Genomic DNA, 272,444 nt, shown 5'->3' on the forward strand with positions numbered 1-272,444 from the left:
AGTTAAATGACTCATAAATAATCTTAGCAAATAACAGCAATTTTAGATCTAATAGAGATTTCACAAGTCAATGAAAAAGCACACACACACACGAGAACACAACAAACTTACACTCCATTAAACATATTACAGTAAATGATGACTTGGTGAGAGAATTTCAATTTAAAGAAGCCTCCAGCTGTGCCACAGTACACATTTATCCTGATTAATCCTAATTTAATGAAATGGCCAGATATAACATGATATTATGAGACTTGCTCACGGAGTGTTTATGACAGGAAGACTGGACTATAAACTCAGTAATATGATGCAAAGATAACATGAAATATTACAATAAACAATTATATCATTACAAACTCATTTTAGGCAATACTTTCCAGAATCATTATGACATCCTCCAGGTTTATACATTCCAATATATTCCAAATATTCAAGACCATTTTAGGGGCTATACATACCATTTAGCATGACTTCATCAGATTTGTACATTATAATATCATTACGACCTCATTTGGGCTACACATTTGAAATATCATTATGACTTCATAAGAGGGACTGTATTCCATCATTATGAGCTAAAACATTATTTTAAGGAGATTTTAATATATGGAACTTTGTGGCAGGCAAGACTTACTTCTATAGGTCATTGCTTTAGGCTGCTTTGGTCTATGAATATTAGATAGACAGTTTAAATATATATATATATATATATAAATAGTGTTACACTGTTTTTTTGTTGTTGTTTTTTTCTCAAACAAGCTTAAGGTAGTGTTTGTATAAAGGGATGCCTGTCTCTAAAATACTACTCTGCAATATTATACTTCTCTGTTATATAGTATTAAATTATACCTTCTGATTTGTTTTTTAGTCCATATTAAATGCATTTATGCAAACCACAAGCAATAAATACCTACCAGTATTTATTAAAAACCTTTCTATATTTCTATTGTATTCTCACATTCAAAACTCTAATATTTCATAATCATTATGTCACTGAGTAGCTGACTATGTTAAGTGTGGTGGTGGAGTTTGTTGAGGTAATCTCAATATGTTACAATTTGCTGCCACCTTTTGGTCATAATGTACAATTACACTATTGCATGCTCTTTATTATTAATGTCCATGACATGCCAAGTCAATGATTTTGGCACCAAAACAAATGGATTTTTGAGATACAAACATCTGTAACTCGCAAAATGAAGTTGTGATAAAATAATATTATTTTATGTAACTATATGTAACAACTTATTGGGAGCTCGTCCGGGATTTTATTTATTTATTCATTTTTTTGCACTGGTGGCACTGCACAGGGTTGATAGATGATTTGTGTAGATACAAATATATACAGTACATTTTATGTGTATATTATTAGTTTTATATTATAAAGAATTGGAAAACAAAGAAAGGCTCAAGGCGTTCAAACATTTACATTTCTTTATTACAAGCAAATTTACTTTATCTTGCTGTTAATGGCTACAGAAAAAAATGGCAAATATCCACATATCTACAGATATCAACCTTTTAAAAACTTTATACAAAAGGAGCCAAAACTGTACATGAATATTACTACATATAAGCAGTAAAGTGTACAGTACTATACATACATATAATAAATTGATGAGCAACATCACGCTTTGTGCAGATGAATCAAAAAAGTTAAATATATTGTGTTAATCTGAATAGGCTGGCACAGATTAAGCCCCACTACAGACAGTAAAGCCTTCAATCGTAGCATCTAATCAAATATTTGGTCACACCTGCCTTTAAAACAATGACTGTATTTCATTTGTCTTTCTAGTGTCGGTGTGAGCAATGTCCATGCAAATGTCATTTTAAGAACTATTCCACATGTTTTGTTTAAAATAATTCCCCCAGACAGTTAAAGCTTTTTTATTTTTTTATTTTTTTTTTATTTTGTTTTTACTGCAACTGATTTCTCCACTGACCTTTTGGTTGTTTTTAAAACAGTAACATTCTAACTCTGTAACAGTAAGTTCTCTTCATCCTCTAGATACAAAAGTAGCAAAAAGAAATTTTCACAAGATATACAAAATACCTATATCATACAGCCATTTCAGATAGACACAATACAGTGTTTACCAGTGCCTGAATGCACCCGAAGCAGCCAGCGTTTAGTGATAAAATGATTCCTACATTACAAAAAAATTGTTCTGATTCAAAACAATAGTTTATCGGAAACACAGAAAAACACACAAAAAGAAACACACATACACTCACACACACACACACACAAAAACAATTGTGAACGGGGTATTTGTTCTAGAATAAACTTCTTTGAGCGGTGGTAATATGTAGCTTTTATTCTCGGCTACATGATTAACACTATGCAATTTTTGTAGTGCACAGCAATAGCTTTTTTCTTTTTGTTACATTCAGGAAGCCAGAGAGAGCTGTTGAGCAACAGCAATAGTGGATAAAAGTGGTAAGAAATACAGTAGAATGCAAAACAATAATATAAATACAGTGACAGACTGAAATGAATGAATCAGTTTACCCCTATTATTATTAGGATACCTCAATAACATAACTTCAGCACATTCTTGTTTTCTTTTAGATTTGCCAGAGTTGTATCGTTGATGTGCATTACATGACTTGAACTGGACTCAGAGACACTTTAACAGAAGTTATAAAAATGGTTTATTAATGAAAATATGACATGACAATGCTTCATAAAGCTCAGTGGTTGGTCCATTACTACGGCGACATAGAACATGCAAATATTCAGATCTCGATAATCAATGAAACAGTTTTTGAGTTTGACTTACAGATTTTATATGAGTAAAATGATCCACTTTTGGACCATAAATGAAATTATTCAGTGAAAATATTAGATAAATATGTTATTCATTCATCCACTTGCCCTTTGTAAACCTTGACATCAATATACTCATCAATATATTCTAGATTTAGATACAGTATAATGTGTGCATGAAAAAGGACATTGCATTGTTGCTATACCGACTGTGACATTTCATCAAAATTAAATCTCATTAACCACAAAAATAAATGTCCAAAAGTGACCCTTACACCCCTTAACAAACTAACTTTACCCATAACACCATTCTATAAAAAGACATTCTCTGTTGTAGGCCAACTGACGGGCAACATACGTATGTGCATGCTGGAGTTTCCCAGAATTCGACACTTCACTGAACTGAATGCATGAACATACACTGAGGTGAAAAAGCACCAGAAGGCACCTACCCACAAGAAGCTTGGAGTACCAATCAAACCAGTGAGCTTGATAGTCTTTGACATCACCTACTCTCTCTAACCAAAACCCTGACTCTAACATGGATGATGGTTAAAACGGTGAAATGGGGACTGGCCACATGAGAACTGAATGATGGATGAGGAAACACATGCAAGGAAATAGGTGGCGATTAGATGAAAGAGGACCGCTCCAGGAAAGCAACACTACATTCCAGAAAACAGAGACAAAGAAAAAACAGGCATGGAATGTGAAGGATAGCAGGAAAAAGACATGCAGACAAACTTCTGAGTGGTTTTGCAGATCAAATGCACAATTTTTCGGTTCAGTTTTATATCAGTTTAATCGGTATTACAATGCGACCTGGTATTTACACTGAACTGAACTGCTTTCACATTAATTTTCAATTCAGATTAAGTTTGAATAAATATGAATATGAATTAATATACTGGATGGAGATAGAACTGAACGTTGAGTAATCAAAAAGCAAATGCTTTTTATGGGAATGTTTTATAATTGAACCTTTAAGTCATTTCACTGAACTGCTTTCACATTACATTTCAATTTAGATTCAGTTTGAATTAGTGTGAATGCAAATCATTCTACTGAACAGGGATGGAACTGAACTGTTGGTAATCAAACAGCAATTTTCTGACTTTTTGATGAGAATGTTATCATATTAAACAGATAAGTCATGACACTGAACTGCTCTTACATTGGATTTCAATTCAAATTCAGTTTGAATTCACGTGAAAGTAAATTAATGCACTGGACATAGATGGAACTGAACTGTGAGTAATCAAATAGCAATCCTTTGACAATGCTCTTAATGAGAATGTTATATTATTAAACAGTTATTAACCTGAACTGCTTTCAAAATGGATTTCAATTCAAATTCAGTTAAAATAAATGTGAATGTGAATTAATATACTTGACAGAGATGGAACTGAACTACTGTATGAGTAATCAAGTATCATGTTTGATTGTTTTTTTTTTAATGAGAATGCTACGTATATTAAACAGGTAAGTCATGACACCCAACTACTTTCACATTGGAATTAAATTCAGATTCAGTTTGAATTAGTGTGAACATGAATTAATATAGTGGACAGAACGATGAGTGATCAAATAGCATCTTTTGGACTGTTTTCTTCACGAGAATATTATTTTATTGAACATGTATGTCATGATACTTAACTGCTTTCACACTAGAATTCAAATCATTTTCAGTCTGAATTAGTGCGAATGCAAATTAATTCGAATTAATAGAAAGCGAATGAACTGATCAATAGCTAAACAAATAGCAATCCACTGACTTTTTATGGGAATGTTATCTAGTCATTACACTGAACTGCTTTCACATTGAATTTCAATATACTTGACAGAGATGAAACTGAACTAAGAGTAATCACATTGCAATTCTTTGACTTTTTCATGATAATGTTATCTTATTAAACAGTTAAGACAACAACCCCAATTCCGAAACATTTGGGACAGTATGAAAAATGCTAATAAAAACAAAAAGGAGTGATTTGTACATTATATTCACCCTTTGCTATATTGAAAGCACTACAACTACACATTATATGATGTTTTACCTTGTGAATTTCATTGTTTTTTTGTTTTGTTTTTTATGTACAGTAATTTCAAATGATTATTTCAGATGATTGCAACACACTCAAAAAAGTTGGGACAGTCAAGTGTTTACCACTGTAAAACATCGCCATTTCTTCTAATAACACTTATTAAGCATTTAGGCACTGAAAACACAAGTTTGTTAAGTTTAAAAAGTTTAATTTTCCCCCATTCATTCATTATGCAGGTCGTCAGCTGCACAATTGTACGGGATCATTGTTGCCGTATTGTGCGCTTCATAATACACTACACATTCTTAACTGGAGATGGTCAGGACTGCAGGCAGGCCAATCTAGCACCTGCACTCTCTGCTTATTCGGCCAGTATGTGGTTTGAAGTTGTCCTGCTGAATGGAAGTATATGCTGCTCCAAAATTTGTACATATCTGTCTGCATTCAAGGTGTTCTCACAGATGTGTGAGTTATGGGCACTGACACACCCCTGTCCCATACAGACACTGGCTTTTGGACCTGACGCTGATAACAGCTTGGATGGTCCTTTTCCTCTTTGGCCCAGAGAAAATGACGGCTGTGTTTTTCAAAAACTATTTGAAATGTGGATTCATCGGACCAAAAAACATGGTTCCACTGTTCTACTTTCCATCTAAGATGAGACCGAGCCCAGAGAAGTCAGCAGCACTTCTGGACAGTGTTGATGTATGGCTTCTGCTTTGCACAGTTAAGTCTTAACTTGCATCTGTGGATGCATGGTGTTGACTAATAAAGGTTTACTAAATCCCAAGCCCATATTCATGATATCTATTACAGATGAATGATGTTTTTTAAGACAGTGATGTCTGAGGGATCAGAGATCACGCGTATTCAGAAGTGGTTTTCGTCTTGCCCTTAATAGATTTGACCATATTCCTTGAATCTTTTAACTATATTGTGCATTGTAGAGGGTGAAATGCCCAAAATCCTTCCAATTTGTCTTTGGGGAACATTGGTCTCAAAGTGCTGGATTATTTGCTGAAGCATCTGTTGGCAAATTGACAAGTCTTGAATGATCCTTGCTCTTGAAGGACTAGGCTGTTTTTGGAGGCTCCTTATATACTATGATACGATTGCCTTACCTGTTTAACATCTCCTGTTTCACATTGCCTAGTTATTTTAACTCATCAAATTGTTATTAGTCTTAAATTGCCTGTCTCAACTTTTTTAGAGCATGTTACAATCATCTGATTTGAAATTACTGTACATTAAAAAAAAAAACTATGAAATTCACAAGGTAAAACATCATATAATGTTTATTTGTAGTGTTTTCAATTTAGCAAAGGGTGAATATAATTTACAAATCACTCCTTTTTGTTTTTATTAGCATTTTTCATACTGTCCCAACTTTTTTGGAATTGAGGTTGTACTTTCACAGTGGATTTCACTTCAAATTCAATTTGAATTAATGTTAATGACACATCAAATAGCAATCATGACTGTGTTTTATGAGAATGCTATCTTCCTAAACAGGCAAGTCATAAGGTGTGTGTGAGGCACGTTCTCTGGATACATTTTAAGAAGCTAATTTTCTATGTGAGTTTCTATCAAAGTGCACAGGACAGTGAACAGAGGCCATAGTGATGCTGACCGTGCTTAGACTGTTAGTTTAATGAGTTGTATGTGATCAGTAGCACAGGCTTATTATATCTGACTTATCAGATGATGGTGAATTAGAAATGTGCAACAAAGAAATGATACAAACAGCGCAGCACAGGGCTCCAAGAATTACAGACAAAATGCTTTGCGATCAGTCAAATAGGACATTACAGTACAATCATGAAAATACAATGACACGGTAGTTCGTCTAGACTTTTGTGAGCATACAGACATTAGGAACAATGGAAATTTTAAATGTCACTTTCTGACAACTTTTTCAGCTAATATGCAAGCTGTACAATTTTTTTTTTTCAGGAGCCCTAGGCTGTTTTGTTGGCGCTGGAAGATGTCGAGTACTACTTTTATTTGTCAACATCCTCAGCTGGTGCAATGTCAACTTAAGGCAATGTGGTGGGATTCTTCTAATGCCGTCAAATACTTTTCCTCCATTTCTCTTTCAGCATAAGGCAACTAACACACATTTGTTTACGACCTTTGGTTCCAAACTGGGGTGTACAAGATGGGAAACGTTGTATTAAGGCAGAACAGTTATGCTAAGGTTGCTAGTTATGCTAGCATAGCCTTTAGCATTATGTTTCTGGCACTATACTAAAACTAAGCTATAGGAATATTTGATTAGGGATTGTAGAACTTAAAAGCAAATCGTTAAGCAGCTAAGTAACTGGCCGTTAACAACTTTAACAAGGGGCCCATTCACACAGAGCACGTTTTTGCATACTTCTGCACTGTTATACCCATTATTTGGGTATCTTTGACAGTTGGGACATCTTTGACAGTTGCGCCACATCTCGCAGTTTTTTTCAGCGTCTTGCGAAAGAAGTTCCGCAGTTTTTTAGACGCTGTGTCAAGTTAACCAAAATTTAAAAACCTACAACATTTAAAAACATGTCTCGAAACATCGGAATACTGTTCCATTTGTTGTGCTGCATCTAGCTTTTTTTACAGAATGCGTTCAGTCTGAATGGTCCCTTAGGCCACGTCCACACTAATCCGTTTTCTTTTGAAAACTCCATTTTCAGTTTCCTAATGCCACCCTTTTCCAAAGTAATTTTCTAAATGCACCATTTTCGAATGAGGATAATGCTGTTCTATTGTGGATGAGAGGCGTAAAAGTAGCAAAATCAATGGGTTTTCAAACAAAAATTTATGAGTGTGGATGTTGCCTCAGTCAATGGTTTTAGAACTTCAGAGCCATGGAATGTGAAATTTCCACCAATCTTGAAGTAAAAGGGTGAAATATAATGACAGTCCAGTTACAACTTGTGTTCTTGTAGTTTTTTTAACAAATGCCAATGCAAACACCCACGGTAAACACACCTATGTTGCTCTAGTACAGTGCAGCAGAAATGGCCAAATTTAGCCACTTACAATGCAATCTGACAAAGACAACTGCAGTCTATGGAGTGTTCCTCGATAACACGTTTGCACAAAGGCAACACCAGTTTGTTCTATAAAAAAAGTAGGATGAGAAAAGAGAAGGAGCACAGGACAAAAGGGAGGGGAAACGACAGAGAAAAAAAAGAGAAAAGAAAAAAACAGGACAATCAGTTTTAAGAGCATCCAAGGCCATTTTAACTGTCATCCACATGTTTATATTCAGACATGTTGTATCAGTGCTTGATAGGGGAAGATTTGTGCTACTACTGTCGAGTGTAGTTGTTTCAAGTAATTTTTCACATGACGGATTACGAGAGGGAGTGAGCGAACTAACACAAACACTCACAAACCACAGTGTAGAGGGAAAACACACTCACGTTCAAACATCCACACACACTCTACATAAAGAAAACAAGGTAAATATGTCCCAAGGCCGCTTTGCACAGTACGCCACACTTGCAGATGGTGCAGGCAATTCTGTTTGGCCTTCCATCAGCCTACAAATTAACACACAGCATCACTACCGCCCATGTGTTGCTTTAGTGTACAGTAAGTACACACCAGAAGTGTGCATTTCAGTGCTTTTGTTTTAGGCAATGACATGGATAACAAGTCAAGACTGAACTAGATTTAGACGAGATGTAATCCAAATCTTGAATTTGGGATAATCCAGGCCAAAATCAGAGCTCTAGACCAGTATAGACTAAACCAGATTAAACTTTTGTTTTTTCTTTTTGAGACCATCATACAGAGGTCTCGGGCCCTGGTGCACTGTAAGCGTAAGCTGCCCCAGAAAATCTTGGGTTTTCCCCTATTCGGAGGAAGGAGTTGAAGGTGCAGTAGCCAGGCCTGCCCCCCCAGTAGGTACACATGAGTTTTTTGGAAGGGGAGGAGTCAGACCTGCAGTGGGCGTGGTTCTGGCTCTCACTGCCCTGTCTGTCGTGTTTCCGCGCATGTGGAGCGTGGAGGGAGGAGAGGGGGCTGAACTCTGAGAGGTGGCCCTTATATAGTCTATCAGCATTCTGGAGAAAAGAATGAAAAATACAGTGAAATACAGTAAGTGCAGACATTGGATATCAACATGTCACATGTCACAAATACAGCTGAAAAAACACATTTCCAAAGCCCCAGTTAAAAGCAGTGCAAACAAAAACAAAGTATCACAATTAATATGAAATGACAACCAATGTTTACCACATGCAATTGCAAAAAAGTGTGTGAGAGAACTCAGTCCTAGAAAATTCACCAATTTGACCACTTCAGAGATGGACTAATTGAGAGGCAGTTAGTAAGATTTTAAAAGGTTGAATGGAAGTTTCAAGATTAAGTGGTTTGAGAAATATAGCTAGAGTGTTTTGAATTCAATGGTGGGTCAAGATTAAAATTACTTTCCAAGTCTTCGGTTACAATATTATTCTGGAAATGGCCTCAGTGGTGTACTTAAAGGAATAGTTCACCTAAAAATTTTAATTCTGTCTCATTTACACCCAATATTGTCATTCCAAACCCATATGACTTCTTCTAATGCAGGATGCAAAAGGAGATATTTTAAATAATGTCATGATTGCTGATTTCCATACAACATTATATTCCAAATAACATTGATAGGTGACTCACATTAAAGCCAATAAATAAATAAATAAATAAATAAATGTTATAAAAGTAGTCCATGTATGGCAAGCTGATTTAGCTTTTAATGCTCCTAGAGTTACTCATTGTAATTTTATTTTTACTGGTAATATTTCAGTTAGAGAGCTCTACAATTCCAATTAGAGATCTAAAATTGAATTTTAAATAAATCACATTAAATAATTGTAGAACTCTGTAATTTGAATTCTTCTAGTAAGAATGTAATTGCAGAGTTCTGCAATTCAATTATAGCGCTCTCTAAAAAATTCAATTGTCGAGCTCTGTACTTAAAAATTAATAGGAGTCAGTGGAAACATATGACAAGTAAATAATCAATTGTAGAGCTCTGTAATTGGAATTTTTTACTAGTAAAAATGCATTTGTAGAGCTCTCTAATTGGAATTCTTCCTAGTAAATATTAAATTAGAGTGCTATATAATTAAAATTCGTACTATTAAAAATTAAATTATGACGAGTAATGCTGGTAAAAATAAAAGATAATTTGGCCTTCCATAGTCCACACAACTCATGCATCATATCTGAGTCTTCTGAAGGCTTATGTTCACTTTGTATGAAGATCAAACTGAAATGTAAGCAATTAAACATCAAAAATCACTCTCAAATCAAAGGTCAACTCATGACTCATATCAAGTTATTGATGGCGAAACATCAGTAACATCAAACTTCATTGGTTCTTATGTGTTTCATGACCAAATCTCATGATGTCATGACACAAGAACCAATAAGCTTTGATGTTATTTACATTCAGCTATATTTGATTTGGGCTCTGTATGCATATGTTGATCATTTTAGAGTAAATAACTTTAAGTCTGTTCATCATACAAAGTGATCATATGGAATTTGATGCACAAGACTATCACATGATATTATATGGAAATCCTTTTGTGTTCTGCATAAAAAAAAAGTCTTTGGGGTTTGAAATGTCATGAGGGTGAGTAAATAATTACAGAATTTTAATTTTAGGGTAAACTATTCCTTTAAATTGTGCCTTAATTTTGCAAGTTGGTTAGTACATGTGATGCCTCAAATCACTTATCATATGTAATAGAGGGTCCTGTGCATGTTTTAGATGAACAGAAGTGGTCGTAACATAAGCATCTTCTAGGACAGAATAGACACTTAATGGCATTAAAGGGTTAGTTCACCCAAAAAGGAAAATTCTCTCATCATTAACTCATCCTCATGCCATCCCAGATGTGTTTGATTTTCACTAATCTGCTGAACACAAATTAAGATTTTAAGAATATTTCAGCTCTGTAGGTCCATACAATGCAAGTGAATGGGTGCCAAAATATTCAGGCTCCAAAATCCACATAAGGGCAACATAAAAGTACTCCAGACTACTCTGGTGGTTAAATCCATATCTTCTAATGTGATATGATAGGTGTGGGTGAGAAACAGATCAATATTTAAGTCCTTTTCCTTCACTTTTCACTTTTCTTCTGTTTTTGGTGATTCACATTCTCATACATATTGCCCCCTACTGGGCATAGATCAGAATTGTTGATAAAAAATACTTAAATATGTATCTGTTTCTCACCCACACCTATGATATTGATTTAGAAGTTATGGATTTAAACACTGGAGTTGTATGTATTACATTTATACTGCCTTTTTGGATTTTGAATTTTCAAAATTTTGGCACCCATTCACTTGTATGGACCTAAAGAGCTAAAATATTCTTCTGAACATTTTAATTTGTGTTCTTCAGAATAAAGAAAGTCATATACATCTGGGATGCCAGGAGGGTGAGTAAATCATGAGAGAATTTTCATTTTTGGGTGAACTATCCCTTTAAGAAATTTGTTACAATATTTTCATTTATTTAGCCACAATATACAGTAAGAAACAGAATCAAGAGAAGCAAGATAATCATGCATGTCAGGGTGTTAGATGGTAAATTGTTTTCTGTTTATACAGTATAATGTGTTTTTGTGTATAAGTTTGTGTATGTTGGGAGCAAAGACTGTCCCCGTGACCTGTTGTCTGCACATGTTCCACACCCCAAACCACATACCAATACTTAATAGCACACAATAGCTTAATCCTGAAGCTTCAAAACCACACCAAATTAGTCTGGAGGTTTCACACCAAGCAACAGACACACACAGGTGCACCAAAGATCTTCCAAACTTTCACTGGTATGAGCCAATTAGCAGGATTCTAGAATTCTCAGATCACCTCAATTCTAGAGCAACACACTTCATCTGAGAACTCTAGAGCTCCAGTTGAGATTGGATTAGTTCTGTCTGGCTTTAGTCTTGAACACCACATACTCTTTACCATAGAGCCGCTAGGCCTCAGAGGTGTTCTGAGCCCCATCTAGAAGAGAATCCTGACTGTGTGATTCAACCCTTTCAAAGATCCTGTCAGCCCTCATTCTCTGTGAAATATCACATACAAGCAAACTCAAATATGGCATAAAAGACCAATGTGCAGTCTCTAATTCTATAATTATTTTGCCTTTGACATTTCTTAACTGAAGTGTGTGTGTGTGTGTGTGTGTGGGTTTGTTTGTCATAAAAAAACAAAATAAAATAAAATGCATTTCTGTTATTAAGTACACATTGTCATATCACCAACATAAAATACACATGCAAATATAAACATACACATTCCTGCTGAAACAAAAGCTTAAACCAGCCTAAGCTGATTTGCTGGTCTGTTCTGCTGGTTTATTTTGGGCACTTGTCAGATGGTCAGGCTGGGAGACCAGCTAGACCAGCTGAAGACCAGCTTAAACCAGTTTAGACTGGTTTTTACTCAGGGATTTTATGCATGCAATCAGGTAGCATTATAATACGGCTTAGAACAGATACAAAGACACAAAAGTGTACTACAAGATCTGTTACTGGCCTGTTGAGGTACAAAGAGTCCTGTCATTTCTTATGTGTAAATAAACACATTCATTACCCTGTTGTGTCTTAATCACTCACTGACACACACATACACATGCAGAAAGAGAGTGTGCAGAGGTTCACCTCCTGCTCAGTTTAGAAACTGACACTGCTGGAGGTCTGAGAGAGCATAAAGATGGTGGACTGCTCGGCAGTTAGACACTGCCTCTTTGTCTGACATTACCACGGGTCACAGGTCAAGGGTTAAACACACAGGGGAGGGGACAGGTCAAGGATCAAGGCCAAGCATCAGAAGAAAAGAGAAGAGAAAGAGAGAGACAGAGGAATAAAAAGACAGGGTTTAGAAAGGTTAACAACCTGATAGCTAAGAGATTAATAAGGGGTTAAGTGTTAGCTCCTTATTTATTTTAATATTTAAAGTGAACATGAAATAAAAATTGAATCCTTTACTTTCTTAAAAGAAGAGTTCAGTCAAAAATTTTATTCATCTTATCATTTACTCGCATTTGTGCCATCCCAGATGTGTGACTTTCTTCTGCTTAACACAAATGAAGATTTTTAGAAGAATATCTCAGCTCTCTAGGTCCATTCAATGCAAGTGAATTGTGACCAAAACTGTGAAGCTCCAAAAAGCACATAAAAGCAGCATAAAATTAATCTGACTATAAGACTCCAGTGGTTTAATCCATGTCTTCTGAAGCGATACGATTGGTTTTGGGTGAGAACAGACCAAAATGTAACTCCTTTTTCACTATAAATCTTGTCATCAGCAGTCGCCTTGGCGATCATGATTTCAAGCTTGATTACAATTCCTAGCACCATCTACCGCTCTGCATCAAGCACTAGGAAGTGTAATCGAGTTTGAAATTATAATAGTGCCAAGAGACGGCTATGCCAAAATGTACAGTGAAAAAGGAGACACATTTTGGTCTGTTCTTACCTAAAACTGATTGGATGAAAGCTGAGATATTCTTCTAAAAATCTTAATTTGTATTCTGCAAAAGAAAGAAAGTCATACACATCTGGAATGGCATGAGGTTGAGAAAATGATGAGAGAATTTTTATTTTTGGGTGAACTATCCCTTTAATACCTGTTCCTGGTCTTACTGCGTATGATTTATCAATGGATGTTATTAAAAAAAATGTTTTTTTTAATTATGACTCACTAAGCCTATTAAATGACTTGTCCTTTTGGTCGATGTCCCAAATCCCTCTTAGGCCAGAAATGCTTTAAACAAGTATGTGTACACAGACGCAAGAAATAAAATTGGTTGCAAACAGCGTTTCATGTTGGCTTTCATATCTTGCAGCATTATTATATTGTATTATTGGATTTACAGTTAAAACTTAATGTGAAGATAACAGTATCGCTCTGGAACATTCTACACTTTAATAGGGAAGGTTAGTGAGAGGAAAGGAACACACAAGGTTAAGTCAGTGGTAAGGCAGTATGTCACACATACAAATACATTAAGGGCTCTATTTTCATGAGCACGTGAAGCGCAGCGAAACGCACAACGACCGTGCGCAACGACCGTGCACAACCTCTTATCAAATTTTCGTGAAAGCGCTAATTGTAAGCACAATTTTTGTGCCAGCACAAAGTGCAAGTAGGCGTGGGTGGGAGTGTTTGCGCTATTGTGGGTGTATGCGCGCAAACTGTGTGTGTATCGTATGTTAATGAAGTGGTGCTAAGCGCAATTTGCTATTTTCCTGAGAAATAGGTCATTGCGCTAAGATGTTTGAAAACCACGTCTTAAGCGCAAAGTTTAAACTCAGTTTCTGCATTTGCAGTTTGGATAGTCCACCAGCAGGTGGAAATAAAGTTCATGTACAAACACCAAATTATGTCCCTGACGATCAGATTTGTAGCCATCTAAAATGAAACAAAAAATGATGAGATTTGTGTTAAACATTCTATAGGTCTTAGTTTATAATTATTATTATTGTTTAAATTTACAACTGTATTTATGGTCTAATTTGTTGACCTAAAGGTATTTTTCCACCTGTTGTCATAGAATGAATTTTAAAGTCACTGCAAAACAGGCCGGTGGAAGAAGTTGGAGAGAGGAAAATGTTTGGAATTGGTAGGCTATGATTTTTTGACCACTTTGTTATTTTGATTATATTTTCGTTTGGTTTGAAGTGTAATTTTAATTTAGAAATATGTTTGATTTGCATAACATTTTTCGAAATCAAAATCGACCGGTAGAAGTGAAGTCCCTACTGATACAATCACTGTTAATACTAGCCATGATTTGTGGGTCAGTTGCTGAAAATTATTAATAATACTTACATTCTCTGTAATTTAACGGAGCCTACATCCAAATTCAGAAGAGAATCACATTTTCCATGCGTATAAAAGGAGCGTGTCACTGTCATAGAAATATGCCCGACAATCATCAACGACACAGTTAATGCACAAAAGAACGTAATTTTCAATTCTTCAAATTCATTGCATACAGTCCATTTACTCTACCAACTTCTTATGAATGTGCTGTCTTGGTTTATATCGCTGGTGCTTGAGGGAATGATCTATATAATAGAACGCAGTAGGTGGAATAATAACCAGAGAAAACTGAATTAAATTGCACTTAATCCAGCCCATTTGTGCGTTGCGTGTGCGATTTCGCCAAACCAAAGTCTTTCTATCAAGTCAGCCTACTGTCGGACATCTTTGGAATGCTCTCGGGAGGCTATTTCCAGTCATGACAGTGCAGCTCTAATCTACTTGAATGGGAAAAGACTGAAATCTCCTAAACGTTTGGCCAAGATTACGATCAAAGGACATACTTCAAATCAGCAGTAAAATCTGAAAACACTGGTATCATAAATTGTGCTTCTTAACTTCAGATTACACTCAATTTTCTCATCTTGTATAGCTAACGTGCATACGCGTTGTTGAGTTGATTGACAGGCGATGTCTGTATCTAAAAGGTGATTGGCTCTTTTACCCTTAAGGCGGGACTTCTTTTCTACATCCGTTGACCGTTGGCTGCCGTTGGGCGTTCCAATTTCTCCCATTCATTTTAATAGAAGTGTCCCATCTCTGCTAATTAATCTGTGGCCAAACCTATTTGCACCTAGATTTTAGTGCATGCTTGCGCGAAAATACCAAAACTTCATGGCCATGCCCACTGACTTTGCGCTTATGACTTATGGCAAAGTGCTGCGCTTAACGCTAGCGCTCTTAAATAGGGCCCTAAATTTCATTTAAAAAAAATTCTTGACATAGTATGCTGACATACCATGTGTCTTGACACAAAAACATACAAATAATTTAACAGACTGTTTCACCAAGAGTCAACAAATTCAACAGTAATTGAATGACTCGAAGACACAAGAGTCATCCAATGTGATGGAGAATCTACAAATGAAGGGAATCATGAACTGCACCCAGAATTCACTTACATCAAGCATACTGGTAACCAATCCGACGCAAATGTAAGTCTAAAGACCAGTTTGTACCATTATCAACAAACTATACAACTATTGACATGCTTCAGATTGGCAATTATTTATATAATATAAATACTGTATATTATGATATATAACATATTAATTCCTAAGTAAATGTACATTTCCTAAGGCAAATACCAGTGTTTACAAGGCCGGAATTGTATTAATGATTTGTTTAATGTTTAGGTTTAACATTTAATTATTAAAGTTTAGGTTTAACATTTTGTATTGGTGTAAATGAAATCCTGCATTTTAATTCAGTATGCAAAAATTATGATGACATCTTTGTCAGGTTCCTTTTTCTAATACTAGCAATGTAACATTTTCAAAATATAATCTTAAATGTTGACATTGTGATATATATATATATATATATATATATATATATATATATAAAAATCTGAATATTATAAAATATTGTAGTTTGGCATCTTAGATGTTAACTATTTGCAACATAGACTGCACATACAGATACTTCATTGTAAATGCTAAGAGTTCTTACCTGTATTCTCTCTGTGGTTGTAGGCCATAGAGCTCTACACAACACTTTCTTCACCACATCAGGCAGAAGACTGACTATAATCAGCAGAATTATACTGAGCCATGCCGGACCACTGGACAACATCTGCATGAACACATAGTACATCCTCTGATAGTTCAGGAAAGGCCTAGAGAGAACAAAGAGGAAGCATTCGTAGATTGATAAACTAGTCAGGTTTTTATGCAATATGCATTGTAGGTCATTAAGTTGTGACATTAGACCATACCAAATGATGCCTCCCCACAGGAGAGAGAAGATCACATAGAAAAGCAGAGACCCCCATATGACGAAGTGGTTAATCCACGTCCAGTAATGTGTGTCCAGGGCAAGCTAAAGCACACACACACACACAAACACACACACACACAGTGAGAGATGGGAAGATACATCAGTTTATAGGGACAGTTCACCCAAAAAGGAAAATGTTCTCATTATTTACTCACCCTCATGATATCCCAGGTGTATATGACTTTCATTCTTCACCAGAACACATTTGAAGAAAAATAGAAAAATTTCTTAGTAGGTCCTGAAAATGCAAGTGAATGGCGATTTATCTTTTGAAGCTCCAACAATCACAGACAGTCAGCAAAAACGTCATCCATACGACTCTAGCGGTTAAATTAATGTCTTCTAAAGTGATGCGATCACTTTTGGTGCAAAGATAATTAATATTTAAGTATTTTTTTTCAACTCTAAAGCATGCTTCCAGTTGGCAGCGGTACGCACTTGACTAATTGCATTGGCATTTGAAATGCAAGAACTGACACAAGTGGTTCACAGCCAGAAGAGCAACGCTGTTTTCAAGTGAGAAGGAGGAACGCTGAACAGAAGCTTGGTTGATTTTGGTTTAGATCCGTATTGATCTGTTTCTTTACTCACGATGGTGCGTTTGCGTGCTCATCCTGGATGTCTCAACCGAGTGGATAATGTGAGATTACCTCTGTATCCATGGCAACGCGAATACATCACACGAGAGACCGCTTGGTCTCCACCCTCTCCTGGATCGTTAGATTATAGTTAAAAAGTACTTAAATATTGATCTTTTTCGCACCAAAAGCAATCGGATCACTTTAGAAGACATTCATTTAACCGCTGGAGTTGTATCGTTGACGTATATGCTGACTGTTGGTGATTTTTGGATCTTCAAAAGAGAAATCGCCATTCACTTGCATTTTAAGCACCTACTGAGCTAAGAATTTTTTTTTATTGTTCTTCAAATGTGTTCTGCTGAAGAAAGAAAGTCATACACACCTGGGATATCATGAGGGTGAGTAAATAATGAGAGAATTTTTATTTTTGGGTAAAAAGAGCCAAGATCAAGATAAATGTTCTCCCCAGCAGCAGATCTCATCCAGCTAACAAATTAATGTTCTTTAAACATTTTCCAAGCGTTTAAAAAAATAAAAAAAATAATTAAATTTTTTTTTTTTTGGTTGTGGGACCTGTAAAAATGTCCAGTTTTTGTATTGTTATACAAGTAAAATGTTTTTTAAAGGTTGCTGAAAACTTAACATCTTTATCAGCTTTCACTTACAGAAAAAAATGAAAGAAAAGGACACGAACATTGTTGCACTAAGAACATTTCCCTGACATTGTGAGAACTTTCATTAAATAGAAATAACGTCATAAGCCAAGTTGTTGAAACATTCCCTTTTTGGTGGGCAACTCGCGACCCAGGGGCCGGATTAACTAAAATCTTTTTAAGGATTTTTTTTTTAACATTTCAGATAAATTCAAGAATTCATGAGAATATATTTAGCTCTAAACGTTGATGGTTTAGGAAAAAAAGATAAGAACCTTCTTAAGAAGTCTTTTTGGAAATATAAAATATTCTTAACTTTTTGGAAAATAAGAAGATAAAAGTAGAATTTTATTTTTAGGAATGTTTCATGAATCTGGCCCAAGTTCTGTTCTGTGCTTAAGGATAAAGGTGCGCTCAGTAACTTTTTGCTCGTGTCATCTAGGATTACAGTGACACCTAGTGGTGTGGATGCAGCATCATTCTAAATCAATAGTTTTCAGTTACTGATTTCATTGTAGAAATTCACTATTCACTATTCACAATCAGCCATGATTAATTTAATCCAAGTGTTAAAGTGTCCAATAACAAGACAGTTACTGAGATTAAGCAAGCAGCATTCAGCTGGCCATGTGATTCTAAAATGGCAGCCCCCATGAGGGCGCCCCTGCCCCATGTAGAATAAAACAGCTTTTATATGGTTACTGATATGACTAGATTCCTCATCTTAAGTGAGTGGTCATGATTTTATACATATGCTTCAAAATTACAATTAATTTCTTTAGGAGTAAAACGTTTTAATGGGGAACAAATTACTGAGTGCCCCTTTAAATGCAAACAATAAAATGCAACAAACCATACAGTATAACCGTGCATACTGTAGTTCATAGTGTACAGTGTTTACTATGGAACAGTGTGTTTTGTGTGGTGAATTATTGGCTGCCAAAAGCATGAAACCATCCAAACTCAAGAGACGAAACCATACATTCACTTATTTTGTACATTGCAGGGCCTATGCAGTTCATGGCAGTATTTATTTATTTCTGTGTTTTATTTGACATTTTTGTTCACTTTTTGTACAATAAAGAATTTCTGTATTATGTTGGGTTGCCACTTTATGTCCAACATAAAATCTGGATCCTGAACACAAACAGTTATGAACCACTGCTTTAGAGTGTACGTGTGTTTATGTGTGTGTATTGGTGCCCAGATGTATTACCTTTAACGTGACTGTGAACACCAAGACAGTGAACACAAGTGTTCCGAATGTCCAATTTCCAAACATCTGGAACAGAGAAATATTGACAAAGGCAAAAATAGATTGACACAGATCTGTAAAAAGGCACTTGAATGGGTGTTAGTGCACAGCTCACCCTCTCAGTTTTCCAAACATGGTCCACTGCAGGGTAGTGCATGTTAATGCTGTCAGTATAAAAGCCTGTTTTCCTCCCTTTAACTGTGCTGAACACTGACAAATAGACCTCTTAGACTGAAAGAACTGAGTAGCACTAGGTAGACTAATGGAAACAAAAAAACATCTGACTTCTATGTTAAGAAATCATTAAAGACATTATAGACTCCATGCAAATCTGATTGGGGTCACGTGAACACGTCATTATACATCATCCATATCCTTAACACAGGCTAGTTGAATAGTCGTTCAAACAACCGATCGACTAGTAGGTTGAGAAAATTGGTAGTTTTGCACAACCTAGATAAAACTGCTGTATAATGCCCTGAACTAAACTGCTTGTGCATCAATGTGGTTCACTAAAGCATGTAAATATATGCTTAGGACATTCATCAAGTGTTCCTTAAAACATCTACTGTGAATAAATACCCAGAAAAATGTCTGCACTGTAGCATTATATCATCATTTTGATAGTGCTGTACAAGAAAGTTCACCTCTGTATCTTCCTACATTGTTTTATCGAGATCATTAACAATGTCTGGAAGACTTGATGGTGTCACATCCATTATATATTTTTGTTAATAAAAGCCACATAAATTAATATTGAGCTTAGAAAGTCATTTAAAATGTTATAATGGATTCAGTGTTGCCATTAGGGCACAATAAAACTCTGTGCCTGTGATTTAGACTCTTTGTTTTGGGGAGTGGGGGTTTGCTTCCTCATTGTTTGCCTCATCTCTTCTAGACCTTTCCTCTATTGGCACGGACTGTCTACGCTGTCAGTGACACAATGAAAAACAACATCAACTCTAGAAAGAGAGCTCTTCATTAAATCACTGGATCTTTATCTTTAAAAAACATGAATCACAAAAGTCAACAAGCCATAGCAAAACACAACTAGGTCAAAGTGAACTTTATAATGTCGATGAGTTGCTAGTTTAAAAAAAACAGTATGAGAACACACAACAGAAGCCAACAGGTTTTGAAGAAATGTGTTAACTTACCTGGGTGAGCAATCAAAATGAAATTAAGTGTTAAAAACCATGTCAAGGGCAAATGATATATAAGGATATTGCTTACATTAATCTTGCTAAAGTGAATCTTACTATTTCAGTAAAAAAAATTAAAAAGAGAGAGAGAGAGAGAGAGAGAGAGAAGAGAAATGCAATTCTGAAGTGCACAGTTTTAAGTTTTGATGATGCTTAAATGCCCAAAAATGCATAAAATGTTTTTTTTTTTTTTTTTAAATGACGAGTTTCTTTTTTTACCTGGAACAAAAAAGGAGAAAAGTTGAAGAATGTACTGTACACTCTTTTCTATATAATTACAGTGAATGGGAACTCAGGCTGTCAAGCTACAAAATGACAAAAAAGCATCATTAAAAGTTTAATAAAAGTATGACTTGGCTGGTATTCTGAAACCATGCGCTAGATTTTAGTGAATTTGTTCTGTTCCTCACAAATACATATCGAATGACTTTAGAAGATTTGGAATTTAATGCATATATATATATATATATATATATATATATATATATATATATCATATATCCATATATACACACATATATATATATATATATATATATATATATATATATATATACGCATTAAATATCTATGCATTAAATATCTATCTATCTATCTATCTCAATACAGTTGAAGTCAGAAGGTTTTTTACAATTCCTGACATTTAATCGTAGAAAACATTCCCTGTCTTAGGTCAGTTAGGATCTCTACTTTATTATAAGAATGTGAAATTTCAGAATAATAGTAGAGAGAATAATTAATTTCAGCTTTTAAATCTTTCATCACATTCCCAGTGGGTCAGAAGTTTACATACACTTTATTCGTATTTGGTAGCATTGCCTTTAAATTGTTTAACTTGGGTCAAATATTTTGGGGAGCTTTCCACCAGCTTCTCACAGTAAGTTGCTGGAATTTTGGCCCATTCCTCTTGACAGAACTGGTGTAACTAAGTCAGGTTTGTAGGCCTCCTTGCTCGCACACGCTTTTTCAGTTCTGCCCACAAAATTTCTATCGGATTGAGGTCAGGGCATTGTGGTGGCCACTCCATTACCTTGACTTTGTTGTCCTTAACCCATTTGTCTTCTTCCTTGCTGAGCAGTCTTTCAGGTTATGTTGATATAGGACTCGTTTTACTGTGGATATAGATACCTGTCTACCTGTTTCTTCCAGCACCTTCATAGGGTCCTTTGCTGTTGTTCTTGGATTGATTTGCACTTTTTGCACCAAACTATGTTCATCTATAGGAGACAGAATGCGTCTCTTTCCTGAGCGGTATGATGGCTGCGTGGTCTCATGGTGTTTATACTTGCGTACTATTGTTTGTACAGATGAACGTGATACCTTCAAGCATTTGGAAATTGTTCCCAAGTATGAACCAGACTTGTGGAGGTCCACAGTTATATTTCCTGAGGTCTTGGCTGATTTCTTTTGATTTTCCCATGATGTCAAGCAAAGAGGCACTGAGTTTGAAGGTAGCCCTTAAAATACATCCACAGGTACACCTCCAATTCAGTGCACCTCCTATCAGAAGCTAACTGGCTAATTGCCTAAAGTCTTGACATCATTTTCTGGAATTTTCCAAGCTGCTTAAAGGCACAGTTAACTTAGTGTATGGAAACTTCTGACCTAGGAACTGTGATATAGTCAATTAAAAGTGAAACAATCTGTCTGTAAACAATTATTGGAAAAGTTACTCGTGTCATGCACAAAGTAGATGTCCTAAACGACTTGCCAAAACTAAAGTTTGCTAATGTTAAATCTGTGGAGTGGTTAAAAAATGAGTTTTAATGAATTCAATATAAGTGTATATGTATTTTTCCAAGTATGGGCTACATTTATGTTACTTTTAAATAATTTTGGACCTTTTGCATAAGTCCCCATTCACTTTTATTATAGAAAAGTGTGTTCTGTATATTCTTCTACATTTCTCCTTTTGTGTTCTACAGAAGAAAGTCATATGGGTTTGGAGCAACATGAGGTTGAGTACATCATATCAGAATTTTAATTTTTTGGTGAACTATTCAGAATAATCTCAATTATTTTAAAGTTAAATACTACATCTCCTCTTCGCTCATTTGCCCTTGCGGTGAGTTATGTGAGGATGGATGTGTATCCAGTACAGGCCGATGAGAATGAGTATGACAACACCTCTCCAACTCGGGTGTTTTGTAAAAAACACAGTTGCGACATGACACACGGGATGGACACAAACTCCAACTCGATCACAAAATGATAGACAGAGGAAGATGAACGGGGGGGTCGCTACTCTATACCTACAGTGACTGGTCCTTTGGCACAGGGGACACTGGAATGTCGTACGGTACTGTTTGAGAGCTACAATATGTAGTGAAATGTTAGTAGACACTATGTGAATGAGGGAGTGTTTAGGGTAAGGGGGGTGGAGGAGGGTAACAGTAAAACTAAAACTAAAAATAGAATGAGAAACAGATAGGGACAGGCTTACCATCTGTGTGTTGGTGGCCATTAGCTGAAGAAAGGAAGAGAAGCAGGAAAAGAAAAGAAAGGCAAAAAAGGGAGAGGTAAGAAGGTGCAGAGACAAGAGAGAGGTTGAGATATAGAAAGAGTGAGAGAAAAAATGAAAGATCAGAGGGAGAGGGAGGGAGGGGACAGGGGCAAGAAAGTAAAGAAAAAATTAGGATGTTATAACTGAAAAAAGTAAATCAAACAGGTAAAAAAGCAATTCAAAAAGGTTACTATGATTTAACTTAATGGCACAGAGAAAGATGTCTGGTCTGACTGATTAACCCAGCATGCTGTGTTGCATTAATGAATGGGGAAGCACCTGTAATGACTTCAAACATTCGCAAAGGAGGACAGACTAAAGTCTGCAGGCTGGATCAAGACCTCAGTTAACCACAAATACTGTACGTACATTATGAGCATTGAAACCACTTTACCAAAAACAAGCAACGGCCACCCATTCAATCACTCTGATTGCTTTATTTGATTAAGAAAACAACCTAAAGGCAAAACAGCAAGGCTGGTTGATTAAAAAAACACACACTGATAAAATCTGAAAACAAAGCACTGGTTTAGACAGTCACTGTATTACCTGTCCGTTGCTGGTGAAGGTTGTGTTGTCGAAAAGGAAGAAAGCACCAAAGAAGAAGACCATTGCATCAAAAACCCCCAGAAATGTCCAGTAGACGAAGATGCGCCATCTCAGGAGGGAGTTCTTCGCAATATCTCTGTAAAAATAAAAAAAATTCAAAGTGAATTGATTTATATATTTTAACTAGCATTTTAAATTGCATTTAAGCCTCTTTGCAGTGAGGCTTCTCCACAACTCTTTACAACTTTAAGCTAGTACCTTACAATTATACACCAGCTTCCCTGCATCACAGTAGCTGCATCTCATTGCAACATCAACTTAAATGGTTAGGCTTTCTATTAAAAGGGTCATGACATGAGGAATTAAATTTTCCTTGATCTTTTGACATGCAAGAGGCCACTGTACTATAAAAACATACTATATGTTTCAGAACTCAAAACTTCCTCCTCACTGCTAAAACAGCATTTGTTGAAACCAAGCTGCCAAAACGACTCATCCTCTACTTCCTCCACACACTGCGGTAGACATTTGCATCTGACCACCTCCACAACAACACATCAATGCCTACTTTACCATATCAGCTCCATAGCCCCGCCCAGTTGCTGTTAGCAGTGAGATGGCAAAGAGAGAGCAGGTCAGTCAAGAGCCAGTCATAACAATGGGCATTTACTGTCAAGTCTTAAAAGGAGAAGCAGCGCCAAAACCAAGCGTTTCTGACAGAGGGTCAGAATGAGGGTGGAAAATTATAATGTTTAACAAATATATGACTTATAAGTGAATCTCAAGGAACATATTAAAATAATAAAAAAGGCATGTCATGACCCCTTTAAGCCCTGGTATACCGTAATTAAGTATTAGAGGTAGACCGATATATCGGTTTGACCGATTAATCGGTGCTGATAGTTGCTTTTTAAAACTACCAGTTATTTGCTAAAATCTATGCGACAGTTGTTTTTTTTTTTTTTTTTTATCTATGATTAACAATCACGTGGGGATTTTCTGTATCTAAATCTTTCATCAATGACAATATTCATCCACATTTTGACTCTCACTTCAATCCAATTTTTATTTTTTATTTTGATTAGTTAATAAAGTTAGTCTAAATTGAAGCGACGACCTACAAAGAAAAATTTGACTATATGGAAGTGTCTCCAACTTCATATTTTGTGAATAATAATAAGCCTTATTCCTCATTAAACCTCCTCGGTGAAATATTTATATATACAAAAATATATAGGCCATAAAAAGCTAAATTTGGTAAATACATATTTATTGAACATTGTAACTGAGCCAAGTCTCAGTCATTTCAAAATAAGATTCCCTTGAGTGTTTTGTGCTTGTTTATAGTTAAAAATCCCACATTCTGCAACAAAACATGTATAACTAAATCTATGTAGAGTTATAATGTTCTACATATGCTCAATATGGCCTTGTTTTCTACTTCAAAGTATGGAAGAAAATTTCTGTACAATTATTTAATTAATGAGTTAAATTGTTGAGAATACAGCAGATGGGTGGATCTCAAGAAACCTGTCAAGAACACGTCCAGGTCATTTTTCACCCCAAAATTAAAAGTATAGAGTAAAACTATTTTGCATATTTTAATATATATATATATATATATATATATATATATATATATATATATATATATATATATATATATATATATATATATATATAAAAGTATAATTTCCATAATGAAAATGAAAACAATTTTAGGGACCATTCAGATTTTTTGCAATGTGAAACATAACAATTAGGCACATTTACCCAAAAAAACATACAATACAAATATTTCACTGTAATATTACATGGTTAATTTATAAGTGGCTTCTCAAAAAACAACAGTTTAGCTTCAAACTATGATGAAGTTTGGATGGAGCATGTCAACTGGAAATGAAATAAAAAAAACTCAACATAAAAATACCAGATCAGCTCTTTTCTACTGAGAATGTCCGTTGATTGCAACAAGAGTTCTGCTGTTTGTCAGTAATACTGTGCATATGTATTGAACAAGCAATGCCAGGGCATTTTATTATAAAATACGGAGTGGTTCTAACACTATTTCTGCCCAGAGCTGCGTGTGGAAATTGAGTTTAGTGTAAGGGCATGTGCGCATATGTTTGCCAAAATCTGATCGAACTGTCCAATCAATGCAGGGCTGTGCTTGTGCGCCCATGTGACTAAAGAGGCAAATACAGAGAAAGACATTGGGCAACATGTACTTATCTAAATATGTATATACTTCATATAAAAACTAAAAAAAAAAAATACATAAAAGAAAATCTGAAAAGAAAACGAAAGGTTTCAAATTAAGTGATTATATTAACTTAAAATGCAATGCCATTTTAAACAGTTCAACTAATACTGTAGAAGTAAATCACCTCATTCTTTAAAAAGTGTTTTATGAATGACTGCAAAGCTTCTCAAAGACAAAAGATGAAGAGACATTTAATATCTGGACATAAAACGATAAATGTAAAAAACTGACAAACATGTAATATAATTGATCTCTGTGTGTGTGTGTGTGTGTGTGTGTGTGTGTGTATGTGTGTGTGTGTGAGAAAGCAAGCCAGCAATCATGCAAAAAGTAGGCCAAGGTTAGTAATAAATAGCCAGTGTGTAGACAGGGATTGATCAGCAGGTCTCAAAGAGGAATCCAGAGATAGAAAATTGTCTTCCCCGTGTATCACATGCCATTTTGGATCTTTAAATATGTAGATTCTTCAAAAATCCTGCAGAATTTTATTTATTAAAAAAAAAAAAATTGTGAACTATTCATTTAAAAATTAGGCTGTAACAAAATTAAGAAACAATAGATAAAATTGATATTATAATGACATCATCACATTGTCAGAGCAGAAAAACTTTTGCCTGACAGCTCATGTTATAATGTACCCACAGAATCAGGTGACAAGGTTTTTGGTGTGACCTGGATTTGAAACACCCTAAACTGGCCTCACCTGTAGAGAGAGGGGTCCCGTTTGAGGATGTCCATGTTAATGTGCTGCTCCATCAAGCTGTACAGGAGGATGGGTAACGACGTGAAGCTGATATTGTACAGGGTCAGATATGCCGTGTCGTATAGTGGCTGCACAGAGACAAAAACAATTAAAGGGATAATTCACTCAAAAATGTAAATGATCTCATGATTTACTCACCCTGATGCCATCCCAGATGTGTATGAATTTCGTTCTGTTGTAGAACACAAGTGAGATTTTTTTTAAGAATATCTCAGCTCTGTAGGTCCATTCAATGCAAGTGAATGGTGACTAGAAATTTGAAGCTCCAAAAAGCGCAAAAGGAACCATAAAAGTAATCCATACTACTCAAGTGGTTATATCCATGTATTCAAAAAGATATGATTGATGGGTGAGAAACAAATCGATATTTAAGTCCTTGTTTACTATAAATCTCCACCTTTCACCAGCCCTGACCAGTAGGTGACAATATGCACGAAGAATACGAATCGCCAAAAAACAAAAGAAGAATGTGGTAGTGAAAGTGGAGATTTATAGTAAAAAAGGACATAAATGTTGATCTGTTTCTCACCCACATCTATCATATTGCTTCTGAAGACATGGATTAAACCACTGGAATCATGTGGATTACTTTTATGCTGCCTTTATGTGCTTTATGAAGCTTCAAAGTTTTGGTCACCATTCACTTGCACTGTATGGACATACAGATCTGAGATTTTCTTCTAAAAATCTTAATTTGTGTTCTGCAAAAGAAAGAAAGTCATCCACTTCTGGGATGTCATGAGGGTGAGTAAATGATGAGAGAATTTTCATTTTTGGCTGAACTATCCCTTAAAATATACTGTATAAAAACGTCTTTCATTCTCTAATTATTACTAAGGCTGAACACTTTAACGTGGTGAAATATCTAGTAGTGATAAACCTTTTATACATTTTCAAAATTTGTTTACCTGCTGAGAGAAGCCACAGAAGAACTGATAGAGAAACTGAGGAAAAATAAAGCACACATTCTGTGGAGCAAAAAACGCACAAATCTCAGTACAGATTCTCAGTACCTGATGAAATAAACACTTTAGTGTGTGCGTGTAGTTTGTGGCTATTAATAACACTGCATTAGAGTTGCATTTTCAACAAGATTGTTTAGTGGTTTGGTCAGAACTCCAGGGAAAAAATAACATCCACACAGACTAAGCAACTTTTTTTTTACTGTGTTTACTGTTGCTGGAACCTGTCCATTCAACTAGTGATCTGCTATTTCGCTTGAAATGAAACAATTTCTTAAACAACAATGTGCTTAATTGTCAAAATACATTTACCTATAACAAAAAAAAAAAAAAATCCTACATTTTCATTTTTTGTGTATTGACGTTTATCCCATATTTGACTAAACATGTGTCTACCTAGGTTTTGCCCTCAAAATATAAAAACACAGCAGTTAATATAATCCATTATAACAACATCACAAAGACTTTATTACATATTAATGTAAAAAACAACAACAACAAAAAAATTATCTGATTTATTCTTCTTTTCAACGAAAGAAAAATTAAATAAAACCATTTGAATAAACTGGAATGGGATTCACCTTATAGAAGAAGTACTGGACCAGCTCAGCGATTCTGATGTAATAGTAGTGCCCGTGAACCAGCAGCATCTTCTTCAGGTGTTTGAACTTGGTAATTGCATAGTCACTGTTACGGGCCGCCTGACGCCCCTCTTTACCCATGATCCCTAATGCAAAATAGTCAGTCAATAAAGAACCATAGAATAAACATTTTTAAAGGGATAGTTCATCCAAAAATGAAAATTCTCTCATCATTTACTCACCCTCACATCATCCCAGATGTGTATGACTTTCTTTTTTCTACAAAACACAAAAGTAGATTATTTTGAAGAATATCTCCTCTCTGTAGGTCCATACAATGCAAGTGAATGGTAACCAGAACTTTGGTATGGTAACTTTAAATCTCCATAAACACATAAAGGCAGCATAAAAGTAAACCAAATGACTCCAGTGGTTAAATCCATGTCTTCAGAAGCTATATGATAAGTGTGGGTGTGAAACAGATCAATATTTATTATACCTTTTTTTTCAACCTTTATATTATAAACCTCCACATGACATTTTACCAGCCCGACCAGTATGTGGCAATATGCAAGAAGAATGCGAATCGCCATAAAACAAAAAAAGAATAAGGAAGTGAAAGTGGAGATGTATAGTAAAAACTGACTTAAATATTAATCTGTTTCTCAGTATGGATTAAACCACTGGAATCTTATGGATAACTTTTATGCTGCCTTTATGTGCTTTGTGGGGCTTCAAAGTTCTAGTTACCATTCACTTGCATTGTGAGGACCTACAGAGCTGAGATATTCTTCTAAAAATCTTTGTTTGTGTTCTGCCGAATAAAGAAAGTCATACACATCTGGGATTGCCTGAGGGTGAGAATTTGTGGAACTATTCCTTTAATATACGTTTTCTATAGTTTTGTTCTATTAATTAAATCTAGCAGATTACATCAAACATTTCCTTAGTGGCCTAGTGAAGATACTGCAACATTTAGACTCTGAATAAGAGCAAGAATTTACCTATTCCCACGTGAGCTTCCAGGATCATGCTGACATCATTGGCTCCGTCGCCAATGGCCAGCGTGATTGGGTGTTCTTTTGATGCTTTTATCATTTTAACAATCTGGAGAAAAAAAAAAAAAAACAGTTTCATTTCCAGAGGTCACATTACAACCACTGAGTGATTAGATTATTAATCAGGAATTGTGGCTGTTTTTGTGACTAAGGGGACAAACAATCTCAAGAGCTGGACTGGACTGACCCTGACATCAATCTGGCTTTTACTACATATGGATTATGCAGGATTTTACTGTGTGTCTGCTTTGATGAAATTGAGAATTCAATAACTGCCTTGTAATACTGAGTTAATGTGCAGTTCTCTCACTTCATGAATTTACAGCCTCAGCAGCCCAACAGGCTGATTGACAGGTTAAATATGTTGTAAAAGATATTGAGAAAGAGACCAGTTTCTTGTAACTCTTACTGAGAGATTACAATAATGGAATGGAATGAGAATATGCTTGTTGGGGGGTGGGGGGGAAGGTTGAATCTGAAATTGGTCTGGGATCATTCTTCCTTGACGTGATCTGAATAGGGAAAGATTTGTGCCATCTGTTTTTTTATTTCCCTTTAATATCTAAAGGATAATTTGTATTTGTCTTGTATCTTTCTAGGGAGTTTCTCTTTGCCCCTGTTGCCTTTGGCTTTAGTTGCCTTTAGAGGTTATAAGGCAATATTCTGTATAAAGCTCAATCATAACACTGTTTATAATGCCCTTTATAAATATACTTAAATTGAACTGAAAAACCTTCTCTTCAGGTTTATATATATATATATATATATATATATATATATATATATATATATATATATTCTTAAAATATTCAGGCAGCTATATATACAGTATATACAGAATATTTATATACTGTATATATATATATATATATGTCAGGAAACAAATCTGTGCCTATGTTCTTTGGCATTAAAGTTTCGTATTACCTGTGCTTTTTGTAAGGGTGCCATACGGCAGCAGAGGACTGCGCTGCAATTTCTGCAGATTTCCAAGAAAATTTCCTTATAATTTCCTCCACTGCTGGTACCGTCCTGTGTTGGTTTCAGTACAGCTGACAGTGTCGCCCCATCGATTATCAGACCGTAATCCTGGCAATCAGCTGAGAGCCTGTGGGGACAGACATTTGTGTGAAGGTATCTGTCTGTGTGTGTGTGTGTGTGTGTATGTGTGTGTATACGGATTCCCCTGCACCCACCCTGAGAAAATGTCCCTGGTCATGCTGCCATGTTGTCTTAGGACGGTCCTGCTCAGATCAAACAGAACGTCATGGAGATTCTGCTCTTCTGTCCTTTTGGTTGTTAGTTCCAGGATCTGTGTATTGCGATGGAACAGCTTGCTAGCATAGCATGTGGCTGCTGCAGTCTCCATTTTGTCCCCTGTGAGGACCCATACCTTCATACCAGCCTTGTGCAGGGACTCAATGGTGTCAGCTGCTTTATCCTGAAGCCTGAAATTGAAAACGACAACCAAGAACATTTTATAAGCAGTTAATTTACACAACTAATGATTGTTCAGTGCAGGTACAGGAAGCCAGTTTATTATTTCAAGTCATTAGTTTTTCTGTTTGCAATCAACTTTCGTTTATCTCGTCAGGCTTTCACGTAAATAGTAGTCAAAGCACTACATAAAAATACACTGTACAATGTGATTTTTGCACAAGTGTTAATTTAACAGCCCTACACTGCAAAAAAAAAAAAAAAAAAAAACTTTATTATTTTTAATGTACAAAATACCAGTAAAAGTATCTAAACATCCTTGAAACAAGATATGTTTACTGGAGAAGCAAAGTTACGTAAGCTAGTAAGCATTTTCTGAGAATATCTTTTGAATTAAGTTCAGAATGAAAAAAAATGTCAATGGGGTAAGAAAAAAATAAATAAGGTAAAGTATTTTATTCTGAAAACAAGTCTTAATCGTGTCTTGTTTAAAGGGTGTTTAGATATTTTACTGATTGAAGGAATGTTCCCAGTTCAATACAAGGTAAGCTCAATCGACAGCATTTGTGGCATAAGGCTGAATACCACAAAAATAATTATTGAACAAAAGCAAAAATCACACTTATAAGGCAACTTACAATGGAAGTGAATGGGGCCGGTCCAAAACCGTTAAAGAACCCACTGTTTCAAAAGTATAGCCATAAAAAGAAAACATGTTTATGGACTGGCCCCATGCACTTCCATTGTAACTACCTTTCTGCAACCTCGTTTTTTTAATTTTTTAATTTTATTTTTTTTATAAACGAAAGACAAATTTTGTGGTAATCAACATTTTGTCTTACATTTTGGTAATTGTGCTTAACTTGCTGTTGAACTTGAAACATTTCTTTAAAAAAGCTATTTTGCAGTGTAACAGCAGCAGAATTCAGCCCAGAACTTAGCAGTCTGTGCTTTATTCTTTACGCAGTGCTGGAGTGAAAGTTAATGGACAGTGCTAGGCAGGGCATGGCTCGGAGCTGGAGAGGTCTTTCACCGCAGTGTGATGTCTCAGCCCACTTCACTCTGTAATTAAGCAGCCCAGCAGTCAGGATATACAGTGCCACACTGCTGCCAGATAATTAAGACTCCACCCCCCATTGCACCTCGCTCACAGCCCAGCCACGGATGAAGTGACATTCTCACGAAGACTCCCAGGAAGAAGCTTCAAGACATTCCATTACACTCCCTATTAAACATTCTAATAACACAAATAGGATTTCACTCGACAACATTCTGTTTAAATTAAACAGATTCCAACATTCTAATTGAGCCATTAACATGAATTTTTAAAATGAATTTCCTCAACATTCTATTTGGCTCAATAACATTCCAACATTTTTCAATTGTGGCATTGTACTGCATTCACATCCTGTCAGAAACCATCAGATTTAAACAGAAATATGTGTAAACTACCTTTAACTGTTGAAGCCAATGCCACTGGTTCTTTTTGCATGACCTCACGACTGTCAAGTCGGAGCTTTAATAGAATTCTGAGTTTACAACTTGTAATAATGAGTTCTATGAAGACGTGAACAGTTTTTACAAGTCGGAATTCCGAAATTACGGTAATTCTGGCGTGATGCAAACGCACCATCAAAGTCTACATGAAAGCAAAACTGACCCTATTTGCTTCTTAATACATGAGTTTTATGAAGACGTGAACTGTTTTTACAAATCGAAATCTCGCAATTACAGTAATTCCGACTAGACGCAAACTCACCATCAAAGTCTACTTGACCCTATTTGTTTTTTACTGCATGAGTTCTACAAAGACACGCACAGTTTTTAGAAGTCAGAATCTCATAAAAACAGCAATTCTGACATGACATGAACGCACCATTAAAATCAACAGGAAATCAAAATTGACCCTATTTGGTTTCTTAATGCACAAATTCTACAAAGATGTGAACGGTTCTATATTTCAGTCGGAATCTCGTAATTATGGTAATTCCGACATGACGCAAACACACCATTAAAGTCTACATGAAATGAAAATTGACCCTATTTACTTTCTTAATAGACGAGTTTTATGAAACGTAAGCAGATTTTACAAGTCAAAACTTTTTAATTGCGGTACTTCCGGAAGTTAATTTTAAAGTAAATAAAGGTGCACTCAGTAACTTTTTATGTATGTCTTCGTGGACTTACACTGACACCTAGTGGTGTGGATGCTGCATCCTTCAAACATGGTAGTTTTTCTTTATTTTACAGTGCATGCACTTTCAGTATACTTACAGTGTACTTACCCAAGAAAGAACTGAGTGATATTAGGTAACTACATGTACTTAATATAGGTTAAGGTTAGGGTTGGGGTTAGGTTTAGGTAATTACTGTAGCCTTTGTAATTATATAATATGTAAATGTAGAACAGTACTGTCAAATAAAGTGCTGGCTAGTTTTCAGGTACCGATTACAATGTAAAAATTCACTATTCACCGTCAGACATTATTAATTTAATCCATAAATGAAACGTCCAATATCAGGGCAGTTACTGAGATTAAGCGAGTAGTATTCAGCTGGTCATGTGATCCCAACATGGCAGCCTCCATATGGGGACCCTCTCCATGTAGAATAAAACAGCTTTTACAAGGTTACTGAGATGACTGGAATGTTCACCTTACGTGAGAAGTCATGATTTAATACATACATTTAAGTTTCAATATTACTATCAATTTCTTTAGGAGTAAAACTTTTTTTTAAACTTTTTTAATGGGTAACAAAATACTGAGTGCACCTTTAAGTTGACACAGAATCAAAATTGTACTTATTTACTTTCTTAATACATGAGCTCTACAAGGACATAAATGGTTTTTATAAGAGAAAATCACGTAATCATGGTATTCCGACATGACGCGAACAAACCATCGAAGTCTGCATAAAATAAAAATAGACCCTATTTGCTTTTACAATATATGAGTTCTATAATGACATGAACAGTTTTTATAAATTAGAATCTCGTAAATATGGTAGCTCCGATAAGATACAAACACACCATCGAAGTCTACATGAAATCAAAACTGACCCTATTTGCTTTCTTAATACATGAGTTCTATGAAGCAGGAACAGATTTTACAAGTTGAAATCTCGTAATTACGGGAATTTTTCTTAAAATACAACATATGACAGAACAAAAAGAACTGCTTCTGGGAGCTCTTCTATCAGTATGCATAATCCTGTTACAAACAGTCAACTCTAATTAAATTAGCTTCCTGTACATATATTTGCTCATATGTTACACATGATCTTATAAAGCCTTCTTGAAGACACAAACAGGCTGCTACCTACGTCGCACTGATTGCATCCAATCAACACAGCCTGACAAAATAAGTTCCTGTCCGGTAATCACTATTTATTTTGCTCTGTCATATTCATTAAAGCAGTCGACACAGACTGATGTGTTTATTTATAACATTGCATTGGACAGCTTCCATAAGTGCATAAGCCAAACAGTAGTTCATCAGAACTGTCTGCCCGGCCACTGATTGATTCAAGAAGGGGTCTAATTACGTTAGCTGCTCATTATCAGGTGACATTGGAGCCTAACGGATGGACTCTTATTGATTGGCTGTGCAATTAATGTTAACCCACAGTGGTTCTGTCAGAGCCAGGGATGCTCACATGTGTTTGTCTTGGACTTTGGGCCTGTAACTCTTCTACACAGTTGTTGGCCGCTCAGAACCTTGGCATTCAGCCAGTTCAAAATTCTATATGAATATTACTAATGCACATCTACACTCAATTGCAGTTGAACTACCTAAATTGTTTACTTGGGCAAATGCATGAAGCACCTTATGAGCAACGTTGGTTAATTTTAACTAGTAGATGCTTTTACTTGCGGAAACATACAGTATTAATCACACTGAAAAGCAATATCTGATTTAGTAGGACATGCATCTCTTGGATGTCACGGTTCTATATTCCAATAGTATGGATTGTTTGATGGCGTTGTGGCCGGGAGTGAGAGAGAACAAGGCTTTAATTCTTAGTTCTGATGGGTAATCTGCATCTGCCTCAGTTGAGTGACTTTAAGTGACACTACCATAACAAACAGGTTGAAATAGTAACAGTGCTACCCTGTTCTTCTACAGTGACTCTGCCCACGTAGTTACAGTATAAACTGTTTGCAAATTCTTAAAGAGCACCTATTATGGTTTTTCAAATATTACCTTTCATGAAGTGTGTTATATAGCTGTTTGTGAATGTAAAAAAGTCTGCAAAGTGCACGACAAATGGAGTTATTGACTCCCAAAAGAAAGAACCGATTCTGAACACCTGATACGAGTCATTAGTAATTCCAGACTTACTTCCTGTACTAACCTACGTAATCTGTTAACAAAAAACCCGCCTCTGGTCTTCAATGACTGCTCGCGAACAGCTTTGACCCACCCTCAAACATTACACTAAGCGGTAGATCAATCACAACAGACTGGGACATCTGACCAATCAGAGCAGAGTAGGCTCTCTGAAAGGAGGAGTTTAGAATGAATCCTTTAGAACGGATCATTGAAGGAGTCGTTTTTGACACTGGGAAAAAAAGGTAATGCTGCAATTTAAATTATGAGCAAATTAATGTGTTTTTTGACCTTGGATGCATGTAAATCTATTGTATGAGACCTTTAAAACAAAATTAGGCATGTTTAAAAACCATAATACGTGCTCTTTAAGCATCCATTACCAACAAAATCTTGTTACTATCTTAAAAACTTTTGATCTAAAGGCTTATGCTTAAATGCTTGAAATTAGATTTGGAGGCAAATATGAATTGTTATATTTGTGTAAGTTTTAATTTAACCCTTAAATGCATGGGTGTTTCACCAGACATTATTACATATCTAAGGTCTTTATCACAAATGGATCTACAAAATGCCCAGATAGTGTCACATTTCCAGAAGTATCAAGTAATAGATTCGAATATATTCTGATGTGTTCTGATTATTTATTTTTCATATATCAAAAAGAGATGATGCTAAAATTTACAACAGGAATTAATTATTTTCACACTGAAATTTCATGAGACACAACTGGCTGTCAAACACATACAGTATTGAGCTACACATAACATATGTATTTTCTAAGCACTTTTTGAGTCTTGTAAGCACAATTTACATAATTTCAGTACTACATCCAAATGACAACAGCCAAATCATCCTGTTCATGTGTTACACTTGCTATAGTTTACTTCCACATTGCTTCATCATCAAATAGCAATGTCAAACGTAAATCAAATCATTTACTGAAACATCAGCGCCACCTTGAATAAGAAATACTGTAGCATGTATAATATGTATGTGTACATGCATATAAGATACTGATAATTCATCATTGTCTGACAGAAAATCAATGTGATATAGTATTAATTTCTATGAAAATAGTACTTATTTGTCTTGTAATAAACAAAGAAATAGCTATCCTGTAATAGTAAATTTATGTAGATATGAAATAATCATAAAAATATGACACTTTTACATATCATGGGTCTTTAATGACCCTATACACTTTAGGTAATTAAGCAGTTATAAAATATTTTCACAATTTTGTCTATTTTTGTTGTTACACTATTCAGAAGTGAAAGAATGAGGAATACTAATAAGGTGTAAAAATGGATGAGGTACTGGGTGTGTTCCCGGGTCACTAAAGACCCGAGGTAAGCATTTAAGTGTTAACATAATTAAAACAATCTGATATAAATATAATTTAATTACCTTATATTTAGTGGAAGAGTTATTTCCATTCTAGATTTGACTAGGGTATGCGTAATACAAATAGGTATAGAGTCAACTTCTCAGTTCAAAGTGAACCTTTATTTATGGTAAATCTGATTCACTTCAACATAAGAAAATTGAATTCTGGTTAATCAAATTGAAAATGGTCTTTAGATTTCAGGGGCTGTTATTCAGATTCATTGTAAATCTTTAAACTGTGATTCACCTGTCTTCCACAGCTGTGGCTCCCAGCAGGATGAAATCCTTCTCGATGACATCATAAGCTTCAGACAGTTTCTTGTCACGTTCTTGCAGAGCCAGTTTGGCACTGGTGAGGAGACGGCACACCTCCTCATACTCTTTATGAGTCAGCTTCTTGTATGCCACACATAGAGTCCGTAAACCCTCCTGTAGGGCAAAGATTTATAACAAATGTGTCAGCCTAGCCTGCCAGCTCCATTAATTTGCAAAAAAAGCCAAGATTCAACACCAGAATTCTTTCTTTGTGATAAAAAACAAACAAACGCTGTAGCATACACCAGATGCAGCTAAATATACAGTAGGTCTAACTAATGATATATAGCATAGGCACTGCACTTTTTCCTTACTATTAAAGGGATATTTCACCCAAAAATGAAAATTCTGCCACCCTCAAGTTGTTCCAAACCTTATATTACTTTCTTCTGTGAAACACAAAAGGAGATTATTTTGAATAATGCCATAATGTTAGCTTTTCTTCAAGTCATTATTCACTGAAAACCTTCCCCTCTGCCAAAAAAAAAAAAAAAAAAACTTTTTTTTATTTTTTTATTTTTTTGTGATGCGACCTAAAACTTTTGCTTCATGTGGTAACATCTAAATTAACTGGTTTGGTTCAAGTCAAACACTTTATTTTATCTGAATAAATTTACGATTAAATAAGTGATTTTTACTAATTAGATCAAGTAGAAATAGATCAAGACACATGAGAACCAATGGCGTTTGACATCACTGACATCAAATCCCGCACAATGCATCTTCATTGAATATATAAAAGTGCGAATGGCTGCTTTTTGTCCTTTTGGAGCTTGACAGCCCCTGGTCACTGTATGCTTTCATTATATGGAAAAGAGCAGAGTGAACATTCTGTCAAACTTTTTCTTTTGTGTTCCACATAAGAAATAAAGTAATATGGGTTTGAAACAACATTAGGCTGAGTAACTATAACATTTATGTTCAAACTATCCTTTTAAAATATAGATAGACTATTGAATGCCAAAAATTGACATGCATTCATGCACTTTTTATTACTCATGTAATTAAAAGTTTGCATTATTAAGTTATAAAACACTGCTCAAAGAACAGTACATTCAAGCTCCTTCACACAGTCTTTAGAACAATGATTCTATTGTGTCTTTTCTACAGAAACCTTTTCACTGTGGCTGCCAAAGTCATGAATCAGCACTGATGCCAGTGCAACCAATCCCCTTTTTAAAGTAATGTCATTCCTGACCGACATCTGTATGTAGCACAATGAAGTCACATTGACCTTAGTCGGTCAATGAGCTTACAGTCATTCCCATACATCGGCCCATATTACTGTATATTATTTTTCATTATAAGACTTCTGATATGGATAAAATTAGAACATGGATAGTAAACATTTAATATTTTGGGAAAGTGTCTTGCAGTGTGACATACTTTTTATTTACCACATATATATACTCCAAATGGTTACACACCTTCTAAAATAATTTTTATAACATGGTTTTACTAATTATTTTATAATTATTATGCATGCCGCTTTGATGACCTCATTAATTAAGAGACTACATGGAATATTTATACCTTTCCATTTAAATTAACCAGTTAGGGCAAAAAGGTGAATAAAAGTGGTGAATGAAAAAAATGATAATCAGATACAGGACCTAAGATATACACTTTCCCTTAAATATATATATATATATATACACACACACACACACACACACACACACACACACACACACACACATTCTATGGACATGGTTATGTGTCAACTACCCATTATAAACAGCAAAAAGGCAATCATCCTGTTATGAAAGCTAATGAGATCAGGGTTGGGCTGCAGTTTAAAAACCTCAACATAAAATGAAAAGAAATACATTGTCTTTCTCTCTTTCTCTATATAGGAATGCTATATACTTTCCTCAGGTACTTTCACACTAATGGCTTTCTTTGAGGATGACGTTAACAATAAACAAAAGTTGCTCAAGCAAACACATTTGACAAGCCCTTTTTTCCGCCAAGATCTGCAAAGGTACTTTGTGGCCTATAAATAGCACTGCTAAAATAAGAAAGGAGGAGATGAAGATGTTTTCGATATCTGCTCACCACAGCGTTGTGCTCTACTCGTGCCCTGACCTGCTCCACCTTCCCAGAAACCACCCGTGGGAAAATAGAGGAATCTGCACCTTTACAGAACAAGTAGTACTCTCCTAGAACAAACAAACAATTATGAACACAGAGACACACAAACAAAAAAACAGTATGCCATGCTTACAATTCAGGTTCTAATTCATAAAAATAATAATAACAATGTATTTATTGGCTATTTTTCCAAATTCACTCTTACAACGTGTCCTAACCGGTTGCAATGCGCTAAATTTCCAGCTGCAAGCAATTTGTCCTACCACAATGAATGGAAAAATGCTGCGCAAAGAGGCACAGTAACAACCCATATTTGATTTTTACTATACAGTTATGAGGAGCAGGATTTGGACCAATGAGATTTCAGTGTGGTTGGGGCTACCCAGTGCAACACCGCAGCAAGAGAAACCAAAGGATCAACAAAGCGTCCTCTCGCTTGTCGCAGCTGGTTAGAATAAAAAAATGTATCTACTGTACATGGAAGAGGTAGCTTTTATTGCTATGTATTCAAGAACCTTCTGATTGCATTTAAATGAGAAGATTGGTTATCTAGTCAGTTAATTGCTTTATGACTGAATATATTAAAGAATCTTACAGATGTCTGAATCTAGCTTTCATTTGCATGCTAGTGGCACACTGACCCACTTGCATTAACTGGCCCGGGCTCCATCTGGGCACACATGGTGACTCAGACACATTTACTGGAATGTGTTACAGCCACTTGCAGTTCCAGAATGTTTATGTGTGTTTATTTAGCTACTTACTTATTTTGGGGACAAACCAAACCACCACCAAAAAAAAAAAAAGAAGAAAAAAAAAAAGAGTTTAATCTGGCAAATCCTTTGGGGACGGCAGGGGGCATCTTCAAAGGGAACAATAATTCATTAATAAAATAAATAATGTTTTTTAAATTCTAAAAATACAAAAAGGTTTTTTTTTTAAGTTAGGGTTTGTCTACAGTAATTATAAATAGCTTTATATAAAACAATAGAAGTCTATACTACTGTACGCCCCCATTTAGACAGCTAAATAACATGTCTGTGTGTTTGAGTGCACTTCGCTATAGTTTGAGGACATTTTTGTCCCCAAAAGAAAGCAATATCTGAATAACCTTCATTCAGGGATGTCCTTAATTAGAAAATAAATTCATTAAAAAAGGAAATACTGTTTTTCTAAAAAATACAAAAAAATAAAGTAAAAAAGATTTTAGAAATTTAAGAAATTGCAGTATTCTGCCCTTAAATGTCCTACTTGACCTGATTCTTTTTTAGGGATACCACATCACATAACGGAAACATAAAGGCAATCCATAAGACTCCAGTGGTTAAATACATATCTTCAAGCAATATAAAAGGTGTGGGTGAGAAACAGATCAAAGTTTAAGTCCTTTTTACTCTAAATCTCCACTTTCACTTTCCCTTTTACATATATAAGTCAAATGTGGTGCCTGTTTATTTTCACTTTCAAATCTGAAAGTGAAAGTGGATGTTTAGAAATGTATATTTAGAAAAAAAATCTGTTTTTCACCCAGACCTATTATATCACTTCTGAAGATATGAATTTAAACACTGGAGTCAAATGGATTACTTCTTGGATTGTTTCCTTTATGCGATTTTGGAGCTACAAAGGTCTGATCACCATTCACTTGCATTGTATGGACCTACAGTGCTGAGATATTCTTCTAAAAATCAAAGAAAGTAAGTCATGAGTAAATGATTAGAGAATTGTAATTTTTTGGTGAACTATACCTTTAAGGGTATGGGTAGGTTAGGGTTTATGTCTTTCTATTAGCTTTATAAAAAATAAAAATGTCAAAATTCTTTAGTTTGTCCCCATTTAGATAACCATAAGTATTTAAATGGGGACATACCATAAGTATATGTGCACTCAAAGAAATATTTTTGCCTACTTTTGAGATTTTCGCATTTCAATTTCAGAACAAAATGCCATCAAATTGAATTGTGTAATTTAAAAAACAAATAATAATAAGAATAAGAATGTTTAAGATTACTCAATTGAATTTAAAGCAATTTTGTTATGATGTATCAATCTTTTTTTGAGTGCGTGTGTGTGTGTGTGTGTGTTCTTACCTGTGTTTGATCTTACGATGACACTCATTCTCCTCCTCACCGAATCAAAATTCAACACCTCCAACAGTTCAAATCTGTAAATATATAAACACACACTTACACACACACACATTGTCTTTCAATTCTAAAGGTTAATTGACCTACTAGCTCTACTAACTACACGTAAAGCAGCGGAATAGGTGCAGTTGTCTGGGTCCTGTGGGATCTTTAATAGAGACAGACAGAGTTTTTATGTGACTGGGCCCTCTGTTGCTGACCCTCATGTTCTCGTCTGTAGGACAGTGTGTAGCTGCACTAATTATGGTTGGTCCTTGTCCGCCAAGGGCGTATACGCACACACACACACACACACACACACACACACACACACACACACACACACACACACACACACACACTAATCCTCTCCATTGCATACACACCTGTCCCCTTTACAACTCTCAGCTGATCAACAGAGAAACAGGGGGTCTAAACTTCCCTGCCCCCCTTTCCATATAACTGTATTATTTTAATACAAATACTGAAACAGCATCACATTAATATGGCAACCTGCTGAGTAAATACACTGATGATTATAGATAAGGCTGAGCAAACCTGGTGCTTTGCTGAGATTCATTTCTAAAACCATATGTGGCCAAAAATGTACAGCATGACAAGAAAATTATAGCTACAGTCATCACACAGGTGTGTTAGCAGGCCTGCTAGTGGCTTGGAATGAAGCGAAGGAATGTGGGTGTTGTGGGTACAGCTCAACTGGAGAAGAGTGAGTGAAAATATGAATATGAATGAGTGAATTGTAGACATCACTGCACATTGTACATGATGTTGCATCCACATCAAGTACCAAAAGATGAGAAAACTCTTCAAAGGGAACAATGATTCATTAAAAAATAAAGGTTGGGTTTAGTCTGTCGTAATTATAATTAGTTTTATATAAAAACAATAGATTTCTACGGTCTGTATGCTCCCATTAAGACGGCTTGAAAAAGTGAGCAATATCTGACAAAACCTTGCTTTGGGGATATTCAGGGATGTATGAATGTGGTTTGGATTGTTGTTTTATTTGCTGATGTCCATATGGCTCACCTCTCCATCTCATCCTCTCTGTTGAGGATCTCCATGTGACTGTCCTTCAGACGCATATAGGTGAAGCCCAACCTGAGAAGATGGCAGAAAGAGAAAGTAAGCTCTGTCTGTTATCATGACTAATAAAGCATGTATGTTAACACATGCATGTGTATGTGTCTTGCCTCTTCATGCCCTCCACCAGTGCCACCTCGTCTGGAGAAGAGGAGATGTAGAAGGATGTAGATTTGCCCTGATGTATTCCTCTCTTAATGCCGTCCACCGTCTCCTCTTCCTTCACCTGGACTGTGTGACACAGACACAACGCACGGAAAAACAACTCCTCGCGCTCCTGAAGACACACACACACTGGTTATTTGGCACTATATCTCCCTTTATCTACGAGCGGGTCAACATAGTGGCACCGAATCATTCATCTGTCTCCTTACACACAAGATAAAGAGAGATAGAAAGACTAACAAAACTGATTAAATGACAGAGACACAGAGACAAAGGGAGAAAGACTATCTGTGTCTTACTCTGAACAACACAGTCAATACCCGTGTATCCAGTAAATATTTGGATCCATTTGATACAAGCAGGAATTAAAAATCTCACAGCAGTAACAATAATGAACTCTGATGTTGCACTATATTATGCACACATATCATCTTTACAGAATCTGACTTGAGTGAATCCACTGAAAATCAATTCAGTTAAAAGAGAAAAAGTTTTCAGTCCAAAACTCCCTAGAGTTTTGGACTGAATCCTCAGTAAAGGGAATTTGAAGGGATTCGTAAATATTACATTCACAAAATGCAGTAGACAAGAGATTGGGGGTGAAATTCAATATTATAAATACTTTGATGGACTTTTTTTCAGTTAATCTACTGAATTAATTTGTCATCACTCTGAACTAATTTATCAAAAGAATTAAAATTAGAATCCATCTGTAAGGGGGAGGCCAAGGACGGTATCCAATGGCGTGGCTGAAGGTCTCCTGCGTGTTCTGTTTTATCATGAGCATTAAATAATACTTTGATTAATTGATTTGAATTCCATGTTTTATTAATCTTATCATTAATTATTTTCTTTATTTCATCTGACTCCAATTATGAAAAACCTCGTTGATGTATCTATTCTCTGAATTCAAGTTTTGTATCTTATTATTTTTAGTAATTCTCTCTTCTAGACTGCATTTGTTATTTCAATGTTATTTGGGTCCTGTGCCGGCCGGACGCAGGTCCTTTAACTACAAAACTCATCAGTTTCAGATAATAGTAAGTTTTAGACTAAGTTCTTATAGGTTCTCAGCTTTATCCATTTAGTCTTATTTGGCTAAGTTCAATATTGATTCTCGACTCACCGTTTAGCCCCAGTCAATTAAGTTCTGTTTTACAGATTCTCGGTCCTAGCCTTAGTATTCCCGTTTAATTCTACTTGGCTAAGTTCTATTTTAGATTCTCGGTTCGCCGTTTAGCCTTTTACATACTTAACTAATGGGTTACTTCTGAAGTAGCTTAGTTAAGCCAACTCTGACCATAGATTTGTAGTTAATAAGAAATATACTAGAAAACAGTCCTTCAGAATGAATCATAATAACAATTTATTTTACCAGGTAATAGTAATACATTCAAACAATCCAATTAAAATAATAAATCAAACTCAAAACTATCTAAAGTTGCATTCCATTCAAACATTTACCAAACATAAGAAATAAGATTTACCTGGTAGAGAAACTACACAGCAATTGTGTGGGAGATCTGAATACAGATTCCCTGGTAGATTTAAAAACGACACACATGTTTTCTGTGTGGGTCATCTGGCTACAGAGACCCTGAGCTCCTCAGTCATTACACACAGCAATTGTGTGGGAGATCTGAATATAGATTCCCTGAGCTCCTCTGCCATCCTTCCTTAAGTACCAAACGATTCTATTGTTATTTCAGATGTGTATGTTTGATGTTATTTAGGATTTGGTTGACAATTTAGGGGGTTGTAAGTAGAACTTGTGATTGAGTTGGTCGTTTGATGTTTACAAAGAATGCACCTAATCTGCATACAGCATCTGGTCTCTGTGAGAGATCTGGAAGGGTTCATGCCCCTGATAGAATACAGTATTGTACTAAGTTCTTAAATCTTACTTGTGATTTGACTTTGCTGAAAGGGAATGAGACTGTTTTGCCAGCTGGACTGAGACCTCTTGAATGATACCAAACATGTATGATCAGAAAACCTTTTACATTACAGAACAGGATAAGTCATAACTTAGTTTTTTGGTGTCCTTAAAGTGACCTGAGGTGAGAGAGAGAGAACAGATGTGAGTGTGATTTGTGTTTTATGGTCCCTAATCAGTGGGGTGTTTTGTCTCAGGTGGAGATGTCTTCTGTGTGAGAGTTTTATGATGCTGGTTCTCGCAGAGTTCTTTGACTTTTACCAGAAGTAACGCAGACAGTTTTGTGCCAGTCTTACACATCCATCAGCCTTGCCATCTACAGCTAAAATACTCATCTGCAATAACTTGCTCTTATTTTAAAGTGATGGATTTGTGTTATGAAATAGAACACACTGCTAATAATAACTCATTAATTTCTCTCATCTTATGCAAATAACTTAGTAGCAAGTACCATAAATGTGTTTTTACTGATGTACCATTATTCCAAATAAAGGAAATACTAGGGATGTCCCGATACCATTTTTTTGAGAATGAGTACGAGTACTGATACTTCATTCTTGGTACCCGCCGATACCAAGTCCGATACATGTTTGTTTGTTTTTTGTTTTTTTCTGAACTCCATATCAACAGTTTATTTCAATTTTATCATCAAAATGGTGTTTAAATAAATTAATTAAAACTTTAATCAAATGAAAATATAACAATTAATTTTCAACATAATATATTGTATTATTTTTCATCAAATGATGTGCTCATATACAGAACCTCACAGCACAATCCAAAATACAAGACTGAAGTTATATTTTCTCAAATAAAGTGCTGCATAACAGAGCATCATAGATGTTAAATATTACTTAAGTATAATACAATTATTACTGATTTATTATTATTATTAGTAGTAGTGGTAGTAGTAGTAGTAGTAGTATTACAGTGAATATTACACAAATTTACAGCAGTGATATATTTCTGTCATACTTTTTTCCTATAAATGGAGCTTTTATTTTGACAGAGCTTTTATTTTGAAGTGTTTCTGTGTTGTTTTGACAAAGGAGCTCTGACATTATGACGGCAGATTTTCACTCTGGATAAGCCAGTCACTATGCGATGCTACAGTGTGAATTTGCACTCTGTTTACTGTCATCTGCTACAAACAGAGCACGCGATGCTCATGACGGTGTTTTCCCTGTATGAGCCTTGGAGCAGCCTTAAAAGGTTATGAGCAGCAACACTGTCTCCACACATTCACAAGCGCTCACATCTGAATTATATGTAAACTATATATTTAGCTTATTAAATCGCAGTTTTTGCAGTTAAATAATCTCACTAGGACATAACGTGATTTTAATTTCTGGGCTGAATGTTTAAGTAATGACATTCGCATGTCTGATGGTATCAGTGTTTGGTATCAGAGCATTTTCACAAGTATGAGTACCAGTACATGAGCGTGGTATCGGAACATCTCTAGTGAATACTAAAATAAACTGAAAAATACAGCAAAATCATCCACACTGATGGTAAAAATCAAGTGTAATCTATTCATGGGATATTAATCCAATAAATAGAAACACAGTGCAAGTAGTACTTACAGTACATTCATGCCTATACTAAACTGCAGAATGCTCACAATGGAATACTAGTGCACTGCTTACTGCATACTACACTGTATATGCACACTATTTTGCATACTATATATGTGAAACAGTACAGAGAATGCAACTATACACCATTTCAAACACCAGCATTTTACATTGTTGTCACACAACCTCAATAAAATAACTTTTTAAAAAATTTTTTTATCCAATTTAGAATAAAAACACCTTGACTTTTGGCACTCTGTTTAAATAATGAGTCAAAAAAGAAACATTAAAAATTACAGTCGATATCACTGCCAGTATAACTGTTACACTGGGAATGGATAGGTCATCAGGGTATTCAATTCAGAACAGAAAATGTGGTCCCACTTTATATTAGGTGGCCTTAACTACTATGTACTTAACCATTTGATACAATGTACTTATTATGTATATACATGTTGTTGCATTGTAATTACATTTAAAGTACTTGCATTTAATTACATTTATAGTTACACTGTTAACTTTACCCCTAACCTTAACCCAACCCTTACCCCAAAACCTAACTCTAATCCCTAATCCTAACCCTAACTTTACACTTACTCCTAAACCTACCCGTACTTCAACCTCAGTAGCAGCAAATGTAGTCATTTTGCAGAACAACATGTAGTTACACAGCAAATACAAAGTCTTGTTTGTATTTAATGTTAGTACATAGTAGTTAAGGCCACCTAATATAAAGTGTAACTGAAAATGTTTATACTGTATGAAAAATATTAGTAGGATGGTAGTATGCCACTCCGAACATAGCTTTAGACAAAATAAAGTGATCAAGAACACAGAAACAACATTTTTAAACTTTACCTTTCCATCTACGCCTGGAGAAGAGTCAATCATGTCCATGCCAGCGGCTCCAGGTAAGACCTGCCCGTTACAGATGGCATGTGGCACGTAAACATGCCCGTCCACACAACATTCCCTCAACTCCATGTTATTTTCTGTCAAAGTGCCTGTCTTGTCTGTGAAGACATATTCCACCTGTAACAGACAGAGAGACTCTAAATATATACTGTATTGATCCAGACAGCTCAGCAGATTTTAAGTTGACTGAAGAGGTTTTCCTACTGTACCTGTCCCAGTTCTTCATTAAGGTCTGATGTATTGACGAGTGGCCTCTCTCCGAGCTCCTCGTCAAACATGTCATCGTCCCACAGAATAAAGTACGAGCCCAGAAACTTCTGCATCTCCACGGTTACATACATGGATACAGGAATGATGTAGTTGAATAAAACCATAAAGGCCAGGAAATCAGTGAACGCTCGGATTAACTGAGGGAACAAAACAAAGGGAGAGTAATTTGTCACATGTGCATATTAAGAAATGCATTTGTTTTGCTTTGAATGTCTGAATGAAATAAGAAACTTGTTGTAGTCCAGCTAAACCAAAGGCCTGTTCATACAAATGTAACTGAACTAAAAAATATATACAGTATATATAACATCGTTTATATAATTTATAGTGCAAAGTCAAAAATATTTCAATGTACTAGGCAAAATGTAAAAAAAAAAAAAAAAAAAATGTCATCTGAAGAAAAAGTCAACAAATTGCTGCCGAATCATTTGCAATTCTCTAAAAACATTTGAGATATCTAAATTAATTTCTCGTAATCTTACTTTGTAAGGATTAACTAACAAGTAAAGATTTATAAAATGTAGTTTGTAAAACTTTTACTCCATTTTTATTTATGACTTTTCAAGCCCAAGAGTACAACAAACTTATAATAGAAGTAAAGAACAAGTATAAAAAATTTGATACAATCAAAAGTAAAGTAATATATATATTTTTTTATAAATAAAAAATAAATAAACAAAAATTTGGACTCAAGGCCTCATGTCTATTTTACAGTGTAAATGGGGAGACTAGCTGTATTCAGCAAGTATCGCAGCAATGCTTTATAATGTACATACTACATGTCGTTGCCTCTCTGTCTCTGTTTTCTGGTTATACCAGGGCTCGTCTCTGTTCGGGTCGGCCTGCCAGACATACTTCAGTACAGTATTAATCAGAGCTTTACTTATCAGAATGCAGAGGTACACAATCAGGTAGGCATTCATAGATCTGCAAAAGAAACAGCATTGAGTTGATCCAAGACCTGGTTCATTCATTATGTGCATAATAATTTCTGAGCCTAATGGCAAAGACATGGATCATGCATCAGGGTAACAGGTTCTATCCGCAGTAACCGGCCCTAAGGGTCATACTGTGTTTAATAATGCTCATATTCTGTTTAAAAAAAAAAAAAAAACTCCTGTCTGATTGACATCTACTAGATTAAATTAAGGCCTAAAAATATCAAAATGTATTTTAATGAAAAAGTCAATCATATCGGACCTCTGAAAGGGCAGAAATCTGAAAGTATACAGAGTTCAACATAAATTGATTTGGTGTATTTTCTTAATGACTGCATCCATCTGTCTGACAGAACTGTCAGTTCGACATATGTGAGTGTAACTTGATACAATTCGTGACATGAATTTCACAAACCCGATGAGCAAACAATTTGCTTTACAAACAGGACACTAAATGCATTACGCCGTACATGCTGACAGTAAGATAATCCGATCACCACAGCCTATCACTGTGTCTTACTTTTCAACGGCTGAGCGTTTTTGAGACTTGGACTGGTAGTTGAGGGCCATCTTGGTTTCCATTCCCGTATAGATGGCCACAGCTGGATGAAAGGAGAAGAAAAATAATAGCATTATGAGATTACAATTCCCCTCTATGGCAGTCTTTGCACAGCCTCTTTGATGTATGTACATAACTGAGCTCTTTTATTCTACCATAAGGTACCATTATGTCATAATGACTCCTTTGCAACAAAGTAAAACATTTTTAGAGCCCTGCACTAAAAGACCAATGCAGAAAGAATCCTCACGTGTAAAAATGTGACATTCATCACCCTCTCTCGCCCTTTCTCTCTCTCTTTATCTCCATCAATTAAGTAATTCTCTGTGATCTTACAAGCTTCAGTGGCTCATTTAATTACAGTGGGAACAGAGTGACAGAATGACTCAATCAGCAACTTTCTCTCTCTCATTCTCTTGCCCTTTACCTAAAACATACACTCTGATCACAAAACCATTTAATGAAGTTATAGTGATGGAGCATATATGACTTCAAAAAGTGTCAAGCCAGTGCAAACAGCATTATAAGAAGTGTTGTTTTTCAGTTACCATATATGCATTCAGTGTTTTTCAGTGTGGCCCCTCGAAGCAGCAGGTTCTCAGAACCCAGAGGTCTAAAATAAACAGATTCAGCATGAGAAAATTATAACCACACTTCATTTATAGCATTCACACTACAATTACAATGTATTTACAATGTAATTACATATAGAAAATTACATTTAGAGTAATATTAATGAACAACATTAAAGGTGTCATATCATTAAGAATCTAATGTTCCATGATCTTCTGAGATAAAAGAGCATGGGAATACACTATTTTACAGTGCCCATGCTACAAATTACAATGTAATTACAAAGTAATTAAATGTAGAAATGTAAGAATATTAACTATCAAAATTAAAGAGGTCATATAAAGAAGAATATAATGTTCCATGATCTTCTGAGATAAAAGAGCATGGGAAAACAATATTTTACAGTGCCCATGCTACAAATTACAATGTAATTACAAAGTAATTAAATGTAAAAATTGAAGAATATTAACTATCAAAATTAAAGAGGTCATATAAAGAAGAATATAATGTTCCATGATCTTCTGAGATAAAAGAGCATGGGAAAACAATATTTTACAGTGTCCATGCTACAAATTACAATGTAATTACAAAGTAATTAAATGTAGAAATGTAAGAATATTAACTAACAAAATTAAAGAGGTCATATAAAGAAGAATATAATGTTCCATGATCTTCTGAGATAAAAGAGTATGGGAAAACAATATTTTACAGTGTCCATGCTACAAATTACAATGTAATTACAAAGTAATTAAATGTAACAATTGAAGAATATTAACTATCAAAATTAAAGAGGTCATATAAAGAAGAATATAATGTTCCATGATCTTCTGAGATAAAAGAGCATGGGAAAACAATATTTTACAGTGTCCATGCTACAAATTACAATGTAATTACAAAGTAATTAAATGTAAAAATTGAAGAATATTAACTATCAAAATTAAAGAGGTCATATAAAGAAGAATATAATGTTCCATGATCTTCTGAGATAAAAGAGCATGGGAAAACAATATTTTACAGTGTCCATGCTACAAATTACAATGTAATTACAAAGTAATTAAATGTAGAAATGTAAGAATATTAACTAACAAAATTAAAGAGGTCATATAAAGAAGAATCTAATGTTCCATAATCTTCTGATATAAAAGAGTATGGGAACACACTATTTTACAGTGTCCATGCTACAAATTACAATGTAATTACAAAGTAATTAAATGTAGAAATTGAAGAATATTTATTAACAAAATTAAAGAGGTCATATCATTAAGTATCAAATGTTCCATGATCTTCTAAAATGAAAAAACATAAAACTTCCTCCTCAGTCCAAAAATAAGCTGAGCTGCAAAACAGCTTGTTCTAAAATCCTTGGATTTCTAATTTAAGAAATCTGACACATTAACATATGACCATCCAAATTAAAATGATGCCTATTCAGTGTTAAGAAACTTGGCCCACCCAATAATGATGAGGTAATAAGGATGCAGGATAGATATTACAGTATGTTTTTAATTTGCTTTTGTTGTTAATATAACTGAACTAGTATTGTTACTATTGTATTTTATATATTTACATATAACATGGACACTACAGTGTTACAGTAACAATATTACAAACTTTACTGACATTTTACATCTTTTACGTAGGTAGTCAAGATAGAATTTACTACAAGGAAAACAAAGCAATGCTAGAACCGTTTCTTAGGTAGGACAAAGTCTCGATCTATGAAAGTGATAAATTGTCCCTTCTGAATTCAATCTCTCACACACTGGCCCTTTAATTAAGAGTTAATTTCCTGAGTATGGATTTACCTCGCGATGGGCTCATCTCGATCCAAATAAATATTGATGCGTCCCACAAATCTACAGAGAGACAGGAAGAAAAGACAGAAATAAATGACTATTCTGGACAATGTGTCACTGATGTGTGTGTGTGTGTAGTTAGAACACCATGTGAGGATATCTGTGTGTGTGTGGCATGCTGTTGTGAGGGTCCAACAGTAGTTCTGTGTATGCGTTTGTAAGAGAAAGAGCATTTGTTCATATATTTACTGTTGATATATGTGTAGACTCACTTGTACAGGTCTGGCTGGGGTTGTTCACATTCTATGATAGCGTGTAGTGTGTCCACCTCCTCTGCTGTGTTGAATGCCTTTGTGTCCTGAACTGCATAATAGGTCTTTGTGTGGAGAGGAGAGCACGAGAAAAGCCAGTCAGCATTCCAAGGTCACACACGCTCATATACACACAAACTTCTACTCTCACCCCCTCTAATAGGAAAAACTGGCAGTGCCCAGTTGTGCAGGCCAAAACATTTCAGTCACTATGCAACAGATTTAGTTTTATGTTTACAGCCATTGAAGTTAAAGGGTGAATAAACTGTAGAATACAAAACAGAATGTAAAATGTCAAACAGCCAATATGTTTAGAGAGCAAAAAACAGCAACAGGTCAAAAAAAGAAAAAAGAAAGACCCACTCTTGAAAGACCCGTCCCCTTTGTAGATATCGACCAATCACCTTATGGCTGGACTCTCCGTCTAAGCTGGCTGTTGTGACGAAACATGTTCCATCTTCTCGACAGGTGGACAGCAGTATGAGGTCACATGGAAATGTCTCATCCTCCTTTACCTGAACAATGTCACCCACCTGAAAGGTCAAAGGGCAAAAAAAAACAAAAAAATAAAAGAGAGTCAAATTCCAACATGTCTCTCCAAAATTGCAGTTATGCAGATAGCTGTTAGAACCATTCTGAAAATAAAATGTCAACGGAGATTGCAGGGCAATTTTACACCAATGTTTAATACCAAAGTTTGTGGCGACATTTGTGCAAAATTATATTATGTGGGTCATTATCGTAGCAGTTCCGAGGTGAAATGTCCACTGAGTGGCATTAAAAGGGAGCTGAATTTTCTCCCAAACACAAAGATTTTCAAGGTTAATGTTCAATTGAGGTTTAAATCAACAAAGCCTACCTCCATACCCTAAACCTAAACCTAACCAATAGTGTCAGAAAAAGCAAATGTGAGATGAAAAACACAATTACTGAAGCAACCAGGTAATTTTGTGGTGCATCTATGACACTTTCAACACACGTGTCGACTCGCGTCCTCTTCAGGACTTGTATTATGAATTTTGCACCGTAAGTGTGACGCTCAGTTGAGATACCATGCAATTTGATCACGCTCGAACAAGCTTGTATGTGCAGTTGGTTATGTAATGTAAACGTTACAATGTATAGCCTTATAAGTCATGCACTATAGTAAAGTGTTTAGATGTTAGATAGCATTGTGTGAGGAACAGAGCAAAAGGTAAGTGTTTATGAACTGATAATCTGTCATTTTACTCATGATTTGTGTAAAAGTGCATGTTTCTATGACATTAGGTAAGATGCTTAGCTTAGCAAATTGGCAAGTACAATTGAGAACATTGATCCAACATTTATGAGTGTGTATGTTACGAAAGTGTGCTTATACTTTAATAAGTAAAGTGCTAAATACACACTGCAAAAATCTTTCCATGTTCAGTATTTCCAGTAAAAATAGGTAAATATCCTTAAAACAAGACAATTTAACTTTTTGTGTATTATTTACACAAAATGTACAAAAACATTACAAAAATTGCTTAGGATATTAAGACTTTTTCTTGTTTAAAGCACAAACCTCACTAAATGTTGTTAGATTTATGCTTAAAAAAGAATATTGTAAGAAAAATAAATATTACGCAAGGTATATTCTCTGAAAACAAGACACAATACACAACACAATTTTGCTTCTCAAAAAAGGATCTTTAGATATTTTTACTGGAATCAAGACAAAAAATACTCAAAAGGAATATTTCGGATTCAATACTATTTAAGCTCAATCGACAGCATTTGTGGCATAACATTGATTACCACAAAATTTAAAAAAAAACTTTTCTTTAAAAAAAGCAAAAATCTGGGTTCCAGTGAGGCACTTACAATGGAAGTGAATGGGTGCCAATTTTTAAACGTTCAAATACTCACTTTTTCAAAAGTTTAGCCACAAGATATAAACAATATGATTTTAGTATGATTAAATCACTTACTAACCTTTTCTGTGTTATGTTTTAGCCAATTTTACAAATTTGTTGCCATGGCAATGTCAACAAACCCTAAACCCTAAAATGACTGTAAAAATGACAATTTAAACAACTTTACAGCTCAAATAATACATGCGTTTTAACAGAAGAATTAATGTAAGTGCATTTATAAGTGATAAGCTTCTCATTTCTGCCTTTAAACCCCCCAAAAATGGTCCACATTCACTTCCATTGTAAGTTCCTCACTGTAACCTCAATTTTTTGGCTTTTTTAAAGAAAGGGAGGGGCGAGTCTAAATACATTTTTGTGGTAATCAACGCTGTGCCACAAATTCTGTTGACTGAGCTTAACTTGTATTGAACCCGGAATATTCCTTTAAGCAGGAAAAGCTGTAATGGTTAATGTAACGTCCACTGCCTTTTTTCTATCCCTCCAGTTGCTCTATTTCTCTCTTATAATTTCACATTTTATTGCATGACATCATCATGCATAATTAATGAATACCAGGAATCAAACCATAGAAAAAATATATTATGGGGAAATTGGAAAGTTACGGCAAATAAACACAAAATCTTTATTATTTTAGTGTTCATGTATCTGGTAGAGTCATTCTGAACCTGGAATGTTCCTTATATATATATATAGATAGATAGATAGATAGATAGATAGATAGATATTTATTTATTTATTTATTTATTTATTTATTTATTATCAAGCACAAATCAGAACATTTCAAAAGTCTTACACTTCGTTTTTTGGTTTACCTTATACTTAAAAATTCATATTTTCTCAATCATTTTATGTTAATTTAAAAATCTAAACACACTTTTGCACTGACCTAAAAACCCCACTGATGGAAAATTATTTTAATAACTTCCCTGCATATCTATTGTCAAAATAAAATATTCAAGCTCTGCGTGACACCAATTTCTACAACTCCACTATAGAAAATGAGTTGCCTCTTTCATCACAGTTGAAAAAAAAAGAAGCAGACTCATGAATCTACATAAATGAAAATCCTGATCAGCACTAGTTGTTCCTGATGGTCTGATAGCAAGTGTCGCGTAACGGATTACAAATGCTGGCCGGATTATCAGCGTAAAAAGCTGTAATGGTTAGTATCCAAGCTCATTCTCTCTTTAACGTCCACTGCCTTTCTTTCTATTCCTCCAGTTGCTCTCTTTCTCTCTTATAGTTTCACTTTTTATAGCATGACATCATTATGCAGAATTAATTTCCTTCTTTGAATACATGGAATCAAACCATAGAAAAAGTATATTATGGGGAAACTGGAAGGCTACAGAAAATAAACAAATAATCTTTATTATTTTGGTGTTCAAGGAGCTCAGCTGGTAGAGTCATTCTTTTTCCCCATCCGTTTGATGACTCCAGAGGTGCAGAAATTCCATACAGTATTTTTCACCTTAAACCTCTCTCAGACATTTAAAGATCACTAACCCGGCATTTAAAGTAATTTAAACTCATTCTGTGTGGTTACACACCCGTAGCTTTTGACTCTGTTTTCGTACAACTTTGCCATGTTGGATGACGTGGACTGGACATTGGTTTATAGCGTTGTCTGCTTTGTGTCTGATCCAGTCCTCATAGCCCTGCAGACCGAAAAAAGGGAAGTGAAAAAGTGACATTACAGTTATGACACCTTTAAGAGAGGGAAGTCATGAGTCTTTTCTCACCTGTTTAATGGCCGTGACGGTGATGACAAAGAAAAGTGGCAGACCGCTGGTCGTAGGACTGGTAGGGGTGTCAATGATCAGCTACAGAGAGAGACGGTGAGAGGGGAAATATCACATATCACACTGTCACAGAAAGGTCAGCTCATGCTAAAAGGACAATTTCCATAAGCGACATCATCACACACCTGCACTAGAAAGATGATCAGGAAATAGAAATTGGCGATTCGTCTGAACTGTTCAAACAGATTCTTCGGTATAAAATTCCAAAAAGTATACTGTGGAGAGAGACACAGAAATGTATGTTACAATAAACACAGCACAGTCCTCTTAAATGCTTGATTCTGATTGGCCAATCAAGGACCATATTTGTATAATGACCACTAAAATGTATAATTAATTTTCTTACATGGCTGTGTAGTCTTTTTCCATATAATAAAAAAACATTTAAACTCAAATCAATATTTAATCTCCATTTATTTATTTGGTAATTAGCCATGTAATAATCAGTGTAATGTACAGGTCCTAATATGAAAATAAATGTTTTCAGGGATAAAAGACCCTTCATTTTGCATATTGACTGGCTGACTGTACGTTATCCATTCCATTCATCTTTTTGGTTCAGATCGACTCACCTTTGAGGAGACAATCCTGTTGTCGGGAAATCTCTGTGGAATGTACGCTTCAGTTCCTGGTGGAGGTTCTTTATGTCCAATATACACCGTTCTGCTGTCCACCCAGCTCTCCTCTCCTGTACACTAAAACACAGAGACAGCACATTATTCATTTATTCATATAGGTTCATATATCCATGCATCATTCATACGAAATGCAGTGAGATAGCCTGATGTGAGTTCACAAGTCAGATTCGCCCAGCACAGACAACAACTGCATAAACAAATGATCCAAAGGAAGCGATTTTGAGGTCCAATTATTGGGTGTGATCTGATGGTACAGTTAGAGAGAGAGAAAGAGAGCTGATACAGAACTTATGGTTCTTGTCATGCTTGATTTGACTCTCAAAGGCAGAGAAAACATTTCATAACACACACACAGAGAGAGAGAAAGAGAGAGAGAGAAAGGAAATTTCTTGAAGAAAATGTGAGTGGTGCTTGCCTGAGCAAAACTCATCACCACAATGCTGCAGTAGGGTGTTGTGGGTGATTGTCAGTGCAATGCTTTGCAGTTGCTAGGATTTTCTGGGTGGCTGCTAGGTGGTTGTTTTCAGGCCCAAGTCAAATGAACTCAGCGCTAAATGTCAATGATGTTCTGGAGCTAGATCCACAAAAATCTTCTTAAGAATTTTTTTCTTTAAGTTTTCAGGATGAATTAAAAGAAGTTTGAATGAATGTTTCTTAACTTTTAGAAAACATTTAGTACAAAAAAAAAAATAAATAAGAATAAACAATGTGATCTCATCAGTATTTTGTAGATATTCTTATGTAAAGTGTGGTTCTAGCACACATATGTTTTTACAAGACAATGAAACGTACATTACTGTCACACTGATATCATCTAAAACGCAATTCATTTTATGTAGGAACAATAACAGAGACATACAAATGTTTACAAATCCTTATTTATCCTTAATCCCAAGCTCTCTGCAACCTTCATGACAAATAATAAAATAATGAAAAATAATAAAAGATGTGAACTTAATAAATCCTAAAAATAAAACTTAATAAAATCCTAAAAATAAAACTTAATAAAATCCTAAAAATAATCATTAGGGAACGTAGTGCATAAGTCCTTATTATGTTGTCACACAAAACCCTATCTGTAACGTTCTGGGAAGGTTAGTTTATGGTTATAAAAAATTAAAACTAAAAATAACCATTAGAGAATGTTCTGTATAAGTTACTTTTAGGTTTGCACACACACACACACACACACACACAAAAACCCTCCTTGCAACATTCTGGGAACATTAGTTTATGGTTATAAAAATAGAACCTAAAAATAACCATTAGAGAACGTTCTGTATAAGTTATTTTTCGGTTGTCACACAAAAACTTCCCTGCAACTTTATGGGAACGTTAGTGTATGGTAATAAAAATATAAAACCTAAAATAACCATTAGAGAACATTCTGTATAAGTTGTTTTTAGGTTGTCCAACACAAACCTCCCTGCAACGTTCTGGGAACGTTAGTTTATGGTTAAAAAATAACCTACAAATAACCATTAGAGCATATTCTGTATATGTTCTTTTTAGGTTGTCACACAAAAACCTACCTGCAACATTATGGGAATGTTAGTTTATAGTTATAAAATAACAGAACCCAAAAATAACCATTAGAGAACGCTCTATATAAGTTACTTTTAGGTTGACACACAAAAACCTACCTGCAACGTTCTGGGAACATTAAATTATAGTTATAAAAAATAGAATCCAAAATAACCATTAGAAAACGCTCTATATAAGTTCTTTTTAGGTTGTCACACAAAAACCTCCCTGCAACGTTATGGAAAGTTAGTGTCTGGTTATAAAAATAGAACCTAAAAATAACCATTAGAGAACATTCTGTATAAGTTCTTTTAAGGTTGTCACACAAAAACCTCCCTGCAACATTATGGGAATGTTAGTGTATGGTTATAAAAACAGAACATAAACTAACCATTAGAGAATGTTCCTAGAACGTCAGGAATAAAAATCCCAAAAAATTACCAAATGGTAACCATTTGCTAACATTAGGGGAACATTCTGTGTTTGCTGGGAATAGTGATCGAGAAGAGGAAGAGAGGGCACTGGACTCTGTAGCTGTCATGCCCACTGCTACTGTAAGTCTTTAACGTAAAAGGCTTTATTTCCTGCTTTAGTACATTAACTAAAAGCAAAAAGCAGAAATAGATGTGGTAATAAATGCAACAGCATGAAATATTAATCCTAACAGGTTTGCACATATCTTGAATGCTCTCTTCATTTTCTGTTACTCATACTTTGATCAACAGATCATGTGTGTTATTCTGAAACATCTGCTCCTCCTGCCATTGCTCATTTCACTCTGGCTTCGTAATAGTTGAGCTCTGGATTATGCAATGAAAGCTGATCCTGGATCAGTGTGAAAGGTGTCACTTAACACGGTGTGTCTTTACATTCCAGTACAACATGCAACCTGTCTACAGCTGCAGCTAGTGTCAGCGACTGTTATGTGATTGGCTGGCAAGATGCGCCGCCCTCTCCCTCTCCATCAGGGTGAGAATAAATCCACCCGAGCCTCTTAAACCCTTACGTAAGATGGGAAATGTGAGCTATTACAACTTCAAAGATAGGACTAGCATTTTTCTGTCATAAAGAGATAATCAAGGGGTGAAAGGGATAGCGCACCCAAAAATGAAACTTCATTTGAATTTTTAAAATGATGTTAAAAAATCATCTGACTTTCTTTTTTGCATGGAATACATAAGGAGTTATAGTAGAATGGCCAAGAAACTCTTTTCCAAACAATGAAAGTGAATGGTGACAACAGCTGTCCCTGGTCCCAATCCAATTACATTGTATGGAAAAGAGCAGCTGTGACATTCATCTAGATATTCTCCTTTGTGTATTTGGCATTCAAGCAGGATGTATTGAGGGGTTTAAACCAAAGTCATCTAAGGTTTTTGTCCACTGCTGTCACATGAAAAACATCAGTTAAACAAATGAAATCCTAAACCTCTCAAAATGACGTCATAATGCGTAACAATGTCAAATTAGTCGTTTCTGGATCACCTTGTTCATCACAGTAATTCCTTAGAGACTCACAGGAAGTCAGTTTGAAGTTTCTCTTTGTGACTCATGCATCTCTCTCCATTGCGTATTTATGTGTGTTGTGTCTGTGTGATTTTGACCTTGAACAGTGAGTTTAGACACAATTCAAACTACACAAATTACTCAGAGTCTTTCCACTCCCCTAAAGTGTCATTACACAGTCTAACAAAACAAAGACAAGAGTGATTCTCACAGAACATTTTCTGTCAAGAAAATCATATTTCAATTAAAAGAAAGAAATAAGAAAACATACAAATATCATATAAAATATCATATAAATAAATATAATCTTTTGTTTAGAAGACAATGAAGAATTTTTTTATTATTATTTTTATGACAATTAAGCACCCCTCTATTCTTATTAATGTAATACAAAATAATAAATACATAAATATCTTATTCTCATTATGCAAAAAATATTATTCTATTTTTTGTATTTTTTTTAACATTTTATGTATTAATCCATTATAGTAGTATTTGTTGTGCTGCTGATTTAAATAATAATTAAAAGTAAAAAAAAACATTGTATTACAGTAATTTGTACAGCAATTTAGTAAAAATGCAGTTTTATTAGTTTTATAATACAGTACAAAAATGACTATTACAGTAATGAGAATAGTATTATGCTACTGATACAAATTATACAATATTTATTTGTTTATTTGGGAGTGACTTGATTTTGTGATGCTGTAGTGAGATTTAAGGCTGGGCGATATGACAATATATATTGTGGCAACGATATAAAGTGTCAATCGAAAGAGATTTTGCTATATCGTGATATATATCATTACCGTGATATAAAATTACTTATATCGTGATATAAGATTTTGGTCATATCACCCACCCCTAGTGAGATTTACCCTCAAAAATAGGTCAGAGAAGTAATCTAGAGTGCAGGGATCTGAGGTTGCTTGACAGAATGCTCTAAAAATGTATTAAAATGTGGCAAAATTCCAGAAATGTAAATTATTCAGTACTATCAGACAAACAATTCAAATCTAAACAGGCTTAAAGCACAAAGCAGACACCATAGAGTCGTCTGACTCACTCCCTGACACTCTCTGTGTTTGAGAGGTGGCTTTAAGCAGACAGCACTGAGCAGCTGGTCAGAGGCTTGGTCAACCCTGAGCCCCTGTAATCACACCTAATCCACTCTGCCCTAAAACACATACACAGACACTCTCATATCAACACCACATAGTAATGAATGAATCTGTTCTGTGTTCTTCTGATCACCTGATGTGTCCGGTATGACACATATATCTACCCAAGATCACCAACACCACACAGTTTTACAGATTTAGTTAACTGAACTCATTACAGTCATGATATGGTCATTGCATTGCTGCAACAACTACCTATATCAATTACTCTAATTGGTTGATTATGTGTTTGATTAATTGGATGACAAAGATTATTTATTAAATCTTCTTAATTTATTGTAATATTCTTTCTAAATTTAGATATAATTAAAAAAGTGTTATTACCACATCAAATGCAATATAAAGTGCTCTCATACTTTAGACAACTTATGCTACACAGGACATATTAGGGACTTTAAGCAACAGCTGCCAACAGGACGGCTACAGCATTCTATGTTCTATGTTCGATGTTGTACTATAACTGTCTACTACAGGAAAATCGCTACTTTGCCGAAGTTGATAATACGTGATGGATTAGGTTTTAAAAGAGATACTGTGAAATCTGCACAGTAAGTAGCCGACACATTATGTTAAATGTACTACCTACGTTTGGTTAAAATACACTTTGAATTAAAAAAAAATAATCAATAATATTATTAATAATAATATACAGGTTTTTAGACTTAGACAAGAATAAAAACTATTCTTCTGACAGAATGTTATCATGTAACACTAAAAGCAACCATTAATTTACTGTTTTAATTCAATTTTTAGACTTGAATGATTGAATGCTCCATTCCAACGTCCTGTAGATTAGTGTAGCTTAATGATTTTTGCGTTTCTTAGCTACGAAATAAATACACTGAAGAAATTCGAGAACTAGTATTTTCCTCTTAATATATTTTCAGTTTGGTGTGTTTTTAATACTTTCTGGCTGTGTTTTAATTCATTAACATTCATTTACTGTTAATGTATTACTGATAATAATAACTTGTATATAAGATACAGATTCAAGTTAATTAAAACTTCACATTGTAGATTGTGGGATCCTTTTTAATTTGAAATTAAGTCAAATAATGGCATGAATAAAAACATTGTGTGAAAGGAAATAAAAGTCATTGTTGTTGTAGGGTTTCTAGTGTTTGTTTCACCAGGAAATTGCCGCTATACGCACAACGAGCCAGGTAAAAATCAGTTTGCAAAACTGTGCTTATAGTAACATGAATTTATGAGACCGGGTTAGAAAAAATGCATGAAGATTGCTGAATGAATTCAATTTACCTGCTTAATTAATTCGAACATTAACTGAAAAGTAAAGAACTTGAGTTAAATTTGAATCAGTCAAGATAACTCATTATCCTTTTCTTCCACTCGCTTCCTCTCCATTTTTTCATCTCTCTCTGTACCAGCGTGCCCGTGCTCTGCACAACCTGGGTAATGAATGAAACCAGTAAACCCTGGCATCCTGCTCAAGCATCTTTGTCTGTGCTATTGTTTAGTCTCATAGGTGTCGGATTCCCATTCAAATGTCCTGTTGTTTCAGCGCAATATGAAAGGAGAAAATAGAAGGATAGACTTCCTCTCCTGGGCCAAAAAACAACAAAAACAAAAAACTATTCCCATTCACAAAAAGAAGATGTACAAATTTCAACTGGGACAGCAGAATTTTTAAAGGACGTTTCTGATTTTAAAGAGATAATTGGGGCCTTGAGGATTTTAAAGGACAAACATCCACCAGATTTCTTTTCTAAACATGATGGAGTAGGACGACATATTTTGCATTTCAAATAAGGTGTGGGAGGACTCAAATTTTCACTCCTCTCTCTCTCTCTCTCTCTTCCTTTCTTACTCATTCTGTAAAAAGGCAAAGAGCAACCTGTTGTCTTAAGCGGATGCCAGAAATAAACTCCCACACACACATTGTGGCTGGTAGCATTTTCACTTCACCCCCCCCCCCCCACACACACACACACACTCAGCAGCTTTCTTTTTACAACACACACGCATACACAATCTCAAACATCCGCTTCACAGGGTAAAACATGCCCTTTCAAGAAAATAACAGTGTAAAGACATTTTCATGGATGTAACTGGCCTCTGAAGAGGAGGAGAGCAGGTTTAACTTTGAGTGGTAAATCACTATAATTACACTCTTAATGCTCTGTTGACATATGAACTCAAAACCTTTCTATTACCAACTTCAGCTGAGCCTCACTGAAACCAACCCAGCAAGAACAACAAATCTTAAGTATGCTGCAAAGATACTACGGTACTAGTCTCATAAGGCATAAAGCAATCAGCATAAAGTCTGGTCCACTTTGCAATCTGACTGGCAACCACATTTTCTTTTTTTTTTTAAATAACAAAAAAACTGGCTGGCAACCACATTTTCTTTTTTTTTTAAATAACAAAAAAAAAAAAAAAAAAAAAAAAAAAAAACAATCATCTCAAATATGTTGCAAATATACTATTGGCTTAGCTTCACTTTTGACTATCAGGATAAAGTCTGGTGCAATTTTCTTGCTGTCTAGCTGGCAAATAAATTGGCTAACTACAGTTTATTTCTTTTTACGTGACATTTAGGGGCATGAAAATCTGAAATCGATGTGACTACGGCCCTGTTTACACCATGCGTTTTGTGCGATCCGATTACAAGCGGACAGGCGAGACACATCATCGTTTACACCTGGTTGTAATATGCATCTCAATGCATCTTTTTTAACCATTTGTGTTGAGGAGGGTGTTATGACAACATACATCAGTCACTATATACAGTATGTGTATTACTGCATGGTAATAAAGCCCAAAAGCATCAATAAAGACAAAGAAAGCACTGAAAAAATGCTGCATTGTTTTTTCAAATTAAACTTGCACTTAATCTAAGCATAAGCATAAAAATTCTTTATTTGACAAAGTTTAAACTGACAGGTGAATAGGTGTCACTTGTCTTTAGTGTTGTCCCGTTTCAAACAGATCGGCCAAAACGCATCTTATTGCAAGTAAACGGGGCTTAGTATAACAGACTGATGTGCAATAAAGCGGCAGCTCGTTCAAATAATGGCGCAGCAGTTTCCTTAACAGTTTGTACTGGCAAAAAAACAAAAAAACACCTATAAACCAGTATAAACTTTGCAGTAAGAATTTCCATTTGAACAAAAGTATCTTTGCACGTAAATAACTTTAAAACAAAGTGGAATATAGTTTGGTGCTCAAGGATGCCCTGTTTACTTGCTAGCAAATGCCTCAAATAAAACTATGAATGGATTTGGCAAATCCAGTGACTAGAACTTCCTCTGAATCTCTCAGTGTAGCATACTGGTACCTTGTAAAAATTACTTTGTTTCTCAGCGGACTGAAAAAAAAAAATCTGTGCACCCTGACTCCCTAAAATAGCGTGCTAATCAGATTGAAGGAAACTGCCCTTGACTATTACTAGCTTGATGTAAATTAAGGTATCTTTGATGAAAAGAAAGAAGCAGAACTGGGACACCACTGACATTCAAATTAAGATTACGAAGGTGTAAAGACTGACAAAAGATAACATTGTGGTTAACTTACAGTATGTATCAACATATTCATATTTAAGATCCTGCATTCTGCATGCTGGCACCGAGGTTCTGAGAGCAGGTGGTAGGGATAGATGTTCAGTCTTAAAAGTAGAAGACAGCTGGTGTTTCATCTTATCTATAAAGGATTAACTTTAAGATTAAGACACATGACGATGCGGAGAGTGAACTACTTATAGAAATTAGTTGAAACAAGCAACAAAAACAAACAGGCAGGATGAGTGAGTGCATGCTTGTTAGTAAGAGTAATAAAGAGCAAGGTAAATAGGAGAGGATGGATGGATGGAAATCAGAAAATTTTTCAGATGATTATCGATATATCAGCATTTCTTTTTTTTCTAGATATAAATAGGGCTAATCGTTGCACAATGGTTTTTGCCTCTTCATACATATTTCTCAACACAACTTTGGAAAAGTTTGAGCGGCAGGGTAATTTATAATCGTTCAGTTTGCGCAGTTACGTCAGTTTTATACACTAACCTGCAAATTCACCGACGTCACTACAAAAACCTTCGTAACATTTGTGTGTATGGTGACTAGATTCACAACTTTGGACTGCCACCTGCACCGCATGGATGCGTCCTTTAGTATTAAGTACAGTAAATGATACATTACCTTGTGGTCTCCCAAAGCTATTACGCCACACTACATTTAAAGGATGGCCAACTGACAGTGAATTGGAAAGCACACAAATTAGGCTTCTAATTTAAATGTTGGATAATGATTATATATCAATGCCTCAAAAACATATTGAGAAACTAACATGCTGATCAGTAATCAATTTATCGATATTTAATGACATTCCTACAATTTTGTCATCGATCACATCATCAAATTGCCCATGTATCCCTGACCTTTTACTGAAGCAGTTCTGCTCTTGATTATGTTGTTAAGTAAATAGTGCTTGAAAATATGAATCCATTGAAAACGTTGCTATGTGCACGCAGACTAACCAATACACAATAAGCTACTGAGTTTATGCATCATTTTACATGATAAAGGGTATTCTTTCTTCCTTCAATGCAAAAACAGACATATAAAATTTTATGAATCAATAAAATATAAATGCAAAGTCCTGATTGCACAATAAAAGTACTGAGCTGTTTCAATTCATTCTTGTTTTAAAGTTTAATATGAGCATTTATTGTCTGTTTTATTTTTTATGGTGTCTGGAAACTTTTATTTTTTTTAGAGCAGGCAGCAAGTATCCACAGCTCAATTTGAGTGTGTGGAATTTAAAAACAATAATAGTGTTTATGAAAGAACATTCCATTATATGAAAGCTACAGCAGCGCTAGCAATGGAATCAGTGCACAGCAGGTTATATAACCAAGAAAATCTGTAAGATTACATTATAGTTCCACAAACTTTTCAATTATTCAGAAGACCACTGCGCTATGTTGCTAATTCAATGCAGGCTTTTTAACAGAGCATTTTATCAATGTCTGAAACACTAACAAAATACCAGGGAATGCATGTGTACCTTTATACATCTGATTAATGCACATTAATGGTTTTGTTTGTGCCTACACGCTTTCAAGTAAATGCAATATGTATACAGTAAAAGCATTGTGTATTACAGAATTGGTGTTATAAAGAAACCAAGTCAGCAAATATGTGTTTTCAAGCAACAACGCAGCAAACACTCTATCTGGTATATCAGACAATCCATACCATTAAAATTAAGCAAGGCAAACATTTAGTAGTACTAAAAGCAGTAGAACTTTGCATTTAGGCACAAATAAAACCACAGTACTTAATTTCATTGCTGCTAAGTACTGTTAAAGAGCAGATCACCAAATGTGGTTCAGACATTGATTCAGTTTTAGCTTTTAAATACATCTACATTGAGGGTGCATTACAGAGCTATCTGTGTTTGATCAAATTAAACCATTCCTCTATTCACACAGGCAACTCAAGGCTATTTATAATACAAAAATAACACATGGAGTTTCGACAAAGAACTTCGACGCAGACATGACCATTTTTTTACTAGTAATTTTTACCTCGTAATTAAAGTAATTTTGTGCCATGAATTCAGCTTAATTCAGACACAAAATTTAATTTTTGTTGCAGCTCTGGTAATGGTAAGGGACTCAGGTAGTAGGCTGGTCTTGACCAAAGTCTTTCTAGCAAGTCAGTCCACAGTCGGCCATCTTTGGAAGGCCCTTGGAAGGCTATTTCCAGTCATGCCAGTGCAGCTCCTATCTATTTGAATGGGGGGGACACTGAAATCTCAAAAACGGTTGGTCAAGATTACGATCAAATAACATATTTCAAATCAGCAATTAAATTCGATTATATTGGAATTAATAATTAAATCACAATCATAAATTGTGCTTCTTTCCCTCATATTACACAAAAACACTCAATTTTCCCAGCTTGTATAGCTAATACGCATGTGCATTAGCGAGCTGATTGACAGGCGATGTCTTTATCTAAAAGGAGATTGGCTCTTTTACCTGTAAGGTAAGACTTCCTTTCTACATCCATTGACCATTGGGCGCTAGAGCTTCTTGGTTGGGCGTTCCAATTTTATAAATTCATTTAAATAAAAGTGGTCCGTCTCTGCTAGATAGTCTCTGTCTTGACTCAACTCTTGTCCAGACAAAAAACAAACAGCCCTGCTTGTGTTTTATCTCACCCACCGATAAGCAGAGCGAGAATGACTGAAATCTAGCCATTCAAAAACACCCACACACATTCTGGTCATTGATACAGTGGTAGCTCTGGTAGCGTTTGCTAAACACTTGTGTATAATTCATGGATTGTCCACAATAGTAGCTCAGTGATAAGAGCTATCAGGCTTGTCCAGTCAGCTTGTCTTTAAGGTTAACAACATTTTACATTATAAAAAGGCGTTTGAAATGTAGTTTGTTGGAAGAGGTGGACCGGCCTGTACAGGACATAGCCAAGAAACAGGTTAACGGACAGATGTGTTTGGTAATCAGCTCCAGATCGCTAGTATGATGGTAACAAAGAATGCTAACCAAGATTTTACAGTTTTTTAGTCTGTTGCTGACCTAGAAACTACTTTTCTACTCTTCTCTACTAAGAGGGGTCTTAATTTTTTTAATATATATATATATATATATATGTGTGTGTGTGTGTGTGTGTGTGTGTGTGTGTTTTTGTGTTTTTTTGCCTAAGGTCCACTGATAATTTTAGTTTAGAAAGGTTTCATAAAATTTAGCATGGCCATTTTCTACCTTCTTCAGCGAAGCATACACTAGCCTCCTTAAGGCTGGTGTATGCTAGTTTTTCCACGTGCCGTAAGGGTTTTAGCCTTTCAAAGTATTCTCTATTAAATCGACCATGAGCCCATACAGATACGTTTGACACATGCGCACTATGACATGATACTCTTTAGTATAGTCAAATCCAGGCAAAAATGTGTACAGGTGTGCAAAGTTACAAAAACTGGGACAGTTTGCACGTACTGTGGTGATGACAAAATTGAAGTCGCATGTAGCAGAAAAGTGAGAAAAGTGTCCATTCCATCATGCTCGATAAAACCAGTAATGTGTATTAAAGTAAATAGGTCAAATTTGATTAATTTACACATGTGAAATAGGGCTGGGCGATATATCAAACATTCATGATATTATCGCAATGATTTTGATGGCGATATAAAATGAAGCAATATTGCGATGATTGTGGTGTGCTTTTAATTGCCAACTACGTTTCCAAAAGAGCGTGTCATGAAACTAATATCATGATCCTTCTGGTCCGCACAATTAATCAAAACAACATCAAAATCTCAGTATTGTTATGTGTGATTATTAAACCACAAAAGGCTGTGATTTAATTCAGGTTATGTGTTCTCTGATAATATGCTGTTTTTTTCTTTACTTCATATTATGCTAAACAATGCAATTTTTCCAGCTTGTATAAATAATGCACATGTGCGTTCTTGAGTTGACTGACAAATGATGTCTGTATCTAAAAGGTGACTGGTTCTTTTACCTGTAAGGTGGGACATCCTTTCTACATCCGTTTATTGTGGGGCGCTTAGAGCTCCTCGGTTGGGTGTTCCAGTTTCTCCCATTCATTTTAATAGAAGTGGCCCGTCTCTGCTAAATATATCTCTGTTCACATGCATTATGAAGTAGCACAATTCCAAACATTTGTAACCACTACAAGTTATTATACACATCTAAAATCAGGACACTGTATCACAGAAAAGGAGGAGATGACAGAGTTTCAACAAATTTGTAATGAGCAACATTACAAACTGACAATTATTACATACTACACTTTCAGTGTGCCACCAAAATTAAAGCTCCAGGTAAAGGTAAAGAAAATATGACAAAAAAAAATGTTTTTGTAAAAAAAATTATAAAACTCATAATCCATATAATAATTCAGTATTGTACTGTATTATAATAAAAATTTAACTGTGCTCCAAAAAGTAATTGAGTGAAAGTTTTGACAACATTTTTTAGTACAAATATATGTAGGTAAATATTGCTTTTTATTACTGTAAAAAAAGTAAAAATAATTTTGCAATGTAAGTATAGTAACATAATTCTATGAGACAGGTTGTCTTTAACTTTTACTTAGCTGAGGTACCATTTAAACCTTTCCCAACTGACTGCTATTAAGTCAAGCTGGCAAGCCAATTTATATGATATTTAAAATGGAACCACTCTACAGGCCAACCTTGCAGAACAACACTGGCCATCTGTGGTGATCATAATATGCTTCCTCTCAGACTGAAGTTCATGTTGTTGCTGGTGGAGGTGCATCTATAATAAATGCTACACTTGCTCTAAATCGTGCTCCATCTGTTAGATGTTTCTGCACCTGGAAGGGAGCAGAGGAGTCTAGAAGCTACTAGCTTTGAATGTCATTATGTTCCTCTGTTACCATGCTTTATCACCACTGTCTTTACCCCAATGCCATTAACAGGGTAGAACTACCTCACTGGTGTATGTTGCCTCACAGGGAACGCCAAGCCAATGTGCTACATGTGCACATAAAATATTTAAGCGCCTAGAGTTAGTATCCATTAGTGTAAAGTGTACCCATCCTTGTGTATTACCATATTTAGAAGCACGGTAAATGGAAAGCACAAAAAAGACATAAAAGGCAAACTGATGCTAGCAAATCTAAAGTCCTATGGTTTAAGATCTAATATAAAAAAGCACCACACATGTGGTGTATTATGAAATCCAATGTACTCCATGTTCTACAGCAACTCCAAGGTCAGTGTGTAAATCCCATGAACATTTAGTCCATAACATAGATTCAAAAATATATGCATTCATTTACCACAACATGGCTGAATGCTTAATTCTGATTGGTTGACAGGCATTCCAAGTTCCAAGTTCCATCTCAAAAACTGCTTGCCATGCTTACGTTTAAACTACATATTTCAAATCAGTAGTAAAATCTGACAAAACTGGTATCATAAATTGTGCTTCTTTACTTCATATTACGCTAAACAACGCAATTTTTCCAGCTTGTATAGCTAATGCGCATGTGCGTTCTTGAGTTGATTGACAGATGATGTCTGTATCTAGAAGGTGCTTGGCAATTTTACCTTTCTGGAATCTGTTGACTGTGGGGCGCTTTGAGCTCCTTGGTTGGGTGTTCCAATTTCACTCATTCATTTTAATAGAAGTGGCCCGTCTCTGCTAAATAGTCTCTGCCACATTATAATTCCATATCACTTAGTTATGTTCTTTCCGAACATTTCAAATTAATGGACCTTCAAAGAGCCATACAGCCCACCATAGAAAAAGAGCCAAAAAAGAAGAAAGACACTGGCAAAGCAAATCTGACAAAAATGGCACTTTCCCCCAACTTTACTTAAATATCTAAATGGGGATATTGTTATATAAATTGGATTATAGCCTGCTAACCCTAACCCTAAAAAAAACATTGTGCAATTTTAGAATAAATTGGGGGATTTTACCCCAAATGGGGACATCCTCAAACGTTCCCAATGAGAAGTTTTGCCAAATTTAGCTCACTTTTGAGGACAGTTTTGATGCTTTCTAAGCAGGACCTTAAGCTGCTTAAACAGTGGTGTAAGAAAGCAATTCTAAACACAACTGTGTTTTAGGGATGAAAACCTGAAAGATTCTTGTAATAAAAAATTATTTTTTTTAAATTACATGGTAGAAGTACAATATTTCACTCTGATAAAGTGGGCTGTTAAATTATAGAAAAGTAATGCACATCCGAGGTTTGCATTGTGACCGCATTGCCACCACATTATAGGGTGAGAATACATTTTCAATAATTCAACAGTCCATCACATATTCCACTGGTAATAATCAATAATCCAAAGCTCTAAAAGACCATGCACAAAATAAACAAAGATTGCAGCCCAAGCCCGAGGCCACATAGGTGACATGTGTTGGTCAAAACCTACAATCCTTCAGTGGGTAAGTATGAGAAAGCACAGAGGATATGTGTCACATCCTGTCTGTCTGTGTACACATCAAACAGACGCTCAGAGTGCGTTACAACAGCCAGCAGCTTGCTCCAGATGTACAACACTCTCTCTGGAGTCAGTGAGAGAATGGGAGAGAATAAAAGGTAAGCTAGTGCTTTCCAGAATGATATAAGACTAATCACTTTACAGCTCTAACCCTTCTATCTCTCAAACCACCCACAATATTCAATCTGCACTAGCATGTGATCAGCCTCAGGACTAGAATCATGCAACACAAACTCACTCCAATCTGTCACGTTTTGAAAATGTGACCAAGAGAGGTGGAGTTGTAACACACACATCCATCACATGAGGGTTGTAGTTGATCTATAGCAGGAGCCAACAGATTGGATCTACAGGCTGAAAAATGTCATAGTCATGGTACTTGCAAAACATTGCCAAACAACCCAAATAGTCAATATCAATATATACTTTTCAAAAAGCTCTGTTTGATCATTTCATGTAAAATTCCATGAAGAATAGAGCCCTATTTTTACATAGAAAATTATATGAAGCATATGATTATATTCCTTGGAATCTCTAACTATAATAGGAAAAGCATGTATTGAAGGAAACAAAGTGGAAGCAATATCACTTCTTGTGCACTTTGAAATCCATCAGATATGTAAAAAAGTAAAAAGAAAAGAAAAAAGAATACATACATATTGCCTTATTACCAGCAACATTTAATTTTTAAATTTTTTTAATTTTTTTAATTTTATAAATTTTTTCCATCTTGGAAAGCTAATCACTAAAATATCTAGATTAGCTACATTATCATTATGGTTAACATTTACATTATTAAATTAAATCAAATTCATTTTAAATTAAATTTAAACAATATCACCCAAGCAAGATTGCTGTTGTACTGAACATTGAGTACAATAACATTATTGCTAGTTGGATACCTGCATTTCTTTTTTATAAACTAACAGTTTTATAAACAAGGTAAATATCAAGTAACTTACATTTTAGACCCAATATGGCCGGCTATTTCTGCTATTTTTGATCAGCTGCTGCATGTTGCCATGAAACACATTAGCTAGCAAACGCGGTCAAGTATGACGCAAAGAGTGAAGCATCCCAGTGCTGTTATACTAAATATTAGCACTCTTGGAATGCCCCATGTCCAATCAGATGAGATGAACAAAGTGTTTAATAATCATTCAGTAAGACTCCAAGTATGCATATACGTTAGTTCTGAGGTTAAAAGTGCTTACAGTTACAGCCTTTATATTGAACTGCATGTGATATACCGACAAGAGGGACCCTATCCTAGATCTGATTTGGGTGTCTGGGACGTTTAATTTATATGATTTATCTCTGGTAAGTCAGTCTATATGTACGGTCACAAGGCCTCTGTGGTCCTGACCTGCAGGAAGAGCTTACATTAAAACACATTTGCTCCTCTCTACTGGGTCACTCTAATTAACCCATTTACCAAATGAGTCATACAGAAGCTCTGCAAGGCTTCACTTCTCTGCAGTGTAATGCAGTTTTTAACACAGGCTCTAGAGTAATGGAGCCTTAAGCAGTGTTATCATAATGTACAGGATTGTGTTTTATGTATTTAGCAGGCATCTACAGGGCTCCAGACTGCGACTAAAATGGTCGCAGTCTGGAACCCTGTAAATGCGACCAAAAATAATTGATTGCAACAATAATTTAAAATCTAGTCACCATTGTGACAGTCGGGTTGTGTGCACTCATAAGCGGTTTCGTCAGATATCATCTTTTTAATTACTGAATACATTTTTAGAGCGTGCACCACCAGTGTGTCTCGTGCTGCTTTTCACCCGTTCAGTTGTGATGAGCTCGCTGCACTGCACGCAAACCAAGTGCTAGAGAGTCGTGAACAAATGATTCTTTTGAACAGGGTCTTTTTCATGAATCACTGGAAAAGAACTGAGGGTTTGAACTCAGGAGCTCAGGTTAGTTTGAATCAGATTCACTTTCTCAGCGAATCACCGGTCAGTGAGCTCACAATTGGGAGTGCAGACATTTCAAAATAAGAGTCCCAAGTGTATTTTGGGCTTCTTTATAATTAAAAGTCCCGTATTGTGTACCACTTTTTTTCTTCTTCTAGTAATGATTGATTGGGATTGGAGTAGCACAATAAACTGCATCTGGGATTTCATTCAATTTGCAATCTTGTAGTCTCTGTGTCTGGGCCATCTGGTAAAGAAAGATTAAGGCAATATTTTAAAACAATTATATATATATATATATATATATATATATATATATATATATATATATATCATATATATATATATATATATGAGATCAAGCTTTGACACTTGAGGGACATGTACACAACCATTACACAAGGTGCAAACATTCATTGATGCTCTACTATATGCATACTATACTTTATGTAAATATCTGTAAGTACTAAATAAAAAAACCTTTTATCCCTTATGTTTGTATAAATTATGTAAAGGGGTGTGAACATTTGAGACAAAAGGGAATGCAAACTTATGTATCTTCTCAACTATATACAGTATACTGTTTATTAAACCTCCGATTAATGGGCTACCAGCTGTCTTTTCTTCGGCTTTCTACCTTGTTTCTGAACAGCACTCTAAATTGAGCAATTCTGTGATTTGGCAACTAAAAACAGCCATTTGGCTCCTTAATGTTTCAGTTTAGGAGCCAATTGCTCTTAAGTCATTTTGTTTAGTCTGAAGCCCTGATCTAACTGGACTCTATTTGAACAGAGCAAAGAGGAGATTAACAAAATATAACTGTGCATTTATGCTACAGTTAGCTTCTTTATTAAATTCAGTCATTCCCCCATTTCTTGATTTTCTCAAGTATCTCAACATCTAAAATCTTTCAAAGCAACACCACAAGGCCAAAAAGAATGGAGCAAAAATGCTTAAAAGAAAGGTGTGTAATATTTTTCTAAGGTAAAATACTTTAACCCTAGATAATTTAAAGGTGAAGTGTGTCATTTTTGCACCACTAGCATCACCAAACAAAATTGCAAAAAAATTGTGCTTTAAAGCAGGTTTTCCCCATATTTCAAACGGTAGTCCTGCCCCAAACTCACGCCACTGGTTGATCCAAAGTTGTGGTGTCGGGTTGGAAAGATGATCAAACGAAGAGCAATGTTTTGCTAGTCACAGAGCCACAGTGTTTACACTTTTTGGGGTAAATCAGTGGTTGAAGTGTTTGGGAAACCTGCTTGGAAACAATCATTACTTATGTAATTCCACTTGGTGCCACATGTGGTGCTGGAATTTAAATTCTATAACTCAAAATTGTATATACATACCAACACCTAGCATGACATGATTGTTTTAAGCCTTATAATTTCTGACATCATGTTGGCAGCTGACTTTACATGTTCACAAAGAAGATTCCAGAGTATTCAAACAATCTCAAGAAATTATTGAATTATAGAAATTATTTAAAAAAATCATGCATGTATGTTGGAGCGAAAAATATCAGTGTGCAATGTGCAACTGAAGAAACATGAAGAACATCAGCATCAATGTTTTATGAGCTACACAGCAAATGTGATCCAGACAAGGATCAATGAACCACGCATCATGGTCAGCTAGGGTTCCTGCGTTCCCGATTATTGAAAAATGGAGCCAAAGGTTTGTAATTGCCAGCACACTGCAGCAGAATAACTCACTCTTGCCCCTTCTGTGATCCCAGCTGAAGATCCAGGCACAATTAAGAATGAGAGGGTAAACTTGATTTGTCAATTAACTTAAAACATAACCTCTTCACCAGTGATACAGACACTGAAACACTCCTAAATACAAATACATTCTTCTAACAATGAAGAAAGTCAATTGGAAACGGACCTGAAAGAAGAGAAAAAAAATGTATAACAAAATTTACATTTTAGACAGGGTAACTTTTTAATGTTCTTTTTTTCATGGTGGAACTTCCTCTCAAATGGTAAAGCTTTCAATCATTCCAAGATATACTGTAGCTAAGCCATCTTTAAGTGAGGTGCAAAGATATCTAACAGGAATGTCAGAGAACCATGCTAATTTACAGTAAACTGCTGTTTAAGATCCATCGTTTGAGTTGGCTCTCCAGTCACAATCTGCTAATCCTTTCTTTTTTCTTTATTCACACTTTATGCACTTTAAAAGGGTTTTCATATACATCTGATAAAGATCCTTCCCAATGCCTGAGCTCTTTTACCTAACTGAACCCTGTCAGTATAATTCAGTTCTTGTGCTAAAATTCATTTTCACATTGCGGGCTTTAAATTCAAGAACTCAGGTTATATACCACGAATGGTGATGAATTCTTGAATCTTAACTGTATTGAATCTTAACTGTATTGTGTTTGCTCAGCCCCTATTCCATTCAATTCCCATGCAATCAGTGATATAGCTTCAGCTTTTCTTTCTACAAAAATGCGTGTTACATAATCTGCCCGTTCCTTCCACCTGCCAGTGACATTCAGTGTTAACATGAACCGCGCAGACCATTCTCATGTGTCCATATACTAAGATAACAGACATCTGACTTACAGAATCTGGGAAAGTCAATGCATCTACACCAGGATGTTGAATAAAGCATAAGACGCCCAATGTTAAGTCTCTGAAAATACATATCTGAAAGTCGTAGGCAGACATTACATAAGCAGGGTATGCAACATCAAGCAGAAAAGGCTGAGGAAATCTGAGATTTCAATGTTTGAGTTATCTAGATTTCACCCTCAAGACATTTAATCCCAAAGTGATCTCACTTTGGGCACCAAATGCCTCCACACATACTGAGTATATCAGAGTATTTTAAAAAAGAGAGTTTTCAACAGAACAATATAATGATAATATCAAATGGCCCAGACTACCAGAATGAGATCAACTTTGGCATGTCAACTTAAGTATATAACGGTATAATTATGCTATTAAGCACAAAAACCGGCCAAGTTATTATAATTTTACAAGCTGATACTCGTAAAGATATTATACTCTTTTATTTTACTATTACTCATTATACTGCTGTGCCCTCTAAGAATACACCCTCTTATTGTGAAACACAATTAGGGGCAAGTTCTGCTCTCAGATTAATTTACAAAGTGGCTTAATCCTCCACTTCACAATGAAACCACTTCAAACTCTTTGAAACTTCAGTTCTCATTCACCAATCACCAGTTAAAAGAAACGTCTTCATTGTCATGGTTTATCAACCAGTGAGGATTGTGGAGGTCTTATGAGGTCCAGGCTCACTGTTGTGCCCATTAACGGCTTTTCCCAGCATGATCTTAATGTTACACAACAATTGATCCTGCCTGTCGAACCAACCTCTTTTCTCCTTTTCAGCTCAGCAAGTTCAGCTTAGGCTGCGATAATGAGTGTAACAGGTCAGAGATATTTCTGTGCGAGGTGTACGGCAAAAGATTTCTTATTTTTCCACAAGTGCAATACCGCTTGTGGCGCGCTTGTGTTGCCGTGCAGAAGGTAGATTCCAAAATATGCATGATTTCTTCAGAGCTAACCGAATGGGCAGTGTTTCAAATGGTCTTCGCAAATGTCCATAGGTTTTCAGTATGAAGCTGTGAGAAGTCTTGTGTGAAAATAGGCTGAAATAGAACATAATAATTCGCCAGAGGACCGAACATGGCTGGGTCTATGGGGGGCTGGGTGTGGGTCCTTGTCCCACCCTTAAAAACATTATTATATATTTAAATATTTTTTGAAGATATATATTTCATAAATAATATATATTTATACTGTATATACTGTATATAGTATAGTACTGGGCATAAGTTTTAGGCACTATTGAAAAATTTTGCATAGTGAGGAAAATAATAAAAAAAAAAAAAAATGCCATAAATTGTTTTCATTAATATATTAACATCATACCAAGTCCAGTAAACATGAAAAAGCTAAATCAATATTTGGTGTGACAACCTCTACCTTAAAATCAGCACCAGTTCTCCTAGGTATACCTGGACACACTTTTTCTTGGTTGTTGGCAGATAGGATGTCCCAAGCTTCTTGGAGAACTTACCACAGTTCTTCTATCTATTTAGGCTGTCTCAATTGCTTCTTCATGTAATCCCAGACTGACTCAATGATGTTCAGATCCAGGCTCTGTGGGGGCCATACCACCTGTTGTAGGCTCCTTGTTCTTCTTCGATTCAATTCTATTTGCAAAGGGCATATTGAAATCTAAAATTGATATTTCTTACTGATACACTAAAAGCAGAATATTTAAAATAACTGTTTTAAGACAAATGTTTTTGTGAAAAATATAATGCGCCTATGACTTTACATATATACAGTGTGCATATGCCGGTCGAGACCCCGACCCAACCCCCTTCCTGCATTGCTGGCAACGGAGAGTGAGAGAGAAGGTGAGTCGAAAAATCCCACTAACATCTTCTTTGACCTGTTCCAACAGGTTTCAGCAGGAGGTTCCTTTGGCCGGGAACAAAGAGAGGATGAAAAACTAAAGCACTGCTGGAACCAAGTCTGAGTCATTGAAGGAGTCCCCCAGCAACCTGCTCCTCACTTCATTATTGAGAATGGGCTTCTATATTGTGTGGCGGAAAGGCATGGAGAACAAAAGTGACTGTTGGTGGTGTCCCAATGCAAAACAGAAACCATCTTGACCCTGGCACACTCACATCCGATGGCCAGACACCTGGGACCCCAAAATACCTCCCAACGGATCCGCAACAGGTTCCACTGGCTGGGGCTAGAAGGCGAGGTGAAGCGGTTCTGTCAACAGTGTTAAGTCTGCCAGAGGATTGCCCCTCAGCGACCGCCACCTAGCCCACTCATTCCATTGCCTATAATTTATGTGCCTTTTGAGCGCGTCGGCATGGACCTAGTGGGACAGCTGCCTAAGTCCGCAAGGGTCATGAATACATTCTAGTTATATTGGACTATGCCACCACATATCCTGAAGCCATCTCTTTGAGAAAAGCCACGTCCAATAACATTGCTAAGGAGCTGGTCCTTTTGATGAGCCGTGTAGGAATCCCGAAGGAGATCTTGGCTGACCAAGGTAGCCCCTTTGTTTCCCGGTTAATGGCGGTTCTCTGTAAGCTGCTGCGCGTCACCCACCTCCGCACCTCAGTCTACCACCCTCAGATGGATGGCATGGCAGAGCGATTCAACCAGACACTAGGATGGGCTCGATTGGGACCTTATGATTCCTCACATGCTCTTTGGTATGTGGGAAGATCCTTAAGAAATGGATCGACCCGGGACCACACCGACTCGCGACTCTGACGGACAGGACGACCCCAGTGGTGGCTTGCGGAAAACATCTGGACCCAAACCCTGAAGAACGGCAGTGCTGATGGCCTCTCTCGAATGTTCCACGGCAGGTCAGGTCTGGTGAGTTGCTCCCCTCCCTATCATTTCGGCTCACCCACCCTGTTCTCTCATACACCTCGCGGGGCTGGGACGACGCTTGGGGTGGGGGGGGGGGTGTTGTTGTGGAGAGCCATCCATGCCGGAATCAGCGTCACCCCTGGCAATGATAATGACGCACCTGGAAGTGCTTCACCCGTAACGATTGGGTAAGGCTGACTCCAATCAAGGGAGTGCTACATAAGCCAGCACCAAACACACACCCAGAGAGTCACAATGAGAAGCCACATGCTAATGTCTCTCTCTCTCTGTCTCCATATTTCAGAAATGGACTAAACATTGAATGTTTTCAATGGTGGGCTGATCCAGGATCAGTTTAGTAACAGTGCTGCATACTAGATCACGCAGCAGCGATGCAAGGAAGTATATGTTTGCAAACGTGTTCTAAGGTATTCTATGGAAATTTTTTCACCCATTTTATCAACCACCTGTAATAGCATTGGGGTCTGGGTAGCTCAGTGGTAAAAGACGCTGGCTAGTTCGAATCCCAGGGAGTGCTGAGTGACTCCAGCCAGGTCTCCTAAGCAACCAAATTGGCACGGTTGCTAGGGAGGGTAAAGTCACTTGGGGTAACCTCCTCATGGTCGCTATAATGTGGTTCGTTCCTACTAGGTGAGTTGAGCGCGGATGCCGCGGCGGATGCCGTGAAGCCTCCACACGCGCTATGTCTCCGGGCAACGCGCTCAACAAGCCACATGATAAGATGCGCAGGTTAACAGTCTCAGATGTGGAGGCAGCTGGAATTCGTCCTACACCAACCGGATTGAGGCGAATCATTACGCGACCACGAGGACTTAAGTGCGCATTGGGAATTGGGCATTCCAAATTGGGTGAAAAAGGGGATAACATTTCCACAAAAAAAAAAAAAAAAGAAGTAATACATATCTCTACTCAAAATGCCACATGATTTGAGGTCTCATTTATGTTCATAGAACAAATGGTGCTGGACACATTAAAATACAAGTTTAAATACTTAGGTTTGGGGGTTTTAAACAAATTCTAACCCCAAGCATGAGCAATCATAATAGTGATGTTTGCCTTGGCAAACACTACTAAAACAAGATGCGAAGAGAGGATGTTTACAATCCAGAATCAGTTTATCAAGGTTACTGGAAAAACTAAAAAGGTTGCTCTTCTCCCATGAGTTGTCCAAGTCTAAATTGGGTCAGAACTTTAAGGATATTAAATGTGATGATCAGGACCCAGTACAAATGTATCCCCGCCAGCATTAGTATTCAATACAACAGAGGAATTAAGCTTCCTATTTAAACTGACCACAGGCTATCTCTGGTAATGATAGCCCCCTAATATTCTCATCTGGTACAATTTATCATTGTCAAAACAATAAATGGCCACTAGAGAGAATGGAGTGTGTTCTCAAGAAACTGAATCATGTAGCAGCAAAGTTTATTTCCGAATATCCAGCAGAGAATGAAGACATCATAAGCAATAACACCAGCTAATTATGAGTAATTCTGAAATCTAAAACCACAGATTATCTTGACATCGCTGAGAGTCACAGACAGCCGCCACTATTATCCCTCTGTTCATTATTGTGCGACACTGGCAAATGGAGCTGTTGAAAAAAGCCAGGTGTTCTCATGAGATTTGGTTCAGTTTGCCAACTCTTAATAAATCAATGCTCCTGCTTCCTGTGCTCGTCCGAGTTCTTGGGCAGAAACGGTCCACGGCATGTACTTAAATGAGGAGAGGTACAAAATAAATGCTAGAAAAAGATGTAGCACTCTCTTGTCCTTCTTCACAACCTCTTATCAGGCAGCTTTATATCTGTCAACAGGCAGTGGTGCAAGTTAAATGGAAGCCACATATATTGTAGCCTTTACAAGACTTGTACATTTTGATTAATAAAAGAAGGATTTGGCAACAGTGGATGCCTCCAACAGTAAATAATGCAGAAAGCAATGGTGAAAATCTATAAGAAGCAGTAAACAATGGAAGGACAGAAAGAGATATAATGAGAATATCGATTTGAGAGTTTGCTCATCTATGATGGAGCACAACCAGAAAAAGAACCAGAAAGCAGGGTCTTGACATGTGTTTTTCAAAGTTCAAATATTTTTTACTAGACCAACTAGACTAACAATTAGAAAATAGCACAAACTGAATTTGCTAGAGTACCGGAGTTGTCATAATATCCAAAATAATCCAAAAAGATTATTATTATTTTGTTTATGGTTGTTATTGTGGATAAAGGTTTCCCTTGTTGTTGCATAGCCCTAAATATCTTTAGGAACCTTTCCTTGGTTACAGGTAACTGTAATATTTCAATTCGTTTTGCATTTTTTCGTCAACAAACCTTATTGCCTTATAATCTTGCGATATACAAATTGATTAATGCAACAAGTGAGACTGGCTCTGCGATTACTTAATCAAGTTTTCCTGTAGAGATCTCTAATAGGCAACATGGCACCCTGCTAATTAGCCAGTTCTCATTAAGAAGCCTCCGCACAGGGAGTACTAATCTTGTAATAGTTGAGTTACGGACATGTTATTAACATGACCTCATCTGTGACTTTGATCTCATGCATAATTAAGCAAACTAGCAGGAAGGCAGGAAAACATGTTTGTATTCATAATCAGCCCTGATGGACATGGAAATTTAAAGTGATCTGGCGGTAATTACAATGTTGACATGTAACAGTGCTTCTAAAACATGAATTTAGTGGGGTGGGGTGCTGTGGTGAAATGGTTAAATATATCTAGGATAGAAGCTGAAAAGTTATACGTATGAACCCATATGAAATTATATACTTGAGTAAAATATATATAATATAAATTACTTTACTTCCATATATAAATGTATTGGATGGATGGAATGGATGGGATGGATGGAATGGATGGGATGGAATGGATGGTTTCCTTTTCTAAACTACAAAACTAAAAATTGCTTTCTGATGCAGTGCAGCACTTTAAATGTCACTCTGACCTGAAGAGAGAACATCTTATTATAGCTTTATACAGTTGCGATGTGTGTGATAGGGCTGTGGGTACATCTGCGTGAGTGAGTACAGATAGACTGTTTGGCTGTGGTGCAACTGTTATCTAGTTTCCTATTTTTCCTCGCACCTGAATTAGGCAGGCTGTACATCATTCAACACGTAAATAGGCTTCGGGACAGTCCCCTGGGAAGATTGTGCTACACAGTGTGACATTTTGTTTCCTTTCTCATTATCAGAAGATATGGCACAGGTCTATGGGGAACTGTAAGTTACTGGGTCACACTGTTAATGGGCTTCCAATTCATGCCTTCATTTGTAGCGGTTGACTGAGATATTGGCAAAGCCAGTATATTTTTCAGTTTTTGACCAAGTAACGCCCACTCAGACGTTAAGGCAAGGAGTTATCTGACTGACATGCAGAATAAACTACCACAGTTCATTTTGTAACATAACAAATAGTCTAAATGATACCATAATGAAAGAGCTGAGTGCAACCGATGCGGATATCTAGAGAGCTGATTTTTAATAAACTGATATCTTATTGTACATTATATTTACAGAATATATGTTAAGAATATTTTTTACGTGTTTGTGAGAATATTATGTAAATGTAATGTACAATAAATGTACGTTTAGTGTTTAAATGTTCTAATATTAAATTCTGTTTTATATATCGGCCAATTGGCTAGTTAGTAGTTTCAGACATTAAAAAAAGCATGATTGGTTGACCACTATTCAGTTGCCATCTCCTATGTTTGGTTTTTGTGAGAGGAGTGTAGATCCCCAGCACTATGTCACATGCTCAGTTTGTGAGGCACACCAACAAGGACTGCTTGTGTCTGACTGAGACACACACATACACACACAATGCCTGAAGAACAGCGAGATGATAACAGCTTTCTTGTATAACAGTTGATAACAGTCTTATCCCTCTGCTGACCATTTCATTTCTCCATTCTATTCAAACAGCCCCGCTGGAAGACAAAGACGAAATCTTTCAGCTGAAGTACAAACAGACCTTGACATAACTAAATTAAGAACTAAAATTATTTAAACAAAAAAATCTAACTAAAATGTACCATGAAAACCATGGTTTCCAGGTGTTTCTTCGACTTCAGGCACTTTCATGTCCCAGGGGTTGAGTTTTACTGACATGAACAGATTTCAACTTTTTTTCTTTTTGTTATATTTAGGTAACATTAAAACTGACTTGGAAACTTTTTACCAGGCCTTCATCATTTATTTCTGTTTATTTCAACATTAAACTATAAATATTCATTATAAAAAAGCGAATTATTAGATGGTTAAAACTATGATAATCTAAATAAAGGGTGAAATAAACATAAACCATTTCAATATTTATTGTGTGAAAATAATTTCTTTACATTAAAAAAAAAAAAAAAAAAAAAGAACAGAAATACGGCTGTCCCAAAATTGTGGTGCTAAGTTAGTGAATTGTTTACCAAGTCAACAAAAGTATCAGTGAAGAGCATGCTTAAAACAAAATATGAGACATATCCAGTTTGAAGAAAACAAAGAAAAATCAAGGTAAATGCCACCTTATTTGCTGTAATTTTGCCAAATTATGTAAAAAGTGTAAAAATCATGTTTAAAATTATTATTAAACTAAATAATATAAACTATTATTTAATTGTAATTTAAATAATGCATTAAATAAAAGTGGTGTATTTATAAAATACTACCTTTTAAATTAGCCAAAGCAAGACAAAGAAGTCTGCCATTATACTGTAAATCAAAAACATAAAAAAATGTAATTCTATCAACATCATTTCCACAAAGGAATTCTATTAAACGCAATACAGAATTTAAGATGTGGTGGAAATGACACACGTGGTAAAAATTCTCATGACTTTCAGAATAAAATAAAATAAAAATTACAAAAATGATAAACCTCCAGTGGTATATGTACATATATGGTTGGAAAAACACATAAAATCGTGTAAGTGTAAAAACTGGTTTATTGAAATTTTACTCTCAACAAGACCACAGAGCAAAAAGTTCCCGATGCTGAAGAAACACACTTCCAACAAAATGTTTACTACAGTTATTGGTATTAAAATAAAACTGATATATTTTTTAAAGGGAACTTCTTATTAACCTCCAATATAATGGGGCAAAAAACTAACAGAATGATTCTGAAAGTTTCTCACACTGGAGATGATTTAACAGTAGCAAAATATTGTTGCAGTAGAGTAACAATATTATACTGTAGCTACGGCAATATATACATTATTATTAGCTATGGTATTTGCCAGAAATGTACCATATTTAACATGGTTTACATTGTAAAGGACACTATGGTTGCTGTCCATTAAAATATACAGCAGATTAGACTCATATACTGTAATGTTGTGACAACTATCATAACCATTTCATGTACACTATCACATTCCCACTCTGAGAAGAAAAAAAAAGAAAACAGTAAGAATGTGAGTCTGTTTGATTGACTACAACAGGCGATACAAACATTATTCCCTTCAGTGTCTCTCTGGCCTGGTTCTTACCACCTGGGGCCTTATGGGATCAGACAGGGGTGAGGTCACATGACTAGACTTTTGGCAGCTCAATCTGCTGAACACTCCTGTCGGGTTAATCCCCTTTAGAGCATTCCAGACAGAACACTAAGTGATGTTTTTTAGTGATGGTGGGATGGGTTGAAAAGAAAATGTGAATGAGAGGATGTGAAGGCTGTTTTTTTAAAAGGGTGGATTTTGATAGATTAAACAAAAGATTAAACCACTCTGTTTCTAAACTTCGATACGGACACACCTGTGAAAAACAACTGTCCTTTACATGCTAAATATAGACCTTTCACCATAACAATACTTTGGATTACAGAAATTAATTTCAGCAAAAATTCTAAATAATTAATTCTGGGAATTTTTATATATATATATATATATATATATTTTAAAATGGGACTGCACTTTAAATAAAACACTCTTATTCAATTTTAAACATCTACGTATATATATATATATATATATATATATATATATATATATATATATATATATATATATATATATATGTATGCGTATATACACTCAGTTGAAGTCAGAATTTACATAAATTTAGGTTGAAGTTATTAAAACTTTTTTTAATTTTTTAACCACTTCACAGATGTTATATTAGTAAACTATAGTTTTGGCAAGTCGTTTAGGACATCTACTTTGTGCATGACATGAGTAATTTTTCCAACCATTGTTTACAGACAGATTGTTTCAATTTTAATTGAATATATCACAATTCCAGTGGGTCAGGAGTTTACATACACTAAGTTAATTGTGCCTTTAAGCAGTTTGGTAAATTCCAGAAAATTATGTCAAGCCTTTAGACAATTAGACAATTAGCTTATTATAGGAGGTGTACTGAATTGGAGGTGAACCTGTGGATGTATTTTAAGGCCTACCTCCAAACTCAGTGCCTCTTTGCTTGACATCGTGGGAAAATCACAAGAAATTAGCAAAGAAAATGTTGGACCTCCACAAGTCTGGTTCATCCTTGGGAGCAATTTCCAAATGCCTGAAGGTACCACGTTCATCTGTACAAACAATAGTACGCAAGTACAAACGCCATTGGACCACAAAGCCATCATAACGCTCAGGAAGGAGACGCATTCTGTCTCCTAGAGATGAATGTAGTTTGGTGCAAAAAGTGCAAATCTATCCCAGAACAACAGCAAAGGACCCTATGAAGGTGCTGGAAGAAACAGGTATACAGGTATCTATATCCACAGTAAAACGAGTCCTATATCGACATAACCTGAAAGGCTGCTCAGCAAGGAAGAAGTAATGCTCCAAAACAGCCATAAAAAGCCAGACAACAGTTTGCAAGTGCACATGGGGACAAAGATCTTACTTTTGGAGAAATGTCCTCTGGTCTAATGAAACAAAAATTGAACTGTTTGGTCATAATGACCATCGTTATGTTTGGAGGAAAAAGGGTGAGTCTTGCAAGCCAAAGAACACCATCCCAACCGTGAAGCATGGGGGTGGCAGCATCATGTTGTGGGGGTGCTTTGCTGCAGGAAGGACTGGTTGATATATTGAAGCAACATCTCAAGACATCAGCCAGGAAGTTAAAGCTCGGTCGCAAATGGGTCTTCCAAATGGACAATGACCCCAAGCATACCTCCAAAGTTGTGGCAAAATGGCTTAAGAACAAAGTCAAGGTAATGGAGTGGCCATCACAAAGCCCTGACCTCAATCTGATAGAAAATATGTGGGCAGAACTGAAAAAGCGTGTGCAAGCAAGGAGGCCTACAAAACCTGACTCAGTTACACCAGTTCTGTCTGGAGGAATGGGCCAAAATTCCAGCAATTTATTGTGAGAAGCTTGTGGAAGGTTACCCAAAATGTTTGACCCAAATTAAACAATTTAAAGGCAATGCTACCAAATACTAACAAAGTGTATGTAAACTTCTGACCCACTGGGAATGTGATGAAAGAAATAAAAGCTGAAATAAATAATTCTCTCTACTATTATTCTGACATTTCACATTCTTAAAATAAAGTAGTGATCCTAACTCACTTAAGACAGGGAATGTTTTCTATGATTAAATGTCAGAAATTGTAAACAACTGAGTTTAAATGTATTTGGCTAAGGTGCAAGTAAACTTCTGACTTTAACTATATATATATATATATACACACACACACACTACCGGTCAAAAGTTTTGAAACACTTGACCGAAATGTTTCTCATGATCTTAAAAATCTTTTGATCTGAAGGCGTATGCTTAAATGTTTGAAATTTGTTTCGTAGACAAAAATATAATTGTGCTACCATATTAATTTATTTCATTATAAATCTAAAATTTAATTAAAAAAAAAAAAGTTTTTGAAATTGATGACTTGGACCAAATAATAAAGAAAAGATGGGAACTCCTTCAATACTGTTTAAAAAGCATCCCAGGGTGATACCTCAAGAAGTCGGTTGAGAAAATGTCAAGAGTACATGTCTGCAAATTCTGGGCAAATGGTGACTACTTTGAAGATGCTAAAATGTAACACAGCTTTGATTTATTTTGGATTTTGTTTAGTCAGAACATAATTCCCATAGTTCCATTTATGTTATTCCATAGTTTTAATGACTTTACTATTATTCTAAAATGTGAAGAAAAAAAAAAATTATAATAAAGAATGAGTAAGTGTTTCAAAACTTTTGACCGGTAGTGTATATGTGTATATATATATATATATATACAGTATATATATACAGGTGCATCTCAATAAATTAGAATGTCGTGGAAAAGTTCATTTATTTCAGTAATTCAACTCAAATTGTGAAACTAGTGCATTAAATAAATTCAATGCACACAGACTGAAGTAGTTTAAGTCTTTGGTTCTTTTAATTGTGATGATTTTGGCTCACATTTAACAAAAACCCACCAATTCACTATCTCAAAAAATTAGAATATGGTGACATGCCAATCAGTTAATCAACTCAAAACACCTGCAAAGGTTTCCTGAGCCTTCAAAATGGTCTCTCAGTTTGGTTCACTAGGCTACACAATCATGGGGAAGACTGCTGATCTGACAGTTGTCCAGAAGACAATCATTGACACCCTTCACAAGGAGGGTAAGCCACAAACATTCATTGCCAAAGAAGCTGGCTGTTCACAGAGTGCTGTAACCAAGCATGTTAACAGAAAGTTGAGTGGAAGGAAAAAGTGTGGAAGAAAAAGATGCACAACCAACCAAGAGAACCGCAGCCTTATGATTGTCAAGCCAAATCGATTCAAGAATTTGGGTGAACTTCACAAGGAATGCTGGGGTCAAGGCATCAAGAGCCACCACACACAGACATGTCAAGGAATTTGGCTACAGTTGTCGTATTCCTCTTGTTAAGCCACTCCTGAACCACAGACAACGTCAGAGGCGTCTTACCTGGGCTAAGGAGAAGAAGAACTGGACTGTTGCCCAGTGTTCCAAAGTCCTCTTTTCAGATGAGAGCAAGTTTTGTATTTCATTTGGAAACCAAGGTCCTAGAGTCTGGAGGAAGGGTGGAGAAGCTCATAGCCCAAGTTGCTTGAAGTCCAGTGTTAAGTTTCCACAGTCTGTGATGATTTGGGGTGCAATGTCATCTGCTGGTGTTGGTCCATTGTGTTTTTTGAAAACCAAAGTCACTGCACCCATTTACCAAGAAATTTTGGAGCACTTCATGCTTCCTTCTGCTGACCAGCTTTTTAAAGATGCTGATTTCTTTTCCAGCAGGATTTGGCACCTGCCCACACTGCCAAAAGCACCAAAAGTTGGTTAAATTACCATGCTGTTGGTGTGCTTGACTGGCCAGCAAACTCACCAGACCTGAACCCCATAGAGAATCTATGGGGTATTGTCAAGAGGAAAATGAGAAACAAGAGACCAAAGCATGCAGATGAGCTGAAGGCCACTGTCAAAGAAACCTGGGCTTCCATACCACCTCAGCAGTGCCACAAACTGATCACCTCCATGCCACGCCGAATTGAGGCAGTAATTAAAGCAAAAGGAGCCCCTACCAAGTATTGAGTACATATACAGTAAATGAACATACTTTCCAGAAGGCCAACAATTCACTAAAAATGTTTTTTTTATTGGCCTTATGATGTATTCTAATTTTTTGAGATAGTGAATTGGTGGGTTTTTGTTAAATGTGAGCCAAAATCATCACAATTAAAAGAACCAAAGACTTAAACTACTTCAGTCTGTGTGCACTGAATTTATTTAATACACGAGTTTCACAATTTGAGTTGAATTACTGAAATAAATGAACTTTTCCACGACATTCTAATTTATTGAGATGCACCTGTATATATATATATATATATATATATATATATATACATATATATATATATACATATATATATAAATTACCTCTGTAAATATACCACAATCAGGACTTTAGAGGTTTTAGGGAATTTGTCAAATAGAGGCAATCACAAAAAAGATTCCTTTCACACTGATCTGGGATTGGCTTTTACTTTACCTATAAAACTGTCATCAGTCAGAGACTGTTAAACTGGTCTCATGTCAACAAAGGAAACACTGAGATGTTAAAGGAATCATGCCATCCCAGATGTGTATGACTTACTTTCTTCTGCTGAACACATACAAAGATTTTTAGAAGAACATCTCAGCTCTGTAGGTCCTCACAAGTGAATCGTGACCAGAAAGGCAGCATAAAAGTAATCCATACGACCCCAATGGTTCAGCACATGTCTTCAGAAGCTATATAAAAGGTGTGGGTGAGAAACAGATCAATATTTAAGTCAGTTTTTACTATAAATCTCCACCTTTGACGAGCACTGACCAGTAGATGGCTGAATGTTGAAGTCACATCCACACCAGAATGTGGAAGTGAAAGTGGAGATTTATAATAAAAAAGGACTTAAATATTGATCTGTTTCTTATCCACACCAGTCATATTGCTTTTGAAGACATAGATTTAACCACTGGATTACTTTTATGCTGGCTTTATGTGCTTTATGGACCTTTGCGTTTTGGTCACCATTCACTTGCTTTGTATGGACCTACAGAGCTGAGATATTCTTCTAAAAATTGTTATTTGTGTTCTGCAGAAGAAAGAAAGTCACACACATCTGGGATGGCATGAGGGTGAGTAAATGATGAGAGAATTTTCCATTTTGGGAGAAAATGGCCAGCATGCAGGGACATCTGGATCAGAGCAGCTGAGCCGCTGTAAGTGCTTCCATCGATTTGTGTGAGTACACTGCATGAACTCAACAACCCTATATGATATAAAGACAGCCTGACTCAGCAAAGAATATCTGTTGAATAAATCAAACCAAATGTCAATTTTATTTCTGTGCCTATTTTTGTACCCAAGAATGCACAATGAAGATGTATCTAAAGGGGCTGTGTGATACCCTTAAAACATCTCCATATGCAGTCTTTTAAGTTACGAAGATGAATTTTTAATTCTTATTTATTTAATTTATTGAATGGAAAGTAAGGTTTCCCACACTTTTGACCAATTAATTCCAACAACTTGACATTTCCAGTCATTTGAGATTACTGGATAACTGGATTTTTAACAGTCATTTTGATACAGATCAGTTCGCTAATAAATCATTCAGTCCAAATCATTTTGAAACAAGTTTGACGAATTCAATGTACAAGAATAATTCGCTCACGAATCAAACATCACTTTGGCTTGCAAACAAGTTTTAAACACAAGTTAAAAGATATTTCCTGGTTTTCAAAGACTGTGGGACATCTTAACAGCAGTGAAATATTCTCCAAATGTCATGGAAAAATACAGTAGAAAATCAGTGTCTTATGTGTCAATGTTTGGACTGTTTTAAGTAGTTCAACTAATGGTCATGGTCTGTTTAATACAAATATCTCCTGTCTCTCACCTCTCCCCTTCTTAAAGTTGAATGTAGTGCCAAAAATCCTCTTAGATAAATACATGCCACTCAATGGCATTTTGACCTTTGCTGGGAAAATAATTAAAAATTATATATATATATATATATATATATATATATATATATATATATATATATATATATATATATATATATATATATTGTTGCAAAGTGGTTGCTTTTTCACAGCTCACGAGGAGTTCTCAGTTATGTTTAAGTATTTAACTAAATCACAGATGTTTAGGGGATAAATCTGAGAAGCAGGAAACATCATACATTTAATCTAGCCTAGGAAAAGTCATCAAGATATCAAAAGAAAAGTTCACACAAAAATGAATATTATATTTTCATAATAAGTCATAATTTTCTCACCCTCAAAGAATTTAAAACCTGTACGACTTTCTTTCTTATGCGGGACACAAAATTAGATACTTTAATGAATAAAGTATGATATGACTCACTTAAAACTGAAAAAAAAAAAAAAAAAAAAAAAAAAAAAAAGGACCTAAAAGTAATAGAAAAGTGGTCAATGCGACTTCTAAAGGCATACATCATTGTTTGGTGGGAACAACCCCAATTCTAAGTCATTTTCCAGCGAAAATCTTGACATCTGTTGCGTGACTCACTTTAAAGCTGAAAAAAAAAAAGCCCCAAAACTATCATAAAAGTAATCCATGCACCATCTGAAAGCATGCAATAGGTTTTGGTGAGAAACAACCCAAAATGTAAGAAATTTTTCAGTGGCACTTATATTTCATGCTAGACCTTGCGTTGTTTTTAGCAGTTAAACCTACACTTTTAAATATTTACATAATTTTAACGGTAAAATAATGTAAAAATGCTACATTAAAAAAAAAAGTTAATTGGTTAAAAAATTATAATATATTAACAAGACTATATATGTAATGTAATGGTAAAATATATATATTATTTTAATCTTATAATTAACATATTTTTTATATTTAATTTAGTTTTTTCTGATTTAATAACTATGATTTTACAGAATAATTAAAGGTACAAATTAATTTATGTTTAACAAGAGAATGCATGTATTTGTCTGGTAAACTATTGTTTAAATTACAGTGAAAAACTATAATCAGGTGGTCCCAGAAGTCCCTGCCTGACCAGTCACATATTATTATATTTTATGGGAATAATTATGTGTCTTCTTATTTTTAATATCAGTTACAATATATTGGGGTTCTCTGTGTTATATTTTATGTTGTTTAGTTAAAAAATTTTTAGTTAATGTTTATTGCATTATTTTAGTGTCTCATGTGTTTTGTGTTTGTGGGAGTAACACTGTGCACTGTCTCCACAAGTGTATTATTAATTATTGCTCCTGGAACAGTCCCTCATAATGAACTTTAAGTCATCATGTGGCCTTTTGTATTTAAATTGAATAACAAAACATTTTAAAGTGAAATGCAGACTATTATAGTTCCAGAAGGTTAGTTTTAAATGTATATAATTTAATAATATAAACGGTAGGGAACCTTAAAATAAAACAGGCAACAAATTTATATCCCATAAAGCCTAAAACATGGTCACTGTATATTTTACAGTAAATTTCAGGCAACCACAGCTGCTGGTACTTTACTGTAAATTTAACTGAATTTTTTGTGCGTGTATTATGCCTTCAGAAGACTTTGAGTATGTCACAAAAGCCGCATGGACTACTTTTATGAGACTTTTGGGTTCTTTTTCAAGCTTTAAAGTCAGTTAAGTGCCATTGCATTAACAATACAGACTGGAAAGTTCATTAAAAATGTTCTTTTTTTGTTTTGCAGAAGCATTAAAGTCATATGGGTTTGGAAATGAAGTCTTTTTCTGTCTCTATCTTTCTCTCTCTATCTCACACATGCACTATGTATATCCACCCCAAAAGTAAAAAATTATTTCCTCAGTTTTATTTTGTGCTTTCGTTGTTGAACTCACATCCAGCCCCACAGACACTGGGGAACAAACATCAGCATTATTACATCATCTTTCACCACGGCAACTGTCATTAGATCATTCCACTCAGAATAGTCACATGGAGCTGCTGTTTGACAGACCCCAAGGGCCCTGGGCTCCACTGACAGTTTGCTGTCACTTATCACTCGCTATGAATGGACTGCAGCTGACCGGTCAGCTGGGAAGTATAAATTAGAGTTTGAGAGAACTTATTTAGTCTTTTGGTAGCCAAAGTTCTAGTATCGTTTCTTAACATAGCTCACAACTCTGTAAACACAGGCAAAGGCAATGAACTTCAGCTGAACTATGATGGACACATCAAGCGTGAAGATAATTATCATTTCATCACCCATATTGATTACCAGCAAGATCATTTATCATTGGAGGATACGGTTCATCGGGTCAGTGGCCATTGTCTACGGGATGAGCGATGAACCACTGTGCATGCATGCATGTGTGTGTGCACATGTGCAGGGGCTACATTTCATCTACAGTATATGAGCCATTAATGTTGTTAGGCAAACTGAAGCAGGAACTGCTAGGCATGACTTCCCACTATGTTTCACTTTGTGACCAGCAGAACAATACTCTTGCTCATATAGGATGATTACCAAAAATGTCTTTCCTGATGCGGACCATAGACGATGAGATTACCTCTGCACACACTGTTCAAATTTCACAGAATATGGCCAGTCAGGCTACTTCCTGTTCAAGCTTGGAAATTATTCAGAAGCTGTGATGGCTGGAAAATGCCCTTTTTTACACCAGTAACTCTTACCTGTATTCTGTAAATCACTTATAAATAAAAAAAGCTGCAACTGAGAAGATAATGTAAATATAATGTTGTAAAAACGTAAGGGGGTCAACTATTACATAACCAGACAGGAAAACTCCCATCTTCTCCCTTACTGTCCTCCTTTTCCCGGCCTGCTATTTCTGTTTCCCCTCTTTTCCCAGTGTTAATGGCATTAGTCATCATTGCATACTCATTTCTCTTGGTAGTTTCCACTGGCAATCTGTAGACAGCAGGGGTTTCCCAAAACATGCACTCCACCGCCTGTCACATGATTGAGGACAGAGATATTTTCTGTCATGTGGGATAATTATATCACTCATTTACGTTCTACACTGTTGCGGTCCAGGCATTCAGATTTATCACGCAGCATGAACCACCTTTCAATTCAGTTCAATACAAAAACATGACGGGATGGGATGGGAAATAGAGGAGGAAAGGTTGAGAGTGTAGAAATGAGAGAGAGAGACAGAGAGAGAGAGAGAGAGAGAAAGAGAGAGGGAGAGGGAGAGAGAGAGAGCGAGAGAGAGTGAGAGAGAGGGGGGCAAAAAGGACTCGTCTTTTTGAATGGAAGAAGCAGAAATGACACATTTTAGAAGAATGACAATCTCACCAAGACAATGAAATTAAAAGTGATGGCTTAAAAAAATCATGTTCACTTGCTCTGTCACTCTTTCTGTCTCACACACACTCAAAGACGCATACTTACACATTTTTCTAAAACATTTAAGGTCTTCTGCATGCTGTGTGTAATTTGTAGATGTTAAAATACTTTCAACATAATATTCAGAGACAACTAAAAGTAACCAATTTGTGGGTTAATTTGCCCAAAAAGTGTAAACGCTGTTCTGTGGCACTATCAAAATATTGGTTGTTTGTTTGAGCATCCCGACTGGCCCTACATTGGCTCAACCATAACATGAGTCGGAGGCAGGACTTTCTGTTTTACAACCAATAGCAGACGGGGGAGTGTCTGGGAAACCTGTTTGGAAACAGTCAATATTTTGCAATTCCATTTGGTAAACCATCACAGAAATTACCAGCCTGATCTCATGAAAATTATGTGACTGTGGTAACATTTTTGCAAAATGACATTACGTGGTTCATTACATGTATCGTAGCAGTTTCAAGCAAGTACGTATAACTGCATCCCGGAGATCTCCAAATGGGGGCGGAAACTCCAAAAGATGGTGGAGTAACTACATAAGGGGGCGGGGTTACTTCAGAAGGGGGTTGGGCCAACTCGAAAAGGGGGCGACACTTCCACACGAGTCTAGGGTTTGGGAAAGTGTTAGGTTAGGGGCTCTGTATGCCTTTGCTGGCAATTTGAAGCTCCTTCCCTGCCCTCGTACCCGGTACTACCGCACAATCAAATAAGCTTGTAAATGTAATTGGTTATCTAATGCAAATGTTAAAATGTGTCGCCTTACAAGTCATGCACTATGGTAATAATATTTTGATTAATACAGCACTGTGTGAAGAACAGGGCTAAAAGTAAGTGTTTATGAACTAATCATCTGCCGTTTTACTTGTGATTTGTGTGAAAGTGAATAAAAGTCATTGTTGTTGTTGCGCCACTAGTGTTTATTTCACCAAGAAACTGCAGCGATACATACAACGAGACACGAAAAAATAATTTTGCAAAAATGTAGGTACAGTAACATGATTCTATGAGACCAGGACCGGCAAAGTGTCTAATCTTTTCTACACATTTTAAAGGTGCGCTCAGAAACGTTTTGCTCGTGTCATCTTGGACTTACAGTGACACCTAGTGGTGTGGATCAGTAGTTTTCAGTTACAGATACCATTGGAGAAATTCACTATTCACACTCAGCCATCATGACGGTTGCTGAGATTACGGGAGTAGTACTCAGCTGGTCATGTGATTCTAAAATGGAGCCCCCATGAGGGCGCCCCTGCCCCATGTAGAATAAAACAGCTTTTAACAGTTATTGATATGACTAGAGTCCTCATCTCATGTGAGTGGTCAAGATTTTATACATATGTTTCAAAATTACAATTAATTTCTTTAGGAGTAAAACTTTTTTAATGGGGAAAAACTACTAAATGCACCTTTAAGCAGATAAGAATAAGCATAGTTGAAATGCAACAGATATTCAAACAGAAAAAACTCATCTGGACTTCAAAGCAAACAACAACTTCCTTATACTGTATTTAACTCATTATTCTATCTGAACACAAAATAATGAACTTAACATTTTCAATTTTCAAACTGCATTTCAAATTGAACAAAACAAAATGGGATTTACATTTGTTCTGGTAAAGGGGGTGGTCTTGCGCTGATTTGTCGATCTATGGACCACCTAAGTCATCTCTGCTTTTGCTGCTTTCCTGACAGAAATATCTACCATTCTAACTAATCTGTGTACTACGTCCCCGAATATTATTTTAAAGGGAGATTTTAATATTCATTCTGATAACACCACCAGTACTCAATATAAGGATTTTAATTCTGTTTTGCATAGTTTTGACCTTAGTCTGTTTGTTAATTTTCCAACACATAATAAAGGTCATATTTCAGATTTAGTTTGCTGTTCTGGTGTTTTGCCTTTTAATCTTACTTCTATTGAACTTCCCATTTCAGACCACAAGCCTTTTTAATGTTTCTGTTCCCTTATCAAAAGTTAAACCAAGTAGTTGAAAATGTCAATCTTAATGATCTTGATAGAATGATCAGTCACTCTGTTAGTTACAGCTGTTCCTCTTCCTCCATGTCAGATTTGGTAAATTATTATAATGATTGTCTCTCTCATATATTTGACACTCTGGCTCCTGTGAAAACCTGTACAGTTTCATTTGTTCATTCTTCTGCATGGTATACATCTGAACTATGGCACCAAAAAGCTGTAGGTGGTCGACTGGAGTGATTGTATAAAAGAACTGGACTTGCTGTACACAAACAGATGTACTCTGATCATTTGATCTCATACAAGACTGCACTTAATGCTGCTAAATCCTCTTTTTACACAAACATTATTAGTTCTCGACAGAGTAATACACAGATTTTGTTTAGGACTTCAACAAATTACTGAAGCCTCCAGAAGCTGTTTATTCTCACTTTATTTCCCCTAGTCAATGTTCAGCCTTTGCGGAATTCTTTAGGTCTAAAATTGCTAATATCCATCAACAACTGGCTTCCTCTGCATCAGTGTCTAGCAATTACCTAGATTTGAATAGCCAAATATGGTTGCCCACAACTACTCTATCTACCTTTGCACCTCCATCAGTAGAATATATTACTAAACTTACTATAAAGTCTAAATCTTCCACTTGTTCACTTGACCCTTTGCCTACTATTTTGGTTAAAGCCTGCATTCACTCAATATCCCCCATTATTACAGCTATAATTAACACTTCTATATCTACTGCTACTGTTCCTTCGTCATTAAAAATGTCATCAATTACTCCTATCCTTAAAAAATCTGGTGTAGATCCTAGTGATCTAAATAATTACCGGCCCATTTTCAATATTCCCTTTATTTTGAAAATTCTTGAATGAACAGTAGCTACTCAACTTGAAACACAGAGTAATAATCTTTACGAGCCTTTTCAGTCAGGTTTTCGCTCGAAAAACATAGTACTGAAACAGTTCTTGTCAAAATTACGAATAACCTTCACCTTGCAGCTGACTCTGGCTTTCTGTCCATCCTTGTTCTCCTCAACCTCAGTGCTGCCTTTTACACTATCCATTCATTATTATTGGATCGTTTGGCTAGCATTGGGGTAATGAACACTGCTTATCTTTGGTTTTCATCTTATTTAAACAATTTGTTCAGGTTAAGAATGTTCGATCAGAACCAATCCCAGTTATTCAGGGTGTTCAACAGGGCTCAGTGTTAGGGCCGCTCCTATTCATTATTGAAATTCTCCCTCTTGGTAATATTTTCCGTCATCATGGTATTAATTTCCATTTTTATGCCAATGACACCCAATTATATATTTCTACAAAACCCAATACCTCCCTTCCCCCTCCTGATCTTACCACATGCCTGAAGGATATCAAAACCTGGATGACTAATAATTTTTTAATGCTCAACAGTAATAAAAGTGAAGTTCTTCTTATTGGGTCTGTCAACTTTATCCAAAACTTCACCCTACACTCTCATCATAGATGACTGTCCAGTTAACACTTCCTCCCAAATAAAAAGCCTTGCTGTCATATTTGTTGGTTTACCTTCCTTTGGTTCTCATATAAATAATATCTTACACACTGCTTTTTTTCATTTACGTAGCATTGTCAGACTCCGCCCATCATTTTCCCAGCATTGCACTCAAATACTTATTCATGCCCTGGTAACATCCCATATTGACTATTGTAAATCTCTCTTGTTTGGTATCCCTGACAAATCACTGCAGCACCTCCAAATAAAATTCAGCTGCAAGGATTGTCACTCGTAAAAAGACCACTGAACACATCACATCCATTCTTTTTCAGTTTCATTGGCAACCTGTTCAATATCGTATCCACTATAAAATTTTATTGCTAACTTTTAAAGCTACTCATAATTTGGCCCCAGTTTATCTTTAAGACCTTCTCCAACCATGCATTCCATCGTGTTCCTTAAGATCCTCCTCTGCTGATTTACTGATTGTTCCGACATTTAAACTTAGTTCTATGGGTGCTAAAGCTTTTAGTTGCTTTGCACTAAAACTTTGGAACTCATTGCCACTCCATATTCGTCAGTTGGATTCCATCTCAGAGTTTAAATCTCAGATAAAAAAACATTTATCTGTTCAAATTAGCTTATTCATTACATAAATAATTTACTTGTGTTTAAGTTTACTTTTGTATTAGTTTTATCGATCTTATCTTGGACCAATTGTATGTTTTATTCCTTTTGTATCTTAACTTGCTTATTTGTTGCTTTTATGCTGTAAGGTGTCCTTGAGTGCTGTGAAAGGCCCAGATAAATCAAATGTATTTATCACATTTATCTCCCTACATTTCCATTCAGCAGACAGACTCTTAGCATGGAAGTGAGTGCTACTACAGGTGGAAGCAGATAAGAGCAAACCAGCAAATCATTCCACTGTCACTTCCATTGTTGTGTGGGCCAGTCAAAATCACACAGGGACCTATTTGACATTCCTTTGACCCATCTCATTCTCCATCCTTCTCATCTTCTCTCGCTCCATCTCTCCTCTCTTCTGCCTCTCTCATCTCACTCTGTCAACCTGCATTACCACGCATTAGATCAAAGAGCAGGGGGGTTGACGGGGGGGTGGAGGAACGCTGTGCTTTTCACAGGCAATCTTACACACTCATGTGACAAACACACTCAGTCCGATCTCATGACACAGCTCTCTCTAAATAATCGGTTAGGGAAGGATAAACACAGTGCTTTTTTTCCCCCAAGCTAAGCTGACTTCTGTATTTGTCTTCAATAAATGTTTAAACTTTACCTTGGGATAAAATCATTTCAAAGTCTGGAAACATTGCCTTGCATTTTATTGCTTTGCATTTTAAACAAAGCATTGTCCTCAAGCCTCACTAATGCAAATATGATTTTGAAGTTAGTGAGGTTTGAAAGATTTATTTCAAACTAACCTTGTATGTACAGATCTTTTTGATAGTAGTTAAAATTGTATTTGCCCTATGCCAACATTTTCATTGGCTCTAGCACAAGAAAAAAATTACAACTTAAATATTTTAGAAACACATTGCTATGTGTCAGAAAAAGAAATATATAAAACCAAAAGTGAAACAATTTACATCCAATAAATTGTTTTTTAGGTCTTTAATTTGCCATATATTTGCCATCTTTGCCAACTCTAAATACACTTTTGCGTTTATTTGCTCCATCAAAATAACAGCATATTATAGTGCAAAACCAACTGTTTCCAAGGCATAAAAAACACACATGGTCAACGAACACAAGATCAACTCCCGAAACTTTGTCTATTGAGCACTGTGTGTGTTACATTACTTACCGTAAAACTGGTGCAAACAAAACACATAAACACACAGAGACAGGTGATAGGTGTTTGTGAAATGACAGTCATTATTGCTCTCATCGTGTTTATCCCATACTTCTCTTCATCATTTCATCGGGTATTCTAGACTGTCTAGACACACCAAGAGATTTTGCTCATCTGTTCGCATGTGGGCTTGATTACGGCGACAGACAACAGAATAACAGATTAATATGGCCTTCAGTGATGGAGGACTAAATGCTCACTTCTTTTTCATTGGCTTTCGCCATTCTAGCAACACCAACCGCGACAAACTTCACAGACAGCTTAGGTTAATTATCTGCCTTATTGTTTAAGCTGTCAGATTGTAACATCCTAAAATGTTGTTCTATCATATCAGATATCACCATTACAACGTTCAATCAAAGAGAGAGTAGCTTATTTTAGACACTTAGTTCACACGTCAAAATGTCTGAATGTCTTTGGCATTATATAACAAAATATTAAAGCTAGTGGCATCGGCACTCAAATAATGCTAGAGCTTTTATCAGAACTAAATTAACTTTTTCTGAGCCATTTTTATTTATTTATTTTTGCAATTACTTTTAAAAATTGGTGTCATTGTGATTTTAGTGGATGTATGCAGTCAGTTTCCCTCAAGTTCACATGGTCTCCTAGCAGAATAAACCCAGTTGTATTTCATTACATTAACTATGGACGTGTTCCACTACTTTTGCCTTTATTTTGAACAATATATCTATCGTTTTATGACGTAAAATGTAACAAACTTCTTTTTTGTGAAATGTTTTGATTGAAAACTGTGCTTGTGCTACCTTAATTATAATAAACGTAATTTATATTTTGTAATCTTGTTCACTAAAATCCATACATTTTTAACCTGTGTGCCATAAGTGACAGTATACTTTTTTGGTGCAAATGTGCGTGCAATAGTTTATCATCACAATATAAGACAGTAGGGGTTACTGAATATGAAAATATGCCGTCTTAGACATGGGTTTTTAAACTGGGGTTCCAGGGACCCCCCGGGGGCCGCAAGGGGGTCTGCAAAAATTACAGAAAAAAAGTATCAACATTTTGACATTATTACCGTTTCATTCTGAAATCACTGTATTAATCACGATTATTTTATTGTATTGACAACCATGGTAAGAATAAAAAATAAATTGAATATAATTTCATATATTATACAAATAATAATATATTACAAAACAAACTGTAAGAAATAAGGGTTGTAATTAACTCTTTTGCTGCCTTGAAACAATATTTATTGTTTTACTGTATACTTTTACAAGTTTATTTATACTGTATATATAGTGCTATATATAATAAATAAATGTTAAAAATAAAGTATTATTTTTGTATATTACTATTTAAATTACATTTGGGTTTCTCTTCAGGTTTATACATCTAACATTACTCCAGCATAAGAAAGATACACTGTAAACTTAATAAGAAGTAAATATTTTCCAGATAATATTTTAATAATTTCTTTTGGCTTTAATACAATGACAATATAAAAGCCAATTATTTAATTTTGCAACATGAAGTCTTTATAACATGTTTACTACTTTTCTCACACAGGGGGTCCCTCCCAAGAGGATCATCAAATTTGGGGGGTCCTGAGCAACAGAAAGTCTAAGAACCTCTGTCTGATTAAAGGTGCACTCAGTCATTTTTGTACGGGCGTGGGTGCAGCATTTTTCAAATGCAATGTTTTTAGTTACCGTTGTCACTGTAGAAATTAACTATTCACAGTCTGCAATGATTCATTTAATCCATGAGAGAAATGTTTCGATAACAGTGCGGTTACTGAGATTAAGCAAGTAGTATTCTGCTGGCCATGTGATCCTAACATGGCAGCCCCCATGAGGAGACCCTCTCCATGTAGAATAAAACAGCTTTTATAATATTACAGATTTACTAGAGACTTCATCTCATGTGTGCTCGTTATTTTTGTGTTTCAAAAATACAATTCATTTGTTTAGGTGTTAAACATTTTAAATGAGGAAAAACGACTGACTGCACCTTTAAATTAGGCTACTGAGCAAATCTATTTCTCTCATGTAGTCGTGCATATACTGAGCGCTAAGTGGTTTACAAGCTGCTCTAATCTGTGTAGGAATGACATACAGTAACCTATCGACTCAACGCTTCTATGAAAACGATTGGATTGCGTAATAATAATATAATGTAGAACGAGAATTATAAACAATGTTACTTTGTTTCTGATGGAATTTGCGTGTCAGGAAACGAATGACGTAGAACAATGACAAAGTAATGTGTAATTTAGCCTTTTATTGGTAAGATAAAGTGTCATATTTAAGTTTGATTATGATCCTTTATGTCGAAGGGTCATGAAACTATTCGCATTATTTTTTTAATTGGCCCACACCTGTTCGCGCCTGCGCAATACAACATTTTCATTTCAGTATTTTGTCCGATTTCAGTTTTTATAACCTCGTGTCTGTCTTGAGATGCATCTGTGATTCTCTTCCAGGAGCTCAGGGTGAACTGATCTCACTCGGGGGTGTCATTACGCATTGAAATATAAAATGATTGTCTTCACTTAAGAATTTAGGTCATTGTAGCGGAATTGATAACTTAATTCGTGTTTTTGTTTTTGATTAGTAACAATAATACCGGTCACTGTGTTGTGTCATTTGCTCGCACTTTCTACATTCACAGAGACACATGATGCGCCCACGCCTTATAAACGGAGAGATTAAGATCCAAACATGTCATGTACTGTATATACAGTGCATCCTCTTTATGGAATAGAAATCTGTATTACAGCAAAACGGCTACATACTGGACACTGCAGCCTTTCCGAATGGAGCAAATCAGACCAACAAGTTGGTGAGACTGCTCGCGGTCACCGTAGCGGCTGTACTCACGCATCTAGTGATGAGGTTCCGAATGGTGCTGAAATCCATTCTGCCCGAGCCGCTCCTGGTGCGCTGTCTTCGGTTTCTCCTCGGATCTTGTAGAACGGCCACATAAAACGCTAGCTGATCATTCTATCAACTCTCTGATCCATGACTGTCTTCTGTGTGGTCTTCTTTTCGGCTTGACAACTGACAGTCCTACACTACACGACTACTGCGAATATTCCATCTAATGATCACCGTTAGAAATGAAGAAGGCTCCTATAAAGTCCAAACGCTGTCATTGTGCCATTCTTCTTCGGTGTCACCTGCATACGCACTGTGATGGAGGGGGTAAACAACAAGCTCTCGTTTTTCAAGGCTTAATATGTTAAGGGACCGGCTACTTCTTCCTTGTCAAGTGTCCCTTCGGGGTGTACTGACGTACTCACTCTCCTTTCTAGGTGTAGTAGAGCCCTCCCGACTGCCCAGTCTGCTCGCACCGGAGACGTCATGAGCATCGCGAGCGCACGCGCACTCTCGAACATTTACACCCACCCGCCCACGGGGATTTTTCAGCCATGCCTCCGGATACTCCCAGTCCAGTGGCAATCAATCACAAGCAACAAACAGGTAAAGGGTGATGACATGGGCAACCGCTAAGCCATGTCAAGTGGCAGCATTTTAGAAGTATCTACATTACAATATGTGACAGAACTTGATAGCTCCTATTTTATTATTATTATTATTATTATTATTATTATTATTATTATTATTATTATTATTTTGGAATAAAAGAGGGGAAAATTCGAAATCAATCCCTAACAATAAACTAATAATATTTTTTTTCTACATTAAATATATATATTTTTAAGTAGGCTAATAATATTAAAACAAGAATTAATTATTGTTGATGATTACAAATAATTATTAAGAATACCTAATAATTAACTTATGTCAAAAAATAATAATAAAAAAATAGCCTACATATTATGGTATTATAATTTGTAATTATTAAGTCTTATAATTATACATTAACTCCAGTATCTGGCCATTTCAAGATTATCGGCATCAGTCAATAACTGTACCCTCTTGAGCAATAACAGAAGTGGTTGTTTCCCCTTCTGTCACTTCCAAAATGTCTGGGAATTCGTGGAAAATATTGTGGGTAAATAAGTGTTTTTTTTTTCTATTATTTTTTAAATTATTTTATTTATTTATTTATTTATTTATTAGCACATTTGTTTAAGTCTCCTTTGCTTTTATTATTAAAAGGTTATTCAATGTCCAATACAACAATCTCTAGGGAGCAGGGTGGTCAATATATATATATATATATATATATATATATATATATATATATATATATATATATATATATATATATATATATATTATTTGTACGTATTGTTATTAGAAATAATAATCATTAAAAAATTATTATTATTATAAACAGATTTGGTCTTGCTTTCATTTAGTTTAATTTTGTGTACAAATCTTTGTATTATAGTGGTAACATGAATATTCAACGTTTCAGTTGAGTTATTAGGCTACTTATTCATATGATTTTCATTTCTGGACACCCCTTAAAAATTATAATCCTATGTCAAAACCAATCATTTTTCCCTTTAAAGTGTTAATTTGTAATGCAGAGCGAGATGCCCAAACCACGGCCCGCGGGACAAAGTTGGCCCGTAATGACCTTTGATTTTGCCCGCTTTGCCAAGAGGGGGAAACATTTTGAGAGAATTTTTTTTTTTTTTTTTGCCATTGACGCAGCTCTTCATTGCTAAGCAGGTTGCAGAGTAATTTACTCTCTCTCTCTCTCTCTCTATATATATATATATTATGAAATCATAAAGGAGGGAACCTAGGCAACTTTTATATTTTAATATAATGCATTTTATATAATGCAATGTTTACTTTCGTCCCATGGACCTCAAGACAAGTTTGATTTTTGGCCTTTCGTTTGAAAATGTTTGGGCATATCTGTTGTAATGAACTGAGTCGTTCAAATGTATGGATATCTTCGAACATAAATGATTACGTTATATTTCGCGCTTATCTGTGTAACAAATATGGATAGGAACATTTTCCGCGGTCTCATTTTCCAGTCGGCAGTGTTTCCTCTGCGCACCGTTGCTGTGTTTACCGTTCACTGTCCGACTGGGGGCGGCTTTCGGCGGGTTCCGTAAAAATGGCGCTACTGCTGCCAGGAGCTGAAGCCCACCAGAGGAAAAGCGACAGCGGATAAAATTACACCCCCGGCACCGCTTCTGCACGAACGGGAGGTGGATTTAACCGCACCATGGCGACGCTCGATCAGAAATCACCCAACGTGCTTCTGCAGAGTCTGTGCTGTAAGATCACGGGCAAGAGTGAAGGTAAAGAGACACATAACACCCCTTTCATTACATCACTGATCTGTCAGACAGATGCTAAAACGTGACTATTTTGTTTTGTGATGGAGTGGGGTGTAAATATGTGGTATATTTCACTTGTCATGATTTTGTGTGATGGGAGAGTCAGATATTCACTGATGAGATAATGGAAGAGGATCAGGGAGATGACAAATAACTCAGTCGGAACCATCATGTCAGTAATAGACCGTAATGCTTTAAACTAAATGTATTAGGTTGAGCAGCATACTTGTATATGTGGACTAAGGATATGAGTGTTAAAGGAATATTCCAGGTTCAGTACAAGTTAAGCTCAATCGACAGCATTTGTGGCATAATGTTGATTACCACACAAACTAATTTCGATTTGTCCCTCCTCTTCTTAAAAAAAGCAATAATCTGGGTTAAGGTGAGGCACTTACAATGGAAGTCAATGGGGCCAATGTGTAAACGTTAAAACACTCACTGTTTCAAAAGTATAACGACAAAATGTAAACAATATGCGTGTTAACATCATTTTAATGTGAAAAAAATCACTTACTAACCTTTTTCAGAATCAGAAAATCAGAATGAGCTTTATTGCCGAGTGTTCTCACAGAATAGACACAGAATATAAAACAATGTATGAGTATAAATAGACATACAAATAATAGGACATTTCGTGTAAAGTTATACAATATACAGCTTTGTTGCCATGACGACGTAACGCTATTAACCCTAAACTGACAGTAAAAATGACAATTTCAGCAACTGTAAAGCTAAAATAATAATGTTTATTATGGAAAAACTCCATAAGGTGTTTGATGGCAAAGAAAAAACACCATAAAATGTAAGCAGTTGATGTGGAAGAAACCTTGGGAGTTAAAAGCCACATTGATTAATTTGTTGTTCATTTAAATAAAATAATTATAATAATGACTTATTCCATGCAATATGTAATAGGAGGAATTGGGCTGGCACATGAGTAATAAATAAGTGAATCTAGAAATGTCCGATTTGTAGAGACCGCAGACCTGCAGAAATATGATTCCCGCTTTCAGTTTCCTAAAAAGGCATTAATTCCTTTAATATAATAAGATACCCATTTGGCTCTGTACAGACATGGGCTTAGATCTTAAAGGGATAGTTCACCCAAAAATGAAAATTCTCTCATCATATACTCACCCTCATGCCATCCAGATGTGTCAGACTTTCTGTCTTCTGCAGAACACAAATTAAGATTTTTAGAAGAATATTTCAGCTTTGTTGGTCCTCATAAATATAATACATAAGACTCCAGTGGTTAAATCCATATCTTCAGAAGCGATATGATAGGTGTGGGTGAGAACAGATCAATATTTCAGTAATTGTTTACTCTAAATTCTCCCTGTTCAGTCAATCTCCACTTTAACTTTCACTTTCACATTCTTCTTGTGTTTTTGGTGATTCCCATTCTTCATGCTTATCACCCCCTACTGGGCAGGGAAAAGAATTTCTAGCAAAAAAAGTACTTAAATATTGATCTGTTTTTCACCCACACCTATCATATCACTTCTGAAGTCATGGATTAAACCACTGGAGTCATATGGATTACTTTGAGGCCTTTATGTGCTTTTTGGTGCATCTAAAAATTTGCACCCATTCACTTGCATTGTGAGGACCTACAGAGCTGAAATGTTCTTCTAAAAATCTTCATTTGTGTTCAGCAGAAGAAAAAAGTCATGCACATGTGGGATGGCATGAGCGTGAGTAAATGATGAGAGAATTTACATTCTTGGGTGAAATATACCTTGAAGAACTATTATTGAAAATGTATCTTATGGCAGCATTGCTTCCACTATGTTGCCTTATTTTCACCTCTGTATTCCAGATGTGGTTTTAAATGATTCTTGCACATTATGAATACAGAAAATAAGCATGCGTTATCTTCTATCTTTGTTCCCAGCCGATGTAGCCCATCAGTTCCAGTATGCCGTGCGGGTCATTGGGAGTAATTATGCACCCACCATTGAACGGGATGAGTTTCTGGTGTCGGAGAAAATTAAAAAGGAATGTGAGTAATCTGAAACCCTGAAATTCTTCCACCTGCTTTATTCAAAAGCAACTACTCATTCAGGCTTTCGTTGAACATGATGTGCATTCTTTTACCCATTGCTTTCAACCCGTCTAGTCTTAAAACAAAGCTAATGGGGCACAGACTGTGAAAATGTGTTCATCACAGTTGATGAAGCAGTTATGTAGTTATACATGTATTTCCAATTCAAAATAAACATACTTTTGTTTGTTTGTTTATTTGTTTTAGTGTTGAAACAAAGGAGAGAGGCAGATGCTGCCCTTTTCTCTGAGCTGCACAGAAAGCTTCAGACCCAGGTAACCATACAACTCATTATCAACTTAATGAGTTTTTATTAGTTACTATATATAATACTTGATAATATGAGTCAGTGATATGACCAAAATCTTAAATCATGGTATGAGCAGAGCATCACAGACCTTATTCTTTATTCACGCTAGCACCATCTTTGATTTTTAATGGTAATGTCAACGAGGATGTGCGGGATAGACATACAGTCTCGTCAGTGGGCTGTACTGCAGTTTAAAGTGTTTTTGGACTTTCTGCAGACAAGATATTGAAAAAAATATCTTTCCATGAACATTCAATAGACAAAAAACTCCAGACAAGTTATGAGTTGTGTAATATCAGATGTGATCTAGGACCTTTATACAGCTTTATAACGTGCATGCCATTGAAGAGATGGTAAGTCTATCCCACAGCCTCGTTTTCGTTCCCGTTAAAGATGCTGCTACTTTGTCTATTAATTAAAACTTTTATTCGTAAAACAGTTGGTTGAGAAATTTCTTAAATATAATGTAATTATGATTGATAGATTATTTGTATCATTATTATTATTACTACATTGAAATGTAAATTTTACTATACAGTAGTAATATATTTCTGTCGCAGTTTTTCAATTTCACACATCTACTGTACTTAAATTGAGCTTTTATTTTGGCGTAAAACCGAATGAACCCATCTCAGTTTGTATGTTTGATGATAGCTTCTCAACTTCGGATAAGCAGTTCGTTATATAATGTATTTATTAAATCGCAAAAGGCTGTGATTTACTATAAATATAGTGTGCATTTGCAGGGCTCCTCATTAATTCACACAGTGTGTGCTTGATGCTCATGATGAGTGTTTGTGTATGAGCAGCCGGCTTCACACATTCACTTTGAAGTGCACAGCACATGCAGACTGTATATTTATTTAGTTAAATTGCAGACTTTTGTGGATTAATCACACTAGGACATACCACAATTTCAATTTGATTAGTCATGCATTCAAACATTCATTCTATTCCAAAAATGTCAAATTCCGTGAAATTCGTCATCGCGTTGATAATTTCGCTTTTTTGACTCTATTCCTTGATTCTGTCCATGTTTCTGCATCGTGGAAATCATAGGGCCCTAGTTATGTAACATTTAGGTTAAGACTCAGTAATATATAACAGTAACAGTAATATAAATATTATTGGATGTGATGTTTCAAGCTGTTGTTAAATTGTCGAAATATGCACAATTGCTCGCCTGGGGCTGAATTCATGAAAGTCTTAAGAAACAGAAAAAATTAGTAAGAATTAAGAATAAGTTTGTAAGAACATATCTAGCTATAAACGTTGATGGTTTAAGAAAAAAAGAACATTCTTATGTATTTTCGGGAATACAACATTTTTCATAACTTTTTACTTAAGTTAGAAAATAAAAAGAAAACAGTTGTGACCGCACAACAATTCATTTGTATATTAATGCGCAAGTTATTTATAAATTATAATGATAAACAACCTACAGATACACTGTCACAAACATGTCAAAACTAAATCGCTTCCATTATAATTATCAAAGCTGATTACACTGAAAATGCTGCGAAACAGTTTTCTGCATGCTGTTATTATAATATTTGTAATATTATGAACAGCATATTGATTATGTATATTCTGTTGAACAGGGTGTGTTGAAACACAAATGGTCCATCTTATACCTCCTACTCAGCCTCTGTGAGGACCCAAGGAAGCCATCCGGTCGTGTGCCTGTATGACATATTTCAACTATTCTTCATTTACACTTCACAACAACACATTTGGGCTAGAAAAGGACCATTTTCATGAGATAATTTAGCTCTGTATTGAACAAAATGAAAACATCAGAAGATGAACGTGATTTCAGCAGTGTCTACATATCTATTTGTCATTCAAAAAAATACTTTACCATTACAGCGTCTCAGCGATGCAGAATAAGTCAGAGGTTAAATCCTCTTTGCTCCCCCAGGTATGCAGTTATGGAGCTCTGATCGCCCAGGCCTTGCCCCGTGATGTCCACTCCACCCCGTTCTACTACGCCCGTCCCCAGAGCCTCCCTCTCAGTTACCCGGAGCGCTCAGCTGCCGCCCACAACTCCAGCATGGCCACCAGTGGCATCAGCAGTATGGGGGCGTTTACGATCAACGGGCCTGGGCCTGGACCTACCCCTCCATCACTTCTTACTGGGTGAGTGAAATGGCAGCAACAGCCAGTGCACATTGCATCAGAAATTCCACCACATGCAACATGATGCATAATGCAATCAAACGAGACATGAAATAGTGCTAGCCTTTTAAAGGTGTAACAGCTCACATTTAGACTCATGCCTGTTTACAGGTAAAATTTAGTTAGCATTGTTTGTCCAAAAAACATGTTTCCCAAATAAGGTGAGTATTCCAATGAGAACTCTCCCATTTCTTTGTTTACAGTTAGTTTCAAGGTCAATACAACTAAACTTAGATTATTTTATATCAGTGATTTATCTCTTTGACCCTGTTTCAACCTGATATTAATATGCATTAATATGCATTAATATGTGGTCAGTGTTAAAAACAGGGCTAAATGGGATGAAATGTTTTGGGATCAGATCACTGAAACCACATAAGGAGGTAGTCAAAAACACATGTGGTTGCTAAAACAAGAATTTAAACTTTGCCAGTTACATGCTTTGGGAGACTGGATATAGGTTTTTGCAAAGTTTAGCCGGGCTTGGATGTTTTTATTTTTGTCAGAAAAGGCTTGTGTCTTGCCACCCTGCCCCATAGCCCAGACAGATGAAGAATACGAGAGGTAGCCGTCACATGTAGGGAGCAACCAGTACTTGCCAGAAAGAGCTGCAGCTCCTTTAATGTTGCTGTAGGCCTCTTGACAGCCTCCCTGACCAGTTTTCTCTTTGGCTTCTCATAAATTTTGGAGGGACCGTCCTGTTCTTGATAATATCACTGTTGTGACATACTTTCTCCACTTGTCTTCACTGAGTTCCATGGTATATCTAATGCCTTGGAAATTTTTTTGTAGCCCTCACCATAGCGATACCTTTCAACAATGAGATCCTGTTGATGCTTTGTAAGCTCTTTGTGGCCCATGGCTCTTGTAGTAGCATGCAACCAAGAAGATGTCAGAAAATTTCAACAAGAACAGCTGAGATTTATTTTGAGTTAATCAGAGTCACTTCAGGTGAAAACAGGTGTGTACTATTTCGCATGAGCTTGATGATTGGTTGATTCTGAACACAGCCACATACCTAATTATAAAAGGGTGTGCACACTTATGCAGTTAAGTTAGTCTAAGTGTATTTTAATTTTTTTTCTCTGAAAAGTGTCACTTGTTTTCAGTGGCATTGCATATGTTGTAAATTTTTCAATTAAAGGTGCAAAAAGTCTGATATGATTTATCTTTGTTTAATTTTTTACATCACAAAAACCTGCTGTTTTAACAGGGGTGTGTAGACTTTTTATATCCACTGTATGTGGTCATGAAATCAGAGACCCTCATCTTCAGAAGCGATATGATAGGTATGGGTGAGAACAGATCAATATTTCAGTAATTTTTTCTCTAAATTCTCCCTGTTCAGTCAATCTCCACTTTAACTTTCACTTTCACATTCTTCTTGTGTTTTTGGTGATTCACATTCTTCATGCTTATCACCCCCTACTGGGCAGGGAGAATAATTTCTAGCAAAAAAGTACTTAAATATTGATATGTTTCTCACCCACACCTATCATATCTCTTCTGAAGACATGGATTTAACCACTGAATCATATCAATTACTTTTATGCTGCCTTTATGTGCTTTTTGGACCTTCTGAGTTCTGGTCACCATTCACTTGCATTGTGAGGAACTACAGAGCTTAATTTGTGTTCTGCAGAAGAAAGGAAGTCATATGCATCTGGTATAGCATGAGGAGAAAACGATGAGAGAATTTTCATGTTTGGGTGAACTATCCCTTTAATACCAGGTTAAAACAGGGCCTTTAGGTCTAGAGGAAATCTAATCAGTCTCATCTTCAAAACATTTAGTTTAAATTTTAGACGTGGATTTAGCCTAAATAATATTTTATTTCTTGTCATTTATCCTATCCAATATTTTTTGAATTTTTTTTATTTTTTTAGAAAGATTTTTGTGAATCTGGCCTCAGATTTCTTGATCTCCATTAACCAAAATAATACAATCTGTGAAAAATAATTTATGGTTTTTGGTTTTTCATAATAATGTTAAAACATTTATTTTTTTGTTAAAGTGGCTGCTGTATTTGCAGCATGTTTAATACTCTAATAACACTGGGCCCACATCTATTATTAATGCGGCTCTCTAGCACCTGCAACACTTAAATATAGCCATGTACTCAAAGCCTTAGATTAACTGATTACTGGATCCATTTCACAGTAAACCTGTTGGAGCAACAGCATCATTAAAGTGTCTGAACCACAATGTTGTTATTTGTTTAAGGCACACCATTACGAGGTAATTAGTGAATTCCCACAAGTATTGAAAATGGGTAACGAAGACGCGTCTCAAGAAAATAGTGTTTGAGGTGGAAATGTATGAAGTAAAAGAGCAATGCAAATATTTTTTTGACCTGCCTAGAATTTTTCTGTTAAACAATGAAGTATGGAGATTTTCAGACAATGATAATTTTCTGTATGTTTGTTTTTTAGACCTGGTACACAGTCAGTCAGTGAGTCTATGAGGGGGTCTCGGCTAGCCTGGAGTCTCCCAGTCTCTAGTTCCCCCTCTGGGGCAGGTTCTGCTCCATGTCCCACCAGTGGACCATCTGCCAGCCCAGCACCTAGAGCCCCACAAAGACAGCGATGGGACGGAGATGGCAGCGGTGAGTTTCTGCAACCACAGTAATTGACTATATTCAGAGGAGATCATTTCAGGCAAGAATTTTGTGTAAATATCTCTTGTGTACTCAAAAGCTTGTCTCTCAAGAACTTAATTTGGGGTTACTTTTATTTTTATTATTACCTCACCTATATCATTTTAAGGGTAAAATCTGAGGTATTTGCCTGAAAAGCAAGTTTCTAGATAGCCTAATCAGAGGATTAAATGTTTATTAGTTATAATAAAGCATTACAGATTATGTCACACTACAAGTGACTGATTAAAAGGTTTACTGAGCATCAATGATGCTTTACATTTTACAATAGATTTTGTTGTTTGTCAGATTATAAAATATATTTATATATATATATTTTACCTTTTTAAGTGTGTCAAGATAGCCTCTTTAAAATGTTCCTTTTTCAATTAGAATACAAGAAACTGAACTAGCGTAGATTTCAGAGGCCTGAAAGGTGTTTAAAGGACTATTCCGGGTTCATCACTAGTTAAGTTTAATCGAAAGCATTTGTGGCATAATATTGATTACCACAAAAATTATTTTTGACCTGTCCCTCCTTTTCTTTAAAAAAAGCAAAAATCTATGTTCCAGTGAGGCACTTACAATGGAAGTGATTGGGGCCAATCCGTAAACATTAAAATACTCACTGTTTAAAAAGTATAGACAAAACATTTAAACAATATGCTTGTTAACATGATTTTAGTATGATAAAATCACTTACTAACCTTTTCTGTGTAGTTATAGACAATTTTACAACTTTGTTGCCATGGCGATGTAGTCAACAAACCCTAAAACCACTTTAAAAATGACGTGGTTTAAACAACTTTACAGCTCAAAATAATACACAAGCTTTAACCAAATAATGAATGCATGTGCTTTTATAAAATGATAAGCTTCACATTTCTGCTTTTAAACCCTCCACAATTTGGCCCCATTCACTTCCATTGTAAGTTCCTCACTGTAACCTCCACTTTTTTCTTTTCTTTTCTTTTTTTTTCTCTCTTTGTTTTTTATTTGGGGGGGGGGATTTTCTCCCAATTTGGAATGCCCAGTTCCCAATGCGCTCTAAGTCCTCGTGGTGGTGTAGTGACTCGCCTCAATCTGGGTGGTGGAGGATGAATCTCAGTTGCCTTCAGGTCTGAGACCGTCAATCCACGCATCTTATCACGTGGCTTGTCGAGCACATCACCACGGAGATATAGCGCGTGTGGAGGCTTCACGCCATCCACTGTGGCTTCCATGCACAACTCACCACGCGCCCCACCGAGAGCGAATCACATTATAGCGATCACGAGGAGGTTACCCCATGTGACTCTACCCTCCCTAGCAACTTTGGTTGCTTAGGAGACCTGGTTGGAGTCACTCAGCACACCCTGGGATTCGAACTAGCGAACTCCCAAGGGTGGTAGTCAGCGTCTTTACCACTGTGCTACCCAGGCACCATTTTTGTTTTTAAAGAAAAGGAGGGACAGGTCGAAATTAACTTTTGTGGTAATCAACATGATGTCACAAATGCTGTCGATTGAGCTTAACTTGTACTGAACCTGAAAAATTCCTTTTAAGATGCAGTCGACCACATGGAACCTTTCTCTTCACATTCATGACAGATATACGAACGTGACCTTTACAGCTTTGTCATTTAAATTCTCGTCTTTTCACTCTTTCTTTCTGTCTTTTGCTCTGGGCAGCTGAGATCGGGGAGGTGGCTCTCGTCCGAGACATTCTGTATGTTTTCCAGGGGATAGATGGAAAGTTCATCAAGATGTGCGGTCCAGAAAACTGCTACAAAATTGATTCAAAGGTGATTAAAGGAATATTTCAGACAAAATGAAAATTCTGTCGTCATTCACTCATCCTCATGTTGTTCCAAACCCGCATGACTTTCTTGCCTCTGTGGAGCACAAAAGGAGATGTTTGTTAGAATGTTAGACTCAGTCACCATTCACTTTAATTGTATGGATATTAGACGCAATGAAAGTGAATGGTGACTAAGACTGACATTCTGCCTAACATCTCTTTTGGTGTTCTACAGAAGAAAGAAAGTCATATGAGTTAAGAACAACATTTTCTGATCCTGTCCTGTTATTTATCTTACTCTCTCTGGCCTTGTACTTTATTTCTTTATTACTTACTTCTAAGGCTAAAACGATTCGTTGATTTACTGGGCTAACTTGATTACACAATGTATGCAATCTCAATTTTCATACTCGAATACTCTGTAGCAGTGGTGATTAGGGGTGGGCGATATACCGATAGATATGATAAACCAGTAGAAATTTGCCAACCGGTATACATTTTGGATTATCGTCTCAATCACAGTAATGCAAAATTGCCACAAGAGAAATGTGTACAGCACATAACGTACGCATTACACTCTTGTCGGATAAATGGAGGAAGGCAGAGAGACTGCTCATTCCTCAAATTCATTTAAATGAGAAGATGAAAGGAGATTATTAATGAAAAAGTGCATCCTCTGGGGTGTGGAATTGATTTGGCTTTAGAAAATACGATACCGAGCAGAAAACAGCGATGCAAGGTTTGTACATTGTGTATGTCGATATATCCATGTTTGCATATATATCAGTGGTCAGGGGCTTCACGTGAGACTGATAGAAATAATGAAACGCAGTTTTTCACTGACAGCTGCTCACGTCATTAGATGAAATGCTTGTCTAAAACGCGAGACAAAATGACACTGAATCCGCTTCTGCAGCATGAAATTTCGCTTGAGCGACCGCCAAGGCAAATTCAAAGACATTCATCCCGCGCTCCAAACATGCCTCCCATCCAAACACGCCGACTGTTTTGTGCGAGTGTTGCGCACGCAGTCTGAAACACGCAAGTGCGCGCGAGTCTTAAAGTCATTCCAGTCCTGTCATTTGTGCTCCGGAGATCTCACCTGCTACAATTCTGGTTTCTCTCGATGTCAAGTGGGTTTTTAAAATACACATCAAACCCCTTTCTAAAATTATTTTCAAATGATGTTTGATATCAGGAAACAAACCAGCCATATTTTCCTTTAGATATAAAGAACACATAAAAATGTTCTATATAGAGATTACTAAAAACACAAAGAGCCTAATTAAGTGTTTTATTTATGGATAATTTTTTTATTTATATGTTATTTTACTTTTTGCATTGATTTAAGATGTTAAGTTTCTTGAGGAAAGTTATAACAATAATCATAATAATAATAATAATAACAACAACAACAATAATAAATATTGCTGCAAGCAGCAATTGTCCGGGTTCAAGCCTTTTAAGAACTTTCAAAGTATGCAAAAAAGGTATGTATTTGTATATGTACTTTGTAAGTTGCTGAATTTGCAAACTGGTGTTAAATATGACTGATGTCTTGTGTTCAACGATCCTGAAACAGGATAATTGTTATGGTGGTCATTTTCTTTTTTATTTATTTTTTTTTTTTTTTACTTTTTAACTGTTATAAAGCCACAAAGCACCCAATCTCCAAAAAGGTTTTAGAAGTTTGAATATTTATTTGAGGAATTATAGGCTTTTGGATACACGGTCAAACCCACATGATAAATGCAACCCCTAAATAAATAACTAAAGTTCATCTTTTCTTTGATAATTATTGACCTAGGGAGTCCTAGATGTAGTTCACAATAGCAGGTAACATTGGATAATATACAATAATTTACACACCATTTATACAGCCATTTTGCTGAAATTTGATTAGCTGCTGGGCGGCCATGTTTTTTTTACATTTATATTTATTCATTTGGCAGACGCTTTTATCCAAAGCGACTTATATGAGTCATATTGTAGAATATGTTAGCATTTGGCCCCTAAAAGAAGCATACCAATTTTCAACTTCATTGATATTACAGTTCGCTATAGGCTAATTTTTTTGTGATTTTGCATGCAGACTCAAAATGTGCTGCTGTATATATGTATCAAGTTTCGTAACATTTGGCCTTTTCGTTTGGTAGATATTGGTCAATACGTACAAAATGGACGACGCCTGACCAATTCGTTGACTTATATCTTCGCAATGCTTCGACGAATCAAAATTCCTTTGATAACTTTTTGTCAGGAGGGTTTATAGTAGACACACACCATTTTTTGTGAGAATCGGATATACGGCCTAGGAGGAGTTTGAAAAAGTTGCTTTTTTAGAAAATTAGAATAGCGGAAACATTTTATAAAATGCAATAAAATGAATATGTACATTTTGTTGGTCTTGGTGCAGGGAAGTAGAGGGGAAAAGAATTTTGAGATTATTCAACTCGGCTGCAGAGTTATTGGCGAAAATGTAAATATCCTTGTTATAGCGCCACCTTGTGGCCGATTGTCATAAAACTCGGTACACAGCCTCATTCTGACACTGTCTACAAATATCTCAAGTTGTCAGCTGTCAGCAATTTCGAATGTGGCTAATCAGATTTTGGAGATGGAACTATCTTTTATTGCAAAAATTATTTGTAAGCATAACACTAGGAACATGTGCCAATGTGTGTGTAATATATACATTCTGATTCTGAATTTGCATTCATTAACAGTGCTTGCATTTTTGGGGGCAGCAATTTAACATGTTTGTATATTTAAGATGTGAATATTTCGAATGAAAGTATTTCACACACAAAAAAAACCCCATTATTATTTCATTTAATTACTGAAAATTCCATCTTTATTTTTTGTCAGATAATATTCAGTGCATTATGTTTCTCTTTACAAAATTTCAATGCTTTTTTTTTTCTTTATTTTGTGTTATTTTCACACTTGACATGCTTATAGAACAATAACCCAGTTTATGAGTTTTTTATAAGAATAATAACTCAAAACCACTACCCAAAAATAATAGATAGCTGCAGCACTACTTATTTCTGTTTAATTTCTGTTTCTACCCATTTCTATAAAATTGTCTCTTTCACATACAAGCACCCACATGCCATAGCTGTCACGCCCCGGTTATGAATACAGGTGTGTGCCGTATTAATAAAATAATATGGCAAAAAATTGGCATTTGATAATTAAAAGTAAATTGATTCAACCTTTCTCAATTCAATTATTGACTCTATAATTAGTCAAATCAGACAAACGTGAAAAACACAAAACCGTCTTGACCAATAAATCAGAAATATAATTACCGTTTTATACCCACGAGTATAAAACGTGGTATATTACAAGAAAATTTTTCTCATGTAGCGTTTCTCATAAATGTGCGTTTGTCACAGTGGTTAAACAAGCACATAAGTAGAGGGCATCTGTAGTCACTTATGTAAATGCATTATGGGAAACGTGAAGTATTAATCTAACCATCAACTGCTTCTGTCTGGCTGTGAGGCCTCAAGAAGCTGTTTGCTTCTAATGGCTCTCAAAGCATATTTTTATTTTATTTGTATTTCCAGGCAGACGTTAAATGTGAATCAAAGATCATCGATCAGGTGTCCTTTTAAAGTGACACCGTTCAAATGGATCCTTTTTTTTTTTTTTTTTTTTTTTTTTTTTTAAAGAACAGTGTGCTTTTATGTTTTATGTCAAGTGAGCTATCGCTGGGATGAAAATGTTTTTGAAAACATTCAAAATTTAAATTCTCATAATTTACTCAACCTCATGCCTTCCCAGATGTGTATGACTTTCTTTCTTTTGCAGAGCACAGATTTCTTTTAAGAAATTCTCAGCTCTGTAGGTCCATACAATGTAAGTTAAAGGTGACTAGAACTTTGAAGCTCAAAAAAGCACGTAAAGGCAGCATAAAAGTTATCCATATGACTCCAGTGGTTAAATCTATGTCTTCAGAAGCGATATGATAGGTGTGGGTGGGTGAGAAACAGATCAATATTTAAGTCAGTTTTTACTATTAATCTTGTATAAATCTTTAACTTTCACTTCCACATTCTTCTTCTTTTTGTTTTTTGGTTATTCGCATTCTTTGTGCATATCGCCACCTACTGGTCAGGGCTGGTCAAAGGTGGAGATTTATAGTAAAAAGGGACTTCAATATTGATCTGTTTCTCACCTACAACTATCATATGACTTCTGAAGACATGGATTAAATCACTGGGGTTGTATTAATTACTTTTATGCTGCCTTTATGTGCTTTCTGGAGCTTCAAAGTTCTGGCCACCATTCACTTGCATTGTGAGGACCTGCAGAGCTGAGATATTGTTCTAAAGATCTTCGTTTGTGTTCTGCAGAAAAAAGAAAGTCACACATCTGGGACGACATGAGGGTGAGTAAATGATGAGAGAATTTTCATTTTTGGGTGAACTATTCCTCAATACATGCATAGAATCGATTTGTAGGAATTGAACCCATTAATACTTATTAATGTAGCATTTTAGTATGTATAGTACTGTGCAAACGTTTTAGGCACTTGTGAAAAAAGTCTTCTAAAGTAATGCCATAAGAAGTTTGCCGTAAATAGTTTTCATTTATTAATTAGCATCATACAAAGTTCAGAAAACATAAACAAACAAAAATCAATGTTTGGTGTGACAACCTCTGCCTTCAAAACAGCAATTCTTCTAGGTACACCTGAACACAGTTTTTCTTGGTTGTTGGCAGATAGGATGTTCCAAGCTTCTAGGAGAAATTGCCACTCTTGTTCTATCTATTTAAGCTGTCTCAATTGCTTCCGTCTCTTTATGTAATCCCAGACTGACTCAATGATGTTGAAATCCGGGCTCTGTGAAGGCCATACCATCAGTTGTAGGGCTCCTTGTTCTTCTTCTATTCAATCCTATTTGCAAAGGGAATGTTGAAATATAAATTGATATTTCAGTACTGATACACTAAATGCAGAATAAATAAAATAACCGTTTAAAGAGTAATGTTTCTGTGAGAAATACAATGCACCTAAGACTTTTGCACAGTACTGTATAAAAAATTTAAAAGCATATAAAGCATTTTATTTTTTCAGTGCCACAGTCCCCAGAAGTGTTCTATTCACCTCATGTTTTGCATTGAGGCAAAGAAATAAACCATTCCTAAAATTAATTTAGTTTGAAATGCCTGGAATTTGCTATAGCTTCTCTCTCTTGCTCTCTCTCTCTCTCTTTATATGTGAAGGAGAAATCTGAAAGTACTGGGTGTCTGTTTTGTAACGAAGGAATCTAGATGACCTTTACAAGTGAACACTTCATCAAAGGCTAAATGGGCCTTTTATTAAACGTTATTAAACCGTTTTAGTGTTGAGCAGAAGAGATGAGCCAAAAGTAGCACAAATAATAATGGATTAGCGACATCTATTATACACTAAATTCCTAGACTTTCCAAGACGAAATGTAAGCCAGGACTTCATCATATCCATGGAGAATTAGTTGGATCGTAAAAAAGTGTTGGGGAACCCCCCCCCCCCCCCTCCCCACCTTAATAAAAGATAATGAAGACAAACATGTTTAGTTTTTCTGATGTGTAATGTCACGTGGAATTAAATGGGGTCAGTTTTGATTTCAGTTTTGTGATTTTCATTTTGGTAAGTTACTGTGTCGTCAACATCATACTGTATACTGCTGTTCTGCTCATGAATCAGCAAATAATTGTTTTTGTGTCTGGGCTTTTTTTTTTTTTTTTTTTTAGGTGCCACTATGTAAGTCTTTAAGAGACACTAGCAGCAAACTGGCTGAGCTCGGATGGCTTCACAATAAAATCAGAAAATACACAGATTCTCACAACTTGGACCGAGCCTTCGGCCTTGTCGGACAGGTAACATTTAGACACACATCACATGCAACTTTAAATATTATGCATAAACAGTGCTCAACAATAAGGATATTCATTGGCCGGGATGCCAGGCTAATACTGGCCCCCACAAAAATTAAACTTTTTTTTTTTTTTTTTTAAGAAACATATGTTATATGCATCAGAAAAAATATAATACTTAACTAAGTTTTCTTTACAAAAAAGTCCAAAGTAATTTATTAGATTTTTAATTTTGCATTAGTAGCTATTCAATACATCGCAAAAAACGTTTAATTTTGCAAGGCATAAAAAAAATTTTTCAGCCTACTGTCCCGAAACACTACAAATATACTATAAATATCCCTACACATTTTAGGTAAGGAAAAGTTTTATTTCAGTACACATATTTGATTTACCAGCCGGGACGGATTAACCACCGGGCCGATGGGGCCGTTGCCCAGGGGCCTCTAAACCCAAAGGGCCTTGAGCTCTAAACCAATTATTTATTTATTTTGAGATATCTATTATAAATCCACGTAAATGTCAGCCTTATGTGAAATATCATTTGTTCGGCCAAATGCATGCTGGACCACAACAGGGCGAGTACAGACACTCGAGTACGCGCTCAGGTAATCTGAGTCTCACAGGTGCAGCGCGTTAATTTGATGGACTACAGAGAACAGCATCTGATTTACAAAACACTTCCAAACACAAAGGTGCAATTTAGCATGGCTGTTTACAAGCTAATTGTTTAATTTATATAAGGGACAGAATTCGTGCAACAGTATAGAGGACTTTAAAGTCCTGCATGCATTTAATGTTTAATTATAAAGTGAAAGACGCCTTAATACCCTAAATATGTGCACGGTAACCGTTTGTAATATTTGGTTAATCGTTAGAGTTCACGAACGGTTATTCTGTTATTTTTTTGGGACTCGGGAATAAAGAATGTTTAATGACATGGATGTGTCAAACAGTGCACAGTGAGCTATGAGCCGAAATAGCACAGTACATAGATCTTCAAATGATAAAATCACATTAAAGTCGAACAAAAATAATCTCTGTCACTGCCTGCAACATAGTAGCCATATTCTTAAAGGAATAGTTCACCCAAAAATGAAAATGGGCTGATATTTTACACACCCTCAGGCCTTCCAAGATGTATATGACCTTCCTTCTTCATCAGAACAAGATTTAAGATTTTTAGGAAAGTATCCCAGGTTTTTAGCTTCATCCAATGCAAGTGAATGGACACATACATGTTTGACGGTCCGAAAAGCATATTTAGGCAGCATCAAAGTAATCCACACGACTCCAGTCGATTAAGTAACGTCTTCTGAAGTTAATCGGTATGTTTGTGTGAAAAACACCTTAATTGCTAATTAAAACGTTTTTTAACTTCAAATTTGCGCTTCCGCCAGCTGTTTGAATTGACCTAACTCTCGCGTGAAGTACGTTCCTCTGTGGTAATCAGAGCGGAACTTCTGAATTCTCGCGTGAACGCACCAACGTGATGACGTCACGCAATAGCGACGTGAGGCACTGAGTGCTTACAGGAAACGATTTTTTAAAAGTTAATAAAGTTTTAATTAGTGATTAGTTTTTCACACAAACATATTGATTCACTTCAGAAGACATTACTTGATCGGCTGGAGTCGTGTGGATTACTTTGATGCTGACTAAATGTGCTTTTTAGGCCGTCAAAAATTGGTGTCCATTCACTTGCATTGGATGAAGCTAAAAACCTGGGATACTTTCCCGATGTATTTTAGCCTTTAAAGTTAAAAGTTCCACGCTATGTATCAACCCCCCCAGTTATTAGTATTTTGGTTGCACCATAAACTGCATATGGAATTTAATTCAATTGGGACTCTTGTAGTCTCTGTCTGGCCCTCCCCATCACAGGATGGAAAAACTAAGTACATTTAATGTAGGCTACCAATTAAAAAAAATATAGACCTTTTTCACAGACTGTGATGTGTTTCCACCATATTTAACAGCGTAAATCTAGCCAACTTTTTTATATGATCTTTTTTTTTTTTTTATATTGAGTGTAAGTTTATAACATTATGCTTTGTGTTATGTTACCCTAGAATTAGTTTTAAAAAAACGAATTACAACAGCTGCGAGTGGGTTTCGAATACAGCTGCTGAGAGAGTGACAGTAAATTTGGCATCTTCTCCAATCTGACTGTTTTAATCCACCGCTCTATTTTTTCCTTTTGGAAAGTCATTCAGATGTAATAGTGGATTTTTTCTTTTGCTCTTGGAGCAAATGGGTAAGTGAAAATAATATTTGCTGTGATCTCCCATTCAACGCTGTCAAAGTTTACCCTGTAAACGTTTACTTGCGCGTTCCAAAAACCAGAGTGAAAAAGGTCTATTGGCAGATTAATTGCCTTTCTTTCAACACATCATCATATCAGCAAAATCCAATATCGGTTGACCTCTATATTTTATTTATTTATATAATGGTAGATAAACCAATTTTAATGTGATATATTTATGGAAAACATGTGAGTATTATAAACTTTGTGATTTTAGTGGGTTTGTTTTGGTATGGGGGTACAATATTAATTTTATCTGTTCAGGTCTTGAAAAAGGTCTTAAAAAGTCTTAAATATGATTTGAAGAATTCTGCAGCAACCCTGTTTGAAAACCGTGCACATCCCTATTAATAACGCATGATTTTGGAACGGTTCATAATTTAAAAAGTACATATAATCGGCCGTAAGACATTGCTCCAAACTTTTCTTCCATCAATTTGAAAAATCCAACCAAATCTGCCAAGCGTCCTGTACCACATAAAGGCGAACATAGTCACGTCATGGCGGCCTCGATGGTGTACCGGCCCATGGGCCTATCAGTTCTTAATCCGTCCTTACTGACCAGTATTGTTTAAGCAACACTTATGGTCCTCTCTTTCTTTATTCTCAGAGTTTTTGTGCTGCCTTGCATCAAGAGCTGAAGGAATACTACCGGCTGCTGTCTGTACTGCATGCACAGGTGAGTTCGGGACAGCACGTCATACACTATATGTGTGTGTTTGACTGTAACAAATTGATTTATACGTGAATGTGTGTGTGTTTAGCTGCAGGTGGAGGACGATCATGGTGTAAATGAGGCCGCTGACAACTGTCTGACTCTAAGAAGACTGCTGGTATGGACCCACGACCCCAAAGTTCGGTTGAAAACACTGGCGGCCCTGGTGGACTATTGCCAAGGTTAGAGTTGAGACAACTTAGGGCTTAAGACTGCAACCCAAGTGACTGTAAATGCTTGAAATTAAGAACATGTGACAGCAATACATATGAAAGATAATCCTCTTCTTCTTTCGGCTGCTTCCGTTAGGGGTCACCACAGCAGACCATCCGTGATCCGCATATTTGACTTGGCACAGGTTTCACGCCAGATGCTCTTCCTGTATGAAGGATAATAATTGTAAAATATAAATAGAATTGCCATTAGCTACAGACACCAAAGCTTTCATTTGTATCATATGTGGCTACGGCAAATTTCATTTCTTGTTTATGTATTAGATTATGGCATCTTTCAGATGCATGCCTTTGCTACTTCGTTAAAATGTATATACAAAATACTGAATACACAACAGAGTCAACTGCAAACATGCCGCACAATAGTTATAAAACAACAATCAATTGCGAAGCTTAAAAAGAAACTTTTGGGTGATCAGAATTCATTTTGAAAATATAATGTGAGTATTGAGGACATTGTCTCTGAACAATCACGTAAATCATGCAATTCTTTAATTTGGTGTTTGAAAAGTCTGTCTTAATTTGGCTCCTTATAGTTTTCTTTTTTTATTATTTATTTATTTTTGTATGTTTGTTTGAGCCCCTAAACAATATTTCACAGGCAAAGAGGTGCTTTTAGCAGAAAGATTTTTGATTTTCATCATCTCTCTAACCTTGGCTCTCAGGGCGAAAAGGAGGAGAGTTGGCCTCATCAGTGCATGCTTACGGAAAGACGGGCGACCCCCATATGAGAGCGTTGATCCAGCACATCCTTGGTCTGGTGTCTCACCCAATTCTCAACTTCCTGTATCGCTGGATCTATGACGGGGAGCTGGAGGATACGTACCATGAGGTCAGGACAAATATACACACTGCTGTCTTCGCAAACTCACTCCAAGATATCCTTATGAATGTTTGTTGCCAAGAATACAATTGAAAAATCATACTGGAGCAGTAACTACAGACCTGGGTGGGGACGCCAACCCACAGATTTCCCAATATAAGAAAAATTTTTTTTTTTTTTCATCAACACTATAGAGTAACTTTGAGGGCCTTAAGCTAGGGTTCCCCTGCTAATGATAAACCTAGAAATATTAATATTTTTGCGTTTTTTATTTTTTATTATTACAATCCTGCTAAGCCATCGAAATTGGTGCAATCCTAAAAAGTCATGGAAATTTCCATATTGAAAATAAAGGTTCATCTCAGCTCTGAAATATTTAATAGGCTAGAAAATGCTCTTTGTGAGTGCAGTTTCTATCAGATTATTTTGTAAAAGCTTACTTTTCGCACCAAAGGCGACTCAAATGATCTCATTAACACATTCCCGCCTTTACAATAGGTGGCGCTAATTGACAAACCTATTTCACCCCGGTATGGTGGGTGGCTCAAAGCACCTTTCAGCTGGTCTGCCCTCTGCCTATGACAAATGAGAAAAACCACTTGATAAGTTTGCAAAACAACCAAGACAAGCAAACAAGTACTTTAGCGAGCAGATCGGACAGAAATTTGCATTTGGTGTGCAAAGACCTTTATCCTGTAATCACGAAATAATCATATTTTATTGAAATTTATTGGTTAAAGGTGTTGAAACCCTGTAACAGATCATTTAGTTTAAAGGTGCACACATTTTTTTTTTTTTACTTCTAGAGTAATTTATTGTCATTTTGAAACATATGGATAAAATCATGAGCACTGATATGAGATGAAGACTCCAGTCATATCAGTAATCTTATAAAAGCTGTTTTATTCTGCATGGAGAGGGTCCCCTCATGGAGGCTGCCATGTTAAGATCACATGACCAGCCGAATACAGCTCGCTTCATCTCAGTAACTGCTCTGTTATTGATCACTTTAACTCATGGATTAAATTAATCATGACGTTTACACATTCACCCTCATGTTCAAGTTATGTGGAGAGAAAATTCAGACAGGTTTGGACTCTCACCCTTTCATAATATGGAGGCCAATCCCAGGCCATTGTCCTCTTCAATGACTCATTGTTGTATGACTGTGAAATACTGCTGCACTTGAGTTTCATTTAGTTTTAGAAGCACAGTCTCCAGCACACACATGCCCAGATGAGAATAGATGAGGGTGTGCTAATAGGCACTTTTTTCCATTCCCTCTGCGGCACTCCACCATCCCTCCTCCTACTTCTCCTTGTCCTTCTCCGCCATTACAAGATAGACTATGAATCTTTCTTCACTTAGTTTGTGCCCACTCAACTAAGTCTGAAGTCAATGGATGTGAAAGAGTTATCGCCCAATCAGCGGCCAGCTTCCCCTCTGCATGGGCACCAATCAGGCGCTCCTGCCTGTAATTACAGGTTTTAATCTTCCTGCCGCTGAAGTGTAACAGGCTTTTTCACTGTGTAAGCAGTGTTGAAATTGTGCTGGTGATGGAGAGGGTTATATCGGTAATGTAAACATCAACGCTGCTCTCCTCCGAGTCCAAAGTTTTACGAGCTCCTCGTTTTGCTCGGCAACATTTTTCTCAGCAATTGTCATTTTAATAGATGCCGAGCTCAGAGTACTGATGTGCACTTAAACTTTCGTTCTCTTTCTGTAATTACCACAAAAAGGTCATTGAGTAGGGGTGTGATTCTTTGGGTTGAAAGTGATTCGATTCACGATTCATTGGTTTTCGGTTCAATTTTTTTTTTTTTTTTTGCAAATTCAGAACAGTTCAATTCGACACACAATGAAAAACGATTTGATTCTGTGTTTTTTTTTTTTTTTATGCATTCATAGGATTCTTTAAATGCTCCTCCTAATGTGTCTTAGGCAAGAAAAAGAGAGACAGAATACCAAATGCAGCTTGAAATGAAACTTGAAATGAGACTAGAGATGTCTATTGCTTATGTGATAGTCAGTGGCCATCCTAAAGAGAGATCAGGCAAGGGTTGCTCTAAAGCTGTTCTGAAAAGTTTCAGTGAGAGTTATGGACGGAACTGCTGGGATCTCAGGGCGAAAGAAGTGTGCGCTAAGGAATGACGCCACACAAGTCTCCATTAAATTGCATACGTAACTAATTAAATATTTATATATTATATTTTATGTCTTTTTATGTTCACTGTTTTGTCAAACCGACCTAGATTTTTAGCATTTTAAATCGATTATTGACCAATACTGATGATTCTTAATCATATTTCAAGATCTATGCATATAAATCATCAGGATAAGTAATTGTTGCATCCCTATCATTGAGTGTATTGCAGTAATGGTTAACTAGTTGGTGGAGGTCATTTATTTGTCGTTACTGAGTTGCAGTGAAGTTTCATCAGTGTAAACGTCATGGGACTTTTCTGGTGGTGTGTGTGTTTTCCAGACTGATCAAGGTGAAGCCTGTCCCAGATTAATATTTAGAGAGAAATGGAAGTAAGCCGTTTGTAGGTTAATTACCTAAAAAGTCTAAATATTGTGGCTCTGTGGTGCTTTGAAAACATTGCTTTTTTTCTTTTTCTTTTTTTTCCCCAACCAGCCGGACAAAGCACCATTGGCTCAATGACATGAGTTTGAGGCGGGACTTTTTGTTTGGTCGACCAATGGCAATTGGGGGAGTGTTCTCGAAAACATCTTTGAAAATAGTCATTATATTTGCATTTGCTTCTGCACTCTTCACCCTGAAGACAACTTAAAAGTAGTCCTGTGCATCACAAAATTCCTCTGACAAACAAAACGTGTGTGTTTAGTTCTTTGTAGCTTCAGACCCAACTGTGAAGACGGACAGACTGTGGCATGATAAGTACTCTTTGAGAAAGAGTATGATCCCGTCCTTCATCACCATGGACCAGGCCAGGAAGGTACAGCACTCAAACCATTACAATATATAATGCATTTTACATTGACTTACAGTTGCAGTACTTAGCCTAATGGCTGAAACAATGACATTATTGATCCAGGACTGATACTTATGGCACAATAAAGTGCAATATGGCCATGAACTTCGAAGTCATTGAAGCCATCAGTCGCCCTATAACCAGTAAAAGAATTAAAGATTTTTTAATTTTCAGAAGAAAATGCTAATTAAATTGCTGCCACAGTGCTGGGGAGTTGTGGGTGGTTGCTATGGTGTTCTCTGTTTTATAGCGCATTGCTATGCAATTGCTAAAGTGTTGCTAGGTGCTTGGCCCAAATGTTCTGGTCCCTAGATATGACTTAGGCCCCTCCTTCAATGTCAGTTAGTGGGACTTTTTCTCCCATTTTATTGCCTGCCATGTGAATTAAGAGTTAGACCGATATATTGATTTTACTGATTAATCTGTGCCGGTTCTTTTTTGGAACTATCCAATAGTTTTAATCTAGTGAATGTAGGCTATAAAAAGATGAATTTGGTAAATACTTAAAAAAGGTTTTAAAGGAGCCAAGTCTCCAAAATTTAAATAAAAGTAAGTGTATTCCAGGCTTGTTTATAGTTAAAAGTCCTGCGTTATTCTTGTTATTTTTGGGATTTTGGTTGCACAATAAACTGCTGGGATTTTATTCATTTTGGACTCTTGTAGCCTCAATGTCTGTGCCTGTCATAGTAATGAAAGACTTAGATTTTTTATTTTTTTTATATATATATTCTATAAATTCTATAAATCAATTTTAAAAACTGTCCTCTTATTAATTGGTTATCTTCCTTTTCCGCCACCTTAGTTATCGTATCGAAAAAAGTCGACCTCTAATGTGAATCATAATTGCCAGGCGAATCATCTTTAACTCTTTGAAAAGTAGTAGCACACCTAAACAAGCCATTCGATTTAAGATATCCATGACCATGTCCGGAGCACACATGGAGCAGGATGAGCTACATGCCAAAGTTTAATACTTAGGGTTAGGGGTTTGTTCATGTCCCTAATTCGAATTATGAGCAATATTAAATGTAGTGGTTGTCTTTTTGCTAACAACCACCGAGAACACTCTAGCAACTGCTTAGCAACACCCTAACAACCCCTCAGAACACCTTAGCAACGCTTTTTCAACCATCCTCAACACCCTAGCTTCGACGCTGCAAGTTTTGCATGTGCCTGCACTTACAGTTTCTTTAGAAATTGTAAAAATAGTTGTGTTGCTTAATACAGCACATGACTTTAAGTTGAAAATTTTTTTCTCTACTTCTCCAGGTGCTACTCATTGGCAAATCCATCAACTTCTTGCATCAGGTATGCCATGACAGAACATCACCGGGGAAGATCATGCCTGCCTCCAAATCCACCGACTCGCCCAAAGATGGTAAGCTAACACTAATGCAGTCGCTCAAAATAGACGTGGATATTATGCTCACTAATGCAATATTCTTGGCCATACTGGCAGCTAAAAGTGATAACCTGCTGAAATTATGGGATGGAGAAAAAGATTGATCTGTTGTGGAGGAAAGTGCTGTTTCTGACCGCTCTTCTCTGGAGTAGTTGTCCGTATCGACGCTGGCTGTATTTAGCGTCTTTGCTAGCAGGGCTAATCAATGCTTTTAGCGTACATCTCTGTCCTTCGAAGTGTTTCCAGAAGGTTCTTGATTTTATCTGCCTTTCACTGCCTCTTTCCTTCTCTACTTGTCTGTGTTTTACTTTTTCTGTCCTCCAAGCTAAACAGATTTTCTTTTGACTTATACTACAGTCAGGTCTTTCCATTTGTTGGTTTGTATACCTGTGCAAAACTGTTAATTTGCAGCAAAAAATGTGGTTTGCAACCAGCAATAGAATGAGAAGTCATGTTTACCAAAGGTAAACTGCTTTGCAAGCATGCAACTTTGCAAGCCTTTTTACCAATTCTGCAGACAAATTTGACGTGGAAATTTGTAAAATTGATGTAAAGGTTTGCAACAGCTTATTTGCATGTGAACTTAGGAACTTGCTGTAAATTTCCAGTAATGTTTACCAAATGTTCCAAGGGGTTGCCATAATGTATTTTATTAGGGGTTTCACAGTCATGGAAAACCTGGAAATACCAGGGAATTTTAAAATTGTGATTTCCAGTTCTCAAATTCATAAAATCGAAAAGTCATGGAAATTTCTATAGTGAATATACCTTTTCTAGTTATGCTCAGTTCTAAACTATTTCTCTGCTAGAAATGGCTTTTTGTGAAGGTAATCTCTATAAAAATGACTGTTAAAAATCATTATCCACTAATCACAAACAACTGCAAGTCATGGAAATGTATTAGTCAAAAGGGGTTGGGAACCCAGATTTTGTTATTTTAAGACATATATTTTTGCCTTTCCGAATTTTTATTTTTATTTCCCCTAATTTATCACTTTTGTTTTCATTTGCCCTCCTTTTTTTTTTTTTCTCATTCTCTTGCATTTATTTATTTTATTTATGCTTCTTTCAGCAGCAGAGTTGTTCACTGATCTTGAAGGGGCCTTTCAGAGTAAGATAGATGCTGCATATTTTGAGACCAGTAAGTATCTGTTGGATGTGCTGAATAAGAACTACCAGTTACTGGAGCATATTCAGGCCATGAGGAGATACCTGCTGCTTGGCCAGGGAGACTTCATCAGACACCTCATGGACCTCCTTAAGTGAGTGAAATCGACTTCTCATTAAAATGGATATTTCTTATATTGCTGAAAGTAAATATGCATCATCTTATTGTTTTTGAGTTCTTACAGAAATTCCAACTTCTATAAAAGCTTCAATAAAAGCATTATTTTTCTTTAGAGTTTGACTGATAGTGGATTATGCAAATGCCAATATCTTAGGTGGTGGAAAAGGCTTCATAGAATGTAAAAAAAAAAAAAAAAAAAAGGGTTTTGTCTTTCCTTATTATAACAGGCACAGACATAGGGGCTACAAACGTGCAAAATGAGTAAAATCCCAAAGACAATTTATTGTCCAACCAAAATCCTTCATGCATAACGCTGGACTTTTAACTATAAACATGCTCATAACACATAAGGAACTCTTATTTTGAAATGACGGAGATTTGGATGTTCTACAATGCTCTATAATTAAGTATTTACCAACCAATCAACCGATATATTGGTTCTACAGATTCATCTGTGCTGAAAGTTGCTTTTTGGAATGATTATCAGCAAAAAATGATGCAGATAGTTGTTGATAGTTTTCCTCTGTGGCCAAAAACCTTCTACAAGTACTGTACATCATTGTAATGGAACCAAGGCTTTGTCACCATCACTGTTTGTGGACTAATTCACAATTATTAATGCAAAATGGTATGTTGTAGAACCAAGCGATTTTAACTATAGAATTCCAATTGTAGAATTTTGCAGATAACCGATAGTTCAGAAAAGCACCTATTGGCATCGATTAATCGGTAAAACCAATATAGCGGTCTACCTCTATTTTCTTTTAATTATTCATCTCTCTCAGGCCAGAGTTGGTGAGGGCTGCCACCACTCTTTACCAACACAATCTAACTGGTATCCTGGAGACTGCTGTCAGGGCAACCAATGCCCAGTTTGACAGTCCAGAGATCCTGAAAAGACTTGATGTCCGACTGCTGGAGGTACTTGGGGGTGGGGAATGCTTTGACTCAAACAAAAGTTAAAAGAGAAAGGAAAAACAATGTTTACACTGCATAGTTTCTGTAATTGTAAAAAGCTGTCTGATGTGTACTTTAAGTGTGAAACTTGTTTTGTCCAGGTATCTCCAGGGGACACCGGTTGGGATGTCTTCAGTTTGGACTATCATGTAGAGGGACCCATTGCCACGGTAACTAATAATCTATGTCATGGCTTGCACAACAAACAGCTTTGATACTGCAACTATGATTAATTTGCCCTTTTATTTACTTACTGGATTCAAGTTTTATAAGCAACTACTATCGGTCATATCTGCGTCAGGTGTTCACCCGTGAGTGTATGAGTCACTACCTGCGGGTGTTTAACTTCCTGTGGAGGGCCAAGAGAATGGAGTATATCCTCACAGACATCTGGAAGGGCCAGATGTGCAATGCCAAACTACTAAAGAGCATGCCGGGTGAGTGCAGTACCACCCTCTGCCAACAGAGGGAGACAGCAGCAAGAAAGTAGTTTCCAATTTTGCACAGTACTGTATACAGTATATAATAAGTTTTGAGAGGGAAATCGAAGACCTTTTTGCCTTTTATTTCCTTTTAAACATGATTTTATAGGTTTAATATTTTTTTTGCTTACCAAAAGATTTTGTTTACCAAAATGCTGAAGTAGAGATAAGTATGAGCCTTTTTAATCCATGTTGAATGTTATTAAACCTAAATACCTGCTATTGAAAAGGAAGAGCTCTCATACTTGTAATGGCTGTCTCCGCAAACTGTTGACGGGTGTGTTTGTGTATTTTCAGAGCTCTCTGGTGTGCTGCACCAGTGTCATGTTCTTGCCTCTGAGATGGTTCACTTCATCCACCAGATGCAGTACTACATCACATTTGAGGTGCGTCTCTCTTTTTCTGTCTCTTTGTCGAACAGTGCTTGGAATTGGCTGTATTACTAAATTGTTGTGTGTGTTTGCAGGTGTTGGAATGTTCTTGGGATGAGTTGTGGAATAAAGTTCAACAGGCTCAGGATCTGGATCACATCATAGCTGCTCATGAGGTTTTCCTGGACACCATCATCTCTCGCTGTCTGCTGGATGTAAACAACAGGGTACGACACACACACAGGGCATACCAGCTATAGTGTTTACTAGTGGCAACCCCTCATATAAACGTTAAGGTATGACAGGCTGTGCTATTTTGTCAGTATATTCAAGGTTGAAGGGCTTTCTAAAGCATGACATGCAGAGGAGTGTCTGCGACCCCTTCAGCCGTGACTATATTTTCAATTTAACGTAGCCTTGAGTGCATTTTTATCGCTTAGATAAAATGCTTACTACATAATACAAATATTAAGTACACATATCTGCAAGATATAGTCCCTGATATGTAAACTAAAGTTAATTGTTGACCTCTCTGGGTGCTGTGCAGGGATATACATTGTAGCTAAATGTGTTATGCATCATACTTGTTACTACTCTATTATGTATTTTAGCACAGCTGGAATGCAGTATTGACCAATCATGCCTCATACTTTCCTCATTTCCGTAACTCTCTTGTCTTCTGTGTGTGTGCAGTCTCTGTTGAATCAGTTGCGTGCTGTGTTTGATCAGATCATCGAGTTCCAAAATGCTCAGGACACTCTGTACCACTCCGCTCTAGAAGAGCTGCAGCTCCGCATCCAGTATGAGGACAAGAAGAGAGAGAGAGAAAAGATGGTACGTACAGAGAGAAAGGAGATTAAACAAAAAACAGTGCTTTTCCACACATTCATATAAATTAAATTAATACTGTATTACAGTCATTGTGCTTTCCCCCTGTGCACTGTATATAACAGAAATGTAACAACTGTAACTTCGATTACGAGACTTCTTTTTTTTTTTTTTTCATTATGTTCATAATCAGAGAGTGCAAAACTTATGGGGCTTTTCCACTGCACGGTACGGCTCGACTCGACTCGACTCTTCTCGCTTTTTGGGGGTTTTCCACTGTGGCTAGTACCTGGTACCTGATACTTTTTTTAGTACCACCTCGGTCGAGGTTCCAAGCGAGCCGAGCCGATACTAAATGTGATGTCAAAACCCTGCAGATCACTGATTGGTCAGAGAAAATCGTCACTAGCAGCGTCATTGCTATAAGCAAGATGGCAGGTTAGCTTACCCTCTTGCGTCGTCTTTGACCTAACACAGTGATGTCCTTGTCTGCGTTTCAGTGTATGATTTCCCAAGCTCTCCTGTTTTTTTAGTGGTATTTTGTCTTGCTGCCGTCAGCCTCTTTTGAAACAAAGTTTGTCTTCTTGCTGTGAAAAACAGCCACATGCCGAGAATCAAGAACACCATTCCTTCGATATCCTCCATTGCTCCTTTGTTGTGTGTTTGTGTCGCGTTTAAAATGATGTCACAGCAGTAGAGGCGGTGCAACTATGACGATCAGCCTATAATCCCACCCACTTTGAGGCGGCATTAAACTGCAGTGGAAACGCAAGCTCAGAAAAGTAAAGCGAGCAGAGTCGAGTCGAGTCGAACCGTAACATGCAGTGGAAAAGTGCCATTATTTATAGAGCAGAACAGGCCTAATGGACTAATAGTTCAGAAAGCATTGATTTCCTTTGTCCATAGTAACAAACGGTAGCCCGATATATCGGTTTTGCGATTAATCGTTGCCGATTAGTTGCTTTTTTTAACTAATCATTGTCTGCAGAAATCAGTGCCGATGGTTGCCTATAGTGTTTTGTTTGTTTTTTCAGATAGGTTTTATTTTTTTTTTAAATGGCTTGGTTTTACAGTATAACAGCGGCCTCTAGAGGTGAAAAAATACCAATCACTAACACCTCGTGGGGATTTGCTGTATCTAAATCTTTCATTATTGATTTGATGAAAAAATTATAATTCATATTTTTATCCTCACCTCAATGTATATTTTGTTATTTTGATTAAATAATCAAGTGTGACTATTTGTAAACGTGCCACGTAGCACATACATTGTGTCTCCAACTTCATATCTTGTGAATAATAATGAACCCTATTCCTACTGGAGATAATATAATAAATATATATATATATATATATATATATATATATATATATATATATATATATATATATATATATATATATTATAAAATATATACTCAGTGAGAGCTTTATTAGGAACACCTGTACACCTACCTATTCATGCGATTTATCTAATCAGCCAATCGTGTGGCAGCAGTGCAATGCATAAAATCAGGCAGAAGCTTCAGTTCATATTCACATCAACCATCAGAATGGGGAAAATAATGTGATCTCAGTGATTTGGACTGTGGCATGTTTGGTGTCAGACGGGCTGGTTTGAGTATTTCTGTAACTGCTGATCTCCTGGGATTTTAACACACAACAGTCTCTAGAATTTACTCAGAATGGAGCCAAAAACAAAAATCATCCAATGAGCACCAGTTCTGTGGAGAGAAATGCCTTGTTGATGAGAGAGGTCAACAGAGAATGGCCAGACTGGTTTGAGCTGACAGAACGACTACAGTAGACTTCAGATAACCCCTCTGTACAATTGTAGTGAGCAGAACTTGTACCGTGAAGCAGATTGGCTACAACCGCAGAAGACCACGTTGTGCACTTTATTAGGATCATAGTGTTCCTAATAAAGTGGTCGGTGAGTGTGTATACACACACAAAACTCTCAATCTAGTAAATATATAGGCTATAAAAAGCTTAGTTTGGTAACTACTTAATTATATAGCATTGTAAAAGAGTCCCCAAGTGTCTGTCATTTCAAAATAAGAGTCCCTTGTGTGTTTTGGGCTTGTTTATAGTTAAAAGTCCCATGTTATGCACCAAATATTATTTTTTTCTGGCTATTATTATGAATTTGGTTGAACACTAAATTGAATCTGTGATTTTATTCATTTTGGACTTTTGTAGCCTTTATGTCTGTGCCCGTCATAGTAAGGATAGACTTAGAAAATTATTTAACATTCTGTAAATCAATTTTAAAAACGATTGATCGATTTAATCACTTATTTTTATCACTTATCGGCCACTATCGGTTGGCGTCTAGTATACACACGCTTAGTCACATGTTCTGATAGTTTCCTGTGAAAAAACCTTCTAGAGTAGAACCACACGCCTGGCCCCTGAAAACCAGCATTATCTGCAAGCTCTGAAAATTATGATCCACTCCTTTATTTGAATGTGTCTGGAAAGTAGCCAGAAGTTGAATGTGTGAGCGAACGAGAGTGGATGCTGCTTTCATCTAGATGGTGTTGGTTTTCTGTTGCCATTGATTTTTTTTTTTTTTTTTTTGGTGCCAGCTATAGTGCTGTAAAAGCAAACAAACGTGAAGAGACTGCCAGAGTTTTAGTTTTGTGTGTGTGTGTTTGTTGATAGTTTTGTTTGTGTATGTGTTTCAGGGTGAGTGGGGTGTAACAGCAGAGCAAGAGGCCGAAGAGAACAGACGTGTGCAGGAGTATAAAGACACCATACCAAAAATGTGCTCCCAGCTCCGATTACTGACACACTTCTACCAGGTACACTGCACACCCACATAAACATATACACCTTTTATAAGGCTTTGATATGTTAGCCCAATAAACCAATATTATTTAATGCATGCATGAAAAAAACTGAACCTTGAGCTTGCAGCAACCGAGAGCATTTTTAATGGTGATTAGTAGTGTTTTATGCTGAATCACATGACGTTTGCCACCGTAATTCACATTATATGAAGTAACCTAGACTCAACTACAGCGGAACTGTCATGAATGTCGATTTTATAAACCTATTCTGTTTTGTCTGTTGTTTTAAAAAAGTGTTCACATTGAAGCTCCAGTCTTTAACTTTGCATGCTTCGAATAAAATCGGGTATCAAAACATATTAAAGGGATAGTTCACTCAAAAATGACAATTCTCTCATCATTTACTCACCCTCATGCTATCCCAGATGTGTTTGACATTCTCCTGCAGAACATGAATGAAGATTTTTAGAATAATATCTCAGCTCTGTAGGTCCATAAAATGCAAGCGAATGGTGGCTAGAACTTTGAAGCTCCAAAAAGCACAAAGGCAGCATAAAAGTAATCCATATGATTCCAGTGGTTTAATCCATGTCTTCAGAAGCAATATGATAGGTGTGGGTGAGAAACAGATCAAAATTGTCTTTTTTTTTTACTATAAATCTCCACATTCACTTCCACGTTCTTCTTTTGTTTTTTGCCGATTCCACCTTTGACCAGCCGTGATAAGTAGGTGGCGATATGCACGAAGAAAGCGAATCGCCAAAAAAACAAAAGAAGAATGTGGAAGAGAAATTGGAGATTTATAGTAAAAAAGGACATAAATTTTGACCTGTTTCTCACCCACACCTATCATATTGCTTCTGAAGACATGGATTAAACCACTGGAGTCATATGGATTACTTTTATGCTGCCTTAATGCGCTTTTTGGAGCTTCAAAGTTCTGGCCACCATTCACTTGCATTGTGAGGACCTGCAGAGCTGAGATATTCTTCTAAACACCTTCATTTGTGTTCTGCAGAAGAAAGAAAGTCTTAAACACCTGGGATGGCATGAGGGTGAGTAAATGATGAGAGAATTTTCACTTTCACGGAACGATTCCTTTAATATACCTTAGGAAAAAATGATTTGGAAGAAAATGAGCTCTGATACTATCTGCAAGAACAAATGGCCAAAATAGACACATACTGATCATTAATATTGGCTGATATCATACATAGAAAATATCCTACCCTGTATTTACCTGTAAATGAAACCTAAACACAATTCAAGCGATTCATAAAATTATCTGTAATGCATTGTTTGCCGTAATGGCTGGTTAAGAGATGTGATTTACTGCATGTCACTTTACCGCATTGCACCCATTTAGAAGTCTGGTAAAGAGAGATGCATCAGTTTGTAATTTTTCTCACTTCCATCCTCCAGGGCATCGTGCAGGAGTTTCTGCGGCTGCTAATGACCAGCTCTGATGAGAGTCTTCAGTTCCTCAGTTTCCGTCTGGACTTCAACGAACATTATAAAGCCCGTGATCCACGTCTGCGACCCTCACTAGGGGCCACTAGAGGACGGCGAAGCTCCAACATCTGACCTTGTGGACCTAATTTTCGTGGTTGCTGTGTCAAGGGACTGTTTGATAATAGGGCTACTCGGATCTCTTCTGGCGCTCTGTAAGGAAATCATATAACGGGAATGAACATTTTGTTTTTAGAATATACTATTTCCATGACATCGCCAAATGATTTCAGTCACACACAATCAGCTATCCAGTGGATTTAAAGCGTAACTTTCAGTACCACGAGGTCACAGATCTGGCTTGAGTTGTGTAGTTAATGTGTGAATATACTAGTGTGTTGTTTTTTTATTTTTATTATTTTTATTTTTTTTGTAAAGATTTGTATTGGTTTATTTAGCTAATATTTAAGATTCAATTTCTTATTTCCATTAGTTTTTTTTTAGTGCCCTTTTTTGATACTTTAATGTCTGTTTGTCATCCTCAAATAAAAAACTCCAGGTGTCATGGACATAACAAATAACCGATAAATCTGATCGGCCGTGATGTCTGTATAATTTCTGCTTTTGTGCCTATCTTACATTTTGTAGCATCCCCTGTGATGGATCGGTTTGGTTTGGGTCCTGGAGCAGTGTTAAAGGAGAAAATTGAACCAATAATCTGTTTTTATTTTTTTAAGGCCATCTTCATGACTTTGGAATTCTTCTTGTTGTCTGTTCAGTTTGTAATTTTTCAGGCTGTGACCTTTGTCCTGCGTATAAAAAATATATAATAATATGAGAAACCTTAAATGTTGACAATTTCTTGAATTATATGAATGGACCTGTTAAATTACATGCACTTAAATGAACTACATGACCTCTATATGATCTAGTAAGCTCATTTCTCTTTTCATGTTAAATCAATTACCCACAATGCTGTGTAATTCGATCAGGCCTTAAGTTGAAACTGTGAAGATGGAGTTGCCGTACTGGAGTTTTGGAAAATTTTGGGCAAGATTATTGAGTAATATGGTAATGTTTATCCCTCGTCTCAGCCATATATATATATATATATGTGTGTATGTGTGTGTGTGTGAAATACATGGCGGGAAGTAGGTTGGTAAAGCTGATAAAGACAGATTGCTCCAGTCCCGTTTCCCGTTATGTACTTAGATGGAGAAGATTGAAATGGACTGATGAATTAACTGAGTTTGTACTTGGAGTCAGTGAAAATGATAATGAGGTGTTGTCACTGGTACTATTTTTAATCTGTATTTTAATGGCAAGTGTCACTGGGACTAGAAGGTAAGGCAGAGTCTGACAGTCTGACTGTCAAATTAAGATTGTCCGTTAAAGGGTTTAAAACTGATCTGTATAGCACGTGTACAGAGAATTTAAAAAGAACAAACATCCTGTCTTTTTTATTCTTGAATAAATAAACTTATATATATATATATATATATATATATATATAATGAGGATGGTTCTCTCAATGTCATTTTGGTTTAAAAATTCGGAGTAAATTAAGAGTAGATTTCATCAAAAATACTCTTAATACAATGTATTTTAATTAAGCATAAATTTAAGTCAGTAAAACAAAAACTACTATGTTGTATAAATACTTTACAAATAATACTTAATTTACTTCTTTACATTAGGGTAACAAGAATATTAAAAAATAAATAAATCAAAGGGATAGTTCACCCAAAAATGAGAATTCTCTCATCATTTACTCACCCTCATGCCATCAGAAATGTGAATGACTTTCTCCTGCAGAACACAAGATCTAAGATTTTTAGAAGAATATCTAAGCTCTGTAGGTCCATACAATGCAAGTGAATGTTGACCAAAACTTTGAAGCTCCGAAAAGCACATAAAGTAAGCATAAAAGAAACCCATATGACTCCAGTGGTTTAATCCATGTCAGTTTTGGGTGAAAAGAGACCAAAATGTAACTTTTTTTGACTGTACATCTTGCCATTCCAGTCTCTAGGCACGATCATGATTTCAAGCTCGATTACACTTCCTAGAGCTTGACAAATGCGTACAGTGCTGGATGGCGCTATGAAGTGTAATCAAGCTTGAAATCATGATAGTTCCTAGAGACTGCAACTGCCAATTTTGGTCTGTCACCAAAAACCGACTGGATCACTTGAGAAGACATGGATTTTACAACTCTATGGTTTACTTTTATGTTCTCTTAATGTGATTTTTGGAGCTTCAAAGTTTGGTCACCATTCACTTGCATTGCCACACATCTTGGATGGCTTGAGGGTGAGTAAATGATGAGAAAATTATCGTTTTGGGGTGAACAATCACTTTAATGGTCCTTGAATAACCTCACTTTCCTTGAGCAAAATATAACTTCTCTTTTATTTTTGGGGTAAAATGTGATCCGGACATGTTTGTTCTTGACAAGTTTCTGAAGATTTGCTCAGATTCAGATCTGAGGTAATGGTGAAAAAAGTAATGAAAGGCTTTACTGAAATGTAGATACAAGATGAATGGCTTTACGTCTTATATTTTATTTAAAAAACTATAACTTTACCGAAACGCTGACGATAACTTACTACTGAACTACAGTAGGCCTTCTATGAAGATAGCTTATCGAACAACAATATTCCCGCCTTTTTGAAGTTCGAACGTGATGCGAATAATGCCTTTCAATTTTTGTACGCTTTTAGTTTTTATTGCTTTATAAGGTCTTATAATACAACATATAAGTCACATAGTAACACACTTCGTAACAGCTAAATAGATAATTGTAATGAAAAGCTGAATTGTAATGGAATATAAACTGTAGGGCTACATGTTTGCTGCGGTTATTTTGAAATTGGAAAATATCGTTTCATTATATTTAGCTCATGTTTATGGTAGGCCTATTACATTTTAGTTTATGCGGGTGTACTTGTGTTACATTAGTAAAGCTCAATAAACAGTATTTACTTTTTTATTATGTTCATTATCGTTTATGTTGACCGTTAAATGTGCCATCTGGTCTCCACTGAAACGCCAACGTCATGCAATTCTGCTTCTTGACCACAAGGCGGCACTCATGTTCCAAAAAGGATATCTGGGCTTCTCTCCATGAAGACAGCCAGATGTGATGTCGGCAGCAGGGTGATTTCAGTGCAATTATTTGCTGAGACACTGTTCTAGTTGTTAGACAGAATACAGAATATATATAATAGATATCACACATACACACAATCACACTTATACACTGCTGCAGGGTCAAGTCCTGAGCCCAGCAGTTTGTCATGCATGTGTGTGTAAGAATGCATATGAGCACATACATGTAAGCATGCTCTCTGTTTGTAGGTCAGGGTCTGTTTGTTTTTGTGTGTGTGTGTGTGTGTGTGTATGTATGTGTGTTGCTGTCTCATCCCTGCTGCTTTGCTGAGATACCTCTAGCATCTCTCTCTCTCTCTCTCTCTCTCTCTCTCTCTCTCTCTCTCTCTCTCTCTCTCTCTCTCTCTCTCTCTCTTCTGCATCATCTCTTGCAGCAGCAGCACCAGTTTGAGCAGCAGAGACGGCTTTCTCTCTCTCCCCGACAGATTCCCCCTCTTCTGAGCAGCAGTCCAGCGTTTCTCCACTGCTTCTGGTTCTCTGCGTCCTGCTCATCATGATCCTGTGGGTGAAGATAGGAGAGGATTCACTAGAGGAGCTCATCAGACGACTCTCCGTTATCATACACAATATTGGTAGGAGGAGCTGGGAGTGTGTTCATGTGTGCATGTGTGTTTGCAGTTTCTGTTTCTGTCTTTACCTTTTTAAATATTTGCTGACACTGTTTTGTGTTGATTTTAGCTCTGAATACATGAATCCTTTCCAACAAGTGCAGCACACAACACTAGTTATTTGTAGTGGTCTACTATATTTATTTGCTCAAAATGATTGCTGTTGATGACAGAGTTTTATAAGTATAATAGGCTATATTAGACAATAAAATATTATAATTCAGATCATTCATAAACATTACATCATAAACAGATAGTGTTGCAGCAGTCAAGTAAAGTTTTTAGAAAATACAAAAAGAGGAGTCTTTGGAAGTCAAAACATTGTTTCATTTTTTTATCATGGAACATATCTCTATTACTGGTCTATATCCGTCTGCGCTATTTTTAATTGTTGGTCTATGTACTCCTGCATCAGATGGATGCTTTTGAATCGTCTCACTTTAGCTGCTTCGCGTCTCTCTAGTTTTCAGCATCTCTAGTCGTAAGTGCTGTGTTTTTAGGTATTTAGTTAGAAGTTAGTTAGAAACTTTGAAAAAAATGCGTCTTGAGAATAATATATTCTGTTTTGCTCTGTCCAGCTGTCACTGAGTGCAATAGTGTGTCTCCTGTGAAAGGCTGTGCTGACTGCCCCCTACTGCCACAGATTTGCAAAAACATTAAGGTGGTAAATCAAGCTAAAATTGCTATGATGGTAAGAACATTCCTTATTACGGAATTTACGTATGGGTAGGGGTCATGATTAATTGCATTACATTTTTTTTTAATTGCGTAAAAACATCTTATTTTTAATATAATTTATCACACTAAATTAACGTTAAATTGACAGCTTGATCCATTTCTTACACAATATAAAATTCACTCACAAATATTTGAGAATAGAAAATGTGCAGTAACTATTAACAAGGATAGTAGATTCTGGAAGTGACAATTCATTGCCAACTGATCATGGTTTACGGCAGATTATCCTGCTGATAATTGCAAAAATGTCCACAAATAGACTAACTGTATATGTCGGTCTATCACTAGTCTGGACCGTCCCGTCCATATCCCCCTCTCTTTCTCTATTTTTTCATCTTCTCTCTCTTTGGAGGTGTAACCCTAGCTGTGTTTTAATGATGTCTTCATCCACTCTTTCTCTGAGGACTACTGCATGTCCTGTTTCCCTACATTCAGAGCAGTCTGCCAGTGGCAATGGGCTAAAACACACTGACACAATGCAACAGCAAACACATTCTAATAAATACATCCTTTCTCAGATTCATGGTCTTAAAAAAGTATTAAATGTGCAGAAGTGGGTCATCTGTTCGTCGAGCTGTTTTGGCCTTCAGCATTCTGAAGTATAAAGATACACATTGGTGTTTACACTGAGTTGAACACATGTTCAAACTGCCTGGCTGCTGATATTGCCATGCACACTTTTTTGCAGAGGCTGTACTTAATGGATTAACTCAAGGTGACATACAGATTTGCTGAATATTCTGCATATTGTACATTATAAACAGTGAAATGTTTTACCAATAGTTGATGCAGTAATTTAATGCCGGTCTAGTATTTGTGTGGAGAATATAATAGCCTGTGTTTAAATTTCTCTTTCTTGAGTCAAGCCAAACTTTCGGATTAGCAGGAATGTTCAAGGCTATTTTAGCTGTCATTATGCGAAGCCCTGCTTAATTCAATATCTGCTGATTAAGCAATCAGGAATCTCTGTTTATAGCATTGCATTGATGTTTGTTTGATGATGTTTGTTGAGACCAAATTGGATGTATGTTGCAATTTGAGACTGTTCAGGCATGTGTGAGTCATATACAGAGCTGGAAGTGAGCATCATTCTCATCATTCTGAGATGCTATTCTTTTCACCACAACTGTAGAGACCGTAGACTTTGTCAGTTCAAACCAGTCTGGCCATTCTCCGTTGACCTCTCTTATCAACAAGGCATTTCCATCAGCAGGACTGCCGCTCACTGGATGTTTTTCGTTTTTGGCACCATTCTGAGTAAATTCTAGAGGCTGTTGTGTGTGAAAATCCCAGGAGATCAGCAGTTACAGAAATACTCAAACCAGCCCATCTGGCACCAACAATCATGCCACAGTCCAAATCACTGAGATCACATTTTCCCCCATTCTGATGGTTGATGTGAGCATTAACTGAAGCTCCAGACCCGTATATGCATGATTGTATGCACTGCACTGCTGCAACATGATTGGCTGATTAGATAATCGCATGGATGATTGTTGGTGCCATACAGGCTGGTTTGAGTATTTCTGTAACTGCTGATCTCCTGAGCTTTTCATGCACAAAAGTCTCTAGAATTTACTCAGAATGGTGCCAAAAACAAAAAACATTCAGTGAGGGGCAGTTCTGGATGGAGGGGGACCTACACAATATTAGGCAGGTAGTTTTAATGTTGTGGCTGATCGGTATGTGTGTGTATATATATATATATATATATATATATATATATATATATTCACACTACTGGTCAAAAGTTTTGAAACACTTGCCTGAAATGTTTCTCATGACCTTAAAAATCTTTTGATCTGTAGGCGTATGCTTAAATGTTTGAAATTAGTTTTGTAGACAAAAATATAATTGTGCCATCATATTAATTTATTTCATTATAAAACTAAAATTTAATAAAAAAAAATAAAAAAAAGTTTTTGAAATTGATGACTTGGACCAAATAATAAAGCAGCCAATAAGTGCCCAACATAAATGGGAACTCCTTCAATACTGTTTAAAAAGCATCCCAGGGTGATACCTCAAGAAGTTGGTTGAGAAAATGTCTGCAAATTCTAGGCAAAGGGTGACTACTTTGAAGATGCTAAAATATAACACAGTTTTGATTTATTTGGGATTTTGTTTAGTCAGAACATAATTCCCATAGTTCCATTTATGTTATTCCATAGTATTGATGACTTTACTATTATCTAAAATGTGAAGAAAAAAAAAAAAAAAATATATATACATATATATATATATATATATATATATATATATATATATATATATATATATACTGTAATATATACAGTAGTGGAAAGAGTACTGATTTTTTTTTTACTTAAGTAAAATTGCTGCTACTGAAGAAATAAGTAGAAGTACTGAGAAATATTATGACTCAAGTAAGAGTAAATATGTAGTTTGCCGAAAAACTACTCAAGTAATTACATTACAAGTCACTTTATGAAAATTATATTATATATATAGTATATACGCTTCCATTTTTAGAACACAAAGACATTTTTTTTTCTTGAAAGAAACTAATGCTTCCTTTCACCAAGGATGCATTAAATTGATCAAAAACACTGCCAAAATCATTAATTGCAAATTATTATTACGGTTTGAAATGATTGTTTTAAGTGGTATTTATTCAATTCTTTCTATACCCGTGATGGAAAACATACTGTATACTGTGTCACCTTTACCTTACAAAAGCATTCTAAAGTGCTAATTTGGTACTCAAGAAAATGTTCTTATTATTAGAACAATTGAAAATGGATGCGCTACCATGCGGAAATCAAAATACAGTGGGTTTTTTCCCCATTTGCTGAGGTATTGAGTTCTTACAAGTAGCTTTACACTTGCAAGTCAAATTTTGGTATTAAAAATAGGCAAAAAGAAACACATTTCTCCTGAAATTCTATTTTCTCCTAAAGTCTATTGTTTTAGAGAGATGGGGTCTATTCCATGCATTAATGTTTTGAAAAAAGAATCTCTCACCCGGATAGAGAGGGAAGTGGGTGGTGCAGATGCACAACAAAAAGACAAGTAAATCAGTCTCTAGTTTGAGAAACAGACTCCTCACAGTCCTAAACTAGCAGCTTCTAAATGCCAAAGACCTGCATTGCTGCAAAAGGGTTCTTGGACAAACAGAACATTTTATGAATACATTTATTTAAATAGAAATAGCCATTTGTAACATTCTAAATGTCTCTAAGTCGTCTCTAAACTACATAATGTGCATTGTGACTGAAACACATTCCTATTTCATGTTTATTCTCATTCACGTATGTCCAAGTATTTTGGCAATTAAGTTAACATACTGTTCAAAACTTATATAATGCAATATCATAGAGGAGGAAATTTTTCCTCTATGATATTGCAGCAATTATCCAGATATGGAATGAGATTATTAAACAAACTGTTATCAACTCCTATATGGCAACTGAATAAAATAAGGCACAAATAAACATTTCACACAGTGTTTAGTGAGAAATATGATTGATTCAAACACTAAAAGTGGTTGTTCTGTATATGTATTATTGTATTACAGTTGTAATAATAGTCTTAATTAACATTATGGTTATTTAACATATTTAAATATTATTATTAAGTAAATTGTAGCATTTGTTTAAATTATGTTTTGTGATTTGTCATACCTTCTTTATATAACATATATCCCTTGCGCAATTTTGGCCTCTAGCGGGTGAGGCTTTTCAAACAGATAAACAGCAACACTGGGCAGGAAAGTACAGTACAGCACTGTGAGCGAGAGTGTTACCCATTAGGACAGTTTATTTTGAACAAGAGGGGCGAACGGGTACAGAATTTAACACAAGAGTACAATACCGCACTGATGCGGATTGATAGAAGCGGAGAGCCATGGTGTGAGGAACCGGACGGCAGGAAAAAAATTATGTTCAGTGAAAAGTCAAAAAAAGATCGCAATGTATGTAATTGTAACTATATCAGACATTATTAATAAAACACGGGCATGGTTTTTCTTAAAATTTCGGGGATATTTTTGTTAATTTCGGCGGCATTTTTGCCCCGAATCCTCATTATGATGCTTCCGTAGTGCTGCGCACAGCGCGTTTTAGTTTATAAACAGATTTAGCGCTTATGTCTTGCCGATTTCTTCTTCCCAAAAAACTTTCAGAAATTCAGAAATATGATGTATTTTTTTGTACTTTGTAATTGTGGTGAAAAATAACTGTAGTGAAGTTGAATACTTAATTTTTAATTAACTCAAGTAAAAGTAAAAGTACTATTATTTATTTTTACTTAAAAAAGTACAAATACTTTTATTCTGAGATGATATTCTATTCACCACAATTGTACAGAGCGGTTATCTGAGTTACCGTAGACTTTGTCAGTTCGAACTAGTCTGGCCATTCTCAGTTGACCTCTCTCATTAACAAGGCATTTCCATCCACAGAACTGCCGCTCACTGGATGTTTTTTGTTTTTGGCACCATTCGGAGTAAATTCTAGAGACTGTTGTGCATGAAAAGTTCAGGAGATCAGCAGTTACAGAAATACTCAAACCATCCCGCCTGGCACCAACAATCATCCATGCGATTATATAATCAGCAAATCGTGTGGCAGCAGTGCATAAAAAGTACTGTAATGAGAGTAGTTGTAATTCGTTACTTTCCACCTCTGAATATATACAGTATATATACTGTAATTTTAAAATGACACATTTAACAAAATCTAGTGCGATTTGTGGTAAAAAAAAAAAATGCCAAGGGAGTTTAAAAATAAAGTTAATTCAAGATATATTCTATGAAAAATAGTGTTATTACACATTTTAGCTGATCAACTAAATTAATCTTGTTTTAAGGATGTTTAGATATTTGTACTGGAAAACAAGACAAAAATACTGATTAGGAAAATTATTTTTTGCAGTGTATTTCTCTCACACATCTGACATTTTGTTTTGTTTTTTAAACCCACCTTAAAGTAACCCACCAGTGTTTATTAAGTGTTTAATACATAGTCTAGCCAAAGAGCTAATGCTGGACCACATGTGTCAACATGATCACACGGAAAGCCGGCATGTTGTTTCCGAGAGTTCCAGTACCCTAGGATCTGACACATTATGCTGACTCACTGACAAACGCCATCTCCTATCAGACATTTTTGCATCAAGTGTGTTTATCTCCATGTGTTGCGTGACTGGAAAAGCATCACCGGAAGCGCATTGCATCAGAAGTGTGGAAGACGGATCCCGTGTTGAAACCAGGAAGTAATCATGTTCGCACAATTTGTGGTGAGCGCAACACCAATTTTTACACCACTGATGGTTAGGTTTAGGTTTGGGGTTTGGGTTGGAGGGTTCAGTTTATAAAATATGCATTCCTCTTCACTGTGTTAGCCTGTACAGCTGAAAACAACTCACTGATGGCGCCCCTCCGTGGACATTACACCCGGAAAATGGAGCTCACGCACGTGTGCCCACGTGCCCAATAACACTTAGAATACCGCTTTAGCCACTGGGGGCAGTGTTTCGAATTTTGGTAAGCACAGACCGATTTTAGCTAAAGAAAAATCAACCTACTGTTGCCGATTACACGCTTGTCTGCCATCTGAATGTCACCTTTTGTTCCTATCTGTAGCATATCGCATCATTCAAATTTTATTTTCAACGCAGGTCTAAACTGGAGGTAATATAAAGTGTCCTGACTTAGCACTGCATTGATATTCCTCAAACTTTCTTGGTTTGGTCCAAACCCCTAAACTTAAGTATTAAACTTTTGCAGTTAATTTGGCCCAAACCGATCCACATGCAGACTCTTTTGTAGATAATTTTATTTTTTGGTGTGGTGGTGGTGTAGTGGACTAAAGCACTGAACTAGTAAGTGGAAGGTTGTTGGTTCAATCCCCACAGCCACCACCATTGTGTCCTTAAGCAAGGCAATTAACTCCAGGTTGCTCCAGGGGGATTGTCTCTGTAATCAGGGCACTGTAAGTCATTTTGGATAAAAGCGTCTGCCAAATGCATAAATGTAAATATCTTTTTAATATTGTTGTTATTTTATTAAAGTTTAAAGGAATATTCCAGGTTCAGTTCAAGTTAAGCTCAATCGACAGCATTTGTGGCATAATGTTGATTACCACAAAAATGTATTTCGACTCATCGCTCCTTTTCTTTAAAAAAAGCAACAATCTAGGTTACAGTGTGGCACTTACGATGGAAGTGAAGGTGGCCAGTTTTTGGAGGGTTTAAAGGCAGAAATTTGAAGCTTATGATTTTATAACAGCACTTACATTAACTCTTCTTTTAAAACTCAGGTATTATTTTAGCTGTAAAGTTGTTTCAATTGTCATTTGTATAGTCACTTTAGAGTTTTAGGGTTTGTTGACAGTACATTGTCATGGCAATGAATTTGTAAAATTGGCTATAACTTTACACAGAAAAGGCTAGTAAGTGATTTTATCACACTAAAATCATGTTTACACGCATATTGTTTATGTCTTGTTGCTATACTTTTCAAAAAGTGAGTGTTTAACATAAAAAAAACTGGCCCCCATTCACTTCCATTGTAAGTGCCTCACTGTAACCCAGATTTGTGCTTTTTTTAAAGAAAAAAATGGGCAATTAAAAATTAATTTGTGTGGTAATCAATATTACGCCACAAATGCTGTCGACTGAGCTTAACTTGTATTGAACCAGAAATATTCCTTTAAAAATCTCCCAGTTACTTGCTTTGACAGAATGTTTGTCATTCAAAGATCTAACCAACAACGATGATGTAATTATAATGTTTGCATACTGAATTGTGATTAGTCTGTTCTTTCTTGCATCTATTTAAAGCATCTAGTAATAACTAAATTCATCACTGGGAACACAGAGCATCATACTTTTAAACACTTTCACCTCTATTTTAGCTTAAATTATGTGTGTGTCTCACCAGCTTTCATCAGTTCTGAATTCAGTTGCTGTGTTAACTGGGTTCCGTGGTTGATGTAAACTTAATTTGGGTCTTTTCTCCTCCTTTAAGAGTGAGAGAGAGTTCTGTTTTCTTCTGTTGCTTCCACCGTGGTAATATGATGAGGACTAGAGGACTAAATTACATGCTGTGGAGGCGTTTGCCCACACCTTGGCAGGAAATCTGTCTCTCTCTCTCTCTCTCTCTCTCTCTCTCTCTCGTTCTCTCTTTCTTCTTTTCTCTGTATTCTCTTAAGAGAGTGCCAAGGGTGAAACAGGGAGAGTATCAAAGCAAAATAGAGAAACAGAGAATAACTGTTTAAAAAAGAGACAGAACTTCTCTCTGCTAATAAATAACTTAGACCTGTGATTTGTGGGGTGAGTGTGTGAATTGTTTCAGTAAACTACATTTTTACATTTTCTGAACAAATTGTAAGTGGTGCTTGCCCATGCAAAACTCGCCACCATGATGCTAGGGTGTTCTAAGTAGCTGCTAAGGTGTTCTTTTTTTTCTCTCCTCTTTTTCTCCCCAATTTGGAATTCCCAATGCGTTCTAAGTCCTCGTGGTGGCGTAGTGACTCGCCTCAATCCGGGTGGCAGAGGATGAATCTCAGTTGCCTCTGCATCTGAGAGCGTCAGTCCGCACATCTTATCACGTGGCTTGTTGAGCGCGTTACCACGGAGACATAGCGCGTGTGGAGGCTTCACGCTACAACTCACCATGTGCCCCACTGAGAGCGAACCACATTATAGCAACTATGAGGAGGTTACCCCATGTGACTCTACCCTCCCTAGCAGTGGCGTTCCGTGCATATAAAGTCTAGGCCTTCAGTGTGATTCATGCCACAGTTTCACAATGATTAAGACACCCTATGCCTTCGGGCATCATACATTATGTCGCAGCTAACTAATAATACCAATTGACATTTTAAAACACGTCCAAGCACGAAAGCCAGAACTTGAAACGACACTTAATTTTCAAGCAAGCCTAATTTTAACTGCAGCATGACTGTTTGTGAAATGAAGGTCACACGAACAGACATTCCAAAATCATAGTTTTTCATATGAATCTACCAAGGAGGTCTATAATACCTGGAAAAGGAGTGGAGAGGAGTGGAGAATTTCTGCACGAGCTTACAAGTTGTAATTCTGACTTCAAGATGCATTCCATTGCACATTTCCTAGTAGGAAGTTGTAAAATCCAACTTTCCAAGTTGAATGGAACATAGCACTACCTTTCAAAACTTGATCCGACACTGAATGCTCAAACAGCCTAATTTACACTTAGAAAACTCCTGATGTTGCTATAACAATGCAAAAAGCACTTACCAATTTACTTGAAGTGAAAATCAGTCCTCCTTTCCTGTTTAATAAATTAAGCAATCACACAGTCATGCAGAACATCTTGTGTTTTTAAATCCATAAGGATCTCTTTCTCAACGGCAATACCAGCAGTGATGACAGCCGACTGGTCAGTAAGATCTCACGCTTTTCACTCTTGAATTACGTACATCACTTAAAGCGTGATTGCGTCAGTCAAGGCCAGCTAGAAGGCTGGGACATATCCTAAAGATCACACCCACCAAGAACAAACAAATAAATCAATCTGATTGGCTGATGAATATGACAGTCTGACTTTAGTTGCTGATTCATTTGCACTGTTGAGGGATTCTGTGGAAATTCTGAAGGCCTGAGGGGGTGGAGCTCAGACTCATGCACTGCTTCTGCTAACAAGCTTGGCTTCGGGCATGCGATTTGTGAAACAGTTGTCACATTTTGCTTGTAAGCATCAAGGAATAAATTCTGACTGGATAAACTTTTCGTTTTTCTCTATTTGTTTTTAGATTAATTAAGAGTAGAAGTGATTAAAAATATATAGGCAAAAAGGTGATTGAGACTGAAAGGATGAAAAATATTTATTTATTTGGTATGTTAGGCCAGCAGAGAAGGTTTTGCTGGCCCTGAGAAATCGCCACTGCTCCCTAGCAACTGGGCCAATTTGGTTGCTTAGGAGACCTGGCTGGAGTCACTCAGCACGCCCTGGATTCGAATTTGCACTAAGGTGTTCTTAATATTTTTTAGTGTGTTGCTAGGGTGTTGCTAGTTGGTTACATGTTGGCGCAAGGCAAAAGAGCCCACCCCAAGTCTCTATGAAATTCTGTTTGTTTTTTTTTAACCCATTTTATCATCCACCAGCTGAGGTAGAACGTTTCTAACCCTAAGTATGAGAAATAATAAAAGTGATGTTTGCCTCTGCAAGATTCTGTGGATCAATTAACATGTATATTGTTAATAGTTTCATAACAATGGAGTCCTGTGATAAGAGGATTATGCTTTACTTAAACTGTGATGGTCCACGTACATGCAAAACCAAAGCCACATAAAGAAGGATAGTTAAAGTAATAGTAAGTATCATGTATTACTTCCACACTGATCTCACTGTGAATTCTACTACAGTAGTTCGAAAGTTCTTCATCTGAAATCGACCTATGCTTACTGAAATTGGAACCACTAGAATGAGGTAGATTTCAGGTTACTGGAACATTCAGTACGGTAGCAACATGTTGACTTCCCGTGTGATCATGTTGGTGTATCACTGCAGACAGTGCTCTGATCTATCTGGATGAATATAGGTGACGGCGAGTAGTGTACAGGTGGTCAGCACTAAGATGGCTTATCCTGCTCTTCCTCTCTCTGCGTCAAACTCCTCAACATGTCATGCACACGCACACATTCACCTTTATCTCTTTATCAATGATTGGAAGGTCAACTACTCTCTCACCACATATCTAAAGAAAGTGTGTAAATCTCAGACATCTGTTTGGGATTAAAGAACTGTTTCAGCATATGTTGCATATAGTACCTGTGTTTTATGTCATTAAATCACATTAAACTCAGGGGATTCTGTTAATGCAAGTGTAACTTAATGATTTCTAAAGAAACAGGTTAATATTTATTTATTTATCTCTTGTTTCTGTTTAGAGAAAGTTAGTCAGTTTGGCCCCTAAGTGGCGCACAAGAATGCTAGAGATTAGTGTTTAGATTGTGTGTGTGTGTGTGTGTGTGTGTGTGTGTGTGTGTGTAATTAGCAGAGCAGAAGGGGATTTGTGCTAAAACTCTCCCTCCCCTCTCCTTCACTCTTCCCTTCTCCTCTCCTCTCCTCTGCAAGAATATGCGTGTGTTTTTTGCACGCTTGCGTGAATGCCGGCACTGTTTCTGAACAAACAGGAGAGACAAGATGTGTCTGCATGCAGCATTGCATCCAATGTCTCTCCAGGGGTCCCATCTGAGCAAAGAAGCCCTCTGAGACCAGTGCTGGGCTGCTGTAGTCTTCCCAGCAATCTCTCGAATCAGATCATCCTGGGTTGGCATTTCAATGGTCTTTTTTGGTTCAGACTGTTGTGCAGCTCTTTAGCATCGGTCTGGACCGAATGTGGATTAATCCAAATTGGTTTTGGGCTGGTTCTGTGAGGTCAGGCCAAGCTGGGACTGGTTGGGACTGATTTGGATACGTGTGGGCTCCAGCTTAAATGTCTCTGCATGAGTTTCTTCGGGAGGGCCAGGATGCCCCACAGCGGATCCTGTCCCGGCTCACCCAGCTTCTCTATAACCTATCAGCTACAGTCTTACAGGGAGTCCCGTTCTCTCCTTTCACAACCGCAAGCCGCAAGAGCTCCTGGAGGGACTGGAATGGTGAGAGAACTGAAGATCAATGTTATATGTGAGAAAGAGGGAGAGAGTGTTTGCAGTTTAGTTGCTGTCAGTTGGTTATGTTTTGCTGAGGGAACAGAATAGAAATTTCTGACTATCTCTGTTGATTTATGAGTCATTCGTGTATAAGGAAATGTCTTTGTTACAGTGGTGCTAAACAGTATTTTAAATCTTAAGTCACACACTTAAAAATGTATGAATTAGTGCTGCTCGATTCCAAAATTTTGTAATCAACAACAATTCAGATTTCAGATTTTCAGAGTCGAAGTGTCGATTCCAGACTCAGGCCACGTCCACACTCCACACTCATATATTTCCATTTGAAAACATGCATCTCATCCACACTATAACTTTGTTTTCCTCCACCGAAAATGGAGACTTTTGAAAACGCTCTCCATTACCATATACTTTGGAAAATGGTGATGTTAAGAAACTAAAAATTGAGTTTTCGAATGAAAACGTATTAGTGTGGACACATGGAATTTTCCCTATTCTTAAAGAAAATGGGAGGTGAAATTTTACAATAAACATGGCAATATAAAGCATACTTCACACAATTTATGATTAATAGTACTTTGAATGACAAAAGGTCACGTTGAATTGATTCCCCTGAGCGTAGTCAGAGACTATTTAGCAGAGACTAAATAGGGCCACTTCTATTAAAACGAATGGGAGAAATTGGAATGCCCAACCATGAAGCTCTAGTGCCCAACGGTCTACAGATGTAGAAAGGAAGTCCCACCTAACAGGTAAAAGAGCCAATCACCTTTTAGATATAGACATTGCCTGTCAATCAACTCGAGAATGAGCATGCGCATTAGCTATATAAGCTGGGAAAATTTTGTTTTTTAGCATAATCTGAGGTAAAGAAGCACAATTTATGACTGTCAGATTGTACTGCTGATTTGAAATACGTCAGCATTTTGATCGTAATCTTGACCAACCATTTTTGAGATTTCGGTGCTCCCCCATTCAAGTAGATAGGAGCTGCTCTGTCATGACTGGAAATAGCCTCCCAAGAGGGTTCCAAAGATGGCCGACGGTGGACTGACTTGCTAGAAAGTCTTTGGCGTAGTCCACTCTAAGGAGTCGACGATTCCCAACGCCTCGAAACCGAAGAATCAGTTATTTTTGGAATCAACTCCCAGCTCTAAAATTAATGTCATTGCATTAGATAACAAAATATCAAACCAAGTGGCATTCAATTTAAAGAACTATAGCACAAGCACACTTTTTAAGCAGATAATTTCATAAAAAGAGGTTTATTGGGATTCAAATGCAAAAAAAGGTAAATTGTTCAAAATGAAGACGTGTTGGACATAGGACACCTGTGTAAACTTGAAGGGAAATTACTTCCTACATCCATTAAAAATGACCTTAGAGTCAGTTGGTTAAATGTAATTTCAAAAAAGGCTCAGATAAGTGAAGTTTCATTTCAGATCATTTGTTTGCAGATGCCACTTTATTTTATATTTGGTTATGAAATTTTTAAGTGTGGTTTAAGTGTCCAAATACTTTGGGGGCCATAATAAGTAGAGATATGTGTGTGTGTGTGTGTGTGTGTGTGTGTGTGTGTGTGTGTATGTGTGTGTGTGTGTGTGTGTGTGTGTGTACATGTTTATACTACATTGTGGGGACCAAATGTCCCTACAAGTATAGTAAAACCTGAGATCATCTACATTGTGGGGACCAGCCAGCAGTCCCCACAAGGGAAATGGCTTATTAAACATACTAAATTATGTTTTTTTGAAAATGTAAAAATGCAAAAAGGTTTCTGTGAGGGTTAGGTTTAGGGGTAGAGTTTGGGTTAGGGGATAGAAATTATCGTTAAAAATCCAAAAAATGCATGGAAGTATATGGAGAGTCCCAACAATGATATAAAAACATAGTATGTGTGTGTGTGTGTGTGTGCGTGTGTGTGTGTGTTAGAGAAGTTGAAAGGTGGTTTCCTCGTGGGATCTCTCTCATCACTGAGATGCATGTGGATGGCCTTGTGCCCAGATCACACTGACATACATCCTCTCTCTCTCTCTCACTCTCAGACATTTTATGCTAAAGTTTTGGTTTCACAGTAAACCAGTGCATCTCAGCACAGAGCTAGACTGGCATATTTAAGGAACACATAGCACGAGAGACAAATAGACATGGCAAATAACATTTCATCTTAGCTTCTAAGAGTAATACACATATACACACACACACACAACAATAACAAGCTGAGCAAGTGCATTTCTTTGCCTTATACAGTGGACTGGTTAGGGAATACACACACTCACGAAAACAAGGCACAAACAAAGACAACTTGCGGCAGTATCTGTTCTGGAGAGCAGATGTCTGAAGTCCTAAAATGTGAGTAAATCTCTGATCTTAAGCCTCTCTGTCTTTCTATCTCTCGCTGTTAACAGGATGCTGCTTAAGTCTCTGTGTGTATTTGCACTTTGATGTTTGACTTACTTTGTATGTAGTATGAAATAGTTCCCAGCATCTTTGAGATGCCACACTGTGTTGTTTTACATCTATGCTTTGCATGCAAGTTTAATTTGGACTTCTTCATCTGTGATATTCAGTTTTGTGGCTCACATCGTTTAGACTAATTATAGACAAGCTTTGAGATAAAAAGTGCAAAGTCTTTATTATTGATCCAGAGCAGATGCTTTTGAATATTAGAAAAAAACGTTTATATGCCCCAATTTGTGCTGAGTGACCAAATATCTTCTGCTATCTATCATTAGGCTTAAGTATTAAACTTTGGATTGTATCTCATTCCGCATGGTTTGCGCTATTGTCATGAATGATACCTCAAATCAGCCAGCTTGAAAAAATCTAATAAACTTTCATTGTTGAAGGGACCTGAGCCATATCAAAGAGACTTGAGGGAAGGCTCTTTTGACTTGGGCTAGTAATGATCCACCTAACAACCACCCAGAACACCCTAACAACTTCATATCTACCTGCTAAAAACCACTTCCAATAAGACATCTTTGCATTAATTCAAATGTGTTAACCTTTTCCTGTGGTGCTTTCATCAAATTCTCCCAAGAACAATTTATCTGATTTATTCAATCCACATAAAATTTAAAGCTGTTACTCTACACTATGTGATCAATTGTCTCATTTGATTCTTTTTTTATTTGTTCCTAATGCATTTTAGGTGAAACACCTGAGTCAAAGTTGATACTCAATTGTACTGAGCAATAGAAAACAACTTCTAAGCAATTATTTTTCTCTGCTGGGTAGATGTTGTTCATTTGTCTAAAAAACAGATGATAAGCCAGATGGATCTGATATTGCCTCATGCAGACAGATCAAAGTTGAGCCAGGCGACAAATATGCGTGTAGAGCGGCTTTGTTGTGAGGCGTTACCTGCGTTTGAGAGGGCGTGACTGAAAACAACAGTGTCACGTTCCAAACTGCAGCACTCACACCTGAGAGAAAGAGAGAGAGATACGGCAGAGAAGAGACTCAGAGAGGGAGAGCCAGAAAGTGATATATTGAGTGTGTGAAAAGGGAGTGATTGTTTGCAAGGGTGAGTAAAAACAAGATGTGACAGTAAAAGGAGAATGACTGTGACAATGATAAATACATTAGTGTGGTTTGAGATGCTTGAGTGAAGGAGGCGACTGAGGTGAAGGTGAACAGAGCATCAGGGAATGATGTTGATGGAGGAGAATGGGGAGGATCTCCAGCCTCTGGAGAACCGCAGGAGCTTGGTGAAGATCCCTTTAGGGGAAGTGGAGAGCTTCTACAGGTTTACTGTCTCCTGTGACGGGCTGATCTGTAAGTTCCTCTTGTGTCATGCTGAGAAGAAGTGTGCGTGTGTGTTTGGGGCCTTGTTGTTTTTCACCGCTCTTGTATTGTTCTCGTGGTCATCTGGTACTGTAATGTGTTGTGGTTATCTACATGCTGTGTGATACTACCCTGTCAGATTTGGCAAACTGACTGTATATTAAAATCCTAGCGGGGTTCGAACCAGCAACCTTACACTTTTTGGCCCTGAGCTTCAGCAACAGATCTGTTCAGTTAGATTGATCTCACTGTCAATTTGGTGACAGTAGGTCAAAATTTCTTCAGCTGAAATCGGTCAGTGCTTACTGAAATTCGAACCAATTCCTTGGCCGAAGCTGGAAATGTTGTTGACTGTATGGGCATGTGTGAGCTCCAGTTTCTGCGTAAAATGTCCACAGAGTGGCGCCAAAAGCGAGTTGTAAAGTGAGTTGTTTTTTTAGTAGTAAATGAGTCAACAAGAATGCATGTTTTTATAACCATACACCCTTACCCGAACCCCAACTCTAAGGGCGCTTACACACTAGGGAAAGTTCAGATGGAGCGTTTGGTGCACGGGAGTGCGTAAGGTCCGTTTGGAAGGCGTGTACCACAGAGGGAAGAGGTGGTCACAGATAGAGGTGGCTATTTAATATTTATCTTTTTTACAATGTTCCAGTAAACATTGAAACCCATTCTCCGGGCTTTCTCTTTCCACAATTACTATATTTGTAGTCTGACAGAGAAAGATAATAGAGAACAGGGAATGAATACACCGCATGTTTGAGTTTGTCTGCCATGTTTTGTTTTTTTTCGATTTCACAGCACAACTAGTCCCACCTCTCCGAGATTCCCATTGGTCAACAGATGCCTACACCAGAGTGCGTTGGCGCAAAGGTTTAAACTTTGGGGCCTGGGTAGCTCAGCGAATAAAGACGCTGACTACCACCCCTGGAGTCACAAGTTCGAATCCAGGACGTGCTGAGTGACTCCAGCCAGGTCTCCTAAGCAACCAAATTGGCCCGGTTGCTAGGGAGGGTAGAGTCACATGGGGTAACCTTCTCGTGGTCGCTATAATGTGGTTCTCGCTCTCGGTGGGGCGTGTGGTGAGTTGTGCGTGGATATCACGGAGAATAGCATGAAACCTCCACACATGCTATGTCTCTGCGGTAACGTGTTCAACAAGCCACTTGATAAGATGTGTGGCTTGATGGTCTCAGACGCGGAGGCAACTGAGATTCATCCTCCGCCACCCGGATTGAGTCACTACGCCACCACGAGGACTTAGAGCGCTTTGGGAATTGGACATTCCAAACTGGGGAGAAAAAGTTTACTTAACTTTAAAAGATAAAAATGTTTGGTCAAATGATGGAGCTTCACTATCGAAAAGCCTTGCATTTTCCCTCTCTGTACTTCCGATGCACCATCCCCATTTAAATCAATGCATTCGCATCATTCTCTGACGCAGCATTAACTCTAGTGTGTAGGCGCCCTAAACCTAATCGTGAGTGCAGTAAAAATGTAATCTTAGAAAGAAAATGCAACCTCGAATCAGCCCAATCATTGATTATGTGAACACGATTACTTCCTGGTTTCAATGGGAGTAGTCTAGCACCTGTGTCTCTGAGGCTGTTTACGCACCACAAGAAAAGGTAAACGCATTATAATTGATGCAAAGGTGTCTGATGGGAGATGCAGCTAGTCAGTAATTCAGCAGAATGGGGTCAATATTAGACCGACGGAACATTCGGTAGCAACAAATCGACTTCCTGTGTGATCATGTTGTATGGTTAGGGTTTGTTCTAAACCCCTAAACCAAAGTATTATACTTCTGCAATTAATTCAGCCTGAATCGCTATTTGTTAAATCTGAATCCTATTGTGTTAAAAAAAAAACAGGTCCTCCCTTCGTGTTAGGGGTCAAATTGACCCACATTGTTTTCCATGCAATTTGCCAAAAATCAACTCTATGAAAAGCAGCAAAGAATCAGGTAAAAACAGAAAAATGTTATTTTAGCTTGCCAAAGACTAAACAAAAATTAAATATATGAGAACTTATGAAAATTAAGCTGTTTAACTTTTTCTTTTTTTACATTTTAGTATTTTATTGAACATTTTAATTGTCAAAAGCTGTGACTATAAACCAAGTATAACAACTATTTTTTAAACATGTTATAATTTCATTGAATATTTCACAAACTTTAACTATCAACTTAATTTACATTTCAAAAGCTGATTGTATGTCATGGACTCAGGTGACAGCGAATTGTGTTGGGCCTGGAGTCATTTTGATAACACTGGAGGCTGACAGTCTGCCTTGGCTTTGTTTTGGTGTAGATGACCATTCTATATTAGCATCTTTAATTTTCCATGGTCCCACACTTCTTGATGATTGCTGTGTTCCTTTATTGCTATCTGATCATTCTAAGGCAGACTCGTCCTCTGAATCATCCAAGGAGAATTTAGCTGCTGAATTTTCAGCTTCTAAATTTTCAGCTACATTGCCCTCTTTCTCTGAAGCATCCTCTGTTTCTGAAACCTCTTTATCCATGGAAATATGGGGATTGGGATCTCCGACAACATTTCCCTCTGTCTCTGAAGTATCCTATGTCTCTGTTTCTTCACCTATTTGAGTTTCACGGTCAAAATCTGTGAAAGGACATCTTTGGTTGTAAAGCTTTTGGAGCTCATTTTACTATCTTTCTCTGACAAAGTCTGTTGCAGCACTGAAAAGAAGTGTGAGAAAGCCCCTTTTACCCCCACAGGGCAGTGAGAACCAGACATAACAAAAACAAAAACAAAAAAAAACATCAAATATATGTTTTTTTTGTGTGTGTCTGTGCAGCTAACTTTAAACATATAAAAACATGTAACACCATCGTAGGCTACACATTTTGAACAGCCTTTGCAAAACACATCTGTGTGTCGAAAATTTGCATGCACGTTCAGGACCCTAAAAGAGAAAAAGTCACACAATTTCAAGAAGAAATAAATAGTTATAAATAAGTAACCAGTGTTTCAGGCAGTTTAAAATCGAATGTGGGTCAAATTTACCCCAACACAATAGGGGGGGTAATCTATAAACTCCATTCAAATTCTGTTTTGTATACACTGTAGTTTCTGTCTTAGATGTGCTATTTGTTCTGCTTTTTGTAAACTTTCATTTTCATTTCATTTCAGATTAAAGTTTGAAAACCTCCCAATGACAAAACATAACCAAAAGTGATGGCATCATCGTAATAGTTGCATACTGAATTGTGATTAGTCTTCTTACGTCGATTTGCATACTGAATTGATATTGATCTTGTCTTTCTTGCATATATTTAACAATTTATAGCTGCCTTTACTGCACAGTGACTATATGTTGATTCTTGTGTGCAGCCAAATGATAACAAGACGCATGCTGAGTGTCATGACAATGGCAAAGTGGCTGTTATGCGACATTACATTTACACAAAACCAAAGCTTAAAACTTAAGTTTACCTACAACATATATTAATTTGCTGCCTTACAAACATTGGTATTTCCTTATGGAAATGAAAATCTAGTTACAGTGTATTTTACATTCTAGGAAAGACTAAACTCTCCTGACACACATGCATCACTGAAGCGGTAAGAGGATACAAGAACATGTCTTTATTTGAATATGGGGCTGGTGAGGTTTACTTATAGTGTTGTGAGGACAAAGTTAAGAACGCATGGTTGATCTTAAACCACTCTCTAAGTTTGATCTACACTTTGTTTCTTTAGGATCAGCTTGCTTGTTTTATGCAGACTGACATTAAGTCAATCAACACAGGTTAAACAGAGTAAGCCATTTTGGCTCTGAGCATCCAACATGTGGTTGTTGTAGAGTTTTGCTGTTTCTGCCACCCAGGCTTCATATGCTTCGTGCAAAAGTGTTAATTAGTACTGCTGATCACCAGAGAGACTGAAGCTATGGTGTCATCCCTCAGGGGAGCAGAGGCAATGCAGTAACAGACTGAAATGCTTAGCAGAGAGCTGAAGCTACATGCATACAAGACCATACTTTGTTACATCAACCACTGCAGAATTGTATACATGTATATGGACTGATCATGTTAAAGCTGATTTTATTTATTTATTTTGTACATGCATCAATGATAGATAATCAGTACTTATACACTAGGACTAAGCCATATTGTAAAATGTATAAAGTCAACATTTCATAATGTACGTTCCTGGTCATATTGTGCATGATATATTGTGCATATTATTCCAAATAAAAAATTTTTGTCCATGTAATAACTTGCTCTGCCTCTGAAATGCCTCTTTCAACCCCTCCTCCAATCACCTGGCTCCATTCTGGTATGTAACACCCACTTTTCTTGATCCAATAAATTACCAGTGGATAAAAACAAGTTTTTATTTTCTCTTTGAAAATCCTGGTATACTTGGAAGCACATGATTATGGAAGTAAAATGGGTTCTGAGTGGCTTTTGTCATTGACTTTAAAGCGTTTAAGTACAGCACAACAAAATTTAGCTACCTATGATACATCTTGGCTTTATGTCTGTCTCCCCCTTTGGCTTTGCTATCAGAATGTATTAATGCAATCATCCTCCACTTGCTCACATTTATTTGATTTGAATAAATGTCTGCCCTTGCTGAGTTCATGTATACTCAGCAATACTTTTTTTTGTAGAAACAGCCAACGGTGTAGTGTTTGTGTGCTCTCTCATTATGTGGGTTTTAATATTTCCAGAGGCCAGCATTCACAATCCAAATGCAGACTCAAAAACGTATTTAGAGCATTCAGAGATTGGAGCATTCACCATAGCAGTTTTATGTTCTTTAATATTGGCTTTGAAATGAACCGACTTGACACATGGTGTTTATCTAATTTAGAGAGATTTGTCCTCTGAAAAGAGGACGGTTAAATTTCAGCTTGAGTTAAGGGGAAATGCCACTTTGATCCCATGTCTGGTTTCATGATGCTGATGAGGATACTATATGCTTGTGGTCTGGCTGAAATGAGCTAGTTTTGTTTAAGGATTTCCCTTTATGGAAGATTTTGGAAAATGTTCCTAGTGTTTGCTCATAATTTCAGCATCTCCTACAAAGAGCGTTGCATTTTTTAGACTCTGTGTACATTGTTATATTCGTTCGTTGCGCTGTGTCTGGTTTTTTTAGCTTAAGAATGTGTTCTGTCTGAACGTTCGCTTTGAACTCCCTTTGATTTAATGCAACTCTGTAAATTGTGTTTGTTTTCTGCAGAAATATGTGATTATTCTGTGGAAATCTGCATGCACAGATCGTATATGGGCTTAATGCCCCCATTATCTTACTGTATGTCATTTTTCATTGGCCTTATGACCATCACCCGCCCTCCTTTGTCTTTACTGTTAGGGTGTATTAGAGACATCAGCCTCTGTTTCCTCATGGCTTCTACCCTTGCTGAGTTCATATGTAGTCAGAAATACTTTGTTTTGCATGTGTACTTAACCAAGTGTCTATGGGTTTTACCATTTTCAGAGACTGGCATTCACAGACTATGACGGTCTCATTAATGTATTTAGATGCACCAATGTAATTTGATCTTCAGTTGAGTGATAAGTTTAGAGGATATTATTGAAGGATGTTTCCTTTTGCTATTGTCTTTGTTTGCAGAATTGCATATGTTTGATTAGCAAACAGTTTCCACAATCAGCTGCTAATCATCATTTCTGCATTTGCTCAATTCAAAACTCTCTTCCTCTTGTCTGCGAAGTGTTAGCTGTCACTTGTAACTTTAATGTAGTTTTATCATCTAGTGTGTGTATGTGTGTGTGTGTGTGTGTGTGTGTGTATATATATATATATATACACACACACACACGTATATACTGTATATGTGGTATTTATATATTTTATGGTATTTGTACATTTTCCTCATGAAGTTAGGTCCCCACAATGTCGATTTCTCACATTTTATGATAACTGTTGGAACATCTGGCCCCAACAAGGATAGACGAATAAGACCACAAAACTCTAATCCCTCAAGTCTACATGTTTGGTAAAATTGCAATATTTAAACTGCATTAGCTGCCTGCAATAAACTTGATAGGTCAGGAATGAAGCTAGGACTGTGAAACAGACTGTGATTCTGTTTGGGTGTCTGTTCTGATTAAATCTGCATGATAAAGGGGGTGTGGTGACATGAATGTCCCCAGAGTACAGCTAACTGCTACTGCTAACTGCCTGTCCAGACATCCATCGTCCCCCCACAGGCCAGAGAACATTATGGACAGAGATGTAGGTTAATGTCCGAAGATTGTCCAACTGGTAGGAAAGAATTTCCGGAGAGAATAAAATCAAAGAATACAAGACAGAAATAGTTAAACTAAAAAAGAGAAGCACACTCCCAGTGGTTAACAATTTAGTATCTTATTCAAAGGAAATGCCTGATTTTATGACTGAGCATCTTTGGGATTTTACTTAATTATAAAAAGGACATTTTCTCTCTCTCCTTTTAGTTGCATAGGCTACACAGGATGTTCTTGTACCGCTATTGTTGTTGTTTGTTTTTGTAATAAACCAGATGTGTTTTCATAGTAATATCCTGTGGAGCACGGATGAGGTGGTATTCATGTCTCTATGTGTTCCTGGGACTTCGGACATATTTGTTTTCTTTTAAGGTGCCTGTTCTAAATCTACCTTTTGTTTTTCAGGCTTATTAAAGTCTGTTTGCTGTTTCATTAGTGGTATGGAAAGATCAAAAGAGCAAACAAAAAATCATAAGAAATGAACAGCACTTCGGCTCTTCTCTACATGAGTTCCCATGTATGCTGGACATTTCTTGGCTGCTTTTTTCATTATCCATTATTTTAACGAATCCATTAAAAATATAATAAATAGTTCAATAAAATATTAGTTTTATCAAGAGTTTCATTCATAACCACAATTTATATTTGGCCATTTCATGTCAACTCACCCAGATGTCCCCAGCTCAAAAGTTTTTTGATTCAATAAAATATAAAATCATGTGAAAGAAAAAAGATAATCAAAGCCAAAGTATTGAATTTTGTGACATTTGTTTTCTAAATGATTTTTTTTTTTTTTTATACAGGTAAAAAAATAAAATAAATAACTTTAGAAAAGTGGCCAGGTCATTATTTTATTTGTACAGAGTGATGGGTATGACTATAACTTTAAGAAACTTCTTGAAAAAAAAGTGTTTGTCAACTTAAGAGGGAAATTTGTTTAAACAAAAGAGGAAGTTCATTTAAATCATTATAACTATTTAAAAAAATGAACTTAATATCTTTTTTTTTTTTTTTGATTTTTTCCCCTTTTTCACCCAATTTGGAATGCCCAATTCCCAGCGCGCTTTTAAGTCTTCGTGGTCGCGTAGTGATTCGCCTCAATCTGGGTGGCGGAGGATGAATCCCAGTTGCCTCCGTGTCTGAGACCATCAACCCACGCATCTTATCACGTGGCTTGTTGAGCGCGTTGCCACGGAGACATAGCGCATGTGGAGGCTTCATGCCATCCACCGCGGCATCCACGCTCAACTCACCACGCGCCCCACCGAGAACGAACCACATTATAGCGACCACGAGGAGGCTACCCCATGTGACTCTACCCTCCCTAGCAACCGGGCCAATTTGGTTGCTTAGGAGACCTGGCTGGAGTCACTCAGCACGCCCTGGGATTCGAACTAGCGAACTCCAGGGGTGGTAGCCAGCGTCTTTTATCACTGAGCTACCCAGGCCCCAAGCTTAATGTCTCTTTAAGTAAACTTGACTTTCTCAGTTCAGTCAACTTCATTCTAATTCAGTTCAAACTGAACATAGAAGATCTATTACTCATTATCATTTAGTGTTATTGATAACCATAGAATAGCTATAGAACTATCTTACTGTCAGAGGTAAATTAAACTGCCATTTAATTTTAAATGGCCAGTTGATGATCAGTGGCCAAAGTCTCATCCCTCTATCATATTTAGACGAAAGCTTGTCAAGGAGACACACATGGGCCTCAACTCTTTAAACGCACACACACAATATTGAGTCAAAACATGAGCTTTACATTTATACATGACAAATAACTAAAAGTGACAACAAACACTACAACCAAGAGCATCAATTATAAACTGTAAAAAAAAAAAAAAAAAAAAAAAAAAAGAGTAAGACAGTAATGATATACATGAGTATGATGTGCATAGTTCTCTTGACTTATATTTTTTATTTCAGCTGAATAGTTTTTCAAAGTTCAATAACTTCTCACAAGTTCAGCCAACAAAAACTTGATTAATTGAGTTATCTCAGCTAGATCAATCCAGGACTGTGTTTCCCAAAACCATCGTAAGCTAAGTAGATCGTAGAGACCATTAGCGCCAATGGTCTCTTCGATCAAATCAAGATTGCGATGCTTTTGGGAGACGCAGTCCAGGGCAGTTATTCTAACTCTGCATTTTAAATTATGATAACTAAAAAGATCAATATTTGTACAGTGATGTAGTTCATATTACTCCTAAAGTATTAAAGGTATCTTAATATCCTTCTAGATTCTGGTTCACAACAAACTTTAAGGTCCTGTATGGTTCCCAGAGATATGGGGCTTTCATTGTGGCTCCATGCATAAACTGTTATATTTATTCATTGATTGAAATCCAAATGTGGGTCACATGGTATAAAGCTAGTTTTTTTTTTTTTTTTTTATCCATTAAAATAAAAGGTCTGAAGTACAAATAATGTTGAAACTAGAACTGTACCTTTATTTATTCACATCAAGAGGGTGGTTATGGGTCTATTTAAGCATAAGCCTTTAAATCAAAATTCAAAAGACTTTTAAGATCATTAGAAATGTAAATTCAGGCAAGTGCCAAACATTGGCTGGTATATGTACCATCCCTAAACAAACATGTATATCTGTAAACAGGCGTGAGAGTCCAGTGGTTCGGTGTTTGATTTGAAACTCATTTGAAAATGCTGCTGTGCTTATTGCCTGAAACTGATCTGTGTTGTATTCTGAGTGGACTGAGGGTTTGATTGGTTGCTATAAATCTTTAGATGTGCTGCTCTGACCAAACCCATGCAAATACCCACCAAAGAGACCGATCATGTGACCAGCCTGTGCATGTGCGACGTTCTCCACCCAAATCATCTGAAGGGGCATTGTGGTTGGTCAGATGACCATTCTAGTGAAGTCCCAGTCATATGCTTATATGCACCAGCAGTTTTGACTTACTTCGACTACTTTTGACAACTTTAACCGATGATCTCTAGTGTGCACAAAGAAAAGGCAGACTCTGTGTTACAAACTCACTTTGCATACTGATCTGAGGCCAGAACAATCAAAAAGCCTTATTAAGCTGTAACTTCACATGAGGCTAAGAAAGCTGACAATAGATCAGGGGGAAAAACATATTGCTGCAGCAATTCTAGATTTACAGGAAAACAGCTATTATGAAAGACTATTTCCTCTTAACATACGAAGAATCATGTGCTATCCCAAAAGTGGCACTCAGTGAAATTTCAGTCCTCCCATGTGACTCAACTGAGCACAAGATTTAGTTTGAAAGACTTTCTTAAACACTCAAACATCTAAAATGTTACGATTATATTAAAACAAATTAACCAAACCAGTCAGAGTCTACCTTAAAAACTTTAGAAAATGAATACAAATTAAATGACGTTAAAGATTTAGAAAATGTATTCAATACATTTAAATAGCCTAACCAAGAAACTATGTTATAGATGTTAATATATAAATCTTAAGGGGTTTGGACTCAAACACCTCAAGTGAATTCTCCTTTATGGGTTACAAAAAACCTGTAAGGGGAACTTTTCGTGGCATAATCACTTTGTTCTTTTTTGCTTTTAAAAGAAAATGACAGTTTTTACGAGATATTTTGTGGGATTGTAATTTTATAGGGCTGTATTTGTCTTCATGTGATGTAGGATTAATTTATGTTGATTAAAAGGGCTGGTCACATACAACAGCAAATACAATGTCAGTTAATCCATCTTCAAACTCGTTCCTCATACTGTTCTGATCATCTGTTTGATACACTATGTTACATAATTTACACACTGTCTTGTTATTCATTTTAGCTTTGAAAGTATTGGTTTCATGTTCTGCTGAGTGGAAGGATTAGACTCTGCCAGAAACAGGATGTCTGACAGAATTTACAGAAACAGACTCCTGTTTTTCCTATTAAACTGCTGCAGCGCTGTAGAATTATGTAGGACGGCCATATGTATCCTGTTCAACTGAACACCACATCTATTAGAATGAATGAACCTTGAATCTATTTTTACTTTCTGCCAGTTGGATGTTCAGCAGCTTTATGGTTTTTTTGGTTGAAACTGAACTAGTTGTAAAGTAGTTTAGGAATGAGTGCGACTGTTAATAATGTGGCTCATACTCGAAGACATTGGAAATTCAATTGCAATGCATGAATCTCTGTGTTTCTATTTCCTTTTTAGCAGACTTTGTATTTTCAAAATACGCAATGTGCGATTGCATTTGAATTATGTCACAATATATACATCCACAAATAGAAAAATCCATTTCAAATACAAAATTGCAATTTATTTAGAATATTTTCTGTAATAAAGCATAGAGTTTACAGTTTGCGATTATAATAAATGTGACTGCATGTTTTGCAGTTTGGTAGGCAGATATCACATATAGACTGATGTCAACTGAGCAGGGCTGCGTTTCCCAAAAGCATTGTGAGCCTAAGTAGATTATAGAAACTATTGGTGCCAGTGTTCTCTACGATCAACTTAAACTTGCGGTACTTTCGAGAAACGCAGCCCAGGGCCGTTTCTAGGCAAACTAGGCGGTCACCTTGGGCGCCACCTGATGGGGGGTGCCAACGAATAGGCCAAAAACACAGAACTTTTGAGCTGCTGTTGCCGAATTCACACTGTGATCTGTTTAGGCTTTGAATTTTTTAGATTAACGCTTGAATAATTTATACTAATTGTTTCAATCTTTGATGTTTTCATGACCTATTACCTCAGATTCATTAAGAGACTACAATAAAAATCTGTACTTAAAAACAAAATCTGCAGGGGCATTGCAGGGGAATATAGTGAACTACTGAGGCAAGAATTTGATTAAAAATGGTGGAAAAACTTGAAAGAAATGGTCCCCAGGCTCAGCACCTAAAATATACTCTTTCCCTTATGCATTCATATACATTTATAACCTCAAATCTTGAAGTTGAATTAAAAAAGGGACAGTAATGTCCATCTTATTTGTCAACAACTCATTGAAAAGTGTAAATAACAATCAGTTTTTTCCTTTACTGGACTTAGAAGCTTCCCAGTTTGTTTTACAAAACAACACTGGAGCCTAGAGGAACTTGCTAACTGGCTGAATGTTGCTGATGCAGCCTAGAAAGGGTCATTGTGTTTGTCTTTATAAGAGTGAAACCCAGCCCCTCTTAAATAATCTCTAGTGTGTGAGTGTCTCAGATGAGCATGGAGTGGGTATATATAGAGGGACACATGATCAGAGAGGAGAGAGCCAGGGAATTTCCTGAGCGCTTGTGTGTCTAGAACTTGACCTGCATTTTAAAGTCCTCCTGTTGTTTACGGCCATTGACCTTCAGGCTGTAAGAGAGCCTTGAGGTGAAGACTGCATATGAGTCACAGTGAAAGTATACTTTCCCAGACAGCACCGATACAGGTCCACTTTTCTGGAAACTTACCTGTGATATTGTGTGTAGCACGTTAAAATGCATGGCGTAGTGTTTTTTTGTAAGAACTGAATAGTAAAAACAGTGCTCTTGAATATTTTTAGTAAAGCTTTACTGCGATGTGATTTTGTAAGTTTTTATTCAAAGTAAATTAAGTTATTTTGAGGTTCTAAGCCTATTTTATCACCATTAATCTCTTGAATTTCACCATTAATTTCAATTTTACAATTTCCAAATACTTTATTGGTGTGGTTGTTTAATATACAATATTGCAAAATCATCCATTAAAAGCAGTGATTATAGTGAAGAAAAAATCAAATCGGGTGACCATAATGATGATGATGATGATAATAACAATAATATACCATAATATACAATCAAATATACATTCTACAAGACATTATTGCACATTAAGAGTACTGTAACAGAGATCACACAGGGTTTTAAGTTCCATCAAAGGCTCCCTGTTCCAGCCACAAACAGGTGGTTCTAAGTGTGTGTGTGTGTGTGTGTGTGTGTGTGTGTGTGTGTGTGTCTTTCCCAGGCTCTTTGTGAATACAGAATAGACATACAGCTCCATTCACTCTAGTCCTATGGCATGGTTGCCTATCTCCCTGACAAACACTATAAAGGTTTCTCTGTTCTAAAAGCTGTGTGTGTGTGTGTTTGTGACCCCTGCAGCTCCATGTGTTACCACTTGATGTTTTTGGAAGTAGCCACTATGATTTATCATGCACACTTGCTCTCTCTTGGTCATTTTTTCCATCGCTCTTTTTTCTTTCACTCTTTTGCTCTTTCTTGCACTCGTTATTTCGCTCTTCAGCTCTTTCACTCTTTTTTCGCTCTTTCATTCTATCATTTTTGCTATTTCTTTCATTCTTTCCTTCTTCAGCTCTTTAGTTCTTTCGCGCTTTATTTCACTCTTTAGCTCTTTCACACTTTAGTTCTCTTATGTTCGCTCTTGTTTGATCTTTCTTTTCTCTTTCACACTTTAGTTTGTTCACTCTTTCATTTGCTCTTTCGTTAGCTCTTTATTCTTTCAATCTTTATTTTGCCCTTTCTTTTGCGCTTTATCTTTCTTTCACTCTTTTGTTCTGTTTGCTGTTTTTTTTTTTTTTTTTTTTTTTTTCCTTTTCTCCCTAATTTGGGCTGCCCAATTCCCAATGTGCTTTTAAGTCCTCATGGTCGCGTAGTGATTCGCCTCAATCCGGGTGGCGGAGGACGAATCCCAGTTGCCTCCGCGTCTGAGACCGATAACCCACGCATCTTATCACGTGGCTTGTTGAGCGCGTTGTCACAGAGACATAGCGCGTGTGGAGGCTTCACGCCTTCCACCGCGGTATCCACGCTCAACTCGCCATGTGCCCCACCGAGAACGAACCACATTATAGTGACCACGAGGAGGTTACCCCATGTGACTCTACCCTCCCTAGCAACTGGGCCAATTTGGTTGCTTAGGAAGCCTGGCTGGAGTCACTCAGCATGCCCTGGGATTCGAACTAGCGAACTCCAGGGGTGGTAGCCAGCATATTTTACCACTGAGCTACCCAGGCCCCCTTTTGTTCGCTCTTTTGTTTGGTGTTGTTTGATCTTTCTTTCGCGCTCTTGCTCTTTCACACTTTAGTTCTTTCGCTCTTTCATTCTCTGTTCACTCATTTGTTCGCTGTTGTTTGATCTTTCTTTCGCTCTTGCTCTTTCACACTTTAGTTCTTTTGCTCTTTCGTTCTCTGTTCGCTCTTTTGTTCGTTGTTGTTTGATCTTTCTTTCGCTCTTTCGCACTTTAGTTCTTTCGCTCTTTCATTCTCTGTTCACTCATTTGTTCGCTGTTGTTTGATCTTTCTTTTGCTCTTTCACACTTTAGTTCTTTCGCTCTTTTGTTCGCTCTTGAATTTTGTATTTATTTTGCTCTTTCTTTCGCTCTCGCACTTTTTTCTTTTGCTCTTGTTCTTTCTTCAGCTTTTTGTTTTCTTCTACTCTTTAGTTCTTTCTTCTACTCTAGTTCTTTCGCTCTTTCGCTCTTTTGCTCTTTCACACTTTAGTTCTTTCACTCTTTCGTTTTCTTTTGTTCACTCTTTTATTTGCTGTTGTTTGATCTTTCTTTCACTCTTATGCTCTTTCACACTTTAGTGCTTTTGCTGTTTTGTTCGATCTTTCATTTTTTCTTTCACTTTTTCACTCTTTTTTTCATTCGCTCTTTCGTTAATTCTTTATTCTTTCATTCTTTCTTTCGCTCTTTCTTTTGCTCTTTATTTTGCTCTTTTTCTTTCACACATTAGTTCTTTTCACTCTTTTGTTCTCTTTTGTTCGCTGTTGTTTGATCTTTTTCACTCTTGCTCTCACACTTTAGTTCTTTCACTCTTTTGTTCGCTCTTGTTTGCCCTTGTTGGATATTTATTTATTTCTGTCTGTCTTTTCCTCTTTCTTTCGCTCTCATTCTTTTGTTCTTCCTTTCTTTTGCTTTTTTGCTTTTTAGCTATTTGGTTCTGTGCTTCTCATTCCTTTTTTTGTTTGCTCTTTCATTATTTAGTTTTAGTTTTATTTCTTTCCTTCAATCTTTCACTCTCTTTCTTTCTTATTTCACTCTTTAGCTTTTTTTTTTTTTGCTCTTGTTCACTCTCATTCTTTTCTCTTTATTTCACTCTATCTTTTTTGTTCTTTCACTCTAGCCCTTTTGTTCTCTTTTGTTTTTTCATTCTTTTGTTTTTTTGTTTTCTTAAAGTAAAATAATTAAAGTAACTTCAATTTAAGTTTGCAAAAAATTAGAAATTAGCTAAAAGGAATTAATTATGCAGGTAACAACGATTTAACAGGAGTTAAAATGGATAAAGATGAAAAAAAGGCTGCATATGGCAATAATTTTAATTATGAATATTAAAATATAACTCTCTCTGAATTTCTTTTTTTTCCCTCCAGTTTATTGTACTTTATTAGCATGACACTACACTTGCATTGCTATAGCAGTGCAAAAATAATAAAAATGAAATAAAATAATACAAATGCAAATCAAATTTAAGTTAACAAGTATTAACAAATCAAATAAAACAATACTTGAAATTAAAATTAAATTAAAATAAATTGTAGAATAAAATTAGAAATGAGCAAATTTGACAAAGGACTAAATTACAAACCTTACTTAAGCAAAAATTATTAAAAGGAAAAATATATAAAAAACAAAATATTCCAGTAATTGTAATAATGAACATACAGTATGTACAGTAATCTCTCACTTTCACTCTAATAGACTGAGTAATATCCTAGATGTTCATGGAGTTATGTAGACAGCTGTGCTTTTGTATGCTCCATCCCCTGTATTTTGATTGGCTGTTTATTATTAATCCACTGAGACCTGGCACAGTAACAAACAGTGAAAACTGGTCCCATGTCATCTTCCATATCTCTCTTTCTCTCTCTCACACACACACACACACTACCCCTCCCTCTCTCGCTCTCAAACCTGTTAGAGGCAGGACTAGTGTGTGTGTGTGCCCATGCAAGAGCTTATCCTCTCCCCCCACACACACACATACACTGCTACAGAATTGCATTCTAGTTTAAGCGGCTGCCCCAAGGCTTTTCCTCATTTTAACTTTACCGTCTGTTGCTTCCACCTGCACGTGTGTTTGTGTGAGCAAGTGTGGCTGAGCAGCGAGGGGTGTAACCTGATGCCAGGAGAGTTCGTGTGTGTGCCTGTCTGTGTGTGTTGCAAGATGAGGATATGTGAAGTGCGTTGATGGACAGTTTAGCCTCGTTAAATGCACAGCAACTTATGTGAATCCCATCGTAGGATGAAGCCCCAGAGATAGAGGCACCTGAGACAGGAGAGTGACCAGGAAAGGTGCACTCTGAGCGGGATGGAACTCAACCGAATGTCCCTGCTCTGTCAGGATATCACCAGACTATGGCTACAACTCAAAGTGATGACAGGTAGGAGACTGGATTGGTCTTTTAAGCCACTGAGACATATAGCGGTAAATCTATTGAACCGGATCAAAAGCATCCAGTCCAAAGCTGATGTTGGTCTTTGGCTGTGTTGAGTGTAGACTTCAGTTTGTTCAGGAAATTAACTTTAGGAGGTGTTACTAAGTGAGTTTTTAGCTACTTTTGGGCAAAACATCCCTGCAGTGGTTATGTTTGCATATTTTGCCTAGAGTTTTGTGTTGAAGAGTTTTGATTGGTTAATTTCTGTCGTGCGGTTTGTTAATTTGAGATTGATGGGTAGTTGATACCCCTTTTTTATTAACATCAAGATTGTAGGTTAAATGTATGTAAATTGGTTTTTCAAAATGTTTGCCCTCACTAGTTCATTTTAAATGGTCCTACAGTGAGACAAGTGCATTTTTTAAAGTATAAATATTCCATGTATGTAGTCTCTAAATTAATGTGAGCTCATAAAAACTACATGCATATTAATAATAAAAGAAATGCCGTTTAAAATAACTTTAGATGGAGTTTAACATGTCGCACAGCAGGACATGGCAACTTCCCAAAAGAATTTCAAGTCTATTACCCTGATATTTTATTTGTTGTAATTCTGGGAGTATCTTTTATTTTTTTTTACTGAACTTTGTTCTCAAGAGCTGTATGTATTTTGGGTTATATGTTAAACTTTAATTAGCTAACAAGTTCAAACAAATTCAAATCTGAATTTGTACGTAAACTCCCTCCCCTTCCTTTTCACTCTCCGAGCGTGAGATGCATATCAGTCGTTGTCAACGGTTGGTAATAGTTTCACTCATGTTCATTGGTTGGCTCTGGCCATATGGTTAACCTTTGGCTCTGGTCAGGGTTTGCTTCCAAGAACCCACTTGGACTGGTGCCAAAAGTGTCATTTCAGATTCATAGCTTTGCTAACCTGCCAGTCTGCTCAGTGGTGGTCATGCTATGGGGTTTGGTTCTGTCTTAGCTTCAAATGATCTCCATGGATCCAAAAGTGTGACTTCACTGCTTGCAAGTAACAGCACATCAGAGGATATTTCCTTACTGAATCTAGACTGGCATGCTCTTGTTGTAACTATGACCTCAGGCTGTATATTTAAAACACTGTAAATTAAGTTCTATTCAATTTAGCTTAGCATGAATGGAAATATTTTGACAGTCAGAAGCATATGCTGAAATATCTCATGGTGTCGGCAGAGCATTGCACCAGGTTTTAAGTTTGGTTTTATTTAGTTGATTATTGCATATACGATGGTTTAGATCACTTTTGGCTCACCTTTAATAAGAGAAATTCCAAACCAGCACACACACAGATACCTGAACACTGCAGGGTGTATTTTTAACCATTTGTAGGGTGGCATCCAAGAACACACTGTCTGTCTGTCCTTAAACACGAGAGGGGTGTGACTGGGTGAACAAATGCAGTGAGTTGTGTAACTCGATTTTTGTTCAAGAAGGGTTTAATTGGGTGTTCTGGGTGATTGCGTACTGGGCCATGTCAAAAGTCTCAGTGATATTCTGGTCCCTCTTTCAGTGTAACTCTATGGGATTCTTTTCATTCCATTCTGCTTGAAGTAATCGCAAAACTATTCTTATCAAACCATATATACGATTTAAAGTATCATTCATGTCCATTGCACAAATGATGCACCAAAGTTTAATGTTTACAGCTTGATATGAACATACACCTAAACCTAATTTATGAGCAATAGTGATGCTTGCAAACACCTCTAAATATCTCCTTTTTACAAGTTTGCACAATCAGTATGCTACATTACTTTCTTACTGTTCTTTTTAGTACAGTTTCACTCACTTTTAAGCCAGATATATACTATGGAAGAAGTAAAACATTTTTCTCCTGGACAAACTAATGCACCCTAGGCGAATGAAGCCTGCGTTTATACTACGCGCGGCGTCGCTTTAAAATTAGTTTGTTTAGGGTGTTGTCACGGTGTTTAACGTAATGTTCCAGCCACAAGTAAAGCTAACAATGCAGGTTTTTCTCTCCGTGAACTGCCGCTTTTAGCAATGTTTCGCTTCTATGTTTTATTAAACTTGTCACAGAGCCCCTTCCACTTTTCAAAAATCCAATTGTTCCCTACTCATTTGTCATGGCCACGCTGTCTTTGTAGAATTTGTGTTGCAAATCATGTAAAAAGTATACTTCTGCACAATCTCTTAGAGACGGGCTTCAAAGTTATCCATTTTAATGACAGTAATCTAGGTAACAACTCCTCAGCTGGCACGTGCGATTGTAAAAAAATAAATAAAAATGTTTACGTCCAAACCACACCCATGATTAGTTTTAACCAATCGTCAGTGCTCTTTGACCAGCCGAGTTCTCCAAGGTTAAGAATTTCAGAGATGTGTGCGAACAGGAGAAATCTCACCAAACGAACACCCAGGTAGAACAAAAACATTGTAGGCAAACCAAGCAAAGTCTTTTCACCCAGTAAGTATAAATTAGCCTTTAGTAAATAGCTGTGTTAGATGTTCCTGTGATCTCTCTTCATTTTTTATGTGTAATGTGTCTGTTGGCTCATGTGGCCAACTACTGCGGTCTTCCTGGGCACCATGGCCAGAAACTTTTCTTTACAATTATCATTATCACTGAGACAGAAAATAGAACACGTACAATTATACCCAGTAATCATACTCCAATCTATAACAGTCTGCATTTATAAGATTCAGAATTCTGTGATCGGTGTGTGCATTTAAAACCAATGCATGTAAATACAATGCAAGTGAATGGTGACTACAACTTTGAAGCTCAAAAAGCACAAAGACAGCATAAAGGTAATCTACAGTATGCGACTCCAGTGGTTAAGTCCATGTCTTCAGAAGCGATATGAGAGGTGTGGGTTAGAAACAGATCAATATTTATATAATTTTTTTACTGCAAATCTCCACTTTCACATTCTTCTTCTTTTGTTTTTGGCCATTCGCATTCTTCGTGCATATCACCACCTACTGGTCGGGGAGGAGAATTTGTAGTAAAAAAGAAGAACTTAAATGTTGATTATTTTCTCATCCACACCTATTATATTTCTTCTAAAGACATGGATTAAACCTTTTGAGTTGTATGAATTACTTTTCTGCTGCCTTTATGTGCTTTTTGGAGCTTCAAAGATTTGGACCCTGTTGACTTGCATTTTATGGAACTACAGAGCTGAGATATTTTTCAAAAAATATTAGTTTGTGTTCCACAGAAGAAAGAAATTCATACACATCTGGGATAGCATGAGGGTGAATAAATGATGACAGAATTTTCATTTTTGTGTGAACTATCCCTTTAAAGTCAAGCTATGAACATCTTAGGGCTGGGCGATATGTAAAAAATATTTTATCGATAATCACCTTAAAAAATATTGCGATATCCGATTACATCATCAACCCCCTGCCGAGCGTCGGTGAATATTTTTGCTTTATTGATTTTGCTTTAAAAATTAAGTACATTTATTGAAACAAAAGGCATTTCTAATTCAAAATGCACTTTATACGAAAGAAGTGATCATAAAATCTTATAACCACCTCCCCAAATCCAAACATTTACAGTCTCCAACTACCCCATCACGCAAGTATCCGTCAATGACAACAGGTGGAAAATTACTGATAGCCTAAAAATAATTAAACATTTAAATATATTAAATAAGCCTAATAAATTCCCTTGTGATCCCAAAATAATGCTGCCAAATCTATGTTGTTATCGAATTAGTGTTTGTACTGCATTTTGGTATAGTTAATGCTGCCTAAAATTTTTTTTAATATAACTACATTTTAGGTTCCATGTGAATGTGTCTTGTATTATTTTATGATTTAATCACTTTCATCTTTGATTCTTTAATACAAAGATATCTGTCACTGAACCTGCAGAGTTGCATTCACAATGCATCTTACTCCGTGGAAATAAAGCGAACTAAACTCACAGCACCTCCTGAGATGATCAGAGATCATTTGCAGCATTCTCATCGACGACATTATTCTTGCAAACTGTTTTCAGACAAATGAAACAGAGAAAAAAGAGTAACTCTTTATATGCACCTGTTCCATGAGACAGGCTCGTGCTGCACGCCTCTGAACAAACAGTGAATCAGACACAAGCACTGGTGGCTTTTCTTTTGTCTGTTCTTAAAAATATAATAAAGTGCGTTTCTACAAGCGCGTGTCTTTGTGACTAACAGCATTTCTTGTCATGTGTCACTCCGAGACATCTTAACAGGTCGTCTGCCTGTTGCGTGTAGATGAGCAAAATTGCCCGTGCATGAAATACATTTGGACGAGGAGCTTGTGAACTGGATTCAGCCTTGTCACATCTGGCGGGAAGCGGATGCTAGTTTCACACCCTGGGCTACTGTTTAATATATAACTTCCCAGATCTATGGTTTAGCCATTTCCATGCTACCAGATAATCCGTTTAGAATCTGATTGATGGCTCAATCGGATTGAAAAGACTTCATGGAAACACAAAAATTATCCGATTGAGCTGGATCTGAATTACATTTCCATCCGATTGAAGGGGGTGGTGTAGACCTAAAATAATCAGATTAAAAGAAAAATATTAGCCATGTAAACATTTGTATCCGACTACTTTCTCAATCGTATTCTAAAATACCTTGTGCTCATGCGCAGAGACGTAGTGCGTAAATATTGTATGTTTATACACAATGCTCTTCATGGGAACCTAATTTATACAAAGCAATGACGGAACACATTATTAAGGGTACGCGGGCCCGCACTGAATATTCTGTAGGGCATATATGTTCTTTCATGACATCATATAAAGCAAAAAAGAACGTTGTGTCATTCTTTATAGGGACTTTAAGCAGCAGGTGCAGTTATGGCATTCTGTGTTCCATTGCATGTACGCGACTTCACTCACTTTGACGTCACAACCATAATTTCTAAAGCATTTCTTCTTTGCCATAGTGACAGTCGATCGTACATGACAGATTATGAAAGTAAATGTTTGAATATGTTTTACAACAGATGATGCAGAGTGAACTCAGTAAATAGCCTAAACATCCTCCTCAAAACGTATGTTAAATTACACACGCGGTTATAGGCTTTGAATAAAAAAAAAAAAAACACACAAATATCGGTAGCAAGCCTATTAATAATAATATCTAGGTTTTAGATGTAGGCTATTTATATTGTACAAGAGTAAAACTCTTCTTCTGACAGTTATTTAACACTGCAAGCATCCCTTCTCTTGCTGTTTTAAATAGCCTGCCTTTTTTTCTTGAACAATTAAATGCTCCATTCTGCCGTCATTATTGCTTAGTGATTTTTGAGTAGCGTCCCGTCCGCAGCTTTTGCTTAAACTCCCTATTATTTTGTTTCCATTCCACAGCTGTAAACTTCTTTAAGGATAACTCTCATCCACTGTCTTTACTTTGTACTCGCATCCAGAGATGTCTGCGGTTAGATTACAGGAGGATGGGCATGAGGCAAATACATGGTAAAGTCAGACAGGGTATTAGACGCTGCTTCTAATTCTTCTTTTGCCGAGTAAAGTGAGTAACATAAGAAGAAAGCTTTTCTGGCATATTTTTTAGATATCTCAACCAAGCAAAAACACCAATTACAGACTTTGGTTCCATTCTCACTTTCACAGCCTTTCTCTGCTCCTTCAGAGCGCAACGTCTGATGCTCTTCACATGCGCAGAAGTCTGCTTTGGAACACTTGTAATGCACATGTAAACAAATATTTGTGTCGGATTGCAAAGTTAAGGGAACATGTAAACAGTACATTCGGAATCTGCAATCGGATTGAATTTATTCTGACTGACGAAAATTAGTGCATGTAATCCTAGCCAATGAGTGTTGCAATCGGCATCATCATATTTGTAAGATATCGGCAATATCCGATTACATCGTCCTATCGCCCAGCCCTAGAACCTCTATGGCCGTTTATTTTTGTAAGTTCATTAGGAATCACACAGTGATCTAATATACATTCAATTATATTGTTAAAAGGATGGGCACTGGAATGCAAAGAATCTGACCCACTTGTTGTCCATTTGTTGTTGGGTGGGTGGGGGGGTTGTATGTGAATGTTTTCTTGTTATTTTAATGGACTGACAGATGAAGGTCTCTCTAAACTGCAAAATGTTATAACATGAATTCATGTTGGCATACACAGCTGCCCATTTTGCCAGCAGTTGGTGTGATTGTATAATTGATATGTCCCTGTTCACATTTGTCCATATAGCTGGAGCCAGACCACATGTCTGAGTACATTCATTACACACACTCACAGAGAGAGAGAGAGATACAGCATCCTCATGACACTCAACCATGTGCACTGTTAATTAACCATTTGGGACAAAACTCAATAAGTTGTTTGTGTGTGGTGTGAGTGTGTTAAATAATGAGCTGTTTTGCAGTTTTGTGTGGTCCTAATCAGAGATGCAGCCGTTAAGAAAAAATATTGTCGGTGAGCATCGTAGTACTGTAGTAACCTAATGGTTATGTTCAACCCAGAGACTGCTGAGTTATCTTAGTTAATACAGGTTTGGAACGATATGATATAGGAAGTAAATGTTGACACAATTTTCATTATTGGATGAACTATCCCTTTAAGTGACACCATGTAACCAGGTTTAGTTCTATGATGGTTTGTCAGCTCTGTATTGTATTCTCTCAACATCGCTGTGTTTTGGGCACATAATAAAACATGAAGTCATCATAAAAACCACAATGAGCTGTATGTTTGATTCCCACATAAGGAAGACATGTTTATAGTGTGTGCATATGTTTTTAAGTGACTCGCAATCTTTGCTGTGTTACCTCCCCTTAATTGTCAAGTATGACTGTAATGGTCTTTGGATTGCACTCCTGTATGTTTTACCTGTCCTCGTGTCTTTGTAGTTCAGACAGGCTTGGACAAGACACAACTATAGAGGTCTTTAACAGAAAGTGCAACATGTGTTTAACCTGGGCTACTTGCACAGGCATGAAGAACAAAGAAAATGTTTTCCTTGCATGCTAACATTGAGTGCATGTCTTGTTTGTCCATATGAGCTCTTAGCTTAATAATGAGGTTTTTAAACCACTGTACCCAACAGTTACCTCTAAATAATCCAAAGAGTGGAGACAACCACAGAGACAGCAAAAACATGTCCTTGTTCTTCTGCACCAGCAAACAGAGTTCCACAATAGGTGAGATCTTGCAGAGGTTCACAATTTCTATTTATCATAGACAAATCTTAAAAATAGCGAAGATTTTGGATCCTTCTTATCGTAAACTACAATATTGGAGCTGGGGGTGTTTTTTAGGGAGAAAATAAGATGATCTGTTGTTCCACAAGAGGACCTTTGTCCTTGGATGAGAATTACTCTGCTGATAAAAACAGCCTAAACTGGTTTGCTGGTCTTAGATGGTCTACTTGCCTGTTCAGGCTGATCTGATTTGTTGGTTTTAGAGGGGTTTGGGGCACTTGGTTAGGTTGAGAGACCAGCTAGATGAGGTGAAGGCCAGCTTGGCCAGGCTCGGAGACCAGCATAACACCTGCTTGGCCAGGCTGCTAGACCAGCAAAAGACCAGCTTGGCCAGGCTGGGATCCCAACTCAACCAGTTGAAGACCAGCTTGGCCAGGCTGGGATCCCAGCTAGAACAGTTGAAGACCAGCTTGGCCAGGCTGGGATCCCAGCTAGAACAGTTGAAGACCAGCTTGGCCAGGCTGGGATCCCAGCTAGAACAGTTGAAGACCAGCTTGGCCAGGCTGGGAGACCAGCTAAACCAGTTGAAGACCAGCTTGGCCAGGCTGGGAGACTAGCTAGAACAGTCGAAGACCAGCTTGGCCAGGCTGGGAGACCAGCTAAACCAGTTAAAGACCAGCTTGGCCAGACTGGGAAACCAGCTAGAATAGTTGAAGACCAGCGTGGCCAGGCTGGGAGACCAGCTAAACCAGTTGAAGGCCAGCTTGGCCAGGCTGGGAGACCAGCTAAACCAGTTAAAGACCAGCTTGGCCAGACTGGGAAACCAGCTAGAATAGTTGAAGACCAGCGTGGCCAGGCTGGGAGACCAGCTAAACCAGTTGAAGGCCAGCTTGGCCAGGCTGGGAGACCAGCTAAACCAGTTGAAGGCCAGCTTGGCCAGGCTGGGAGACCAGCTAAACCAGTTGAAGGCCAGCTTGGCCTGGCTGGGAGACCAGCTAGAACACTTGAAGACCAGCTTGGCCAGGCTGGGAGACCAGCTAAACCAGTTGAAGACCAGCTTGGCCAGGCTGGGAGACCAGCTAAACCAGTTGAGGACCAGCTTGGCCAGGCCAAGAGACCAGCTAGAACAGTTAAAGACCAGCTTGACCAGGTTAGGGGTCCAGCTAAAAAAATGTATACCGTCTAGACCAGTGATTCCCAACCGGGGTTTACGAAAACATTTTTAAACCAATAAAACTAAATGTATGACTTAAAATAAAAATAATAGGGGCTGGGGCTAGGTATGAATATGGATTGTGATTGATTTATCGTTATCTTCATTTGAACTTTCAAATATTTGAAACTTAAATTCCCAAGATCTATCTTTTATTATGTGAAGTTAAGCACTGAGATCCTTTCACAGCGTGTTGAGTGTAAAAGTTTGGTTTGACTCTTTCTGTTTAATGTGTTTCTAAAGAAGAGGTCTATGAAATCCATTTGTCATTGATAATGTCTCTTAATACACTTTTTGTTCTTCACAGTCAGTTGTTTAAAAACAACAAAAAAGAAACATTTTATTCTAATAAAAAAAAGCTGTGCAATTTCACTCCCGTTAATATGTGCTCAACTAAAATGAAATGCTGAACTGCCTGTTTTCTTAAAGAGACAATATTGTTTTAGAACTTGTTCAACATACCAATGTAAATACTTGTAAACAGTACAAATTATGCATGCAATGAACATGAAGGTCTAACTGTAAATAGTTTTGATATTTCTTTTTAATTAATTTTACAATTTGCTTTTTTACATAATTTTTGTAGAAAGTATTTATATATACTGTATATATACTTTCTACCAAAATGAAATGAAATACATAAAAGAAATTAATATATATATATACATATATATATATATACATACAGTTGTGCTCAAAACTTTGCATACCCTGGCAGAAATTGTGAAATTTTGGCATTGATTTTGAAAATATGACTGATCATAAGGATAGTGATCATATGAAGCCATTTATTATCACATAGTTGTTTGGCTCCTTTTTAAATCATAATGATAACAGAAATCACCCAAATGGCCCTGATGAAAAGTTTACATACCCTTGAATGTTTGGCCTTGTTACAGACACACAAGGTGACACGCACAGGTTTAAATGGCAATTAAAGGTTAATTTCCCACACCTGTGACTTTTTAAATTGCAATTAGTGTCTGTGTATAAATAGTCAGTGAGTTTGTTAGCTCTCACATGGATGCACTGAGCAGGCTAGATACTGAGCCAGTTCAGAAAAGAACTGTCAAAAGACCTGCGTAACAAGGTAATGGAACTTTATAAAGATGGAAAAGGATATAAAAAGATATCCAAAGCCTTGAAAATGCCAGTCAGTACTGTTCAATCACTTATTAAGAAGTGTAAAATTTGGGGATCTCTTGATAACAAGCCAAGGTCAGGTAGACCAAGAAAGATTTCAGCCACAACTGCCACAAGAATTGTTCGGGATACAAAGGAAAACCCACAGGTAACTTCAGGAGAAATACAGGCTGCTCTGGAAAAAGACGGTGTGGTTGTTTATTATCATTGTTAAAAATGTATATTTCGAAATGTTCTAAGTTAGGTCACCTGTATTATCAACAGCATAAGTCTAATTGTTCTAATTACGAGTTTTACGGCTCATATGGCCTGTTTTGTTTTTGTACTGTATTGCTGGCAAGTTCATCTTTTCTTTTTGTACATCAGGGATATTAGAATTTTAATGATAATTTTAAATGATATTTAGCCTTTTTTCCACATCTTTAGTTTTGTGCTGATGAAGGGGTACTTGAGCCTTTTCTGATGGTGTTGTGAGGGTGATAATGGCAAAGAAGGTTTGGAAACACTGATCTAGACCATCTTCAGGATCTTTTAGGCTACGATCCAAGGTAAGATCTTGAATCACATTGGTGGGGCCAGTCACGGCTCAACCCATCCAAGTGGCATTAATAATGTAAGGTCTTGTAAAGAATACTCGTCTGTCCATTGAGTGATGACATGAGTGTCGGCCCTTCCCCCGCTCATTCTGAATACCAGCACCCTGTGCTCCGATGCCGAATCGCTTTGTCAGTGCATGGCTGCCGTTCTTGGCCACCATGCAGGTCTCAGTGTGGTTTCTATAGCGCTGTTATTTCTGCTTTGGTTTTGCGAATGTGTGAGGGGATGTTTTGTACTGAGCGGAGGCTCTGAGTCGTAGCTTTGTTGATTAAACACCAAGAGATGAGATATGTTGAATGAAATGTTGGACTTTACTCAAACTTCTGTTTCTCATGAGCCCAGCTGAGGTGACAGCGACAAGACTGAACGCATCCCCACTCTTTCTCACATCCGTCTGTTATTGTTAACAGGAGCAGTAGGATAAATGTATATGAGAAAGACTGCATCCCATGATTGGGTAGAGGATAAAATAACTTCTTTAGCATGAGAAGTTTTGTTTGTCCCATGAGTTGTTGTGACTTATTTGCCTTGTACAGGGATTTGATCCTTACGTGTAATTTTTGTACTTTCATATTTTGTAATTCCTCATTTTCGGATTTGGAACATGGAAGTAAACTATTAAATAGCTGGGTAAACTTCTACAGCGGTGTATGGGAAATCAAAGCAAATATTGTTTTTGCAACTGTAGCAGAGTGGGGGGCAGAGCACAATGACTAATTGAGGTTTTAATTTAGAAGAGAGAGTTAGACTACACCACCTTGGGACTTTCACACTACACAAGTCAGCAAACCAGTATAACAGTGATAAACTATCACCTCAAACAGTGAAACAAAGAGGCCAAAATATCCAGCAGTCAGCTTCCCTGGGGCAGGCAGCAGCACTTCCTAAACACAATAAATAGTAAAATTAGACACGCAAAAGGCAATAATTAAAATATGACGCTGAAGTGACTCCAGAAAAAGAAATACTCACTGGGACCAGCAGAGGATAACAAAAATACAAAGAAACAGATAGACAAGGGCAAGATAGAAAAACAACTCAACCAAAACAAAACACCAAACATAAAACCAAATAAAACAAAATCAACACCCAACAAAACAGCAGCGCAGCTGTCCACGTCCATCTGCTTGCAACACACATACCATTTGGTACTGGACAGGCAGGCAGGCATACGCCTTCAAGTTACACAGTGCCAGAACCACACAAGCAAATAAACTAAACACTGTCGAACAGACATGCAACTCCAGCTCTGTTCACTGCAAGGTATGAGGCAAGACTCAGATTGCACGACTTCAAAAAGGGGACAGGAAAAAGGAGCAATGCTGGCAAGCTTGAACAGTCTGAGTTTTATTACCTACTAATTCAGACAAATTCTAGTGGCCAGGTGGCAGCAATATGCAGGCAAACGCTAGGTAAAGGACAAACCGTTGAAGCTATCTGTGGGCTGCTACACAACCTAGTCTCATAGAATGAACTTTTATATGCCATGTTCTACGTTTCATTATAGTTTCCTGGTAAAATTAACTAATTTCTTTTTAATGCAAATTATTATGTTGTATTTGTGCATTCACATTTGCTCTAACAGCAAAATAAAATAAAAAAATCCACTATTACGTTTCCACGACTTTCCAAAAGAGGAAAAAATATAGAGATGCATTAGGTCAGAAAAGAGAAAAATGCCAAATTTAATGTCACTCACACAGCAGCTGTTTTTGAAACTGCATCGCAGCAGCGTTGACTATTTATATTTATTTATATTTTAACTAATACCAGGGTAATATAACAAACAATAATAAAATAATGTACATTTACAATAAATAATAAAAAAATCTTAAAAAAGGTTAGGGGTCAGGTTTAGGCCTATTTTCATAGTTTTGATAGCATTTGTTTGGTCACTACATAGTTCCCATACTTCCATTGTTATTGGCATAGTTTTGTTGACTTGACTATTATTCTAAAATGTGGAAAATTATAATAATAAAGAATGAGTGTGTCAAAACGTTTGAGGCCAACTATTAATCTTATTTACCTTTCACAACATAGCACATCCTTTTGTTCCTTATTGCTTAAAAGTTTAATAGTGATACCCAATCCAATTTGGACTGAGAGAAACCTATCATGGAGTGCTTGCCCATAAAATTCCTTGGCCTTTTTTTTTTTTTTTTTTTTTTTTTTTTTTAAAAAGGAAGTCTATTTTATATATTTATTTCTCTCCTTTTCAAATGTTTCACATTTGATCTTGGACCAGCAATTCCATCTTCATCTATAACATGATAGAGTCAGTGAATCTACACTGTGATCAGTGCACAGACTTTTGCCAATAGAATTCAATATATAAAAGCTTGAGCCTCGTCTGTTTTGCCAGGGTAGATTAGGGATTAACAGATCTTTCACAGATCGTTGAGCACCTGGCTGATGCTCACTGCAGCTCGTGACTTGGTATTGCGAACAGTGAAAAAGCAGCTGCTGTTTTCTGATTAGTGACGTCAGGGAGTAAAAGCAGTGGGGAAAGAATGGGGTATTTTGAAGCTATCAGTCTGCTAGGATGTGCGTAATATTTTTGAATGTTAAAATGCTTCCTCTTATCCCAGTTTAATGGACAGAGATAACTTCAAATAAACCATTTGTAACTCAATTTCCCTGAAATGTCTAAACACTGGCTCTGAGGTGCTTCCAACATATCTTTGCTTGAGATACTGACCAGCCCAATATAACAATATCTGTTTGTTCGATCAATGGAAGGAGTGTTTGGGGAAACCTTTTATTTATTTATTTATTTATTTATTTATTTATTTATTTATTTATTTTGCAATAGAGCTGTTCAGGTTGTAGTCCAAAAACTCAGAAGGCAATAAGCATTTTTAAGTGGGTTCCATTCGGGAATTACCTTAGATTTAAGTATAATAAGGTCTGTGGTTAAAACAACCACACAAGTCTCAAATAAACGTTACTATAACTGCATTTTATGCGAGCTGACTTTTACATGCCACATTTTAACTTTCGTCACAGTTTCCTGGTGAAATTAACACTAGAGGCGCTACAACAGCTGTGCGTTTTATGCACTTTCACGCAAATCATGACTAAAAAGGCTTATTATGACATTGTAAACACTTATTTTTTGCAATGTTATTTTATGTTATGATTACTACAACACATCATTTGAAAAACTATGCATTTTAACTCCTGTATTACAGACCCATCTATATTTATACACTTATTCCAACGTGATTAAATTCTGCGCTAGCTCACCTGATAGAGTGTTGAACTCTGGACTCAGAAGTAGGGATGTAACGGTTTCAAGGTTTCACAATATACCTCTGTTTTAAAACGGACGGTTATCATACCATTAAAATCTTCTCATTGGCTGTATTGCATGAATATAAAGACTAGAGACTGAATATAAATCTGAATATAAAGATTTTTTTCAGTACTTTTTCAAATCCAAATCAGTTTAATTAAGACATTTACACAGCATCATATAAATCTTTAAATTGTGCCTTCCTCATGTTACATTCGACTGTCACTCAATTTCAAAAGTGGCATGCAGGTGTCACGAGCACAGCGCAACACGACCACATCAGAAGTGCAGCACGAGCGCATCATACAGACATGTCCGAGCCTGAACTTTTATTTCTGCTGCCAAAGCGGTTGAAGTCCGCTGTCTGGGATTACTTTGGGTACACTAAAGACCCACGAGGCACCATCAATGTTGATGGTTACCCAGTCTGTAAAGTTTGTGGCAAAAAACTATCGGCTCAATTGGGAAACACTTGCACCATCTCCGTGAGACCAATCCCACAGAATTTGAGTAGATGAATGTAAGTGGAAATACAGTATATAGGATAATAAATGATAGTCCCTGTTTCATAAAAACACCAGATTCAATGTAGTTTTACATGATTTGTAATGACTAGGTAGGCTAAAGTTAATTTTATGCTTTCGGTCACATTCACAAATGCAGCAAATGGATTTACGCACCTGTTCAACATTACGACGTGCCAGGGGCAGACTGGGAAGAGAAATCGGCTTTACTTTGACCGGCCGTTCTGGAATTCTCCCGATGGCCAGTCCAACTGCGACGTGCCAACTGTTTGTTCATTTGCCTAAGTGCAGTGCAACAGTAGGCCAACAATGTGTTTGATACTACTAATAATATGTTTTGAAATATTTCTTTGTGTGTTTGTCAGACATATTTCATAACCAAATATTAAACTGCTAATAATATCACCAATACACCTCAATACTGTGATACCGTAATACCTTGGTATTTTTTGTGACGGTTGTCATACCGTGAAAATGTCATACCGTTACACCCCTACTTGGAAGTACACGGTGGGATCCCAGCCAAGCATGCAAGCTGACACGTGATACAAAAGTGTCATAGAAGCGACACAAATTTATGTGCTTGCTTCAGAAAATTTGCTTTTCATTCGCATTTTGTTTTTGGACATTATCTGTTAGGTTTAGGTGTTGATTTAGGGAAAGGATGTCTGTTTTGTGTCTACACCTCATTTGATTTTAGATCACTATTTGTTAGGTTTAAGTTAAAGTTTTAGGTTAGAGAGGTATATTTTGTTCATTAAAACCTCCATCTAATATTCACCTTAAAAATCTCATCTGGTTATGACAACATTTCACTTGTAATAAGGCACATAATTTCATTTTGCAAAAAAGGTTGCCTAATGTTCGCATAATGTTCATGAGGTCAGGTTGGGTAAAAATTACTTGAAGAATTATTCAGTCATACCTCAAGCATAAAATTTAAAGCCATTGTGTTTTTTAAAATGCATGTTGCTATCATAGTTCTTATTTAAGGACTGCAACTACCATGAGTATGTCAACTAACATGCTTTACGAAATTGAAGACTTGTTGTTGTCCTTTAGTGACGGGTCAGTAACATGCATTTTTAAAAGACAACAGCTTTAAATCCATGATGGAGGCATGTCTGTGGGTAATTTATGTTCAAAAACAAAACGTGAAAGTATCTTTAAGTAATTTTCACCACAAATCGAAAATCCCTGTTATAAAAACCCATAAGTAATTCCTGAGGGAACCCATGGTGATCTAGTTTTCCAAAGCCTGTTTTGTTTTCGTATGATATTGACCTTTAGGTGGTTGAACTTTGAAGTGTCTGTACAGTAATTCATTGGCCTCAAATGAAGGCCTTGAAGAATGTCCAACCTTTATTTAATGAGCAAGCACATGTCAATGAACTCGACAGAAACTAAACTTAATAACAGGGTTATAAGCCAGAGTGTTTTCCTGTAATGGTATAATGTGTCTTACGCACCTACAACCTACTGTGCGTCACCATCCGACAGGGTTCAAAGAGACCATCTCCTGCTATATGTTTTGGAATGGAAAACAAGCCTAAATCTTACTGCCTGTTTTGCACTATAAACTGTATTCTGTCAACAAAAAAAACAAAAAAAATAGTATGTGAAACAGTATATTATTGTGCAATACTAAACATTTCAAATACTAGTATGCTTGCAAAATATGGTAATTTTTATTCCACATTTTGTCAAATTGTGTAAACTTTTGCCAATCTGGTCCAATAATGAGTCAAGAGATGTTAAATATTACAATACCATGACTGAAATTGAAAGTCAAGGATTGCATTTTGGTATCCAGTGTCGTTTATTCTGTTGTGTATTGCACATTTTGCCAAAATTAGAAGGTCATCGGGGAATTTCATTCAGAAAATGTCCATACTATACACAGTAAACATACTATTCTGCAAAAATAGTGCGAGTTCTAGCAAGTCAAGTCATTTTCATTTGCTTAGCACTTTTCAAAACACACATTGCTGCAAAGCAGCTTTACAGAAAATTATGCTGTAACTGAAAATGATGCTATCATGTCTATAATGTCTTACAGTCTTCATGGAGCAGTTTAAATGATAAACATGATTGAAAATCTTGATTGATTAAAATTATTTGTCTTTAGGCCCCCAGTTAGCAAGCCTAACGTGACTGTGTCAAGGAACACAAAGCTCCATAGGATGTTAGTTAATGTAGAAAAAATCTTGGGAGAAACTAGGCTTGGGGATCCAGTTCCTCTCTGGCTATACAGCATGACTATAATGCCAATATTAGTTATCTATGTGTAGCACAAGTCTTGTTTTATGTGAGTAAACTGAGTAGATGTTAGTGGGCAATGTTTAAAACTAATGGATATTGATTGAACTGTAAGATTAATAATTAATTGTCTTTGAAGTCACCACACATCAGCTATTGGAGAGGAGATAGTAGAATGATAGAACCAGTTCATGGAAGGGGATTATTATGAGGTGGTGATTGATAAGGGCCAGTGGGGCAATTTGGCCAGGACACACAGGGTTACACCCTTATACTTTACGAGAAGTGCCCTGGGATTTTTAATGGCCACAGAGTGTCAGGATTTTGGTTTAATGTCTCACCCGAAAGAAAGTGCCTTTTCTACAGTATAGTGTCCCTGTCACTATACTGGGGTGTTGGTCCCACACGGATCACAGGGTGAGAACCCCTGCTGGCCTCACTAATCCAGCAGCAATCTTAGTTTTCCCCAGGAAGTCTCCCATCCAGGTACTGACCAGACTCAACCCTACTTAGCTTCAGTGGGCAACCAGTATAGAGCTACAAGGTGATATGGCTGCTGGTAAACTTTAAGAGAGTGCAGTCCATCCTATGACCAAGATTATGCAGGCAGAGGTCAGTGAGGTGTGCCCCTCAGTCCGGCAAGAAGCTTGTGGCAGTTCTTTTGTAGTGAATTCCATCCTAAGTCCAAAGTGCAGGCAGTGGCCAGTGAAGTGTCCCTTGTTGTACGTTTGGAATTTGCAACAGTTCAACCTCTGTGGTAGATTGAACAGTCTATCCTAATAGGTTGAAGTGATGCAAACAGTGATCTAAGTGCCCCTTGCTGTCTGGTTGGCACATGCTCCAGTTAGTAGTTATGAGTCATCACTCAGCAACACAAAGCGGTGGAACTGGGACATTGATGTGTGGTATGCTATGGTAGTATGCTATGCCGGACATAGCCCAAGGAGATTTAAATGATGTGCCATCATACAGTCCTTTTCAGTTTTTGGGAGAGCTGTTCCTTTAAGATAATAATGAAATCTCTAAACACACTTTGTGTGTGTTGCAAGTAACGTGCAAGATTAAGTTGTTTTGGTTGCTTTATCTGTGACCTAGTTTTATACCCATATGCTGCTAAGTTGAGGATCCCTAAAAGGGAATCCTTTAAGGTCTCAAAGTACGTCTGTAACAGCAGGAAAGACGCATAGGTGTGTGTGTGTGTGTTTGTGTTTCCGAATGTCGTCCGGTGAGGTTATCCATGCTGATAGGCTCTGTGCCCGAGATGTGTCAGGATGGATGACTGACTGGGTTTGTTTTGGATTCATCTGTTCACAGTGGCGTGTTTTCACCTTTATTCATACCAGCACATGTTTGTTCACATTGTGAGCTGCACCATCACCACTCATATAACCTAAACATTTATAGACCTTAAGTTGCACCTTTGAGAGATGGCTGCACCACAACAGTGACTCAGATGCACACAACAGCGGCTGTAGCATTCCTAAAGCTGCTTAGAGTAATCCATCATCTCCTGATGCACAGAGAAAACCATACTGTTTACTGCTCTTTATATCTCTTCTTTCCCATCCATCACTCCTTTCCATCCCTCCATCCGTCACTCTTTCTTTTCCATCCATCCATCCGTCCGTCCGTCCATCCATCCAGATTTGAGGCTGCGCTTTATTAAACCATGTTATATCATGTATTCCACTGTGTGTCAAGCCTAACAACCAACATGATCACACCAACATTTTGCTACCTAATGTTCCGGTACCCTGATCTTGACCCCATTCTGCCAAGTGCCTTCTCCCATCAGACATCTTAGCATTAATTCAAGTGTGTTTACCTTTTTTTCTGTGGCATTACTAATGCTGCGTTGTGTGAGCAGCCTTAGGTTCTGATCCCACAGAAAAGAGGAAGTAATCACATTCGCATGTTCACAATGAGTGCGATTCGGAGGTTGCATTTTCCCTCAAAGATTGCATTTTTTCTCCACTGATGGTTAGGTTTAGGGTTGGGGTTTGGGTTAGGGCGTATGCTTAATAAAACATGCATTCCCATTGACTGTATTACATAATTTACAACTAATAAATACAACTTGCTTTTGGCACCGCTCTGTGGACATTTACCTAAAAACTAAAAAAATAAGAAAAGCTCTTTCACACTTCCTCACATTTGACGCATGTGCAGAGCGCTGTACATGGTCTGGTCAGCCTGGACCAAACCATCTACACTGTGAGGATTCTTGTACATGTTATTTTATGTCTTTGAAACAGTGTGGTGTGGCTTTTGAGAATGTGAAGTGCTGATTTTAATGATATAAGAGTTGGTATCTCTTACCAATTTAAATGTGAAGCACCTACCGTGTTTTCCATGTTCATAGTAAAGTTATTGTGCTGTGGACTGATGGAATCTCTTTATTTCTTCCACAGATGAGATTATGCAGCAGGATAGCATTCCTCTGTGTGCTGCAGACATCAGCCCTGACCTCAGGAAACAGTTTGCCTTCCTGTCAGGTGAGTCTGATCAACTATCAGTCCCAGAATGTTTTGAGACTGAAGCCAATCATGTGCTCATTCAAACTCAACATCAGATGCTGAAAGCTTTATTAATATGACAGTCATTGTTCACACTCTCAACTGTAGTACTTACAGACTTCTGTCTAAAGGCTAGTTTATGCTTACTGGGCAAGCGTGGTTCTTTTATTTTGCCTAAAAGTTCAAATGAAATGCACTGATGTTTTTGTTCTGCTAAGGTGTTTGTTTGGTGATATTTCTCACGTAAATTCTTGACCTAGAAGAACTCTGTATATACTGTAAACTGCATACTACTTTTTTTATGGCATGGACAACACATAAAAAAAGTTAAACACAAAAGGATAATACAACAATAAATGTTATTTGCATTTTTAATCCAATTTTGTGTAGTCTGATAAATTTGGTATTCTGCTCAACCAGAGTCAACAAAGAAATAAAAGTTGATATGGCTTCTGCAGTTGATATGGCTTCTGCTCCTCACTGGAAGTGGAAGGTCTAGTCGAGTGCATTGCATTTTGAGATACAGTATTCTGCGCGGTAAGGGGCCATTCATTGCCATTCATTGTATGCGTTGTGTTAAGAAAAGCTAGAAGCAGGCATGTCTCGAGACATGATTTTGAAGGTTGAAGTTCTTTTTTAACTTGGCACGGTGTCTAAAAAAGCGCTGTGCCAGATGCTGAAAAAACAGCAAAACGTGGAGCAACAGTCAAAAACATCCATCTAGTGCATATTTATGCAGTGCAGACGGACACAAAAATGCCTATGGTGTGAATGGCCCCAAGCCCTTTTGTATACTGCTCATTTTGGCAAATACATTATATCATCATCAGGGTATTCCTTGTATTGTGAGAGAAAGTATTCCACACAGTATGCTCTGTTGTATACTGCTCATTATAAAATGGACAGTTCTGACTCCAAATTCTGATTTGGTCTTGTTCAGAAAATGTGCAGGTTATGCACATTATACATACTACAGTATATACTGCAGCAATAGTAGTATGGTAGTGTGCTATTCCAATGACTGAGGCATTCAGTGTATTGATATCACTGCAGTGTCTACTACAGGAAGTGAATAAGTCTTTTAAGCACTGCCATATTGGGATATATTTATAGCATTTGTCATGATTGTGAGTATGTATCCTGTTTCACATGCAGTGTGGTGTGTGAGACAGAAGTGGACACTCAGTAGCAATTATTTATAAATGTCTGCTTTCACAGTGTCAGTGGCAGATAGAACAAAAGTAATTCACATGCACAGATCACACACACACACACACATGCACAATCTCTTTCTAACACTACACAAACTCTCTCCAGTCTCTGTAAATAACCCAGTTAGGACCTGGCTCAGGTTGCCCAGTATAGTGCTGGAGGCAGCCTTTTAATTATTCAGATGTTGCCATGGCACTGCGCTTGACAACAGAGTTCTGTGCTGATGTGCTTTGCGAAGGCATTTGATTGACATTTAGGCTGTATGTGTGGCCTACAGAAGAGTTTAATAGTGAATGAGAGGATTAGATAGGGATTCAAATATTCTATAAAAACGCCTCATGCTCAAATCTATGCAAGAGTTTGTCTGAATATTCACAAACCTTACTCTAAACTCATGCATTATACATGTCATGAAACATTTACAACAACACTAGTAGAAGAGCAAAAAATAACCAAGTTTCTTTTACCCCATCTCATGGAAGAAGCACCAGCCCATTGAAAACAAAAGTTGTTTTGTAGCACTTTGCAACAAGGATATATACACGTTAACTTTAGTTAATGCATTAGTTATCATGAACTAACTATTAACTATTTTTTCAGCATTCATTAATCTTTGTTAGTTTATAAATATACAGTTGTTTATTTTTAGTTCAGGTTAGTTCATAATGCATTAACTCATTTTTATGTTTACAAATGTAATGTTAAAAATTTATTGAGGACTGTAGACATTGGCATTAACCAAGATTAATAAATGCTGTAAATGTACTGTTCATTGTTAGTTCATCTTGACTGTAGGTTTATCTTGACTAATGTTAACAAATGCAACCTTATTTTAAAGTGTTTCCAATTATTATTTTCAAGGAAAAGAAATACAAAGAATTGACAAAGAAATATATTTATATATATATATATATATATATATATATATATATATATATATATATATCTTAATTTTTATTTGTCTTTTACTACTCCGTTTCAAATACTCATGGCAGAGAGAGGGAGAGATTTGTGTCTGCATAATGGTGCAGTTATAATTCAGGGTTTAAGACTCTTTAATTTTTTATGTGCTATTAATGACAGTACTGTATTTAAAGAAGTGGTCACTATGGTTACTAGGATCAGTGTGTTCAATACACTTCAGTTTCTCTTAACTGGTCTTAAGTCTTCTGACTTAAAGTGTGTGTGTGTGTGTGTGTGTGTGTGTGTGTGTGTGTGTGTGTGTGTGTGTGTTCCCATTGTGAATTTGTTCCTCTGGTCTCATGCCTCAGTTCTCCACCTATATTTAATGACAGACCTCCACAGGCATCGTCTTTTTATTTTGCGTTTTTATTTCCAATATTTATAATACACACTGCAGCTTAAATCCTGTTCTGTACACACACAGTTTGGTTATTTCTGTGAGTGATAACCTCATTCTACAATCAAATTTTCATTAAATCCACATAGTTTGTACAGAACTGAACAACTAGCCACTTTAATTTGAACAAATTCTGCAAAACTTAAAATCTGCAATTTAAGCCCCGTTCACACTGCGGGCAGCATGTCGCTAGACTTTGTGACCTATGACACTGGTGGGCGTTCCTACTGCTGCCGCCACTCTTACGTTATTGGTGGACTGCACAACTGGCCATATTAGCATTTGAAAAGCTGTTTACAGATGATACTGCCGATAAAATTAAGATATCATACTAATTTGACATGGATTCAGTTAATTTGCCTCTAAAAATGCACATTCTACAGGTGCTTAATGCATCATATCATTAAACAAGACTAACGTTATATAAATATATGAATCAAACTCACTCAGAATGCCAACACAGTTTTCCACGTATCATTTTATTAGGCCATAACTATGTATGTGGTTACAGACAAATGATATAGAACAGTGAATTCACTCTCAGAAACTCTTAACTTCTCCTCCGTCTTGCCTGAACTCGAGTCAACTCCAGTATCTCACACTCACCCTGCCTGGAGATGGATGACCTTAGCTCCTCTGTCTTCACTCTCATTGGTAGTCACTCACGAATGTCGCTCGTCATTTGCATAAAGTTGAAATTTGCTCAACTTCTCTTGTCGCTGCCTACGACAATCTCTGTCGCCAGTGGTCGTAACAGCTCGTGTCACCGGAAGTTGCTGTGCTCTCATTGAAAATGAATAGGATGGTGTCGCTGTCTCGCGCGATGTCGCTGGCGGTGTGAACGGGGCTTTAAAGAGCATTTAGGCCGATAGATGCCAAAACATTGTTATGCTGTTGTTATCAGTATGTCAATGTAATTCCGGGAGTGACACCTGTATTTCGTACACACACAAACACGGAACAATAATTTGGGCGATTCACACCATCATTCTATTCTATAGGTCTGTTTTGCGTTTTTCTACCCTGTACTGTATTCTATCCTATTCTGTTCTGTTCTGCTCTATTCTGCTCTACTCTACAGTATATTCTATTGTATTCTGTTCTATGCTGTTTCAATGTATTCCTTTTTTTTTTTTTTTTTTTTTTTTACTGAATTCTATTCTACTTTAATGTGTTCCATGGTAGTATATTTTAATCTTTTCTGTTTCCTATTGATCTATTCTTTTCTTTTGTTCTGTTCATTTCTACCATGTACTGTATTCTATTCTGTACTGTTGTATTTTATTCTTCTTTACTCTTTATTGTATTCTATTCTACTCTAATGTACTCCACGGTAGTGTACTTTAATCTATTATACTATATTATACAATATTCAATATTATTTTCCTCTATTCTACTCTGTTGTTCTATTCTGTTCTATTCTATTCTATTCTGTGCTTCTCATACTTTTTAGGCTAAGTACCACCAATGTTCACTCAAATATTTTTTCAGCATTCAGCAGATATACATTTTTAACATAGTCTTAAGGATTTTAAGCAACTTACACAATGCCATTTTTGATTAATATCAATATTTCTGTAGTTTACACAATCAGCAAGAGTTTGTTTCTAAAATCAATCATACAATATTAACATTTTTTTGTTAAAAAAATGTTTTGCAATCCAGTTCAAACAAACTACTATATATATATATATAATTTGGAGCTTAGGCATTGCTAGACCCTGTTTTTCATCTCAGCCCCCCTAAAATTATGCAGCTAGCATCATCCTTAAAAATATGTGATAATGTGCATGTGATCTATGAAAACAGTGGCTGCAGTAAGCTATCTGAGGTTTATTTTACTCTGAATCATGAATTTTCCTTCCCTCTAGTCACAGGTGGACTCGGCCATAGGTGACATAGCAGCAATGTTCGTCACATAGTGCTGCCTTGCACACAGCTGTCAGACGTGCACTACATTTCTCTGTCCCTTATCCGAGCAATCTTCCAGTGAAATCAAAAACAAAATACTGCCAAATACAACCCAGTGTCTTTGAGTTAAAAGCACTATTTAAGATCATAGACTTTAACAGGGTACCCACAGGTCCTTAAAAATTCTTAAATGTACTTTTTAAGGCTATAAAAAGTCTTAAATATCTTAAATAAATTACAAGAAGTCTTAAATTTCGTTTGCTGAGGTCTTAATGTTTGGGGCGTGAATAGAGGAGATGCTTAAAACAGCAGAATCTGAGTCAAAATCATCATCATCATCATTTAGCAGCTGACGCTTGAGTTTAGTGTTAGTGCGTGCAGTGAAGCGCATTTTTACTGAACTTACGATGTTACACATGTATAAACCTTGATAAACCCGTTAATCCGAAATGCAAATGCTGTTATTCTGTGTCTCTGTAAGCGAGCGATGCACTAACACTATCGCTTCTGTTTATAATTGACAAAGCTGTGAAAATTGCAATTTGCAAGCAAGCGAGGTTAAAGCAGTCTTTTGGCACCTTTCAAATCGTGGCACTTCCTTATTTTACATCACCTTTGACAAGAATTGTAAGGCTAACAGAACTACTCAGCTGCAGTGTTACACCTGTTACATCTCTCATCTCCATCTCTCTCAAGCTCCATCTGACATACAGGGATTTTCTCTGCCATCTGAATCAGTCAATTTTAACATTTTTGTAATAATATACAAAACAATAATAATATAATTATATAAATATTGTAATATTAATAATATACATGAAATATATTATCTATATTTAATATTTGTATATAATCTGTTTTCAATATACATCACAGTTCTCTTTCATAATTTAATCTGTTAACATTTTCAATACATATTGTCAACTTTAAACAACCATTTTTAAGGTAACTGACGAGTTTTGACTTTTTACTTGAGATATTTCACACAAAAATTAAAACTGTCTTCACTTACCTTCACGCTGTTGCAAATCTGTATGACTTTCTTATTTCAGTGGATATCTAAAGGAGATATTAGGGAGTTTCAGTCACCATTCACTTTCTTTGAATGAAAAAAAGATGCAGTGACAGTGAATGAGACTAAACGTTTTGCTTTTCTCTGCATGGCAGAGAAAAATTCATACAGACTTGAGGGTGAGCAGTGATGACTGAAATTTTATTTTTAAATGAACTGCCCTTTAACTGTTAAAGTATTTGTTAAAGGTATCTGCTAAGAAAAAATATATAAATGTTATTCAGCACATGCTAGACCTTATTCACAGCAGCGGCATCTTTTATTTTTAATGGGAATGACAATGAGGCTGTGAGGGATAGACGTACAGTCTCTTAAATGGACTGTACTGCAGTTTAAAGTGTTTTTGGATCGTTCCGCGTACAAAACATTGAAAAAAAAATATTTTCAAGGACGCTCAGTAGACAAAAAACTCCAGACAACCTGAGTTGTTGAAAATCAGATGGGATCTAGAAGCGTTTTACAGCTTTATACCATGCATGCCATTGAAGAGATGGTAAGTCAATTTCTCACAGCTTCGTTTCCATTCCCATTAAAAACACCATGTAACACAATTTTTGTTCCTGGGTAGTAAGTGTTATTTCCTAATTGCTTATGCCTCAAAAGTATAGAAAATGGCTATTATTCCCCACAAACTTTGCTTTTGTGACCAGGACAGTGATATTTTGAAATGTACCTATTTCCAATGAGAAAACAGGCAAATTTGTGTCTTTTCGTTCACATAAAGTCAGAAAAAAACAACATATGAATCCAAAATCCTTCTTTATGGTCCGACGAAGACACCGGCTTTGACCTTTGCCTCAGACAGCTTAGGGAAGAAGTCTTGAAGGTACTTGAAGGCTGCTGACTCCTTATCTAGAGCTCTGACTAATTGTTTCATAAGGCCCAATTTGATGTGCAGTGGTGGTATCAACACCTTCTGGGGGTCCACCAGTGGCTCCCACTTGATGTTGTTCCTCCCCACAGAGAACTCGGTCCGCTGTTGCCAGTCCCGCCTGTGGTAGTGCGCCTTGATATTCCTGCTGTCCCAAAGGCAAAGATAGCAGGGAAACTTGGTAAAACCGCCTTGGAGACCCATCAGGAATGCCACCATTTTGAAGTCTCCTATGACCTCCCAGCCGTATTCATCATACTTCAAGGCGTCCATCAAGGTCTTGATGCTGTTGTAATCCTCTCTGAGGTGCACCGAGTGAGCCAGGGGAAGAGATGGGTACTTGTTACCATTATGGACCAGCACGGCTTTGAATATTACTTTAGTATAAATATATGTTCATTTGGATTCATATGTTGTTTTTTTTCAGACTTTATGTGAATGAAAAGACACAAATTAGCCCATTTTCTCATTGGAAATAGGTAAATTTCAAAATATCACTGTCCTGGTCACAAAAGCAAAGTTTGTGGGGAACAATAGCCATTTTCTATACTTTTGAGGCATAAGCAATAAGGAACTTACTTAAGTAAATAAAATTGTTACACAGTGAAATCAAACATGGCACTACTGTGAATAAGGTCTATAGACCAATCCTTTTGCTTACAAAAATCTCAGCGCATGCCCAGTAAGTGGTGGCAGAAAGCCTGTTGACTGTTGTGTTAGATTTGACAGATTAGATGATCAAATGAAAGTATGACACAAAACCGTCATAAATATAAACATGTTCTTAGCGAAATAATTACTGTAATGAAATTAGTTAATAACAAACATTTAAATTTTTCTTTTATTTGGCCTTAAAATGTATTCCTTTGAACCTGCAGATACCCTGTTTAAGGAAATCTGAGAATGTGTAAAATAAACAGAATGATATCTTGCCTCAATCGCATCAGTTTTTGCTGTTCTGTTTTCTGCATGGGTATAATATTGTGGTGTGTGCACAGAGACATCAGCGCAGCCGCACACAACGAGAACGTTACCTATATACATCCTGCACTGCCATTGTAAAAAAAAAGAAAAATCTTAAATATATATTACAATCGCAGTCATACATTATAAATAAAACATGGAAAACATTTTAATCAAATTGAAATTTTAATTTTTTTAATGTAAATATCCTGGGTCCTGCTGCGTACCACCTTAGAGCACTCCGCATACCACAGTTTGAGAACCACTGTACTACTGTATTTTATTCTACTCTGTTTTCCATAGTTCTATGTTGTATTCTACTATATTCTTTTCCACTCTATTCTGCTCTTCTATTCTATTGTATTTAGAGTGTGTATGTCTCAGTGATTTTGTATAGTGTGTGTTTGGTAATGGTGTATGCCTCTTTGTCTTTTTGAAGGGCATGTCTTAGCATTAGCAGAGAATGACCCTCTTTCTCCTACATGGGCCAGATGGACTGGAGCACTTTGGTTTTGCTCTACTACTGATGATAGCAAATGGGACAGCAGTGTCCTTTTCACCTTGTGTGTGTGCACACCTGTGTATGTGTGTGTCCGTGTGACAGTCAGTTGTTAATGTGAGTGCGTTCTGCAGTTTATCCATCCTGCTCTATTAATCACAGACTGTAACAGCCAAAAGCACATTTGATCACATGACCCCTGTCCAAACACGCACTGCACCAAACATGTCCTTCTCCTCTTCCCCGCTTCCCCTTTCCCCTCTCTCTCAAACACTTATATACACAAACGCACACATTCGGAACCTGAAAGCCCCACTGATGATGCTTTTATCTGTCCATGTTATCGAATGGCAAGATCTCTATTTGCAATGCAAAGCTCAATGAAAAGAAAAGAGTTTTTATTGTGGCCTTTGTTTAGTGTAATGAATCCATATGCCCTTGATGTGTCTCAGTGCAATCGTGAATAACTGAGATTTGTATTGTACTGTGAATGTGTTGAGCAGTGGTGAAATTATATGAGTTTTTCAGTGGCCGATACTACAGATAAGTAGTGGCTGATGGCATATACAGATAAACAGCTCTGGAAAAAATTATGAGACCACTGCAAAATTATCAGTTTCTCTGGGTTTACTATTTATAGGTAAGTGTTTGAGTAAAATTTAATTTTTTGTTTTATTCTATAAAGTACTGACAACAATTCTCCCAAATTCCAAATAAAAATATTGTCATTTAGAGCATTTACTTGCAGAAAATGACAACTGGTCAAAATAACAAAAAAAAAAAGATGCAGTGTTTTCAACACAATACTAATGTTTTAACTTAGGAAGAGTTCAGAAATCAACACTTGGTGGAATAACCCTAATTTTCAATCACAGCTTTTATGCGCCTTGGCATGCTCTCAAACAGTCTTTTACATTGCTGTTGGGTGATTTGATTCATGCATCCTTCACAAAGACGAATCTGCCCGATTCCAGCCTTGCTAAGGCACCCCCAGATCATCACTGATCCTCCACCTGGTCGTCTAATGGTTAGACGGAGACCTGGAGAGGCCTTCAAGCCACAGTGTCTCGCACCCACTGTGAAATTTGGTGGCGGATCGGTGATGATGTGGGGGTGTCCACATATTTTATTTATATTTTATTATATTTAATAATAAGCCTACCTATCAAATATTAAGAGAATTCATGTTGGATCATAATTTCTTTTTTCTAGTAAGACCTTTTGATATTAGGGCAAAAATCGTATTCTTGATAATTTTTGTATTGTTTTCCTGTAAAAATATCTAAAAATCCTTAAAACAAGTTCAATTTGATTTATATTGTTTTAGAAACAACACTGCATAAGATATTTAGTTTTTTCAGAGAATGTATTTTTAACATGTGTATTTTGTCTTACTATACTGGCAGAGTTTTTATAGTCAAAACAAGGGAAAAAATCTACCAATGCTGAAGAAGTAATCCAAAGTATTTAGAATACGTTACTGTCCTTGAGTAATCTAACGAAATACGTTACAAATTATATTTTACAGCATGTATTCTGTAATCTGTAGTGGAATAGATTTCAAAAGTAACCCTCCCAACCCTGTACATACATACACACACACACACACACACACACATACATATATATATATATATATATATATATACATACATACATACATACACAGTTGTGCTCAAAAGTTTGCATACCTTGGCAGAAATTGTGAAATTTTGGCATTGATTTTGAAAATATGATCATGCAAAAAAACTTTTGTCTTTTATTTAAGGATAGTGATCATATGAAGCCATTTATTATCACATAGTTGTTTGGCTCCTTTTTAAATCATAATGGTAACAGAAATCACCCAAATGGCCCTGATCAAAAGTTTACATAACCTTGAACGTTTGGCCTTGTTACAGACACACAAGGTGACACACACAGGTTTAAATGGCAATTAAAGGTTAATTTCCCACACCTGTGGCTTTTTAAATTGCAATTAGTGTGTGTATAAATAGTCAATGAGTTTGTTAGCTCTCACGTGGATGCACTGAGCAGGCTAGATACTGAGCCATGGGGAGCAGAAAAGAACTGTCAAAAGACCTGCGTAACAAGGTAATGGAACTTTATAAAGATGAAAAAGGATATAAAAAGATATCCAAAGCCTTGAAAATGCCAGTCAGTACTGTTCAGTCACTTATTAAGAAGTGGAAAATTCGGGGATCTCTTGATACCAAGCCAAGGTCAGGTAAACCAAGAAAGATTTCAGCCACAACTGCCAGAAGAATTGTACAATAGCACAATACGACGATACTTGAACAAAAATGAGCTGCATGGTCGAGTTGCCAGAAAGAAGCCTTTACTGCACCAATGCCACAAAAAAGCCCAGTTAAAATATGCCCGACAACACCTTGACATGCCTCATAGCTTCTGGCACACTGTAATTTGGAGTGACGAGACCAAAATAGAGCTTCATGGTCACAACATTAAGCACTATGTTTGGAGAGGGGTCAACAAGTATTGTGCTCCTTGAAACAACCACACTGTCTTTTTCCAGAGCAGCCTGTATTTCTCCTGAGGTTACCTGTGGGTTTTTCTTTATATCCTGAACAATTCTTCTGACAGCTGTGGCTGAAATCTTTCTTGGTCTACCTGACCTTGGCTTGGTATCAAGAGATCCCCAAATTTTCCACTTATTAAGTGATTGAACAGTACTGACTGGCATTTTCAAGGCTTTGGATATCTTTTTATATCCTTTTCCATCTTTATAAAGTTCCATTACCTTGTTACGCAGGTCTTTTGACAGTTCTTTTCTGCTCCCCATGGCTCAATATCTAGCCTGCTCAGTGCATCCACGTGAGAGCTAACAAACTCATTGACTATTTATACACAGGCACTAATTGCAATTTAATTGTGTGGGAAATTAACCTTTAATTGCCATTTAAACCTGTATGTGTCACCTTGTGTGTCTGTAACAAGGCCAAACATTCAAGGGTATGTAAACTTTTCATCAGGGCCATTTGGGTGATTTCTGTTATCATTATGATTTAAAAAGGAGCCAAACAACTATGTGATAATAAATGGCTTCATATGATCACTATCCTTAAATAAAAGACAGTTTTTGCAGTTTTGGATATTTTCAAAATCAATGCCAAAATTTCACAATTTCTGCCAGGGTATGCAAACTTTTGAGCACAACTGTATATATAATGCACATTATCCATTATATCGATTTTAAAACTGACACAAGGGAGAGCTAATGCTTCTATTAATCGGTCAAGCAGGCAATGTTATCACTAGGATTGAGTCTTCCAGGGCCTCTCTCTGTCTTGCTCTGTTTGTGCATGGTAAGAGGTGGAAGTGCCCCCTTGTGGGTAGCAGACTCTTTAAAGACCCCATGAAATCACTTTTTGAATCCAGTTTTCTTTCCTGTGTTGTCATATTTCCTTTTGAAACGGGAAGTTTAGGTGGGACGTATTGAAGGGCTCATTCCTTTTTTAAAGAGCCAATAGGCTTTAGTTACCCCACAGTCATAAACTATGATTTGCTGCTTGCTAGTCAGTTGTGGGTGGTATTAGAGGGAAGGGAAATGTTCATTCTAGGAAGCATTTGATTGGACAAAAATCTGTGTAGTGCAAGATGAGTCAAGGTTTTTGGTCCGTTTTCCCGGAAGAAAATGTTAGATTTTTTTTGAATGCGCGTATTTGTTAGAGGTTAATTTTGTCAATTTCTGGGAGTGTATAAATGGCCACAAGAGGCTGAATGGGCTAAAAGCCACAAAGCTCCAATTACGGTATCATTGAATGCAAAAGTGTTGTGTGATGTTGCTAGGGATTATATATTCTGATCAAATATATCAGATTTGTTTGGCTGTCTATCAACTGAGATTAGTTCAGGAGGTGGATGCTGCTTTCAGGTCACTGATTATGGACAATCTCCCCTATTAATATGCAGGGTTTAATGTATTGTGACAGTGCTTATGTGCATCAAAAGGCTAAATGGGATAAAATTATGTTTTTCATGCTGTATGTTTAAGACGATTGCTAACAGCTGTTTCTTCCAAATCTGCATGTTTCCAGGTGGTCGAGGACAGAACAGCAGCCCCATCATTATTTTCCCAGAATACCCAACATTTGGTGAGCTGGAAGAACAGGAGTTTCACAACGTCCTGACATACCTGACCAGTGTTCCCAGGTGAGAAAACAGCAGAAGGATTAATTATGTCTGGCACTTCTAGTCAATGAAAAAGTGGAAATTTCAGGAAAATTGTCATCGAAAATCTGCTTTAAAAATTTTATTTGGCTAGATAGTGTTCTTCGTTTTTAGCTTGTGTAAAGAATAAAAAAATTCCCAGCTAACCAGAATGATCACATCAGCACATCAGTTTGTCTGTTGACATAATTATTGGTGACATTTCTAGTGTGAAATCGATTAAATCAATTAATTCAAATGATTTGTACCTGACATACAAAGGGAAATCCACCTTAATCTCTATAAAATTATATTTAAAAAAAATGTAGTCCAGTGATCGTGACTGACTGGAAATGTCATGATAAAGTCCATGTAGGTTGATTGATCAAATAGTGTGGGAAACCTAATAAACGTTTTTTTCAATATAAAACATTGCATTTATCTACATTTTTGTAATATCTTTTCATTCATCTGTCTTCCTTACATCAGTGTAGATGAGATAAATTTGGAAATATTGGCAAATTCACCAGTAGAGGACACTCTAACGCTTCCATCATAATGCAGCATGTGGTTGTAGATGAGAAAAATTTGGAAATATTGGTGAATTCACCAGTAGAGGACACTCTAATGCTTCCATCATAATGCAGCATGTGGTTTGCAATTCAATGAATAAGTGAGACAATTGTATGTTTTTGTGTGTGTGACTGCTACCTCATTAATATTCATTATGCATATTAAATTAGAATGTGTAATTATTACTTGTACACGGTTAACAAGGTGCTCTCAATACCCCCTTGTTTTACATGTGTATTCTTAGTTTGTGAATAATTTGAATACATGATATTTTAAGGAAAATACATTATTGTTGGCTTCATATGAGTGATCTTGAATACATTTGCATGTATCACTGTCCTTTAAATATGAATTCCCCCAAAAGTTTACTAGTGCATTGGTCCATTCACTGATCCCTTGGGATCCCCTGTTAATATTTTAATGAATAAGTGATTCTGGTCCTTTGCTTCAACCTTTTCTCTCGTTTCCCCATTATTCCCACGAGAAACAAAGAGAAAGGGGTGATTGAGTAATTGGATGGATTTCTTCATGGTCAAAATGACTGATGCGGTTTTAATGTGGTTTTGATTTGGTAAATTAATCCTCAGGTCTAAGCCAGAGGATTTCAGAATTATATTTTGCTTATAAAATGAAGCATATTTTGAGGGCCATTAAGTTTTTTTGCATTGTGACAATTCCACATTACCATAATGCAAAAAATATATATTTTTGTAGTAGTAGTCTTTTATTCATCCCCATCCTCAATTTCTAAACATGGGCATTCTTGACAATAAACAAGCAACTGGACAACATAAAAACACATCCGACATCTCAAAAACATGTGGAGAAATTTTTTTTACACATTGCACTAGATCCCAGGAACACTCAGTGAGGCAACCAATATATATGTTTCTCATTATACTGTAATACCAAAGAAATTTAAATGGTATCATATTATTTACTGTACTAACTTTAATTTTAATTTAATTTTAAAATGAATAGAATATATCTATCTATCTATCTATCTATCTATCTAATATATATATATATATATATATATATACAAAAGCATTTGTCTTAAGATGGTTATTTATAGCTTTAGCTTTAGTGTGTCAATAGGAAATATAAATGTTAGACTCCCAAACATTACTTTTGCAAATAGAAAAGCTTAGAATAGAAGAACAGGGTGCCCTGCAACGAATGCCATTGCCCCCACATAGCCCTGGGATTACATGAAGAGACAGACATACTTGAGACAGCCTAAATAGATAGAAGAACTGTGGTGAATTCTCCAAGAAGTTTTGTACATCCTATCTGCCCTACAACCAAGAAAAACTGTGTCCAGGTGAACTTAGAAGAATTGGGGCTGTTTTAAAGGCAAAGGTGGTTACACCAAATATTGATTTAGCTTTTTTATGCTTACTGGACTTAGTCAATGATGTTAATTGATAAATGAAAACTATTTATGGCATTATATGATCTGTATATGTAACTTTCCCTATTAACCATGAAAATGAAAATTATCTGCATTGTATCTTCACCTAATTTTTCCCTCAAAGCCAATAGCATTCTGCTACAGTAATTAAAAGAAAATGTATAAAAGAAAAAATACAATCCGCTAATCACACCAAACAATAATTAAAAGCAATAATAAGCTATGTCTCAATATTAATATAAATCGTGCATTGAACCACCCGATGGCTTTACAATCCAGCAGCCTTTGAATGGAAAGTTATAATTACTGTTATGATTTTAATCAAATTTATGATCTTTATTAGATACGGACGCTCAAGGTCATTAGTCATTGTGTCACTGCAGAGCTGAACTGGGGCTCTTGCAGCTGATAAGACCCCAGCATCACTCTCCTCCTTTTTTCTCCTTCCCTCCTCTTTGAAAGCAGCGAAGAACAAATGCTCAAGAAAAAAAAAAGGCAGAGGCATCAGAGAGGGGGGGACAGGAGAGGTGGAACTGAGAGAAGATAAACAAGATGCGAGTGTGAAATTCAGAAGAGAGGAAGGGAGAGGTAACGTGCCAGAGAAAGAAGAGACAATCTGTGTGTCACTATAATGGTGGCACATTTGATACACAGCTATCTGCAGTGCCAGTTTTGGGTAGGCGGAGCTTTCATTAACAATCAACACTATGTCCCACCCACAGTCTATATTAGTAATTCAAGCTAGATTCTGAGCTCGGCTGTCGGTCAGGCTTCTTCTTAGCCCTGATTGGCTAAGATGGAGCACCTGATGCAGCACAATTGGTCGCTGTAGAGGGGAGGCAGACTGTAGCTGCTCTCTGGGTCTGTGCCTACGGTGGCCCTCATTCAAATGGAACCATAAACAGAATGGCTGGACGCAAAGGTGTACTGAAGGGGAGAACACAATCGGTATGGACTGAAATCTCCAGTAATCTCCATTTCTTCTGCTGAAGAAAATTTGGAATACAAGGATTAGGTGTGGATTCTGCAGAATCAAGGTGTTTTTTTTGTATATTGGAAGTGTGTGATTGGATTTTACAGCTGCCTCGGTAACCAGAAAGCAGCTTGATACTGCAGAGATTTCCCGTTCTCCATGGTGATGGACATAGCAACCAGCTCAGCATCTCTGCACTATGTTGCCATGGTTGCTTTCTGGACTAGTGCATTTCATCATGCGTGTATGTTTTGCTTTTGGATGCATTTGACATGGTCATGGTTAGGGGACAATTGCAGATGTCTTTCTGTTTAGAAATAGCGGTTTGCACTAGAGTGCTGGTTAATTTATCAGTCTCATGTGCAGGGATGACTGCAGTGTGATAGTAGCTGTGTAATGATGCAGACAGGGAATGTAGAGTCGTTTCAAAATGCACTGGAGCGAGATTTGGCTTGTGGCCTCTCCGGGATGTCAATGTTTATGATTTTTGGAGGTGTGTATGTATGTGTGCTGACATGGTGATGGTGTCTCTCTTATTTCAGTCTCAGCTCATCAGGGGTGGGCTTCATCCTGATCATTGACCGCCGGCAAGACAAATGGGCATCAGTGAAGGGGACGTTGCTGCGGATCGCGGTGAGTCTTATAGTAAAGACATGCTACATCCAGGATGTGCATGTACTGTATATGTTTTGAATCTAAAGAGGGAAACATCATATTAGGGGAGACCGGGGTAAGTTGTCACACGGGAAGGTATCACAAGGGCTATTTCTCAGTAACTTTAAGGTTTTGAGTAGAAAGTCCAATTACAAAAATGTCTTGTTTGTTGGTTTCAAACACCAGGTTCAAAACCCTCTTCTTATTCTACCTTCCGTTTTTGTAATAGCTGTTGGTAAACACAACAAAACCACTCATACATGAAGACAAGGGGTAAAGTAAATAATGAAAGTAGATTTTAACCAACCGGTGGAAGTTTTCGCATTATTATTATTATTATTATTATTATTATTATTATTATTATTATTATTATTATTGGGGCAAGTTGTAACATTTTTAAAATTTTTTAAATGCATTAATTTAAATATTTGTTGGACAAATCAATAGATTGATATGTTTGTATGTTACCCTCTGTTGGGGCATTTTGTCACAAAAGGTCAACATGTGTTTAATGAATTGATCTATTATCCTGGGCAATATCCTGTTGGAAACATTCTATAGCTTCTTTTTTTGTTTGTTTTTTTGTTTTTGTATTCAAGACCTTAAGATATGTGCTTTTTAAGATATGTACATTTAATAATAAGCCTACCCTATCAAATATTAATTGGAGTAAAAAGTGACAATTAGCCCCGATTTTTCCTATTTATTTAATAGTGCACTGAAATGTGGGTCCTTGTTTCAGCAGTCCAAGATAAAATCTCTTTGTGTGTCTGTGTGAATGAAGAAACTTTTATTGTGAGTTCACGTGTGTTGTTTTTTCTGTGGGTGCATGTGTGAAGAATAGGAGCTGACAGGCAGGTGCCTTAGGCTGTGTGTGTGTGTGTGTGTGTGTGTGTGTGTGTGTGTGTATTAGTCAGAATTTTAGCGTTATTCCACATCTGAGAGCATCTAAACAAGGCCCTCGCTTCTTTTCATAGAAACCCTAAATATTTAATCCACCGCCTGCACCACAGTCTAGCACACCACATGCCGTGGTTCATCCAAACAAATATAAACAAAGTAATTTATTGATAAGGCATTTTCAAAAATATGTAAAAGTGATCCAGTTAAAAGGTTAGTTCAACCAAAAATGAAAAATCTGTCATCATTTACTTATTCTGTTCCAAACCCATATGACTTTCTGTCTTCCATGGAACACAAAAGGAGATGACGGTCTCAGTCACCATTTACTTTCATTGTATGGAAAAAGATGCAATGAAAGTGAATGGTGAGTGAGGCTAACATTCTGCTTAGCATCTACTGCACTTTTGTGTTCCTCAGAAGAAAGTAAATCGCACGGGTTTGGAACAACATGACAGAATTTTCATTTTTGGGCGAACTGTTCTTTTGAGTCCTGTTTACTGCAAAATAAGAGCTTTAATAATGTTCAGTTCTTGTCATCAGCTGGTGTTCGTTGTGGCCTGCAGCCATCATCAGTTCTATTATGCTTGCAGTAAACTCATCAGACTGTCAAGAAGTGTGGTGACCACAGGGGGGGTGTGAGCCTTTGTGATTGTGTGTGTGCGCTGGCCAGTGGAGGAGAGTTTAATGGGCCAATCAGATTAACAGTGTTTAATTGGGACAGCTCTTGAAAGCACTTCTGCAGTCAAATAAGTGATCAAGATATTAATGTATCTTGTTGTCCACAGCTGTAGATATGCTGTATTTTCCCCACCCAAGTGTGAGGCAGAAATAAAAATAACAACAATTTAGATTATTTATTTTTTTTGTTGTTCAATATTGTCATAACTGTATTGCCCTTGTATAGATATAATGTAGGAGTGTGGATGGATGGATGGATGGATGATGGACGGACAGACGTATGGATGGATGGATGTATGAGTCATTTTGGGCAGTGTAAGTCAATGGGACTTGTTATTGTCCGCTTTGGGAAAACCATTAGCATTATGAGTCACAAGAGGCTGAAGGCCTGTGCTGCGTTTGGTGGATGTAGCTTAAAAGTTTACAGTCAGAATTTTTTGGTCTTGGAATAGGGATTTTGAAAAAACCTTAAACTTATGTCTAGAATAACAGTATATTGGCTTTGACAAGCCAACATAATCAAAACATGCAAAAATGTAGCATGTGCTAGTGTTTTGTGAGTATTGCAGATCTTAGTGTTGACACTGAGGCCTGAAGATTGCAAAAGTGTGTTAATCTACGGTTTGTTCGTAGATTGGCTGTTTGTCTCCTCAGCAAATTGAGCTGAACCTGAAATCATGAGTCATTTCCAACTGCACTGTGACAAAATGTAGTTGTTTTGCCAACAGAAATGTCTCGAATGGAAAAATAATGACATTTATACTGGGAAAGCTTGTGTTGTGTTTGGAGATTTTATTTAGTTTGGTTCGAAAGATGGTTGAACTTTTGTTGCAATAGGTTGACTGTTTCATTGTTTGCCATCTCATCAGTAATGTAATATGCAGTTTTATCTGTACATTCAGAGAGATAAGAGCTACTCTAATCTGAAGTCGCTACAGGAGACAAAATAAATTATTTAGATGTTTGGGTCACAATTTACATTATTGTTCATATTAGTGTAATTACAATGCAAGTACTGAGTTATAGTCATTATTAACTTGTATTTACTATTTAATAATGTTGTGAAACAGCCTGAAGATGCTCATTGTTAGTTGTGGTTTGTTCTATACCCCTAAACTTTAATATTAAAACTTAACTCACCTCACACTGTGCTATAAACATGAACGATGCCCCAGATCTCATCAGATCTATCTCAAATGTGAAAATATATTGTAATAAATTCCATTAACACCATACGTTACATGTATGACACTGTAATGTTACAGCAATACCACATCTCAAGTACTTCTGCATAATTAGCTTTAGTTGTATTAGTGACATGTACTGGATCACATCTGAAACAGTGTATTGTTTTCTGTATTCACTGTTTGCATTGATGGTGATTCTTCTACATAGCTCACAAACCTACTTCCGACTGGAAAATAGATGACACATTCTGGCTGATTATCTTTCACCCAGAGGGAGGAAGAACAATCTTTTTCCCCATGTTTCATTTCCTTGCTTTCTTTTAAGCCAAAATGTATGTTGCTGTAGAAGTGATTGTCAAAAGTTTGACAATAATAAAATAACATATATAAACAATAATAAATAAGTATATATTTATCTTCATCTCTAATTACTCTCTCGTTCTCTTCATTTTGCTATTGTTGTTTTTCTTCCATTTACCTACTTCTCTCCTTGGTTGGTTGCAGATTTTCTGTATAACAAATGTTTTCTAGGCATAATTTCTCTCTTCCGCCCCAATTTTTTTCTAATTCTCTCTCTCTCCACACAATACACAAGCACTTCATTCACCTCTTTCTTTCTCTCTCTTCTCCGTCACAGCACATATGGCTGATTGGTAATGGTTATCAGCAGTGCAGCTGGTGCGGAATGGCCGAAGGAGATTTTCCTACACGTGTCCTACAAGTCCTTTTAAAAAACATTAAAACTGATCCTAAATGAAGCTAATTGTGTTGTGGGCTCCTCATACATGTAAAGGTCCAATGCACATATCTGTACTTGACTGAAAAATTCATGATCGTGTCTGTCAAAATGACACATTTATTCCTGCAGTTATTGTTACTACTGTAAAACTATCATTAATTAATATGGAATCAGCTTCAAACTGTGTTAGGGGCCGTTCACACACAGTGTGTTCTTGTGTCCGTCTGGGTTTTTTAAACTGTTTTTCTATGTAAGCATGAGCTAGACGGGTGTCTTTGACTGTTGGCTCACTGTTTTTGGAGCGTCTCATGCCATGAGCACCACATTAAGTAAAAAACGCATCTCAAAGCATGTTTTCTTTCATTCTGTTTCATTACATCTCAGTTTTTTAACTCAAGAACGTGTCCTTTGTGAATGGCTGGCTGCTCAGAAGCTTTCATATTATCTGTCACTTTGTTTACTTTTTGATGACAATGATGATGACACTGTTTTATTGTGAATGGTATTTTGAAACTACGATTTGTAAGAGCATATAAATGAGAGCCATAAATGATTACAAATTATGCAAGGTTGTACAGTTGTGGCCAAAAATATTGGCACCCTTGGTAAATAGGAGCAAAGAAGGCTGTGAAAAATATGTCTTTATTGTTTATCCTTTTGATCTTTCATACAAAATATTCACAAAAATCTATCCTCTAATGGATATAAAAAATTGCAAACACAACACAAGTTTTATCAAAAAGCAAATATTTTTGTCAAATATATGTGTGGCACAATTATTGGCACCCTTTTATTCAATATTTTGTGCCAAGATAACAGCTCTTTTCCTATAATGCCTAATGAGGTTGGAGAACACATGGCAAGGGATCTGAGACCATTTCTCCATACAGAATCTCTCCAGATCCTTCAAATTCCGAGGTCCACGTTGTTGGACTCTCCTCTTCAGTTCACCCCATAGGTTTTCTATGGGGTTCAGGTCAGGGGACGGGGATGGCCATGGCAGAACCTTGATTTTGTGGTCAGTGAACCATTTTTTGTGTTGATTTTGATGTTTGTTTTGGATCATTGTCCTGCTGGAAGATCCAACCACGGCCCTTTTTAAGCTTTCTGGCAGAGGCAGTCAGGTTTTGAATTTTTTATCTGTTGGTATTTGATAGTCCATGATGCCATGTATCCGGTGTATGTGTCCAGGACCTCTGGCAGAAAAACAGCCCCACAATGTTAAAAATCCACCATTTTTAACCGTGAGCATGAGGTACTTTTCCATATGGCTACCTCTCTGTGTGCACCAAACCCATCTCTGGTGTTTGTTGCCAAAAGCTCAATTTTTGTTTTATCTGAGCATAGAACACGGTCCCATCTGAAGTTCCAGTAGTGTCTGGCAAACTGAAGACACTTGAGTTTGTTGTTGGATGAGAGCAGAGGCTTTTTTCTCGAAACCCTCCCAAACAACTTGTGGTGAGTTAGGTGACATCTGATTGTAGTTCTGGAGACTCCAACACCAAAATAATTTCTGCAGTATACAGATAAACATCATCCTCAATGTAGCTAAATTAAATTATTGCACTATCCTTGTTATATTTATAATGGATGACCAATGAACCCCCCACCCCCTGCCCAAGCTCTGCCCTCCCACACAGGCACCCAAACATAAACATTATCATTTTTAATTATTTCTTATTCACTATTTCGTGCATATTGTCATCTCATGACCAAATCAAGTCATATCCTTGTTATTGAATATATATCAATACATTAGAGCAGTCTTGTTTTACTAAGGGGTTTAAGTGCAGCATAAATCTTCTAATCATTCCACGATGAATTTAATGAAATAAATTCTGTTTCAATTGAACAAGCATTTAATACTCCTAAATCATCCATTGCTGCTGCTTCACTCTGCAGGCCAACCAACTGTGCTTAAACTCTTTTATTTTGGTGTCTTTGGTGCTTTTCTATGGTTCTGTTGTTACTGCATTAAACATTTCATTTCTGTGACTTGAAAGAGTGGCAGCCATATTCCATTAGTGCTTTATCCTGTGTCTCAGGGGAGGTTGTTAAGAGACTCGTGTTGAAAGACAGGTTGGCGTCCACTTAATGACATTCAAAGTAAAAGAACAAGGCATACATCCATTTTTACCCTGTGGCTGGTGTCTTTGATTACATTTTCTCTTGCTTTATATGGAATATATATATATATGGATCATCTAGAATCAAGCAACATTTTTTTGTGGGCAGACGTTAAATCTGTATCTGGTCATCTGATATGCTACAACAGCATTTCAGCCCAAGCATCAAAAAGTAACAAAAAGTGGCTGAATTCTCATTTAATTCTCATATAATTCCTTCAAGAGCTTTCTATCTATCTGCATCTGTCTATCCATCCATCTATTCATCCATGTTGGTGTAATAACCATCAAAAAACACCCTACCAACCACACAGAACACCTAAGCCTCCATCTGGAAATGTCCTTGCAACTACCTAGTAACTCCTTAGAAAACCCCTAGGACCTCTAAAATACTTTAGCAACCATATAGCAACCACCCAGAATGCCCTAGCAACTGCCTAGCAACATACATAGCATGCAAGCAACCACCTAGGAGCGCCTTAGCAACCACACAGAACACCTTACCTACTTGCCTAACAATGCTCTAGCAACTTCCTAGTAACTCCATTGCAACCGCCAAGTGCACCTTTGCAACCGCGTACCAACCACTCTCCTCTGCAACTGCCTAGCAACCACACAGAACACCTTTGCCACCACCTAGCAACACCCTAGCAACTACCTGTTTCTAACTCTTTAGATACTTGATAGCAGCCACAAAACAGCTTAGAACTGCCTAGCATCCACCCAGAATTAGGGGTGGGTGATATGACCAACAGTAAATCACGATATGAGCAATTTTGTATCACAATAACGATATACTGTATATCACGATATAGTAAATATTTTGTGAGAAAAAATTGGCTGATGTATTAAATAACCATATTGTAGTGTCTATTTTTGGGTAATTCTTTCAGTGAATTAAATACTTTCAAATGTTTCCTCATATATAATTTCTCTTTATTCGGAGATTGACAATAGTCAAAAGTACAAAAAAACAAAACTTGGATTTAAATCATTCTCACCATAATGCAACATTTCACATTATGCCACATTTCAGCCGGATATGTTGTTCACCAATATTATTATAAACTTTCCATTAAAACTCAAGATCTTCCCAAAGCAATACAACATAGAGAATACTTATGTAGTATTCACTATGTTGTATTGCTTTGGGAAGATCTCTTGCAGAAAATGTCCAAAATTATATAAACACTTCTTGCATAAATTATTAAATAGATCAATTATAGCCAAATTGTGGCATACATCTTTTAGTTTACATAATATTCTTTTGCTTGCCTCATTTTGAGGTAAAACAAATTGCTTTTATTACAAGTGATTATCATCATGTGACACAGTTTGCATATTATATTTTTCTGCTCCGTGTTGGGTTTTGTGAACCTTCGCCACAGATGTCACACTCATTTTTATTAGCAAGCTCCTCTTCATTTTCTTGACTTGTTTGGGAGTCGTCCTGTTCTGTGGAGATGTTTTTATCAGGGTTTTTCCTTGCTCTGCGCTCTCCAGTAAATATCAGGAACTATGCTGGACTCGTGTGTACTTGCATCCTCCAGAGATAGCGCACGTGACACTCACATGAAACACAGATGTGCGCGTCCGATGAGAAGCATATTAAGCACTTATGAAATGGTGAACACGAGATGCGTGTAATTGATGCAGCTTGGACGGCCACCGAATATTCTTTTAAACCCTGTCTCATGTGAAGCCCTACCCACTGATAGATAAGCCCATGCTGCGTGCATGAATATTTAATTATCGCGATATACACGGTATAGCAAAATCTCTATTGATTGACACTTTATATCGTAGCCATGATATATATCGTCATATCGCCCAGCCCTATCTAGAAGCACCCTAGTAACTACTAAGAACACCTTAGCAACCACATAGCAACCACCCGGAACACCTTAGAAACTGCCTAGCAACCCCACAGAACACGCTAGCAATCACCTAGAACACCCTTGCAACCACACAGAACACCTTTACCACCTCATAGCAACGCCCTAGCAACTAATGTTTCTAGTAACTCCTTAGAAACCACCTAGAAACTCCATAGAAGCCACAGAACACCTAAGCTACTGCCTAGCATCCACCCAGAACATCCTGGAAACCACCTAGAAGCGTCCTAGTAACCACCAAGAACATCTTCACAACCACATAGCATCCTCTGGGAACACCTTAGTAACTGCCTAGCAACTACAGTCACAGAACATGTTAGCAACCACCTAGGAACGCCCTAGCAACCCACACAGAACACTTTTGCCACAATCAAGACTACATTCAAAGTTTGTGTTGACGAACTCACTTCTCTAGTTGTAATATTGCCTCTGTTATGTTGCCTTTGCCATACAAGACAAAGTTATCTCAGTGAAGCACACCAGACACTGCAAGTGTGTTTTTAAATGCTGTTCAATACATGTGAACTACTATCTCCCCAAGCTCTCTTACTTTATCATTGTCTCATACCCTGAGAGTTTGACTAAATGCTCATGATGTCAGGATACACCTCACTGGGTTCCTCACATCCACCCGGGACAAGGTGGTAATTAAGAGTGAAAAGTGCTGATGAGGGGGCATTTTCAGCTGTTATGTTGAGCTGTACATAATCGTGAGGTTTTGACAAGGCACGGAGGGTAGTTTGAGGTGAAAGTTCAGGGAGATGATCTTCAGGGCCACTGGCATTAAATCTCCAGACATTTATTGGAACATTTCTGGTTTTGTTGAAAATAATGGGACCTTTTGAGAACTTAATATGTAAAAAGTAGAAATGTGCAGATGAAACTTAAAGAGCCATTTCTAACTAACTTAACCATTAAAACAGCTTTCATTGGTGTAACCCAAAATAGTCCTAAACTAGGTTGATTCTGTCATATTAACTAATGTTTTGGACTTGAATGTAACCAGTTACCACATGAAGCACATTTTTTAGGTTACCTGACAAAACATTTTACAGTGTATTATTTCTGTCCTGTGTGGCTCATTTGACTATCTAATTTAAAAAGAAATTTAATTAATTTGATTAGGAAATTATGTGTGTATTTGAACTGGAGATGCATGCGTATATATATGTGTGTGTGCGTGTGCGCGCGCGTGTGTGTGTGTGTGTGTGTGTGTGTGTGTGTGTGTGTATGTGTGTGTTAATTGAATTCCACGTGCATGTGTGTGTGTGTGTGTGTGTCTGATTAGAGTGTGGTGTATCAGTGCGGTGGCAGCTGCTCCCTGGAGTCTCAGTTTCTCCACCTCCTTACACACACACACAGACACACACAGTTTTCCCTGGAGAGTACCACATCAAGTCCCTTAAACACACATAGTAGCTCAATTCTCCATCTGACACAATTTTTCTCACTCTTGAATCCCGTAATTTCTGGGAAGTGAACTGTGTGTGTGTACAGTATATGTGTGTGAGAGAGACCCAGCACAATGTTTTGCAGTCTGGCTTTGGGCAGACAGACCCTACTGCAGTCCTTTCTCCTTCGAACACCCTTAACACACACACACACTCCCATTATAATGCAGCTAGCACACGTGGGAATGGGGGGAAGGGAGGATGAAAGAACACATTTGGCAAAATGGTGAAATGGCCATCATATTAATGAGCAAGTGACAGATTGTGTGTATATTCATCTTGTTTTTCATGGCTACATAATATTTGGGAAAACTGTGTGTCATTAAGCACTGGTTTTGCTTCAGGACCCAGATTTTGGACAAGGGGCGACTGAACTTAGTACCAGAATTATCACTTTGGTACATGTTTTTCCATTAATTTTCTGAATGAAATATCTTATAATTGCAGTCTCTATGAGATGCCCAAGGCAATCATGTAATGCAATCACATACACACACAGCGGTTTACCTAAGCTATCTAAAAGAGGAGTGGTTTTAATAGAGGACTCAATAATGGGGTGTGTCTACCACCCCTGGAGTTCACTAGTTCGCTAGTTCGTGCTGAGTGACTCCAGCCAGGTCTCCTAAGCAACCAAATTGGCCCGGTTGCTAGGGTGGGTAGAGTCACATGGGGTAACCTCCTCATGGTCGCCATAATGTGGTTCGTTCTCGGTGGGGCACGTGGTGAGTTGAGCACGGATGCCGCGGTGGATGGCGTGAAGCCTCCACACGCGCTATGTCTCCGTGGCAACGCGCTCAACAAGCCACGTGATAAGATGCGCGGGTTGATGGTCTCAGACGCGGAGGCAACTGGGATTCATCCTCCGCCACCCGGATTGAGGCGAATCACTATGCCACCATGAGGACTTAAAAGCGCACTGGGAATTGGGCATTCCAAATTGGGAGAAAAATTCCAAAAAAAATGTGGAAACTGGTCCTGATGGGACTCTGCTGTAGTGGTAAATTTGAGGCAGTGAGTGTAAACTGCTCTCAGTTCAGATCAAAGGTGCTAAATAAATAGTCACATTTACAATTTTCCATATGTAGAATATCTGATTTGTGAAGTGGTCTAAAAGCAATAGTATGATCCTCATACTACCTCCATACTAAAGCATAAGATTCATTGAGCCTGTAAGAAATCACATTGAAGGATTATAGCTTTCAGATGTGATTTAAAATCTGTTTGAGTCAAACATAATTTATCAATGGGAAAGCTTCAAACTCTATTCAATTGCTAATTTATAAGCTTAAAGTGAAGACTTCATGCAGCCTATACCAGCCAGACATTGACCAGCATTTCAGTCAATAGACTACCAACACAAGACTGCAAACTACAGCCTATATGAGGACACTTCACTGACAACTACCTGCATCACTCAGTCAATTTATGTAATATTATGTAATGTTGTTAACAATGGGCATAACATGATGTCCTACTGGACATGCAAAAGGTGTGTCCCTGATGATCCTTCTACCTCTCTACTTTGCTCTTCCTCTTCTTCTGTGTCACTTTCTCCTTCCAGTACCTCCTCTCCATCCTCTTTCTTTCCCTCCACTGCATTCCTCTCTTTGTTGAATTCAGCCTATAAAGTTGACTCTGCTCTCCTGCTTCCTCTGCATCCTGCTTTGATTTTTTTAACAAAATTGCTGTCTATGTCTCCCTTCCTCTTCATTTAGGCCTTATTCTGTCACACATCATTGGTAACAGCAACATAAGCACATTAATGACAATTAAAGGTACCCTTTTAAAAAATAGGTTGCAGACCTCTGCTATACTTAATTTAATGATTATTTTTATGGCTTTGCAATGTAAACATCATAAAATATGTACATATAATATGGTACCATACACGTTTTTATAGGCATAAAATGCAACACTCAATTTTCAGACAATATGCTACGGGGGTCCCTGCTTCATCTCTCTACATACCAAGGGGTCCTTGGCCTGAAAATGGTTGAAGACCCCTGCTCTGTGATATTTTGGTCCCTAGTTATGACTTGGATCCCTCTTTCAGTCCAAAATTTGTATCCCATTTTATCCTCTACCAGTCCGATCACTTAAAAAAATAGCTCCTCAACAAGCTGCAAGATTTAAGGCATTATTGACACCCATAGCACAAACGGATTCCAATCGCAAGTGATCCTCCCTTCGCTAAAATACTTGTGGAAGGGCCCTTTGAGAAAAGATTCATTTTCGCACTTTCATTTAGAACGAGCTTTCGAGTGGCGTCCCCTCCCACAGCAGTGTCCTTCAAGGGAGCAAAAATGCAGATTGGAATTCGTCCTGGAACATCGCCATGCTGTTACCTCAGACGAGTACCAGGTCAGATAAAAAGTCCACTCCATGTGTTGTAACTTCATCAAAAGAATAATACTCGATTGCTACCGCATTTCTGACACCACGCACCTGCAGTGTAGACAGATGTATTCATTATAATGGAATCGGTTGCGTCACTTTCAGTGATAGAAATTCAATTCAACTTTTATAGAATACTGCCATTAACTAAAGGAGCTGTCTGGTTCAGCCAAAGCCAGTTTATTTTTTGTTGAAACTAATAAGCCATTAGACTAATCACTTTCAGAAAAATACCATTGTATTACCATTTTTTGGTATGCTGTCTATCCTGATAACCATTCAAAACCATGGTACCATCTTGACACCATCATTGTACCACCATATTATTGCTGTAAGGTATTTATAAATATTAATGACAGAATACAGTAAAATAACATTTATATGAATATTAAAAGAAATGAAGAAATGTAATATAAGAAGCAAGGGCGTAGCAGCCACAGGGGACGTGGGGGACACGTCCCCCGCACTTTTTCCAAGCTAAACCCATATCGAGTCCAAATGGTGGATTTGTATACAGTATTCTTTGTGTTTTGTTACTTTGGGCTGATTGAGTGACCATCCAGCCAATCACAGGTGATTTTCATAAGCCGAAATAACCCTTACATAATAGACCGTCAGTCAGACAGTCTAATCAACGCAGCTCCGTTCATTTCTACAAAGTTGCTTTCAAAAATGCTCATTTATCCATGTTTTTTTATCGACATTGATGTTAATCTAAATTAATAATCTAGAGATGAGGAACACACAAATGAGAGTTATTTATCGGCATATCATTCTTGATTGGCAGCATTACGTGAAATGTACTGCGGAAAAAAAACAAAGGACAATCCTTTTAAGCACACATTGTAAGTGGAGTTTATATCAGCGCAAAAGTCTTCATTAAGTTATACTTTTTACATTATGTTTTTAAGGTAATAGTTTGGTTATTTTAGCCAATTTAAGCAGATTACTAGATCGGTGTTAAATATTTAAAGCTATTTTTAATATCAGCTCCTGTTTTTTTACCTCTATGTTGGTGTGCAGTCGACAAACTGTAGGAAAAAAGATAGATCTGCTGTGTTCTTAGAACATTTATGCATTTTACTGAAGTCAATGTATGTAGACACGCTTTTTTTATACATGAAAACGTACGGACGTTATTGAAACTATAATTATTATAAGACTATTATTGTTGTCTTTTGATAAAAGTCATGCTCAGCAGCTCAAAAAGTGTAGGGAAATGATGGATTTGCTTGTTCTTATAATGCTTAAAACCTCTACTAAAGTCTCTTTCAAAGGATTAAACATTTTTTTTGGATCGTTAATTCAGTGACTAACTAATTTCACACAAGACACTCATTTGTCACCACCTTCTGGCATCACCAGAAATGGTCACTGAACTAATCATTAAATGGATCTGAACAGATTTTGGTGAATGTAGTCAAAAACCTCGAGCCACTTGGATACATTTAAATCCACAATGCACAAGCACAGAGTAAAAAATAAAAATTGTTTGTCATTATTGTAATTGATTAAATAATTTATTCAGGACCAGCTTGTGCTCATTCTTTTATTGTCATGTGTGAAACAGAAGCAAGTGCTCCACAAGATGCCCTTTATTTTTGCAGCTAATTTTACAATATTTTGCAATTATTTTGCCATACTTGAAGCTATAAAATAATTATTCAAAGTAAATAATAAGTATTTATTAATATAATACTTATACATATATATGAATATATACTGTAAAATATTAATACTGCACTGTAAGTGTTGGGTCTGTACGAGCCATCAACTGACAGCTGTGTCCCCCCCACTTTTAAAATGACTGCTACGCCCCTGATAAGAAGTGTCCGTTATATAAAGGTGATGATGAGGTCAGAGTGGAAGCAGCAGAGATGACGGGATGAAGTTAGGGAGCAGAGATGAGAGAAAGTGAAAAAAGTGATGAGGCACTCATCAAAACGTTAGAGCCCTATAACAAATAAAGACACTGTGCAGTTACCAGGGTAATACCATGGTACTGAATGATGATTATATTCATTGTTGATACTGTCGTGGATAATCAGTTCCCTTTTTCATTCTTCCACCCTAGTCCCTGCTAAGGTCTGTGCACTTATATTATAAAATATATAAATATTTTAGTAATCACCACTAAGAGTATGTTCACATTTGGCAGGTTTGGTTCGATTAAAACGAACTCTGGTGCGATTGCTCTGTTAGTGCGGTTCATTTGAACAAGTGTGAATGCTGCCACCCGAACCTTGGTGTGCACCAAACAAGCGGACCGAGACCGCCTGAATAGTGGGTCTCGGTCCGCTTCCAAACGAACTCTGGTATGGTTCGATTGATATAAGAACGCAACATGGACCAAAGACGTCTAAACAGACCAATAACAGGGAGTAATTTGCCTTATATTGACCTCAAGCATACCTGGTTCTTCTCATCATAGGAGCTATGTTGCCCATTACAGTTCGGTACAGGCGGTGGAACTGCCGTCAGCCGTCATTGCAGCATATCTTCGTTTGTGTGTGCAATGGAGGAATTCCTGGTGCTGTTTTGACTCCTTTACACATTTTATTAGCTCTTCGTTTGTCCTCAGCTGGTAAAAATACCACTATATACACATATATAAATCTAATGAGCGCATTTCGCCCAGCAGCCAGCATTGTTTTGGATGTTTGGCAAGTTCCGTCGCAAAATATACATCATAAAATCTGTCCAATCAGGTTATGACTTTTTCCTGATGCCTTTTGTTTTGTATCTTTAGGTTCGGTGTTAAAAATGCCTGTGTGAACGCTAAGCAAATCAGGACTAAATGTATCATTTTCTTTTTTAGTCCGGACCAAGAGAACCGAACTACAAATGTGAACACACCCTGAATATGTTACATGAAATAAAAAGTTTAAGGTGGTGGGTTAATTAATCCTATCCATATTCTGTTTGTTTTCAGGTCCACTCTGGAAACAAACTGTTATCTAAACTACTTCCATGTCAATTAGCCCTTGAATCCCACTCTCTCCTAATTGTTAAATGAGAGCAAAAACAAACAATGACACTGTCCAAAAAAATAAGGGGTGTGGGGGTGAACAAATTTCCCTCAAAACCCAGAGCTGGAAGCATTTCAGCATGGTAGACTGTGAGATCAGCTCATTGTAGGATTATCTCATGTTGGCAGATTCCCACAGAGCTGTAAGGACGTGATTGCGATTCTTTGGACAACCCAAGTGTTTATAACTAATCTCAGTTGTGATAATTGCGCTTGACACCCCCTTTAAATATGCTCTGTGGTCAGAATGACTGAGCAATTAGAAGCATTTAAATGCAGAGACTGTACAGTTGAAATGCAGTAATGAAACTTGATCTCAGCTTTTTATTAGTGGTGCTTCAATTAAGCAACATATCCCTTATCAACAGACTTTTTTTGGTGGTTGGTTGTTGGCTCTTTGCTGGTAGTTGTCAGCTAGTTGGTTTCTACAAATAACAAGCAAGATGCAAATGAATCACCATTGAAAAAAATATTACCATCTCACTGCTCACCACTACTGGGCAGGGTTACAGAAGTGATAAGGTAAAATAGGCGTTGATGTGTTTTTGTGGAGGCGGTCAGACACAAATGTCTATCGCAGTGTGACATCACAATGTGGAGGAAGTAGAGAATGGGTAGTTTAGCAGCTTGGTTTCAACAAATACTCTTTTTGCCAAGAGGAGGAAGTTTTGAGTTCTGAAACTTACTGTTTGTTTTTATAATACAATGGCCTTTTGTATGTCAAAAGATCAAGGAAAATTGTATTCCTCATGTCATGACCCATTTAAAACAAAACATTAAACCAATTAGAGTGGAATTGGATACTGTTCATGATTTCAGGTTTTCCATTCCTTCACTGTAAAAAATGTCCACCTAAAGAATTAACCTAAAAATCTACATTAGCTTGTTTTGTTTTTATTCAAAAAAATTATTTTTTTTTTAATTACTGAATCAGTGACGATGCTGGGTTTCGCCAATTGAAGTCATTTTTAAGGGTCAGATTAGAAAATATCTCATGAGGAGGTTTGGGGTAACATGATAAAAGTAACGCACATTATGCAATCAGATTACTTTTTTGAGTGACGAGTAAAGTAACGCAATATTTTTTTTATTTTAGACCATATATCGGAGTTACTTTTTAAATAATGCGGTGCTTTTGTACACCTCTACTGTCCCTGTATTGCGAGAAATCTGGAGTAAAAGTGTGCAAACTTCGGGGAGGAGATGTAGTGCATGATTGGCATTGTAGCTCTATAAAGTGTGAGGCCAGAGACTATTTAGCAGAGAGAGACGAGTCACTTCTATTTAAATGAATGGGAGAAATTGGAATGCCCAACCAATAAGCTCTAGAACCCAACAGTCAATGGATGTAGAAAGGAAGTCCCACCTTGCAGGTAAAAGATCCAATCACCTTTTAGACACAGACATCACCTGTCAATCAACTCACTAACGCGCATGCACATTTTGTGTTTTAGCGTAATGTGAGGTCAATATTTGGTTGAGTGATATGCGGTTGATTCATGTGTTAATACACACAGCATTAAAAATCAATAAATGCGTTTAGGTAGAGGGATTATAAGACTAGTCTTCCACAGGACACAACATGATACACAGGGTTAAATACTCACTCAATTCACTGACTTACGCAGCCGAACTGATCCGTGTTTCAGCTCCCTGTAACTGGGAGAATGGGATGAGAAAAGCTGACTCTGGATCAGTGGCTCCGAGCAACATTCTACATCGATTGCGTACGCAGAGAAAATGTCTTAGTTTCTAAAAATATTCTACATTTTTGTTTTATAATATACAAGTAGTTTGATTCATGAAACAAACAAGCGTGCACTGAGATGACTTAAGTGAAAAATATTAATTTATTCATTAGACTTATTCCTTGAACATGTTAGGCTGGCATTGTCGATGTGCGCCGCATATGATGACATATATGATGCAGGTTCAAGTGTTGGACTTTGCTGCTTTAGGTAAGAGAGTGGTTATTGTTCATTATTCACATTGGCTGCCATGTTGATGGAAAAACAAATCATGCATATTCATGTTATTGATACTTTATTATAACTTTTTAATTAATTAAGTTACATTTTTAAGGAGTAACGCAATATTATGAACTAATAATAATATGAACACTGCTAATGAGTGATGTACATTAACGCAGTGTCTCAGGTTTTTTTATCAGTTCTCTGTGTCAGAGCCTTATTCCCTCCTCTCTGCTTCACTGCTTACTGACCGACACACTGTCAGTGATGCTGAGACACAGGCAGGCTTCTGTGTATTTTGCTGTCAGAAGCCCCTCAACACAGACCACACAAATACCACTGCTCTGTATTGATCTGCTAACATATTTCTGATATGAAACGCTGCCCAGTGGGAGGCATTTTCATGAAGAGACCATAAACATTGGCACTCTGGGAGGGGCACGTGTGTTCAAACATTCACTTGAGAGAGAGAGAGAGAGAGAGAGAGAGAGAGAGAGAGAGAGAGAGAGAGAGAGAGAAAGAGAGAGCGCACTCAGGGAGGCATATGTGAGACCATTGTTACCCTTTCTGGTCTCTCAAGGAATGGAGTTGTCATGGCAACAGAATGTAGATGTGTGTGTGTAGATGGAGTGACAGAGGGGATGGGAGAGAAGTTGTACCAGTAAAATGCAATAGCTCACTAACATGAACCTGGGTAATTAAAATGTTTTTTATGTAGTTGTTTTATCCATGTTATGAGATATTTTATTAGTTTTTGTTTTTGTGTTCTTCAGGGCTCTTTCCCAGGCAACCTGCAGCTGGTGCTGGTACTGAGACCCACAACATTCTTCCAGCGGACCATCTCAGATATACTATTTAAGTTGAACAAGGATGAGTTTAAAATGAAGGTGCCGGTTAGTACACACACACACACATTCCCATATACATTATGCGAACAGATACAAACCGCCACACTGACTGAGTGTGTGATTGTGTGTCATGTGGTTAATGATGAGCATAATGAAATGGATTATATGGTGACATAAGAGAAGGAATACATTATGAACTGTGTGTGTAGGTGATTATGCTCAGCTCTGTGACTGAGCTCCACAGTTACATCGACCGCACACAGCTCACTCAGGAACTGGGCGGCACGCAGGAGTACTGCCACGAGAAATGGATTTCACACCGCACAGTGAGTACCGACCCATTCTCCACTACAATACGCAGGATTGGTTACATTTATAAACTGCACAGTGAATGGATTAATTAATGCATACTGTGCACAGTATACTGCATTCTTAATATTAGTATGGCAGCATATCATTCCAGATGTGGCTCTTAATTACAGTAATTATGCATTAATAAATGAGTCCTGCATCCTCAGAAAGAGGAGGATGTTGGTCTTGACTTAAAGCAAATATTTTGCTTTCCTTCTTGTTCCACTTGTGGACTTGCTTTTAAGTAATCACTAACTGATTTTCAACACATCTGTATTGATCTGTGGCTGCTGTGTTTTAAGTACTGCACACTTGTTTGTAGTGTGCATGAACACTTGGCAGTCATTAGTGTGATTGTTTAGAGTTGGTGTTCTATTTGTTTGATTGTGCTTAGGTAGCTTGCCGTTTTGTGCATAGTACATAACACAGATGTAGTGATTTTGCGTGCATTCTAATATCCTTTTATGGTTTGTGTTGTGCATGTAGGCCATTGAAGGTTTTGCTCTGATGGTGAAAAAAACAGCACAAACTCTTCAGTCATTTGGGACAGAGCTGGCAGAAACAGAGCTGCCCAATGATGTAGAGGCCACGTCCAACCTTCTGACCATCCATACGGAGAAGAAGGACAAGATGAAGGTCAGAAAACAACTGTGTTGCTTTAAAAAGAATATTCTGGGTTAAATAAAAGTTAAGTTAAAGCTGATGTATGTAATTTGTCATTTTTTTCTACGTAAAAATTATTCTATCCCAGCCTAATATGCAGAGACAGCTATGAGTTATTCATTCGTAGGTCAATTTCCCAAAAAACTGTAAACACTGTGGCTCTATAGCAATGTCAAAACATTGCTCTGTTTGTTGGAGTATCCATACTAGCCCCTGTTGCAAGAGTAGATCTGGCACAACTTTACCCATTCACAAGGTGAATCCAGCAACACTTGCGGTAAAAACTTTAATAAATGTAAAGGTGCTCTTTTTGATCATGTCATCTTGGACTTACAGTGACACCTAGTGGTGTGGATGCAGCATCATTCAAAATCAATAGTTTTCAGTTACAGATCCAAGAGTGAAAGTGTTCAGTAACATGACAGTCACTGAGATTAAGCAAGTAGTATTCAGCTGGTCATGTGATTCTAAAATGGCAGCCCCCATGAGGGCACCCCTGCCCCATGTAGAATAAAACAGCTTTCATGAGGTTACTAATATGACTAGAGTCCTCATCTCATTTGAGTGGTCATGATTTTATACATATGTTTCAAAATTACAATTAATTTATTTAGGAGTAAAACTTTTTCAATGGGAAAAAATTACTGAGTGCACCTTAAAGTTTGCTTATTCGTTTAAAATACATATAAAGTGTTTTTACCACAAGTTTTGCTGGATTCTTCTGCTTTTATCCATGTTAGCCTGACATTAAATTAAGTTAAAGTAACTTGAACATTCCTTTAAGTGAAAAAAGGAAACGCTTAGTGGCCGTTCACACGAACACGTTTTTTGCATCCGTTTGCACAATTTTCTTCTATCTAAACATGCGGTAAACCGTGTTTTTTAAACACCGTGTCAAGTTATAAAGAACATAAACTTTCTAAAATGTGTCTCAGGACACCTGCATTCTGTTCTATTTGTTGCACTGCATCTAGATTTTTTAGCACAAGATCACGTTCGGTCTGAACAGCCCCTTATTTCTGATCTCTCGTGCGCAGATAAATAAAGATTATATAATGCACTACAGTTGAAAATTGGGTATAATTTTCTGTGACAATGGAGGCGTTAAGAACATAAATAATGATTAATAAATTATTTAACATGGATTAGTCACATGACCATAAGTAATAAACAAACCCTAAATAGGATTCGATAATAATTCAAGTTCAATCTTCAGCGGTATCATAATGAATAGCATGTTTATTTCATATTCGCGCGTGTGTGTGTGTGTGTGTGCGCGCAGGAGGACTTGAGGATTGCTCTCTGTCAGGGAGGACGTTTGCTGGAGAGCATCAATGAGCCATTGGTGAAAGATCCAGATTACATCATGAACCAGGATGAACTGGAGAACCTGGCCACTGTTCAGAGGTGTGTGCGTGTGTGTCACCATCTACTGTGCTGGAATGCAAACATTCCGTTACAATACAACAGCAAACTTGTGCATGTTCAAGTTTCAACTTCATTATCAAATATGGCTAGATTTGTTTGAGGTTTTTGTTTTAAGTATATTTGGTGACAGAGAGTGGACAGACACAAAAGAGACATTAGGCAGAATGACAGCCTCAGTCACCATTCACTTTCATTGTTTTGAAAACAGATGCAATGAAAGTAATAGAACTGAAATATTTTTTGGGTGAACTATCCCTTTTTTCTTTTGCTGCATACTATATGTGAAAATGAACATAACCCTATCTACTGTCCTTTCCTCTACCTCTTTTTCTCGCTTCTTTGACTCTTTCTCTTTTTTTATAGACTGCTCAGTCAGTTAGATGAGACTGAAACAGCATTTGATGATTTCTGGGACAAACATCAGACCAAGCTGGAGCAATGTCTGCAACTGCGGCTTTTTGAACAGAACTTCAGGGAGGTGAGATACACAGACAGTTCATTCTTAATGTAGATAGGAACTCTTCATTTTAGATATCCATCAGATTTTGGAATTTATTACACAGCTCTCTAAAACAGTGGTTGCCAAGGAATCTCTGCTCAGTTCAATATTTTAATAGCCACCGATGTTAAAAGTACCGGCAGTAACGAGTACCATGTCTCGTTGTGAATGCACATAAACAGTCAAATGCGCTGCTTCGTCAAAATTCCCCTCTTGATGCGATATTAATGTAAACACAGCCATTAATGTATTGCAAGAGTGTAAGCAGATGGGACAAAAATCTTATATCTCAAAATATTCGATCAGTGTGATGTGTAAATATACAAACCAATAGACCCTAATATTAATCAAACAACAAGAAAAAGAGAAAAAACATTGCTACATTGTTTATTTATACTAATATAAATAAATAAATGTTTTCATTAGCATATTTGTTTATTAGGTCTGTCAATCGATAAAAAATTTTTATTGAATTGAATACATATGCCGATTAATTGATCAAATTAATCGCAATTAATCTCAAATATTTGCTGAGAAAGGCACAATAATAACAATAATTCAATATATAATGATTAAATAATTATAAATAGTTATATTTAAATAATTATAATATGTATTATAAATAATTCAGATAATTAAATGCATTAGATAATTGTGGCAGACGAGTAAAGCATGATAAAACAAAAAGAAGGCCATATATAATTTATATTCATATTAATGAACATGAGCCTATCATTGGCCTACAGTCCATAGCGATCTATTATGTAGGTGAATTCGTCAATCTGTCCGAGATAGATTTATTATAAGGGCTTTTCTAAGGATGCGTCAATATACACGTGCCAGACAGACGTTTTTGGTGCGTCTCACTTTGGTTATGTTGCGTCATAAACACAGCATTTTTTAGTGTGGATACAGCTGGAGTTTTGCTTACTGCCCCCTGCTGAAAACAGGTGGTACATCAAGCTTGAATTGCTCCATTGACTGGAAATGTAAGCGCAGCGTAGTTCTAGCGGGAAGACTCGCTGCTGTACATCATCGCACCATTAGCTAGGTAACTCCTAGCAAATCATGCGTCAGCCATCGCTTTATAAGTCTGCTTACAATCTATCTCATTGCTTTTGGCATCCTCCACCACCCCACCACCACCAGTTGAGTCCCATCCTGCACGGGGGTAGGCTCCTCGCCTCTGCCTCCTATCTCTGGCAGGATCTGACGGTTCTGAGTACAACTACTTCGGTCCGCCAGACGGGGTTTACGCCAAAGAGAGACATTACATTCCCGTTTCATATTCAACAAATAAATGTCATCTTAAACTTTACTCAAGGCTGCGAGTCATCCTGATAGAACATTCCTTATTACGGTCTGGGGACATGATTAATTGCGTACATTTTGTTTTAAGGCATTATTTTTTATATATTTAATTAAATAGACAGTCTTTTTATTTATTTTTCAGTGGTTGGGGTGCCGTGGGGGGGATACGTTAAAAGGGTGCTCTAGTTTAAAAAAGTTCAGGATCCACTGCTCTAAAATACTTGATTCTGATTGGTTAAATTGCTGCATTCTGCAATCAACTATGTTTGTATTATGAACGCTAAACTGTATAATTGACGTTGTCCTAGGTAACCAAATTCCTACATAGTCCTGTTGGTTTCATGTCTCTAGTATCACTTTGCGGTTACCTTCCTACATAAAGTCATTTCAAAGAAAAAAAATTAATGTCCATTTTTGTATTTATTTGCAAAGCAGCTGTGTAATAAGCAGAATAATGTACATTCAGCCAGTTATTATCACAAAATAAACCCTGCATGGTGATACATGCAGGTCTGTTTGGGCAGTAAATGTAATGGGAGTTTATCTCTGGGTTTCAGATCAGAGTTCATTTAGATCTGGCGTATGACAGATTATCAGGCTTCTCGGAAGTAGGAATAAGCCCCGCCCATGCTGAACATATCCTCAAAGAGCTGACCAAGCATGAGGAGAGAACATGTGTAAGTATTACATTGCTGTCATATGATGTTTTTATTTAATTTGAGATTCCTAAGACATTATTATGATTTAAATGCAATGTGAGTGAGATGGCAAAAGGCATTATACCAAAAAAAAGACCACAGGTGACACCATCCATTCATCCATCAGTCCATTCAGAAATCCATCCAGATTTCAAAATCCTTTTCCAAGCCAGCAATCATTAATTTGTCTTTATTATGTTCTAGTGTTTGTAGATACAGCCACATGTTCTTTATACAACATGTACTGTAAATTTCTTCCTCCTTAATGAATTTGCTGAGTATAGCAGTTTGAGGCCGTTTCAGAAATTACCCAAATGTCTGCATCCTGCGATGAGGAGGGAGGGGGGTGCTCTACCCAATGTGATAAATCACCCATCACTATGCTGGAATCAGTCTGCTGACACAGAGGGATTGTGGGAAGTTTTCAGAATTGCCGCAAAGCAGTAAACTTCAGCAGGAGTACTCAGAAGAAAAAACATTGAAAGGAATGTTCCGGGTTCAGAACAAGTTAAGCTCAATCGAGAGCATTTGTAGTATAATGTTATTTACCACAAAAATCATTTTGACTCGTCTCTTGTTTATTTAAAACAAAGCAAAAACCGTGGGTGCATTACAGCACTTACAATGGAAATGAATGGGGCCAGTCTGTAAACATTAAAATACACACTGTGTCAAAAGTATAGCCACAAGACACAAACATAATGTGTTAACATGATTTTAGTGTACTAAAATCTCTGTTCTACATGATTATTATATAATTGGAATATTACAGGATAGTAATATTTATCTCTCTCTGTCTCTCACTCTGTCTGTCTCTAGGAAGTTTTGGACCAGGCTTTGTCTCTAGCAAGTGATGGAGACAGTTTGATTGAAGCATCTCATTACGCTGTGGACTCCATCCTGCCCAAATGCTCTGACCTGCGGGCTCTCTCTGAGGAGATCAGTGGTGTACTGAAGGCCAAGAAAGCACATCTGCTCAAAGCCATGGAGCTACACCAATGTCTAGAGAAGGTATTGTCACCCCTTTTATTCCATAATCATCCATCATTGTTAATAACAATCTCTCATTCAATCACTAACTCTCTTGTTGTCTCTCTCTCTCTCTGTCTCTCAGGCCACTAAATGGTGTGATGATGGCATTTACCTCCTGGCATCTCAGCCCATAGATAAGTGTCAATCCCAGGATGGAGCGGAGTTAGCACTGCTGGAGATTGAGCGTTACATGGAGACAGCCAATCGGCACAAGCTGACAGATTTGAGCGGAATTTGGAGGGACTATGAGTCCGTGCTCACGCAAGATTTCAGGGTAAAGAGACAAAACAAGACAACAAACATCAGAATTAAAGAATTAAAACTGCTGCATATTTTTAAATAGCTCATATATTTATTGAAAAGCTCACCTTACGCACATACAGTGGACTAATTGTGAAAACAGTGCATAAATAATACTGTATATGTTTACAATCTTATGATAAAGATAAATATATACTGTATATTTTATCCTGTCTTTGAAAGCCTCTGATTCTGGTTATTTTGCTCTATGTCCGTGCAAAAAGTGTTTGCAATGTACAGATCTGAAATGCAGATGGCGCTCTGATGCAACTAAGCACTCACCATGTGCTCGTCCATAGGCATTCAGTTTATTTTGTGATCCTACGCACCTTCCTCACTGTTTTGTCGAATATCTCGACCTCTGAGTGAACTAGAACTTAATCTAAATGTTGTTGGGAAGTGCAGATCCTCAATTTTACAATGTTGTGTATAATATTTCATTATCGATGATGTTTTTATCACACTTTTTCTATTGGACTACATGTTCTGTTCTGGACATCTGAGCCAAAGTTTAAGGGGTAAAAAATAATCTCTCAATAACTGACAAGCTGAGCTAGTATTAACCCAACAGAATCAACACATGAGAACTTGCATTTGTTGCAGACAGATTTTTATTTGGACTTTTATTGTGCCATTTATAGTTTTTAGAGTATTATTTACAATGTTATAGATGATATTAATGTACAGTAGTCAAATGTCATGTGCAATATACTGTATAGTTTCTGTTTCTGATAGTTTTAGTTGAATGAATATTTTTTACTCAAACAGGATCAGGTGGACAGAATGTTTCAGAAACAGCTGTCCATGCAGGAAATGTTTGAGAAGAGGAGGGTCAGTCTGAAGAAGTTAGCAGCCAAACAGACAAGACCTGTGCAGCCAGTTGCCCCTCGTCCAGAAGCCATCATCAAAACACCCCTCTCATCTCCAGGTAAACCCTCCAAAACTTCACCTTTTGTGTGTTAGTTTTAAAGCTTTTTTTATTCTGTTTTTTTAATAATTCAAACATTCAGACTTGGGTCCGAATTTTGATTTGATTTAATATAAATGTAATGTACATATTCATCTATATTTGTTACATTTCTACCCACCTTCACAAGGTCCACTTTGGTCCAGTTGGTCCACTTGAATATCTGAAAGAATTAAATATCTAAATTATTTAGCAGACTGTATTAAATCAAAATTAACTACCTAATAAACCCTGATAAATATTATATGAGTGGTGTATTTAATGCAGAGGGTTAAATACTCTCAATACAACAGTATTCTAAAGAGCAATTTAGCAGTGCCTTTTCTCTGCAGTGTCCTCTCAATGTCGTCCCATAACCCCCCTCCACACACACACACACACACACACACACACACACACACACACACACACACACACACACACACTGTCATACCTAGCTGTTTATGGTCACTCATCCAGTTAATGGCAATACTGCAGAACCCCAGATTTATTGGCTCTGCTTCCCTCAAGTGTTAAAATAGAGAACTGCAGGTTTTCCATTTTGTCTGGGGGGTATATGGTGTTCTAATTTTTTAAATCTTAATGTGTGTTTTTCAACCTAGCTCATAGAGAGAAGACTATAGAGGGTGATATCATCAATGGAAACTTCAGAAAGGTAGGTATCACCAGTTTCTCCAAGAAGTATTTCATTGCATGCATAATCTATAGTCCTAACATTTTTTTGCTGTTAATTTTCATTTTCTTAATTATTTCTCCTCAACTAGTAATGAGGTTTTTAGTAATTTTGTAAATGGGAAGAGTCTAAATACCTTTGCATGACACTGCATGAACATGCAAGTGGTATACACAGAAATCAACACATTGTTGTCTTTGTATTGATAGGGAGAAACACACTTGCAGAATGACGGCAGCAGACACCCGTCTGTCTCAGATGAAGAGGAGAACTTCGCTGTGCTCAGAAGGTTAGTCGAAGAGTCGAAAAGACTTAAAGGAAAATTTCACCCAAAAATAAGAATTCTCTCGTCATTTACTCACCCTTTTGCCATCTCAAAGCTGATATGACTTTCATTCTTCTGCTGAACAAAAACAAAGATATTTTGATGAAGATACAAGCTGTTTGTGTCTAGACAATGCAAGTCAATGGGGTCCAACATTTTCAAGCTCCAAAAGAAAACCCATAAAGGCAGCATAAAGGTAATCCATACAACTCGAGTGGTTTAATCCATGTCTTCTGAAGTGATACGATCGGTTTTGGGTGAGAAACAAGCCTTTTTCACTATGAATCTAAACATCAGCAGTCTCCTTGGCCATCATGATTTGAAGCTTGTTTGACATGTGGACGCACTTTGGTCATAAGGATTACCTTTATGCTGCTTTTATGTCCTTTTTGAAGCTTGGAAGTGTTGGACCCCCTTGACTTGCATTGTATGAACAAAAACATATCTCCATCAAAATATTTTCATCTGTGTTCCACAGAAGAAAGAAAGTCATAAGTGTTTGAGACGGTGAGTAAATAATGAGAGAATTATCATTTTGGGGAGAAATATTGCTTTAAAGGAAATAAAGCTATAACTGTGGCAGCTGTTGTGTTGAATGTCTTAACGTAATGTGCACCCTCTGTAGGCATGTGATGAATGAGCTGTTGGAGACAGAGCGAGCGTATGTAGAGGAGCTGCTCTGTGTGCTGGAGGTGAGCTGCACTGACACCCTTCAGCACTAAAGGGCACTTCTGTTTATGTTTGTAACAGCAGAATTAAGCAGATTTTTAATTTGACTATACAGGGTTATGCAGCAGAGATGGACAACCCTGCCATGTCTCATCTCATCCCCAATACACTGCTTCATAAGAAGGACATCCTCTTTGGCAACATGCCTGAGATATATCACTTCCACAAGAAGTGAGAGAACCTTCTTAAACTCTCTGTTTCAGCTTCAGCTGAAGTAGTATAAATCTATAACACCTCCCATTCCCTTCTCTCTCTATCTGTAGGATGTTTCTTCGTGAACTGGAGGCATACACAGACTATCCTGAGCTGGTGGGCCGATGTTTCTTGGAGAGGGTGAGTACATCCTGTGTTGTTCTGTCTTAATGTTTTGAAAGACATTACATTTGTTTTGTTTAGATTATTACTCATTGAATAGATTATTCATATGTGATTTTTCATGTTTCTCAGATGACGGATCTTCAGATCTATGAGAAGTACTGTCAAAACAAGCCTCGCTCTGAATCTCTATGGAGACAGTGCTCTGACTGCGCTTTCTTCCAGGTCATATTCAAAACAAACCATAAAGACACTAGAAAATTAAAGACCCTATGAAATTAAAATAGGAGTTTTGTGACACTTAGTCCATGTCTGTTAAGGCCATCTACAGTATATGCTTGTGTAGGCTACTCCTAAAAGATTTCTTTGCAGATATACTGTATGCATTTAAAATGCAGTCTTTCTCTTCTGGGAAAATGGACCATCTTGTTCTCACAGGCATATCCAAATTTCTGTCCACTAAAATACTCTAAAATAAGAAGTGGTTATTAAAAAGGATGGTTATTCAAACGCTGTCCTGTTTTTATAGGAAATACCTCAACAAAGGAAATTATACTGTGCTATTCACGCCATTTCATGGGGTCTTTAAGACTCTTGAAAGTATAGTTCACCCAAAATTAAAATTCTCTCATCATTTACTCACCCTCATGCCATCCTGGATGTGTTTGACTTTTTCTTCTGCAGAACACAAACAAATATTTTTAGAAGGATGTCTCAGCTCTGTAGGTCCATACAATGCAAATGAATGGTAGCAAAACTTTAAAGCTCTAAAAAGCACAAAAAGATAGCATAAAACTAAGTCATATGACTCCAGTGGTTAAATCCATGTCTTCTGAAGTGATATGATAGGTGTGGATGAGAAACAGATAAATATTTAAGGAATTGAAAGTGAAAGTGAAGATTTATGATAAAAAAGGACTTAAATATTGATCTGTTTCACAACCACACCTATTATATTGCTTCAGAAGACATGGATTTAAACAGTGGAGTCATATGACTTAGTTTTATGCTATCTTTTTGTGTATTTTGGAGCTTTAAAGTTTTGGCTACCATTCATTTGCATTGCATGGACCTACAGAGCTGAGACATCCTTCTAAAAATATTTGTTTGTGTTCTGCAGAAGAAAAAAAGTCATACACATCTGGGATGGCATGAGGGTGAGTAAATGATGAGAGAATTTTAAATTTAATGTATTTCTGTCATTTGAAATACTGTATGGTACAACATATATCCTACTAATATTATTAGATGCCATATTTGGATGTTTTGACTTGCTAGAAAATAAAAATACAAATGTTAAATGTATGAATTTAGTAATTTACATTATTACATTTTTACAAGTGCATTTACTAGTATATTTGTATTCAATAATTATGCATTGTAATGTATTTTACATGCATTTGTGTTCCAATTAGACTGTAAATGGTCTAAATAGACTTTATAGTCATGTAGTGACTAATAGTCATATAAAATAGTAAAAAATAAAAGCAAATTTTTTGTTTTTTGCAGGAGTGTCAAAAGAAACTCGAACATAAGCTTGGTCTTGATTCGTACCTGCTCAAACCTGTGCAGAGAATAACCAAATACCAGCTTTTACTGAAGGTAAACAAGACCCAGAGTCCATGTGCACATATAAAGTATATATTTGTACATATCACTGTTTGAACCCCTGTATTTGTGTTTGTGTGTATCAGGAACTGTTGAAGTACAGTAAAGGCTGTGAGGGGGAAGACGACCTGCAGGAGGCGCTCTCTTCTATTCTAGGCATCCTGAAAGCTGTAAATGACTCCATGCACCTTATCGCCATCACTGGATATGAAGTACGGAGACCCATTTACTTAAGGAGTAGAATGTAATGGTCAAAAGTTGTGTATAAATGTTCGTATGACAAAAAACATAAGGTAGATGATACTAGACCATTTCTTGTTGTGACTAGTACTATTTGGATAGTTAGTTTAGTCAGACTTTTATGATATAGCATAATACATGTTTTGTTTTAAAAAGACTCATATATTGTGTAAATGGAGCAGTTTTTTGACCCCTGACCTGTGTTTCCAGGGTAACCTGAGTGACCTGGGCCGACTGCTGATGCAGGGGTCATTCAGCGTGTGGACGGAGCATAAGAAGGGCCACGTGAAGGTGAAAGACTTGGCGCGCTTCAAGCCCATGCAGAGACACCTGTTCCTGCATGAGAAAGCACTGCTTTTCTGCAAGAAGCGGGAGGAGAATGGAGAGGGTTATGAGAAAGCCCCTTCATACAGCTTCAAACACTCACTCAGTGTAAGTCCACAGACTGAAGACAGAATATTAAAGCAGTCTATTTTCATTCAATATGACTCTTACGTGGATATGTAACTTACTTAAGGGTAAATCGTTATTTATTGTCTTGTAATTTGAAAACAACTGACAAAAATGCCCCCAAAATTACAGCATATGATTTATTACTGATTTAAATGTATAACTTTAATTATTAATGGATTTATTAAATGTAAGTATTTGACATGAAAGGTCAACACAGTGTTTTTTAAAATGCCCTCATAAAGTTAAAAATGCAGATTAAGGGGGCAGTTACTGCCCCATATTTCTGACCCTGATTTATGTGTTTGGAACCTATTTTGCGGAAAGAAAGAAAAAATGATTTGTAGGAGAGATTCATCATTTATAGTGCAGTATAGCCTGGAAAAGACAAAAAAGCATTCTTAGTTTCTCTGTCTTCTGTAAATATTCAAGTTCATTACATTTACAAATGAAGAACAGTGAGTCTGGATTGTTTTTGAGTCTGATCAAGTTTTGTATTTCCTCTGATAGATGAGTGCTGTGGGTATTACTGAAAATGCAAAAGGAGACAACAAAAAGTTTGAGATCTGGTGTAACTCTCGAGAGGAGGTGTACATTGTACAGGTAAACAAATTGTAAAACTGAAAAATTGCCTCTCTCTGTTTAAATGGCATTGAATGTACATAATTTTATTTAATACATATTTTAATTGAATACCCTGGAACTTCCCTTTATAATTTTCATGTGTAATTTCAGGCACCGTCAACAGAAATCAAAACAGCATGGGTGAACGAAATCAGGAAGGTTCTGACTGGCCAGCTGAAGGCCTACAGGGGTGAGAAACATCGCTCCTAATTAAGAATCAGGATGAGATCTTTGAGGGGCGTTTTGACCTTTAGGGTGGGCACTAGGTTCTCTTGTTTCACCTTCTGACCAGGGAAATTGGGTGCTTGGTCGTTTTGCCATTCAACCGGGCTGGGAGGCATCAGAAGTTTTGGGGGGCTTGAGGAAAATCTGGAATATCCTCCCTTAGACCCGGCCATGGTGGAAAGCCATTTATAAACCTGAAGTTCAATCTGAGGATTATTATTAAAAAATAGTAATTTATTAACTTATATTAATTAACAGAACTCAAAAATGCTATATTAGCATTTTGTGCATTGTAGTTTTATAAGATCATTTGTTTAAAGTAAAATTGCCATTTGATAATCTAAATCTTGTCTTAATCTTGTCTAATGAGGCAATGTTTGTTGTGTTAAAATATTTTCTCATATCCTCAAAAATTGTATAAACATGGTGGCTCTGTGGTGCTATTAAACACTGTTTGTTTGAGCAGCCCGACCAGCTCGACAGAGCAACATTGGCTTTGTAAGTTTCTAGTTATCTAATAATGTCATGGTGTTGTATTTCAGAGGCGAGCCAGCAGAAGAGTTCAGACCAGATCTCTACCTTAACTCCCACCAGCACCACAACCTTGAGCCCCTTCAAGACCAGCGCGAAGAGCCTCAAGAAGGGAGAGGAGAAGAAATCTGAACCAGCCGTGATAGATCCAAGTACAGCCTCCTTACCCAAAAACACAGAGAAGGTCAAAGGTCAGTTGGCCCTCCTCACCGTGCACTTGCACTTATATGGGACTCATTCAAAGCATTTCTCTCTGTGGTCAGACATGTCAAAGAATATCTTGGAACAGTTTCAGTATCTAAATCACTCAACCAATTCTCAACCAATTAAAGGTTCTGATATCACACAGGACATTTTTTAAATTGAGTTGGGATTTTATTATACCTGGGCCTTCCAATGTGTCATAGAAAACCAATCTCATACTAACGTTTCACTAAGTCTATCCTACAATTCAGAATTCAGCTGTCTTTTCCCTTTTCCGCACTTAGATTGTGAATTATGTGATGTTCTCTGTCACCCTGGTACTTTCCTGTGTGTTTCCATTTTCCTAATTCTTCTGACTAATCCTATAATGTCCTTCATTATTTCTTCCTCTTTGTTTTCTTTCTTTCTTTCTCTCTTTCTTTCTTTTTCTATCTGTGGTGGATAGATGAGACAGTCACCAGTCCCAACATTGATAGAGCTGCAGTGGCTAAAAAACGTTTTACACTGCAGGGTTTCAGTAACCTCAAGAGCCAAAAAGGTACAGAAGAAATTGGGGCTTTACGCAGCCACAATACTGCCAAATGCACTTTCAACTACATCAATGACCTTTATAAAAACATGTTATGTCAAAACAATGTTTATCAGAACATTCTTACTTAAAAATCTTTGCAATAAATTGTAGTTTAATGCAAGTTGGAAAAATAGTACATATTTAACCTTGAAGAAATACTGAAGAGAGATTTGGCTTTAATTCCACTGCAGAGCTGTTAGTGCCCTCTGGTGGAAAAAGCCTAACACTACCCATGGTCACTTTCTGCCCTTCAGGTACACTGCATCTCAGAATACACTAAACTAGACAACTCTGTATATAAGAGAGTCTAGATGAGCATCAGTTTAGAATATCTGCCCTAATTCTGGTATCAAGTCTGGTAACATTAGAGTTTAGAACTGTCACCAGTTGAGTGCTATTTATAGTGTCCTAACCAGGCACAACAAGTTTGTCTGTCAACACTGAAAACAAAAATACTGTGCGATGCTATGCAGATTATAGACCAGTGAGAGTTCACAGAGGGCATAGCTATACATTGTGACCGAAAAAATGTCCCGACACATCTTGCGACACTTTTGGACAAAAAATGATTTGGAAGAGATAACTCACAGCTTGTTGCTTAATTGCATTGCACCTGGTTAGGACATGAACTTAGACATAAATGTGTTACTTTAGAAGCTTTAAAGGGATAGTTCACCAATAAAAGAAAATTCTTTCATCATTTACTCAACCTCATGCCATCCCAGGTGTGCATGACTTACTTTTTTCCTCAGAACGCAAATGAAGATTTTAGGAAGAATTTCTCAGCTCTCTAGGTCCAAGTGAATGAATGAATGAATATGAAATGAATGTTGCATTTATATAGTGCTTTTTCAGACACTACACTCAAAGCACTTTACACAGTGAACAGACGACTCTCCTCAACCACCACCAGTGTGCAGCATCCACCCGTCACTATACTGGGGCATTAGGACCCACACAGACTACAGGGTGAGCACCCCCTAAAGGGCTCCCTAACACCTCTTCCAGCAGCAACCTTAGTTTTCCCCAGGAGGTCTCCCATCCAGGTACTAGCCAGGCTCAACCCTGCTTGGCTTCAGTGGGCAACCGGTCTTGAGCTACAGGGTGATATGGCTGCAGAATAGTATGAATGGTATGAATGGTAATCAAAAACTTTGAAGCTGCAAAAAGCACAGAAAATTATAAGCATAAAATTAATCCATAAAACTCAAGTGATTTAATCCACGTCTTCTGAAGCGATCCAATCGATTTTGGTTGAGAACAGACCAAAATTGTACTTATTTTTCACTTTAAACTTTTACATAAGCAGTCTCCTTGTCGATCATGATTTCAAGCTTGATTACACTTCCTAGCGCCATATAGCACTCTGTGCATGTGTCAAGTGCTAGGAAGTGCCTGGAGATTGCAATGGCAAGATGTACAATGAAAAAGAAGTTATATTTTGTTTTTTCTCACCCAAAACTGATTAGATCGTTTCAAAAGACATGGATTTAACCACTCGAGTCGTATGAATTACTTGTATGCTGCCTTTATGTGCTTTTTGGAGCTTCAAAGTTCTAGCCACCATTCACTTTCATTGAATGGACCTACAGAGTTGAGATATTCTTCTAAAAATATTTGTTTGTTTTCTGCAAAAGAAAGTCATACACATCTGGGATGGCATGATGGTGAGTAAATGATGAGGGAGTTTTCATTTTTGGGTGAACAATTCTTTTAACCCTTTAGAAGAGCTAAAATGTTCTCTCTTATGGTTGAGAATGTCTCCTGTACCCTTTTAAAATACTTATCTTTGTTCTTTTCTGATTTTGTCCTTTCTTTTCCTGTCCTTTTCTTCTCCTTTCTTGCTCCTTGGCTGCCAGGATCCCCCCCTAGTCCTGACCACAAAACTAAAAGACATGAGATTAAGAGTGATCCAACACCGTTTGGCTTCAGAGGTACACTGTCCACTAAAAAAAACCCAGTGCTTCCTCCTGCATCATCAGCCATGAGCATTTATTTTATCATTTTTATTTTGTCGGGGACTTCCACATTTATTTCACCTCCTTGTAGTATCTTTCATCAGTGTGGTGTCTTTCTTTTGTCCTTTTATACATCAGCCTAAAGTATTCTAAATCAGTGGTTCTCTACTAGTGGGTTCGACCCAAAAATGTGTTGCAGGTCTGTTCTGTTAGAGTCATAGGTAGTAGAGAAAAACAATGCTAAATGCAGTCAATAAATTGCAAGTAATCATATAGTCATGCATAGTTAGAAGAGCAAAATAAACAGGCTTATCAACTTTTAAATGGAGGAGAAAACACTTCCCATATCCCAGCATCTGTCACTTGGTAGAAGGTAGCCAAATTAGGCAGATGCCAGCATGGATAGGTTGCATGACATGCCCTCATCTCAACTGTATTGTTATATACCATGCCAAAAGCCGTCTGTGGGGATGGTTGCTAAACCGATGAAGTCTTTAAAATCTCATTGGCTGCCTCTCCCTTAGACGCAGGTCCCAACGTCACTCTTACCAGAGTGAGATGGCTGAGCACTTCTAGTCTTTTGCAGGCTAAAAGGAGAGGTAACTAGATGCCTGGTGTGGGAATGAACTTTGAGCTTTCAACTAATGAGCCTTTATTGCTCTCTCACAGCAAACTTCCACACACAGACTGGCAGGACAAACACTAACCACAAAGCATGGCATTATTGCACTGTAATACGTGGTTTGCTGGATAAATTACTAAGAGAAATGGCATTTCATACACATAACTGCTCAATTAAAGGAACAGTTCAAAAATTAAAATCCTCTCATCATTTACTCACACTCATGCCATCACAGATGTGTTTGACTTTCTTTCTTCTGCAGAACACAAATGAAGATTTTTAGAAAAATATCTCAGCTCTGTAGGCCCATAAAATGCAAGTGAATGGTGACTAAAACTTTGAAGCTTCAAAAAAGCACATAAAGCATAAAAGTAATCCAAACGACTCCAGTGGTTTAATCCATGTCTTCTGAAGCGATCAAATTGGTTTGGGGTGAAAACAGACCAAAATGTAACTCTGTACATCCTGCCATTTCAGTCTCTAGGAACGATCATGATTTCAAGCTCGATTACACTTGACGCTTGGTGCTAGGAAGTGTAAAGTGTAAGGTGTTTTTGTGCTTTTTAGAACTTAACATTTCTGGACACCATTCACTTGCATTGTATGGACCAACAGAGCTGAAGTATTCTTCTAAAAATCTTTGATTGTGTTCTTCAGAAGAAAGAAAGCCATGCACAGCTGGGATGGCATGAGGGTGCTATTCCTTTAAAGCTATTGTTGTATAAAATCCTCTTTACTTCTTGATTATAAGAAACCAGTTCTGAGTGTTCATATACAGTGAGGTACAAAAGTGTGGGACCACACTGAAATTCCGGGATTTGTTACCATTTAAACCCGAAAAAAAGCAATGATTTAGAATCAGGTCAGATTTCCTATACATCTATAACTTGGAACATCAGGTTTTAAACTTGCAGAGTACATGCCAGCTCAAGTGCATGGTGGATATTCCAAAAACTAAAACACTCTGAAATTCAAACTTATTGTTACTAGCTGTTATGCTGATTATCAGTGTTGGGTGTAATCTGAATACAAAGTAATTAATTACTGTAATCTAATCACACTTTAAGTACAAATATAGTGTGATGCATTACATATGTAATATTCTTGTAAAGATTTTTAGAAAGTAAAGTAATTAGCTATTTGTTTCCGATTACGTTATCAGTAAAGTCAGAAATCTGATTACAATTTTTGAGAATTAACTTGTAGTGGTTTATATCTTTTAGTAACCTGCCCACCAATACTGATTATAGGATTTGTAATGAAAATGTGCTAATAAATTTAAAAATGTGCAATAGAAGCATTTTCTTGGGTTGTCTCAGACTTTTGGACCCACTGTCTTTAAATACTGTAATTTTACTGTAATTTAAAAAAAATATTTTTATGAATGATTAACCAAAAGATGTCAGTCTGAGCAAAAGAATCAATAAAAATAAAAGAATTTTAAAAAAAATAATAGCATTTTTATTAAAATTAAATAAAAAAAAAATACTTGCAATTCCCTTTGGGTGGAAACACATCAGTTTAATGGTGCATGAGTGCCTGGTTTGGGTTCCTGTCAGCTGGTTTGAGGTGCTAGTTCCGGATTCACCCTGAAACCACAGATCTGTTTCCACCTAACTCTCTTTCAGGCTATTGATCCATAATTATCCACTCAAATGCACTGATCCAGATGTAAAGAAACATTTATCGATGTTTATGCATCTTGTAAACATGTTTTGTGTACTTTGTGTCTGTGTCATACACCCTGTTCACAATCTATCATCAAAATCATGTTTCAAGAGTCATGGCTGTTTGAAAGAAACGTAAACAGCTCTTCCTGTTAACTCAATGCCTGGAGCTATTGTTCATTCCTCTTTTCAAATGGACATGAGAGAGAGAGGGGCACTCTGGCTCCGTTCCGAAATCTAGTGAGCTGCCTACATTTCAAGGCAACACAGATGTGCCCCTCATGCAAAGGGTGTTCAAAAAAGGTAGGCCTCTTTTTGCCAAATTGTAAGGCAGCATCACATGTATCCTTCACTGAGAAAGCAATGCTATAAGAAATCTCAACATCATGGACAAAGTGGAGGGAAATGTTGCATATAAATAACTAATTTTTTCAGTTCCAAAAAATACTGATTAAAAATAGGTAAATATTAGGGCTGTCATTCGATTACAATTTTTAATCGAATAATTACATGATGTGCCGATTAATTATTTGAATGAATCACAATGAATCGCATATTAATTTTTTACGAGAAAGGTTCCTAAATAAAGGGACAGGTGATTTAAAATCATTAAATAATTTTGAATGTAATATATAATATTATAATTCAGATAATTCAAATACATTACATCTTATACATACTGTATATACGTGTATATACATTTATATACTGTATATTGTGGCAACAGACAAGTAAAGCATTTAGACAATAAAATAAGTGGCTTTAAAGTCAAAATATTGTTTATTTCCATATCATCGAACATAACCTAATTATTGGCCTACTTCCCCCAACTCTGTTTAATCGTTGGTCTATGTACTCACATTTCAGACGCGCGCTTTTGGAGCGTCTCTCTTTGGTTGTGTCGCATCTCGCTAGTTTTCAGTGCCTCTAGTCATAAGCACTGTTTTTGTTGACAATATGTCAAGTTAAACATTGTTTAAAACATTAAAACGAGTCTCGAGATCTCTGCATTCTTTTGTGCCCCCTCCAGCTTCCATATTTCTTTTTTTTTTGCCCCGTCCAGCTTTTTTTAAAACACATTTAAAAAGTTTTTTCATATAATTAATTGCACAAAATGGAGGTTAAATCGACATGCCCCAGTAAATATGATTAAAAATCAACTATTTTACCAATTATTTGATTGCTGTGTATTTTTATGCTTTTTAAGTGTGTATCACACCATTAGCTTAGCAACATGCTAATGCCAAACTCTATTGGAGTTGCTGCCTGCTGTAGAGCGTTTTAAATCAGTCACATATGAGGTTCCATGACAGTTATATCCTGCCTTAGAAGGTAGCTGCCTATGTAGGCATTAAGCAGCAGGAGGCTCGTTGAGTTTTGAAACGGAGCCAGTCTCTTACCTTACTTCCTCATCACACTCTTGCAGTCTCACCATTAACAAAATATCACACTCGTTCATCTGTGCTCTCATCCAACAGGGTTCACCAAGGCATCGCTGTCCATGGATGCGTCAGAGGAGAATGATGGTTACTCGAGCACCGAGGACCCCATGAATTCCGACCCTGAGGAGGATGGTGGTAAGAAAATGGTGAGTCATTATGGCCAAATGTCTCTTTGTTGCAATTACCCAGGTTTTCTTGCAAATAGCTTCAGTACCAACTCTGATGATCTAATGTTTGATTGTTTGTGTGTAGTCTCCAGGCAGGTATGTGGTAGCTGCTGACTATGACAAAAGTGGTCCACAGGAGATAACAGTAAAGAGTGGAGATACAGTGCAGCTGGTCAGAGAAGAAGATGATGGACGCTGGTAAGACTCACACATTCAGGACTATGTTTTATACACCAGTGACAGAAATGAAAGGTGATGTGTGTTGTTTTTTTAGATGTTGAAATTCTTCCTCATATCCCAGCTTAATATGAAGTGTCAACTGTAAGTAAGCCATTTGTAGGTTGATTTTACCTAAAGTGTAACACTGTGGTTCTGGCGTGATCAAAATATTGCATTTGTTTGAATGACACGTCTAGCCCAACATAGCAATGTTGGCTCAACCAATGGCAGCAGTTTGGGGTGGGACTATCTGTTTGTACACCCAATGGGAGACGGGGGGAGTTTTCTGAAAAATATTTCATACAGTTTGAATACAGTGATTAATTTGTTTTAGTGATGCTAGTGGTGCAGAAATTACACACTTCAGCTTTAACTTTTTTATTATTATTACTATTATTATTACGAGACAATATTTGCCCCCTGGAATGGATTTTCTCATGAAAAAAAACCCCACTTTATATTAGCTACTCATTCAATAATATTTGCCTCTGCAACAGCAAATACAGGTATTTGACAGCTACAGGTCACTAGTGTCTGCAGAGGCACTACAACATTGGCCTAATAAACAATTATGAAAAATATCAAATATTAAGAAAATATGGGATCATTTTGTCACTTTCAACATTTACACATGGTACTTGTCAGATCCAAAGATCATACATTTATTTTCTGGGCCTTATTTTAATATTTATTGGAAGAGTAGATTAGGATCACATAGTGTTTTCTGTAAGCAGTGGCTGTATTTCCTTTGTCTGTGATTTTCTGGTGTGATATCAATGTTTTTGGTTTTGTGTGGTCATTCAGGTTTGTGCATAACCTGAGGACCAATAAGGAAGGCTGGGTGCCTGCTGCAAACCTACTCACTCTTATTGGAGTGTCCAAATCTTCTCAATCTCTCTCCAGCTCAGGTAACTGAACTCCTGTTTATCTCCCACACATTATAAATCACAACTACATGTTTTACATTTTCTATAAAAGGTGTATGAGTTTCTTTCTTTTGCAGAACTCAAACGAAGATTTTTAGAAGAATATCTCAGCTCTGTAGGTCCGCACAATGCAAGTGAATGGTGACCAAAATTTTGAAGCTCCAAAAAGCACATAAAAGCAGTACAAAAGTAATCCATACAACTCCAGTGGTTTAATTCATGTCTTCTGAAGCGATCCAATCTGTTTTGGGTGAGAAGAACAGACTAAAATAGAACTTATTTTTCACTGTACATCTTGCTATTACAGTCACTTGGCATGATCATGATTTCAAGCTCGATTACACTTCCTAGTGCTTGATGCATGCGCAGATTGGTAGATGGCGCTAGGAAGTGTAATCGAGCTTGAAATTATGATCACCAAGGAGACTGATGATGTCAAGATTTATACTGAAAAAGGAGTTGTATTTTGGTCTGTTCTCACCCAAAACTGTTTTGGATTGCTTCTGAAGACATGGATTAAACCACTGGAGTCTTATGGATTACTTTTATGCTGTCTTTATGTGCTTTTTAGAGCTTAAATGTTTTGGTCTTTGGAATTTTATCGCTAAAAGTAGCTCAGCTTAGAAGTCGTCCTGAGGACTCCTAACTCCCTAAGAGTAAATCATAAACAATCCAAAGCATGGCTGATGTCATCAATCCATGTCGCAATCAAGTCAATGTATTTGAATATTATAATGACATTGACCTTTCTAAAAATCGCAAGGGTGTTTTCATCATTGTAAACTTGGTTAGGGACACAATTAGGGATGGACTGAAACAAGGGAGACGACAAGGGGTCTATAGGATTTTTCTCCTATTTTATCATCCAACTAACAAAAATCAAAAGTCTGTTCACTTAGAAAAGTAATAGCTCACTTATAGCTTGGTGCTCGAATTGAGGTATCATTCATGTCTGTAGCATAAAGGTGCGGAATGAGTTTACACACTGAACAAACCTCTAACCCTAAGTATGAGCAGTAATAATTGTGATGCTTGCCTTAGCAAAGCATGTAATGCGAGCACTTTAAAGAGTTCGATTTTAGATAATGTTAGTGTGTGTGTGTGTCTGTGGGTGGGTTTGGGTGGTTTACGAGGACATTTTTTAAGGTTACAAACTGGTAATTACAAGGGTATTATGCTATAAATGTGGTTTATGAGGACATTTCTAGTGTCCCCATAATTCAAATTGCTTAAAAAAAAAAATACTATATGATGTTTTTGAAAATGCAAAAATACAGAAAGTTTTTTGTAAGGGTTAGGTTTAGGGGTAGGGTTAGGGGATAGAATCTATAGTTTGTACAGTATAAAAATCATTATGTCTATGGAGAGTCCTCATAAGGATAACCACACCAACGTGTGTGTGTGTGTGTGTGTGTGTGTGTGTGTGTGTGTGTGTGTGTGTTGTTCTACAGAAGGTAGTGTATCTGGCAACCTCAGCACCTCCTCCAGCTGCAGTGAGACCTACACAAGCTTCTCAGACATCAAAGCCTGAAGCCTGGGGCTCAAACCTGTGTCTGCACCACCGCCTTGTGGCAGCTCCTACACAGTGCACTTTCTACTGAAGCTACTCTGGTCTTTGTTCTGCATTTAACCTCCTTAATTCAGCAGAGGAAGGAACTGACCTCTGCGGTCAGTATCCACTTATCAGGATATTTAATATAGAGCGTTACTCTTTCTTAACATTATAAGAGGAGAGAAAACGAGAGGAGGAATAATGTTATTTTGTGTCTGCTGTTCCCCATTCAAATTCAAACTCCTGTGCTTCAAAATATTGAAGTGATGCTGTTATCTCCTTTCACAACTGCATGATACAGTCCCTGAAATATTAAAAAATGAAACAAGATTCATTAAGAGATCATTTACCCAAATATGAAAATTCTGTTTGAAAATAAATTTGGTTTGGTACAACATGAATTGTACTTTTGTGTTGAATTTTCATTTGTGGGTGAACTGGTGAAGTTACAGAAGCCTTTAAAGGCACAGAGTAGTCCACAGTTTCATTCTCTCTGGACTTCTTAGAACAGTTGACCTTCCATCGGTTTTATTGATCTTGCATTGAAAATATCAGTCTTTTTGGAATGTCTGATTCTCTTACCGTCTAAAGCCTCTCTGATTTTGCTGTAGCAGCAAGATAATGAAATGAGTTTTTTTTTTTTTTATTTTATTTTATTTTTTATTATTTGTTTTTATGATAAATATTATTGAGGTTATGCCTGGTTTCCTCCAACTGAAATGACTGAAAAGTCATGTCATTCACTGTATGTATTAATCAAAAACAGCTGTATATTTTTAATTATTTCCTGTAAAAGAATAAGATTTGTACAGATATTAACTTTATCATGTTTTTCATTAAAACACACACACACACACACACACACATATATTTTGCAAACTATTTTTTTCGTGCAAATTATGACCACTATTGTTGTCAATGGATTGTATTTAATTGTATTTTGTTGTATCTGTCACTTTACTGATCTGCACAGCTCATGTACGTTATTACAATTTTCCAGTAACAACATACCAATTGTATTCACGTTTTATGTTATTTATTTTATGTGTCATCACAGATTGTAATTTCATCAGTTCAAAATGTATAAACAGGGAAGCGATGAGCAGTGTGTTAAAACCAGCAATCAATTTTTTAAGACTTTATTTAAAGAATAAGTATTTCTTAAACTGGTCAAAAATGCTAATTTATATCAAGGTTCCTAGAATCAGACAGCTGATTCAAGGAAGGAATTAAATATAATGGGTTTTTGGCAGTTTGATGACCACAACATTTCTGTGCTTCATGGCCACATAGCTGTGAACTTGTCTTTTTGTTTTAACGTCTTCAGCAATACAATGTCACTGTTTAATGTGTTATGTGACACATTGCTGCATGTTTGGCATTAAAATATTTTCCTGTATCAGACTCTTATCTCTGTATATGTGTAAATATGTATCTAAGAGGTTGTATGAGATGAATGAATTTAAAGGGCATAGTTTGAAATAAACTTCACTGAAACTGATTCTTTTCTGCTGGCCCTATTTCTAGGAAGTGTTTCTTTTTTTTCTTTCTGTTTTTCCCATTTCTGCTTTGAAGATGACCTTTACAACAGAAAATAAAGTTAAAAAAAATATATATCTGATTTTTCATTGTGCATGTTGCTCAACTTTAATAATAATAATAATAATAATATCATGTTATAAGAATTCTTTGAATTAAAAAAAAAAAAAAGAAAAGGTTTTTCTTTGACATTTAAATTTGAATGGAGTATTTGTTTTTGGGTTTTTTTTGTTTTTGTTTTTGTTTTTGTTTTTGGAGTATGTGGAAGTAACGTAAATTGGCTTACAGTGACACCTAGTGGCCTGGAAGCTGCATCATTCAAATACAGAAATTTTCAGTTACCAATGCCATTGTAGAAATTCACTATGCACAGAAAGCCAGGATTAATTTAATCCATGAATGAAAGTGTCCAAATTCAGGGCAGTTACTGAGATTAAGCAAGTAGTAGTCAGATGGTCATGTGATGCTAGCATGGCTGCCCTCATGAGGATGCCCCTGCCCCATGTAGAATAAAAGAGGTTGAGGTATAAGATTACTGATATGACTGAATCTCACATGAGTGCTCATGATTTCATACGTTTCAATATTACAATTGATTTCTTTAGAAGTAAAACTTTTTAAATGAGGAAAAAATTACTGAGTGCACCTTTAAATACTAAGAGCATATAGTAAGTATCTTTGTGACTAATGTATGTACTGTATATACACCGATCAGCCGCAACATTAAAACCACCTGCCTAATATTGTGTAGGTCCCCCTCGTACCACCAAAACAGCACCAACCAGCATCTCAGAATAGATGCTATTTTTTTCACCACAATTGTACAGAGCGGTTATCTGAGTTACCATAGACTTTGTCAGTTCAAACCAGTCTGGCCATTCTCTGTTAACCTCTCTCATCAACAAGGCATTTCCATCTGCAGAACTGCAGCTCACTGGATGTTTTTTGTTTTTGGCATCATTCTGAGTAAATTATAGAGACTGCTGTGGTTGAAAATCCCAGGAGATCAGAAGTTACAGAAATACTCAAACCAGCCTATCTGGCACCAACAATCATGCCACGGTCCAAATCACTGAGATCTCATTTTTTTCCCCATTCTGATGGTTGATGTGAACATTAACTGAAACTCCTGACCCATATCTGCATGATTTTATGTACTGCGCTGCTGCCACACGATTGGCTGATTAGATAATCGCATGGATGATTGTTGGTGCCATACAGGCTTTTTTTTTTTTTTAATTAACATTTTTTATTGATTCCTACATTAAATAAAGCAAAACATATATACATAGAATCAGCATTTAAACCCCACAACCACCCCTCCCTCTCCCAATCCCCAACCCCGCCCTGACCCCCAGCAAACATCCCTGTGGTCACATATGAGTATATACACACAAAAAAAGCAAACAAACACACAAACAAAAATATATAATAATCACACACATTTATACCTCCACCTCTCTCTCCAGTTGCCCCATTTCCCAACAAACAAATCCAAGTTACCCCATCTTCCAAATGACACCTCCTCAAAAGCTGCCACCCTCCCCATCTCCGTGCACAACTCCTGAAATGGGGCGCCCCAGCCGACCTCCAACCCCTCAAAATAACCTGCTTGGCGATCATCACACTGGTCAGAACCCAATTCTCTATCTGTCTATTCCCCACATCGATGACTGCCCCATCACCCAAAACATAGACTCTGGGGTAAAACAAAACCCTATAAAACTGTATACCTTCAACCAAAATTCCTGGATCTCAACACACCACCAAAAAGCATGGGCTGTGTCTCCATCCTCCGATTGGCATCGCCAGCAGGCGGGTATGTCTTTAAGACCAAGCCTATACAATCTAGGAGGTCCAATAAAATCTATGTAAAATCTTGCATTGCATCAGGCGCACCCTTGCATCTCTAGATGCAGACTTTAAATTTTTTGAATCCTAGCCCACACTCCCTCCTCCAATACCAAGTTTAAATCTCTTGATAGAATTTAAAGCTCTGTCCCCCAGACTCTGAATTAGCAGGGAGTAATACACTGATGCCTCATGACCTTTTCCAAAAGTAGTATTCACCATTCCCAGAGTATCTGCTGCTTTAGGGGGGTGTATGCTACTTCCAAAAATAGTGCAGAGCAGGTGGCGCAGCTGTAAATACCTATAAAACTGAGATCTGGGAATCCCAAAATGTTGAACCAAATTTTCAAAAGATCTCAACACTCCATTCTTATATAGATCACTGAGTGTAGTAACCCCCCTCACAATCCACTCTGACCAGCAGAAAGGGGACTTATTAATACATAATTTTGAGTTCTGCCATATGCTCAAGGTAACATTTAAATAAATGTCCAAATAAAACACTCTGGACACTTTTGTCCATACTGAGTGCAAATGCGAGATAACGGGGTGTAATTTACCTTCTCTGATTAGTTTGATAGAAAGGTTTTGCAATGGCAAAATAGGGGCAAGAACTTCCTGTTCAATACAAAACCAGGGAGGGCCTCTCTCAGGTGGAAGCGACCAATGAGCCAAATGTCTGAGACTGAATGCATAATAATAAAACAACATATTGGATAGGCCTAGCCCACCTTTGTCAGTCAGCCAGTGTAACTTATTGAAATGTAATCTGGGACGCTTACCATTCCAAATGAAGGACTTTGCTATGCAATCAAATTGCTTGAAATAAGAGAGGGGAACATCTATATAGAGAGACTGTAGCAGATAGTTAAATTTTGGAATACAATTCATTTTAATAACATTAACCTTCCCAATCATAGATAAATGTAATGAAGCCAACCGGCCCACATCACTCGAAAACCTTTTTATTAAGTGTTCAAAATTAACTCTAACTAAATCAGACAAATTTGCTGGGAATAAAATCCCCAAATACTTATTGACCCATTTGGGCCACAGGAAGGCGCCCGGCTGAAAAGCTGTTACCGGGCAGTACGCTGTCAGAGCCAAAGCTTCGGATTTAGCCCAACTGACTCTGTATCCTGAGAGCTTAGAAAAGGAATTAATAATTATTTGGAGGCAAGGCATAGATCTAGTGGGGTCAGAGACGAATAATAAAATATAATCTGCGTAAAGCAAAAGTTTATGCGCCATACCTCCCGCCAGGTGCCCCTATCCAGAGTAAAATAATCTGAAATTAATCCATTTGTTTGTACCGCCGCTACTGGATGTCTATAAAGTAACTTAATTCATCCAATAAAAGTATTCCCGAACCCTTAAAAAGATAATCCCATTCTACCATATCAAATGCCTTTTCGGCCTCAAGTGAGATGGCAGCGACAGGAGTCCGATCATTCGCCACTGACCACATGATATTGATGAAATGCCTAATGTTATCAGAAGAATAAACCCCACCTGATCTATATGTATAAAAGATGTCATAAATTAATTGGTTAGCCAGAATTTTTGACAATATTTTAACATCTAGCTGGATCAGGGAAATTGGACAGTAACTCTTACACTCACTTGGATCTTTGTCCTTTTTAAGAATCAGACTGATCCGGGCTTGTGTCTTGGTTGGCAGAAGCTTTCCATTCTTTAATGATTCCATATAAACTTCTAGCAAAAGTGGAGCCAATTCTGTAGCATAGAATCTAAAACATTCAGCGGCAAAGCCATCTGGCCCCGGAGCCTTGCCTGTAGGCAAGACCTTAATTACCTCATCAAGCTCCTCCAAGGTTATCTCTCAGAATCAATAGAATTTTTTTGCTTTGTCATCAGTTTAGGGAGTTCTAATGATTCCACAAAATTTCTAATATCTTCATCAGTAGACGAAGATGTGGAACTATAAAGATCAAGATAGAATTCTTTAAAAGCATTATTAATAGCAATGGCTGAGGTATATATTTCACCACCAGCAGATTTCACTGAGGAAATGGTAGAAAAAGACTCTCTCTGCTTTATATAGCTAGCCAAAAGCTTCCCTGCTTTGTCCCCTGACTCAAAGTATGACTGTCTTGCCCTGAATAGCCAAAACTCCACCTTCCGTGACAAAATAGTATTATATCTGTATTTCAATAGGGTCAATTCTCTGAGGCCATCAGATGACATTCGGCACTTCAGCTCTGCCTCGGCACTTTTAATATTCCCTTCCAACTCCACGAGTTCTCGTGCTTTGGATATTTTGATGAATGAGGCATACTGTATGATCTGAGCCCTAAGAACTGCCTTAAGTGCCTCCCAAGCCATGCCCACAGAGGATATTGAGGACCAGTTGATCTCCATATAAATATTGATTTCAGCCTTTAAAATTTGGTGGAATTCAGGATTTTGCAAAAGGGATACATTAAAAATGCCAACTATATGATTTCTTTTTCTCTGAATGTGGCAACACTTCTAAACTCACCAGGGCGTGATCTGAGACTAAGATGTTTCCAACTGAGCAGTCCATAACAGATGAAATGAGGGACTTCGATATATTAAAAAAATCAATTCCAGAATAAATATTATGGACTGATTAAAAAAAATGTATAGTCCCTACCAGATGGATTCAAAAGTCACCAAGATTTTTACACATCCTGTGAAGTGTCAATGTTGCTCTAGGAAGCTTACACATTTTTGCTTCACTATGCTCCAGGACTGAGTCCATCAAAGATTAAAGTCTCCTCCCAATATTATATCATGAGGGGTGCCATCGGCTTGCAACATCCCTTCAAGATCTATAAAAAAGTCCTGATCATCAGCATTAGGTGTGTAAATATTAGCCAAAATCAACCTTTCCTCCTGAATTTCTGCTAAAACAATAATGACTCTTCCTAATTTATCTTTAATGTGTTTGAGACATTTGAATTGTAGATGCTTACTGTAATGACTCCCCTGCTCTTACTTGAGCCAGCACTAAAGAAAACATGTCCACCCCATATCTTCCCAAATTTTTCAGCTTCCTGCGGGGAAAGATGCGTTTCTTGAAGAAAGATTATATCAAATTTCTTACGTTTAAGAAAAGAAATAACCTTTCTTCTTTTTATGGGGTGCCCATAAACCCATTCACATTCCACGTGGAGAGAGACAATCCGCTCATATTAACATTTGACATTTTTACATATGAGAAAAAATAGATTGTGTGTCAAAAATAAAATTATAAAGACTGCATTCCAACATTGGTGCAACAATCAACCCCCGAACATCTCCAAGAACAAACAAAAAAACAGAAAAAAGAAAAATGTGGCATTAACCCCACGCACGATGGCGCCAACCGGCATCCATCCCTCTAAACTCAAACAGTCCATGTATGCCTACGAAAGTCCCCACGACAACTTTGCCATCAGATTGCTCAAGTCTGGTGCTTCTATACAAATTTTATGAGACAGAATTACACAACAGAAATTAATCTATTAAACAAACTCCAGCCAATAGGCAGAATAAGCACAAAGAACATGTAGATTCATCCACATAACTGACCCGAAGGAGTGTTATTCCACAAAACAAACTCCAACCTCTAGGCGGAACCAAAACAAAAAGAAACACAAAAGGTGCTCAGTTTCCTCAGACAGTCAAGTGAATGTTCAGTGAGTCAGGCTGCAACGAGAACATCACACAATGTCTTACTCATTCCATTGACTTTATAAAGGACATCGCTTGCTGTGAGCATGTAAATATTTTGCGGCCATCCTTAGTATCTATTCTCAGTTTGGCCGGGAACATCAGTGCAAAAGTGACCTTCCATTGATGTAAGAGTTTCTTGCATTACTTGAATCAATCACGTTTCTCTGTTGTCGAATTCGCAAAGTCTGGGAACAAGAAAATGCAGTGGTTCTTCCTAGAAAGCCTTCCTTTACTCCTCGGCTCACGTAACACAAGATCTTTGGCCAAAATTGATTGGGGCCTGTCTCCCTCCACAGATCTCAGAGCCGGAACTCTGTGAGCTCACTCGATTTCCAGCTTATGACCTGTTATGTCGAGCAGACACGGGAAGAGCTCGTCTAGGAATTTTACATATCTCAGCCTTCTTCGTCCTCAGGAATTCCAATAATTCGGATGTTGTTTCGCCGGTTACGATTCTCAAGGTCTTCCAACTTTTCCAAAATGCACTCCAAGTCCGTCTTGGTCGCTAGTGGGTTAGCAGCTAATTCCCTCTCCGATGACTCCAGATAATCAATCCGTTTCTCAACATCTGCATCTCTTGTAATCAACCCAGTGAATTTCGTGTCTATGGCAGTGATCGATCAACGTACTACAGCAAGATCCTCCAAGTCAGCAACAACCTCGTCAGCATTGCCGACATGTTCGACAGTTGACGCCGAATCTCTTTCAACTCACTGGCCAAATTGAGTCCCGGGCTTTCGGCCTGCTGCTCAGGGGCTTCAGCTTGAGCACGTAAATGTGTCTTTTAATGTCTCCAGATCCCAAGATCCCAGATTTTTAATTCTTTGACATATTGTCTTTATAGAATAGTTATGGAACAGGGTGTATCGAATCTCACCAGTATATGACACAAAAATGATTAAAACTAGCAAAGTGCGCAGAGCTCGCCGTTCACGCATCCGAACCTCACATGGCGCCAGGCGATCCCAGACGGGCTAGTTTGAGTATTTCTGTAACTGCTGATCTCCTGGGTTTGTCACACACAACAGTCTCTAGAATTTACTCCGAATGGTACCAAAAACATCTCGGTTACGTGCTAATGCATATGGGGAGTGTCCTTCCACACAACCTAGTTGAAACCTCTCTACAATAATGGCAATATTCTAATATTGGCAATGGTGTTTGAGCCCTGCCTTTTTAAGTGCAGAATTTTCTGACTGAGGGACAAGGAGCGCATTGCTCGCATCTCAAAAGAATTCTGAGTCTTGTAGTGCAGCCAGATTTCACAATGTCTCGTTCCCTTCTTCTCAGGGAACTGAGGTTACGTACGTAACCGAGACGTTCCCTAAAGACTCAGTACACTTGACAATGCGTAATAATGCATATGGGGAACAGAATCCCATCACGCCACACTACACAACATATCCTTCCAGAGGGGAAACATGATGTCAAAATGAGTAAGCCACAAGTGAGTGACACTCATGTTGGGCCAGGAGGGGAGCACCCAGAATGAATACATGAACTATAGTCATATAGTATGAATTAACCCCTTCACGAACCCAGTTGGGAATGGAGTTTATTTATAATGAAAGTGCTTGTGACTTTATGGTAAATTACAACAGCCTGAGTGCAGGCAGTTGTGTAAAATGATGGGAAGCCCATACTTAAGTGGAGGGGCATAAGTATATGTTTGGCAAACGAAATAGCAAGCGCTTTAAACAGAGAGGACTTGTGAAGACAGAGATGTTACGTCTAGGTTGTAAAACCTTGCAAATGTGTTTTGAGAAGATCATCCTGCTGCAAAACATATGTCTTGTAAAGACACACCATTCATCCATGCCCATGAGGAGGAGGCCATGCCTCTAGCTGAGTGTGCTTTAACACCAATTGGGCAAATCTTACCCTGTGACTCATATGCCAGGGCAATTGCATCAACGATCCAGTGAGAAAGTCTTTGCTTGGAGATGGACATTTCTTTCATGCATCCTCCATAGCACACAAAGAGCTGATCAGACAGTCTGAACTGGTGGGTGCGCTCAACATATGTGTGTAGCGTCCGCACAGGGCATAACAAATGCAAGGATGGTTCCTCATCCGAATTAAATGAAGGAGGGAAGAAAGCTTGAAGGTGAACCACCTGCACTCTGAAAGGCGTGGTTAGAACCTTAGGCACATAGCCTTTTCTGGGTTTGACAGTGGCTTTTGAAAGACCAGGCCAAATTCCAGACATGAATTGATAACTGATAGTGCATGTAAGTCACTGACCCATTTTACTGAGGCCAGAGCCAGCAGTATTGTGGTCTTAATGGAGAGCATGCGCAAATCAACAGAGTCCAAAGGCTTGAAGGGGGGTCCTGCGAGCGCTTTTAGGACCAAAGTTAATTCCCAGTTTGGGACTGTAGCCAGCTGAGGTGGATTTAATCGCCTTGTGTGACACCTCGCTGGTAAAAGGCAGGAGCTGTCCAAGGTGCTAGAGTAGCTATACAGCGGCGAGATAAAGTGATACGCATGCACCCATGGCGCCAAGCATGTTGTGGCACATGGCGTTTGAGCCAGCACTGAATAGGTCTCATGTGTAAAAGACCTAATGGAATGACCGCGGATGCTGCCGCCATAAACCCCAATGCTTTTTGAAGCCACTTCAGTGGAAGTGTTCTCCCCAGTTTGAACTGAGACAGACACTGTAGAAAGGCCTGAACACGCTCGTTTGTGAGGTGCACGTGCCCGCTCACGGAGTCAAGGTGGGCTCCCAAAAAGGAGATTTGTTGGTTGGGGGAGAGCGTGCTCTTTTTTCACAAGGAGATTGTGCATTTCAGATCGTAACATTGGCGCATCTTCGGCCGAAACCATGGAAGACAGAATGCTGTTGAAACGGGGTGGCCGGCGTGCAAATTGGATCATATACCCATGTTGATCGTTTTTAGCACAATCTAAAATACCCATAAGGGCTCGCCACGCGTCCACGTAACGGGACAGAGGGCAATTTGGTTTGTTCATTGTATGATATAATATGCAACTCACCAGTGGGAAGCGGTTGTGCATAGCGTATGGCCTTTGAAGAGGAAAAGAGCTCTTTATTGAGAATGTGTTAGCATCTCGTGCATGTGCAACTTTTTTGCATTTATTGAATTTTTTATTGCATTCATACAAATGTGAGACACAGAAACAACATTTTGAACAATATTGTGAATAGCAATATTCCTTTCCCAACAACCAACAGTGGGGAGATGGGGAACAGAATTGAATTGCCAATGGCCTGTGCAGTGACTTTCATGGCATGCAGCGCTAAGTCCGTAGCGGTGCGGAGCTCTTTGAATGTCTCTGGATCGTAGTCTTGCTCGTCCATTTGCATGAGGAGCTTGGCTTGAAAGACCTGGAGCACTGCCATAGCGTGGAGTGTTGAACTAGCTTGGCCTGCCGCTAAGTATGCTCTTCCAGCCAGTACGGACATCAGTCGACAGGGCTGGGAAGGATGAATAGGGTGTGATTTCCATGCCCTGCTACTCGCTGGGCAGAGGTGTGCTGCTACCACCGCCTCCACAGGGGGTAGTTGGGCATAACCATTTTCTTCCCCGTGATCCACATTAGAGAAGATGTAATCGCTGCGCGGGCAAGCTGAATATGGCGCACGCCAGGATTTTGACAGTTCATTATGAACTTCAGGAAGAACGGGGCAGATCTACGAGACACGGTCTCTTGACGGCATCTGGACTGCAGGAACCATTCATCAAGGCGAGAGTGTGCATATACACATATACACACAATATACAATATACAATTGCTTTATAAGGATACACAACTCCTGCTGAAGCGCTGCAGGTAATCAGGATACTGAAGCGGCCCGTTCACCAACGAAGCCTCAAGCAGCGAGGCGGAGTGATGATCGCTGGAGCACTGCAGGGGAGCGGAGAGTGTTCTCGTTGCTGTGAAGATCCTGCCCGCTGACTTGTGTAGTCGATGGCGAAGCAGTAGAGGGCTTCTAGATGAGAGATGAATCGCTGTCGTGAAAGAAGAATATTGAATGGTGTTTCCGCACCTACTTTTACAGCAGACAGCTTTGTGCCTAAAAAGGCGGGGCTCAAACACCATAGCCAATATTAGAATATTGGCGTTATTGTAGAGAGGTTTCAACTAGGTCATGTGGAAGGACACTCCCCATATGCGTTAGCACGCAATGTCAAGTGTACTGAGTCCTAAGGGAACAAAAAACATCCAGTGAGGGGCAGTTCTGCAGATGGAAACGCCTTGTTGAAGAGGTGTCAACAGAGAATGGCCAGACTAGTTCGAACTGACAAAATCTATGGTAACTCAGATAACCGCACTGTACAACTGTGGTGAGAAGAATAGCATCTCAGAATGCTTTTCTGAGATGCAGGTTGGCACTGTTTTGGCGGCACGAGGGGGACCTACACAATATTAGGCAGGTGGTTTTAATGTTGTGGCTGATCGGTGTATATATATATATATATATATATATATATATATATATATATATATATATATATATATATATAGTATTAAAAAAATTCCATTGTGAGCAAGGATGACATATGGACCAGGCCAATGGGGCCAGTAACAGCGAGAGGCCCAATACATGAATGAATACAGATGAACAGCGCTCGAATGTGTGTCTGTTTGCACAGTGGGAATACAAGTGAATTGTTATCTGTTATATCTTTTGAACACCTAATCACAATTTTAATGTTGTGTACCACTAACGGCACATTTTTTTTTTTTATTTTATTTTTTTTTGTAATGTAGTTATTTGCGCACGTGTGTTCACAATGGTAACTGAAACCTTATATTTTCTAAATTTGTGACTTTAAATCTCACAATTTCGACTTTATCATATTCGCAATGTGATTTCCTGTTATTTAGATATATTTTACAGTAGTGACAAGAGGGGGTCTCCAAAAGGTTGCTGCCCCAGGGCATTGCATGGTTAGGTACCGCATTTTCAAAATAACCCAGATTACAGTAAAACAGTTACTTTGGTGGCACCATGGTAGTGATGTTATCAGATCTGTGATTTTTACTATGAACTGAATGATTACCATATCCACGTACCATGACATTTATTTATGCATGTACTCCAAGGTGCTTCAAAGAATACTTTTTTGATCTGTAATTTTATTTTTATTTTTTCATAATTTGATTTAGTTTCAGTTAAGCTTAACAAATAGTACAGAAGGGATGACACCAGCCCACTTATTGTTTCTAGATTCTAGTGAGTGACTCAGAAGAGGTGCTCTGTGCTTCAGTGTGCACACATGTAGACTTTGACTGTAACAGTCTCTCTGCGTGTTGTTTAATAGTTCAGTAAGGTATATGACGCGATAGTTTCAGCGTCATGATTCAGAATCATGACTCATGCTGTTTTTTTTTTTTTTTTTTTTTTTTTGTTTTTTTTCAGCCCGTGCCCCTTAATAATAAAGTCTGAACACATCCACATCCGGGTAACGTCAAGTATCGCCTCAATGGAGGGAGGAAGCGCCAATACACTCACAGCCACGCGCAGCATCTGACCTGAGATCAGTGTGATCACATTTCATCCATCACAGACAAACACAACACATATGTTCTTGTTCCTATATCATTCTTTGAAGGTGCAAACAGAGAGCAGGGAGTTTGTGAGTTACAAACCCATAATGTCTATTGCAGATATACGCGTTTGAGTCAGTCACTGTTCAGTTCGCTCACACACGCTCATTTCTCTGACGTTTTGCCCAGCACGCTCACACACACTCTGCTGGCGTGATCAGAAAGGCTGCTCGCTACACAACCAAAGCAGCAGCAGCAGCAGCAGCAGAAGAAGACACAAAATTGCATCGCAGTACTGTAAGTATTCAACATTTGCTTCACATTTAAGACACGGAAGAAGCGTTTTGGAAGTGTTCGGTGTCCTTTGTATCGTTTGAAAGAACGAATTGGTATAAACACTAATGTGGTGTTCATAGACTAGCGTTTGTGTGTCTTTTATTTTGGTGTCGCGCGAGAATAAGCTCAACGTACGCCCAATTTTCCGCATGTCGGGCTTGTTTTTTGGTAACAGGGTTGACAAACGGAGAGTTAAAAGCCCAGGTGGAGTGTGTACACGTGTGTGTGTGATCTGCTTTTATTATTACATTGTATTGTTCTATTTGAATGTGACGTTCTGTTTGCTTGTTACATTGTAGCCGTGCGCTGTTCGGCGCCCTGTGTCACGCTGTAGTTCTGCTGATGTTTATTTTGAACTGAGTGAACAGGCCTTACGCAGTCTGATCACACCACTGCAAGGCCTTTTCACTCAATTCAACTGAAATACCAGTAGAGCTTCAGCAGATCTTGCACTGGAAGGTCTGTTCACTCACTTCAGCTTGCATTTAAATACAATTATATATAACACCAACAGCAATTCTTTCAGGTGGATCCCAGTTGTTATGATGTGCTGCCTGCTTGAAAAACGAAAGTCACAAATCTGATGCCTTCAGCCTGACTTGACATGACACGGCTTTTGTTTTGGTATAATTACTAGTATATTTAATAGTGATTTTAGCATATCCCACCTTGTTGACTGTATCTAACAAAATTGTTAGAATTTTTAAAATATTAGCCTAGTTGGATCGATATTCATTTTGCGTCTGACATTGTAGACTACATTTGTCAAACTCAGCCATTCAACCTCATTATCAAAGTTATTTATTAAAACATTTCATTTTATTATTATAAAAAAAAAAAACATCTCAATCCTCAATCACTACAAACCAAGGTTTTGTCCCTACTGTTCTGTTTTTTATTATTATTTTAATTTTTTTATGGTAATTTTAATGTTTATTGTTTATTGCTAGAATAATAAGAGATTCACTGTTTATGCATTTATTTAGACATGTTCCAAAATTTGGTAACATGTTTGCTAAAAAAAAAAAAAAAAAAAAAGGGCCTCAATTAAAACAGTGCATATAATAAATAACAAATGTAATATTTTAAAAATAATTATTAAATAATAAATATAATACATTAAGTTTGACCTTCTAAGGTGGACAAATATTTTCTTAAGAAATGTTATTCTGAAAGAAATATTCTGAAAGAGTTTCAACCCCTATTTTGTCCCCTACTCAAGGAAATGGCAATAATAACCCTCATTTTAGTTACTGAATAGTAATATTTAATTGCATTTGTGTGTTGTGTAGTAATTGTCATGACTAGTAGATAATTAACAGCTACATTTCTTTTAGAGGAATTCTCACTGATTTCTAATTAAGTTTTATATCTGTTTCACCCTTCCTCTTCAAAAGTTTTACTGTGCCATGTATTATTTATGTATGTCCAGTAATGAAAAATAATTCCATTTCATTGCTATTATATTATTTTCTAGTTTCGCTGCAGATGGGTGTTGGGTAAAGGAATAATTCAGAGACCGTAAACAATGGTGGAGTTTTAATTTTTTTTATTTTTTTTTAATTGTAAACATCCTCTACAGAAAAATTATCAATACTGTAAGTAAGGTTGCACGGTATACCAGTACTAAAGAGATATTGCGATATCCAAAATTTTTAAATGGTACGATATCATCTTGTTGTTATTTTCGGTACCATATTAAAGTATGCCGCTATCAGCAATATGAAATGTAATGTCAGAGATTTGACATTAAATAAAAGACCATTTGAAAATAATAATAAAAAATCCTCTATATGGCTGATCACTAAACAGCAGAAGGATGTCATTTAATGGAATAATATAGTCACTTGCACTGCACACAACAGTAGGAATTAGAGGCTCCGTCCTGCTCTGTCCTCTCCTTCACACACACACAAACGCAACACACACTACTAATGCTTGATTTTCATGAAGTGTGTCCAATAGTATCTATCTGCAGAGCCACAGATCAGTGTGTTGAGTGTATAAACTGCTGTGAACTCTATAATGAACTCTTTTTCCATTGCAGCTCGGAGATTTCAGCTCACGAGTCACGGGAAACTTGATATAACGAACTCTTCACAAACAGGAAGAACTTCAAAGATCTGATTACGTGAAATTTAAGACATTATGATAGAAAAATATCACTACTGTATAAAAGTGTAATATTCAAAGCAGTCGTAATACTCATAGTAACATTAATATAATATTAAATTGTTATATTTTTATCTGTAAGCAATATCACATAAGCAGGTGTATTGAATATCAGTATGTTTTGATTCAGCCATGGCAGCCTTTTGCCTCAGGTAATCAGATTGTTTTCATTTAATGTTGTCATTAATAATGTAAAGCTCTGTTCTGCATCTTTTTATTTTTTACCAAAAATTATATATATATATATATAAAATATACAAAATATATTAGTTGAAAAGTATTATATTTTCATTTGGTTAAAGCTGTACACACAGTATGTATTTGATCATAACATTTAATTAAAACATTTAACATGGAATCCAGAAAACAGAAAAGGCATAATTTGTATCTATAAGACTTTATGCAGTTCTTTAAGACAAGTCATTTTCTGTGAAATTTCATCAAAAATCTGAGTTTTTTTAAATTTGTTGCCTAAGTATCAAGTTGGTATCGATACCTAAGCCAAAATTTTGGTATCGGAGCAACCCAAATTGTAAGTAGTGGTTGACTGATATGTTTTTATTTCTAATGTGTGATGATAAAATTAAATGAGCTATTATATTATGCTATTTAATTGAAGTGCACAAATATATATATTTGAAAGCATTATTTTTTATTGTACATTTTAATAAACAAGTCTGTTGGTAGCAACTACTTCGGTACTTCTGCGAATGTTTTCCGAACATGGTTTTCGGCTGATCCTGATCTCAAAATGGCCTAATATTGGCCAATACAGGGGTCTGTCACTAATTGGATGTGTTGAATGGCCCCTGACTGCAGCATTGATATAAGGAGATTATGATCGAAGAGAGCAGCTGCGGGCAGGTGAAGGGGAAGTTCTCACTGCTGAGGCTGGAAGAGTGGACTCTATAATAATAATAATTTATAATTTTATCACACATTATACATTTGCACATATACAGTGAAATTCCTTTTTTTCACATATCCCAGCTAAGCTGGGGTCAGAGTGCAGGGTCTAGGACTTGCACGCATTTTGCTTGGGTTATTAGCTCACAGGATTACCAGTCACAAGTTACACTGGGTCTTCTTGGAAAAACTGAATATTCCCATCGTTAGAGTTGTGCGATTTTTGTTGCTGCTGAAAAGTGTCCACAACTTCCAATTCTGGTGGTCAAAATGTTTTGATTTTGACAATGATCAGTTTATTGAATCAAATCATGACTAATTGTTTGGTGACATAACTTGTATTAGTTAGTTGTATTAGTGGATAACCAAATGACTAGAGGGTTTTTTGGGTGAATGTTGAAAATTGTGACTTTGTTAGACTGAGTATGTCATTATGAATTTACAATTCAAAATTGAGTGTGTAATTTTTTTCAAGATTAAAATACCTCCCAGCTTAATCTGTATCTGTAAGTAAGTCATTTCTAGGTTGATTCCCTCAAAGAGTGAACACTGTGGCTCTGTGAGACTATCAAACATCTGTTTGTTTGAGGGTCCCGTCCAGCCTGACACAGCAACATTGGCACAACCATTGATTTTAGTTTGGGGCAGGACTGTCTATTTGTAGACCAATGGCAGATGTGTTTGGGAAAATCGTTTGAAAACAATTACTGGTTTTGAAATTCTATTAATGCTAGAGAGTACACACCACCTTTAAGGTCACAATTAATTGGCCATCTCAAGACCCAGGTATACTTTTACATTTTTGTGCGTTCCGGATCGGATCACGCCTGGTCGACAGCACTGCCTTTCAAAGTATATGAACTTATTCGACACATGCACACTACGACTGCTTTGCATATACTCTTTTAGTACAGTCAATGGCAGGCGCATTCACGAACAGACGAGGTCTGTCAGTGTTTTGAGAAAATCTGTGCCGTACATGAACTGTGCTGATGATGGAATTTTCATCACACATACAGTGTGCGGAGCGATCAGCAGCATGGACAACCAAAGTGTACTTTTTCAGTGGGACATTTATTTAGACCTCATGAAATTAAAATGTCACATTTTGTATTTTATTTTTTTCTCCCCAATTTGGAATGCCCAATTCCCAATGCGCTCTAAGTCCTCATGGTGGCGTAGTGACTAACCTCAGTCCGGGTGGTGGAGGACGAATGTCAGTTGCCTCCGTGTCTGAGACGTTAATCCGCGCATCTTATCACGTGGCTTGAGCGCGTTACCTTGGAGACCTAGTGCGTGTGGAGGCTTCACGCTATTCTCAGCGGCATCCACACACAACTCACCATGCGCCCCACTGAAAGCGAGAACTACATTATAGCGACCACGAGGAGTTTAACCCAACGTGACTACCTACCCTAGCAACCGGCCCAATTGGTTGTTTAGGAAGCCTGACTGGAGTCACTCAGCACGCCCTGGATTCGAACTTGCGACTCCAGGTGTGGTAGTCAGCATCTTAACTTGCTTAGCTACCTAGGCCCCCCACATTTTATATTTTGTGTATTAATACCTCTTAAGCTGAAGCATTAATGCTTGTTACAGTAAACATTAAGTAAAGCTGTTGTATTCCTAAAGGAAATGTATGAAATGGTCTTTCTCCTGTTTGAAGGGAGTACTGTTTGGTAGCAGCACTGCTTTTAATTTAGAACTCAGTTTGAACACCAAGAGAAAAAAAAAATCAATATATAGAACTTCTTCTTTCAAGTTTGTGCAAGTGTTTCCTGTGAGCTTTGTAAACTCAAAGAAAGTTCAAGGAACAGAACTTGTGCGGTCTAATTTATGTGATATTTCTCAGTTAAATAAATGTTTGAGGGAATGATTTCCTCTAAACCTAGGTAGACTTTGCCTTCTGCCATTGTCTGTTGTCGTGACAGCCGCGTGAATGTCATTAGCCATGGTTGTCTTTCAGGGCAAGAGTCCCTTAAGATTTTAGAGAAGAGGGCAATCAAACCCATTGACCCATGTCCATGTTTTTCACACTTTCTCTCACATTGTTGTTTCAGGTCCTGAGGAGAGAACCCTACGGCTGCTACCATGCCACTATTTGGTAAATCTCACAAGAACCCCACAGATATTGTGAAAACTCTGAAGGACAACCTGTCCATCCTGGTGAAGCAGGACAAGAAGACCGATAAGGTATGAGTTTTGTTAAGTTGTTGTTAACAATCTCTGTGCTTACAAAGGTCCACTGTATAAGTGAGGGGGAAAATCGGACTGATCTCGCAGTGAAATTGGAAACAGTAGGTTGACATTTCTTTTGGTAAAATCGGTCTGTGCTTACTGAAATTCAAAACACTGCTCCCAGTGGGCAAAACAGTAAGTGTTGTTGGGCGTATGGGCACGTGTGAGTTCTCTTGTCCTGGTGAAATGTCCACGGAGGGGTGCCAAAAGTGAGTTGTGAAGCGAGTTGTTTTCAACTGTTTAGGCTGTAATGCAGTGAAGAGGAATGCTTATTTTATAAACTATACCCGCCAACCCAAACCTAATCTAACCATCTGTGGAGTAAAAATGTAATGTTACTGGGAAAAATGTAACCTTTGAATCTCTCTCGTCACTGATTATGCGAACGCCATTACTTCCTGGATTCAACATGGATTCCAAACCCTTGTCTCCCATGCTGCTGAGGCAACGTACTTCCGGTTGCGCCACATGGGAAGGTAAACATGCTGGCATAATGTGTCCTATTCTAGGAAACATGCCGACTTCCCGTGTGATCATGTTGGAAAAATCTATATTTCGAAGTATTGTGGTATTTTCCTCATGATACTGTATTGATATTCTAGGATGAAGAACCAATATTTTTAGTTACATTTCTTATGTAATTTATAATTTTTTTGTTTTACTGACACTGATGTGTCTATGCTTTACGCTGCTTTTTTGGCTCTACAAAAAAAGTAAAGCAGTAAGTTCAGCACTTGTAACGCAAAACAAAGAAATCCAGTGAACTTTTATGATAAACAAGTGAGTGAAAGATTGCAATCATCAGGTTTTAATCGCAATACACTAAACATAAGAATTGCAATATAAAGGTATTGCGAGCCAAATATCAACAACACTATGGCCAGGTCCCTGCTGGTTCCCACCCCTAGTTTACTGCTCGGTCAATAAAAGCTTGCTGTTTTTCCTACCTATCCACTTCTTTGCCAGGATCTCATTCTTTCATTATCTATCCCCAGCTGTTCCAGAGGCTCTAATATGATTGTATAATGAATTTGACTATTGAGTATTGTTGCTCTTGGTTTGCCAGGAATGGGTCTCTTCAACCTGAATATCAGGCTTCATATCCTCAGAATCAGGTTTCTTTCTACTGCTGATTCATTCCATTGTGTTTTTGCATTTTGCATTTGCTTTTTCAGAAAGACGGGGCCTGGCCCCAGGCAAATTAGCATTTGAAACCAATCAGTGCACTAGATCAGATAGTGAGTTTGTTTCAGCAGTGGAGGTGATTGGGTGTTTTATTGGATGGCAGAGCATGCTGAGATAATCATCTCACTCTTATGCTCTGTGTTTATATGGACATGCGTTTTGAGCATCTGATATGACTATATGATTGCACAATGATTTCAGCATCCGATAAACTTTCATTTGGTTAATTCAAGCCCTTTTTTTTTCCACAATGCATATTGTTGCAAAGCAGCTTTATGGACAATAGTGCCTTAATGCTGTCACTCACCTTTCCCCAAAAATCAATACAGGTTAAGTTAAATCAACAGCATTGTTGGAGTAATGTTGAACAACACAAAACTTAATTTCACCTCATCTCTCCTTTAAAAAAAGCAAAAATCTGGGTTACAGTGAGGCACTTACAATGGAAGTGATTGGGGCCAATCCGTAAACATTAAAATACCCAGTTTAAAAAGTACAGCCACAAGACTTAAACAGTATGTTTGTTAATATGATTTTAATGTGATAAAATCACTTACTAACCTTTTGTGTAAAGTTTTATTCAATTTTACAACTTTGTCACCATAATGGTAAGGCACCGTAATGCCTGAAACCCTAAAACTGTAAAATGACTAAAAACAACGATTTAACAATTTTACAGCTCAAATAATACACGAGTTTTAATAGAAGAATTAATGTAAGTGCTTTTATAAAATTATAAGCTTCTTAATTTTTTTGTGGTAATCAACATTATGCCACAAATGCTGTCGGTTGAGCTTAAAGGGTTAGTTCACACAAAAATTGTAATTCTCTCATCATTTACTCACCCCCATGCCATCCCAGATGTGTATGACTTTCTTCTGCAGAACACAAATTAAGATTTTTAGAAGAATATGTCAGCTCTGTAGGTCCATACAGAAGTGAATGGTGATCAGACCTTTGTAGCTCCAAATATCACAGACAGTCAGCATAAATGTCATCCATATGACTCTGGTGGTTAAATTAATGTCTTCTAAAGCGATACGATTGCTTTTGGTGCAAAAAAAAAAAAAAAAAAGAGATCAATATTTAAGTACTTTTTAACTATAAACTATTGTGTCCGGTAAGCAGCAGTATACACGTTCACCAGAACGCTGAATTCTCGTGGTCTATCGTGATGTATTCACGTTGGCATGTTACAGATGTAATCTCACGTTCTTTTCTCAGTTGACACATCCTGGATAAGCACACAAACGCACCAGTGTGGGTAAACGGATATAAATACAGATCTAAACCAAAACCAACTAAGCTTCTGTACAGCGTTCCTCCTACTCACTTGAAAACAGCGCTGTTCTCGATCGTTTCGCTTTAGTCGTATAGATGACATTTATGCTGACTATATGTTCTTTTTGGAGCTTCTAAGTTCTGATCACCATCCACTTGCATTTTTCTGTTTTTCTTCAAATGTGTTCTGATAAAGAAAGAAAGTCATACACATTTGGGATGGCATAAGGGTGAGTAAATGATGAGAGATTTTTCATTTTTGAGTGAACTATTCCTTTAACTTGTGTTTAACCCAGAATGTTCCTTTTTAATTTACAAAGAATTTTCATGTTGCATGACTTATTAAATACCCCATGACATCAAAATTAAATTTATGGCTTTTAGTCCTTGTCTATTAGCTTTGAGGCCATTTACGCATTAAAATATGAGCATTTAAAATTTACAGTCTTTTTTCAGTCTGGATGATGGACCAAAAAATATTAATGACTCATTTAGATCACAGGGGTGTATGCGAATTGTTTTTTTCTGTTAGCTAAATAAAACTTTATCCTCATGGAATAGACTCTAAATTAGTGTTGTCACGGTACCAAAATTTCAGTAGTCGTTACCGATACCAGTGAAATTTCATTGTTTTCGATACCAATTTCAATACCACAGCAAAAATATGCTAATATTATAATTTGCTATTGAACACACCAGTATTTTTTTTGTTATTTTATAATAATTTTAATTATAGTTTAATAATTATTATTATTTTACATGTGCTGTATGGTTCACAGTGGATTAGTGCTCTGTTCTGTCATCTGATACAACGTGAATGATTCTCGATGTCTGGAGAGTTTCTAGTGGATGAGCGGTCGGATTTAGACATTCATTTAAAGTACGCAGCTTATCCACAGTAAGATTGCAGCATGTAGCGGTTTAATAAATCACACTAGGACGTCACGATTTTAATTTGATTAATTGTCCATTTCAATGTACAAGGAGTAACAGAGTATGCATTCAAAATAAGCCTGTGAGCATTTTAAGCAGTCGTGTGTCAGTCATTCTGCACATTGGTACCGGATAGAGACGGTGCTTGGTACTGCAAAAACACTAGTATCATTACATCTTTTTTTATTTTAGTATTGACTTGGGACCGAAGTACCAGTACTTTTGACAACACTACTCTAAAGTCCATTTAGAGTCCACTCAATTAGAGACCTAAAGGTTCCTGGAAGTGCTAATATTAGTAGTGCGAATAGAAAGATCTCAGAGAGGTGGGAATATCTATCCTCTGCCCGACCTCTCGTTCATTTTCACTTGCCTGCTAAGGCCTTTTCCAGCAGCCCCATGCTAAAGGCAAGTGTTTGAAGTGCTGGGAACCTGCTGATTGTTATTCGGAGGGCCTGGGGCTCTTTCAGCTAGAGGAAAATCCATATGCTCCACCACACTTCCACAACGTCAAACTGAGCAGTTTCAGAAGCTGATAAATAGCTATTGATGTATAATGAGCTTACATGTGAAATTAACCATAATCCTTTCTTTTTTTGGCATTCAGGGAGATATAGGGCATTGATACTTACCATATGCTGTTCACTGTACACGTGCATTTTTCCATGTACATTGTCATTAGCATTATTATAAAAGCCCATGCTGTCATACAAAGGTAAAACGTAGTAACTACGCCTGCAATGCAAAAGAAAAATGGCTTTGAAGTAACTTTAGTGTGAGTTTTGTTGTTACTGGAATTTACAGTCTCCATTTTCCCTGAATCTGAGCATAGTTGAGCCAAACCTGCCAAACCAAACTGTTTTGACAATGTGTAATTGCTGTGTTTTGCCTTTGCACAGCAGCATGCCTGAGGTGTATTAAACTTAACATGTTTTGCAGCAATTGTAGTGAAAAGGTGTTTTTGTTGATCTGTGTTTTTCAGGCTTCAGAGGAGGTGTCAAAATGTCTGGTGGCAATGAAGGAAATCCTGTACGGCACAAACGATAAGGAGCCGCATACAGAGACGGTGGCCCAGCTGGCACAAGAGCTCTACAACAGCGGACTCCTCATCTCACTGGTGGAAAACCTGCAGGTTATCGATTTTGAGGTGAGATCCAAATTGGCCCCATTTACTTTCTTAATCAGAATTCCTGGATTTATTGTGAATGATTAACTTCCAGTTCCACTTCTGAAATGGCTTTACTTTCCTGCTGATGTCATCACGCCCTCTTATTTTTCCCCCTAAACCACCTGTCATACAGAGGCCACTTTTCACAATTCGATCAATTCAAAATTGTTAAATCTAGACCTGCCTTTTTTTTTTTCTTTTTTTTTTTTGCTGAATATCCTATTGTCCTCTGAAATATGTCACATTACAAATGTAAAATTGCTTTCAAACACTACTGAATCATGGTGATCTTGTAACCCTACAAATGACATAATTGGCAGAAAATTTTATTTGGTTTTTTAATGGAGTTGTATTTTGAAACTAGAAAAAAAAAAGGTTTTTTTATCATATTTGATACATCAGGCTTTTAAGGTCATTATCCTCCTGAGATCCAGCAAATACTTTTTGTGTAGGACTAAGTTTCTCTTAGCCCATACATGGCACAGCAGTAAATCTTGGGGTATCTTAAGAAGACTCCCGGAGATTTTTAGAGATACCATGTTTGGGAGTTTGGCCATGACAACTTCATCTCCTTGGTCTATTGAAATGAATGACATTACAATTCAGCATCTCAAATTAAATATGAATAAATATATATTAAAAAAATCAATTATTATTATCATATGCTTTTAATGCACCAAACACTACATTGATGTATTAAAAAAAAAAAAAAAAAAACCTCAATTATTAAACTTTTTTTTTTTTGGCTGGGTCTCAGGAGGTTATAGTAAGATGATGACATCATAATAGCATGCAATGTAAAACAATGAGATATTTAAATTGACAGAGCAGGCAGCATATATAAAATACATGTATCAGTTTCCACTAAATGTATATTAAAAAAATGCAAAGCCATTTTTTTTATTTTATTATTATTATTATAGTGGGCATGAAGGCAATGTAATGATGTTTGAGAGAGATACTGTACCTCAGAAGACTGTTGTATCATATTTTATGCTCACATTTCAAATGGATTTATTTTTTATAAAATAATGTACAAAATTTTAACCAAGCACAAGTTGCTTCAATTCAGCAAGTACTCATTTTTAAATATCAATAACAACATAAACGTTATTGTTACATTTACTTTACCAAAATCAGCATAGATTTCCCAATAAAAGGTCTTCTTCCAGAAGAGCACAGAAACTTTCACCTGGAGGTAGTAGACATCTTGTACATTGCTGAAAAACCTGTTGAATGTAAAGTAGTTTTTAAAAAACTTTAAAAAACCTCAAATACAGTACCTGGCCAAAAAGGTCACCGTTTAGATTTAAGGCAGTGTTATGATCTGGGGTTGCTTCAATTGGTCAAGTCTAGACTCTGCAACATTATATGGCAATAAAATGAAGTCAGCTGACTACCTGAATGTGCTGAATGACCAGGTTATCCCATCAGTGGATTTTTTCTTCCGTGACGGCACGGGCATATTCCAGGACGACAATGCCAAGATTCATGGGGCTCAAATTGTGAAAGGGAGCATGAGGAATCATTTTCACACATGAATTGACCACCACAGAGTTCTGACCTTAACCCCATTGAAAGTCTTTGGGATGTGCTGGAGAAGACTTTACGGAGTAGTTCGACTCTCCCGACATCAGTACAAGATCTCTGCCAAAAATTGATGCAACTCTGGATGGAAATAAATGTTGTGACGCTGCGTAAGGTTGTCAAAAAAATGCCACAACTAATGCATGCCATATTCAAAGCTAAAGGCGGTCCAACGAAATGGAGTATGCAATTTGTTTTTTATTTGGCCAGGCAGTGTAGGATGTGCATGAATTTATAGGGTTAAGATGCAGTTATTTGTATAACTATGTTTATAACTGTAAACATTGGAATAATGATTGACTTTGTGTGTGCAGGGTAAGAAAGATGTATGTCAGATATTCAACAACATCCTGCGCAGGCAGATTGGGACCCGCAGCCCAACAGTGGAATATTTCTGCTCTCATCAGGAAGTCCTCTTTATCTTACTCAAAGGGTGAGAGATGGCCCCTTCAGTCAGCACTTCTATAACATTGCCTTCATTTGCATAATCAGATTGAAATCAAGTAACTAGTAACTTGTTTTTGTTTCTACATATCAATACTTACGTGAACATGTGACATTTGTGCAGGTATGAGACTCCTCAGGTGGCATTGAATTGTGGGATTATGCTGCGCGAGTGTATCCGGCACGAACCTCTCGCCAAAATCGTCCTCCACTCAGAACACTTCAAAGATTTCTTCAGCTATGTGGAGATGTCCACATTTGACATCGCCTCCGATGCTTTCGCCACCTTTAAAGTGAGTGAAACGCTGCCATTTTTTTCTCTCTGTGGGTAACCAGATACTAATGCTTCCAAAGTCTTATTTAGATTTCAAAGACATTTTCAGTGGTTATTGGTATAAACTAAGTCTCTGAAAGCTTGTTTTTCTCACACTTATAGGAATACATTTTGAACTATAATTTACAGGAACTGTTTGTTGTCTTTTAACAGGACCTGCTCACGAGACACAAGGTTCTGGTGTCTGAATTTTTAGAACAGAATTACGATGAGGTAAAATGGTTGTTGTTGTTGTTGTTGTTCATGCTGATTTTTATAATAGATTTCTGGAAGCTGAGATCTTCATTGTCTCTTACTGATCTTACAGGTGTTTGATAACTACGAGAAACTCCTTCACTCTGAGAACTACGTGACCAAGAGGCAGTCATTGAAGGTGTGTTTTCAAATATATGATTTTATCATCTGGAGCATGTCCTGTCATTAATGTAATATGTTTGTGTTGTTTTGACAGCTGTTGGGCGAGCTGCTTCTGGACAGACACAACTTCACAGTGATGACACGGTACATCAGCAAACCAGATAACCTGAAGCTCATGATGAACCTGCTGAGAGACAAGAGTCCCAACATTCAGTTTGAGGCTTTCCATGTCTTTAAGGTATGATCATGCAAAAGCAATAGTTTTTGGTTACCGATGCCATTAAAGAAATGCACAATTCATAATCAGTCATGATTGATTTATTTCAGAGAGTGAAAGTATCTGATAATAGTAAGGGGGTCACAGAGATTGAGTGAGTTGGTAGAATTTTGCTGGTCATGTGATCTCAGGCTACTAATGCTTTTTGAAACATTTTCCCTGTTTAGTACTATTAATTTCTTTGTGTACACCTTTTTTTAAATATTCTACTGTATGCACCTTTTTAACTATTGAGCTATCATAGTTTGTTATTAATGAAAGTTATAACGTGTTTCCAATAGAGGTAGACCCATATATCAGTTTTACCGATTAATCGATGGCGATTAGTTGCTTTTCCATGCTGATAGTTGCTTTTTTAGTTTTTATTAGGGGTTCAAGCTCAAAGTGCTGATACCCTATTGTAATTGTAGGGTTTCACTTTTATTCTCTGCTAAAACGGATTGCGGAGACCAAACTTTGGTGGAATGGTAGTACTATTGGTCGCTACTTGGGCACATTGGCCAGTCGGAGCACTATAACAAAGGCAAACGTGTTTTGTGCCTTAACTCCTGAACCGTATGACAGACTCAGTATAACATTTCATATATCATTGGAATTCTTGGTTCAAAACGTATATCTCCGATTTCATTTCCGTTATGAAAATTTTTCTGCGATATTAGATTTTTTGCAAACCTACTTTTTCAAACTAGTCGAACTTGGCTGTTTGCTCAATCAGAACCAAACCAGTGCAGAAAGTTTTTCTGGAGTCCCAATATAAATAATGATTAAAAAATGTTGAACTGTCGATTCAGTGTCGCGGTGGCATGCCAAAACATAAGTGGCCGTGGCCACTTTTACTTAAATGCCTATAACTCTTGAACGGAATGAGATTTTTATCAATTTTGGGACATTTATGTATGGGGTCAGTCTGAGAACATCTAAACAAAATTGCACATATCAGCCACTTGGTGGCGCTATACCAATGACAAACATAAAAATAACTCTACCTTTGGTCCAGTCGACCGTGTTTTTGTCCAGGATGCCATCAAAACCTTTGGGGACACTTGCATATCTTAAAAAACATGGCCACCATTGACCAATCAAATTTCAGCAGCTATAAGTCAAGGTTAACAAATACCAATCATGACGAAATGCTGTGGGCCTTTTTGATTCTTGGCTCAAGAGGTCTATGCAAAATTTGAAAAAGATTTGCCACCAGGAGGCACTATCGCATTTTACATGTGTGTAAATGGTTGTATATTCCGTGGTGCTTCACACAGACAGACGTTATTCATATCATATGATAGATAGATCTCCTTCTTAACAGCTTTGATTGGTGTCAATCAAATTTTTGAGATTATTTTAAAAAAAAAACTATTGCAAACTAGTCTTAGGTTTTTTTCTGACTATAACAGTCAGGAATATTAAAAATAATATATGGTGATTTTACATGATGTTTCTGAAAATTACATTGCTGTATCTCTAGTATGGGTTCTTACGGGCTGTCTGAATCATGCTTAGTGTCTTGTAACACATTCACTTTAAGGCCCTATGATGCTTGAACCCTGATAATTGCTGCTTGCAGCTATATTTATTATTATTCCTCCATGTTCCTCTGTGGCCGGTGCTGGAGGGTTCTACAGTTAAATGCATTTGTTCTACTGTATAACAGTGGCCTCTAGAGGTGAGATAAAAACAATCATGTGGGGATTTCCTGTATCTTAATCTATAGTTATAGAGTCCCCCGTTATACACTAAATCTTAATTTATTACTGGTTGTTGTTATTGGGATTTTGGTTGAATAAAAACTACATCTGGGATTTAATTTTGGATTCTTGTTACCTACATGTCGGTGCCCTACTGTCATAGTAAGGAAAGACTATAAATTCTATAAATGTATTTGAAAAAAATATTGGCTGATTAATCTGTTATTGGCCTTTTCCACCACCATAATTATGATATTGCAAAATCCACTATCGGTCAACATCTAGTTTCCAACTCTTCTTGCATGTTTCCTTGAAACAGATGTATAGAATTTTATGGAATTGTAAGAAGCTTGTTTTGTTTGTTTTTATTTTCTCAGGTGTTTGTGGCCAATCCAAATAAAACCCAGCCCATCGTAGACATTCTTTTGAAGAACCAGACAAAACTCATCGACTTCCTTAGCAACTTTCAGAAGGATCGCACAGACGACGAGCAGTTTAACGATGAAAAGACGTACCTCGTCAAACAAATACGAGACCTAAAGAAGCCAGCTTCCTAAACTTTAGCATTGCAGTATTAGAAAATAAAGCAAAAAAAAGAAAAATCACAAAAAAATATATTAACAATAATACTTCTATTTAAAATCTTGAAAAAACTGTCTTAGTTACGAGGCTTACAGAAGATGGTTTCTGATTCATTGATGTTCTCTTTTCTGATTTACTTTTTCATGTTTTATTATTATTATTGCAAACTCTTGTGCCATGAATAGTATGTTTTAAAAGCTAGCATCAGCCATTTTTGATTACAGGAAGAACTGCCTAATAACAAAAAAAACAGGAAGTACAGATTCATTTCTGATGTTTTTCACATACTTTGTGGCACCAAGTTTTGCTATGCTAGTGGAAGAGGTTCAGTTAGATGGAAATTGCTGGAAGAGAGGTGAAATTCACAATTTATTTATAAGCTGTTGATTTGCTAACTGCACTAATATTCATACTTGCATTCCTTTCATCATTCTCAGGCATCAATATGGCTTACATTCACTTTTATTTCATTAGCCTGTTCTTTAAAACACTACAAACCTGATCATTTCTTCCCTGTTCTCTTTATTCTGATTTTTTTTTTTAATATATATTTTTGTTTTTTATAAGAATGATTTGGAAAGATTTCATTTATCAGTATTTTAATTATTGTGCTTCAAAAAAGTCTTCATGTACATATTGAGTTGGCACCAGGCCATTTTTGATTGCATGAAGCAAGCTTCATTATTTTATATACTTTTGTTGGATGATGTTTACCTATGTATAAGAAAGACAAAAAGTTGATTTTTAAGGTGGTTGCCATTTTAGAAGAATCTAGAAAAATCAACTTTGGCACTGTTTAGGATCTTTTTTTTTTTTAAGCGAACTGGTGTATATTCCAACTTGTAGATTTCATGTAGGTCTATAAAATTTCTATACTATAGTACTTTAGTATTGAGCACACCATAGTAATACTATAGTATACTTAGTGCTATAGTATGTTTTACTTTATTACTGAGGTACTAAAGTAATTTTCATACTGTAGTACAATATACATTTCTATGCTATAGTATTCCTGTTACTGTAGTAACTAGTATTTTGTGCTATAACCCATAATGATTTTGACAGACAACAGAAGTAGATTGTTGCATAGTTGAAACAAGATTAAATGAGGACGCAGATGTACAAACAGGTGCCTTTTGTTCTTGAGTTGTTAATTTACTCTTTTGATCTTTTTATTTTAGAAGAAATATTGGAAGGGGGAGCTTAATTTCTTTATTATTTTTAATATGTTCTCATTGAGCATATTTAGCTTGATTAAGCAATGAACCTCTTTAACTCACTATATTTGAGTTATGCTGTTGAAAAAAAATGCATTAAATTTCATTCCTTTACTGTTGATTCTATTGATTGTCTTTAGTTTTATGGGTTGAAATATGCTTCGGTGGTGTTGACCCATTAAAGAGCATTCATGTTCTCATTCAACAAGGATTTACTGTAACCAACTTTTCGTCTTTGGGAAAAATACATTTGGACTGAAATAGGGAGTAAAACTTTGAGAAAGGTTGAAAAATGAACAAGCTCTTTCATTGCTTCACACTGCGCAAGATCAAGCAATCTAAGTGATAAGCAACTATTATCAGACTTAAATATATTCAGTAGATTTGGCTCAGATGGATATACTTTTATTAGCAGCTACAGAAAAAAGACGTCAAACCATCTGTTCATAATATTTTAATTTCAACATTGAATTTTCAATTGCAGTTTGCCTCTGAAATGCTAATAGTACCATATCCTCAATAAAGATGAACTGAAGCATTGTTAGTATTTGACACTTTTTCAAAATATGTTTCTGATGTAAAAATCAATATGCAGTTGAGCACTTGGAACCGCTCAGAGCACCTTGTGCATTGCATGTGCAGTGAAATTCTGTACACTCTAAATAAAGAACAAATCTAAAAAAAAAAAGAACAACACATATTTAATTCCAGACCACTTTAAAACCTTTAGTGCTAGTGCAATTTATCATTTTAAAACAACCACACAAATTAAACCCACATTCTAAAAGGCATCAAATGAAATACTATTCATTAACACACTGGCAGTCCTATTCGACTACCGTAATATGACATGAAATACATTTTTCTTTTTTTACACTTTTAAATAAGCCCAAATAAAGTTGATTAGCATATGCAATACTCACTCTGCATGATGCAAACAGGTTAAACATGAACTGTCCCTTTCAAATCCTAATGTATTCATCACATTTGATGCCAAGCAGGCAGGAAAGCAGCAGCTTTCTTGATGTCTTCTATGAACGCAGTCGCTTATTGCACTGAAATTTGGTTTCTTCTTCTCTTCTTTGTTTCAAGCAGCCATCTGCAATTTAAACACCCAAAATCTCTATAAAATCACTAATTCACTTTATTAACTGGACTCTG

The 272,444-nt window shown here is 36.9% G+C and overlaps 5 protein-coding genes across 11 annotated transcripts in view; 3 read left to right on the forward strand and 2 right to left on the reverse strand.

Moving 5' to 3' along the window:
• Nucleotides 1-1,425: 1,425 nt before the first annotated feature.
• LOC127445524 (phospholipid-transporting ATPase IH-like) lies at nt 1,426-100,258 on the reverse strand. 3 transcript variants are annotated; one of them, XM_051705671.1, is made up of 32 exons: nt 99,712-100,258; nt 55,126-55,248; nt 54,679-54,768; nt 54,494-54,574; nt 54,302-54,409; nt 51,258-51,386; nt 50,815-50,918; nt 50,552-50,602; nt 48,722-48,786; nt 48,135-48,216; nt 47,453-47,603; nt 46,616-46,813; nt 46,350-46,523; nt 41,924-42,090; nt 41,760-41,831; nt 40,674-40,747; nt 38,548-38,651; nt 36,422-36,603; nt 30,214-30,465; nt 29,945-30,125; nt 28,967-29,069; nt 27,963-28,108; nt 27,328-27,387; nt 26,360-26,487; nt 23,394-23,529; nt 22,785-22,808; nt 19,101-19,166; nt 16,589-16,692; nt 16,324-16,489; nt 8,755-8,876; nt 7,846-7,925; nt 1,426-3,438 (listed from the first exon to the last, which is right to left on the reverse strand). In XM_051705671.1, the coding sequence occupies exons 1-31, from the start codon at nt 99,748-99,750 to the stop codon at nt 7,874-7,876; spliced, it is 3,534 nt and encodes a 1,177-aa protein (XP_051561631.1). In that variant the 5' UTR covers nt 99,751-100,258; the 3' UTR covers nt 1,426-3,438; nt 7,846-7,873. The 3 variants fall into 3 exon arrangements, with proteins under 3 accessions (XP_051561631.1, XP_051561629.1, XP_051561630.1); XM_051705669.1 differs by lacking the exon at nt 1,426-3,438 and having other exon boundaries at nt 7,878-8,876; XM_051705670.1 differs by lacking the exons at nt 1,426-3,438; nt 22,785-22,808 and having other exon boundaries at nt 7,878-8,876.
• A 1,557-nt stretch (nt 100,259-101,815) lies between these two features.
• On the forward strand, nt 101,816-135,020 carry LOC127445525 (gamma-tubulin complex component 3 homolog). Of its 2 annotated transcripts, none has more exons than XM_051705673.1 (22): nt 101,816-102,065; nt 104,005-104,112; nt 104,362-104,429; nt 106,066-106,149; nt 106,386-106,603; nt 109,075-109,247; nt 110,948-111,060; nt 116,805-116,930; nt 119,843-119,911; nt 119,997-120,129; nt 120,846-121,012; nt 123,853-123,963; nt 125,269-125,377; nt 126,477-126,663; nt 127,475-127,610; nt 127,748-127,816; nt 127,948-128,083; nt 128,426-128,514; nt 128,595-128,726; nt 129,193-129,333; nt 132,018-132,134; nt 133,545-135,020. In XM_051705673.1, the coding sequence occupies exons 1-22, from the start codon at nt 101,990-101,992 to the stop codon at nt 133,704-133,706; spliced, it is 2,724 nt and encodes a 907-aa protein (XP_051561633.1). In that variant the 5' UTR covers nt 101,816-101,989; the 3' UTR covers nt 133,707-135,020. The 2 variants fall into 2 exon arrangements, with proteins under 2 accessions (XP_051561633.1, XP_051561632.1); XM_051705672.1 differs by having other exon boundaries at nt 126,474-126,663; nt 133,545-135,019.
• A 13,414-nt stretch (nt 135,021-148,434) lies between these two features.
• Nucleotides 148,435-243,583, forward strand: LOC127445523 (guanine nucleotide exchange factor DBS-like). 2 transcript variants are annotated; one of them, XM_051705666.1, is made up of 33 exons: nt 148,435-148,699; nt 186,677-186,760; nt 198,728-198,842; nt 202,342-202,432; nt 219,598-219,717; nt 219,882-219,998; nt 220,510-220,659; nt 221,969-222,093; nt 222,478-222,592; nt 224,482-224,601; nt 225,442-225,633; nt 225,737-225,928; nt 226,723-226,882; nt 227,524-227,576; nt 227,804-227,883; nt 228,545-228,611; nt 228,704-228,819; nt 228,912-228,981; nt 229,096-229,188; nt 230,473-230,565; nt 230,658-230,783; nt 231,022-231,243; nt 231,772-231,864; nt 231,997-232,075; nt 232,653-232,832; nt 233,291-233,383; nt 233,608-233,670; nt 235,276-235,350; nt 235,899-235,973; nt 239,142-239,251; nt 239,358-239,470; nt 240,296-240,399; nt 241,869-243,583. In XM_051705666.1, the coding sequence occupies exons 1-33, from the start codon at nt 148,537-148,539 to the stop codon at nt 241,946-241,948; spliced, it is 3,729 nt and encodes a 1,242-aa protein (XP_051561626.1). In that variant the 5' UTR covers nt 148,435-148,536; the 3' UTR covers nt 241,949-243,583. The 2 variants fall into 2 exon arrangements, with proteins under 2 accessions (XP_051561626.1, XP_051561628.1); XM_051705668.1 differs by lacking the exon at nt 233,608-233,670 and having other exon boundaries at nt 148,436-148,699.
• Nucleotides 243,584-254,566: 10,983 nt separating this feature from the next.
• LOC127445531 (calcium-binding protein 39-like) lies at nt 254,567-270,116 on the forward strand. 2 transcript variants are annotated; one of them, XM_051705687.1, is made up of 10 exons: nt 254,567-254,878; nt 256,965-259,491; nt 260,056-260,188; nt 264,615-264,779; nt 266,702-266,820; nt 266,956-267,124; nt 267,319-267,378; nt 267,473-267,538; nt 267,617-267,760; nt 269,862-270,116. In XM_051705687.1, the coding sequence occupies exons 3-10, from the start codon at nt 260,087-260,089 to the stop codon at nt 270,039-270,041; spliced, it is 1,005 nt and encodes a 334-aa protein (XP_051561647.1). In that variant the 5' UTR covers nt 254,567-254,878; nt 256,965-259,491; nt 260,056-260,086; the 3' UTR covers nt 270,042-270,116. The 2 variants fall into 2 exon arrangements, with proteins under 2 accessions (XP_051561647.1, XP_051561646.1); XM_051705686.1 differs by lacking the exon at nt 256,965-259,491 and having other exon boundaries at nt 254,568-254,878.
• Nucleotides 270,117-271,724: 1,608 nt separating this feature from the next.
• Nucleotides 271,725-272,444, reverse strand: part of cdadc1 (cytidine and dCMP deaminase domain containing 1) — a 9,070-nt gene continuing 8,350 nt past the window's right edge. The window contains exons 9-10 of one of the 2 annotated variants that reach the window (XR_007898014.1): nt 272,207-272,382; nt 271,725-271,958 (exon numbers count right to left, since the gene is read on the reverse strand). Coding sequence is in view for 1 of the 2 variants with exons in the window: in XM_051705680.1 (XP_051561640.1) it covers nt 272,315-272,382 (68 nt within the window). In the remaining variant the exon portion in view is untranslated. Of the gene's footprint in view, nt 271,959-271,983; nt 272,383-272,444 lie in introns of those variants that run through there. The other variant, XM_051705680.1, reaches the window with a different exon arrangement.

Source organism: Myxocyprinus asiaticus, chromosome 8, assembly GCF_019703515.2.
Source record: "Myxocyprinus asiaticus isolate MX2 ecotype Aquarium Trade chromosome 8, UBuf_Myxa_2, whole genome shotgun sequence".
Lineage (NCBI taxonomy): Eukaryota > Metazoa > Chordata > Actinopteri > Cypriniformes > Catostomidae > Myxocyprinus > Myxocyprinus asiaticus.

Bases quoted from the DNA above. Each gene is read 5' to 3' on its own strand.
- LOC127445531 (XM_051705687.1), top strand. From the start codon at position 260,087: ATGCCACTATTTGGTAAATCTCACAAGAACCCCACAGATATTGTGAAA. The intron at 267,125-267,318 runs GTGAGTGAAACG...GTCTTTTAACAG, and splicing joins ATGCTTTCGCCACCTTTAAA to GACCTGCTCACGAGACACAA. The intron at 267,379-267,472 runs GTAAAATGGTTG...CTGATCTTACAG, and splicing joins TAGAACAGAATTACGATGAG to GTGTTTGATAACTACGAGAA.
- LOC127445525 (XM_051705672.1), top strand. From the start codon at position 101,990: ATGGCGACGCTCGATCAGAAATCACCCAACGTGCTTCTGCAGAGTCTG. The intron at 129,334-132,017 runs GTACGTACAGAG...TATGTGTTTCAG, and splicing joins AGAGAGAGAGAGAAAAGATG to GGTGAGTGGGGTGTAACAGC. The intron at 132,135-133,544 runs GTACACTGCACA...TCCATCCTCCAG, and splicing joins TACTGACACACTTCTACCAG to GGCATCGTGCAGGAGTTTCT.
- LOC127445523 (XM_051705666.1), top strand. From the start codon at position 148,537: ATGTCTCTGCATGAGTTTCTTCGGGAGGGCCAGGATGCCCCACAGCGG. The intron at 219,999-220,509 runs GTGAGTACCGAC...TTGTGCATGTAG, and splicing joins AATGGATTTCACACCGCACA to GCCATTGAAGGTTTTGCTCT. The intron at 239,471-240,295 runs GTAAGACTCACA...GTGGTCATTCAG, and splicing joins GAAGAAGATGATGGACGCTG to GTTTGTGCATAACCTGAGGA.
- LOC127445524 (XM_051705669.1), bottom strand. From the start codon at position 99,750: ATGGATTTCAGCACCATTCGGAACCTCATCACTAGATGC. The intron at 55,249-99,711 runs GTGAGTACAGCC...TCTGTGTTTTAG, and splicing joins GGAACCTCATCACTAGATGC to TGTACAGGAGAGGAGAGCTG. The intron at 48,787-50,551 runs GTAAATCCATAC...TGTTTATTTTAG, and splicing joins CGAGATGAGCCCATCGCGAG to ACCTCTGGGTTCTGAGAACC.